Source organism: Diplotaxodon limnothrissa, linkage group LG3 (genome assembly GCF_057381915.1).
Source record: "Diplotaxodon limnothrissa isolate DT_005_m linkage group LG3, D_limnothrissa_male_GT1.1, whole genome shotgun sequence".
Lineage (NCBI taxonomy): Eukaryota > Metazoa > Chordata > Actinopteri > Cichliformes > Cichlidae > Diplotaxodon > Diplotaxodon limnothrissa.
The window spans coordinates 46,778,213-47,066,570 of record NC_140598.1 but is presented as its reverse complement, the minus strand read 5'-3'; the positions used below and the strand labels follow the sequence as shown (position 1 = coordinate 47,066,570).

Here is a 288,358-nt window from a genome sequence, read left to right as displayed (position 1 = left end):
CATTTATGTATAAATGTGTAACTCTTTTAGTTGAATCTGGAGATTTCACATATTCTTTGATTGAGCTTAAAAACTTCACTAAGGAAGGTAAGGATTTTATGTTATAAAAATATAACATACTGTAGTTTAGTGTTAGGGTGGAAGGATCCACTGACAGTGGCCCTGCTAACCAGGGAAGGAAGGAAGGTTGCACTGATCTGACACTTAAATGAACGATAAAAAGTTATCATAAAATCTTATTCTTTAGAGCAAGAAGCTCCAGCAGTCAGTTCATGTGATGGGTTTGGTGTTGACTGAAAGAAAATGTAAATGTCAAGAAAATTAAAGCACGTCATCATTTCTTTGGATCCTGATTATTTGTCCATCCTCTTTTAGATGGCAATGTGTTGTACGCACAGATCTCCCACAATGAAGCTAAAGCCAGAGTCAAAGGTGAGTAAAGTAGTACCTTATTTGTTTTCTTATTGGGAAATTCAAAGAAAAAAAACAAAAACAATGAAAGCTTTGCAGTCATCAGTTTTAATGTCACCAGCAGTCACCCTTTTCTTCATTTGCAGGAAAATCAGCTCCTGCAGCAGCTGAGGAAACAGTTTATTCTGAAGTAAGACTAGCAGTTCTTGGTAATTGTACTTTTTCTGCAAAAATCAACTGAACGGAGGACAATGCAGAACTGATTTCTTCTGAATTTAACAAATCATCGGGAAAAAGAAAATGAGATGGAGATTGCACTGTTTTTGAAGTTTAAGAATATATAAAAGACTTGTGTGTTTTGTTTATTATTGTGTTATTGTCATATTATTTTCAAATGCATTACGAGGTACTTTGTTTCTGGCAGCTTGCAAAAAGCATGATTTATTGTCATTTCTTTCACTGAGTTCATGAAAGATGTCACATGATGTCATGAAGGTATCATAGTTTGACAGTGATTAACGTCGTATTTTAACACCAATAAAGTGATTAATAAGAGCTATTTTATACCTGCATATCCTGGCGTGTCCTGAAATTTTGACATAATAAAGCATCCTTCACCAGCACCTCCCTGCAATACTCTATACTATTTAATAGATGTAGTACTTTTAGAATTAATTTTCAATCAATTCAAACCTGCAAAGAAACAGTGATAAATATGTAGCCATGAATGCATATAAAGCAAGACCAAACTGTCACAATGCACGCCGAGAACCACGGCAGAAATGGCAAAAACATTTAACAGGGTTTATTGCAAACACACACTAGTATATTGCACAGGGAGACATAGAATATGCTAGGGTGTGGCATGGGTGGTGTGGTTACGAGGTTGTGTACCTAGACAGTGAAAGTGATTTACAGGCAGGCACGTCTGAAGGTTAACTGAGAAGAGAGGAAAATAGAGTTAGGATGGTGGCGAGGAGTAGGGAGGCTTGGAGGTGGTGAATATTACTGGTATTGTGCTTTCACCTCCTACGTCATTTCCTCTCTCACCGGAAGACCGCTGTGAGAATCAAGTTCTTTGATTGATTCTTCCATTGCCTTTAACATCATTCTTCCCACAATTCTAAAAGACAAGCTGGAGAATACATAAGTGGACCATCACCTCACTACATGGATACTGAACTACCTCACCGACCGACCACAGTATGTAAGAACTCAGGGCTGTGTGTCGGACAGGGTCATCTGCAGTACGGAGGCCCCACAGGGAACGGTTCTGGGTACGTTTTGTACTTTGTGCCGTGACCAAAAAATTTCCCATGTGTGGGACTAATACGGAGCCCCGCAGGGGTCATGGGAGAAAAAAAAATTAAGACGGACTTTTGCGAGATCTCGCAAGACTAACTCGACTAAAAAAAAGACTAAAAAAAAAGAGCACAATGCTGACACAATACCCAAGTATGATTTGAAACAGAAGCTTAACGTTTCTATGGGGAGTAAATTACACAGGAGAGAGTGTTTGGGCTGCACCTGGCAGACATTGGTGTATTATCTGTTTCTCTCATGTTATTATAATAACTTATAGTCCAGTCCAGACTTATTCAGTCCAGTTTTTTAAATATGTTTCTCAACTACAGCAGATGTCCCCACTGCTGAAATCTCTTTGTTTCCTGTTCTGATGATCGTTGGACTAATTTCTGGAATTACACTGATTTTCCTCCTGCTCTTGTTGTATTGCTGCAAAAAGTTGAAAGGTGAGACTTTGTTTTTTTTCTTCTTCTGATATTAGATATTTTATTTTTTAAAATGACTAAATAAACAGATGCAGCATAGGGTCATGAATTGTGAACTGTTCACAAGAATGTATAATCCACAAGAACATAAAACAAACATATTGTTTATAATTTTTAATAAAGGTGCTGCTAATGAGCAGACGCTCAATCGGGATGAAGATCAGCAGCAAGTGTACTCCTCTCTTCTTCATGGTTAGTTTTTCATGTAGTTTCAAAATTTCTGATGCTATTTGCAACAAGACTGTACTTATTACATCTGCTGCAGCTTTTAATATAAATGTTATTTGCAAGAACATTTGTGTTTAAATTAATATCACAGACATGAGGTGACTGATTTTCTCTGACCTGCAGGTGATCGTTGTGTCTATGAGACAGTCAGAATATGTGAAAACACTGAAAATGGTAAAGTTTACACTTTCATTAATATAGAGCTTGTGGAAGCTGGATGATGATACAGTAACTGTGTTTAACATGAAAGTCAATCAGATTATTATTTCATGTCCAGCAGAAGGTGATTACACCAATGTCACATCTGGGATTCTCAAAGTCATTAACAAGACAAGTGAGTGCACAAAATGTGAGATTTGAAATGCAAAATATACATTGGTAATTATTCTCACTGATAATAAATGCATTTGTGGACAAAACAGAGGGAGTTTGTTTTGAAATGCTTTCATTTGATCACCTCAACAGGGCAACGTGGTGACCCAGAGGAGAGCTCTGACTACAATAATGTCAATCCAAATTCAGCCACAGCTCTAAAATCTTAACAGCAGCGCTGTTTTTTTTCCCTCTCTTTTTCTCTTTAAAGTCTTTTAAAAACTTGAAGTCACTTTTAGTGAAAAGGAGATTTTGAATTCAAAGCAATGATCCTGTTTGCCTGAGTTTATATTTCTTTCAAATATATACCATAGATCAGTTTTTTGTAGCTGTTACATGCTGAATAAATGTGTCAGACTTGTGAAACAGAGTTAAATGAACAAAAAAACAACAACAAAAGAAAAAAAGTCCAAATGGCAAAATCTAGACTTTTAGCCATAAAAGTAAACATGTACAAATAGTAAAATAGGACATAGAACTTTTAGCACAAATGTGTATTTTCATTTCATATGTATGTATCAATGAAATTGTTGGAAAGGCTGTCAACTGTGTGGGAGATCCCCCTTGTGGCGAGAGACCACCGTTGCACTATTGAGCATATGGTATATGGTCCAGAGCACAGAGTTTTAACTAACATATAGTAAGAGCCACCTTGCAGACTAACTCAGCAGTGGATGTCTATGCATGGTGTGAGTTTTGTGTGTCACTAAAGAACTGTGAGTAGACATTGAGCCCTGCCTTTCCAGGCAGGACAGAAATACTGTCAATTTGGGTTCTTAGTGTCATCTTAGTGGTTGATTGACCCAGCCACAAAAATCCATTTAATGGAAAAAAAAACAAAAAACAAAAACCAAGACTCCACAAGAACCACCTGCAGATCACCCTGTGTGATTCTCCACTTTCCAAAAGACAATCTTGTGCAGCACTTCATCCATGTCATGAGAAGTGACACTGCGAGACTTCCTATTCAGGCAAACATCAGATGTCTTGTATGACTGTTTAAAAGAACTAGTCCAGGACCAGGTTAATCCTGCAGTGTAAATAACTGCACATACTCTTTCTCCTGTCATTTTGTTTGATTTCTTATAAATATTCAAATTTTATTGTAAATGTTTTTAATCATCTTTTTAAAAGGTTCAAAATGAGTTTTAGGTCATTTTTTTCATGACAGCTCTTTTATAATAATCTCTCTCATAATATTTAAATATGTGTCGAAATTGTCCATCACTGTATATCATCCAGTATCACACAATCCTGCTGCCAATCTCTCACTCCACACTCGCCTGTGTTTTGGGCCACAACTCATCCCTAAACCACAGTTAGAACTTCATCGTTTCTGAGCTGAAAATCACAGCTCAGAGCTGTCGGTGCTGATTCTCATTCCCTCCTCTTGACACTCTGTGGCAAATCGCCTCAGTATGAGCTGGAGTCCACCATCTTATGAAGCGAGGAGGGAAGTAAGCACAACTGTATTTCACTAGTAACTGTACGTAATCAGATTTCCATGGCAACTCAGCCTTGATTCTTGTGTTGCTTCCTTTATTTGATCTGTGATACGTATACCTCTAATTCTGTAAGACACATTCAAGTCTATAAACAGCTGCTGTGTTTGCAGCTGTGCTCTGCTATCCAAAAATGTAGCTGTGTAACTGAGTTTCATCATCTGAATTTACTTCATCTGATCTCACTGAAAACAGTTTGTACAAGAGTGAAATGTTTGTAAATGTCATTAATCAGATTTTTGTCATTGAGTTTCTTTCTGTTTTTGAAACTAAATGATTATCTCCTGAATTTTTAAAAGACTGTCATTATATAGTTAGACAATCTGAGCAACATTACTGAGTTACTGAATACTGCAAAACAATTTCATTATTTATTAATACAGTAGTTACGAATACTTGTAAGAAAACAGAGAGGAGCTGAGAGAGGACTTCATCTTGTCTCACAGTCACTTCTGGTTAAGGACACCATTTCCTTTTTAACTTGTGCGCGCTTACTTCCTGTGAGTGAACTTATGACCAAACTAAAATTTCACCATAAGGTAAAGATATGTTAAAGGAGTCTGCATTAGTTTAATGAGATACTTTGAATTAGTGACACTCTGCTTTGTTGATTACAATGTAAAAGTATTTTTAGTTAATCATTTCACTTCTGTGAAAGTGCATGGATTACCAACACCTGCTGTGAACATTTACATGAACATCAGTAAGTATGAAGTTTGTGTTCATCAGCTGATACGGGGCTTCACACCAAATGTATTCAATGTATATTTGAAGCAGTGTATAGATTTTGTGCATCAGTCTTTAGTGTATCATCATCTCGTTGCAAAGGAGCAGCAGCAAACTCAGTGACTACATCTGTGACAGGAAGGAAACAGTAACAGTTCATTGGTCCTCATTTATGCAGCTACTGCAGTTTAAATCCATTTGAATGCTGTATGCATGCAGTGTTTATGAGGGTAGTTATCATTGGTGTTAAAGCTCCTTATATGCATATAGTGTATAAACTCAAAATGCAAATTTCACTTAAAAATGAAGATGTGAAAATGTGAACAAATCAACTTGTTAGAGATATTCATCTCCTGTTGAAAAACCCCCAAAAAGGAAATGTCTTCTCATCAGATATTGATGCTTCTTTCCTGTGTGACAAAAAATAGGAGACAGAAGTTTGTTTGTTGTTTGTTAATTCCCAATTAAACTGTTTTATTGCTAACTACATTGCTGTCTGTATTATTGCTGAAGTCCTAAATAATACCTTTAAAGTGTTTGTGCTAATAACATCGTGTACAGTCAGACAGGCATGGAGAACAGCACTGACTGGGAGGCTTTGAATAGATCACATAGTTCAATGCAACATATGAGACTTTAAGAATGCACAAGCATCTACTTAAAATCTATTTAATTTATCATCTGTGATGTGATTATGTACAATTCCAATGTATTTTGTTCATCTCCCTTAAATAAACAGGCAGCCTTAAAGTATGAAATATTCATGTACAAATACACATAAATGTGTGAACTGTCTAAGTGGCTGAGAGTGCCCCACAGGCCTCAGTGTGAGCTTGAAGACATTTATAATGTTTAAGCAGTTTAATGTGTCGGTGCTGACGATAAACACATTTTGAATGAAAGCCGGGGAACTTTGGTAGCACAGAAACAAGTGGCTATTCTTTGTGACCATATAGATCGCTCCCTCATATTACCATTATTTCACCCAAAGGCACCAAGTTAATACTCAAATAAGCTGCAGCAATACACACAAATATAAACAGTACTTGGTGACATCTTTGCTTTTAGCCTCTAACCCTCTGGGGTCCAGGGTATAACTGGCCGTTTTTGACTCGTTTTGATTTAGCCTCTATATTTCACCTTTAAAAACTGTTTATCTTGCCAATCTGTTATTTTCTTATTTTGACAAACTGTATCAGCACAATTTATCTAAATTCAGACAAAATGTAAAATACGAGTAGAAAGTGATATTTCTGACTGTAAAAACCACAAGCATGTTTAAGGAAATATTTTCATAACTTGAAATGCAAATACAAATTGTACATTATTGTACATACAATTGTACATAGTTTGTGTCCACTCTAAGACAGAGGAGAACAGCACAGGGATAAACCTGCAGGTCTGACAGCGGGGCCCTATTTCAGGAAGTCGGTTTAGAAAACTCAGAGTGAAAAACGATACTCAGGGTTGAGTAACCCCGAACTGTCCAACTCAGAATATTCGGTTTCAGAAAGGCTGATAACAATTAGTTTGATTGATTGATTGATTGAATCTTTATTTTGAACATGTTGAAAAAGTATAAAAAAAAATAGAATTAAAAGAGACAAATGAACAAAGCAAACAAAAGGAAAACGAGCAACCACAACTCCAAATAACGTCGATGTTCAAAAAGGAGCAGGAAGAAGCGTAAGCTTATTTAATCCCACCCCTTTTCCACTATCTAGTATCAATAGACTACAGAAATACCTCCTTGCGTTCAGTCAACGCGGAGTTGCTTTAACCCCAAGTTAAGCGCGCGCACGAGGATACATAAAGCCCTGATTAGTGGAGCACAGATTAAGCGAGTCACCATGGAGATGGAGGGAAAGAAGGTGCGGTCAATGTATTTTACAGCGCTTGAGGCCGAAATTCTGATGGCAGCATATGCCGATAACATGCAAATTTTGCGGGAAAAAAGTAACACAGCCTCAGCTGCAAAAGAAAGGGAGCGTGCATGGCAAAACATAGCCGACAGAGTCAATGCGTGAGTGTTAATTTAAACATTGATCTAGGGATTTCCACCCATTTAACACGTTATTTTATTATATTTTATTTTTTATTTTATACATTTTATTTTATGATGTGATGTGAGCGCAGGTGCAACCCAACAGGCCCCAAACGTTCCTGGCAGCAAGTAAAAATGAAATATAAAAATATAGTCCAAACAAGTAAGGTGTAATTGTATTATGAGCCATAGCGCTTGGTCTGTTTGTCCGATGTAAATCAATTGCAGTTAGAGGCTACATTAATTTCCCCTCTGTAAGCACTTATTGAAATTATCTGAGCACATTACAAGTACATATTTGCTTACTCTGTATGCTCAAATGTGACCCGTTATAGCCAACAGAAAAAAAAGCGGAGGCCCGAAAAACAGGTGGGGGTCCTCCACCACCACCACTCACAGAGGCTGAGCAGTTGGCTTCCACATTTGTGATAATGTTGGCAGCATCACATATGATCTTCACAGTGCAGAGAACACAAATTAGCATCCATTACTATAATGAAATAATTTGTTAGTTTGAAATGCTACAGGGAACTATGTACCTGTACATTAATGCTGTGGAAAGACTTCCTGTTCACATAGTCTCCTTCATTTACTGAAGGAGCAATGATTGGAATGTGAGTGCCATCTATACAGCCAATCACGCCTGGGAACCGTGGGAATAAATGTAAAATTTAAGTAGTAGTCCAAGTATCACCACATCATGAATTAAGTTTCGTTCATCCTGATACCTGCAATTTTGTGGAATCCCTCTTTGATAAATCTTGTGGGTCTATGACCGGGGAACACCACAAACGAGTACAGGAGACGTTTCAGTGCAACTGTAACATTCCTGACTGCCCGACAGACGGTAGCCTTGGAAACGTGCTCAGCGTCACCAATATTATACAGAAAGCTCCCGTTTGCAAAAAACCGAAGTGCAATACAAATAATATGTACAGAACTGAGAGAATGTCCGCGATGTGTCACATGAGCAATATTAGGCCTGAGGATGTTATTCAAATAAATTATAGATTGTGCTGAAAAACGGTGACGTTCACACAGAAAATCATCAGGAAATGATAAAATGTCCGAACGCGCTCTAATCACTCTCTCCCGGCGGAGAGCTCTGCGGAGAATTTGGGCTTCAACATCTACTGGCTCTTCAAGGAAGGGGCATGCCATGTCTGACACTTCCTACAGTCAGGTTTCCGACAAAGAGGCGGAGACAGTCAGGGTTAGTTGAAGTAAACCTGCTAGGGGGCAGGTTAGCTTCACGGAGTGTGTCGTCATAGTAACTCACTCAGGATTAATCTAAACTCGCTTTGTGAAACCGAAAACCCAGAGTTTTCGTTAACTCAGGGTATACTTACTCAGAGTTTGCACTAAACCGGCTTCCTGAAATAGGGCCCAGGTGTGTCACTCAGTGTTTACACTGCAATCTGCTTTTGGTGGCAACTGTGACATTCACTAGTAGAACTCACACACAAAACAAAACAACGACTACACTACGACAATGACTACACCACTACACTTGAGACTCCAAACACGGTAAACGTCACGTATCTCTCACGTATCAAAACTCTCTCTCTCTCTTTCGCTCACTCGCTCTCTCTCGCCGGTCACTCCTAAACAAACAAATGCCACATGCTGCCATATCATTTTTTGATTGGTCGACATGGTACATTTTTTCCACCAATAGGGAAGGAGTTTTTTTTTTTTCACTCACAAGCAAAGCCTGTTCGCTAGCGCTCTCCTTAGAAAACGCAGTTTTTACCGTTTCTTCCCAGATTAAACGCCACTGTTTTATTCAGAAAAAAACAAAAAACATCGGTTTTACGTGTCCTATCAACACAATTTAAAAACTGGTAAATGGTTTGAAGTCCGCACATTAAACCCAAGTTGAAATGGAGACGGTTAATCAGAAAGCTTTAAGTTGGCTAGTTACAGGCAAAAAAGTATTTAGTTGTGCTTCCTGCACCCTTTACTTTAGAAGATGGTGGACTCCAGCTCGTATTGAGGCGATTTGCTGCTGAGTGTGAAGAGGAGGGAATGAGAATCAGCACCTCCAACTCTGAGCCGTGATTGACACTGGATAATTGTTGAAGTCATAACTGTGTTTTAGGGATGAGTTCTGGCCCAAAGCACAGGATTTTAAGGATCTTGTGGCAAGAGTGGAGTGGGAGATTGGCAGGTGGATTGGGTGATACTGTGTGACATCTGCAGTGATATGGATGCAGGACCAGTGTGGTGTAGTGAAGTGAGAGCTGAGTGTGAAAGTGAAGCTGTCTGTTGGCAGGTTGATTTACAGTGGGGCAAAAAAGTATTTAGTCAGCCACCGATTGTGCAAGTTCCCCCACTTAAAATGATGACAGAGGTCAGTAATTTGCACCAGAGGTACACTTCAACTGTGAGAGACAGAATGTGAAAAAAGAAATCCATGAATTCACATGGTAGGATTTGTAAAGAATTTATTCGTAAATTAGGGTGGAAAATAAGTATTCGGTCACCTCAAACAAGAAAAATCTCTGGCTCCCACAGACCTGTAACGTCTTCTGTAAGAAGCTTTTCTGTCCCCCACTCGTTACCTGTATGAATGGCACCTGTTTGAACTCATCATCTGTATAAAAGACACCCGTCCACAGCCTCAAACAGTCAGACTCCAAACTCCGCCATGGCCAAGACCAAAGAGCTTTCGAAGGACACCAGGAAAAGTATTGTAGACCTGCACCAGACTGGGAAGAGTGAATCTACAATAGGCAAGCAGCTTGGTGTGAAAAAATCAACTGTGGGAGCAATCATCAGAAAATGGAAGACATACAAGACCACTGATAATCTCCCTCGATCTGGAGCTCCACGCAAGATCTCATCCCGTGGGGTCAAAATGATCATGAGAACGGTGAGCAAAGATCCCAGAACCACACGGGGGGACCTGGTGAATGACCTGCAGAGAGCTGGGACCACAGTAACAAAGGTCACCATCAGTAACACACTACAACGGCAGGGAATCAAATCCCGCAGTGCCAGACGTGTTCCGCTGCTGAAGCCAGTGCATGTCCAGGCCCGTCTGAAGTTTGCCAGAGAGCACATGGATGATACAGCAGAGGATTGGGAGAATGTCATGTGGTCAGATGAAACCAAAGTAGAACTTTTTGGTATAAACTCAACTCGTCGTGTTTGGAGGAAGAAGAATACTGAGTTGCATCCCAAGAACACCATACCTACTGTGAAGCATGGGGGTGGAAACATCATGCTATGGGGCTGTTTTTCTGCCAAGGGGACAGGACGACTGATCCGTGTTAAGGACAGAATGAATGGGGCCATGTATCGTGAGATTTTGAGCCAAAACCTCCTTCCATCAGTGAGAACTTTGAAGATGAAACGAGGCTGGGTCTTCCAACATGACAATGATCCAAAACACACCGCCCGGGCAACAAAGGAGTGGCTCCGTAAGAAGCATTTGAAAGTCCTGGAGTGGCCTAGCCAGTCTCCAGACCTCAACCCCATAGAAAATCTGTGGTGGGAGTTGAAAGTCCGTGTTGCTCGGCGACAGCCCCAAAACATCACTGCTCTCGAGAAGATCTGCATGGAGGAATGGGCCAAAATACCAGCTACTGTGTGTGCAAACCTGGTAAAGACCTATAGTAAACGTTTGACCTCTATTATTGCCAACAAAGGTTATGTTACAAAGTATTGAGTTGTATTTTTGTTATTGACCAAATACTTATTTTCCACCCTGATTTACAAATAAATTCTTTACAAATCCTACCATGTGGATTCATGGATTTTTTTTCACATTCTGTCTCTCACAGTTGAAGTGTACCTCTGGTGCAAATTACTGACCTCTGTCATAATTTTAGGTGGGGGAACTTGCACAGTCGGTGGCTGACTAAATACTTTTTTGCCCCACTGTACATCATGCTTTAGTTAGATCTTGTTACATTTTTATTTCTGTGTAAAAGGAAGGAAGCAGAGAGAAGTAATACAAACTCTTGGTTTCCTTCACAGCTCTTTGGTATCTGCTGTGCTGCTGCTTCACTCTCTCTCTTTACAGAAAGTTGTAGAAGTTTTCAGACGTGTCACTGCTGGATGTGAGGATGGGAGCCACTTTGCTCTGTGAGCTGGGCCTATTCTGTGAGTACATCACTGACTTCTATTGCTTGATTCATACTGATCCATAAACATGTTTTAGTAAGAAGAACAGAGCATCAGTCATTTGTACCATTTCAGGTCATGTGATCAGAGGACTCTCATGTTTGTTACCAACATGGTTGTTTGTAGACTGGATTAGATTTTAGTGCACTGACTCAGATCAGAGTGGAGCTGCCTTAGATTATCTAAGAAAGGTTTGTTTCTCCAACAGTGACAATTTAATGCATACAAATCATAGCAGCCACTGGTACAACCACACGTGTTTGATTTATTTTATAGTTGTTTGTCTTTAGTTTGATAATGTCTCTGTCTTTATTATAGTGCTCCTCTGCACTGGACATGCTTGAGGTGACTGAAACGTTTTCTCTTAAATTTCTTTTATTCAGTAAAGATTATTCTCAGCGTAGTTCATCACTGTACAGCACATCCCATTTCTATTTCCATTGTTTTATTTTTCAATATATTTTCATTTCATGAACAGATTTTGCTTTGAGTACATAAAATTGTTTCGGATTGCTAATGATCTGTTTGTGTTGGATTCTAGATGCTGTGCTAACTGTTGAACCCAACTGGTCCAATTTTTTCATTGGAGAGGTTGTTACCTTCAGTTTACTACACACAGCCAGTCAGTCAGGATTGATGAAAAGGGTGAGTTTTTTTTATTCTTCTAGGAACCCAAAATGTGATAAGATAATGATCAGATGTGAGATCCATGGAGAAGACACTGAGTGTGTGTATGAAAGGATAACATCCAAAGAAAAATAAATCCAGGAAGTTAAATATGCTTATTAACCCCATAATGGAGTGTACAGGTGTAAAGGGAGAGCGCAGACCAGTATTCAACAGATTAGAGTGATTATTTCAATTTTTCACTATTCATTATGTTCTTTATACAATATTTAGAATAGAATCTAATTCCACACTCGCTCATTATCTACTGCATGATTATCATTATTAAAAAAATCACACTGTCTGCAGAGAAAATGTAAATGTTCTTCTGAGCTGAAACATTTTTTAGGCTGTTTATTAGCACGTAGAACTCATCCCAAGTCCGGATGAGAAAGGAGGAGGGTTGGGCTAGCAACCCGACCCCATAAATTTTTTTATGACCTCGTCATACTCATGGGCGACTTCAACACACAGATTGGACCTGATCGAAATGGCTTTGAGCAGGTGATTGGCCCACATGGATCGTCCGCGAATAAAAATGACAATGGCCTGCGATTGACTAGTTTCTGTGCGGCAAACAATCTCTGCGTCGGGAACTCATACTTTCGTCACAAGCATATTCACAAGAAGACGTGGAGAAGCCCGGATGGTCTAACAGCAAATGAGATCGACTACATTTGCATATCGAGGCAATGGAGGTCAGCTACTGCTGACGTAGTCACTCGACACGGCGCGGATGTTGGTCTGACCACTATCTTGTTATGGCAAAGATCCAGTTGCGGCTCAAACGAACAAGACAAGATGCTCGCCGCGTATGCTCTTTCGATGTTGCCAAGCTCAAGGATTGCGATTTCCGCGACCGATATAACGTTGAGATCTGAAATCGCTTTGCCATTTTTGGAAGAAGTCGAAGATCTGGAGGCACACTGGGAGTGTCTTCAAATTGCTGTGGCGGCCAGCGCTGAGAAGGCCATCGGGCGGCGAAGAGGTACCTTCAAGGAACGTTGGATCCAAGATCAAACATGGCAGCTAATCGATGAACGACGAAGAGCAAATATCGCCCGGGATCAGACGACATCAAATGAACAACAGCAAGCCACAGAGGAGCGGTACCGACGCCTTGATCGGCAGGTGAAGCGAAGAATGCTATACAGGATCGTGCGTGACCTCACTGGCACCTTTTCGGGTCAAGGAGTGCCAATTAAAAGCAGAGATGGCAGACCTCTCGTCACGCAGGAAGACCAAGATAAGCGCTGGGTAGAACATTTCAAAGACCTCCTGAATCAACCCCAGACACGCCCTAGTTGGACAATGAGTTAGCCAAAAATGATGAACTCGTTGACACTGACCCCTTCACTATGGACGAGACAAAGGCGGCAATTAAGTCTCTCAAGAGTGGAAAGGCAGCTGGCGCCAACGAAATCACCGCGGAACTCCTGAAGTACGCGGACCCCGTTCTGGTCAGAGCTTTGACAACTCTGGTCAACAAATGCTGGGAAAGAGGCGAAGTACCCGGCGACTGGACAAGAGATACCATCGTGAAACTCCCAAAGAAGGGTGATCTGTCAAACTGCAATAATTGGCGTGGCATCACCCTTCTCTCCATCCCAGGGAAGGTGTTCGGAAAGGTATTACTTCGGCGACTATTGAGAACGGTGGACGAACGGTTACGCGAGGAGCAGGCGGGTTTTAGAAGTGGAAGGTCCTGCATTGAACAAATATTCGCGCTGAGATCAATTATTGAGCAGAGCCTCGAATTCCAGCAAAGGCTATGCGTGAACTTTGTTGACTTTATAAAGGCTTTTGATAGCCTTAATCGAGACACGCTCTGGAAAATCATCAAGTCTTACGGCATACCCGACCGCTTCATTTCCGCGTTCCAAGCGTTGTACCGCAGCTCTAGTTGTTGCGTCCGAACAGACAAAGGCATCAGGGAATATTTTAACATCGATACTGGTGTGCGACAAGGCTGCGTCCTATCGCCATTCCTCTTCAACATCGCCATTGACCATGTCATGCGCCGAGCAATTGGACCGAACACGATGGGCATCGCCGGACGTGATCCCCTGCAGCAGTTCACAGATTTGGACTTTGCGGACGATATAGCCTTACTTGCACCAACACTCCGGGCTCTTCAGAAAACAACCTCATCTTTGGAAAGAGAAGCAGCACCAATAGGACTCAGGATCAGCGGTGAGAAGTCGAAGATTATGCGAGTTGGTTACGCTACACCATCAAACACAGCGGTAACTGTGAAGCAGCAGCAGCAACTAGAAGAGGTGGACAGGTTCATGTATCTGGGTTGCACTTTTAGCAGTGACGGGGACGTGGAGCATGACGGAATTGGGAAAGCATGGGCAGCCTTTCAACAATTACGACCCATATGGATGACAACCACACTGCCTTTATCAACCAAGTTGCGGCTCCTGAAGACCATCATAAAACGGACAGCACTGTATGCAGCGGAGACTTGGAAATCAACTGCAAAGATCAACCGCCAACTTGACGTTTTCCAACAACGTTGTCTTCGACGGCTGCTCAAGATCACATATCGGGATCGCGTTACCAATGAAGAAGTATATCGTCGTGCGGGAGTAGAGCCGCTCCATGTCCAAGTCACCAAGTGTCGGTTCAGATTTGCCGGTCACATCCTTCGGCTACCGGACCCGAGACCTGCCCGTGTCGCGGTTCTGTGGAACCCAAAGAATGGAAAGAGACGGCGAGGAAGACCTAAAATAACATGGAGGAGGACTTTCCTTGAAGATTTACGTTCAGTCGAACTGTCATGGGATGAAGCAACAACTGCCGCGATAGACCAAGTTCGATGGCGTTCTCTTGTCACCCGATGCGCTGATTGGCGCGGGAGGATCTAAGTCTAAGTAAGTATTAGCACGTAGCCCGCATTACAGTATAGATACAAAGTGAAGAAAAGCAATACAAACATTTGTCTCTGTAAAACTGACATTATGTTTTTGAATGATTAAACTATTCACAGAATTTATCACCACTCACCTGAATCAAAATATGCTGTTGGGTTAAAGACCTTTGCTCGAGTTACAATATGAACAGGAATCACTATAAATAACATGGATAAAAGAAACCTTTAAATGGTCCTACACATTGAGGCTGAGTGGTTGTGTACATCTGTTCAAGTTTGAACAGCTCCAGATTAGAAGCTTTCTCATATGATTTTCCACAGAAATCACAAACTAATCAAAATATTATGACGTATAAGTGATGAACAGGTATGAAATTCAGAAGTTTCTTTTGTATCACTATTTAAATAAATAATCACCACAGAGGAAGATGTGGCAAATTAAATATTTTCAGTTATTATCAGGAATAGTGATATTATAAACAGTACAGTATTTTATGTTCTAAAATGTCCCCATGTAAACTATGTTGATAATCTGTATAAATACATCTAATTAAAACCTGGTATTATTACAGCAGCACCTGAGCTTGAAAGCTCTTCATTTCTCACTCCTTTGATCGTTGGACTCGTTTGTGGAATTTTACTGATTCTTCTTCTTCTGCTGTTGTGTCGCTTCAAACAGTCAAAGGGTGAGACCATTATCAATCTGATATTAAACTGAATATGATGTAAATAATAAAATTCACAGATGTATCCTAAACACTCCATGTAATATTTCTGCACCAGAACAATTTACTATATATTCATTACAGATTCATTCTTTGTCAGGTTGGTTCAAATCTCCCCTCTCCAGTAGTAGAACTGCATCCCTTGTTTCTTATTAAATCTACAGGGTTACTACTTCCACGGGTTTCTACCAGGACTCGGAGCACAAATCAGAGCTCTGCAATGAATCACATGATCAAGGATGAAGCTCAACACAGTCAGCATGTTTCTACTCTCCAAAGTCAGCCTGATCCATGACAAGTTTTATTGTTGCTTTATTTATTCATTTATTTACTGAACATTTTTAAACTCAAAGTCCAATATATTTGTTTCGAGTTTGCTGATTTAATAATCAAATCTATACATTAGAACTTCAATTTTTAATCTAACATTGGCTTGTTTTGTAGGTGATTCTTGTGTTTATGAATCAATCAAAGACCACGATGACACAAAAAATGGTAATGTAGACACAGTAGCACAGAAGTATGTAGACCATAGGTGTCAAACTCTGGCCCGCGGGCCAAATTTGGCCTAATTACATTTGGCCCGCGAAGCCATACCAAATTACTATTACAGCTGGCCTACTGGTATTATACAGCTAATATATATATTGTTTAGCATTAAGCTTTGCTTGTTCCATATTCAGTTTTTCAGCAAAACTTGTTTGAGTCCATAAGAAAAGATTCATTCTTAAATCTGGAGGAAGATTTTTTTTTCAATAAATATTAATGTTAGCCCGCGACTTTGTTCCAGTTTTGAATTTTGGCCCACTGTGTATTTGAGTTTGACACCCCTGATGTAGACTGTGTGATTTAAGGTTTAAGAAATCAGCTGCACACCACACAGCTAAGAAAACAAAAGAAGCTGAACACTTGGTCCTTCCAGTGTGACACAAAGTCAGTTCAACTTTGAGGTCATCAACATACAGAAAAAAAATACAAACTTCAGGCACAGCTGGGGGCCGGCGGAGCTCATGGGCGCGTCACTGCAACTCCCCCTGGCTTCTGCTCCGCGGCTGCTGAGTGAACCCTCATCTGGGACTCTCCTCAGCTCTTACTGGAACAGTGGCGCGGCTGCCCCTCTGTTGGTCTTCCATGGTCTCTTGTGTTCTGGGGGCCTCTGGATGTCTGGAGTTTTGATCTCCTCCATACCCGCTTCACACCCTGGAGGACGGGGCTGTGGCCCCCCCACACTCCCTAGCAGATCGTTACATGGAGAAACCTTTGGAATACAAGCGCGCTGATCCACACAGGTATGCACACGGGTGTTCACTGCTCGTAGACCCAAATTACACCTTTCTTGGCCGCTACTTCGAAGCACATCTGTCCTGCGTGCTGCACAACAACATTGAATATTTAGTATTTACTGCTGTTTACACTTAGCTAGATTAATGCGATGGTGTTGTGTTTAGTATGTTGCTTTGTTTTTTTTGCTTGTTTTCTATTTTTCTCTCAACAGGTGATCCAGGAGATTTTTATTTTTTTTTCTCCCCCCCTTTCTCACTGTCCCTCTCCCCTTCTGTTTTTCCTTTCCTTCCTCTTTCTTTCTCCCTTTCCTATCCCTCACTCATGTCTGTCCCGTCTGTAACATCTGAAAATAAAATATAATAAATAATAAAAACAAAGATCGACCAAATGGACCAATACGGCAATGCCACGATGATCCATTTGGCAAAGTAAATCTATTGGGTATCCTTGTTGGTCTTCAGACAACAATTCTGATGGCTAAAGAACCAAATGGGACAGGCAAAAAAAAAAAAAAAAAAAAAAAAAAAATACAAACATAAATTCAATTTATTTCTTCATTTTCTAAAATCTTTGGATATATGTTTTTGTTTGTTTGTTTTTTAAATTTCAGAGGTTATTGTTTTTTCTTTATTTTGGTATGTTTTTTTGTGATGAAATTACTTTTTGTTTTTCTCATGCCAGATTACGGAATAAACATTATTATTGTAATTGTAATATTTTAACCTAGAAGCATTATGTAGAATTAATTTCAGTCCTGTTGTCAACAGAGTGAGTGAAGTCTGATCCTTAAGGTTTGGATTTGAGCTTAGTGGAAGGGTCATGCTGAGCAGGGTTGAGCTGATGTGACACTGAATTGAGGGCTAACAGGTTTTCATAGAAAAGGTTTTTAAACATGACACAAACATCTCATCTTTAACAGATTTTCAATAGATTTATGTGATCAGTGTGGTGTTGGCTGACAGAGATATAAATATAATGAAAATTACCACACTTAACATTTTATCCTGATCATCTGTCCATCCTCTTTCAGATGACATTTGTTTGTATGCACAGGTCTCCCACGATAGAGCTAAAACCAAGAAAGACAACGGTGAGTAAAATAATACATACCTTTTTTTCTTGTTTTTTATTTAGCAAGCAATCAACATTGACTACACCATTATTTCATCATTTTAAGAGGGTTATAATGACATCAGTTAGATATCATTGGATCATAGGGTCACTGACCTTAATAACCAGGGTGGAGGAAGCTTGAAGTGATCTGACACTGAAATGAGATTTAACAGCAGCAGAGAAAGAAACAGGTTTTCAAACATGTCTTCAATAGAGCTTCAAAACCTCCTTCAGTCAGTTCCTGTGATGAGTTACTGTAGGTGTTAACTGACAGAAATATAAAGGAAATTAAAGCCACTCAAGTTTGTTAATGCTGCTCATCTGTCCATCCTCTTTTAGATGACAGTCTGTTGTACGCACGGGTCTATTACATTAAAGCGAAACCTAAGAGACACAAAGGTAAGTAATGTAATAAAATAAGTAACTTATTTTTTGCTTTAGGTTTTAAATGTTTTACACAAGAAGGAAAATTGTATAAATAAATCAAGTCGTCACTTTGAACAAAGAGGTACTTGAAATCACATTTGACAAACTATTTCTTTGCAGGGAAACCAGCTCCTGTAGCAGCTGATGACACCGTTTATTCTGAAGTTAAATCACAAACAGCTCTGGGTAACTGTGCAGAAATAAAATAGCTTAAATGTTGTGATTTGTTGCTGTAACGATGAACCCAAATAAGTTTTAAAGGAAGTTAATTCAGTTCTAAATCACCTTTAATGACTGAATTATGCTGCATCGTTTCTTTCAGATTAATAACAAGATCTGCAAAACCAACTGGATCAGTGACAAAACTGAGTTAATTCCATTAGAAGTAAAGAGATCATTGAAGAAAATGAGATTATGCACTGTTTTGTAAAATAAAATAAAATAACTTTAAAAACTTTCTTCCATCATAATAGCACCAAATGATGATCTGGCTTTGAGACCAGGATGCTTTTTAGACATGAATATTCATTAAACTGTAAGTGTTATTACATGTAATTGTTCAATAAATTAATTACAAATAAAACAACACTTGGAAATGAAAATCATCAACCTACAGAGGGCTAAATGCAAAGACACATCAAAGTGACAACATAATGCAGCAGGTTTTTTTTTAACCATTTTTTTTAAAGAAAGAGAATAATCTGTTTACTGTTTCTCTCATATGATGACTGTGTGGCAGACAGAGCAGGACCTTAAATGCAGAACATGGTAATAAACTTTAAAAAAAAATCTTGATTTTATTCTCTGTGACTCACAGAACAAATTTAAATAGATAAGACAGAAGACACACAACCAAAGAGGGTTAAATGCGGCAAGAAACAAGGCGAGACTCAAACAACAAATGCATAAAAGGTAACATAGGAAGAGGAAACAGGTGGAAGAAAAGCTGGGACTAACTGGGGAAATGATGGGGAAATTAAAGCTGACCACTAACATATAAGAAAAAGGTTACCAAAAGAAAACAGGGAGTAACGAACACCTACCACAGAGACAAAGACTTAACAAGGTATGTGAAACACACTCTCAAAAGTGGAGTACGAGGATTTAACATCTATATGTTTATCTATATGCTGTTCTCCAAATAATTAATCATGCTTAATTCTAATTGAAGTATGACCCTAATTAATAGGATGAACAAGAAAAATTGTTTTAATGTCTGGATTTTGCCTGCACTGGCATCATTCACCTCCAACCTCAACATATTAGTCTCTGTGTGTGAGACTGACTGCAGGAATGTGGTGAAGATAAGAGTGTGGAAGTCTGTGGCTTGTCATCATGTGTGAGTGTTAAGTAGGTTGGTGATAGTTAATCATGCTTATTGCTAATCAGAACCAATATAAAGGGTCTTTCTGGAGGCGTCTGGCTGAATCCATGACACAGAAGAAAGATTAAACTGAAGCAGAACATAAACAAACTATGACCAAGAACTAACCTATAGCCTGATGGTGTAAAGACAAAAACATTATATGGTATCATAAATGTATGAAGCAAAAATTAGGCCCAATTACTCAGGATACTGAAGAATATGAATCTTGGTCTGTAACTTAAAGCTGGGTCTAAAGACGCAGCAGCACCATGACAGTCCCTGATCTCCTGCTATGTCACGTTTTCTGTGCAGCCTTAGTCAGCCTAAGAAGTGTGATTTCACCAGAACTGCTGTAATAAGTGCAGGAATCACCCCGAGTTATGATCAAATTCTAATGGTAGGTGATTTTAATATCCATGTATGCTGCCCCCACAATCAGCTGGCTAAAGACTTTTTAAATTTGATTGACTCTTTTAGCCTCATCCAGCATGTATTGGATCCAACACATGTACAGGGCCACACATTGGACCTCGTGTTGTCTTTTGGATTACCAATTTTTAATTTGGAAATAAGTGATGCAATCTTTTCCGACCACTGTCTATTAGTGTTTAATATACTTTTATCTCATTGCCATCTTAAACCTACATCCTCAACACGACGGTATCGTGTTTTTAAACCAACTTCCACAGAACAGTTTTCCACTGCCTTTGAAGGACTGTCGAATTCTGCTTTTGGTGATGGCATTGAGCAGATGCATTTGAATTTTAATAATAAGTAAGACTATTCTTGATGAGATCGCTCCATTTAAATCAGTGCAATCAACAGCTTACTCAGACCCGTGGATAAACGACTCAACTCGATCAGCTAGGCGACAGTGCAGGAAGGCCGAACGAAAATGGAAAAAAGTTACAAGTCTCTTTCCTGCTGCTGAGAGAGAGCCTATCTAGATATCAAGTCATCGTAAAAGCCAAGAAAATCTAAGTTTCTCGCAAGCATTATTGAGACCAACTCTAATAACCCTCGAACTCTTTTCTCAGTTATTGAATCGGTCTTGAATACCTCCCCCGCTTTCCATATAGATAGCTCCATTGAAACTTGCGATAGATTCTTGCAGTTTTTTATTAATAAGATAGAAAGGCTTCGATCTACATCTATCCCATTGCTGTATAATGTCTCATTAACATATACCCCCTCAACAACTTTTGACCAGTTTGAGGCTTATCAGGTGGAATATTATTTTACTGTCTCTGTGTTACTATTCACACTCAGTATTATTGCTTTTGCATCACTTATGGTTTATCATTTATGGTTACAGAAGAATCCTGCATTCCAGGCTTAATCATATTCATGTTAAACTGACCAATAATAAGAGGTCTGCAGATACATGCACTACACACTCCCCACACATTCCACTGTAATGCTGTCAGAGCTGAGGCCGACTAAAGACAACCCCATATTTGGTTTTGGACAACAATTGAATACACTTACACGGAGTACACACATTCAAGTTCACACTACACGCACCTACATAGTCATGTAGAACACGCACACACTTATGGAGAACTGTGAGGGCGTCTCAGGACATGCTCCCTGTTTGACACACACACACACACTCACAATAGACACGAATAGAAATACACACCACACACACTGGTTTTCTCTAAGTGCTGGACTGAGTGGAAACATCTGGAGGCCATATAAGGGGAACTTCCTGAGTTCTGAGAACTGACTGATACTTATCATGTGACTTGACGGCATCATTGCAATAAAAGCCTTGTGACATGGTTGTTCGGGGGAGATCAGCTCTGAAAGGTTTATGATGCTCATCTTCCCCACATATATATGTGTATAATAAAAACCACTATTTTGACATCTACTGAGGACCATGCAGTCGTTTGTCTCCTCCTCAAAAACTCGAACCTTGACAGGCTGTATGTCTTAACGAGGTAGAAGAGCTTTGCAATAGCATAAAGATATCATCCTGCCCCTCAGATGCAGTCCCAACCCATTTTCTAAAAAAGATTATTAAGGTAGTCGGTCCTGACATTTTAACTATTTTTAATAGCAGTCTCAGCTCTGGAGTAGTACCAACTGGATACAAGCACGCTGTAGTGCAGCCAGTACTTAAAAAACCAAATCTTGATTCTTCTGTTCTTGCTAATTTTAAACCTGTCTCCAAGCTACCGTTTCTGTCAAAAATGCTAGAAAGGATTGTATTTGAGCAGCTACAATCCTTTCTAAACAGTCATAATATTTTTGAGAAGTTCCAGTTGGGCTTCAAAACCCACCACAGCACAGAAACTGCCCTCTTAAAAATACTTAATGATATTTTATTAATCACTGACTCAGGAGACCCAGCCGTGCCCCTGCTCCTAGACTTAACTGCAGCCTTTGATACTGTTGACCACAGCATTCTGATCTCCTGTTTGGAGCAATGTGGTATCAAAGGTATCCCCTTGGAATGGTTTAGGTCGTACCTCTCCAAGAGGACTTTTTCTGTGAGCCTTGATGATTTTATTTCTTCCCCAACTCCTTTTACTTGTGGTGTCCCGCAGGGATCCGTATTAGGCCCAATTCTTTTTTCAATCTATATGTTGCCCCTAGGCCTAATTTTTAGGAAGCATAACATCTGCTTTCACTCATATGCCGATGACACCGAGATTTATCTTTGGTTTAATAGAAACACCTCTACACCCATGGAATCGTTAGTCAAATGTCTCGACGAAGTTAAAATCTGGATGGCCTCAAACTTTCTTCAAACTTTCTTCAACGAGGATAAAACAGAGGTAATTATTTTTGGACCAAGCTGTAATTTCAATGCCCCAGATTTGGACTTATGTAACCTAACATATGCTGTTAAAACGCATGTAAAAAACCTGGGGGTTCTCTTGGATAGCAAACTTACATTTGAGAAACAAATTAATTCAGTTGTCCAGCGGTCCTTTTTTAAATTAAGGCTCCTATCCAAAGTGAGATCTTTTCTATCTCTTAGAAACTTGCAACGAGCAATTCATGCGTTTGTTTTATCTCAACTGGATTACTGCAATTCACTGTATGTGGGTGTCAGTCAGTCCAGCTTGGCCTGGCTCCAACTTGTACAGAATGCTGCAGCTCGCCTTTTGACTCGTGTGAAGAAACACCAACATATTACTCCGGTGCTTGCTTCCCTTCATTGGCTTCCAGTGCGTTTTAGAATTAAATTCAAAATCTTACTTTTAACTTATAAAGTGCTAAATGGCCAGACACCGGACTATTTGTCTGACCTTGTGCAGCAGTATACGCCCTCTAGAGCCCTTCGATCAAGTGATCACCTACTCCTTACTTTACATAAGTCTAGGATGGTTCATAGAGGAGATCGGGCATTTGCAGTTGTGGCACCGAAAATGTGGAACGATCTACCTCTCCACATTAGAAAGGCCCCAACTGTTACTCTTTTTAAATCGCATCTTAAAACATATTTTTTTACTCTGGCTTTCGAAACTGTAGGAGAGTTACCAATTCTTTTATCCTAATCTGTTTTTAATTTTTATCAGTTGTTGTTGTTAATGTCACTGTTTAATTGTTATGTTGTACAGCACTTTGGTCAACGCCCTGTTGTTATTAAATGTGCTTTATAAATGAATAAATGAAATGAAATGAAGTGAAGAGAAACACAAGGAAACTATGTTAAGCTTAAGAAAGGCAAGTCTACACAGCAGGACACACAGTGTGGACGTTTTCCTCATCCACACGTAAATTTTACTCTCTGCAGTGTTTAAATGCTTACATATATAGTTAGAACTTTCGAAAATCTCCACCCTGGCAGGAGTTTTCAAAAATCTCCATTTTCAGTGACCGAAAAAGCCGTTTACGTGTGGACGAAAGGTGCAAACGCATAGAAAAATCTGTGTTTTCAAAAATACCCAGGTACATGTGGACGTAGCCTATGACTGTTAGATGCAGACCTTTTTATGTAGCTTGAGAATTCACTGTTGTGCTCATTACAGCAGTGTACATCCCACCCAGCGCTAATACTAAGGAAGCGCTCTGCGAGCTGATCAGTGAGCTCCTGAACTCACACTCCGATGGACTGTTTATTAACGCCGGAGATTTCAATCACGCAAATCGCAAGTCAGTCCTTCCAAAATTCCATCAACACGTTGACTTTGCCACGGGGGGTAAAACATGCTGGATCTTGTTTACACAAACATTCCCAGCGCGCAGAGAGCGAAGCCCCGCCGCCACCTCGGATACTCAGACCACTGGTCTATTATGCTAATTCCGGCATACAGACCGCTCATCAGACACTCCAAAGTGGTTCTGAGACAGGTGGGAACTTGGCCTACTTGAGCTCTCTCTGCTCTCCAGGACTGTTTTGAGCACACTGACTGGAACATGTTCAGGGAGGCTACAACAAATGGCGACTGGACCAACTTGGAGGAGTACACATCATCTGTGACTAGCTACATCAAGAAGTGCATCGATGATGTCACTTACTCCAGGGATATTATAATACGGACCAACCAGAAAGCGTGGATGACTGCAGAAGTGCGTGACCTGCTAAGGATTCAAGACTCCGCCTTCAGAGCAGGTGACAAGGTGGCCAAACTGTCTCAAACCATCAAAGCAGCGAAGCGCGCGAATGGCAGAAAAATCCACAGCCACTTCCAGGACAGCGGTGACACGCAGCGCATGGTTTGATCCCCAGAATGATGTGCTGGTGAGGAAGTCATAACGACCAGGTTCTCTGTCTGACCTCTGCTGATGTGAGGAAAATTCTTTGCAGAGTTAACCCACATATCCAGATAAAATTCCTGGTAGAGTGCTCAGGGAATGTGCAGACCAGCTGACATATGTCCTCACCGACATCTTCAACCTCTCCCTGAGCACTGCTGTTGTCCCAATGTGCCTCAACCACCATCGTTCCTGTGCCAAATAAGTCCCCAGTGTCCTGCCTCAACAACTACCGTCACTCACACCCATCATGATGAAGTGCTTTAAGAGGCTTGTCATGAGGCACATTAAGACCCTGCTGCCACCCACACTGGACCCACTGCAGTTCACGGAAACACACAGCAGCAGGCCTCTCTTCATCCCTGTTTAGCACAGGTGAAAAACACATAAATAGGTGTTATAATGGATAAAAGTCAGATTCAATTACTATTTTTCCCTTTAAAAGTAATCAAAAGCATTTTGGGGACATTTAGCTCTAAGAACGAACACTTAGTAAAGCAACACCAAACTTAAACTTATAAGTTAGTACAGGGAGAGGACCTACAGAGAATGTGCCTTACTGGTGTGGAGATCATGCAACTCTGGCTGGGAACCTCCACATATGCAACATGTTTGCTAGCGGTGTCCCACTGACTAATGCCCTCGACAACATTGACATGTGGAACCTTATTATTACAAAAATTCAATTTAAATAATAAAAAATAAAATCTATGCAATGCAGTTTTGTGAAAGTTCACTGTGACTCACACATTATTACATAGTATATTATAGCTGCAGCTACATACTACATATATACATATAAATAACATTATGATTTATGATTTGCTTCAAGATATGTTCTCTAACTGCACCTTTAGAGGAAGCTAATGTCTTCCGTCTCATTCTCTCCATCACTACCCAGAGCTTGTGACCACACAAGGGTAGGAAGTAGAGCTGGGCGATAGAACAATAATGATATGTATCACGATATAACTTTTACTCGATAGAGAAATTAAGCTATCGCGATAGACCTCGCCGCCCTTGTCCACAAAAAAAAAAAAAAAAAAAAAAAAGGTCAGCCAATCCAAATTAAGTAGCGCAGAGCCGAACCAATCACAGCCGCAGCGTCACGTCGCGTGACTTGTTACGTACAGCACAAGTGCCAAGCCGCACGTGTGTTTGTTTGGGAAGCAGCCAGCGGGTAATGGAGCCAGCGCATAATGGAGGAAATGAGTGTGCCGACTAGAAAAATCAACCGAGCGTGACCGAAGAGAAAACAGACGATGGTTCCAATGCCGGAGAGATTGTCGAACGGAAGAGCCATAGAAGTTCCGTAGTGTGAAGGTATTTCGGCTATTTCAAGTCTGACAAAAAATAGAGTAGCGTGCACCGTAAATTGTGCCGAAAGCAAGTCTGGAAATACAATAAACTGGTGCATGCGTCACACTGTGCGCCACGTTATTGTTTCGGTGAAATGAATTTCTACAATACTGTTACTGTTAATTCTACTCTCTGCAGTGTTTAAATGCTTACATATACACACAGTTACTGTCCGTCCACACATACGACTCGGTTCTGCTTCTATGCCCCAGCTTTGTTTACTTTTTCCCACCGAGGCTTCTAGACTTCTGATTGGCCAACATTTCTGCACGGTTAGGAATCTAGCGCCACCTGCTGCTTTGGCATGTTCATAGCAGCGTTTTCCTTCATTTCTGCTTTTATGTGTGGACGGGATTATTTTTTAAAACGAAAACGGAAAATCTCAGTTTTCAAAAATACCTGTGTACGTGTGGACGTAGCCTCAGTCTCTGACTGGAAGCGCTAATTCGTCATTCGGCTTTTGTCAGACTAAAGTAGCTGTTAAAACTGTTTGAAAAGCTCAGCTATACAACAAGGAGAGATTGAGAATTTCCTTTTAGTTCTCAGTTTATTTGATATTGACAAAAGTTAGTAAGTTTTGTCTGTTCTTCTGTAAAACAAACTAAGATTTATTTTTAGAATTAATATTTTGTTTCTAAGTGGAATTGACAATTTAGTCTGTTTTGTTTGTTCTATTTTGAAACTTAAACGCTTTAGTGGCTGCCTTTTGTGTAGTTTGCAATATTTGCCTTTATTTATCTGAAAAAGTCTCATGTTCCTTAAGTACATCTACCCTGTTGAACTTATTATGGGAAATAAATATTTAAATAAAAACAAGCTGCTGATTATTTCACATTTTACTTGTGAGCAACGGCACATTTAAATCTTACAAATATAGTTATTTGGCTTATATCGTGATAGATATCGTTATCGCCTGAAATGAAAAAAACATATCATGATATGAAAAAATCTCATATCGCCCAGCTCTAGTAGGAAGATAAATCAACCTGCCAACAGACAGCTTCACTTTCACACTCAGCTCTCACTTCACTACACCACACTGGTCCTGCATCCATATCACTGCAGATGTCACACAGTATCACCCAATCCACCTGCCAATCTCCCACTCCACTCTTGCCACAAGATCCTTAAAATCCTGTGCTTTGGGCCAGAACTCATCCCTAAAACACAGTTATGACTTCAACAATTATCCAGTGTCAATCACGGCTCAGAGTTGGAGGTGCTGATTCTCATTCCCTCCTCTTCACACTCAGCAGCAAATCGCCTCAATACGAGCTGGAGTCCACCATCTTCTAAAGTAAAGGGTGCAGGAAGCACAACTGTGTTTCACCTATCCAGTTGTTCAGTGATGACGCTAACTTCTAACTCCGTTAAATGTCATAAATTCCGTTTTCATGGATGCCTGGATGTTGAACTCAATTGTTACACCTGGTAGTGCAGAACGCTGATCATTTTATTAAAGATGAAAGAGTTTAGACAGTTTTTCAACTCTCAGTAATGCCATAGTGATCGTTTGATATATGGACCTGCAGCGGAGTTTAGACCCAGACACGGCTAGTGACGTCAGACTGAACAATCGGATAACTGTACGTTATCAGATTTCCATGGTAACTCTGCCTTGCTGAACTGCTTGCTTCCTCTTATTGCTTCCTTTATTAGACTTACAGCGTTAATTCTGTAAAACACATTCAAGTCTATAAACAGCTGCTTTGTTTGCAGCTGTGCTCTGCTATCTAAAAATGTAGCCATGGAAATGAGTAACTAAGTGTGTAAGTGTGCTTTTTAGTTACTAAGTGTAGCTAAAAGGCGCTTTCATTATTTATTAATACAGCAGTTACAACTACTTGTAAGAAAACAGACAGGAGCTGAGAAAGGGGGCAGGATTTCATCTCGTCACACGGTCACTTCTGGTTAAGGACACATTTCTATTTTAACTAGTGCACGCTTACTTTCTGTGAGTGAATTTATGACCAATCTAAGATGTCACCACAGTGGAAAGATATGTTAAAGGAATCTGCATTAGTTTAATGAAATAAAAATAAAATTACTGTTAGTTATTGATTTCACTGCTGTGTGAGAAAGTGTGTGGATTACCAACATCTGCTGTGAACATTTGCTGTCAGTAAGTATGACATCTCTGTTTATCAGCTGGTATGGGGGCTCACCTCAAATCCATTTAATGTATATTTGAAGCAATGTAATGATTTTGTACATCAATATTTAGTGTATCGTCATCTCCTTGTAAAGGAGCAGCAGCAAACTCAATGACTACATCTGTGACAGGAAGGGAATGGTAAAAGTTTATTCTCTTGGTGGTGTTTATTAAGTCGTCTTCATTTATGCATCTACTGCAGTTTAAAACGATATGAATGATGTGTACATGTAGTGTTTATGAGGGTAATTATTACTGGTGATAAAGCTCCTAATATTCAAACCAAGCATACAAGCAGCAGACAAAGGCAACAAAATATCCGTCGCTGCTTCTGTCGGACCTCAGTCAAATTTTAATAGAATAGAATAGAATAGAATTCAACTTTATTGTCATTGCACATGCACAGGTACAGGGCAACGGAATGCAGTTTCGTAATGCATGTAATGCCCAAGTCTGGAGTTATTACAGTATATACAAAAAGTCCATAGACAGCACTCTAAGCAACCAGGAAAAACTTATTACTAACCCGTTACTTTATTATCTAATGCTTGATAGATATTTGTTAGCAATCTGAATCTGAACAATGTTTCTCGTTGTGTTTCTGGGCTGTAAAATGAACTAAAGTACTTCACATTTAAAGCTTGTCTTTGACTTGTGTCTATCTCATTTTGGGCACTTAGTCAAGCTATTATTATTTAGTTTCAGTATATATATATTTTTTACAGCCGTTCTGATAAAAATCTGCCTGATATGTTTCTGCAGGAGAGTATAAATGTATCACATGATGTGGTGGTCAGACTATGTTAAGTTGTTATTTCTGTGTAAAAGGAAGGAAGCAGAGAGAAGTTTTAAAACCTCTTTGTTTCTGTCATGGTCCTGGGTCGGTGACCCAGCGCTTTTAGTTTGTTATCATTTTCTAGATGATTGTTTAGGTTCTGTGTTATATTCGGTCTGCCTCTGAGTCTGCGTCTGTATCTGTCTTTCTATGGTGTCACCCCATCTGTTTGTGAATCTGTCTGTTTAGTTCAATGTCTTGTCTGGTTCCATATTTCTGAGTTTCCTGTTTTATTGTGAAGGTCCGTGTTGTATGTGAGTGTGATCAGTTTACGTTTCCCCTGTCCCGTCAGCCCAGATTCCTCCCAGCTGTGTTGCCCTCTTGTGTCTCATCCCCTGATAACTGGTGTGTGTATTTAAGCCCTGTGTGTTTTCCTGTCTGTTGCCGGTTCGTCTGTATTACTCAGTGTCAGTCTGTGTATCCACCGTGTCGTCTCCCTGCTGTTCATCGTCATCCTCCTCTGCTCGTTTTCATTCAGGTTTGTGCTCTGTAGTTTAGTTGTTTCCCAGTTTAGTTTAGTTCGAGCCCTGTTTGCTGTTTGTCCACATTCTTTTTGTGTTCAATAAATCACCTTCACTTCTCTACGACTGCCTGCGACTGGATCCTCATTTATTCCACACGGCTCGCCTCGGCAGCTGTGACAGTTTCCTTCACAGCTCTTTGGTATCTGCTGTGCTGCTGCTTCACTCTCTCTCTTTACAGAAAGTTGTAGAAGTTTTCAGACGTGTCACTGCTGGATGTGAGGATGGGAGCCACTTTGCTCTGTGAGCTGGGCCTATTCTGTGAGTACATCACTGACTTCTATTGTTTGATTCATACTGATCCATAAACATGTTTTAGTAAGAAGAACAGAGCATCAGTTATTTGTACCATTTCAGGTCATGTGATCAGAGGACTCTCATGTTTGTTACCAACATGGTTGTTTGTAGACTGGATTAGATTTTAGTGCACTGACTCAGATCAGAGTTGAGCTGGTTTAGTTTAACTAAGAAAGGTTTGTTTCTCCATCAGTGATATTTTGATGCTTTTGACATCGTAATATAAAATGTAACCAATCATGGTTACATTTTATTAAACACATAAAGGCAGTAATTAAAGCCAGTGCTAGATTTAAAAATAGGCCTTTTAATGCAGACTAACAGAAATTTGCTTCCTTAGTCCAGGTAATCCTACTCCTGACTAAATGAAACTTGCTTCCTAAAGGAAGATTAGAGCTCATCCAGCCATAAATGGAGATTAAAAAAAAAACTCCCAGTAGGCAGGTTTAAATGTAGAAGACACATAAATTAGTTAAAATATGTCAATGTTGATCAACAAATATCACCTTCTAGACAAATTCTTATTGACAGAAGTGACTCACTGCAATTTGTCAATGGCATTAATTTTTCAGATTTTTTTTCACCATGTTTGTTTGTAGACTGGATTAGATTTCAGTGCACTGACTCAGATCATAGTAGACATTGAAAATCTCCAAGTGTTTTAAGGAGCTTGGTAAGAAAGCGACTGGACTTTAAACCCTAGTGGGATTGTTCCTTAAGAAGGTCATTAACTGACTATTGATCATGTGCCTCAAGAAATGAGACACATCATTACCAACAGTTTTTTATTTATGTTTCATTTTGGTGTCTTTAGTTTGATAATATCTGAAGTTTCTGTCTTTATTGTAGTGCTCTGTACGCTCCTCTGCAGTGGACACGCTCAAGGTGACTGAACAGTTTTCCTTTTTCTATTTCTTCCTTTTTATTTAATAAAGATTATTCTCAACCTGTGACTCTAATGCAGATCCTATTTGTGTTTCTTTTTATTGATTTATCACTGTATTTTCATTTTGTGTGAATATAAATAAAGTGTTATCAATCAATGTCTTGCCTTGAGCATTAAATAAGTGTTTCAGATTGTCTGTTGTCTGTTTGTGTTGGATTCTAGCTGCTGTGCTCACTATTGAACCCAAATCATCCAGTTATTTCATTGGAGAGTCTGTTACCTTCAAGTGTGACATGAATGAAGGAAGAGACACTGACTGGTATTATGCAATCAACAAGGATGGTCGAGACTTTGTCCGCTACAGTGAATACAAAGTCTACACATTAGAAATGAGATCTACAGATCGCAGTGGTAAATACCAGTGCTATGGCAGCTCAAAGTGGTCAGATTATACAAAGAACAGTAATACTGTCTCTGTAACTGTATTAGGTAAGTCCTCAGTGATTAATAATGTGATGACTCCAGTTAAAATACTCATCTGAATTATAAAAAAAATATGTGTTTAATAAATGTTTCATTGAAACTATTTTATTTCCAATGTATTGAAACTTTAAACTTTAACCAAGATCCTTGCATTTTACCTAACTTTGTTGACAGTACACACTACAACCAAAATACTCAGACAATATATTTTTTGTCATTACAACATGTGCATGTTTTAATGTATAACAAGAATAACTGTGGATGTAATTTAAATAATGAAAAAAAAGAAACATCAAAGCTCCACATAATTTAAGGTGACGATGTTTCTGTTGTCTAAATGTGAAACCAGGCAGATCCCTCTGAACCCATCGTGTGTTTCCTTCAACAGTGAACTGCATTAGTTTACATTCAGTGTGACTTCTTCAGGCCAAAGAATGGACAAACATTTGTACTGTGCTTATTTAGAGATCTACAACCTGAATTACCCGACTAACCTCAAAATTGTAGCTCTCTTACTATGTCAGAAAAAATTAAAATGATCTTAAACTGTATTTAAAAAATAAATTTAATTAGGATTAGCATTCAACTTTATTGTCATTACACATTTATAAATACAGGGTAAGGAAATACAGTTTGCATCTGATCAGAGTGCAAGAGTAGTAAGTGCTAAAAAATGGGAGCAATTATATACAGATAAGGGTAGTATAAATCAATGGTGGGATAGTTATGAACAGATTATGTACAGAGAGAGCAGATATACAGATGATCTATATAGTATACAGATGTTCTATATTGCTATACAGACGGGCAGAAATACAGATGTACTATGAACAAATATAAAGCTTTGCTAAATATATACAGATGTGCTACATATGGTAAACAGATCTACAGAGTGCTATGAATATATTCACAGTGGAAGCGTAGCGCTCTGAACAGACTATAATAGTAAACAGTGTACGCACTATACCAGAGACTATACTGATTCAGTGTCCTAAACTATAGCAGTAACCAATGTAAGCATATGGTGAATGTTGAGAATGAATGACAGTCATGATCATGGTCATTAGGAGGGATAAGTGGGTGTGGATGGAAAGGTTCAGCAGGGGACTGAGTTCAGTAAGCTGACAGCTGTGGGGAAGAAGCTGTTCATAAACCTGCTGGTTTTAGTCTGTAGGGTCCGGTAGCGTCAGCTGAAGGGGAGGAGCTGGAAGAGTTTATTGGCAGGATGAGAGGAGTCCCTGAGAATGATGCGTGCTCGGCAAAGACATCTCTTCTTGGAAGTTGGAATTTAAATCAAATGAAAGCATATTTTAAAATGTTGTTCAATGGCTTTGTGTTTTCTTTTTGTCTTTTTGATAACAGCATATATACCCAGGGCCACACTGACAGCAGGAACAACAATCATACCAGCAGGGGGCAGTGTGACTCTGACCTGCTCTGTGCAGAGCTCTGATGGATGGAAATATGAGTGGTTCAGACGAACCCAAACAACCTATGAAGGTAAAATCAGAGATCAACAAAACAGAGATATCAGAGTATCTGAAGGAGGAATCTACAGCTGCATAGGAACAAGAGGAAACCCAGTTTACTACACTTATGAAAGTGATGATGTCACCATTGAGAAAACCAGTGAGTTCAGTAATTTAGTTTGAAATATACATTCACTCATGATTATCAAACATACAATGTTGAGTTTTCTGTGTTGATTTCATGTTTCTGTTTGTATCTCAACTGTTAATATGTGTAAACAGTTTCCAATAAAGTTGTTGTAAAACAACGACCCAACTGGCCTCAGATATTCAGAGGTGAGACGATCACTCTGACATGTGAGGTGCAGGAAGGAGGTGAAACCACTGAGTGGTGGTATGAATGGAGAGGACCCAGGACACCCACACAGTGGACACACAATAATGATGTGACATTCAGAGTTTCTGAGTCCAGCAGTGGAGACTACATGTGTAAGAGTCGACGCAGAGATGACTCATATTCTTCAACAGAGTGGAGTGAAGCCATCACATTGTCAGCATCAAGTAAGTCATGTTTGTTGTGTGATCTCCATTTGACAAATGTCATAATGGTCAGCACAGGATGAATTCAATGGTCTACAAAGCATGTTACATTGTTAGTCAGACAAAGAGCTGCAGCTGATAGTAGCCTCATTGTAGACAGTTTGTCACCACTTTGTGTCATCAACTTTAAACTGGTATAGAGACGCCAATGCTGACCTGCTGCTCCATCACCTGAGGACAATGATGACAGAAATACAAAAACAGAAAAAAAAAACTGACAAGGTGGAAAAATTATTATTACAAACAAACACTGAGGTGATGTCTGTGGAAATACTGTGATGGACCGAGCAGTGAAGGAAACTTAGGCACAGGTTAAAGTCCAAAAAATGATTTTTTTTATTTAACCCAAAAAACATAATTGGTTAAATCATGCAAAAAGAATCAAAATCTTGGGCCCATAAAAGAGGTCAAACTAACAAAACTCTACTCAAAGTTGACAACACAACCGACAACTCAAACAAACTGACCTAACTTAACAAGACAAAGGGGAAACTTAAATAGTGGCTGATCAGCCCACAAAAACAGGAAAAGGGGTAAAACACACAAAACCTAACTAAACCAAACATAATGAACTCCAATTCCCCCCCATGGTCCCGAGTTATGGCGTGAACCAATTTGTAGCCTTCCTTTAAACCTCGCTCCGCCCCTTTTCCACCTCTTGGCTCCTTAATCAAGGGACTGGAACAGAAAGATTTAAAGAAAGAAATGTGAATGCAATATTACTTATAAGCCTCTACACTAACATGGTGATATTACCACTGTGTGGCTGTAAGTGCAGCCATCACACACTCCCCCTCTTCAGATCTCTCCCTGGGACAGCGAGAGAGACAGTCTGCAGTGCAGTTATCCTTGCCGGGGATGTGGTTGATGGTGAACCGGAATGGCTGGATTGCAAGGTACCATCGCGTGATCCTTCCATTTGTGTCCTTCATTCTCTCTATCCATTGAAGAGCCTTGTGGTCTGTTTCCAATATGAACTCCCGTCCGAGAAGATAATACCTAAAGGAGTCCAGGGCCCATTTGATGGCAAGTCCCTCCTTCTCGATGGTTGAGTATCGCACTTCCCTCGGAAACAGCTTGCGGCTGATGAAGGCCACTGGATGACGCTCTCCAGGCGGTCCCTGTAACAGAACAGCTCCCAATCCTCTCTCTGAGGCATCAGTCTGAAGAATGAAATTTCTCTCAAAATCAGGGCTGTGCAAGACTGGGCTCTTACTCAGAGATTGTCGTAGGTCCTGAAAAGCCATCTCAGCCTCCTCTGTCCAGGTGATCTTATTGGGACTTCGGGCACCAGTCAGATCCGTCAGAAGAGCTGCCCTGGCGGAGAAATGAGGGATAAACCGATGATAGAATCCTGCCTTGCTTCTTTCTAGAGGACCAACCATGTCCATCCCTAGCCGTTCAAATGGAGTGCTGATAATTGGTAGAGACTGGAGAGGAGCTCTGGAGGGGATTTTAAGAGACGACTTCTGGCACTGAGGGCAGCTTTTACAGAACAGTGTCACATCCGAGCGCACACCAGGCCAATGAAAATATTTTCTAATGCGGGCCATGGTTTTGTGCTTTCCCAAGTGGCCAGCCCATGGAATGGAGTGTCCCAAGGAGAGCACCACCTTCTGGACTGCTCTAGGAACCACCAACTGCAATGCTGAACCCTGCTGACGATACAGAATGCCATCTTTCAGCAGAAACTCCCCCCTGCTGTTCAAATCTTGCTTAGTTCCTTGGTTCCTCTCTGCAGCTTTCTGGAACAGAGATGTTAGAGATGGATCGTCATGTTGCATTTCAATAATATTAACAGGGATTTTGAAACCCAAAGGTAACTCCGGCTCTGTGCTAGGAGCTTCTCGAACAGCAGTATGTAGAAACTTCTCTTGCCTTCTCTGTCCACGTGACTGACGAGACTTCCCGGGTGCAGTCTCTATGTCCGCATCATAGAAGGGCAAGGCACGGAGTGGGTGTAGGGACTCCTCTTTCTTCTTAGCTTGAGCTCTTGTTACTGCAACATTGCATGTATGACTAGGACTCAGCAAGTCAAACAACACAGGCAGATCTCGACCCAGCACTACTGGAAATGGCAGATTCTCTGCAACACCAATATTTAGAATATACGTTTGTCCTTGTACCTTGATGTACAGATCTGGTGTTGGATATGACCTCTCATCTCCATGAATGCAGCGAACAGGGATTGTCTCCACATTAACTTTATTTGCGGGTACAAAGTCTCGGTGCACAAGAGTCTGAGTACTTCCTGAGTCAACAAGGGCCTTTAATGATTTCCCATCAACCTCAACTAAGGTCATTTTGAAACCATTCTCAAACTCCACTTTAGGCTCCACACTTTGTCGGGGCACAAAACACATCTGAGTTATTTTTGTAGAATTCTTTGGGCACATAGGTTTTGTGTGGCCCTCCATCCCACACAAATAACAAATCACAGTCTTGGGTGGAGATCTTGACGGCATATTGACAGACTGGCTCTTTGGAGGCTTACTCACCCCTGCTTTCTGGTAGTGAGGGACAGATTTTGAACCATCTCTCATTTTCCATGCTGTGTGGCTCCATGGCTGTCCTTTTTTCCGTGCCGCCACAAACACATCAGCCAGCTCTGCAGCCGCCGCTGCAGAGTTTGGATTGCGTTCTTTAATCCATATCTGTAACTCAGGAGACAGCATTCTCAAGTACTGTTCTAAAATTAATATTTCACTAACCTCATGCACCGTTTTTCCTTTTGGCTTCACCCACTTCTCATATAACTCTTTCAATCTTGCATATAGTTCTTTTGGATTCTCATCAGGTTTTACCTCCAGTGAACGGAATCTCAGTCTATATGTCTCAAGATTAATGTCATATTTTTGAAGGATAGCTGCTTTCACTTTGTCATAGTCTAGAGAGTCATCCATATCCATATGAACATACGCACCTCTTGCTTTGCCAGTGAGTAAAGGAATCAGATGAAAAACCCAGTCCATTTTTTGCCACCGGCAAACTACAGCCATGCGTTCAAATGTTGTTAAAAAATGTTCAATATCATCCTCCTCTGTCAATTTTTCCAGCCTGGGTTCATGAAAGCGAGACTGACCTGACTGAGGATGTATTTGCTCATTACTGGAGCCAGCACAGGGAGGATCCTCCTCTTCAAAGGACTCTACCTCTGGTTGTTCAGGTTCCTCCATTTGAGGCTCAGAGACCTCCATTTGAGGCTCAGGGACCGGGGAGGTACGAGTTTGCACTTCTACCTGCAACAGCTGAAACTGATGTTGCAGTGCTCTAAAGCGCTGTTCCTGGCGGGTAAACTCCTCCCTTCTTCTTGCTTCCTGGGCCTCCTGCTGACCCATATGAGAACGAAGCATGGAAATCAGTTCTGACATTGTCGGCTCCTTACCTTGGCTCTCAGTACTATCCACCCCTCCAGAGGCTCCATTTTCCTCTCCTCCTTCTACTTGCTCTACAACTCTAACTGGCTGGTTTTGACAATCTCCTTTTGCTCCTCTGCCACTCCTTCCCATTCTGTGCATGGCTTGATGAGTGAAGAGGGGAAAAAAAGAGAAAAATCCTGTGCCTTCAACTGCTGATCCCACTCCTGACACCACTTGTGATGGACCGAGCAGTGAAGGAAACTTAGGCACAGGTTAAAGTCCAAAAAATGATTTTTTTATTTAACCCAAAAAACATAATTGGTTAAATCATGCAAAAAGAATCAAAATCTTGGGCCCATAAAAGAGGTCAAACTAACAAAACTCTACTCAAAGTTGACAACACAACCGACAACTCAAACAAACTGACCTAACTTAACAAGACAAAGGGGAAACTTAAATAGTGGCTGATCAGCCCACAAAAACAGGAAAAGGGGTAAAACACACAAAACCTAACTAAACCAAACATAATGAACTCCAATTCCCCCCCCATGGTCCCGAGTTATGGCGTGAACCAATTTGTAGCCTTCCTTTAAACCTCGCTCCGCCCCTTTTCCACCTCTTGGCTCCTTAATCAAGGGACTGGAACAGCTGCAACTAAGGTAACTCAGAAAACAAAAGATTAATCATACATAACAGTGTAAACTAAAATGTGCGCACTTATTTTAGAATGCAGTGTTATGTGGATATGTGAATGAATTCTAAACCAAAACCAGTTATTTATTGTTCTGTAAATAAATTCCTATATTTAAAGAAAGAAATGTGAATGCAATATTACTTATAAGCCTCTACACTAACATGGTGATATTACCACTGTGTGGCTGTAAGTGCAGCCATCACAAATACAAAGTGGACAGAATGTGTGGGGTGAAGATGTAGCATATTAACCATATTACATTATCCTTTTTATAATAGATAGTAAGATTTATATATTTTTTTAATTACTGGTTGTCTTTGTGATTAATGGAGTTACAAGAAGTAATGCAATATTTTCCTTGTTCAGTTGCATTACTGTTGAAGATTTTTCTTCTTTCTCCTTTTGTCAGGAAATTGATGCTTTCAAAGACTTCATTTAAGAACAGTGGTAGATAAATCATTGCATTTTGTTGTATTGATGGAACGAACAGTGATGTGTGACTTTTTGATATTAGTGTGTATTTTTGCAACAGGAAGTTTATAGATACAGAGAAATATATTGATGTGTTTCTTCTGGTCATGTAGGAAGAAGACTATCCGCTAATCAAAGCAAACTTGCCATGAACAAATAATCTAAACAAATGAAAATGCTTTATGAAAGTCTGAAATTAGAAATCTCATAAATAAAGTGTTTCTATTTCAAATTTCTCTGTGCAGCTACTAGTTAGACTACTACTAGTCTGGGAATTATAAACTTCAATTGGGAAGAAGTTCTGTGTCTTCTGTTGTGGTACTCTTTTATAAATCCAGAGAAGAATCATAATGAAACAGAAAAAAATAAACACTAAAAGAATAAAATGCATTATCGGCCTCTGTAAGAGCACTCATACCATTTCAGTTTGCTCTTATTCCTTCCTATGTGTTGTTGGAAACTGGAGAGCAAGTTTATTCCCAACAACATACAGACACATGCAGATTGCATCAGACTGGTGTGATCCCAGCCTGTGTGTGGGGTATATATTCATATTGTCTTTCTGTCTTTGTTTAGACTCAACAGCAGATCAACCAAAGGCCCAAATAACTTCTGATATGAGAGACATTCCAGTAGGGGGCAGTGTGACCCTGACCTGCTCTGTGAACTCATCATCATCATCATCTGGATGGAAATACTACTGGTACAGAGATGAGAACTCCTCTGAACCTCTGACCACACAAGATGCAGTTTTCCACTCAAATGGACAAATCAGTGTCTCACAGGAAGGACTCTACAGGTGCAGAGGAGGAAGAGGAAACCCAGTTTACTACACAGAGGACAGCCAGTCAGTCAGCATTGATACAAAGGGTGAGTTTATAATATATTATTTAACTTTTTTTAACTTATAACTTAGGTTCAGTTTAAAACGTATGTTTCTTATCCACAGTAGATGACCCGAGTCCTGAAATCTCTTCATTTCCTATTCTGATAAGCATTGGAGCAATTTCTGGAATTACATTTATTTTCATCCTGCTCTTGTTGTATTGCTGTAAAAAGTTCAAAGGTGAGATTTTCATATTTTTCTTCTAATATTACATATTTTATATCTTAAATAATTAAATACACAGATGCAGCATTGAGTCATAAAATGCAAACTGTTCACAAGAATGTATAATCCACAACAACATAAAACAAACATCTAATTTTACATTTTTAATAAAGGTGCTGCTAATGAGCAGACGCTGAGTCAGGATGAAGATCAGCAGCAAGTGTTCTCCTCTCTTCTTCATGGTTAGTTTTTCATGCAGTTTCAAATATTCTGATGCTATTTGCAACAAGACTGTACTTGTTACATCTGCTGCAGCTTTTAATATAAATGTTATTTGTAAGAATATTTGTGTTTAAGTTAGTATCACAGACATGAGGTGACTGATTTTCTCTGACCTGCAGGTGATCGTTGTGTCTATGAGACAGTCAGAAGATGTGAAAACACTGAAAATGGTAAAGTTTACACTTTCATTGATATAGAGCTTGTGGAAGCTGGATGATGATACAAAAACTGTGTTTAACATGAAAGTCAATCAGATTCTTATTTCAGGTCCAGCAGAAGGTGATTACAACAATGTCACATCTGTGATTCAGCTCAGTCATTAACAAGACAAGTGAGTGCACAAAATGTGAGGTGATGACCATGAGAAAATACCTTGATAATTATCATCATTAATAATTACACTTGAAATGCTTTCATTTGATCACCTCAACAGGGCAACGTGGTGACCCAGAAGAGAGCTCTGACTACAATAATGTCAATCCAAATTCAGCCACAGCTCTTAACAGCAGCTCTTCAGCTGTTTTGTAATTGTCGATTGAGCCAGCACCGAAAATGTATTTAATGGTAAAGAAAGAAGACTCCACAAGAACCACCTGCAGACCACCCTGTGTGATGCTGCACTTGCCAAAAGACAAACTCTTGCAGCACTCCATCCATGTCAGATAAAGTGACACTGCCAGAGACTTCCCATTCAGGCAAACACCAGACCTCTTATATCCATCAGATCACTTGAAATAACTGTACATACTTCTTTCTCCCATCATTTTTTTTAAATGTCTTATACTGTAAATATTCTAATTTTATTGTGAACGTTCATTTTAATCAGCTTTCTTATTATTTAAATCTGTTTCATTATAAGTCAAAATTAGTTTTTTTTTTTTTTTTTTTAACCACTTTTTTAACCCTTTAAGACCTACCATAGAACCAAGTCTGCCAGAGCTTATATTATATTTTACATGCTGTAGTACCATTTTGGGAACATTTCAAGTTGCTATACATCAATACAACTGTTATAGCCCATATTTTAATAATATGTATGCATTAAGTCCATAGTAACTACATTAATTGCAAAAAAGTGCAATAAACTACAAAAAAACCTGAATATCATTTTTGGTTTTTTACATATATTTCTGCTTGGAGAAATTTAAGAGGTTTATCCCTCAAAACTTTAAATACAAAAAAGTTGCAAAAAAGAGTTTACAACAACAGGTATTTTATTTTGAGTGTCTTCATAGTTTTATTTTTGAAATACACCAATTTTTATACACTGCAGGAAAAACGAAAAACAATCCTATGATGCAAATTTTCAAAGAAAACAGCATGTGCATTAAAATAAACTATTTTCAGCAGTGCAATTTGAGTTCTAAGCATCACAGAAACTATTCAGAAAAGCATAAAGTCAAACATGACTTATAAAAACACAAGTATAGGCTTTGAAGGCCTACAAGTAAAAAACTATATTTTCTGCGAAAATGATGTCACTTCCGGTTTCGGGCAGGTAATGGCGGACACGCCATCGTTCGCGCTGAATGTGGGAAGTGTTACGAACAGCTGATCGGATCGGCAAAGCGTGTTTCTGGAGTATTATGTTTTTGTTCCTGCAAGGGCTTTTTATGTAGTTTTTGCAAAGCTATATGTGGAAGGAAACTGTGACCGAGGAAAAGCTGATGGCATGAGATGTAAGTACAACTCTTCCGGTTTCATATGCAAAAAAAATGATTGTGCTAGCTTATGTGGTTCCGGTTCGACAGGGATTTAAAAATAGTTACGCAAAACCAAGCGTGCCAGCTCCGACAGGCTTTAAAGGGTTAAAGAAAGAGAACAATCCATTTACTGTTTCTGTCATATGATGACTGTGTGGCAGACAGAGCAGGACCTTAAATGCAGAACATGGTAATAAACTTTAAAAAAAAAAATCTTGATTTTATTCTCTGTGACTCCCAGAACAAATTTAAATAGATAAGACAGAAGACACACAACCAAAGAGGGTCGAATGCGGCAAGAAACAAGGCGAGACTCAAACAATAAATGCATAAAAGGTAAAGTAGGAAGAGGAAACGGGTGGAAGAACAGCTGGCACTAACTGGGGAAATGATGGGGAAAGTAAAGCTGACCACTAACATATAAGAAAAAGGTTACCAAAAGAAAACAGGGAGTAACGAACACCTACCACAGAGACAAAGACTTAACAAGGTATGTGAAACACACCCTCAAAAGTGGAGTACGAGGATTTAACATCTATATGCTGTTCTCCAAATAATTAATCATGCTTAATTCTAATTGAAGTATGACCCTAATTAATAGGATGAACAAGAAAAATTGTTTTAATGTCTGGATTTTGCCTGCACTGGCATCATTCACCTCCAACCTCAACATATTAGTCTCTGTGTGTGAGACTGGCTGGAGGAATGTGGTGAAGATAAGAGTGTGGAAGTCTGTGGCCTGTCATCATGTGTGAGTTAGGGCTGCTCAATTAATCGAATTTTAATCACGATTACGATCTGGGCTTTCAACGATCATTAAAAGTGACTGAGCCGATTATTAGCCCCTCCCTCGTGCTTTACTCTCGCGCTGCTCCGTGTGGCAAATCGAGCGCACCTCTCTGCGTTTCGAACACGCGTCACAACAATTAAGAGGACCCGAGGGAAACTCGGAAAGCTAAGCAGAAGTTATTTGGAGAGGAGAGTGACTGCTGTTGGTTGAAAAGAGGGGTAAAAAAAAAAAACTTCAGTGGTGTGGAAACATTATGGGTTCGCGGAGTCAGACGTGGATCAAGTAGACATAGTGTGTAAACTTTGCTACGGTGTCGTAGCTGCACCACAGAGCAACAGTGCAAAGTTCACTAAACATAATTTTTCATTTATTTCTTATATTGCAAACATTTGCACTGTTATCAGTATTTGCACTGTTTTATATTATTTTTTTAAAGTCATTATTCAATACATTGTTATTGTTAACCCTTTAAAGCCGGTCAGAGCGGGCATGCTCCGTTTTGCATAACTATTTTTAAATCCCTGTAGAACCAGAACCACGTAAGCTAGCGCAATCATTTTTTTTTTGCATATGAAACCAGAGGAGTTGTACTCACATCTGTTGGGGGAAAACTCTGTAAAAGACCCAGGAGAAATAAAGACACAATGAGACAAAGTTACTTTCTTTATCAAACGTGTACACGGGTGAGCTGCTAAGAACAACTCACACCATGCACAGTGGCTTGGTAATTTTTATAGGAAAGACAGTGAGAACAGGATAAGAAAATACAAAACAAATAAAATAAACAACTCCATATGTGGCGCTAGTCTCGTCAGCAGAGAGCTGGGAGAAGGCTGTGAGAGATAAAACAATCTAAAACAATATGTCCCAAAACAGTATGTCTTTGCTGAGAAAGTCTAAAAAGATAATTCTAAACTAATCTAACCATAGACAAAAGGGCATGCTTGCACATTTAAAAGAAGGTAAAGAAACATAGAAACATTTTTCCTGTAACATTCCCTCCTGTTTTAACTTATTTTAAATGTATACAACAATTGTCTGTGAAGGTTATTTATTAAGTATCTTAAACAATTTTTTAATTTTTCAAAATGTCAGCATAGCAGAAATGGCAGTCATTTGGTCTAAAGAATAAAACAAAAGAAAATAATACAAAGAAAAACATAGTAAATGAAATAACAAGTGGAATAAACAAGAAAAAATAATAAAACTAAAACTACAAAAAATAAAGGATATATTTTAAAACGAAAACTTACAAAAAATAAAAGGGTGAAAAGTAAAATGAAAACTTTATATTTAAAAATGATGAAAACCTAATATGTAAAATGAAAACTTCAAAAAATACAAGGATGAAAACCTCATATTATAAAATGGAAACTTCAAAAAAAACAAGCATGAAACCTTATACTTAAAACGATGCAAACCTTAAATTGAAAACTTTATATGTAAAATAATGAAAACTTCATATTTAAAATGGAAACTTTATGTTTAAAACTGAAGACTTCAAAAAATAAAAGCATGAAAACTTTATATTTAAAATGAAAAACTTTGTTTAAAACTCAAAACTTCAAAAAAATAAAAGCATGAAAACTTGCATAACCTACTAATGTTTTAATCAGTGCATGATCACTTGACAAGTCATTTTTAATCACCACGTCATTTATTAGCAGCTAGTACAAGTTCTCCTCTAACAGAATTGCAACGGGATGTTGTTCTTCTTCAGGCACGGCAACATAAGCAGTCATTGTAGTTGTTATCATCTGTGAAATCATTACTCTTAGGCATGGCAACACACACAACACTAATATGAGCAGTGCTATCATGATGAGACCTAGAAGGAAAAATGGCTTTGCTACAGCAGCCAGCCATGAACCGCTGAACAGCCAGTCCAGCCAGCTTTGTGCTGTAGCTGCTCCAGGTGTGTGTTCAGTGACATATTTTTGCAGAGCGGTCAAATTCTGCAAAGCTTCATAAATGTCTCCTCCAGTTTCGTATCCATCAGGGATAAAAGTGCAACATGTTTCCCCGATCAGCTTGCAAACTCCTCCTTGTGATGCTGTTAGCAGGTCTAGTGTCAGTCTGTTCTGCAGCACCATCGTTCTGATGGCCTGCTGTTCTCCTGCTAAGGCGGTTCCCAGGGTCTTAGTCAAGTTGATGTGTCGTAGCAGAGCATATCGGTTGATTTCCACATGATCCCGCACCTCGGCAACTCCAATGCCGGGGATCAAGCTCTGTAAGAATTTCACTCCTCCTCCCCAGATGCGAAACTCTCCCGGCACTCCAGTGTCCACGGTAATGCCGAAAGAATTGGGGGAGGCGATGTCCACTTCACGTCTCTGCCGGCTGCTTGGGTGATGTGCAACACTTTGCATGAAGAAAACGTGATCTGATAATTCCACCAGGGCGCACAGACCTCCCCAACCTTCAGGGAGTGACAGATAAGCCTTGTTGCCACATAGGAAGTACCAGTCAGCCAAAACTCTGGTTCCTCTGCTGCTGGGTGCCGTCCGTGCACATCCTGTCTGGTACTGAGTCTTTGTTTGTAGTGGCATTCGGTAGCTGTAGTCGGAGCGACAGTTTAGGCCCATCAGCGTCGTGTTACTGGCACAGGTGGCGTTGATTGAACAGGTCATACACTTCCTCTCGTTCCTTGGTGGGCAGAAAGTGTATATGGACTTACATAGGTGAGTAGGCAGCTCCCCCACTGCCCGCGATCCATTGTTCATCACACATACTGGCAGTTGTGATGCGTTCAGTTTGTTCAGTAGAATTACATCAGGCAGTGGGTCTGAGACTTGGGGCCAGGTCAGTAGGTAGGTCTGTCCAGAACAGTTCACATTTGTGAGTGACGATGACCTCCAGGTTGCTTTTGCTGGGATGCTGTAGTTGGCTTTGGACCAAAGAGTACCGTAGCCTGGATGTGTTGCCAGGCCCAACAGACACCAACTGCGATCTTCAGGTATGCTGTACGGCCACAGGCCAGACGTCTGTGAGGATAGGGGCATATGGGTACATGCATAGCAGTCAGTTTTGTTATTCAAATGAGCTGTAGTGTTCATAAACTGCCACCAGAAGTTAGTGGCGTAGCCATGGGGAAACTTGGTGTACTTTCCTTTGTCATACAGTGTCTGCCTTTTCTCCATATAGCGTGACTTGTTGTCCCTCATGGAAGCAAAGGTGAAGAGCCCGGCCATGGTCAGGGCCGCTGCAGTTGATAAGAGCCACCACCTCATGACGACGGAACACACCCTCCTGTCGCGAGTAGACCCCCCGGCCAGGAAAGCTGACCCCTCCACCGGGCGAGATCACAACAAGTAGGCAAGCCTGCCGTCAGCTGTGTTTAGATGGCTTCACTGACTCGCCTGCAGTGACTCTGATGGACCCAGGATGGTCGTTCCGCAATTTTGCAAGCGGTCGGTGTAGTGAGGAGGACTTGGTATGGCCCCTCCCACCTGGGTGTGCTCCAGTTTTTCCTTAGGAGCACCTTGATCAGAACCCAGTCACCGGGCTTTAGTCTGCAAGACACTGGAGAAACATCATCAGGTTGTTGATTATGTACAATGATCTCTTTGTTTTCTAACAGCTTAGACATCCATTCTGCTAATGTGTTTTCTCTGATTGCTTTGTCTATTGGTTGACTGGTAATAGGCAGTGGAAACGGCCTGCCATGAATGATTTCAAATGGAGTTAGTTTATGGGAGCCTTGTGTTAAGCGCATCCACATCTTCACTAAACCCAAACATTCAGGCCACGGCCTTCCTGTTTCTGCCATGCATTTCCTGAGCCTTTGTTTTATAGTGCCGTTAGTTCTCTCTACAAGGCCTGCGCTCTGAGGGTGATAAGCACAGTGGTGTTTTATGCTGAAACCGAGTGCTTCAGAGACTTTAGTGATGACATCATTTACAAAATGAGTGCCGTTGTCTGATCGTATCAAAGCTGGGATGCCATATGTGGGTATGAAGTGGTTGCACAGGCACTTTGCTACTGAAATTGCATCTGCCTTTTTCACTGGATAGATTTCCGGCCACTTTGAGAACACGTCTATAACCACTAGGGCGTATTTTGACCCTTGACATTCGCTTAGTTCAATAAAATCCATATGAATTGTGTGAAAAGGATGAGGCGGAGTTGGAAAACGGCCTCTTCTTGGTCGCAGGTTACCCTGAGCATTATATTTTTGACACGTCATGCACGTTCTGACAAATTGTTTTGCTGAAGTTTCAAAATTTACAGTGTAGAAATGAGAGTTGACAATACAGGTCATTCCCCCCGATGACAAATGCGTACAGCCATGAGTCACTAATGCCGCCATCTTGTGGAGCGATTTTGGCAACACTGGCTTGCCATAACACATCATTAAATCGTTTGTCAGAACTGCACCGTGTTTTAGCCATTTTGCCTGCTCTGCTGTGCTTGCTGCTTTTTGTTCACTTTGCAACACATCCAGTGGAATCTGATGCGTGTTTACTGCCATCAGTGTCATGTTTGTCTTTTGTGCCGCCTGTTTTGCGGCACTGTCAGCAAAATTGTTGCCTGTAGTAATAAAAGAGCTATCAGTTTTGTGTGCTGCACATTTACACAATGCGAGTTGTTGTGGTAAATTTATTACAGTCAGCAGGCGTTGTAAGAGGCTGCCATGCTGGACTGGTTTACCGGTTGATGTAATCATTCCTCTGTTTTGCCAGAGCTTTGCAAAATGATGCACAGCAGAGAAAACATACTGGCTGTCTGTATAAACGTTTATTTGTTTATCTTTGTGTATTTCACATGCACGAATAACAGCTATCAGCTCAGCGCTCTGTGCAGAATATGAAGAAGAAAGTGGTTTTGCTTCTATTATTCTACTGTCTGTGGTTACTGCGTAACCTACACAATTACGGCCTGTGTTGTCTTTAGAGGCCAATCCGTCCACAAAGACATCAGTAAAACCAGCTTGTGGCTCAGCATGGATGTCAGGGCGGGGTTTGGTGTCTTTGTCTAATTCTGCATGGCAGTTGTGCACATCTCCATCAGCTGGTGTGCTCACTAGAGTCCCTGGATTCAGTGTGCCACATTTTTCCAGTGTGATGTGAGACTGTGATAGTAAAATGCCTACATACGATAGCTGTCTGGCATGAGTCAGGTAAGAGAGATTGGCTTGCAGCAGTATAGATGTGACAGCATGCGGGACCTTCACAACTAATTTGTGCCCTAAGACAATGTCTGCTGACTTCTTTACTGCTTCTGTGGCCGCTGCACAGCTTTGGACGCAAGTCGGCAGGCCCGAAACTACAGCGTCTAACTTACACGAGTAGAATGCTAAAGGGCGCTGTTTGTCACCAAAAGCCTGTGTCAGAACTGCCTTCATGTAGCCGGCCCCCCCATCAACATGCAGCACGAAAGGCTTGTCATAATCAGGCAGGGCCAGGACTACATTTGTTTGTAAAGCCACCTTTAGGTTAGTAAATGCTGTGTCTGCCTCTACCGTCCACGTTATTGTGTCGCGCAAAGCGAGGTTTTTGCCATAAATCATGTCTTGGAGTGGCTGAACTGTTAGTGCATACTCTGGAATCCAAGCTCTACAGAAATTACACAAACCTAAAAAACTCATCATCTGTTGTTTTGTTTTAGGTTTGGGTGTATTTTGCACTGCCAGCTTTCTGGTTCCCAGCAGTGTTTTGCCCTGGCCTGTGAGTGTGTGTCCGAGATATGTAACGTTATCACTCCACAGCTGCAGTTTGTGTTTTGAGACTTTGTGGCCCTGTTCAGCCAAATGCTGTAGCACAGCAAGCGTGTTGTCTTTGCACGCCTGCTGTGTGTGACCGGTTATTAAAATGTCATCTACATACAGCAAGTATTGACCTAGCTGTGGGAGCTTACAGCTAGACATTGACTTCTTCAGTGCTTCTGCATAGAGGGTTGGGCTATTCTGGAAACCCTGGGGCAAACGAGTGTATGTGTACCTCTGACCCTCAAAGGTGAAGCCAAACAATGGCTGTGAGTCTGGATGTAGTGGAACTGAGAAAAAAGCGTTTGAAAGGTCGATTACTGAGAACCACTGTTCGTTCGGTGTGACCTGATTTAAAATAGTGTGTGGATTAGCAACCACAGGTGGGATTTGTTCAGTCACTTCGTTTATAGCTCTCAGGTCATGTACTAGACGGTATGCACCCGTGATAGCTTTTTTAACAGGAAAGATAGGAGTGTTACAGGTGGCTGTCTTTGTTTTTATTAAAATTCCTGCCTTTTCCATGTCTGCTATCACTGGGCGAATGCCATGTCTAGCCTCAGTAGTGAGTGGGTATTGAGATATCAGTGGTCTGTGTTTTGAGAGAGGTTTTACTCTTACTTCATCTGCATTTTTTATAAGGCCGACATCAGCAGGGCCTGTAGACCAGAGCGTTTTAGGCAGCTGAGCTAGTGCTGCCTGATGTCATTCAGTTAATTGTGCATGTGTTTCAGCGGCATCGGCTAGGTGTACAGCGGGCCTGACTGCGACCAGCCAACCCAGTGTGTGTCGGAAACAACCCGTCCGGCGGCCTTGAAGCCAGCCTTCATGAGTGTCTTCCGTTTTTTCATAAGTGTCTGCTTCAACCCTGGCTAACACATTTCCTAAATCCTTCCAGTCTGAATGATAGTCATGCGCTACAGACACGTGTGGCTTAGGCATGCGGTTCAAAGCCTTCACGGCTGCTGATTGGATTACTGAGCACACTGCATTTCCCGACTTTGTGACATACAGGTGTTGTAAAGTCAAACTCTGTTGTCCTAGCTTCCACACTTGCTGATCGTAAAGTGGGTCTGGGCCTGGAGTTTGTTTAAATCTCAACGTGTTGTGATAGTCAGTGGGTTTCTGGAAATATGATGTGGGGGGTGTATATTTGCGGGCCACATTGTGTAGCTTTGTGAGCTCGGGCAGTTCGAGAGTCCAGTAATAATGTGGGACACCGTGGCCTTGAGAGAGACGCACGTTGCTGCTGTGTGCCGTGTTAATGCTATCTGGCTCTGGAGTGTTATCATTTAGCATGCATTCAGCAATCATGCCATTCTCTTCCGGTATCACGCCTATCTTGAGTTTTGTCAGAGCGTCTCTTCCTAGAAGGTTTACTGGGCATGACGGGTCATATATGCATTTAATGAAGCACCTGCGGCCACTTTCTGTATGTATTAGTTCTAAGGGGGCAGTTAGTTGTTGTACAGTGGTGAGGCCTGTGGCTGACTTCACAACTAATGTATCTTTTGAGTACTGTAAGTTCTTAGGTGCCTGCCTCAAAACCGTTTTACATGCTCCTGTGTCGCATAACATTTGGATTGGTTGCCCGTTCACATGGATTAGCAGCGTTGGTTTGTATTCTGACCCTAATAGCAATTGTTCTATGTTAAAAACTTCCCCTCCCTCATCAATGTTCATGTCTTGTGTGTTTTCTAGTCACATGTCATTGTTCTCCATAGATTCGCCACTGTTTTGCCTGTCATTGTTCCTCCTACTATTATGTGTCTGTGGCTTACTTCTGCACTCTCGTTCAAAGTGACCTCGTTTTCCACAGTTGAAACAGGCATTGTCTCTTTCATATCTGCTGTCTCTGTTTCTGTGTCTGCGGCCTTGCTGTCGATTACCTTGCTTCCCTTTCTGTCTCTGATAGCCTCCCGAAAATGCAAGGAAACCTGTCTCTGAATCTATGGTGAAGACGTCAGCCTTATTTTTCTGTTTGTGCACTTTTGTGGCGTGTTCAGCATGTAACAGGGCATCTGGCAGGTTGCCAGTGTTCATTGTGACCCAATGTTTCTCTACATGTGCTCTGATTGGTGGGAGCAGGCCATTTAGAAACGCATTTTTTAATTGCTGCTGGAATGGCGTTGCATCGCCATCGGCATAATCTAAACCTGAATGCTGCCTAAAAACTGGGCGCAGGCGGTCTAAAAAGTCTGATGCAGTTTCATTTTCTTTCTGTTTTACCTCTCCTATTTTATTGTAGTTTGGCTTGGGGGCCAGCTGTAGTTTCACACGTTCATAGAAATTATGTAGTTGGCCTTCTAATTCAGGGTCACCTGCACGCAGGGGTTGTGGTCCGTTGCCGACCACTAAAGAATCTAAAGGATTATTAATTGCCCCCCCAGTGAAAGAGCCTTTCACTGAGCCAAACTTCAAACCTAAAAGATCTTGAAGTACCTGGTACATTTCATGACCGTTTAAATACCACTGAGTCCTAATTGCTTCAACTGCTCTCTTCCATGTGTCAAAACCGTCATGCAGGGGCGGGACATCTTTAAGAACATTTTTGCGATCCTCATGTGACCATGGTCTAAACACAAGAATTGTGGGGTGTGCGTCTTGATGCCCCATAGGTCCAATCGGCTGACCATATCTGGGGTTAGGTGAACTTATTAATGGAAATACTCCTGGGGGGCTTGGGGGGTCAGGCCATATTTCCCTGCCTACATGATCTTCCCCTATATCTGCTTCAGGTGCATGTGTTAATGACATTTTAGCTAAATCTGCCTGCACTGAACCGTAAGGGTTATTCACAGCTGCATCTTTGTCTGTTTGCTTGGGAGTTGATGCAGAGGCAGTAATATAGGGGGGAGGGGCTGCAGCCGTTTCTTCAGGCACCTCACAGCTTTGCTTTTGTTTTTTATTCTGTCTCTTTTCTCTATTCTCAGCACGTCTCTGTTGCTCTTTTTTCCATGCATCTAGGAAAGTTAATTCATTTGTGCGTTTTCCTTTCTTTCTAAGATTTGTGGTTGCACTTATTTCCTTTAATAAGCTATCTTTGAGCTGTGTTAAAGCTGCGGGGCTGCACGTACCCTCCCACCCAGGACATGACGTCTTTTTAGGATTACGCCATCTCCCTGCGCTGATTTTTCCTGCACCTGGATATTTATTTTCTATCCATTGTTCGTCATTAATGAACTTTTGTGTATACTGCCCATTATTGGCAAGAGGTTTAGAGGTTTTATTCCCCATTTTTCAATTTTTATTATTTAGTGTATCTTACTTATGTATTTATTTAGTTATTTATTTTTATTTATTTATTTATACACTGGCAATACAGCTGCTATCCACCTTCGCTGGTATGAGGAATGAGAGTGGTTGTTCACACGCCCTTCTACTTTCGGACTATTTCCAAAAGCGGTGTGAACTTTACGAGGCGGAACTCGACCGTTCTCCCAAGCCACCAGCACTTCAGCGAACAGCAGTGAAAGAAAAACACAGTAGGAGCGGCTCAGTCTCTTATTGGACCGTGAAAAGTCAGCTTGCTCCGTTAGTTACAACAATACACACATACATTCACATTCACACTTATTCGCGCGATCGGAACCCTTATAATAAGGGGAGCTGCCAGTCTTTCTGTAGACGAGCTACTTATTCCCTTGACCCAGCTGGGGGAGCTACTCAGAGCTCCAAACCTAACCCACAAGAGTGGGGAGCTTCCAGTCGACGAGCTCCAAGCTACCAGCCGACGAGCTACTTTAAACCCACAGAAGTGGGGAGCTTCCAGTCGCGACGAGCTACTTTCGCTATTTTAAATTCCCTGAATTTAAAATACGATTTTACGCAAGATTGTGTCAGTGTGTCTGTATCTACCTGGTCAGTGTCGCCGGGTCTGGTCCACCTCGATCGGGCCCCACCACCGTGGGTCGCTTTCTAAGAACGTTGGCCAAGACTCGAATTTAACGCCCTTGGTCTTTGACCACACACCTAGTGTGTGGGCTGTCGACAGACGAGCAACGTGGACTGGTCACGGAGATGGGACACGATGGAGGCGATCCGGCTCCGAAGGACCAAGAAATGTTGGGGGAAAACTCTGTAAAAGACCCAGGAGAAATAAAGACACAATGAGACAAAGTTACTTTCTTTATCAAACGTGTACACGGGTGAGCTGCTAAGAACAACTCACACCATGCACAGTGGCTTGGTAATTTTTATAGGAAAGACAGTGAGAACAGGATAAGAAAATACAAAACAAATAAAATAAACAACTCCATATGTGGCGCTAGTCTCGTCAGCAGAGAGCTGGGAGAAGGCTGTGAGAGATAAAACAATCTAAAACAATATGTCCCAAAACAGTATGTCTTTGCTGAGAAAGTCTAAAAAGATAATTCTAAACTAATCTAACCATAGACAAAAGGGCATGCTTGCACATTTAAAAGAAGGTAAAGAAACATAGAAACATTTTTCCTGTAACAACATCTCATGCCATCAGCTTGTCCTAGGTCACGGTTTCCTTCCACATAAAGCTTTGCAAAAATTGCATAAAAAGCCCTTGCAGGAACAAAAACATAATATTCCAGAAACACGCTTTGCCGATCCGATCAGCTGTTCGTAACACTTCCCACATTGAAACAGACGGCAGCGCAAACTATCGCATGTCCGCCATTGCCAGAAACCGGAAGAGACGTCATCTTCGCGGAAAATGTAGTTTTTTACTTGTAGGCCTTAAAAACCTATACTGGTGTTTTTATAAGTCATGTTTGACTTTTCTGAATAGTTTCTGCGATGCTTAGAACTCATATTGCACTGCTGGATATAGTTTATTTTGATGCACATGCTGTTTTCTTTGCAAATTTGAATCATAGGATTGTTTTTTTGTTTTTCCTGCAGTATATAAAAATTGCTTTATCTCCAAAATAAAACTATGAAGACACTCAAAATAAATTTCCTGTTGTTGTAAACTATTTTTTGCATTTAAAGTTTTGAGGGATAAACCTCTTAAATTTCTCCAAGTAGAAATATATGTAAAAAAACAAAAACAAAAATGATTTTCAATTTTTTAGTTTATTGCACTTTTTTGCAATTAATGTAGTTACTATGGACTTAATGCATACATATTATTAAAATATGGGCAATAACAGTTGTATTGATGTATAGCAACTTGAAATGCTCCCAATGGCACTACAACATGTAAAAAAATAATATAAGCTCTGGTGGACTTGCTTCTATAGTTGGTCTTAAAGGGTTAAATAAATATCGTCAAATAATCGAGATCTCAATTTCAGTGAAAATAATCGTGATTATCATTTTTGCCATAATCGAGCAGCCCTAGTGTGAGTGTTAAGTAGGTTGGTGATAGTTAATCATGCTTATTGCTAATCAGAACCAATATAAAGGGTCTTTCTGGAGGCGTCTGGCTGAATCCATGACACAGAAGAAAGATTAAACTGAAGCAGAACATAAACAAACTATGACCAAGAACTAACCTATAGCCTGATGGTGTAAACACAAAAAAATAATGTGGTATCATAAATGTATGAAGCAAAAATTAGGCCCAATTACTCAGGATACTGAAGAATATGAATCTTGGTCTGTAACTTAAAGCTGGGTCTAAAGACGCAGCACCATGATAGTCCCTGATCTCCTGCTATGTCACGTTTTCTGTGCAGCCTTAGTCAGCCTAAGAAGTGTGATTTCACCAGAACTGCTGTAATAAGTGAAGAGAAACACAAGGAAACTATGTTAAACTTAAGAAAGGCAAGTCTACACAGCAGGACACACAGTGTGGGAGCCAGGTTACTATAGTTCAATTTATATTTGCTGTTAAACTTATTTTGGGTAATTAGTAATTTAATAAGTAAATTCATGTTTATAGTGAAACTAAAATTATTTTATTGTGTTTTGGCTTGGTAAAGTAAAACTTTGAATATGTTCACTTTAAAGGCTAGGTTTATACTTTAAATCTATGCATCATGGATTTATGCAACTAAGTGCACACGGTGCTGAGGGGGTGGGGACATAGCAGAGGCAAGACGCTGCAGAGCCACACGGTTTTTCTACCGTAGTTTGTTTGTTGTTGAGGGTAACTTAAACCTCATTACGCCTGTAAGACAATTTACATGCTCTGAATTATATTTCTGTTTGTATATTTTCATATCGGAGTCCCGTGGAAGGTTTTTCCTCTTCAAATGAACATACACGAGTGAAGGACGGGGAAACACACAGTACCCCACAGAAACAATTTGCTTGGAAGTTCTATTTTTATAAACGAAAAGAAAAATTGCTGACAGGACTACTAAAAAGAGGAACGATGCTCTCCAGTCTATGAGTTCTGTTCAGGATGAGGAATAATGAAACTATATCCACAGACAAAACATGTTTAAGTGGACAGATTACAAACTGTACAGAGCTTCATCTGTAGACAAAATCAAAAAAGGACAAGTTTTTATTGCTGTCAGGTTTAAAAAGTCCAAAAGGAATCAATACTAAGAAAACTGACTTATGAACACACAAGTGTTGTAATGATCCAGGGAACACTAGAATACACACAGCTAAGTATCTGGGTAACAAGAGCAAATACACAACAGAGGCAGAAAACTGAAAAAGCGACGGAAGACTGAGACAATAACTACAAGAGGATATGAGGCGAGTAGAAACAGGTGGGGAACACAGTGGGAACAAGTAGAATTATTACAAGTTTACAAATATTATTATTACAAGTAGATGAGATGGCGGTACGGCAACAGCACGCAGCGACCACTCTGGACCAAACAGTGCTGTTTTTGTGTTTTTTCTATCGCCTTTTTATCGTGACCTCTGAGCCACATGGACACCACAACGAGAATAATCGGTGTTCGGGTTTACCAATGGCATAGGTAACACTAATGTGCGTGTTTCGAATACTCCCAGATCAAAAAAGGCATGTCACCCAAATTTGACACCAAAGAGCTCAATGATTTGGACCAGTAGGTTCGGCTACGTACAGGAGAGGCGAACTGAATGAGACTCAGACAACCGCGAGTTTTGAAAAGTTACCGGAGTTGTATTTTTCTTTTCATTTAGAAACAACAGAACATTATGATAAACATTCAAAACATTTACAAATGAAATAATTCCCTTTCGGTACCAGTACTCTCTTAATGATACCTTTTGGCAAAATCACAGTAATCACTCGATGAGAAAGAAATCTTACCTGGGTGCACCCTTTCTAGAAGTACAGTTCACATCCAACAATGAACCACAATTTCAATCATCAGCATATAAATGTTAACACTTACTTGCATTTTCACAGATTTCGTTACAATTAGCAACAGTTAATCAGCTGGAGGGTTATTTCCAACCGCTCACACTCACTTTTGTTCACATTTATGGAATGTACAGAGTCTGTGAACCCAAGTCCTTATAACAACCCACCCGCGAGTCCAGAGGGATGTATGTGAAGAAGGGGGACTACTAGTACAAAATGGCGTGGTGTGTTTCTGTTTTGTTACATCTGGCCTACCACACTCTGATGTGCAGGACAGAACAAAGTCAATTGGTCCTTCAACGGGGTTGGCTCGCTATCAATTTCAGGATCCGTTGGAATGCACCAGGAAGATACAAACCAAAGAAACAAAAAACAAAACCAAACAACAAAAAAAACCTGACCTGTCAAGGACAGTGTCATGGGACATATTAAGTTCCTCATAAAATCACAATTCACACATTCGCTTCAACTACTGGGTTTCAGTAAATTGAACAGTTTCCTACAGAACATTCCTAAACAATTATCATTAAACACTGGAACATTTTACTTGCAAGGCATTCATGAAACACAGATAAATAATGAACAAGTAAAATACTTTGCTCACCGATCTCAGAATTAGAAAGACGGAGCAGCGCGAGATGGTGCACGACCGATGAAATGGCGTCGTCTCTAACTCCCGACCTTTCTCGACTAAGCAATGTAAAAAGAACCAGCTAATTACTCGTCTTAGCAATATACAAACAATAAAATAGTTTTAGTAAACGGTGAGTGCTAACTCTCCGCCTATATTACTCTTTTTCATACCTTGTCTCAATAATTCGCCGTGTCTCGTTTCCTTACTAGCTTGCTCATGGAAGGTTCGCGAGCGAAAAAGAGAGAAGAGAACAATCTGTGTCCTCCTAGGCAGGGGCGGCAGGCGGAGCCTGTACCATGTTTCAGCAGCTCATTGGCCTAGAGTAACACGTGTCTAAACCAGAACAGTTAACTCCTTAACTGCTGCACCTATAGTTTATTCATTATAAATGAAGTGTGCTGCTTAGATTAATGATTCTTTTCTCATTCTGGCATATTTTATCTAAGCCATACTCAAATGTGGGTTACACCCTCCCCACGTGATGGTATGCACGTCCCTGTGCATCTAAATGGCTAGACTGCATAAAGCTTGAAATGGCTTCGTTTAGGCTATTAAATACTGCATTAACAACAGTAAAATACCTTAGGTAAGGGGTTACCTAAGGTAGAATACTGCAACCTTTCTGGTGCTTGACATGACCTTTGAGATCGACGAAGAACGTCATGTTCTTCCTGAGAGCTGTTCTGTGAACCAAGCGAACTAGGCTGCTCAGTTATGACTCCTTCTTGGTCATTAGGACGCTCTAGCATCGTCTCATCCACATTGGGCAGGACTTGCTTGCTAGGTTGCTGGGTTCTCTCCACAGGATCTTCAACTTGAATGTTGGTCTCCAGCAAGCTAGGCTCAGGTAAGTCCACATGTTCGGGTAAGTTTTCAGTTGCAGTTTCAGGTAAGTTCACAACTTCCGTTTCCTCAATTTCCTCTGATTGTCTGTCACGTCCGATGGGATTGTCACATTCGGTGGGATTGTCACATTCGGTGGGATTGTCACGTTTGGCTTCATCATAAGCTGGAAACTGTCTTTGCACACTTTCAGTGCGGGGCACAACGAGAGTTGGCTTGACAGAGCTGGTAATGGAGATTGGTATCCAGGTCGAGGTCGTCGTCGTCTTCCTGAACAACAGTTTGCCTTCTGTTCCGCCGAGCTTGGGGCTTTTTGGGACTGTTTTCAGTTGACTCCGTGACCGGTATGAAGCTACAAGGAAGGAGCAGGTCTCTGTGCAATGTTCGGACTGGTCTTTCTTTCGCTTCCGGTTCAACCGTATAGACTGGTAGTTCGCCTGCTCTTTTCAGAACTACGTACACATCATCTTCCCATCTGTCTGCCAACTTATGCTTTCCCCTCAGTTTAACATTACGCACGAGAACCCTGTCACCCACGTTCAGAGTTGAGTCAGCCACTTGCTTGTCAAAGCGGGTTTTATTGCGCTCAGCATTCTTTTGTGCGTTTGAGGTTGCGATCTTAAAACTCTCCTCCAACCTATGTTTTAGATCACTGACGTACTGGGAGTGCGACTTCTTCTGGGCATTCACAGGCAACCCAAATACTAGATCAATGGGAAGCCTTGGTTGTCTCCCAAACATCAGCACATAAGCGAATAGCCCGTCACATCATTCTTGGTACAATTATATGCATTTACTAGAGGTTTTACATACTCTTTCCAATGCAACTTCTCATTGTCATTCAAGGTGCCAAGCATTTGGAGAAGTGTTCTGTTGAACCTCTCAACTGGATTGGCTCTGGGGTGGTACGGCGTTGTGTGTATCTTTTTCATGCCAATAATTGCGCAGAGTTCTTTTATTGTCTTCGATTCGAAATCGGGGCCTTGATCACTTAAAAGTCTCTCTGGGACACCATAATGAACAATGAAGTTCTCCCAGAGGGCCTTTGCAACAGTGCGCGCTCGTTGGTTTGGTGTAGGGACAGCTACTGCGAACTTAGTGAAGTGATCAGTCATAACTAATACATCCTTAGTGTTAGACTGATCTGGCTCAATAGATAGATAATCTATACAGACCAGTTCAAGGGGCCTGCTTGTCTTGATGTTCATGAGGGGAGCTGCCCTCTCTGGCCTACACTTCCGGCGAACACACCGTTCACACGTGTTGATCATTTTTTCAACTGACGTCTTCATTTTTGGCCAGTAAAACCGAGTTCTGACCAGGTCAATAGTGCGGTCAGTTCCTAGGTGGCCCATGTTACTGTGGAGGTGTTGGAAGACTACTGGCCTCAACTCCTCGGGTAACACGAGTTGAAAGGAGATGTCTGGACTGGTTTGCCTCTTTCGGTAAAGAACTCCATTCTGCAGTTCAAGACGACTGAGCTCATGCAGTAACAAGGGAAGCTCAGGTAGTTCTGCTCTAAGACTGGGAGGTGGGGTCTGACCAGTTTCTAACAGAGTGACTATAGCATCGAGAGCTGGGTCTAGCCTCTGTTTCTGTCTGAGCTCATCCTCTGCCATAGGCGGGGGAAGAGGAGAACCATTCAACAGCTCTTCTGCAAAGCTATCAGGGACAGCTGTAGCATGTAAGGCTAAGGACTCAACTAAAGCCAAACCTGGGCAAGTGAATGACTCTGAATCCAGGCCTGCTGAATTAACTGAATGCCTTTCGCAGATGGCCTGTACAACCTCCCTAGAAACCATTTCTTTGTCATCGCCACTGAGGTGAGTGAGGGCGAATTGCCGGATCCTTTCACTTTCCTTCTGTGAGACAGGATCATCACCTGGGCTACCATGGGGACGACGAGACAGTGCATCCGCGTCTACGTTTTGTTTACCAGCCCTGTACTGGAGTTGGAATGAAAAAGTAGACAAGGCTGAGAGCCAACGGTAACTCGTTGCATCCAGCTTCGCTGATGTTAGGATGTACGTTAACGGATTACTGTCCGTCACTACTGTGAATTCCGTACCATACAGGTAGTCGGAGAACTTTTCGATGACAGCCCACTTAAGAGCCAAGAACTCCAGCTTGTGGGCTGGATATCTCATCTCACTTCTTGAAAGTCCTCTGCTAGCAAAGGCTATGGCCCTCAACTGTCCATCCTGGAGTTGGTACAGAACGGCACCAAGGCCAATGGTACTAGCATCCGTGTGGAGGATATATGGGAGTCTGGGGTCGGCAAAACCCAACACTGGGGCTGAGGTTAGCCTACCAATGACTTGTTCAAAAGCCTCTTGACACTTTTGAGTCCACCTGTCACCAAATAGCTCTTTCGGGCTATGGTACATGGAGCTTTGTTGCTTCGTGGGTCTTTTCTTTCCTTTTCTCAATGGTGGGTAACCAGCGGTTAACTCATTCAACGGCCTTACAATATTAGAAAAACCCTGAATGAATCACCGGTAGTACCCAGCAAAGCCCAAAAATGACCTTAACTCTTTAAGGTTGGTGGGAACGGGCCAACTCGTGAGGGCTTTGATCTTCTCTGCATCAGTCTCGACTCCACGCTCTGACACCACGTGGCCGAGATACTTAACAGAGGTTTGGAAAAATTTACACTTCTCGGGTGCTAATTTTAACCCAAACTCTTTCAACCGCAACAGGACCTTCTTCAGGCATTGCTCGTGTTCTTCAAGAGATGATGAAAAGATGATGAGATCATCAATAAAGACAAGGACTTCCTTAAGATTCATCGGACCAATACACCGCTCCATGAGCCTTTGAAAAGTGGAGGGTGCATTGGTGATCCCTTGGGGCATCCTATTGAATTCCCAAAATCCTAAGGGACACACGAAGGCTGTTTTCTGTTTGTCTGACTCTGACATTTCAATCTGATAATATCCCGACTTGAGATCCAGGACCGAGAACCATTTTGACCCTGCTAGAGCGGAAAAAGCTTCTTCCAGATTCGGGAGTGCATATGCGGCTTTGATGGTTTGGAGGTTTAACCTCCGGTAGTCAATGCACAAGCGAACTGAACCATCTTTCTTTTTGACTACTACGATTGGGGAAGCGAATGGTGATTCAGATTCCCGTATCACTCCCGCGTTGAGCAGTTCCTGCAGGTGCTTCCTCATGGCCTCCACATCGTGTGGATGTATTGGTCGGGGTCTGGACTTGAATGGGGTTTCATCACTAAGCTTGATGTGATGTTGCACCTTCTCTGTGTGTCCAAAATCCAATGCATGCTGCGAAAATACTTCAGGCATTGAATTTAGCAACTTTGTGACACGATTTCTCCATTCATCAGGTAAGTCATTTCCAAAGTCGAAACTGATTTCTTCAGGTTGAGAAGAATTTCCTGAGTGGTCTGAAGAGTTTGACATCTTCTCTGTCTGTTCTTTACATATGACTCTGGTCACGGCATTAATGTCGGCTAGCACACGGCCTGACGGGACAACAATGTCGTGGTCGGTTTCATTTTTCACTACAACCGGCAGTTTACAAGGCTGCTTGGCTGGCAGGTTGACAAGACCAGTTAACACAAGCAAACCACTGGGCAAGGGAAAATCTGATGACGATTCGACAACTGCACATTTCTCATTAATGGAGTTGGGAATATACACCGAAGCTTCTAAAACTGCCGTCTGCCCTGCCGCCACCACGGCTTGCTTTTTACCCGTTAACTTTGCACACCCAAGGCTGCAATTGCTAGCGGATTTTCGACGTACTCCAAGGATTTTGAGGAGCGCTCTGAAACCATGGGGGACGGGCTGAAAGTTCGCACTGGACTCATGGAAGTCCGCATAAAGGGCATCTAAGGTATTTGTACCTATCAAGATCTGTTCTCGCGCCTCGGCTCGCAGAGGGGGGATAACTAATGCTAGGGTATTAACACTAATATCCGAACCCACAAAGTTCTTGGGAAAGGTGATTGAGAGTTCTACATAACCTAGATAAGGGACGGATTGGCCGTTTGCACACTCTACGTCCAGGAGATCGCCCAACGGGTTTATAGGCAAGTCTGAGAGATGCTTCTCATAAAAACTCTGAGGCACGGTTGTCACTTGTGACCCTGTATCAAGAAGACACTTCATTTCTCTGCCAGCGATGTTGACAGTAGCAGAAGTTTTGGTTCCGACCAAACCCTTTGGAAGGTGTATAGACGGCGCTTTTGACTGAACTTCCTTTGAAAAAGCACATTGTGGCTTGGGACGAGAATTGTCTCCGGCAGCCCCCACTTGTCCCACACTGGAGGCTGGGATTAGTTTAAAGGCGGCTCATCACTGGCCCTAGTTGATGCTTCCCAACTAGATTGCCTTTCTCTCAGCTGTTTTCTCTTCGTGGCCACTAAGGATGGATTTAGTTCGTTTTCACATGATGAGGCAATATGACCGTCCTCACCACAGTGAAAGCAGTACCAAGGACGCGGCTTTGCATTGGCTTTTGCAAAGTTCTGTGTGGTCGAAGCCTTCCTTTTCGTGGGGTAAACTTCAACTTTGGCATTAACTGTGTGGCACTTTGACTTTGAGTGCTTGGGCTGATTTTGCTTTTGGCTTTCTATTTTCCAACTGTTAAGTTGTGCACTCAAATCAGCAATTTGTTTCTTTAACACATCGAGGTCGGACTCACAGCTACTTGCTGTTTGTACATTTGACATGGCCCGGTGCTTTGGATTGCTAGGGCCAGGTTTGCTCTGACCAAGATGTTGTCTCATACGACGGACTTTTGAGGCTTGCTTGTCCTCTTCCGTGCGTAGAAGCAAGAGTAGCTCAGAGAACGAAGGTGGGCTCTCTTTTCTTTGTCCTAGCTGGAGGTCACTGATGAGACTGTCCTCCCAACAGCCACGAATAAATTGCTTTAACAATTGCTTGTCAAAATTTGACATATTGACACCTCCTCGTCGCATTGCTTTGGTCAAACAGACATGTAACCTTTGCAAATAGGCTGATGGTCTTTCTCCTTCATTCTGTAGTGTGTTCATGAATCGCGCATAGAGCTCATCGCCATGTTCGACGGCTCCAAACGCAGAATCGAGTACTCTCAGGTACTCAGAGGGTCTAGCATTTGGACCTAAATGCTTAGTGACGTCTGTGGCAGGCGACAGGAGACTGTCAAGTATCCTCTGTGTGCAGTTCAAGTCAGAAACGACTGGATCACTCATGAGGACTTCAACACTTGTGCGCCAGGCGTCGCAATCAGCTTCACTGTTAGGGCGGGGAATGCGCCCAGAGAAAGCTCTAATCCTACTCGGCATGGGCGAGTGTGAAGAAACTTCACTACTGCGCACCACATGTTCAACTACCACCCGCCAGACATTGGGCGGGTTAAGCTCAAGTGTGGGATGGAACTGGGTCGGTGAGTCAAGATCGATCAGGTTTTGATTTAAGATTGGAATCGAATCCGTAGACTGTGAGAAATCGGCAGCAGGTTGACTGGGGGAATGATCACCCTGTGCATGCCTCTGTCAGCAGGGGGAGAAACTGTAGGCTGAGAGGATAGAGGGGGCGCGTTTAAGTTAGCTAGCCCCTCTTTGAGCATGTTTTCTAGCGAGTGGCCACTAAGATTGGCCATTTCAGACAGTTGTCTCATGTATGCTCTGGTGACATTCCTTGCATTTGCTGCATACACCACAGTTAAACTCCTAATCTCAAACGTGACTTCAGGCTGAGCAAACCTTTGGATAGTCTGCGGCAAAAGGGGATTCAAAGTATCCATTGTGCTGGCATGATTGAATTCAGCTATCATCTGCCTGTGAAATTCAGAATGCGGATCATCTATACGGATGTGGCGGTTAACTGAACCGTGTTTCCCCAGGTAAATAGCTACTTCGTCATCGAGCCCTTTTATGATTACTGCGTTAGGGATTTTAATTGCCTCTTTAAGTACTACGTCCATTTTGTCAAACTAGGTTTTGATTGTTTCTTATCGTTGTAATACTTAATAAGATGAGTCTCATGCAGTTTCACAATAACTCCTGGCTGCTGGCTCGCCAACTGTGCGCCAACTCGCCACTGTTGTGCTCATTACAGCAGTGTACATCCCACCCAGCGCTAATACTAAGGAGGCGCTCTGCGAGCTGATCAGTGAGCTCCCGAACTCACACTCCGATGGACTGTTTATTATCGCCGGAGATTTCAATCACGCAAAATCTCAAGTCAGTCCTCCCAAAATTCCATCAACACGTTGACTTTGCCACGGGGGGCAAAACATGCTGGATTTTGTTTACACAAACATTCCCAGTGTGCAGAGAGCGAAGCCCCGCCGCCACCTCAGACACTCAGACCACTGGTCTATTATGCTAATTCCGGCATACAGACCACTCATCAGACACTCCAAACTGGTTCTGAGACAGGTGGGAACTTGGCCTACTTGAGCTCTCTCTGCTCTCCAGGACTGTTTTGAGCACACTGACTGGAACATGTTCAGGGAGGCTACAACAAATGGCGACTGGACCAACTTGGAGGAGTACACATCATCTGTGACTAGCTACATCAGGAAGTGCATCGATGATGTCACTTACTCCAGGGACATTGTAATACAGACCAACCAGAAAGCGTGGATGACTGCAGAAGTGCGTGACCTGCTAAGGATTCAAGACTCTGCCTTCAGAGCAGGTGACAAGGGGGCCCTGGGAACAGCAAGGGCCAAACTGTCTCAAACCATCAAAGCAGCGAAGCGCGCGCATGGCAGAAAAATCCGCAGCCACTTCCAGGACAGCGGTGACACGCAGCGCATGGTTTGATCCCCAGAATGATGTGCTGGTGAGGAAGTTCAACCCCCATCATAACGACCAGGTTCTCTGTCTGACCTCTGCTGATGTGAGGAAAATTCTTTGCAGAGTTAACCCACATATCCAGATAAAATTCTAAGCTGCCTTGTATGAAGGCATGTATGTATTTATGTTGAAGATGCCTCGTTCTGTTTTCTCTGAGGCTGCTGTGCCCTTTGGAGCAAAAATGAATATAAAGTTTACAGCATATCTTGTCACTGGAAATTGTTTGCACTGTTTATATATTTATATTATTTACTGTAGGTATTGGTGAAAAAAGCTTTATGTTGTGAAAAACTGAAATCTGGAAATTAGAATTGTTGTGCCTTATTTTGTTGATCTTTTTACATATATTCCTTTTGAAAATGGTCAAATTTGTATATTTATTTATTTCTGTTTGTCTGATAGCATTTATTTATAAAATAAATCGGACATTTCAAACAGTTACTCGCTACTTGAGTAGTCTTTTCGCCAAGTACTTTTTTACTCTTACTTGAGTAACTTTTTTGACAACTACTTTTCACTTTTACTTGAGTAATAATATTTTAAAGTAATGCTACTCTTACTTGAGTACAATTTTTGGATATTCGACCCACCTCTGATACGATGAGGAAGTATACTCAAAAACAAACTACTGATAATCAGTTATAATATTTAAATCCCCGCTAAGATGGATCAATTACAAAAAACCTATAGATACAAGAGTAAATTTTCCCAACATGGCTGAAAATACTATTTAACGTGCAGCTTTAGATGACAAACTCATTATACACATAAAACAAAATCTCTACAAACTCTAAAAGACAAAATGCAGCAACACAATCAGGGAAACACACAGCAGCAGGCCTCTCTTCATCCCTGTTTAGCACAGGTGAAAAACACATAAATAGGTGTTATAATGGATAAAAGTCAGATTCAATTACTATTTTTCCCTTTAAAAGTAATCAAAAGCACTTTGGGGACATTTAGCTCTAAGAACTAACACTTAGTAAAGCAACACCAAACTTAAACTTATAAGTTAGTACAGGGAGAGGACCTACAGCGAATGTGCCTTACCAGTGTGGAGATCATGCAACTCTGTCTGGGAACCGCCACATATGCAACATGTTTGCTAGCGGTGTCCCACTGACTAATGCCCCCGACAACATTGACATGTGGAACCTTATTATTACAAAAATTCAATTTAAATAATAAAAAATAAAATCTATGCAATGAAGTTTTGTGAAAGTTCACTGTGACTCACACACTATTACATAGTATATTATAGCTCCAGCTACATACTACATATATACATATAAATATATAAATAACATTATGATTTATGATTTGCTTCAAGATATGTTCTCTAACTGCACCTTTAGAGGAAGCTAATGTCTTCCGTCTCATTCTCTCCGTCACTACCCAGAGCTTGTGACCACACAAGGGTAGGAAGATAAATCAACCTGCCAACAGACAGCTTCACTTTCACACTCAGCTCTCACTTCACTACACCACACTGGTCCTGCATCCATATCACTGCATATGTCACACAGTATCATCCAATCCACCTGCCAATCTCCCACTCCACTCTTGCCACAAGATCCTTAAAATCCTGTGCTTTGGGCCAGAACTCATCCCTAAACCACAGTTATGACTTCAACAATTATCCAGTGTCAATCACGGCTCAGAGTTGGAGGTGCTGATTCTCATTCCCTCCTCTTCACACTCAGCAGCAAATCGCCTCAATACGAGCTCGAGTCCACCATCTTATGAAGTAAAGGGTGCAGGAAGCACAATTGTGTTTCACCAATAACTGTACGTTATCAGATTGCCATGCTAACTCTGCCTTGCTGAACTGCTTGCTTCCTCTTATTGCTTCCTTTATTTGACTTACACCGTTAATTCTGTAAAACACATTCAAGTATATAAACAGCTGCTTTGTTTGCAGCTGTGCTCTGCTATCTAAAAATTTAGCCATGGAAATGAGTAACTAAGTGTGTAAGTGTGCTTTTTAGTTACTAAGTGAAGCTAAAAGGCACTGTCGTTATTTATTAATACAGCAGTTACAACTACTTCTAAGAAAACAGAGAGGAGCTGAGAAAGGGGGCAGGACTTCATCTGGTCTCACGGTCACTTCTGGTTAAGGACACATTTCTATTTTAACTAGTGCACGCTTACTTTCTGTGAGTAAATTTATGACTAATCTAAGATGTCACCACAGTGGAAAGATATGTTAAAGGAGTCTGCATTAGTTCAATGAAATAAAAATAAAATTACTGTCAGTTCTTGATTTCACTGCTGTGTGGGAAAGTGTGTGGATTACCAACATCTGCTGTGAACATTTGCTGTCAGTAAGTATGACATCTCTGTTTATCAGCTGGTATGGGGGCTCACCTCAAATCTATTTAATGTATATTTGAAGCAATGTAATGATTTTGTGCATCAATATTTAGTGTATCGTCATCTCCTTGTAAAGGAGCAGCAGCAAACTCAATGACTACATCTGTGACAGGAAGGGAATGGTAAAAGTTTATTGTCTTGGTTGTGTTTAATCAGTTGTCTTCATTTATGCATCTACTGCAGTTTAAAACGATCTGAATGATGTATACATGTAGTGTTTATGAGGGTAATTATTACTGGTGATAAAGCTCATAATAATCAAACCAAGCATACAAGCAGCAGACAAAGGCAACAAAATATCCGTCGCTGTTACTTTAATATCTAATGCCTGATAGATACTTGTTAGCGATCTGAATCTGAACAATGTTTCTCGTTGTGTTTCTGGGCTGTAAAATGAACTAAAGTACTTCACAGTTAAATCTCATTTTGGGCACTCAGTCAAGCTATTATTGTTTAGTTTCAGTATATATATATATTTTTTATAGCCATTCTGATAAAAATCTGCCTGATATGTTTCTGCAGGAGAGTATAAATGTATCACATGATGTGGTGGTCAGACTATGTTAAGTTGTTATTTCTGTGTAAAAGGAAGGAAGCAGAGAGAAGAAGTATTAAAAAGTCATTGTTTCCTTCACAACTCTTTGGTATCTGCTGTGCTGCTGCTTCACTCTCTCTCTTTACAGAAAGTTGTAGAAGTTTTCAGACGTGTCACTGCTGGATGTGAGGATGGGAGCCACTTTGCTCTGTGAGCTGGGCCTATTCTGTGAGTACATCACTGACTTCTATTGTTTGATTCATACTGATCCATAAACATGTTTTAGTAAGAAGAACAGAGCATCAGTTATTTGTACCATTTCAGGTCATGTGATCAGAGGACTCTCATGTTTGTTACCAACATGGTTGTTTGTAGACTGGATTAGATTTTAGTGCACTGACTCAGATCAGAGTTGAGCTGGTTTAGTTTATCTAAGAAAGGTTTGTTTCTCCATCAGTGATATTTTGATGCTTTTGACATCGTAATATAAAATGTAACCAATCATGGTTACATTTTATTAAACACATAAAGGCAGTAATTAAAGCCAGTGCTAGATTTAAAAATAGGCCTTTTAATGCAGACTAACAGAAATTTGCTTCCTTAGTCCAGGTAATCCTACTCCTGACTAAATGAAACTTGCTTCCTAAAGGAAGATTAGAGCTCATCCAGCCATAAATGGAGATTAAAAAAAAAACTCCCAGTAGGCAGGTTTAAATGTAGAAGACACATAAATTAGTTAAAATATGTCAATGTTGATCAACAAATATCACCTTCTAGACAAATTCTTATTGACAGAAGTGACTCACTGCAATTTGTCAATGGCATTAATTTTTCAGATTTTTTTCACCATGTTTGTTTGTAGACTGGATTAGATTTCAGTGCACTGACTCAGATCATAGTAGACATTGAAAATCTCCAAGTGTTTTAACCCTTTAGAGCCGATCGGAGCGGGAACGCTCTGTTATGCGTAACTATTTTTAAATCCCGGTAGCACTGCAACCACGTAAGCTAGCGCAAAAATTTTTTTTGCATATGAAACCGGAGGAGTTGTACTTACATATTGTGCCATCAGCTTGTCCTAGGTCACGGTTTCCTTCCACATAAAGCTTTGCAAAAACTGCATAAAAAGCGCTTGCAGGAACAAAAACATAATATTCCAGAAACACGCTTTGCCGGTCCGATCAGCTGTTCAAAACACTTCCTAGTTGGAATAGACATCAGCGCGAACTTTTGCATTTCCGCCATTACCTGGCCGAAACCGGAAGTGACGTCATTTTCGCGGAAATGTAGTCTTTTTTGCGATCAGGGCCTCAGGGCTTATACTGCTCTTTTTAAAAGTTATCTTTGACTTTATGACTTTCTGTGTCGTTTCTGGGATGCTTAGGACTCATATTGCACTGCTGGAAATAGTTTATTTTGATGCATATGCTGCTTTTTTGCAAATTTGCAGTATAATATTTATTTTCGTTTTTCCAGCAGTGTATAAAAATTGGTGTATTTCAAAAATTAAACTATGAAGACACTCAAAATAAATTTCCTGTGGTGGGAAACTATTTTGTGCAACTTTTTTGTATTTACAGTTTTGAGGGATAAGCCTCTTAAATTTCTCTAACTACAAATATATGTTAAAAAATCAAAAACGATTTTCAATTTTTTTGTAGTTTATTGCACTTTTTTGCAATTTATGTAATTACTATGCACTTAATGAATACATATTACTAAAATCTGGGCTATAATGGTTGTATTGATGTATAGCAACTTGAAATGCTCCCAAAAATGGCTCCACAGCATGTAAAAATATAATATAAGCTCTGGCGGACTTGGTTCTATGGTAGGTCTTAAAGGGTTAAGGAGCTTGGTAAGAAAGCGACTGGACTTTAAACCCTAGTGGGATTGTTCCTTAAGAAGGTCATTAACTGACTATTGATCATGTGCCTCAAGAAATGAGACACATCATTACCAACAGTTTTTTATTTATGTTTCATTTTGGTGTCTTTAGTTTGATAATATATGAAGTTTCTGTCTTTATTGTAGTGCTCTGTACGCTCCTCTGCAGTGGACACGCTCAAGGTGACTGAACAGTTTTCCTTTTTCTATTTCTTCCTTTTTATTTAATAAAGATTATTCTCAACCTGTATGACTCTAATGCAGATCCTATTTGTGTTTCTTTTTATTGATTTATCACTGTATTTTCATTTTGTGTGAATATAAATAAAGTGTTATCAATCAATGTCTTGCCTTGAGCATTAAATAAGTGTTTCAGATTGTCTGTTGCCTGATTGTCTGTTTGTGTTGGATTCTAGCTGCTGTGCTAAGTATTGAACCCAAATCATCCAGTTATTTCATTGGAGAGTTTGTTACCTTCAAGTGTGACATGAATGAAGGAAGAGACACTGACTGGTATTATGCAATCAACAAGGATGGTCGAGACTTTGTCCGCTACAGTGAATACAAAGTCTACACATTAGAAATGAGATCTACAGATCGCAGTGGTAAATACCAGTGCTATGGCAGCTCAAAGTGGTCAGATTATACAAAGAACAGTAATACTGTCTCTGTAACTGTATTAGGTAAGTCCTCAGTGATTAATAATGTGATGACTCCAGTTAAAATACTCATCTGAATTATAAAAAAATATATGTGTTTAATAAATGTTTCATTGAAACTATTTTATTTCCAATGTATTGAAACTTTAAACTTTAACCAAGATCCTTGCATTTTACCTAACTTTGTTGACAGTACACACTACAACCAAAATACTCAGACAATATATTTTTTGTCATTACAACATGTGCATGTTTTAATGTATAACAAGAATAACTGTGGATGAAATTTAATTTAAATAATGAAAAAAAAGAAACATCAAATCTCCATATAATTTAAGGTGACGATGTTTCTGTTATCTAAATGTGAAACCAGGCAGATCCCTCTGAACCCATCAGTGTGTTTCCTTCAACAGTGAACTGCATTAGTTTACATTCAGTGTGACTTCTTCAGGCCAAAGAATGGACAAACATTTGTACTGTGCTTATTTAGAGATCTACAACCTGAATTACCCGACTAACCTCAAAATTGTAGCTCTCTTACTATGTCAGAAAAAATTAAAATGATCTTAAACTGTATTTAAAAAATAAATTTAATTAGGATTAGCATTCAACTTTATTGTCATTACACATTTATAAATACAGGGTAAGGAAATACAGTTTGCATCTGATCAGAGTGCAAGAGTAGTAAGTGCTAAAAAATGGGAGCAATTATATACAGATAAGGGTAGTATAAATCAATGGTGGGATAGTTATGAACAGATTATGTACAGAGAGAGCAGATATACAGATGATCTATATAGTATACAGATGTTCTATATTGCTATACAGACGGGCAGAAATACAGATGTACTATGAACAAATATAAAGCTTTGCTAAATATATACAGATGTGCTACATATGGTAAACAGATCTACAGAGTGCTATGAATATATTCACAGTGGAAGCGTAGCGCTCTGAATAGACTATAATAGTAAACAGTGTACGCACTATACCAGAGACTATACTGGTTCAGTGTCCTAAACTATAGCAGTAACCAATGTAAGCATATTCTGAATGTTGAGAATGAATGACAGTCATGATCATGGTCATTAGGAGGGATAAGTGGGTGTGGATGGAAAGGTTCAGCAGGGGACTGAGTTCAGTAAGCTGACAGCTGTGGGGAAGAAGCTGTTCATAAACCTGCTGGTTTTAGTCTGTAGGGTCCTGTAGCGTCAGCTGAAGGGGAGGAGCTGGAAGAGTTTATTGGCAGGATGAGAGGAGTCCCTGAGAATGATGCGTGCTCAGCAAAGACATCTCTTCTTGGAAGTTGGAATTTAAATAAAATGAAAGCATATTTTAAAATGTTGTTCAATGGCTTTGTGTTTTCTTTTCGTCTTTTTGATAACAGCATATAGACCCTGGGCCACACTGACAGCAGGAACAACAATCATACCAGTAGGGGGCCGTGTGACACTGACCTGCTCTGTGCAGAGCTCTGATGGATGGAAATATGAGTGGTTCAGACGAACCCAAACAACCTATGAAGGTAAAATCAGAGATCAACAAAACAGAGATATCAGAGTATCTGAAGGAGGAATCTACAGCTGCATAGGAACAAGAGGAAACCCAGTTTACTACACTTATATAAGTGATCATGTCACCATTGAGAAAACCAGTGAGTTCAGTAATTTAGTTTGAAATATACATTCACTCATGATTATCAAACATACAATGTTGAGTTTTCTGTGTTGATTTCATGTTTCTGTTTGTATCTCAACTGTTAATATGTGTAAACAGTTTCCAATAAAGTTGTTGTAAAACAACAACCCAACTGGCCTCAGATATTCAGAGGTGAGACGATCACTCTGACATGTGAGGTGCAGGAAGGAGGTGAAACCACTGAGTGGTGGTATGAATGGAGAGGACCCAGGACACCCCCACAGTGGACACACAATAATGATGTGACATTCAGAGTTTCTGAGTCCAGCAGTGGAGACTACATGTGTAAGAGTCGACGCAGAGATGACTCATATTCTTCAACAGAGTGGAGTGAAGCCTTCACATTGTCAGCATCAAGTAAGTCATGTTTGTTGTGTGATCTCCATTTGACAAATGTCATAATGGTCAGCACAGGATGAATTCAATGGTCTACAAAGCATGTTACATTGTTAGTCAGACAAAGAGCTGCAGCTGATAGTAGCCTCATTGTAGACAGTTTGTCACCACTTTGTGTCACGAACTTTCAGCTGGTATAGAGACGCCAATGCTGACCTGCTGCTCCATCACCTGAGGACAATAATGACAGAAAAACAAAAACAGAAAAAAACTGACAAGGTGGAAAAATTTATTATTACAAACAAACACTGAGGTGATGTCTGTGGAAATACAAAGTGGACTAAATGTGTGGGCTGAAGATGTAGCATATTAGCGATATTAAATTAGCCAACATTTAGAGATAGTAAGATTAATGTCTTTTCTTTAATTACTAGTTTTCTTTGTGATTACAAGAAGTAATGCAATATTTTCCTGGTTCAGTTTCATTATTCTGGGGCGAGGCATCCTAGAGAGAGAGTGATTTGGTTGCATCAATCAACATTTTTAGTGACTGGTTTGTTTTGCCAGCTGAGGTGAACTGTGTGAAAAATGTTCTTCTTTCTTTTTTTGTCATGAAATTGATGCTTTCAAACACTTTATTTAAGAACTTTGCATGAACAGTGGTGGATAAATGAATGCATTTTGTTGTATTAATGGAACAAACAGTGATGTGGAAGTTTTTGATATTAGTGTGTATGTGTTCAACAGGAGGTTTATAGAGACAGAGATATGTTGGTATGTTTCTTCTGATCATGTACGAAGAAGACTATTCCCTAATCAAAGCAAACTTATGATGAAAAAATATGCTAAACAAATGAAAATGCTTTATGAAAGTCTGAAATTAGAAGAAATCTCATAAATAAGTTCTGTGTCTTCTGTTGTGGTAATAAGAAGGAATCACACATAATAAGCACAAGTATTATTTTATAAATCCAAAGAAGAATCATAATGAAACAGAAAAAAATAAACACTAAAAGAATAAAATGCATTATAGACATCTGTAAGATTACTCATACCATTTCAGTTTAGTCTTATTCCTTCCTATGTGTTGTTGGAAACTGGAGAGGAGGTTTACAAGAGGTAACATCAATGGAGACAACATCAGGGCCGTGTGATCCCTCATGTGGGGTATATATTCATATTTTCTTTGTGTCTTTGTTTAAACTCAACAGCAGATCAACCAAAGGCCCAAATAACTTCTGATATGAGAGACATCCCAGCAGGGGGCAGTTTGACCCTGACCTGCTCTGTGAACTCATCATCATCATCATCTGGATGGAAATACTACTGGTACAGAGATGAGAACTCCTCTGAACCTCTGAACACACAAGATGCAGTTTTCCACTCAAATGGACAAATCAGTGTCTCACAGGAAGGACTCTACAGGTGCAGAGGAGGAAGAGGAAACCCAGTTTACTACACAGAGGACAGCCAGTCAGTCAGGATTGATCGCAGGGGTGAGTTTTTTTCTTCTTCTAGAAACACAAAATGTGAAAAGTTAATGATCTGACATTTACACCTTTAGTGGATGTATGAATAGAAAACGACCAAACTTCCAACAAAAATGAATTCAGGAAGTTAAATATGCTTTTAAAACCCGATGATGCAGAATACAACTGTGAGGGGAGAGTGCACACCAGGGTTCAACAGATTAGAGTGAATACTTCAGTTTGTCAGTATTCATTATGTTTTTATACAATACTTAGAATAGATGAAGATGTGAATCTACTTCTATGCTCACTCATCATCTACTGTATAATTATAATAATAATTATCATTACTGAAAAATTCACAGTGTCTGCAAACAAACGTAAATGTTCTTCTGAGCTTAAACATATTAGCACAGAGCTTTAAAGTATAAATACAAATTGATAAAATTGCGATATATACTTTTGTCTCTGTAAAGCTGACATTATGTATTTGAATTAGAAAACTATTCACAGAATTTATCACCACTTGCATGAATCAAAATATGCTGCTGGTTTAAAGACCTTTGTTCATAAAGGAATGATAAACAGGTGATGTGAAATTCAAAAGGTTTTTTTTAAATCACTATTCAGGTAAATAGTCACCACAGAGAAATATGATAGTAAAACAAATAGAATATTTTCAGTTATTATTAGGAATAGTGATATTGTAAATAATACTATATTTTAAAATGTTCCCATGTGAATTATGTTAATAATCTGTTTAAATGCATCTAATTAAAGCCTGGTATTATTACAGCAGCACCTGAAAGCTCTTCATTTCTCACTCCTTTGATCGTTGGACTCGTTTGTGGAGTTTTACTGATTCTTCTTCTTCTTCTGCTTTTGTGTCGCTTCAAACAGTCAAAGGGTGAGACCATTAACCATCTGATAGTAAACTGAATATGATGTAAATAATAAAAATCACAGATGTATCCTGAACGCTCAATGTAAAATTTTGCACCACAACAGGTTACAATAAAAAATGTAATTGTCTTTTCTTACAGATTCATTCTTTGTCAGGTTGGTTCAAATCTCCCCTCTCCTGTACTAGAACTATATCCTGTGTTTCTTATTAAATCTATCGGTTTACTACGTTTGTTTTTTTTGTTGTTTTTTTTGTTCCACCAGGACTCGGAGCACAAATCAGAGCTCTGCAATGAACCACATGATCAAGGATGAAGCTCAACACAGTCAAGATAACTCTACTGTCCAAGGTCAGCCTGATCCATGACAAGTTTTGTTGTTGTTGTTGTTGTATTTATTAATTTATTTACTGACGGTTTTTAAACTCCAGGTCCAATATATCTGTTTCTAGTTTGCTGATTTAGAAGATAATCAAACCCATACATAAGAAATTCAATTTTTAACCTAACATTGGCTTGTTTTTGTAGGTGATGCTTGTGTTTATGAATCAATCAAAGACCATGATGACACACAAAATGGTAAAGTAGATACAGTAGCATTGACATATGAAGACTATGTGATTATTTATGTTTAAACATTGAAGTTTTAGAAATCAGCTGCACACAGATAAGAAAACAAAGAGGTTGGACACTTGGTCCTTCCAGTCTAACACAGGGTCAGTTCAACTTTAAGATCAGTCTGTCCTACAAAACGTAAACCACTGTGAATCTGTTTTATGAATCTATCTCATTCCTCCTGACTGATTATTCTCTAGTTTCACTTTTTGCTGGTGTTCCTGTCACTACTAACAGTATGAGACAACAACCAGTAATCAACCTCATGTCTTCATTTTTTAACTCTTTGCTTATATCCTTTTTTTGTTTGGTTGTTTTTACATTTCAGAGATTAATATTTTTTTCTTTATTTTGGTATAATTGTTTTTTAAATGTCATTATGTTTTGTTTTCATTTTTCTTATGCCAAGTTATGTATTAAACATCATTGTTATTATTGTTATTCTAATATTTTAACCTAGAAGAATCACGTGGAATTAATTTCAGTGCTGTTTCAGATAAGAGATTAGAAGAAACATTTGAGGAGTCTGTTGATTAGAGCACATTATCTTATTTTAAGAGGACATAAATTGTATGAGTAGTGCAGGAGTATAGAATGGCAAAGATGGAGGAAAAGTGAACGGTGATCCTTAAGGTTTGGATTTGAGCTTAGTGGAAGGGTCATGCTGAGCAGGGGTGAGCTGATGTGACACTGACTTGAGGGTTGACAGGTTTTCATAGAAAAGGTTTTTAAACATGACAGAAACATCTTTAATAGACCTTCAATAGGTTTCTATGATCAGTGTGTTGTTGACTGACAGATATATAAATGTAATGAAAATGAACACACTTAACCTTTTATCCTGATCATCTGTCCGTCCTCTCTCAGATGACAGTGTGCTGTATGCACAGATCTCCCACGATAGATCTAAAACCAAGAAAGACAACGGTGAGTAAAGTAATATAATATATAACTTTTTTCTTGACTTCATTGACTACACCATTATTTCATCATTTTAAGAGGGTTATAATGATATCAGTTAGATATCATTGGATTATAGGGTCACTGACCTTAATAACCAGGGTGGAGGAAGCTTGAAGTGATCTGACACTGAAATGAGATTTAACAGTAACAGGTTGTCATAAAATCTCGTCTTCAATAGAGCGAAAATCTCCTTCAGTCTGTTCCTGTGATGAGTTACTGTAGGTGTTAACTGACAGAAAATATAAAGGAAATTAAAGCCACTCATTTTTTAATGCTGCTCATCTGTCCATCCTCTTTTAGATGACAGCCTGTTGTACGCACGGGTCTATTACACTAAAGCGAAACCTAAGAGACACAAAGGTAAGTAATGTAATAAAATGAGTACCTTATTTCTTTTGTTTTGGGTTTTACACGTTTTACACACCAAGGAAAACCGTATAAATAAATCAAGTTGTCACTTTGAACAAAGAGGCACTTGCAATGACATTTGACAAATCATTTCTTTATTTGCAGGAAAACCAGCTCCTGCAGCAGCTGATGAAACAGTTTATTCTGAAGTTAAATCACAAACAGCTCTGGGTTACTGTGCAGAAATAAAATAGCTTACATGTTGCTGTAACGATGAACTTAAATACTAAAGTTTTTAAGTTTTTAGGGAGTAAATTTAGTTCTAAATCACCTTTAATGACTGAATTGTGCTGCACCATTTCTTTCAGATTAATAACAAGATCTGCAAAACCAACCGGATCAGTGACAAAACTGAGTTAATTCCATTAGAAGTAAAGAGCTCACTGGAGAAAATGAGATTATGCACTGTTTTGTAAAATAAAATAAAGTCAAACAAACTTTCTTTCATCATAATAGCACCAACTGATGATCTGGCTTTGAGACCAGGATGCTTTTTAGAGTCTTTTTACATTTAGATTGCTCAATAAATAAACAACAAATAAAAAAATAAAAATAAACAACATTTGGAAATGAAAGTCAACAACCTACAGAGGGCTAAATGCAGAGACACATCAAAGTGACAAAATAATGCAGCAGGTTTGTCCATTTTGTCAAATGTTCATTGCACCAACTCAGAATGATACTCAGTTGTCAGTTTGGCCAACGTGTGCTTGTGTGCATGCCTGACAATCTTGGAGCATATGGATAATGAGTCAATGGTGTCCTGGGGATCTCCTCCAAGATCTGGACCAGGGCATCTGAGCTCCTGGAGAGTCTGAGCTGCAGCATGGCAGCTTCAAATGGAGAGAAGCATAATGTCCCAGTTGGATTTTGGTCAGGCGAGTGTGGGGACCAGTCAGTGGTATCAATTCCGTAATCCTCCAGGAACTGCCTGCATACTCTCAACACATGAGGGTGGTCATTATCATACCAGGAGGAACCCAGGACCCACAGCACAATAGGGTCTGACAGTGGGTGACAGACTCTTGAGCATGCACTGAATTGGCATCCTAGAGGAGTTGGACATCCTGTACAACCTCTGTAGCATCCAGGGATCGTCTCACCCTGCTGTACCTAGTGTTAACTACATTTTCTGCTACTTCATCGAGGATAGACATTTGAGTGATGTGATGCTAAACACTGATTAAAAATAATTCCTTTAATTTTTTTTGAGCAGTGCATGTTTACAGATGTTTCCTGTATTGTTTCTAAAATCATTTGATGTGTATGATAACCATACATGTTTCTCTTTCCCTGCATGAATTAAGCATCACTTGACATTTTTCTATAAAGTTGCTTTTCTTCTTTTAACAGCTTTAGGAAAAGATCAACTTTAAATTTTATTTTATGGAAGCTGCTTGGAGAGCTGCAATTGTGTTATATGAATATGTGTTTCCTATAAGATATTTAATCTCAAATATTGTTACATCTACAGTCTTGTTTGTTGAAAAACAATTTTTCTTGTTTTCTTGTTTCTGCGCTTCATTGCTCCAGATAGATCTAATTCACACATGGCTGATATCATCCACATATTTTAGTTTCTGTCAGTGTAAGATTTAGTTCTTCCTCCCAGCTGTTACCAGGTGCTTGTTTAAAGCAGACTTTTTATTTTAAGGTGATTATCTTATAAAATAAAGCATTTTGAGGTGGCTATTATTGTGAGTTGTTGTTAAATAAACAAAATTGATTCAAATTGACTTGAACGTTTGTGTTCCAAACACTAAAGTAAGTTAAGTGCTATCAGATCATAGATGGCTCAGAGTGGGGAATGTTCATGAACAGCTATACATGGGAAGAGAAAGACAGAAATAATAATTATATGTACAGTCTGACTACAGGATTTACTCTACTGTTAAAAATAGGAGCCTAGATATTGATCTTCAGAGGTACCAACAAATACACAGATTACTGTCTTGCAACTGCTGATGCCTTGGGTGTTGATGAGGGTACTTGTTCATCAAACACACTCAGTGATACAGTATTTATTTGTTTGTTTATTTGTTCAGTTTTACAACAAATACATCATCTGGTTATTTTATAAAAATAGAAAGATTGTCTCATTCTTGGCTTTAAAAAAGGAACAGGATTGTGAAAGTGTTTAGACAGCAGATATGATGATTCAAAGGTAATAGATAAAAACACTAATAATTACAGTACATCAATTTAAAATTATAATAATATTCTAATGAAGTTTTGACTGTCTCAGCTTAGAAAGAACACCCAATAAGTTATTGCACTCCGTAAGTGAAGTAGACCCGTAGACTTTTGTTTTCAATAACTTTCATAGTGTAAAAGCCCTTTGATTACTTTATCATTTCTTACTGGTCTATATCCTGTTCTTTTTGTGCAACTACAACATGCCCAGTGTGAGTCATCTACTCATCCATCCATTTGCTGTAGATTAAAATTTCCATATTCTTCGGTCACAGAGGGGCTTGAACCTCTCAAGGCAGGGTGTAACCTGGAGAGGTCACCAGTCTATCAGAGAGTCAACAGAGAAGGAAAGAGAAAATCACTCACAGCTCCAGGGAATTTCAAATCACTGATTGACCTCACATGCATATGTTTGGACGAAGCAGACGTACTCTGAGAGAACCCACACAGGTATAGAAAGAGCCAATCCAGACTCTAGTGCAGCAGTGCCACTGTCAAGTTAAATGCTGCTGTTCTCTGACATGAATACCTCGTCTTCCATGTAGTTCCATGGTAACAAGGTTGTGCCAGATAAACCCAACAGTTTCCTGACGTTGTCCCCGAGTTTCTCTCGTGATGGCCTGCCTTTTGTCTCTTTCTCTCTCTCCTGTTGGTGTTTGTGTGTGTGCTTGTGGACATGTGTGGACATGAGCTCCACTCATTTTCTCTGCTGCCCCATTGGCTGCTCTCCTGTAGAGGATCAGCTGATCAGATTCACCTGCTTCACCATTTCTAATCAAGCTCAGTATTACGGCGGAAGCAGATACTCAGCGGTTGCCATATTATTGTGTCAGTGAGATATGTGCTCTGCTTCTTTCTTATATGAGTTTCTGTTTGTGTTTCAGTGGAATAATCAGTCTCTCTGTGTGTATCAAGCCCCCTGAGTTTCAAACAACAGTGCTTTCCTTGGAAAGCCTCAATACTTTCACCGCCATTCCCAAATATCTAATGCACGGATGTCAAACTCCAGTCCTCGAGGGCCGCTGTCCTGAAACATTTCCATGTGTCCCTGCTGCAACACACCTAAATAAAATTAATAGGTCATTAGCAAGAGACTAGAACTTGAAAGAATGCTGAGGTGGCAATTCAGCCATTTGATTCATGTCACAGCAGCTCATGAGTGAATGAATGTGGTGCAATAAAATTGCTTTAAGAAGTAAATTATTCCAAACAATTACATTTATTGTAAAATGTAATTTTACAATAAATGTAATTGTAAAATTACATTTATTGTAATTTTACAATTACAATAAATGTAATCCAGCAAGACTCCAACAAAGACAGAAAGTCGAGATAAAGTGAGAAAGCAAAGCTCAGGGTAATCAAATTTAGAAATGTCAAACAAATAGTCATAAGTAGGGTTAGGGCACAGGTGTCAAACCCCAGGCCTCGAGGGTCGGTGTCCTGCAACACAGCTGATTCAAGTGGCTAAATTACCTCCTCAACATGTCCTGAAGTTCTCCAGAGGCCTGGTGATGAACTAATCATTTGATTCAGGTGTGTTGACCCAGGGCGATATCTAAAACCTGCAGGACACCGGCCCTCGAGGCCTGGAGTTCGACACCCTGGGGTTAGAGGTTGTAACCTCAGCATGCAGTCGAGTTCAATAATTTCTTGCTAATGACCTACTAATTTTATTCAGGTGTGTTGCAGCAGGGACACATTTAAAAGTTTCAGGACAGCGGCCCTCGAGGACTGAAGTTTGTCACCCCTGCATTAGAGATTCACCAGCTGCTTTGTCTGTTTCTATTCACACGTGAACAAACCCGTCTGTGAGTGGGTCTATCATTCTGCCGATCCATGACATCGCCACCAATCTAATATTGTCGTACAACTAGGGTTAACCTGAAAGCATTATACAGGACACCAAGTGTCTATTCAGCCTAGTTATAGCTTTGCTCCAAGTGTGTTTTTGAAGGGGGAAAAACCTCCGATTAACAATCTTGCGACCTCAGTAAAGTGCTATCATCAAAGCACATGGTTTTGGGTAAATTGTCAGTGGGAGCTAACAAATAATTGTTAATAACTTTCAGCTTCAAATATAACAACATTTTAAAATACAAACATACTAGAAACATATATGTGAGGAGTAGTCACACACAAATAAATCACTAGATACTGAGGTACAACCCCAGGCTTGGGTGACTTTGGTATATTGTATTCTTTTGATGTTGCATTTTGAGTTTTGTATTTGCTAACTTAAAGATTTTATTACTAGTTAGTTTAATTGAATTTATATTCCCTGCACTTAGTTTTAGTTATCTGGGTTCTCTTCCTGGTCATAGTTAGTTATATTTTGTTCCTCTTTTTCACTCATCTTGCTTAAGTCTTGTTACGTCAAGTGTCAAGTTTTGATGTTTGAGCAACAAATATTTATCTGTGCCATGTAGTATTTTTGTCCTTAAAAGTTAAAACTGCATATGTTACAGCTGTACTTTTCTAACCTGTATGCGTCTGCTACTGTGCATGACATTTAATTTTGAACATAAAATGTGGTATTTTTGCTTGAGAATTCTGGTCGTGGGATGAGTTTCTCTGACAAACCTGCCACGCAATGGATGACTATGTTGTTCCATTTGTCATTCTGATTTCCTAGTAGGTGAAACAACTCATATATTTCAGTATCTTAGTTGTAGTTTTTTAATGCAAAGACCTTTATTCCTCTTTCTTGCATGAAGCAACTATTTTCTAACATTTCACTCTACACTTCCTCATTTATATATATAAAAAAACACAACAGCGGACTTTTTATTCAAAACCACAGGAGTGTCAGATGCTGTAATACTTTTATAAACCCTGTTGATCTTTAACTGTATAGCATTTTTAATTGCACATCTTTCCTGAATGCATTATAAATATATAAAGAAGTTTGTTTGCATATGTATGAAGCTCAATGTCTGAGATGATGTCAAAGCCCTGATCTAGCAGCACATTGCAAGGTGTGAAAAAGAAGTTGAGCTCATCAACCACATGCTAACCGTCAGTGTCATGGTCCCCTAGTCCTCCTAAACTTCCTGCTCCAAGTTTAGTTTTTCTCCCTATCTCTCTCTCTCTTCTGTGCATGTGTGTCTGTCTGTGGGTGGGACCCACTACAGGTTCCTGCCTCTGGCTGAATGCAGCTGCAGCAATCAGCCACCCACATCATCTCATCGGGAAGCCACTACATAAAGCATTAGCTGAGGCTCCTTCTTTTTTCTGTTTTTTTTTAAAGCATTATTGTTCTAACAATCTGCCCCTGAGAAAATCTACATTCAGGCTTGAATTTATTTGCTACCTTCCGTTTGAACCCCAGATTTTAAGTAGTCTAAGACATAACAATGATAAATTGTTCCATTTTTTTTTCTTTAAATTTGTTTTTAAATTAAACCGTTGGTGACACTCTTATAATCTTAAAACACTACGACAAATCACTTTCCCAAACATTATTATCTGAGCAGTTACAATTTACTTTCAGAAGCAGGGATCATATATAATGTCAGCTCTGCATACTGTCCACAGTAAAACAGGAAGTGTCAACAGTTAAAAATAAGATATGTCATCAGTGTCCTCATGTAGGGCTAAAAGAGAAGTAGCAGTGAAGGGCTGAACACATAAAACGAGGTTGCAGAAAGCCTCTACTCCCATAATCAGATGAAACATTACTATTTTCTCACATTCTGGGTTTCTCACTTCTGTTTCAGTGTTTCTGTTGTCAGTAGCAGTGACAGACTTTCAGGCTCAGTGTGAGGATGGGGCTCACTGTGCTCAGCGTGCTGTCCTTATTCTGTGAGTATAAGAAACTTCCTTTATTTGACCGATAAAGACGGAACTATATTGAGTGCTAAATGTTTGTCCAACTATTGATACTACTGGTAAAATTCTATTCATTAAAAAGGCTTTTATTTGCGACATGTGACCACTGATGATTGAATGATATGTTACAGTGCTGAATATTACCCTCTGCTGTGGAGACGCTCAAGGTAAATGAACAGCTTTCTTCCTTTTTTATTTTTCTATGGATTGATGTGTGAATAACATTCTTGTTTTTTCTTCATTTTTGCAAATTATATTAAAAATACATTAATAATTGCTTGTAAAGTGAGAAATCTTCCTCTGCATTAAGACAAAATCTGGTCTGAACTTTTTCTGTGTGTTTATGTTCATGTTGGATTTTAGATGCTGAGCTGAGCCTTAAACCAAACGTGTCCCATTTATTTGCTGGAGAGTCTGTAACCTTCATCTGTGACATGAGAGAGGGAAATGCCACTGACTGGCTTTACAAATTCAACTGGAATGATCAAGAAATGGTCCAATTCAGTAAAAGTAGCTCCTACTCACTTTACCTGACAGCAGAGCTGAGTGGGAATTATCAATGTATTGGTCGTCGCAATGGCTTGAAAGATTTTACAAAACAGAGTAATAACCTGACTCTGTCCATATCAGGTAAGCTACTGTATCATATTTATTAGACTTTCATTCTCCAGTAGCACAGCTGTGTTAAATCCAGCATCAGAGTTTCAGTTTATGTTATTCCAAAGTTTCTGTTTAGTATTTTTCTTTTATTCTTGCTGATATAATGATCTCTGCACAGCAGGGAGTGGACAGTGACATTAAGCAGACATTTCTTGCTAGGTTACAAACTCAGAGTCGACCTGTGAAGGCTGAAAATGTAGCAGGAAGTAAATATGTCAAGTACGATGTAACTTTCAGCTGAGCGTTGTGAAAACTGGTGAAGATGACACCAAATTAGGAAGCAGTGTGAACTTTAGCATAGTGTATGTTATATATAGTATGATGTATGAGAGACGTGAGAAGAACTGGTCACATGAGATGCTGCCTTGATGAATTACTTCAGCCTTTTATTCTACATATTATGAGAAATTGTTAACGTTGAGGTTTTCCCAGAAAAAAAATGCATAAATAACAAAAACAACATATTCTAAATCAAACAGCACTCAGACCCACGGTGACTATAACAGCAGACAGGACAACTATTCCAGTGGGGGGCTCGGTGACACTGACCTGCTCTGTTCAGGGCTCTGCTGGCTGGAATTTTGATTGGTTCAGACAAGTACCAGATTCTCGTGAAGTAGCAATTAATACGAACACTTTGCAGAACTTCATTAATGTCTCAGATGAAGGCATCTATCGGTGCAGAGGAAGAAGAGGAAACCCAGTTTTCTTCACAAACCTCAGCAAAGTGTATCACATTCAGAAAACATGTGAGTTTGATAACTTTTTGTAAGAAATTAAAGAACAAAGATTTATGATGACCAACCTTTTCTTTATTAATTCATTTTCGGTATGAAAAGTGTCCAACAGGGCCTTTGTGACTCTGCAACAGAACTGGACTCAGATATTCAGCGGTGAGATGATCACCATCAAATGTGAGATCCAAGGACGAGAAAACACTGAGTGGCAGTATGAATGGAGAACAACAAGCTCAAAAACACCTCCCACACACAGTGAATACAACATCAGCAGTGCTTCATTTTCCTACAACGGGCAATATTGGTGTAAGGGTAGAAGAGACTTGTTCTTCTCTACAGCTTGGAGTGATGCTTTTACACTAAAAGTCTGTAAGTAAAATCACCTTTGAGTTTATTATCTACTCTTTTTCATCTGACCAGCTATAGAAAAACATCTCTATTTTACTCTAACAAACAGCAAACAAACCCAGACCCACAATCACTGCTGAGAGAAGAACTATACCAGCTGGAGGCAATGCAACACTCAGCTGCTCTGTGGGGAGCTACAATGAGTGGAAATACTTCTGGTTCAGACGTGCCTCAGTCTTCTCAGAAATTCAGGTGATTAGAAACGACGAACCAGATCAAATGATCACTGTCACACAGGGAGGTATCTACTACTGCAAGGGAGGGAGAGGAAACCCAGTTTTCTTCACAGAGGACAGTGATCCAAGCACTATTGAAAAAAGAGGTGAGTTTAAGCGTTTTCATTTGGATTAGCATGGGATGCAGAAATATTTCAAACTGGACCAATTAGATTTTTGTTTTTGTAAACAGTTTCCAACAAAGCAGTTGTGTCCCTGGAGCCCAGCTGGCCTCTGATATTCAGTGGCGAGAAGATCACTGTTAGATGTCAGATTTCTTTAGGTGGAAGCACTGAGTGGGAGTATGAGTGGAGCAAACCCGACTCAAGCACAGTTATGGCAAATAATGCATACTTAAATCTTAATGCATCTGTGATCAGCAGTGGAAGCTACAGGTGTATGGGTAAAAACAAACAGGAGCTGTATGCTGTGACAGAGTGGAGTGATGTCATCACACTGACAGTCTCTGGTAAGAAAGTTTCATTTTATTATGCCTATATAAGGCACAAGCGTAACATTATATAATAACTACATAGTGTAAGGCATTAATGATCTATTGGTGCATCGTTGATTATTTATAAAAACCTTATGGCATAATAAACATTACAACTAATAATGATGAAATCATTATTCTTCATTAATGGGTCATAGCATGTTTAATGAGCATTTTTGTTGTTTATAAAGTCACTGAGTAAGTGAGGTTAAATCTTTCAACAAGATGAAGACATTAGACTCATGAATATTAAAACCACCAACAATTTAAAGTGATCATAATTCAGGGTTATTTCACCCACAAACTCTGCAAATTCCATTTAAAAATCTTAGTGGTAGATCAGAGTGCACAGCACAGTATAAATGTCGACATTGGAAACTGGATTTGAAAACAGTTGCTAACCCCCACCTCTGCCAGTAGTGCAAAGGGAGCTGAAAACAGACAAGAGAAGGTAGTTGTAAGAATAGGCTGGACTCACCAGCACTAAGACAAGCATCTGTGGGAAACATAAAATCCTGTGAGGTGAAGAATTCATTTAACAGAAAAGCCTTATTTGTTAATGATCTACCATTAATAAAAGTCAAATGAAATATCCTCTCCTCATATTGTAGTGGGGTGGCTTAGTGGGCGAAGATTCCCATAATCTTCATTTGCCTTGGAAGAAGAGTCTCCACTGACAAGTTCAGTAGAGCCGGATAGACAGGTTAGATCCATCGAAGCTCCAGTTATAACAGAGAAGATGGAGAAGACTGAAGGAATACTTTGAAGAACTCATGAATGTAGAAAATGACAGAGAAGATGGAAGGGGAAAAGTTAGGAAGTGCAGAGGATTAGTAGGGAGGAAGTGAGTGCAACTGATAAGCAGATGAAGAGTACAAAGGCAGCTGGTCCTGATGTCACATCAGTGGAGGTATGGAGATGTCCAGAAGAGAGAGCAGTGGGCCTTTTAGTCACATTGTTTAACACAAGCCTGAGGAATGGAGAACTGTATTGGTGCAGATTTTCAAGATCAAGTGTGAAACGTAGAGCTGTAGTAACAGTGATGAAACTGATGAGCCATAACATGAAAATATGGGAAACAGCTGTTGAAGCTAAGTTGAGAAGGGCGGTGATAATTAGTGAGCAAGCAGGATGGAGTGATGGCTAGAAGAGCATTGCAGATGTGATATTTGCTTTGAGAGTGTCGATGAAAAGGGTAGAGAACGTCAGAATTGAATGCAATTCAATTTAATATAAATTTGAACAATACTGGGAGATCAAAGTAATATAGTTATACAATTAAAAAGGACTTTGGGGAATTATCTGCAATATGTACCTCTTAAAAAGTGCAATGTCTTGGGGCACTCTCATATTTATTTCCTGTGAAGTGAGAGTGAACACAATGAGATGTGAAGTGAAGTTCTGACCTTCAGTTCTAAGGTCAGAACTTAGTAACCTTGGGGGATACTCCCACTGGGTTTAAATCTGGGACTCTTCGCCATTTAACCTTAGAACTGAAGAAGCTTCTCGGATGAGAGGTGAAACGTCTTCAAGGAACTTAGAGAAGTCCAGTCGCTTTTCTTTCCAAGCTCCTTAGACCACCTGCTGTTAAATTAGTTTCTTCTACCAAAATAAATAATAACAAAAGACTTTGATATTTGAATATTCCTTATTAAGACCTGAATATTCAATGTGCGGTCCTAATTTTTTCATAACAGTGCATTTGTTACCAACAGATGACTGCAAAAATAAACTGAATTTGATAAAAGCATATAACTGCAAATGTTAATATTTCATATATGTGATGCAAACATACATACTTGGTACAGGCTTAGTGCTACTGAATAAGGCTACGTTCACACTGCAGGCAAAAGCGCATCAAATCCGACTTTTTTGAGCCTATGCAACCCATATCCGATCATGGTATGACAGTTTGAACAGCACAAATCCGATATTTTCAAATCCGACCTGGGTTTCTTGCGTATGTGGTACTGAATCCGATACATATCTGATGTTTTAGAAAGCGACTGCTGTTTGAACGGTCATGTCGCATTAAATCCGTCTTTTACGTCACTGACACAAGACAGACGCCAATTATCAGCGCCCGAGACGACACTCCTGGCCATCCCGTGTAGATGTCAGTGAAACTGGTGGGAAGACAACGTTGGAGAAACGTGAACATTTTATTTGTACTGTATAATCTGCAGATTCTGACAGAAATCTGCAGCTATCCTTTGAAGCACCGCTCCTCTAAAACAGCAATAAGGATCATTATTAGGCCATATGTAAATAACAAAAATTATTTTATAACTTAAAGCAAAATTGGGAAACATAAAGTCTGAAACAAGTCTTTATATTAAAGCCATCAGTCAAACAATATTGTTTGGTCTGGGTCTAAACAGAGCGCATTGTGTGTGACGTCTTCTTTTGCGCATGCGGGCCGCATTGAGGGTTCACCGTAGAGCGCGTTTGCTATCACATTTTATCTTTAGTGTGAACAAGCAGACAAAAAAATCGGATTTGATCAAAAAATCCGAATTGAGCATTAAGACCTGCAGTGTGAACGTAACATAAGATATACTATGTATCGTTTAAGAATTGCTTGTAAAATTGTAATTGTCTCTAAAGCAAAGGGGCAGTAATTGTTTCACTGTAATTTTATTATACTTTTTTTTCTAAATTAAACAGGAAACAGACCAAAGGCCAGCATCAGTGCTGACAGTAGAGTCTTTCTAGAAGGTGATACAGTCACCCTGACTTGCTCTGTGACACCATCTACAGCTGGTTGGAGTTACTACTGGTACAGAGGCAAGAAAACCTCAGAACCACTGACGATGGCAGAAGTTGTTCTCCACTCTGATGGACAAATCGGTGTATCACAGGAAGGAGACTATTGGTGTAGAGGAGGACGAGGCAACCCAGTTTACTACACAGACTACAGTGATGTGATCAGTATTAAAAAAACTGGTGAGTCATGGTGAATTTCCCTTTATTTAATTAATGGAAGATGTTAAAAAGTAGTCATTTATTTTTATTATTATTATTTTTTTATCTGTTTAACAGTTAGAAACAGGCCTGCTGTGACTCTGCATCCAAACTGGCCTGAGGTATACAGCGGAGAGACAATCACTTTGAAATGTGAGATCCCAGGAAGAGACACTGAGTGGGATTATGAGTGGGCAACAAGCAGCTCACATCAACCTCCAAACCAAAATGAATACAAGATTAACTCTGTTTCTACATCACACTATGGGCACTACTGGTGTAAGGGCAGAATGAGAAGTGCACAACAGAATTCAACAATGTGGAGTGCATCCTTTGAACTAAAGATAGTTTATGGTGAGTGAATTATAAATGTAATGTGAATTGTATGCTTGCATTTATTAACAGACGATCTGCCCTTAAGGTTCTTGTTCTTGATCTCACTCTGAAAATATATTTTCCCAACAGAACGTCATCCTGTCCTCACTGTGTCTCCATCATGGCTGAGTCCTGGAGCCTCAGTAACTCTGAACTGTGAGGTTGAACATCCGTCTGCAGGATGGAGCTTCTACTGGTATAAACTTATTAAACAGGAGTCAGGCATGTATCACCCCTACCTCTATTACCCCTATGACTATTACTCCAGACACAGACACCGGATTCATCATAATAGAATTAATCGCCTCTACAAGTATGAATTATTACCTGGAAGCATCAGTGGGACTGCACAGGACTCCTACATCATTCATGGACAGACACACACAGCAGGATATGTGTGCAGAGCTGGAAGAGGAGACCCAGAGTATCACACTGATCACAGTCAACCAAAGTTTGTCTGGTCTGCAGGTCAGTATTTTTGCTCCTAATTTAAAAAGGAAAAAAATAAGTGTTATTATTGCATTCACAGTCTTCAATCTATTAATCTATCAAGAAAAAAATGACAGTTCTTGTTTTTCTCTAGATGTAAATTCAGCAGCCTCTCTCACAGTCAGTCCTAACAGTGTGCAGCACTTCATTTATGATTCAGTATCTCTGAATTGTTCTGGAAACTCTTCTCAGTGGAGAGTTATGACATTTACTCAGGACGGCTATCTGAGAGAACTCCGGGAATGTGGAAACCGGGGGATAATGACTGAATCCACATGCAACATAGATCTTCACTGGTTCCGCCGGTACCAAGATGCTGTGTCCTGGTGTGAGTCTGAATCAGGACTGTTCAGCAATGGAATCAACATCACTGCACTTTGTAGGTCTTTACATCCCTAATTCTAAAGAGTTTGGACGCTGTGTAAATTATAAATTAAGAAAGAAAACAGTGTCTATGTTTAAGCTTTTAAAATGAGAAAGTGTATAATTGCAAGAAATAAGTCATTTTGAATGTGGTGGCAGCAACGCATCACAAAAAAGGGAGAGGGCCACATTTACCACTGTCTAGCATCTCCACTTCTTTTAACAACAGTCTATAAACATCTGGGGACTGTAGAAACCAGTTGCTGGAACTTTGGGAGAGCAATATTATCCCATAGTTTTCTGATAGAGGCTTATAGCTGCTCAACAATCCTGGGTCTTCTTTGTCATTTTGTGATACACAAATTGTTTTCAAATGGTGAAAGACTGGGACTCCAGGCAGCCCAGTTCAGCTTCTGTACTCTTCAAATATGCAAGGCCTTTCATGAAAGAAGTCATGTTGATGAGAGCATATTTTGCTCTAAAATCTCTATATACTTTTCAACATTAATGGTGCCTTTTCAGATGAGCCACAAAACTCATATTCCATAGTCACTAAAGCACCTTAAACCATCAGAGATCCAAACTTTAGAACTGAGCCCTAATAACAGCGTGGATGGTCCTTCTTTTCTTTAGTCCAGTGGATGTGGCATTTATGTATTTTAAAAAGAATTTCAAATTTGTATTAATGTAAACAAGAAAACAATTTTCTGTGTTATCTTGGTTTCATTCAAATGAGTTTTGGCCAAAACAAGACACTGAATGATGTTCCCACATGGCATCGTCTTTGAATGTTAGACCTGTAGCCTGTATTTCTGAATGGCATAGTAACCTTGAAACACTGACTAATCTGCAACATAGAAGTGCAAACAATCAACAGAATACTGTATGTACCACATTAGTTTATATTGCATTAGAGGAAAAAAAATCTATCCTTGCTGCAAGTCATCTTATTACAATGTATATACAGCAGAATAGAACATGCATTTATACAATGTTTGACATGTTTCATTATATGGTTCAATATCTACATTTTTGAAATATATTTTCCACATAATTATGACGATACCAAGAGTCATAAGTGGCACCAACAGGATTTAAATTCACAGTACAGCCATTGCACACATTGTGCTAATTTCTGAGTTATTTATTTATTTACAAATAACTCCAACACTGCAGAGGATGAAGCAGAAATGTGAGCCCATGATTATAGGTGTGGTAATAGCTTTGTGTCATGACAGTATTCATAATTATGAGAGGATGTAGCCAAAAATGCATCTGAAATCCAGCTATAGCTTAAATGATCATGCTGTGGTTAAAAGTGTGAGGAAAAATAACACTAATAAAACACAACAAAGAACAGGATTAGAGCTGTTGATGCAACCGTCTTCATTTACCAAACAAGGATGGAAACAGTAGACTGTATGTTGGCAAGTTCTCTCATATTCTAATGGCTTTTACAGATACTGATGTGATCCTGGTGAGCCCTGTCCATCCAGTCAATGAAGGGGACTCTGTTGCTCTTGGCTGCAAGTTGAGGACAGGAAACGTCAATTCCACTGTTGCATTCTACAAAAATGGGAAACTAATTCAAAATGATGACCGAGAAAAGCTAAATATCCCTGCAGTGTCAAAGTCTGATGAAGGTTTCTACAAGTGTGACTATTCAGGGCATGAGTCACCAGAAAGTTGGATGTCAGTAAAAGGTAAGTGTGAACGATACAGTTGTAGACAGAAAAGAAATACCCTGTTGTCTCTGTTTCAAAAGATTTAAACAAAAGGCTCATAAAATAAAACCAGCCGGCCAGTAGTGACAGTCTACAAAATCGAAGTGTGAAAATGAAGAAGATTAAAAGGTTAAAAGAAGGTTAAAATGGTCCTGCCCATATAAAGTATGCAAACCCTTATTTTGAACTAAAACTGCATTTTATAGTTTGTCTTTTTAGCCATTTTTATAGTGTTGATTGTTTAACATCCCAGTCGTTACTATGTAACCATTCACAATATTTTTCATCTCCACAGTTTTAAGAGATGACTTTCTGATTTAACAAAACATTTACAGAAATCTTCAGACACGCCAGAAAATGCCTGTCAGGTTCAAAGTGTCCTTTGCCCATGATGTATCCCATTGATTGGGTTATATCATTATAGATTAAGCTAATTTTTATTCTTTATCATTACAGGATCCAGATCATCACTTTCTGTCTCTCTAATCACGGGGCTGGTTAGTGGTATCTCACTGATTCTCTTGCTGTCCCTGCTGCTCTGTTGTTGGCACAAAAAATCAAAGGGTGAATTTTTTATTTATTTATTTATTTTTATTTCATATATTAACTGCCAGACACTGCCATGGTATGGACAATTATTGTGTTTATTTGTAATACTCACCCATTTAATATGATTATTACTGTCTTCTCCATAGGTGCACTTTGTATCAGGTTGGTAAAACACTTTCTTGTCTTGTCTCCAGTAAACAAACACTATGTAACACATTCATTGTAATTTGAACCTGCTTAAAACCTCAGACCAGCCCAGTCTCAGGAAACCAGTCAGGCTGCTGCTACAGTTCAAACTATGAGCCAGGATGAAAATCAGCAGCAAATATATTCCTCTCTTCTTCACGGTCAGCCACACACCTGTTACAAAATAAGAGCATTTACAGCTGAACCTTTCTATACTCATGTTCACAGTTATAATATAGCTGTAAGTTTACTGCACACAGAGTGATTATTTTGTCATTGTCTTGATTCTCACTGACCCAAAGGTGACATGAACGTCTATGAGTCATGTAGACCTTCTGAAAACACTGGTACAGTATAAGATATGTCTTTTTTATTTATTTATTAAAGATTAGATTGAAATCGTATTTCTACTGAGAAATAAAAATGTAAAATAGTACAATTGTCCTCATTTTAGGTGGACGGACAGATGACTACAGAAATATCTGTCTTCAGCTCAGAAGTGTCGAACAGAGGAGTGAGTACAAAAAATATGAAAATACAAAACAGATTTTGAATTATAAATGTAAATACATCATGCAGCCAAAAGCATGTGCACTTCTGAAATCATACCTCTAAATATATGTAACATTTAAGTTTCAGTGAATAAAATATCATTTGTATACTGTACCATTTAAATTTTAAAGGCCCTTCAGAGTCATGATACCCACATATATTTTCCGTGTTAATATACAGGAAAGCGTGATGATCCAGAGGAAACCTCTGACTACCATAATGTAGATCCAAACTCAGCTACAGGTACAAATATTAAATGTACCAAATATTTAGTTTCAGGGATGAAATATGTATCACATATGTGTGTTGGGCTACATGTGTGTTAACGTCAAGGGAGCTTTAATTAGATGTCCTAATAATAATAAGAAACTCATTTGTAGCCCTTTTAAAAACACGCCTTCAGTATCATTAAACCTGTTCTTTAGTTAGTTTTACTTTATTCTGTTTTCATTTATTTCATTTTATTTATTTACATTTGAAGGTCCCTAAAGGGAGGCACGGCATCAATAAAACAAGAGAAGGTCAACAGCAACATGAAAAAACAAACAAAAACATAAAAAAAACATTATGTCAGTGATATGGCAGCATATGGCTTCATGCTGAGAAAGAAATATAAGGAAGGTCAGAGGGAGCTTCACTGTGTCTTTGTGGATCTAGAGAAAGGATATGGTGCCAAGCGTGTGGGGTACTGCGTGAGGATGTCAGGAGTAGCAGAAGAGTATGTGAAGGTGGTGCAGGACATGTATGAGGACAGTGAGACAGCAGTGAGGTGTGTGGTTGTATCTTAGCAGTTCAAGCTGGGGGTGAGATTACATCAGGAATCAGCTCTGAGCCCCTTCTTGTTTGCAGTAGTGATGGACAAGATGACAGATGAGGTCATGCAGGAGTCTCTGTGGATTATGGTGTTTGCAGAAAACATTGTGATGTGTAGTGAGAGTAGGGAGTAGGTGGAAGAGAGGCTGGAGACGAGGACGCATGCACCGGAGAGAAGAGGAATGAAATTCAGTAGAAGCAAGACAGAACACATGTGTATGGATAGGAGACAGTTTAACAGTGAAGCTGCAAGGAGTAGAGGTAGTGAAGGTGGATAAGTTCAACTGAGAGCCCCAAAGAGAGTGCAGCAAGGGTGGGTAAAGAGTGGGCAGGGGTGATTTGTGACATATGGACAGCAGCGAGATTGATAGGGAAGGTTTGCAAGACTGCACGACTATTTATTTGTAAATGATCAATTAATAAATTAATTGTTATTGTAACAATTATTATTGTAATTGTATAAATGTTTACAGTATAATTCAGAGTTTGATATCAAACTAAAGGGAAATTACCAAGACACTTCCAACTCTAACAATACTAAGCTCCTAAGTATCATAATTGTACTGGTGACCATGTCACATGATCACCAGTATAAACATGCTCATGAGTATCATGATGAGTAATTCTGTGTGTAAATATATACGAAACATATAAACATGAGGAAGTTTGAATTTTGTAGAAGTGTTTTTATGATGAAAATATTGTATAAAGTATAAGTATAAAGTGTATTAAGTAGTTTTTCACATTGAACTGTATCCCATTTTCTCATTATTGTAATCGTGTTTCTACTAAAATAAAAAATATTAAATTACTTAAATGTTGTTGTAGGAAGCTCCATTTCTTGCACTAGTCGCTCTATCACAGTAACATTATAAAAATTTCTGTATTTCCAACCATGTTTTGTTTCAGTCTTGGAGACTTAAGTACTTGAGCTTATATTTATGCTTTGTGTTTGATTTGACTCATTAGATTACGACACAAGATGTGAAGTATTTTCTCAAGCCAGGTGCTCGGCTGTGTGTTGACTCACACAGGTGGTCCTCTTGGGGTACAACATATCTACCTTCCTCCATCATATCTCCTTGCTGTCTTCCTTTAAAAGTCAGAGTTCCATTTAAAGTTCCTACTTTCTTCTCCAAACTCTTGTCTTTCCTCTCTTGCTGTCCTCAACACACCACCTCTGTCTCCCCTTCCTTTGTCTATGGAAAACAATAGCACAGTTTCTACTGGCACCTTGTTGTCTTGCAGCACCAGAGGAGGCCCCAACCTATGTAACATGGAAACCACATTTTACATTTATGATGCATGTGTTTGATTTGGCAAATATTTTATATTAGACCAGTGGTTCTCAAACTTTTCACACTGAGTAAACCCTCATAAAATATATGGCTCTTGAAGTACCACCCTTATGACCAACATTAAAGCACAGTAGTATAGGCCTATTTAACGCCATTTACAGTTTACATGAGTCAAATGTATTTGTTATATGAATATGTTTATTTTAACTGTCATAAACAGGATGGGAAAAGTAATAATAATAAGAAGAACTGTACTGCATTAAAACATTCACAACAGGTGGGATATCTGGTCTTTAAGTGATGACGTATGAACCCTGCTTCCAGGTCCAAACTACTCTGCATTTATTAAGGCTTTGTGTTTTTAACATGTTTTAATGTTTTGTATCTTGTTCTATTTGATCATTGTCGACTTCTCTCAGTTTTCATTACAGCTATTCATTTTAAAGCTGAGTTTTTAAAACCTTACAATGTAACTACAGCCCAGCCCATGCAGCAGTATATTAATGAGTAACCTTGTAATGTGGATGGATTATCTCAGTTGTTCTCCTGACTGAAGTTTTGTCCGTTTATAGCAGGGGTGTCAAACTCAAATACACAGTGGGCCAAAATTCAAAACTGGGACAAAGTCGCGGGCTAACGTTAATATTTATTGAAATATATTTATTCCTCCAGATATAAGAATGAATCTTTTCTTATGGACTCAAACACGTTTTGCTGAAAAACTGAATATGGAACAAGCAAAGCTTAATACTAAACAATATATATATTAGCTGTATAATACTAGCAGGCCAGCTCTAATAGTTATTTGGTATGGCTTCGTGGGCCAAATGTAATTAGGCTGCGGGCCAAATTTGGCCCGCGGGCCAGAGTTTGACACCTATGGTTTATAGCATCCTGCCATGCGATTGCATTTGTCCCTAACCTTCGGGAACCATCACGTTAACTTTCATTGAATGGAAAAATGTTAGCGTTCACCCTCCAGTTTCACTGTTTATATTATGCTAACATAGCTGTGTCGCTAGCCACCACATAGCCCAACTTCAGTAACCCTACAAACACCACTGCTGTTTAGTTTTCCATCTTCATTTATGTTAAAAGTGATAGCAGAGCTGTATGTTTTAGATTTTGCTGTGGCAGTTAAGCCAAGAGAAGCATTGCCAGGAATTATTGAAACTCAATGTAAAAGCACAAGATGGTGATGTGGTAAAATTTGACACAGATTATGCACAGCTTTATATCAGCTGTGTAAAAAGACACAGATCTGATTAAGGTCATTAAGTCCCCAAAACAACTAACATTAAGATATAATTTAGTTTGTGACACAAGTAATTAAAACCATCTGAAAGCGTCCACAGGAAAACAAAATAAAAAGAAACTAAAAGGACCCAGCCCTGGACACTGAGAACGACCAATGCATCAGCGGGTGAGGTTCTGAGAGTGGTGGTCTAAGATCTGAGCTGACACACAGACAAACAGCCACACACAGTCACAAACGTGCATTCCCACCCTCATGCACGCATATGCAAATACTCGCACACACATGGAGACACACAGAAATGAACACAGTACACACACACTCCCCATACATACTCTATACCCTCAAGCCTGTGGAACATCAGAGGCAGATGATAGATATGGACAGGCCAAGTGGAACACAGCTTGGCTGAAGCAAAACTCGGGTGTGGGAGGCACACAGTGCAGGTGGAGCATTGATGACTTTAACTGAGGATATTGTTGGGCGGTGGATGTAATTCTTCGAGGACTTCCTTAGTCCCACTAACATGTCAATGCAGTTTTCATCCCGGTCGCGGAACAGTGGATCAGCTCTTTACCCTATCAAGTTTGCCCAACCAGTCTACGTGTATTTTGTGGACTTGGAGAAGGCATTCGACCGTGTTCCTCAGTGTGTTATGTGGGAGGTGCTTTGGGAGTACTGGCCCATTGCTATGAACCATTCGATCCTTATACACCCATTGCAAAAGCTTTGCCTGCATAATCAGCAATAAGTCAGGCTTGTTTCCAGTGGGTGTTGGACTCCGCCAGGGCTGCCCTTTGTCACCGTTTCTGTTCATTATATTTTGTGGACACTTGGGCATGCTAGCCATCTTTGAAAGGTCAGAAAGTAATCAGGTATAACATCTAACAACTAAAAACATATTTTTCCTGTTCATGAATGGCAGTAAATAATTTGGAATCTTAGTACTTATTCCTTTCCTAAGAAATTAACAAGATTAACTGGGGGCCACACAGCAAAGCTGGGTTCTCTAATGTGTTTCTATCCTTTCTTACACTTTTTCTTCTTCCTTTTCATCTGTTCATCCCACGAAGTCTACAATAAAACATTTAAAATGTGGGTACATAGTGATGTGGGGACAAACTGACTGACAAGTCTAGCTTGACACATTTACATCTCTGTCACTTTGTTGAGCAGCAGTTAAATATGTATAAAGAGATGTGAGTCAGAAAATCACAAGAAGCACAAATATAGTATTTGTACAGCAGCTGTGTTTGCAGCTCTGCTCTGCAAATATCAGACTGACAGAGTCTTGTATGTGGTCAGCAAAACAGCTGTAAAATCTGAATTTATTCCAATTGTTCTCAGTGCAAACAGTTTATAGAAGAGACACATGGTATTTTAATCAAATGGGTTTTGGATTTCAATAAAAGTGTTCTGTATTTGTAGCTCACTGTGCTTCAGTGTGCTTTATAACCAAATAATCATGTCCTGTAGTTTGAACAGCTTCCTGTTTTAAATTTAGCCAGAAAGTTTTTTTTTTTTTTTTAATTTCAGCAGCATTTCCCTTTGAACCTTTTGAACTGGTGGCCCAGTGGTTACTAAGTGCTAAAAAACAAAACAAAACAAATCAAAAAATCTTCAGGATTACAACAGTTACAGCTACTTTTATGGGCACAGAGATAAGCTGAGAGAGTGGGCAGGAATTCACCTCGTGTTCACTTCTGGTTAAGGACTCAATTTCTGTTTTGCTTCAGCTAACTCATTTCCTGTGGATGAATTTATGAAAAACTACAACTGAACTATAAAAGAGTTCATGTTTGTGGGAGACTTTACATCAATGAAGCTCAGCTTAAAACTAAAAGGGAAGTATTTTTAGTTATAGTTTTAACTCTTGCATTAAAAAGTGCAGGGTTATGAACAGCTTCTGTGTTTGGTAGTGATTTTGTGTGCTGGTGATTAGAGTGCACCAGCAGTTTATGACTGCGAGGTAGCAGAGGTGGCCTACTGGTTGATCACATCAATGACAGGAGGGAAATAAAAGTATGTTGTCTTGCTTGCTAATATTTTTTATCTCTGCAGTTATACCTCTATGTCAGTTTGAACCCATCTAATATATGTATTTTTTTAGACTTCAAATGTAGAGTTACCTCAATGACCCAACAGCAAACGCTTGTGAGGGTAATTATTTTTTGGTGATAAAGCTTCTACCAAACAAAGCTAGCAGGCAAAGATGAGACGTGATGTGATGCTAGTAATGGTTTATGACAAAGTGAATTTCACATGTCAGCATACAGTGCATTCAGTCTTTATATGGTATGTGTGCATTTACTTTGCCTTATGGTAGACACTGTGAATAATGGCTGATTTAGATTTCTCTGGTGAATCTTCGTAAAGCCTATGATGTAACCTACATAAGTTTTTGTAGGTTGTAAAACAACCATAAGCATTTATGGTTGTGTGTGGTACATTATGTGTTCCTGTCCTGGTGTTTTATATGTGGCAGCAATCATGATGGAAACAAACAATCTTTATAGGGATCTTTATTTCCCTTTTTTTGTTCATTTGAATCCTAGGATTCTACTACAAACGTGTGTTCTTCCAGTTTTTATGTAACTATTTGGTAGATTTTCCAAGAAACCCCACCTTGCTGAGGTCAGAATTTGTTATTTCTGTGTAAAAGGAAAGAAGCAGAAAAGTCTTTGTTTCCTTCACAGCTCTTTGGTATCTGCTGTGCTGCTGCTTCACTCTCTCTCTTTACAGAAAGTTGTAGAAGTTTTCAGACGTGTCACTGCTGGATGTGAGGATGGGAGCCACTTTGCTCTGTGAGCTGGGCCTATTCTGTGAGTACATCACTGACTCCTATTGTTTGATTCATACTGATCCATAAACATGTTTTAGTAAGAAGAACAGAGCATCAATCATTTGTACCATTTCAGGTCATCTGATCAGAGGACTCTCATGTTTTGTTATTAATGTGTTTTGATGGTTGACTCTAATCTGAGTCTGTGTGTGGAGCTGGTTTAGTTTATCTAAGAAAGATTTGTTTCTACATCAGATTGTCATGGTCCGCGGCCCGGCGTCCGAGGTGCTGATGGGATGCCCACGCCCACGGGCTTGGCTGTTAACTCCACACCTGCATCCCATCCCAGGCGATCATCAGGTGGACTATTTGATCCAGCCCAGCCTGCTGCTCCACGCCAGTCCGTTAGTCGTCTCACAGTGGTAACGTACACCTGTGGGAAAGCGATTGTGAAAACTCTCATTTGTCTGAACGAGCGCTAATTCTGTCCTGTGCACTCAGATAACAGCTCGGCGTGTTTTTTGAGCCACCTGCCTGTCCACCTGCCCGTCTGGAGTTTGGATCGCCTTCAGTACTCGTCACCTCGACTTTCCTGGAGCTCCCCCGCGGACCCTCACCCCTCCCTCCGGCTCCCACGGCCCCGCTTTCACTCATACTCTCCCCCACATATTCTGCTATTTCCCCGCGCCGCAATAATTCTTTTCCTTTTTCTGTTGCAGCCTCCCACAGTCCTGTTTTCGGCGTTCCTGCGCGACTCATCTCCCGGTCCCTTGGTTTCTCGAGTTTCACGCGTGTTTTCCTTCTACCCTCCCGGGACACCTTCAGTTAAAATAAAGTTTATTTTCTCGTACTCCTGTGTGTGTTGGCTCTGCTTCTGGGTCCAGCTTGTGCACTGAACTTCGGTTCATGACACAGATATAATGTGATGTATTTAAGATCTTAATATAAATGGAACCAATCATAGTACACTGGTAAAACTCCAGGTGTTTTGTTTACGAGATATTTGAGTGTCTACGGAGTTTCTTGAAGAGACGCTTCTTCAGTTCAAAAATCAAAAAATGGAGAGTCCCAGGAATTTAAACCTCAATGGTGGTGTCCCTTACTGTCTGCACCTTCATTGCAGTTTTGAGATCCCTACTGAATAGTACACATGATAGTGTAAGGCAAGGTTGGTGATACATTATTGAATTATTTAATAATGTAATGTATGTAATGTATTACGTACATTATATTCTTTCTATTCGTAATCTGTCCTTTTAGTACGTCTTCCCCTCTTTTTTTTTTTTTTTGCTCCTGTTTGTCCTGCCTTAGACACTGTCATACATAAATAATACTACTTAATGTAATAACTAGGGATGGGACTCAATTAAAAAATTAATCTAATTAATTAGAGGCTTTGTAATTAGTTAATCTCGATTAATCACATTTCATTGCACAGGAAAATTTTCCCCAAAGCCAATAAAATGTCTTTTTATTGGAAATGGTTTTAGTGGGCGACAGAATCAAATAATGGACATGGACATGAATATTGTAAACTCAAGCTCTTTTAATTTATGGGGAAAAAAAACAAACATTTAAAGTGCATTTCGATTCAAAACAGAGAAACACAAATAATATCCCTGGCCAAACCTGGGCAGACTAAAAAATAAAGTGCTATTTTCTTTGAGTACATTTTCAAAATGGTATTGTCTTTAAATAATAATAAATTTCAACATAAAGTGCAGTTTTTCTTCTTAAAAAAATAAGGCATAAACATAAAAGGTTATTAGACCAGCTTCACCTTTAAAACTCTGACTTCTATTAAAAAAAAACAAAAAACAGAGTAAATCTGAGTAACCTTAGCCAACGTTATTTTTACATGAGGCTAAAACAGTGTGATCGTCCAACATTTTAGTGCAAAAAATGGACTCCATGCCATCTCTTTCAGCCAGTTACTTTGACAAACTATCCTGTCCAAATTTTCAGAGCTCAGCAGCTCTCTTTTTTGTTGCTATGTGACCTTCAAGTGAAAACAGTCTCTCACATGGGACAGAAGTGGTAGGACTAATCAAATACTTGTGGGCCAGGACAGACAGCTGTGGGTGGGTCCCTGCTTGACTGGACCAGCATGCAGTGGCAGACTGTCTCGCTGATGGTGGATTCCGCTCTGTAGAAACTCAGGGCCCTGTTACACAGTGCTTGCTTATCTGAATCAGAGTCTAAAGACAATGAAGAGAGGAGGAGGCTCTTTGTCTTTGCTGGCTCCTTTGTGGTGGCATCTTTACACTGTTCCTGCAGCAGGGCCTCAAGGCTGGGCCAAACCTCTTTTTGCACTCCCCTTGCAAAACACTTTAAATCCTTAAAGCGTGGGTCAAGCACAGTAGCTATTTGAGCCACTGATGGTTGAGTGTAGCTACATGTTGGGATGGGACTCCGAGAAAACGACTGAAAACCATAGTGTGGATGCGGGTCCACACTACTACACTCAGGTGTAAATTTTGGATTTGCTTTAATAGTTCTCAGTGGAAATAGTTTATGGAAGAGTCATACAGTGTTTCTTTTTTGCCTGTCCCGTTTGGATCTTTAGCCATCAGAATTGTTGTCTGAAGGCCAAAAAAGATGCCTAGCGGATTTACTTTACCAAGTGGATCATCATGGCCTTGCCATATTGGTCCATTTGATTGATCTTTGTTATAATTATGTATTTTATTTTATTTTCAGTTGTTACAGATGGGACAGACATGACTGGGGGATAGGATAGGGAGAAAGAAAGGATGAAAGAAAGAGAGGGAGAGAAAGACAAAATAGAGGGGAGAGAGAAAAAAAGAAAAGCAAACAAACAAACAAAAAAGAAAAAAACAACACCTGGATCACCTGTCGAGAGAAGAAAAAAAAACAGAAGAGAAAACAAACAAAAAAGAGCAACATAATAAATACAACACCATCACAATAAACTAGCTAACAGTAGATAACAGTAGATACTAAATATTAAACGCTATTGTGCAGCACACAAGACTGACAGCGCACAATGTGCTTTGAGGCAGCAGCCAAGAAAGATGTATTTTGTGTCTGTGAACACCCGTGTGTACACCTGTGTGCACAACTGTGTGGATCAGCACACTTGTATTCAAAAGGTTTCTCCATGCAACGATGTGGGGAGCCATAGCCCCGTCCCCCATGAAGCAGGTATGGAGGAGATCCAGGCCCCAGACATCCAGAGGGCCCAGAGTATGAGGACCCAAGGAGGACCACCAAAGGGACAACCGTGCCACCCTCCTGGGAAGGGCTGAGGAGAGCCCCATATGAGGGGTCACCCAGCAGCCATGGAGCACAGGTCAGAGGGGGTTGCAGTGACGTGCCCGCGGGCTCTGCTGGCAGCTGACTGTGCCAGAGAGGACCGACCCCCAGGCCCAGAGGCCTGAGGGCGCCCCACGCCAGAGAAGAGGCCCAGCTGGACCACAGGCGCCAGGTCCCACCAAGCGGCTACCAGGAGTGAGCCGGTACATACATGAGTGCCCAGCCCCAGACACCAAGAACCACCAACGCACCCACGTCTGAGGGCATCAGCCACTGGCAGGGAGTGTGGTGAGGGGACATAGGACTCCATACATACTGAGATGTTCCCAGAGAGGTGGAGTCTAAGACCCAACCTGACATATAGACACAGACGTACAGGCACTCACAGACACAAGCATGCTCTCAATTTTTACAGCCCTATTAAAAAAATATCAGTCTGTACATGCTTCAGATAGCTTTTCTTCAAATTCTTTAATTCTCACTCTCTTTTGCAACTTTGTACTTTTGTGTTACTCGCAGCAACAACTCCACCTCATTGTTCGTCCATTTAAAAACTCGGTGCTTTTCCACGAGCCAGAGAGTAAATAAACGGCAGACAGAACTGAATCGAATTGAATCGTTTTGTGTTTCACGCCAGCGCAGGACTGGAACGTAAGCGTTTTCGGCCGATTCAATGTGGACACACAACTCTGTGAAAACGACTGAAAACAATAGTGTGGACGCGGAGCATTTTCAGATGAAAACACCGTTTTCAAATCTATCCGGGCTGGTGTGGACGTAGCCTTAAATTTCACCATGTAGTTTGAGTCATCATTGCAGACCTCCATGGTGTGATGCAGGTGTCAGAAAGCACCTGAACATGAGACACATGTCTCACCTCCAAGAAGCTCAGTCACAAACCTGTAGTAGACAGTTCAAGAAAGGAATTATTAATGTTGGAGTCAAATTGTTAAATGTTGTCATTGTGTTACTTAAATTTGTAAGTCTTAGTTCAAGCAGCATGATCAAAGACATTCCTTTGTCTCTGACCACCTCTCCAACCAGTTTGTTGGTGGGGGAGGCTGTAGTGTTTTATTATAAGGACATCTATGTGAGGGTTCTGTTTTCTTGCTTAGTGAACTTCCTGCCTTTATGACCCTTTTGGTAAGCAGGTGGTCACACAAACGCACCCCCAAACACAAGCATACACACTCACACACTCACACACACACACACACACACACACACACACACACACACACACACACACACACACACACACACACACACACACACACACACACACGTGTGTATATGAAATATATACAAAAATATGTGCATCAGGAAACCAAGCAAGAAACACAAATATAGCATTCATACGGTGGCTCTGTTTGCAGCTTTGCACTGCTCTCCAAACATCAGACTTACAATGTTTTGTATGTGTTCAGCTCGAACAGGTGTAAATTTTGGATTTGCTTTAATAGTTCTGAGTGGAAACAGTTTATAAAAGAGTCAAACAGAGTTTTATTTAAATTTCAGTTTAAAAAAACAAAAAACAAAACATTACTCACATTTCCCAGGAACCAGCCCACTGTGTTGTCACTGACACAGCTTACATCACCATGAAAACAGCAGCACGTATAATCTGAGAGAGAGGGCAGGACTTCCTCTTGCTTCATGCCCACTTCTGGTTAAGGACACTATTTCTGATTTGCATTAGTGTAATGAAATACTTTAAATGAGTCAATCTCAGCTTTGTCAGTTAAGAAAACCTTAATATTGTATGAATCTGTTTTCTTGGTTGTTTATAAAGTTCTGTGTCTCAGGTGGGCTGGAGCCTATCCCAGCTGATGAGAGGTGAGATACACCCTGGACAGATAACTGTATTTGTTCATGGAAATGTATTAATTTGATATTTGAAGCAATTTAATGATTTTGTGCAGCAGCCTTTAGTGCAACATTAGCATTTTGTGTCTTTTTATGTATGTTTCTGTATGATGATGCTTCGATGCTGTGATTTGATGCTTCTAATGGTTTATGACAAACAGTATTCGGTGTGTGTGGTGTGTGAAGGTGCAGCCAGAGCTGTGTTCTTGTTGTGCTTTTGGCACGTAAGATAACCTAAAAACTTCACATTTAAAAGTTGTAATAATATTGTGATCTTATTTTGCCTTTTTAGCTGCTCAGTCACACTGATATTTGTATAATAAATCTTACTGCATGTCTGTTTTTTTCAGTTTAGTTTTTGTATTACAGGCCTTTTCATAAAGAAAGTACCTGATGTTTCTGCAGCAGCAGAGAGTATAAAGATGTCACAGCATGCTGTGGTCAGATCTTGTTAAGTTGCTATTTCAGTGTAAAAGGAAGGAAGCTGAGAGAAGAAGTTAAAAAAAACCCTCTTTGTTTCCTTCACAGCTCTTTGGTATCTGCTGTGCTGCTGCTTCACTCTCTCTCTCTTTACAGAAAGTTGTAGAAGTTTTCAGACGTGTCACTGCTGGATGTGAGGATGGGAGCCACTTTGCTCTGTGAGCTGGGCCTATTCTGTGAGTGCATCACTGACTCCTATTGTTTGATTCATACTGATCCATAAACACGTTTAGTAAGAAGAACAGAGCATCAGTCATCACTATTTCAGGTCATGTGATCAGAAGACTCATGTTTTGTTATCAACATGTTTTTGATGGTTCATTCTAATCTGAGTCTGTATGTGGAGCTGCTTTAGCTTATCCAAGAAAGATCTGTTGTCATGGTTTGCTGTGTGGCAGGCAGGATGTTTGACTCGTAAACAGAGGAGTAAACTCAAAATGGCAGATTTAACGCTGGAAAACTTCTCATCCAAATACAAAGCAAAACTAAAAAGTCAAACACTAGAAAATAAACGAGGAACTGAAAACTAGGAATTGACCTGGAACACGGAGGAAAGAAACACACAGCATTATGAATGTGCGACATGACAAATGACAGGACTTAAACACACAGGCAGGACAACGAGAGGATGGGGAACAGGTGGCAACACAGCCGGGACAAACCAGACCTAACGAGAAAAGGGAAGCAAAACTGGAAACACTGCACACAGGGCAGGACTATCAAAATAAAACAGGAAACACACGACAGGCACAGAGGCACGATGTTGACACTGAGAACACAGAGCACAGGCACAGGAGTGACAAACTGCGACATGAGACACGACTGACTGGGGAAATAAACAAGAAGACAGAACGGAACCTACACTAAACATGAGGGGCACAGGAACAAAACCCAAGAACTAGAAATCACAAAACAAACAACAACTAAAGCTAGAAATACAGATCCACAAACAATAAGACTAGTAATAATAAACCAGGGGTAGGTACCTGGTTGCCTTTGGTTGCGTTTAGTTTAGTTATGTTTCACTTAGGTCTTCTGTGTTAGTCTGTCATGTTTCCTGTCTTCTGGTTCATGTTGTCAAACTTGTGTTGTCATGTCTGCTTTCCACTCTGTTTCCTGTTTTATGATGATTGACAACCTACACAGACATATTTGAGTGTCGCTACTTTGATAATGTCTGAAGTTTCTGTCTTTATTTTAGTGCTCTGTACGCTTCTCTGCACTGGACACGCTCAAGGTGACAAAACACTTTCCACTTTTTCTGTTTTTAATTTATCTTACTTCTGTTTACGTACTACTGTTTCAGTCTTAAGAACTTTACATTTTTTTCTTTTTATTTATTTATTTATATATCTATCACTATCTTTATAATTTTGTGAATATAAACAAAGGTTGTGCCTTCAATAGTACATGAAGTGTTTCAGATTGTAAACTTTGTGGTTGTGTTGGATTCTAGATGCTGTGTTAACTATTGAACCCAAATCGTCCAGTTTTTTCATCGGAGAGTTTGTTACCTTCAAATGTGACATGAATGAAGGAGAAGACACTGACTGGTATTACGAAATCAACAAGGATGGTCAAGAATTTTTCTCCTACAGGACGAACAAAGATTTCAAATTAGAAATTACATCTACACGTGACAGTGGTGAATATCAGTGCATTGGTGACAGGAAGAGCTCACGTGATAAAAAGATCAGTAATACTGTCTCTATAACTGTATTAGGTAAGTCTTCAGTGACCGACAGCATAAATGTATGATCCCTGTTCAAATACTCAACTGAACAACATTTAATTAAATTTGTCATTGGAACTTGAACTTTAACCAGGACCAGTGTAAAGTCAGTGCGTCAATACTCACAAGTTGTCATTAACAAAATTAACAAATTGAGTTTTAACAACAGAGTCAATCGTGGATGAAATTAAATTTAACTACATTTCTAAAGGAAAAGAAGAAACATGAAAAGCTTCATGAAGTTTAAAGTGATGATGTTTCTGTTATCTAAACCAACTAATCAGCATTAGTTTACATTCAGGGCCATAGAATGGACAAACATTTAGACCGTGGTTATTTAGAGATCAGCAAATATTAATGTAAATATAAACTGTATTTTTTTTTAATGTTCTTATGTTGTTATAATGAATCCCATACTTATTTTGCTTCCTCTTTCATAACATCAGATAAACCCAGGGCCACACTGACAGCAGGAACAACAATCATACCAGTAGGGGGCAGTGTGACACTGACCTGCTCTGTGCAGAGCTCTGATGGATGGAAATATGAGTGGGTCAGACGAACACAAAGAACCTCTGAAGTTCAAATCAGAGATCAACAAAACAGAGATATCAGAGTATCTCAAGGAGGAATCTACAGCTGCAGAGGAACAAGAGGAAACCCAGTTTACTACACTGATAGAAGTGATGATGTCACCATTGAGATAACCTGTGAGTTCAGAATCAGAATCAGAATCAGTCATTTAGTTTGAAATATACATTCACTCATGATTATCAAACATACAATGTGAAGTTTTCTGTGTTGATTTCATGTTTCTGTTTGTATCTCAACTGTTAATATGTGTGAACAGTTTCCAATAAAGTTGTTGTAAAACAACAACCCAACTGGCCTCAGATATTCAGAGGTGAGAGGATCACTCTGACATGTGAGGTGCAGGAAGGAGGTGAAACCACTGAGTGGTGGTATGAATGGAGAGGACCCAGCACACCCACACAGTGGACACACAATAATGATGTGACATTCAGAGTTTCTGAGTCCAGCAGTGGAGACTACATGTGTAAGAGTCGACGCAGAGATGACTCATATTCTTCAACAGAGTGGAGTGAAGCCTTCACATTGTCAGCATCAAGTAAGTCATGTTTGTTGTGTGATCTCCATTTGACAAATGTCATAATGGTCAGCACAGGATGAATTCAATGGTCTATAAAGCATGTTACATTGTTAGTCAGACAAAGAGCTGCAGCTGATAGTAGCCTCATTGTAGACAGTTTGTCACCACTTTGTGTCATGAACTTTCAGCTGGTATAGAGACGCCAATGCTGACCTGCTGCTCCATCACCTGAGGACAATAATGATATAAAGATACAGGATAAGAAGTACAGCATTTTTCAAACTTGCTCAACAAATAACTACAAATCTCCAAATGTTATTAAACAAAAACAAAATCATCTTGGCTTAATATCTTATGCAAATAATGTGATCTGTTAAAATAAATGACAGTATTAAATAAATAAATAGTTCAGTCCACTGTGTAATTCACTGTGCCTAACACAAACAGCAGGGTGGCATGCTGCTTTGCACTGGTTTCAAATCCACTGTCTGTCTGAGGTCTTTCAGTGTGGAGTTTGAATGTTCTCTCCATGTCTCTGTGGATTTTCTCCAGATTCTCCATCTTCTTCCCACAGTCCACAGAGTTAGTTGGGTTAGGGAAATTGGTGAATCTAAATTGCTTGTAGGTGTGAATGTCTCAGCCCGGTAACAGATGAGCGACCTGTCCCGAGGAGCTTCCCGTTAGCTGTGATATGGTCCAATACCTTGTGACCCTAAATTGTTGAAGCAGAATATATTAATGAGTTTGATTAAAAATAAATGCAATGATCAAGAATCAGATTTGACATTTTAGTCAAAATATTCAGGGTTGGAGCCACAACCCAAAAAGACATCAGTGCAAAGCAGGAAATGGAGGAAAATTGAAGGAGGGAAGTTAAAATAATGTTACTGTTGCTATGCTTACCATCCTCACCAACACTAGAAAGCTCCAGCAGGAGGCTAGAATATTGAGATCATTCCCTTTAAACCCACTCCCAGGCCTTAAAGAGGTGTGTGTGTGTGTGTGTGTGTGTGTGTGTGTGTGTGTGCGTGCGTGTGAATGTGCCTGTGCACTCATTCTGCAAAACATAAAAAATAACATTAAAAATGATGTAGATGTAGGAATTATTTATTTTATGTATAAGTCATTATTTACAGAGTGTAATATTTGTGTTTCTTTTTGTCTGCTTGTTTTTGTGACTAAAATAAGCAATCTGGTGTTGTCATTGTTCAGCTGGATTATTGTGGGATCTGGCATCTCTGAAAGAGGAAAAGTATCTTGATGACATCTATCAAAACTTCAAATGGCCTGCAGCATTTATTTCGAATGAACTTTATATATTTTTCTGATGTAAAACAATCATTTTAAAACCACACCTTAGCGGCATCAGCTCATCACACCTCCACTGCATTTAAGGCTTGACTGGCTCCTGAGTTTGTTGTTGTTGTGTGTGTGGCTGGCAGCTGACAAGCTGCAGCTGAGAGCTGAAGGAGCAGCAACCGAAATAAAGTGTTGAAAAATGTTGAAATGTGGTCGGGTCTGTTGTGCGTCTGTTACAGTTTGGAAAGTCACAAGTAACGCAAACTCCACGAAATAACAAATAATCAAATCATATGAAAATGCTTAACGAGGGTCACAAAATGTTACAAAGTCTCTTAATTAAAGTTTTACTATTTCTAATTCCTCTTTGCAGCTATAATGTGTATTTCCTCCTGTGTGGTCTGACATCTGAACCTCAGATTATAAGAAGTCTTCTTGTGAATCTGTTGTTGTGGTGCGAGTAATTTATAAATAAAATGCATTCACTGAAAGGATAAAAGGCATTCTGGGTGTGTAAGAGTGGAGGAAAGTGAATTACATCAGTATAAACACAGCCTGGACCCTTTTACCATCCTGTGGTTATCAAAAAGAAGGATGTACTCATACCATGGCAGTTTGGTCTTATTGCTTCTTACGTGTTGTTGGAAATCTAAATAGAGGTATAGTGATGTTGAATTCTGACAACATCAGGGCAGTGCAATCCTAACCTGTTTGTGTGGTATATTATATTTATTCTTTCTATCTTTGTCTAAACTCAACAGATCAACCAAAGGCTCAAATAACTTCTGATATGAGAGACGTTCCAGTAGGGGGCAATATGACCCTGAAATGTTCAGTGAACCCATTATCATGTGAATGGAGATACTACTGGTACAGAGATGAGAACTTGTCTAAACCTCTGACCACACAAGATGCAGTTTTCCACTCAAATGGACAAATCAGAGTCTCACAGGAAGGACTCTACAGGTGCAGAGGAGGAAGAGGAAACCCAGTTTACTACACAGAGTACAGTGATCCCTTTAAAAATGGTAAGTTTTTTTTTCAGCAGTAACGTTTCTATTAATACAAACTGTGAAAAAAAGTTTTATTTTCTCCTTTTTGTGCCTGTATTATTGATATCTGAACACAGTTGGCATCAGATGGGCAGAGCAGAGAAAATAATAATCAGATGTGAGATCCACAGAGACGACACTCAGTGGGAATATGAACAGAGGTCTACCAAACTTTGAAGGAAAAAACTATGTATGGAAGTTAAAACTGTTTATGTTTGTTTTGTTTATTTGTTTGTTTAACTCTGACTGAAACTTGCAAAGGCAGAATGAAATGTGCACAGCAGTCTTCAACAGACTGAAGTGCTACCACTTTCTTAATACGTTTTATAAAATTAAACAATTTTTCAAACTCCCTCTTCTTCCCTCATCCGGATTCTCTCCGGATTTTCCAGCTTCTTCTCACAGTCCACAGAGTTGGAAACTGCAGGCAGCGTAACATTTTCAGTCAGACAAAGAGCTTCATGTGATCGTAGCTTTCTCACCACTTTGTGTTTGAACTTTCAGCTGGTGTATGTAGCGCAGTACTCATATGCTGCTTTCTCACCTGAGTACAATCATGAAAAAAATAAACAAAAAAAGTACTCATTTGTCATTTTAAACCCCTGTAACTAAACAAAAAAATTGATTTCTCTAAAAAAAGAATAGAACTCATCCTACCTGACTTCATCAGATTAATACAAAAATGCAATGATGAAGAAAAACATCAGAAATAATGTTACTGTGTACGCACGCCCAGTCACCTGCGATAAGACCTGTGATAAGACACCCTAAAGAGCGGCCAGTATATTAAGGACCGACAGACAGATTTGGTCTGATATTTGATTATAAATCCTGGTCCCCACGAGTTTGAAGGCATTTTTGAGACTCAAAATGTGGTTTTAATGTCAGGGTTACAATTAGGTTATGGTTAGGTTTAGGGTTGGAGTCAGTGTTAGGCTTTTGTTTTTGATGGTTAGGGTTAGGTAGGGAAACCATTATGTCAATGAGATGCCTGCACAAGGATATAAATACACACACATGTGTATGCGTGTGTTATATTGATGATGTGATTTGTGAAATTTTGATATAGTCTGTATGTTTTGGAGCAGATTAAGAAATTAGTCAGAAGTTAGAAATAACATATTTGAAGTTGCTGCTATTTCAAATGTCCCTGTGCAGCTATAATGTGCATCTCCTCCTGTGAGGTCTGGCCTCTGAACCTTACACTAATGAGATGTCTTGTGTTTCCTGGTAAATCGGTTGTAATGAAGAGTTGCTCTGAGGGAAGCATCATGCAGAGTACAGAAAAAGATTGATTTATAAATGTAAAGAAGAGTAGTGGTCAAATGGATTCAGAAAAAATAAAGTCTATCATGTGCACACTGTAACATGTTTTTTTATGGGGGAAAATGTGTTTCTAACAGATAAACCCCATCAGTCAGAAAGACAGACACGAAGACAACGCAGAGATGAGACTAAGGCTACGTCCACACGTACTTTTGAAAACGGAGATTTTCCGTTTTCTTTTTAAAAAAATAATCCCGTCCACACGTAAACGCAGAAATGAAGGAAAACGCTGTTAGGAACATACCAAAGCAACAGGTGGCGATATATGCCTAACCGTGCAGAAATGTTGGCCAATCAGAAGTCTAGAAGCCTCGGTGGGAAATAGTAAACAAGGATGGGGCATAGAAGCAGAACCGAGTCATATGTGTGGAGGGACAGTAACTGTGTGTGTATATGTAAGCATTTAAACACTGCAGAGAGTACAATTAACAGTATTGTAGAAATTCATTTCACCGAAACAATAACGTGGCGCAAAGTGTGACGTCAAAAAAGGCGCACACCTTTGACGCTGCGTTTTCTCCGTGTTTTCTGTTTTTTCCGTTTTTCTCGTCCACACGTAAATGCAAAAACAGAGTTTTCAAAAATATCCACCCTGGCCAGAGTTTTTAAAAATCTCAGTTTTCAGTGACCGAAAACGCCGTTTACGTGTGGACGAAAGGCGCAAACGCATAGAAAATCTGCGTTTTCAAAAATACCCGGGTACGTGTGGACGTAGCCTAAAGGTACAGAGTGAAAAACATGAGGGAGAACTAACTAAATATAAACCATAAAGTGATGAACAACTAAAGCTGAAAAGTTTAGGCATGAATACAAGAATACAAATGAATATATAAACAAAAACAACAAAGCAAGAAAATAAACCATAAAGAAGCCATATGAAGTATCAGACCTGAAATACGTGCAAAATATAGAAAAGTGACACTGGGGACGTAAAATAATACAAAACTACTAAAAACAGAGAACACAACACAAACTTAAATCACTTTACAAACCTAAAAGGAATCATGATTGTTATTTACAGCAAGTGGTCCCACTTTTAAATGTTGTCAAGTGTGGCACATGTATTGAAGAGGTTATATAATATTATTATATATCTTTAAATGAAAGTTACTTTTAAGACTTGTTTTGCACTTCATTTTGTTGTTGTTGTTAAGGTTCTTTCTATCCCTACTAGTGTTACCAGAGGATCTGACTCAACTGAGTTCAGTTTAATAAAGTTAACAGTTCATTCTTCTTATTTGCAAAGCTGTGTCCAGTTCTTCATTTCTTCTTCTGATGATCACTGGACTCATTCCTGGAATCATATTTATTTTGCTCCTGTTCCTGTTCCTGTACAAAAAGGTCTACAAAAAGAAAGGTGAGACTTTTACATATTTTACTCTTTAAAATATTTAAATATGGAGATGCAACATTCCAAAACTGAAAACTGTTCACAATATTATATAAAACATAATAAACTATGTGAACGTTAGTGTCTTATTTTGAATTTTTAATAAAGGTTCTGCCGATGACCAGAGGGTGAGTCAGGATGAAAATCAACAACAAGTCTACTCCTCTCTCCGTCATGGTTAGTTTTCTTTTTACCTAGTTTAAAATATCCTGATGCTTTTCTCTTCTGCAGCTTTAACACTGTTGAATTAAAGAAAACTAAGACAATAATGAAATTTAATCATGTACAGCATTTACAAGTAATAATACGCTTTCTAATTTCACTGTATGTTTGTGCTTACACTGACATTAAAACTTATCTTATCTCATCTCGTCTTAGTATAAATGTTATTGACAAGAATACTTGTGTTTACATTATGTGGTGACTCATTTTCTCTGACTTGTAGGTGATCGTTCTGTCTATGAAACAATCAGAGGCTCTGGAAAAACTCAAAATGGTACAGTATCAACTTTAATATATAGTTTGTGGAAGCTATGTGATTATAAAATAACAGTGATTATTACTAAAAACAACACTAACATTATTATTTTAGTTTGACCAGAGGTTTTTTACACCTATAATAATAATGAACTGCAGAGCTGTTTCATACTGAGAGTATATTTGAATATATTTTACAGAAGTTCAGTGTTGTTCATGAATCCACTGGAAGAGAGCATTCATCTAATGTGCTCATTTAAAGCAGAATGTATCTGGAATTGTGAATTTATTAATTTATCTGTGCTTTACCGCCCTTGCTCTATATGAAGCTGGGTGACCTGTGTGCTGTAGGTCCAGTGGCTCCTTCTTGTGGAAAGTCAGCGATTCTTTCTATCGAAAGTGGGTGAGCTATAAGCATCTCCTTTCCTATAACTCAGTGGTTCCCAAACTTTTTTTTCTAGACCCCCTTTTGTTTTACAAGAAAATCTTCGTTGTCCAAGTGAAGCCAAAGACAAGATATGCTTCATCATATTTTCTATGGCTTGGAAAGAAGTTGGGTTGGAAGCATATTTGGCAATGCTTCAACCTCTGCTTTGCGTTTGTGTGGGAGCCCCGTCAAAAAACCTGTCCATTATGCCCCCCTGCAATGCCCTCCCACTTTGGGAACCACAGTCATAACTGAAGACTAATTCTCATTCTCAACCATCAGAGCTTTGTCAGGTCCCATTCCCACATATTTCCCACCATTCACAGACCATCAAATGATGGGTACAAATATACATTAACGTTTCCTAGTAAAGTGTTTAGGTTTAACATTTAACTAAACATCTGAAATATGTTTTAAAAATGATTCTCTGATTTTTTGTTTTTATATTATATTTTTTAATTCTCACTGAAAAAATGGAAATATCAGTAGGAATATTTTGATAATGTAAACATTAAATCATCATTTTAAGTGAGGCAACTTTCTTAAAGGTTCATTGATTACATTATCTGTGTCAGTGTTTTCATTTTAAATGGTTGTGATTTTCTCCTTAACATTGTACAATAAGTTGGTTAGAAATCATATTAAATACCATAATATAGACTTAATATTGTCTTTTTTTCCCATTAAGTATTCGTGTTCTTTACAATCGAATATTTTTTTTATTAAAGCTTTTTTATAACATTTCATGTAACACGAAAAAGTTTAAAAAGTGTTATATGTAATATTTGTAGTGTGTGAAAATGTGGCTTTAAATTCTTTGTTGGCTTTTGTTTCTTTGTTACAGTAGATATAATGAGAATATTTTTACACATTAGATCTTCTACATTATCCCCAAAGTAATGAAGAATACATACAGTATTCACAAATAGTGTATGGATTTGAATGTATCGTGTATTTCATGTCTATTTTTTTTCTATACAAATTTGCAATACATTTGTCTTTATGGAGCTGGAACAGCAAATACAGTGGTGATCATCTTAAATTGTTATGTGCTTTTGGCCTTTTTTTGAGGGATGAGTGTGGTTTTACAGTTTATTTTAAGTCAGTGTCAATCATGACCATACATGTGCAGCAGCAGTGAACAAAGACATGAATGCTCAATTCTCTAAGACAACTGGCAAATATACAAGAATTTCATGCATTGGCCTACAGTAGCAAAAAGGTTCAATCTGGTGGAATATAGTGAAAAAAAAAATCAAATGCTTTTCTTCAAAATGAAAAGCTGACAATACAGAATGCATTGTTTTATACTGCAGTGGCAGAGAGATTTAAATGTGGTTTCAATGGAAGCCAATAGGACATTATTCTCCATTGCACTTCACAAAACAATGACATTACAATTAAGTCAGTTTTGCTGCTGATCTTTGACATGTCCAAGACTCTAATCACCACGAGTGTCCTTCCCCTTACTAGATATTATATGCAAAATAAACATTTCAACAAACAACAAATAATTTAAATGTTTAAACTGTCATTTAAAGGCTTAAAATGTCTGAAAATTGATGGAAATATCTTATTGCTTGATCAATGAGATCAAAAGATCTCAAGTTGATTCGGTGATTTATGAAATAAAGACAAAAATACATTCTTATGTGACGATTTCATGGCAGATTTTGTGTGTGTACAGTTTTTGTCCACTAAGGTTTCGAAAGGATTTAAAATTTAAGTGTTAACAATGATAATCTGGACTCCACTCACCCGACTTTCAGCAATATGCAGACTTTAAAACATGGGACAGTACAACTCTGGGCCTTCTATGCAAACACCATGGATACACACATAGCCGGTGCCCTCCTCCCAGTAGCTAGATTAGACAAACTTGTCCTGTTAATACTCAATATACTCATGTCAAAGACTTTCTGTTCTGCTAAAAGCAGGATTTATCTGCTGCAAAACTATAAATGTAGCACTTATCTATCTGATATGACTGATCCAGGCAGTTTGAGATAAAATATCAACTGTGTTTAAGCCTCTGCTTCACTAATTTATAAAAGGCCTTCATTTAGCTCCTCAACAGAAGCTTTTTAGCTCATCTGCATCAAATGTTTGTACTGCATAAAAATAGCAAGTTGCTTTTCAAGTCCACAGATGTGCATCTCAGGGTATCTTGTGATTGTAGAATTGCTGTGAAATTTAAAATACCTAAATATAAACTGCTTTTTAAATGTGGCTTGTAGTTTTAACTTTTAACATTAAAACTAGAAAAGTGCTGCATAAATCTCACTCTGTGGTATCTCTTGTCAAATGGAGGTGTTATTTGAAGACAACATGAGCTTCTGTCTCTTTAAGGGTTTCATGAGAGTGAACAGGGGAAACACCCACTGCTAAGTGCTCTGTGTATAGTAGTTGCCGATTTAAAAATAATAGTAATAAAGAAATAGAAATAGAAATTAACAGGTGTAACTGCGGGTGAAACAACATCATACCTTAATTTTTTTCCCCATTTTCTTTCTCTTCTTCTGTAAAGTATAAAGCACAAAGTGTGAAACTTTGACACATTGGTGTGGGCACCAACCCTAACCCTATGTCACATGTTTAAAGTTTATTTGATTTCAAAACCATGACCCATGAGCCTCATGAACTCAGCCCAGCTGACATCACCATAAACACAGCAGCACTTTTAAAGTAACAGAGATACAATCTGAGAGAGGGGGAAGGACTTCCTCTTGCCTCACGCCCACTTCTGGTTAACAACACTATTTCTGTTTAGCTTGACCTTGCTCACAACATGTGGGTGAATTTATCACCAAACCACAATTTCATAGTTCAGATGTATTTTCAGTTTTATATTTACATCTCTGTTTATCAGCATCAGTTAACACTTTGTTCTTCTATCAGTCTATTTTGGCCTGTATTTGTGTAGCGCTTTACTTAATCCCTAAGGACCCCAAAGTGCTTTACACTACATTCAGTCATTCACCCATTCACACACAAGCTCGAACCAGCAACCTTCCGATTACAAGACAAACTGTCAACTCTTGAGCTACGATCGACGATATGACCACGATTTTCTTAATTGTTTACAAAGTTCTGGTTCTCAGATGGTTTGCTGACTATCAAAGCTGTTTTAGGATGAGAGGTAGAGTACAGATGAACATTTCAATAAATGTAAAAAAGTATAAACACGTCATGCGGTGGTCAGAGCTTGTTAAAGAGTGTTAGTTCTGTTGAAAAGGAAGGAAGCAGAGAGAAGAAGTAAAAAAAACAAACTCTTTGTTTCCTTCACAGCTCTTTGGTATCTGCTGTGCTGCTGCTTCACTCTCTCTCTTTGCAGAAAGTTGTAGAAGTTTTCAGACGTGTCACTGCTGGATGTGAGGATGGGAGCCACTTTGCTCTGTGAGCTGGGCCTATTCTGTGAGTACATCACTGACTCCTATTGTTTGATTCATACTGATCCATAAACATGTTTTAGTAAGAAGAACAGAGCATCAGTCATTTGTACCATTGCAGGTCATGTGATCAGAAGACTCATGTTTTGTTATCAACATGTTGTTTGATGGTTCACTCTAATCTGAGTCGGTGTGTGGAGCTGGTGTAGTTTATCTAAGAAAGATTTATTGTCATGGTTTGCTGTGTGGCAGGCAGGATGTTGGACCCAAGTGTAGGACTCGTAAACAGAGGAGTAAACTCAAAACGATAGCTTTAACGCTGGAAAACTTCTCATCCATATACAAAGCAAAACTAGAAACTCAAACACTAGAAAATAAACCAGAAACTGAAAACTAGGAATTGACTTGGAACAGGAAAGAAACACACAGCATTATGAGTGTGCGACATGACAAATGACAGAAAGAAACACAGGACTTAACCCTCTGGGGTCCTGGTATAATTGTGTGGATGCCAGAGGCATCCACACAATTAATTTGTCCCATTGAAATGAATGGGAAACTTCTACAATTCTGCTAAAACTTGCTTGTCTTTGAAACTTAACTACTTCCTCATACTTTCACCTAGAAACTCCATTCAAACTTTAAAATGTTCTCAAATTATTGGGCTATTCCTGTATGATTCAGCTTTTTCAGATCTTCTACCGTTTTAATCTTATCCCTCTTTGAGTTTTCAGTTGCAAAATTGTGATTTTTCAGAAAATACATGCGTTGCTATGGTTGCTATGCAATTAACTCCCAGTGCACACTCGTCCGTTCTGAATTTTCTCTTCATGTCTGAACAACTTCTTGCTACTCGCTCAATTTCCACTCAACTTCCACAAATTATACATCAAAACGTAGGTAGTTTTGCTGGCTTTAAGACAGTGTCACTATAATTATTGTGAGAGTTACGGGTTTTTCACAATTTGCCTCGAAGTGACACAAGGTCTAAAAACTCCCCATTCAAAGTCTATGGGGAGGTTGTGAAACTCAGAGCTGAAATACTGAAACTGAAGGCATTTTCAAATCGTCATATCTCCTTGACAAAGCGAAGTTAAGACATGAGGCTTGTGCCAATTCATCTTCAGACACTGCTGACACTCACGGTCTAAGCAGTTTTTGCAGTCATCTTACCGTTGAGCCATAAATTACATTTGTTTGAGGGGTGGAAATCTGTCCTCTCATTTTTCAGACTCCGAAAATGAAGCCGTTTCTTCTCTCGTCATATCTCCGCGACGGAGATACAAAAGAGCTATGGAAATCGCAGTCAAAGTACACCAAAGTCCGCTGATTCACCCAGTGCAAGAATTATGCTTCTATCCCACCTAGTTTTTAAGTTACACGACGTTTTGTAACTCCAAAAAACGGCGTTTTTCCACCTCTCACCGCGATCAAATTCTGACTGCTGATCACCCTCTTTTTTAAGGCGCCCCGCCCCCTTTCCAGGTGGCCCGATTGGTGATGACACGGCTCTTCAGACCAAAGGTCGTGGGTTCGATTCCACCTTGGCCCCACGTTTTTCTCATTACAAATTTATACACTATCACAGACCGGTAATTTATATTGATAATTTATTACAATTCTGCAAACTTTTATGATTTTACCAGCTTTTCTAATATGGACCTCACATTCTTGTTAACAGTCTATGGCAGAAATACATACAAGTACACAGCCTGATGAAGCAGACAGAAGCAGTACCTCTGATTGGTTCAGCATTTTCACCTCTTATCAGCACAAATCTCAGCCTCTTCTTCTGTTTTCATTAGAATTTTAAGCTTTTCCACCTTTTTTCAGTTACGTGAGAACCAGTTTGGCTCAATGAGTAGCTGAAAAATATCAGCCTCTTCTGCTGTTTTAGCAGGATTTCAGAGTTCAGCTTTTTCACTTGTTTTATGCACAAATTTCAGTTTCTTTACCTCATTTCACAACAAAGTTCTTCCTCTTCACCTCTTTTCTGCTAATTTGAGCTTCTGCTCCACAGTGCACATTTTCCCTCTCATCATATCTTTGCTTGTGACCAGAACTCATTTGGCTCAGAGGGTAGGGCAGCTGCCGTGAGACCCGGTGGCAGAGGTTCGAATCCTACCTGTGACAGTTGCTACACATGTTCCCTCCTTGCATGCGCTCTGCTTTCTTGACACTCTCCAGTGTGTCATTACACATACAGCCATCTTCAGCAAGCACTTCTGTTTCTACACCTCTTTTCAGCTCATCTTTTTGCTTCTTTACCTCTTTTCAGCAGAAATTCTTCTGATTCACCTCTTTTCTGCCAAATGTTTAGCCTTTTCACCTCTTATCAGCACAATTCTAAGCAGCTTCTGCTAATTTCACCAGAATTGTCAGTCTCTCCACCTCTTCTTTGTGAGAATGAGTTTGGTACAGTGAGGAGAGTCGTTGCCGTTAGACCAGAAGGGCCGGGTTCGAATCCTGCTCAGGGCAACCTTTTTTTTTTTGGTTTTCAACTTTTTCAGCTTTTTTCAGCGGACATCTTCAGCGTTAAGGCATCCACACAGCATTTTCGCAGGAAATGCAAATTTTTCTAGTTACAACTGTTGTTGACTACTTTTGATTTTACTTCTATATTTCACCTTTAAAAACTGTTTATCTTGCTTCGATTGGTACCATTATTTTCAGCACAACCTCAAATATCTGAAATTTGAGGGTTTGTTTTTTTCATTTTGGTATACTATATTAGCACAATTGATCTAAATCCAGACAAAAAATTCAAAATCCGAGTAGAAAAAAGTTCTATTTTTTACTGTAAAACCCACAAACATGTTTAACGAATCATTTTCATAACTTGAAATGCAAATAGAAATTGTACATTTCTAAAAATTATGCACAAGTTTTGCAAACAAAGTTCTTTAATACCATTTACCTAAAAATGCAGCCAAGGCCTCAGGCGTTTTTTATATAACCATTTAAATCTCTTTACAGAACAATCAGGTGTGCTGCATCAAATAAGAAGGCACACAAATTACTAGTGCCACTTCAAAAAATAGTTTATGTTCAGTATGAGACAGAGGAGAACACTATCTATCTATCTATCTATCTATCTATCTATCTATCTATGACAGAACTAAACATGAGGGGCACAGGAACAAAACCCAAGAACTAGAAATCACAAAACAAACAACAACTAAAGCTAGAACTACAGATCCACAAACAATAAGACTAGTAATAATAAACCAGGGGTAGGTACCTGGTTGCCTTTGGTTGCGTTTAGTTTAGTTATGTTTCACTTAGGTCTTCTGTGTTAGTCTGTCATGTTTCCTGTCTTCTGGTTCATGTTGTCAAACTTGTGTTGTCATGTCTGCTTTCCACTCTGTTTCCTGTTTTATGATGATTGACAACCTACAGAGACATATTTGAGTGTCGCTACTTTGATAATGTCTGAAGTTTCTGTCTTTATTTTAGTGCTCTGTACGCTTCTCTGCACTGGACACGCTCAAGGTGACAAAACACGTTTCACTTTTTTTGTTTTTCTTTTTCATTTATCTTACTTCTGTTTACATACTACTGTTTCAGTCTTAAGCACTTTACATTTTTCTTTTATTTATTTATTTATAATTTTGTGAATATAAAGAAAGGTTGTGCCTTCAATAGTACATGAAGTGTTTCAGATTGTTAACTGTGTGGTTGTGTTGGATTCTAGATGCTGCACTCAGAAAAATTATGGTTCTTAAATGGTTCTTCAGATGTCTTCATGGTTCTTTAAAGAACCATCATACGTCAAAGAACCTTTTTATTTTGTGGATGGTTCTTCAGCTATTACAAATGGTTCTTTAAAGAACAAAAGGTTCTTCATCCTTAGCAATCTAAGTTTGATGGTGTAAATGGCATAAATATTTATTCACTATAATGAGGCTGTGAATTATACTGTGTGTTTTCTTTGTGTGCATGTGTGTGCGAATGGGGAGGGCGGGATACCTGGCAATTACCCTTTAAGAGAAGATGGTAGGAAGCTGAATATTCAAATAAAAGTTAGAAATATTTGCAAACAGTAGACACAATACACACATTCAAATACTGTACTTTAGTTTTAAATTTTAATAAAGCATTACTATTTTCTACTCCAAGGCATTGCTTTTGAGATTATTATATATTTTTGAAAATATAGCATAATGATAATACTAGTTATTGTAAACTTTACAAACCACCCAGCAGTATGTAAAGTCAAATTATAAAATACAAGTAAATAACAATTGCAGAACAGAATGTCAGTGTAATGAACACACACTTCGTTTTGACAAAGCGCACTGCTTAGGTAAATGATCTGAGTAGTTGTTCATCACTGAGCAATTTGTTAATATGTGTTTCGAGCCAAATAAATGACAGGGAGAGAGACAGTGACGTCAGAACACGTCATACTATAACCTCCCGGGAGCGGACGGAGGGGTCCGTCGTTGGGATGCAGACAGAGTGTGCGAGCGGCGGGCCTTGACCTTTCGGGAAAAAAAACCTCACGGACGGTGACAGCGAAACGGATAACAGTCTTCAGTACCTGCTGGACTTTGAAGCTGTGGATTCTGGGACTGTTGGAAAAGGTAAAACATTTTCATTAAAACCTTATTACTGTTTTGTTTTTGTTACTCGTCATTGTAGCTTGCTGTTAATGTTGTGCTAACAGTAGCGATTAGCTAGATACGTTAGCCGTTGATGTCAGCGCAATTTAGTATCCAACTGTTTTCCTAACAAAACCACTGTTATAATTAAGTGAAGCTGCTCCCAGCTAATTTGAACCTTTGGCTTCTAAAATATGTGGTTCAATTGCGTGCTGCGTACATAACCTAATGTCAGCTAGACCGAAATTAAAATTTAATATATTGTTAAAGTCACTAAAATGGCGCCTGAAGCCTGTTGTGGCGTGAGCTCTGTCTGCTCTAGAAACTCTGAAATTCTGTAGATCTGAGCCGTACATTAAATACTCACATGAACCTGTACTTTGAATTCTGTATGAGCTGTATAAAATGCAGCTATGCATAAGAGTTTTGAATGAATAATTCGATTAGATAACTCTTTATTGTCTAATCAAATTATATAGAAATGAATAGAAATGTGACATGAGAAGGTGTGTCTTTGACTGTTCCTGCATAACTTAGTTTCGGACTAGTTGACAAGTTATGCTCCGGTCATTTGATGTTTCCAAGATAGATGTTCTTTTGTAATATAGTTAATTTTTTTTTATATTTCATTTATCCACCATCATACATACAAGCTAAGAAGAGGTCGTTATACTAACAAGAGGTATCAACGCTGGGCCAAAGTTCAGCACATGGTTAAAGTTTGTAATCCAGCCAGGGTGTAAATATCACTCAGCAGCCAGAGCTGAAGCAGGTAGCATCAACACATAAATCTACTCTACCCGGCTTAAATCACAAGAGCACCTCTGACCAAAAAGCTGTAGATTTTTCTTGTTTGCACAAATTAATCCAGATTCACATTAATTGTGTTCACAGCTCCAACAAAATGAGGAAGAGGAGGGGGAGAAACACAATTAGGTTGAATTACAATTGGATGGAAGGCGAGGACAAGGAGAAGGAAGCTTAGGATGAGGAGGAAGAGAAGCAGCAGGAGCATCTTTAGGGCTCCCTATGATGAGGTTTGTTTCATTAATATGGTCCTCTCACAAAGAAAGATGACTTGTTTTAGTTCACCTACTTCCTGTATTAAATAGTGATGTGCAAAATGTTGTGAAAAACCATGGAGCAGGTATGTATAGTGCATCTGCAGGTAAATGAACATCAAATCTCTAAGACAGACTGAAATCTGTATATTTATCACCCTTATGATAAAACCCACGTCAGCCATTGGTTTATGGACTTTGTATTTTGAAGCCTCAACATTTGCTTTCTTGCTGTTGCTATGTTGGGACCATATTAGGATGAGGGATCAGAATCTGGAGTCATGCACACTATTGTTTCATTTAGTGTGTATTCATAAGATTCGTACAGCAGATCCAAGTTGTGCCTTGAAAACAGGAAAGTCGTCTGCATAGAGGAGAACTGTAATAGCAGGCTTTTACAAAGTGAGGCTTTGTGCACTCGTTTTACTTCTGTCACCCTGTTTTGATGCAGATTTCACTTGAAATCAGGCAAGAACTGGACTTATTTTTTATGTGTTCTTGTGAATTAATTGTGTATCGCATATGTTTGATTTGACTTTCTGCAAGACAACAGTCGTCCACTGGCCAAAAAAGTTTTCCAAATACCTCCACGTGATCTAGCCTGGATTTAGAAAAGAATAGCACAAAAAATCTGCACCTCCTGCTTCAGATGAAATTTGTGTTTCTGTGTTCAGAGGCAGCGGTGAGAGGGGAGACCTCGGCTCATCCAGCTGGAGAGCCTGACCAGGAGGAGTCGAACATTAACTCAGCTCTTCCAGGGCACCCTGCAGACTCGGCTGCTGGCATCGGCGAGGGATGACGTGAACGCCAAACAGGAGTCCATCACAGGTCAACTGCAGGTATGCGAGTCAGACCTTCTGAGGAGGGTTTCACTTCTCTCTCTTCTTTATAATTGACTCTTTTCTCTCTCTTTCAGCTCCTTGTCTCAGAGTGGGAGGGGTTTGAAGCACAAAGGGAGGAACTTGTCGTTTGGTTGGCTGATATGGATGTCTGCCTGAGTGAGGTTGACCAGCTGACAGGAAACACCAGTGAAAAACTGAAACAACTGCAGGTGTGGGCTTGTTTTGATATGACATATATTTGATATGATACATACGTCAGAGACATTATCCTAAACTGGACTAACAAAGGACCATGAGTACAACATGAAATGTACATTACATAGCGTAAGGCTGAAGTTCATTGATCATTTTAATCATAAACTTGTTGAAATATTTTTACTGAACATGCAAACATCTGCTGATGAAAATGTGTTGATTTATTGGTCTGTTATGAAGCTATTGCTATTTCTAATGTGTTTTATCACTTTCTGATGTTTTATTAATTAAACAATACATGTATTATTTGTTGTGTTATCTGTAGCTATAGTATTTATATATATTTATTTATAGTATAGCAAATATATTTAATTATTACTGTTTAAAACACTAATATGTGACATGTATTAATAGTGATGTTGTGCTGAGGGTTAAAATGCCTTTTTGTCTTTTGGTAACTACAAAATGACAATAAACCATTAATATATGTCTATGCTGTGCTCGTATTTATTTTACCCTACTCAAATTCAATTTATGATGCATTTTATTTTGAAAGATTTAAAATGGTTTTTTTAAAGAACCACTCAAAAAAGGTTCTTTAAAATGGTTCTTTTAAAGAACCATTTGAAGGACCTTTTTAAAAAGGTTCTTTGAAAAACCATTAAAGGTGCCCCAAAGAACCATTTCTTGATGGTTCTTTGGGGCACCTTTAAAGGTTCTTCAATGAACCACTGAAAGAAATGGTTCTTCAAAGAACCATTGTTTGAAAGGTTCTTTGTGGCACCAAAAAAGGTTCTTCTATGGCATCAGTCTAAAGAACCACTTTTGGTTCCAGTTGGCACCTTTATTTTTCTGAGTGTGTGCTAACTATTGAACCCAAATTGTCCAGTTTTTTCACCGGAGAGTTTGTTACATTCAAATGTGACATGAAAGAAGGAAAAGACACTGACTGGTTTTACAAAATCAACAGGGATGGTCAAGAAGTTTTCTCCTACAGGCCAAACAAAGACTCCAAATTAGAAATTACATCTACACGTGACAGTGGTGAATATCAGTGCATTGGTGACAGGATGAGCTCACATGATAAAAAGATCAGTAATACTGTCTCTATAACTGTATTAGGTAAGTCTTAGGTGACCGACAGCATAAATGTATGATCCCTGTTCAAATACTCAACTGAACAACATTTAATTAAATTATTCATTGAAACTTGAACTTTAACCAGGACCAGTGTAAAGTCAGTGCGTCAATACTCACAAGTTGTCATTAACAAAATTAACAAATTGAGTTTTAACAACAGAGTCAATCGTGGATGAAATTAAATTTAATTACATTTCTAAAGGAAAAGAAGAAACATGAAAAGCTTCATGAAGTTTAAAGTGATGATGTTTCTGTTATCTAAACCAACTAACCAGCATTAGTTTACATTCAGGACTATAGAATGGACAAACATTTAGACCGTGGTTCTTTAGAGATCAGAAAATATTAATGTAAATATAAACTGTGTTTTTTTTAATGTTCTTAATGATGTTATAATGAAAAACACATTTTTTCATATCATATCCTCTTTCATAACATCAGATAAACCCAGGGCCACACTGACAGCAGGAACAACAATCATACCAGTAGGGGGCAGTGTGACACTGACCTGCTCTGTGCAGAGCTCTGATGGATGGAAATATGAGTGGTTCACACAAACCCAAAGAACCTCTGAAGGTCAAATCAGAGATCAACAAAACAGAGATATCAGAGTATCTCAAGGAGGAATCTACAGCTGCAGAGGAACAAGAGGAAACCCAGTTTACTACACTGATATAAGTGATGATGTCACCATTGAGAAAACCTGTGAGTTCAGTAATTTAGTTTGAAATATACATTCACTCATGATTATCAAACATACAATGTGAAGTTTTCTGTGTTGATTTCATGTTTCTGTTTGTATCTCAACTGTTAATATGTGTAAACAGTTTCCAATAAAGTTGTTGTAAAACAACAACCCAACTGGCCTCAGATATTCAGAGGTGAGACGATCACTCTGACATGTGAGGTGCAGGAAGGAGGTGAAACCACTGAGTGGGAGTATGGATGGAGACGACCCAGGACACCCACACAGTGGACACACAATAATGATGTGACATTCAGAGTTTCTGAGTCCAGCAGTGGAGACTACATGTGTAAGAGTCGACGCAGAGATGACTCGTATTCTTCAACAGAGTGGAGTGAAGCCTTCACATTGTCAGCATCAAGTAAGTCATGTTTGTTGTGTGATCTCCATTTGACAAATGTCATAATGGTCAGAACAGGATGAATTCAATGGTCTACAAAGCATGTTCAGGGCTCGCAAAATCGCTAGCCCGACGTCCCGGGGCTAGCGATTTTTCCAGTCGGGCTACCAAAATCTATCTCTGCCCTGCCCGTCGGGCTATTGTAGGAAGGAAAAATATATGCCAATGCTTTTGCATTCTTTCAGAAATGTAGCTGGGTAATTATGTCATTGGCATCGGTGAGCCACTGTCAATATGTGACATATTGAAATCGCGTTTGAATTTGCGCTTGTTTTTTGCTTTCACTTTGCAATCGCGCGAACTGTGTATAGAGAGCGACAGCACTGATTGGTGAGTGATGATAATTTGTGCACCAATTCCTCTGACATCGTTTTATTAATCGTTAGCTTACTATGCAAACATGACAAGTGAAATCTCCCGCAGCAAGCTTAAACATATGAGAGGTTGATTGAGCAGAGAATCGCTGACCGTTATGTGTGTGTATGTAAAAGCAGCAGGATATATATTTTAGTTCTGCTGAGCCAAATAAGACAGGTCAGGGTGAAGAAGTGACAGCCAAAGAAAAGCTTACCACAAAACGGAAAAGTTATGACAAATCAGACTATTAGGCAAAAAGAAAGTGCAGCTTTATGGTTTCATGGACAAAAGAATTTCTGTGGCTGCAATATGACGAGCTAAATAACCAGGGCTGCACATAAGTGGTCCGCAGGTGCGCATTCGCTGTCAAAATAAAAAACGCGCACAAGATATGAAGTTGCAACGCGTGTTTGCATACATAAGATTTTCTGGAGGAGGACAGACATTTGTTTAGAACTCTTAAAGATGTCGAAGAAGCTCCTTTAAGCAATTACTTTGGTGTTCCTCCACCTCCAAAGAAATGTCAGAAGGAGTCCGAACCACAAAAGAAGCGCGTATTCTCAGAAAAGTGGTTGCAGGAGGTGAGCTGGCTTCAAACAAATGATGAACGCACAGAGATGTGGTGCGGAATGTGCCGTGAAAATCCCACTCTAGCGGACAAAAACAGTGCTTTTTATATGGACGCAAACGCGCGTTGCAACTTCTTATCTGGTGCGCGTCTTTTATTTTGACAGGGAATGCGCACATGCGGACCACTTATGTGCACCCGTGTAAATAACATAATGTTCTGCCGGGTGTGTTGTTGGTTTTCTCTCGATTTCTGAGTCGACAAGCGCCTTTGTTACTGGGACCAGTCATTTTAAGAAAGGCCCCCATTAGAACCCATGAGAAATGCAAGAAATGCATTATTGCTCAGTCTGCAATATCTTTCCCAGAACAAACACCAATTGCAAATAACATACTAAAAATAAACCTGAAAAATCTGTTTAGAACAGCGTACTATGTTGCAAAGAGTGAACTACCACTGGCAAAATTTAGCAGTCTTTGCAAACTTCAAAAAGCAAATGGCCTCGATCTTGGTTCCACTTGTCTCTTACCCGTGACTTCAGCGGAAATTTCAAAGTCAGGATCTGACACAGACTGATTCATGTCCTACAGTTCTTACAAGTTCATAGAAATTTCTGTTCAATTAGAACCAAGTATTTGAGTTGATGATTGTAATTTTTATACAATGTTGTAATTTGTTTTTCAACATTTTTTTGATTAATGTTTTGTTTCCTTTACAATATTACACTTTAATGTATAATATTGTAAAGGAAACAAAACAGGAAACAAAACATCAATCAAAAAATTGCTCTCTTTTTTTATTCGGGCTACTTACATTTATTTTGGGCTACCAAAAACTGAAGAGTCCCTGCCCGAAGGGCTACCAGGGATTTTGAAATTTTGAGAGCCCTGATGTTACATTGTTAGTCAGACAAAGAGCTGCAGCTGATAGTAGCCTCATTGTAGACAGTTTGTCACCACTTTGTGTCATGAACCTTCAGCTGGTATAGAGACGCCAATGCTGACCTGCTGCTCCATCATCTGAGGACAATAATGACAGAAATAAATAGGATCGGAGATGTATTATTTTTCAACTCCTTCAACAAATAACCACAAATCTACAATTTCTATTAAAAAAAACAAGGTCATCTTGGCCTAGCATCTTATGCAAATACTGCAATCTCTTACAGTACAGAAAAAAGTCCACTGTTTAATTCACCATGACAAATACAAGCTCCATGGTGGCTCAGTGGTTAGCACTGGTTTCAAATCCACCATCTGGCCGAGATCTTTTTATGTGGAGTTTGAATGCTCTCCCTGCTTCTGCATGGATTGTCTCCGGGTTCTCCAAGTTCCTCCCACAGGGTACTGCACCACTGTCTGGCATAGGGTCCAATATCTTGTGACCCTGAACTGGATCATCAGAAGAGATGAAAACAAAAACGTAAAGATGAAGAATAATATTTGGAGCTTCAGTGAGAATATTGAGAGCTGCAGATGGAAGAAAATTGAGTAAGGGAAGCTAAAATAATGTTATGGTTGTTATTACCACAAACTTCACTACCTCCAGACAGCTGCAGACAGTGTGTGAATGTGTGTGTGAATGGGTGGATGACTGGATATGTAAAGCGCTTTGGGGTCCTTAGGGACTAATAAAGCGCTATATAAACACAGGCCATTTTACCATTTAGCTGTAACAGGAGACTATTGAGATTACACTAGTTCTGCAAAAAAAAAAAAGTAGGCATTATTCATTATTTTTAGATTGCAGTATTTATGCTTCTCTTTGATTATTTGTTTTGGTTACTGATAGAGCTACAAGAAGTGATTTAATGTTGTCTTTGTTCAGCTGGATTATTGGATTATTGGATTATCGGGCATCCTAGAAAGAGAAATAGTGACTTGATGACGTCTGCAAATGGTCTACAGGGTTTATTTTGTATGAATTTTGAACATATTTCTTATGTGAAACAAGCATTTTAAAACCCACTGCAATTTACTTACTTTTTTCCGAAGAGCTAAAATGTGTAAAAAAAAAAAAAAATTTCCCCACTCGCCTCTGTGGGCAGTCCATCCTTCAAGCTCGGGTCCTCTACCAGAGGCCTGGGAGCTTGAGGGTCCTGCGCAGTATCTTAGCTGTTCCTAGGACTGCGCTCTTCTGGACAGAGATCTCTGATGTTGTTCTCGGGATCTGCTGGAGCCACTCGCCTAGCTTGGGGGTCAGTGCACCGAATGGTCCGAATACCTCGGGGACCACTGTTACCTTCACCCTCCACATCTTCTCCAGCTCTTCTTTGTATTTCTCCAGCTTCTCGTGTTCCTTCTTCCTGTTGCCTTTTGGTATCAATACATCTATCACTATGGCCATCTACCTCTGCTTCTCTATCACTACTGTGTCCGGTTGGTTCACTATTTTTTCCTCTGTATTTGGAAGATCTTAGCTCAGTCATTCTCGACCACCCTAGTGGTCGTCTGCAATTTTGACCTCGGGACTTCCAGGCCATACTCTGCACAGATGTTTCTGTATACTATGCCGGCCAAGTGGTTGTGGCGTTCCATGTATGCCCCGCCTGCTACCATCTTGCACCGTGCTGTTATGTGCTGGATTGTCTCAGGGGCATTTTTACACAGCCTGCACCTGCAGTCTTGCCTGGTGTGATAGAGCCCAGCCTCTATGGCTCTTGTGCCCAGAGCTTGTTCTTGTACTGCTATGGTTAGTGCTTCCGTGCTGTCTTTCATTCCGGCTTTGTCCAGCCACTGGTAGGATTTCTGGAAGTCAGCCACTTCTTCTATCTGCCAGTGGTACATACCGTGCAGGGGCCTTTGGCCAGCTTATTATCCTGGCAGGTTACCTGATCACAGGCAGGGCTTAGATGATGACAGCCCGGATTATGTTCTTATCGTTCAGCTGATTCCACAGGACTTGCCTGACGCACTGCAGGTACTTGGTGGTTGCAACTTTCCTAGATGCCTCTTCATGGTTCTGTTTTGCCTGTGGGATTCCCAGGTGCTTGTAGCTTTTGATGCGATCCCCACAGTTCTGACTACCTTCCCTCTCTTTGTTATCATCCAACTACACTTCTCCAGTCCGAATGGCATTCCAATGTTGTTGCTGTATATCCTGTTGGTGTAGATCAATGAATCACTCTTGGCATACAGCTTGATGTCATCCATGTAGAGGAAGTGGCTGACAATTGCTACATTCCATAGTCAGTCTCCCGCTGTGTGTCAGTGTTTATTTAATTGTGAGTTCTTGTGCCTTGTTGCCCCTCGTCTTTTATTCCATCGTGTTTATTCATGTTTCCCCAGCCCATCGTGTCTGTACTCTCCTTCATGTTCCCTCGCTCCATCTCGTCTGCCTCTCTTCCACTCCCTCATCATGTTTCTTGTTTTACTGTGAAGGTCCCATATTTTTACGTTCATTCTATTCAGTCTAGCTTCCCCTGTCTCGTTATGATTATTCATTATTATTCATGCGCTCCCACAAGGTAAGAACTGAACTAAAGTTCAGTTCACCTGACACTCGTACCGGTGGCCGCCTCGGGTTTCTCCTCTAGCCTCCCCTTTCTCTCATCCACCTGCTGGCCTCTGTGTGCTCCCACATCCCATGTTCCATTTTGTGAGGTATTGATATTTGTTGCTGTGTTTTTAAGAGGAGTTTTAGGGAGGGATACGGGGGGTATCGGAGAGCAATGCTGATATGCTGCTCCCTCACGTAGTACAATATTGAAATAAATAAACTAGCCATTTGTAATTTCAAACGCCCTGTAACTATGAAAACAATTATGATTTTGCTCAAAAAAGAATAAAAGTCATCCTGCCTTATCATCTCATACAAAATAAATAAAACACACAGAAACACACTGTCTGTTTCACTATGACTTTAAGTGTTTAACACAAAACACATAAATGATGAAGAAAAACATCAAAAATATTGTTCCTGTGTTACTTTGGTTATTACTACCATCCTCAGCACCCCCAATCACCTCCAGACAGCTCAAGCAGGAGGCTTGCATCTTAAGATGATAATACACCCTAAAAAGAGCCAGTTTATTACAGACTGACCGACCAATTTGGTCTGATACTAAATATTACTCTAAGCAGAATCTGAGCTCATTTATATGGGAAGAAAATCAGAATGCAAAGAATGTATGTGTGTGCGCGTGTGTGTGTGGAGATGCAAAAACCTGATGATTAAGTTTGTTTTATTGATGATGTGATTTATGAGATTTTCAATTTGTCAGCTTATGTGCATCTCCTCCTGTGAGGTCTGGCATCTGAACTTTACATTAATAAGAAGTCTTGTGTTTTCTGGTAAATCTGTTGTTATGATCAGTATGTCTGAGAGAAGCATCATCCAGATCACAGGAAAAGAATAATTTATGAACTGACAAAAGTGTGATAGTTAAATGGACTAAGAAAAAAATAAACTATATCATATTCACACTGTAATGTGTTTTCATAATGGGAAATGTCTTTCAAGCAGATAAACCCCGTCCTGTCCTCACTGTGTCTCCATCATGGCTGAGTCCTAGAGCCTCAGTAACTCTGAACTGTGAGGTTGAACATCCGTCTGCAGGATGGAGCTTCTACTGGTATAAAGCTGTTCCTGATCTATCAGAGAAATCCTCCAGTTATGAGCTGCTACCTGATGGCAGTGGGACTGCACAGGACTCCTACATCATTCATGGACAGACACACACAGCAGGATATGTGTGCAGAGCTGGAAGAGGAGACCCAGAGTATCACACTGATCACAGTCAACCAAAGTTTGTCTGGTCTGCAGGTCAGTTTGTTTCTGTTTATTCCAATGAGCTGAAGTTATGTCATTTCTGACTATGATCAAGCCAGACTGAATTTATTTGTTCCTTGTTTTGTAACTCTTTCCTTCATCAATTACAGTGATAGTAAAAAAGAGAAAATTAATATACAGCAATGTGCAAAAGTTATGAGCCACTCCTCATTTTCAGTCAGACTTTTTTGTCATTTTTAACTCTCATGTTGCATTCTGGTCAAATTCACAGATTTAAAAGTTGGACAGACACACGCATACATGCGCATATATACACACACATACAGTGGGGCAAAAAAGTATTTAGTCAGCCACCGATTGTGCAAGTTCCCCCACCTAAAATGATGACAGAGGTCAGTAATTTGCACCAGAGGTACACTTCAACTGTGAGAGACAGAATGTGAAAAAAAAAAATCCATGAATCCACATGGTAGGATTTGTAAAGAATTTATTCGTAAATCAGGGTGGAAAATAAGTATTTGGTCAATAACAAAAATACAACTCAATACTTTGTAACATAACCTTTGTTGGCAATAACAGAGGTCAAACGTTTACTATAGGTCTTTACCAGGTTTGCACACACAGTAGCTGGTATTTTGGCCCATTCCTCCATGCAGATCTTCTCGAGAGCAGTGATGTTTTGGGGCTGTCGCCGAGCAACACGGACTTTCAACTCCCGCCACAGATTTTCTATGGGGTTGAGGTCTGGAGACTGGCTAGGCCACTCCAGGACTTTCAAATGCTTCTTACGGAGCCACTCCTTTGTTGCCCGGGCGGTGTGTTTTGGGTCATTGTCATGTTGGAAGACCCAGCCTCGTTTCATCTTCAAAGTTCTCACTGATGGAAGGAGGTTTTGGCTCAAAATCTCACGATACATGGCCCCATTCATTCTGTCCTTAACACGGATCAGTCGTCCTGTCCCCTTGGAAGAAAAACAGCCCCATAGCATGATGTTTCCACCCCCATGCTTCACAGTAGGTATGGTGTTCTTGGGATGCAACTCCGTATTCTTCTTCCTCCAAACACGACGAGTTGGGTTTATACCAAAAAGTTCTACTTTGGTTTCATCTGACCACATGACATTCTCCCAATCCTCTGCTGTATCATCCATGTGCTCTCTGGCAAACTTCAGACGGGCCTGGACATGCACTGGCTTCAGCAGCGGAACACGTCTGGCACTGCGGGATTTGATTCCCTGCCGTTGTAGTGTGTTACTGATGGTGACCTTTGTTACTTTGGTCCCAGCTCTCTGCAGGTCATTCACCAGGTCCCCCCGTGTGGTTCTGGGATCTTTGCTCACCGTTCTCATGATCATTTTGACCCCACGGGATGAGATCTTGCGTGGAGCCCCAGATCGAGGGAGATTATCAGTGGTCTTGTATGTCTTCCATTTTCTGATGATTGCTCCCACAGTTGATTTTTTCACACCAAGCTGCTTGCCTATTGTAGATTCTCTCTTCCCAGTCTGGTGCAGGTCTACAATACTTTTCCTGATGTCCTTCGAAAGCTCTTTGGTCTTGGCCATGGCAGAGTTGGGAGTCTGGCTGTTTGAGGCTGTGGACAGGTGTCTTTTATACAGATGATGAGTTCAAACATGTCACGGAGGAGCAGGGAGGACTCGGCGCAGACTGAAATCTCAGAAAAACAGGTTTATTTACACACTCCAGGTGCACTATATACAGGTGAAGGAGAAGGGGGCCAGGGTTCCCAGGGGTGCAGAGAGGGGTCGGGAAAAGCGTCCAGAGTCCCCAAACCAAGCACGAGAAATCTGCATACAGAGAACAAGAGTTAGCACGGAACTTTCACGGACAGAGCTCAAAACTGGCCGAGGCTAAAGTAGCACTGACGAGCGTTACTCAATAGTCCAGCGGCGAGGTGCTCTCAGTCACTGCCTCAAGTAGCGGGAGCAAACAAGGTGAGGAGCCACAGGTGATTGCCTACAGGTGGTGGAGGCCGGGAGCTCACAATGAGCTCCGCCCAGGCAGCGAGCAGAGAGAGAGGAGAGAGAGAATAGACAAAACATAACATGTAGCCACACAGGGCCAGCCGAGCAGGCACGGGGACCATGACAAAACAGGTGCCATTCATACAGGTAACGAGTGGGGGACAGAAAAGCTTCTTACAGAGGACGTTACAGGTCTGTGAGAGCCAGAGATTTTCCTTGTTTGAGGTAACCAAATACTTATTTTCCACCCTAATTTACGAATAAATTCTTTACAAATCCTACCATGTGAATTCATGGATTTTTTTTTTAACATTCTGTCTCTCACAGTTGAAGTGTACCTCTGGTGCAAATTACTGACCTCTGTCATCATTTTAAGTGGGGGAACTTGCACAATCGGTGGCTGACTAAATACTTTTTTGCCCCACTGTACAAGCACCTTGGGTTCTCTGGTAGCCACTTTGGTAATTGCTGTCCACTAGAGCCTCTCTTCCATGGAAACAACTCCTGTGTTGGCATTTCTCACAGACAGCTGCAACATTGTTTCAACAGCACTGAACTGTTCTTGTAGCTTTGATGTATAATGCTTTTTTGAGGTCTTACTCAAAGGTCACTGTTTGGCAACATCATGGCAGGTTGATATACCCTATGTGAGGCTACTTGATCACCACATTAGTGAGGACAAATGTGGCCAGGAAATTGACAGTGAGGATGGATTAGATAAGGAAGTGTCAGAAGCTGAAGACGGCAGGGAACATAATCTGTGCAATCCAGACCAAGAAATGACTGATCGGGAGGAATCCAGTGATGAAGAGTTTGCTGTCAGATTCAAGTAAAAGAATGGGAACTTATCCCCACCTGAGAATTAAGTTAGTTTTCAGCTGAAAATGTCATCAGGATGACCAGAGCACCAACAAAATTTATTGTGTCCTGTATTGATGACATCAAATCCTGCTTTGAACTATTCTGGACTGGGTCCATCAAACCCAGTGGTAAACATGACCAACTTGGAGGGGAAACAGATTTACAAAAAGAATTGGAAGGAGGTAACCCAGAAAGAAACCAAAGCATATATGGGTGATGTGTATAGATCCAGAAATGAATTTACCAGCAGTTTCTGGGATGCAGAAACTAGTCAGACAAGGGTCAGATGTACACAAATGAAATATTCCCGGTCACTTTTGACTGGAAACATAACAAATGTTACTTTATGTGACTGTATAAAAATTTTAAACGGTTTCAAAAAATGTCCTTGGTGTGTTTAACCCAAAGTAGACGGTGATAAATAGTACAGTATGTTTCGTCTGATTATTTCTTTCATTCAGAATCATCCAGAAATTCAGGGTTTTTTTAGAATTTAAGGCATTTAAGCTCAGATTAATGAGACATACAGGCCATAAATAACAAACAGTCCAAAATCTAACAAACGAGTAGTGATAATATATTTATTATTTTAGTTTTTATGATGAGTCTTAATGGAAAATTCACAAACTTGTTTAACATGAAATGTGCACCACAGAATAAATTCTTAAAATAACAAATGAAATAAACATAATGCAAAAACACAAGAAAATTGAGAACGCTGGGTCATAATGACCCAGGACCATGACAAGTTGTCCCCCCATCAATTGTCCTCATTCTTAGATACACATAGTATTCTGGATAAATATCAGTCTAGTTTCTGAGCCTTCCATAGCACAGAGTCTGCTCTACTGAAGGTGTTCAATGATATGCTGGTGACTCTAGAAAAAGTACAGTTTTAATTCTTCTAGGCCTGAGTGCAGAATTTGACATGGTTGACCACACAATCCTATTAAACTGTTTGAAGACATGCGTTGATATTCAAGGTTGTGCTCTAAAATGGTTTGCCTCTTCCTTAGAGAGCAGAGCATACTCCGTGATGCAGGGAAAGAAATACTCTTGCCCTGCTTACACTTGCTTGTGGAATGCCTCAGGGCTCTATTCTGGGCCCTGTCTTATTCTCCCTATACATGCTCCCATTAGGCTCTATTTTTCAGAAACACCAAATTTCCTATCACTCTAATGCAGATGATACACATCTCTCTTTAAAACCAGGCATTGATAGCACATTGCAGAAAGTTTCAGATTGTCTTAGTGACATAAATTGCTGGATGTCTTTGAACTTTCTCAAACTAAACCATGACAAAAGTGACATTAGAATTTTTGGCAAACAAGACTCTGTTAGTCTCATAAGAAATGACTTGGGCCCACGATCAGCTAATCTACATCCCCATGTTAAAAATCTTGTTTTCATTTTTGATTCTACAGTTGTTTGTGGCAGTTTCTTCCAGCTCAGGAGCATTTCTAAACTCAAAACTATCTTGTCATCTAAAGATCTGGAAACCATTATCCATGCCTTCATTTCATCACATCGTGAATAGTGTAACTCTCTTTATTTACGCGTCTGTCAATCAAGCCTGTTCCGCCTGCAACTTGTTCAAAATGCGACCGCAAGGCTCCTGACGGACACCAGAAAGAGAGACAGTATTACTCCGATACTCACAGCTTTACATTGGCTGCCAGTTATATACCAAATTGATTTCAAGGTTTTATTATTTGTTTTTAAAGCCCTCCATGGCTTGGCTCCAGCTTACATTTCAGATCTCCTTAGCCTGCACCTACCCACTCGAACTCTGTGTTCCTCCAGTCAGATGCTTTTACTGGTTCCACGCTCCCAGTTAAAATCCAGAGGTGACAGGGCTTCCTCCATCGCCACTCCGAGACTCTGCAACAGTCTTCCCTCTTTTATAAAATCCTCTTCCTTGTAATTTTTTTTGTAATTTTCAAATCAAGTTTGACGACCTATCTATTTTCAAAGGCTTTCGGATCTCTTTGACACCACTTTTATTCTGTTTTAGCTATTCTGGTGTTTTATCTCATTGGATGATGTATGCATGTGTATATGTATACATGTATTTGTGTCCACGTGCGTACCTGTGTGTGTGTTGGTGTGTGTATATACATATATGCATGTTAGATAATAATGGAGATGCACTTGTTTATTCTTCATACAATAAACAATTTGATAGGGTTCCCAACAGAGACCGCTGTGTGTTTTTCAATCCAGATATTCTTTTACGACACTGGTAGTCTGTTTGGCATCATTTTAACTTCTTTAAGTACTATTCCGGAGGACTAGTTAAATAAATTACAAGACATTTTGCCTACGAGAGTTCAGCTTATGTTAAAAAATAAAGGTGGTAATACCAAAGTTTTACTTTATTTATACACACAATCCTTGTCTTATATATGATACATTCATTTATGTTTGCATGTTTCCATTTCCCGTTTTCCTTACAAACTATTAAGAAATGAGGCATGGCTTAAGGTTTTGAATAGTGTTGTTTGAGATTTATTTATTTGTACACATAACAATGCTGCCATTCTTATCCAGGGTACAATTTTTAGGTTGACCAAAACGAACATCTTGTTAACTTATAACTTATTAGCACATAGTAAAAAAAATATACCAGATAAATTAAAATAATATTTAACATCTCTGAGCTTTGACTCTTCGCTGCATGTTGTTTTCAGATGTTCATTCAGCAGCGTCTCTCACAGTGAGTCCTGACAGAGTGCAACACTTCACCTCTGACTCTGTCTCACTGACCTGTGAGGGAAACTCTGCCAAGTGGAGAGTGAGGAAGTTTTCTGATAATGGCCAACTGAACTCTTCTAACTGGAGCAGAATGACTGGATCTACATACAACATCAACACATCAAAGTCAGATACTGCAGTGTACTGGTGTGAATCTGAATCAGGAGACTTCAGCAATGCAGTCAACATCACTGTACACGGTATGTAAATGATTACCCCAATAACCTGGTGTAAGTCATTGTATGTGGCAAAGAAGACCTAAATATTTTCCTCAATGGTTCAGAAATTTCCCCTCTGTGAATCTCCACTTTATCACAGTGGAGGGGTTTGTGGATTCCAGTGATCCTAGGAGCTATGTTGTCAGGGGCAATTTTGCTTGATGGATTTAGAGAATGCATTTGATCACATCTCTTGGGGTACCCTGCCTGTTGTCACAGCGTATTCAGTCCCTGTACAACAACAGTGAGCCCATAGAAGAGTGGCCAGGGGAAGGAAGTCTGCACTTCTCTGCCTAGACTCCTTCCTACAGAAAACCCCAAAGTTAAAAAATCTGGTACACTAAATTTATATTGCAGACTCACAGGCAGGACACAGGAAACATGTGGATAACACAGTGATTTTTCATAAAAAAAAATGCTGATTATTCTTGGGATTTCCAACATTCAAAATCCGAAGTAAATAAAGAAATGATGCAATCCAAATATCAGAAATAATGTGGAGCACTCATGAAGTACACGGAAAACAGACCTAGGTAACACACACCTCCACGGACGAAACAAGAAAAGATAAAAATAAAAAACTATATACAAGAGATAGTGAGGGGAAATGAAACAAGCAGGGAACCAGACACAACTGAAAACAATCAAGAAATTCCTGAGAATAAGGACAGGAAATAAAACTAGACAAGATAAACAAGATCAAACTGTAACTAAAAAAAAGGAAAGAAGACAATTAGATGGAGAAAGAAGACTAATTTAACACAAGGAGGAGAGAGGAAGGTATGGGAATACTGAAAGACAGAAACACAGACAACACAGAGACCATAAAGTGATCAGTGACTAAAGCTGAGAACATAAAAAAGTAATGATCACCTCTCTCATTGAATTTTGAGTGTTTTAATCAACCTTGTTAAACCTGTGGTGTTCCCCATCAAAAATGACCACCATAGGAAATGAATGGGAATCCACTCACTCGCTCACTCACTGAATGACCCCCTGAATGGCCCAGCGAATGACCACTAAAAGATCCACTGAAAGATCCACAGGAACTGAGTTTGGTTTTCAAAAATGTCTTTTGTGCTAATTTAAGAGCAGTTAAAACGGACCGAAAAACACTAAAGTAAGGGACGAGAGGTAAACACGACAGGAGGGTTTTAAAAACTCTAACTTTGTGCAATTCAGTTTGTTGTTGTTGTTGTTAAGGCTCTTTCCATCCCTAAAAGTGTGACCAGAACTAATGTGATTTGCCTGTTTTGCAGATTATGATCCTATCCTGGTGAGTCCTGTTCATCCTGTGACTGAAGAAACGTCTGTGAGTCTGAGCTGCAGTTCAAGAGAGAAAATACTTTCCAATGTGATTTTTTATCACAATGACGAAATTATTCAAAATGATACCCGAGGGGAGCTGAAGATCTCTGCAGTGTCAAAGTCTGATGAAGGTTTCTACAAGTGTCAGTACTCGGGAAGAGAGTCAGCACAGAGTTGGATGTCAGTTAAAGGTGAGCAGGATCAAAACACTTTATTTTTCATGACCTACTGTAGGTGGCTTATCCAAAAAACATTTACAGTAGATACCTTGTCTACTGCACTATAATATGATCTTAAAACAGGCATGTATTTTTTTTTCAACAATACTGTGGTTAACACAAATGCCTAACATGTATACAATTCCCTGGTTTGAGAGTGATAGCAGATATAAATCCCTGAGAATTTAAACAGCAAGTTCAGTTCAGTTTATTGAAGTTAACAGTTCATTTTCCTTATTTGCAGTAGCTGTATCCAGTTCTTCATTTCTTGTTCTGATGATCACTGGACTCATTTTTGGAGTCATATTTATTTTCCTCCTGTTCCTGTTCAAAAACCTCTACAGAAAGAAAGGTGAGGCTCTTTTCACTCTTTAAAGTGTTTGAATGGGCAACGTTCCTAAACTGGAAACCGTTTGCAAAAATGTATAATACATAACCATGTAAATGCAATATTTTCATTTTAAATTGTTAATAAAGGTTCTGCCGATGAGCAGAGGGTGAGTCAGGATGAAAATCAACAAGTCTACTCCTCTCTTCTTCATGGTTAGTTTTTCATCTAGTTTAAAATATCCTGATGCTTTTCTCTGCTGCAGCTTTAACACTGTTGAATTAAACAAAACTAAGACAATAACAACATTTAATCATGTACAGCATTTATAAGTAATAACAAATTTTCCAATTTCAGGGTATGTTTGTGCTTACACTGACAACAAAGCTTATCTCATTGTATTTTAATATAAATGTTACTGACAAGAATACTTGTGTTCACATTAGTATCACAGACATGTGGTGACTCATTTTCTCTGACTTGTAGGTGATCGTTGTGTCTATGAGACAATCAGAGGCTCTGGAAATACTGAAAACGGTACAGTGTCAACTTTAATGTATAGTTAGTGGAAAATGTGTGGTTATAAAATAACAGTGATTATCATTAAAATCAATACTAACATTATTATTTTAGTTTGGGCAGAAATTGATTACACCCACAATTTTAATGTAGTGCACAGCTGTTTCAGACTGAGAGTATATTATACAGATGTTCAGTGTTGTTCATTAACGCCCTGAAAGAGAGCATTCACCTAATGTGCTCATTATTGCAATTCTGCTCATTTAAGCTGAAGATATTTGAAATTGTAAATTTATCTTTAATTTATTTGTGCTTTGCTCTTTAGGAAACTGGGTGACCCATGTGATGTAGGTCCAGAGAGCAGCATGATCCTGAGCTGTTCTGTGGACAGCTCTACAGGCTGGATGTTCAGTCATTTTCAAGATCAATTTGACCAGATTAAACACATATTTTCTGTCTGAGTTCACTCTGCATGGACATCTTCACCTTTCTATATTGATAACAATTCATAAGAATTATCAGTAAAGTAGCTACCATTATGGCCTGTGGCCTGTATTTATATAGCGCTTTACTAGTCCCTAAGGACCCCAAAGCGCTTTACATATCAGTCATCCACCCATTCACACACACATTCACACACTGGTGATGGCAAGCTACATTGTAGCCACAGCCACCCTGGGGCGCACTGATTATCACATCATTTATGATTAGCTGTTAATAGCAAGTGGTGGAGGAATTTTTTAAACCATTCCTTCAGGAAAAGAAGTACTCAAATACTATGAAAATATCCCACTAGACTCAAGACTCAAGAAGTTTACTGTCATTTCGTATAGTGTTACCCAGCCTGAAACGAAATACTGTTTCTCACCAGCCACTGCAGTGCAATAAGCAATTGTGGAGATCAGGGAAATATTTTACTGCTACTATTCATAACCATCATTATCATTACATTAATTATCATTTCATCAAAGCATTTATTCAATAGATTACACATGTTCTTAGTTAAGATTATTACACCTATCACAGAGAGCTTCTGTCTGGTAAAAGGTCAGAAGCGTCAACGGGCGGGGTGAGGCCGAGTGCATTTTGAGGTCGAGACACACACACACACACACACACACACACACACAAACAGTAGTTATACTCATGTTTAGGTAAGTATTCAAATAATAGTTTGCAAAAGCTTGTGACTGCAAAATTGTGTCTGCCTAAGGGACAGTTTGTTCCAGGAGATAAGCGAGAGTTAGAAGATTAATAGGAAGCACCTGGCCTCGAGACGGAGAAGATGTCCTTTTAAATGTGTCAAAAGTCGTCAACAGAACATTTGTGGTTTTGAAACTTATGCATGTACTGTATCTGCTTTGACGCTTGAGGCGGTGTCATAAATGATACCCTGATGTTATAAAAACAACTGCTTGTGTATTATTGGGCGGAGATCGATGCTGTCTGCGTGCAGTGTTCCTCTCCCCATGCGTGTGTTCATTAAAATCATTGTTTGACTGACTCTCCTGGACCAATTGTTGTTTTTTGTGCTCACCCTCAATATTTGAACCCGTAACACAATACAGTTTAAAAAGAATACATTTTAAAAAGAGCAGCAAAAAAGGCATAAATAGCATAAAATCTAAGTTCTAAAACAAACTCCAGCCACATTTGTTTGGGTAGATAGCAGCAGTCCTTTCACAGAAGGAATACTTTCACTACACACACATCAACATTACTGCTTCATATATTTACATTTGAGCTCATTTTAAATACTTCATATTCTATTTCTTTCATCATTGTTTTTTTTAAATATTTGATTTTAAAAACTATGAATCAAAAAGCTTAAACAGTGTGTGAGAGGGGCACGCCCATTAAAAGAGAGAGAGAGAGAGAGAGCTATCCTATGAGCATGAAAAGAAGTGGAGGTTTCAATGACAGTAACCGACTGTGGGACACAAGATGGCAGTAATGTAAAGAATCACTTTACTGGGACCAAACAGCAAAGCAGGCTTCTTCATCGTATTTCTACCTTTTCTCGTATATCTTCTTCTTCTTATCCCTGCGAAGTGTATAATAAAATAAGGAAAATCAGGAAACTTTAATAATAAAATGTCTTAAACACCAATATGAGGACAAGCTATCAAGTGTAGTATCACTTAGTTACATCTCTTTTGCTTTGTTAGGCTGCAGTTTAACATCTATAAAAAATATGTGCATCAGGAAACCTAACAAGAAACACAAATGTGCTTACAATATTCATACAGTGTTTGAAGACTGTCCCGTTTTAACATCAGTTCAAGTTAGATTTCTGAAATATTTCCCCCTTTGGAAGAGGCTCACTGTGTGGTTTATTAAAAAAAAACAACAACAACAAACCCCCCCCCCCCCCCCCCCCCCCACTCATTCTGCAATAATGCAGCAGCTACTTGTCAAGAAAGAGAGACAAACAGAGAGAGGGGGCAGGACTTCATTTTTGTTTGAGGACTCTATTTCTATTTGTTTTAGCTCATTCACTTCCTGTGGCTGAATCTGTGACCAAAGCACAATTTCACCTGAATGGAAAGATTTGTGTCACCGTGCATTAGTGTAATGCAATAACTTACATTAGTAAAGCTCAGCTTTGTCAGTTGAGATAAAAATTAAATAAAGGTTATGTGTAAATTCAATGAGGAAGCTCTATAATCACACACACCCACATTGTCAAGCTGATTGTGACATCACTGGTCTTGTCCAATCATCTTTCTGCCACCCTTCTTAAGACAAATCAGCCTTCAGTCCACGTACTTTAAATGTCACTGCACATCTATCATTCTCACTTGCAGATGCCTTCATAATGATCGTCTGAATATATGGACAATAAAGAACTGTGGCCTGACCTGACTGTTGAGCAGGCCAGGGAGAGTCCAGCTGTACATAGTTCTGTGTACAGCTCGACCTGAAACTGCAATAAATTGTTTCAGAATCCCATTTGGACCTTAGATTTTGCACTTCACTTAGTGATTCATTCAAAACTACATTGTTAAGTTTAGAAAAAGGAAAGAAAATTGTAATTTAATTCCATATTCCTCCTTTAGTGCTGTGAAATGGTCAGCATATAACTAGCTAAATTTCATCATCTGTAGTATAACAGAACCCTGTTATTAGTGTTGGTTTATACAGTACAAGAATTTCCCACCCAATTATGTCTTCAATACTTAGGAATTCTGCTTTCCTGCTGACTTGCTCTAAAATTACACATCTAAAATACAAGATGGTGCCGAGGCTCTTCAACTTCAGTTTTCATTAAAAAATAATTATTGTATCTTATGTTTAGACTTCACTACTAGTTCACTATATTTGTGGTTCATTCAATATACACAAAATGCAAAATTTTTTTTTATTCAAACAGGGTTTTAGTGGGCAACAGAATCAAATAATAGACATGGACATGAATATTGTAAACTAAAGCTCGTTTAACTTATGGAAGAAAAGCATTGAAACTGCGTTTCAATTCAAAACAGAGAAACAAAGATAATATCCCTGGCCAAAATTGGGCAGACTTAAAAATAAAGTGCTATTTTAAGTACTTTAAGTACATTTTCAAATGGTATTGTCTTTAAATAATAACACTAAAAATTTCAGCATAAATGCAGTTTTTCCTTCTTAAAAGAATAAGGCAGTGTTGTGGAAGTTTTCCATTTAATAAAGCCTGCAGACAAGCTAAACCAAGCTTAGTGAGAGAATGCATCATCGCGGGACAGACGATCAGCAGAGTCTCTAAGGCTACGTCCACACTAGCCCTGATAGATTTGAAAACGGCGTTGTCATCTGAAAACGCTCCACGTCCACACTAGCATTTTCAGTTGTTTTCACAGAGTTGTGCGTCCACATTGAAACAGACGAAAACGCTTATGTTCCAGTCCTGGGGATTAAAGAATTTGAAGAAAAGCTATCCGGAGCATGAATAAACTGATATTAATCTTTAACAGCACTGTCAAAATTGAAAGCAATCAAAACAACTGCTGTATAAAGCACTCCGCTATCTTTGTTTAATTGGTCACATGACTGCATCACATGACTAAAATGCATCATCGATTTAGAAAGTCTGCGTTTTGGAGTGTCCACACTGTGACCGGACAGCTCTGTTTTGAAATGTATGTGTTTTTGAGAGCGTTTCCAGGACAGACAGCTGTGGGTGGGTCCCTGCTCAACTGGCCCACCACTGCAGCGGGCAGTCTGTCTCGCTGATGGCGGTTTCTGCTCTGTACAAACTCAGGGCCCTTTTACACTGGGCTTCCTCATCTGAATCAGAGTCTGAAGACAGAGGAGGAGGCTCTTTGTCTTTGTTGGCTCCTTTGTGGTGGCATCTTTACACTGTTCCTGCAGCAGGGCCTCAAGGCTGGGCCAAACCTCTTCTCGCTCTCTAGTCAAGACTGCCTAAACCAAGACCAAGACAATACCAAGACCAGAGGGTCACAAACCGAGTCAAGACCAAGACAAAGTCGAGACAAGACCAAGACATAAAAGTCTTTAAACCGCAGCCAGCTGCTGCTTCGTTTACGGGTGTCGGGCATATTTATGTGTTTTTGCAATGCACTCGCACAGCCCTCCTCACTGCTGTCCACTGTCTCACTCAGAAGAGGACAGACCCATGCTCTACTTGACTGTCGCGTCTCTCACCCTCTCTGTTTTTCACATACTGATATTATCCTATATCCTCATATGTGACTGGCCACAATATGGAGGGATTGGAGCATAGCTGAGCCACTGTGTGAGAGCTGAGCAGCGAAAGGAAATTAAGTGAGGAGCCGGCTCTCGCTCAATGGAAGTCGACTCTGATTCACTACAAAGCACTCTCTAAGCACGGCTCTTAGAGCTAATGCTTTTACGCATGACACATTATTGTATGTTACGTTGTGTGTCATGGATACTGTTGACTCCAAATCTCCCGACCACTATGTCGATCTGAGACAGCAAGACCGAGACAGTGAGACCAAAACAAGACCAAAGTCCATCGAGACCAAGACCATGTAAAAGTGGAGTCTCGAGACATCCAACTCTTTTTTTTTTTTTTTGCCTGTCCCGTTTGGCTCTTTTGCCATCAGAATTGTTGTCTAAAGGCAAAGAAAGATGCCCAACGGATTTACTTTACCAAATTGACCATCCCAGCCTTGCCGTAATGGTCCATTTGATTCACCTTTTATTGTTTTTTTTATTTTCACTTACTGAATACGGGACAGACTTGACTGGGGGAAAGAAGGGAAGAAAGAAAGAGGGAAAGAGAAACAGCTGAGAAGAGGGACGGGGGAGAAGGGCAAAAAACAAAAACCAACAGAATGAGCAGAAAAAGAAAAAAAAGAAGAAAAAAAGAAAAAAAATGCATATATCAATCACCTGGGTCACCTGCTGAGAAAGAAAAAAGAAAACAAGCAGAAGAGAACAAGAGTAATAGAATAAACAACATCACAATGATATATGGGAATATGACAGTAAATACTAAATATTAAACATTATTGTGCAGCACATAAGATCAACAGAACACAGTGTGCTTTGAGGTAGGAGCCAAAAAGGGTGTAGTTTGTGGGTGTGATCACCCGTGTGTACACCTGTGAGCATGGACACGCTTGTTTTTTGTTTTTTAAAAGGTTCCTTCATGTAATGATCTGCTAGAGGGTGTGGGGGGGCCACAGCCCCATCCTCCAGGGCATGAAGCAGGTATGGAGGAGATCAAAACTCCAGACATCCAGAGGCCCCCAGAACACAAGAGACCAAGGAAGACCAACAGAGGGGCAGCCGCGCCACTGTCCCAGAAAGAGCTGAGGAGAGTCCCAGACATCCAACTCTAATAGCTACATGGTTGGGATGGGTCCTTTGTGAAGGCAGTCTTAGGGTACGTCCACACTAATACGTTTTCGTTTGAAAGCGCATCTTTTTCTCTCCGTTTTGGCCTCCCGTCAACAGTGAAGGAAAAAAGCAACGTTTTGTAAATGCATACATTTGAAGACGGTGCTTTCGCGTCGCAGTGTGGACAGCAAAAATGGAAACTTTTTGAAAACAATGACACATTTTAGTCATGTGATGCAGTCAAGTGACCAATTAAACTGAGATAGCGGAAGGCATTATACAGCAGTTGTTTTGTTTGCTCTCAATTTTGACAGCCCTATTAAAGATTAATATTGGTTTGTAGATGGTTCAGATAGCTTTTGTTCCTAATCCTTCAATTCTTACTCGCAGCAACAACTCCACCTCCTTCTTAGTCCATTTAAAAAACTCGGTGCTTTTCCTCGACATTTTGCTGCGATGTTTCAAAGAGCCGGAAAGTAAATAAGCAGCAGACAGAAATGAGGCAGGTCGAATCTTCTTGCGTTTCATGCATGCACAGTACTGGAACGTTAGCGTTTTCGGCTGATTCAATGTGGACGCACAACTCTGTGAAAATGACTGAAAAAGATAAAATGGACGCGGAGGGTTTTCAGACGAAAATGCCGTTTTCAAATCTATCCGGGCTTGTGTGGATGTAGCCTTAAATTTCACCATGTAGTTTGATCGTTGCAGACCTCCATGGTGTGATGTGGGTGGCAGAAGACAGGTAAAACCACTGAACATGAGACATATGTCTCACCTCCAAGAAGCTCAGGCCCAAACCTGTAGTAGTTCAAGAAAGTAATTATTAATCTACACAATAACTGTCAACTATAGAACTTTTTGAAGAAACAGTAAGAATAAGTTAAAAAAAATAGTTTTATTTGCCTGCATGGCTCCAGGACAGTCACCAGCTTTTGGAGAAGCAGCCTCTTGATTCTTTAGTGGACGAGAAACCATATCCAGTGTTTAAAACTGGTTGTGGATGTGAGGTTTTTAAAGTATTTAAAGTGTACAAAATAAAATGTTTTATAAATGTGGCTTGTACTATTAGTGTTTAATAGTCATTAAAACTAGAAAAGTGCTGCATAAACCCCACTCTGTGGTATTTCTTCTGAAACTGAGATGTTATTTGATCCTGAGCTTCTGTCTCTTGGCAGAAAAGGGGAAACACCTGTTAGGTTTTGTATTGTTGATTGTCATTTATGCTTAGAAATATTTAACCATATATGCTTAGAAGTATATAATCATTTGTAGATTGAAAGAATGTCTCATCCTAGGAGGTCTGTAACAGCTCTGTGTAGCATGAAGAGGGGAGTGCGTTCATTCCTCTACAGAGTGTTCTGGCATAGATCACACACCTCCTAGGAGAGGTCGTATCTTCTCTTGTTGATATATGGTTTAGCAAACACACGTATATCTCTTTAAGTATAAGAGCCTTTTGTTCAGATGGACCCGCTAGACTCCTGGCACCAGCTTTGGGGAGTCTTCACAGGGTCACATCTTGACCTCACACAAATCACACACACACACACACACACACACACACACACACACACACACACACACACACAGGCAAGGTACGCTTTGTGTGTATGTAGACGTCATATGTTAATGAACCTATGCATATTCATGTAACCTCAATAAAAGAGCAGTGTTACGAGGGAACAGACGAGAGCAACTGGGGTCAAGCGAAGGAACGGCGTTTGTCCGGTTCTCTCCCGTGCACGAGAAACATGAAGAACTTTGCCTACTTTGTGTCTTGCTTGCTGTGTAATTATATTGCCTTCAACGTTCCAGCGAATAGGTTCAAGCTACAAACCTATCAACCCACTGCCCATGAGTTATGCTGTTTGTACTAAATGGGTGTGCTCTGTTATATATATATATATATGTATATAAAATACATACAAAAATATGTGCATCAGGAAACCAAACAAGAAACACAAATATAGCATTCACACGGTGGCTCTGTTTGCAGCTTTGCTCTGCTTTCCAAACATCAGACTGACAGTGTTTTGTATGTGGTCAGCTCAAACAGGTGTACATTTTGGATTTGCTTTAATAGTTCTCAGTGGAAACAGTTTATAAAAGAGTCTGACAGTGTTTTATTTTACATTTCAGTTTTGATTTTAAAAACATTACTCACATTTCCCAGGAACCAGCCCACTGTGTGGTCACTGACACAGCTTACATCACCATGAAAACAGCAGCACGTATAACCCGAGAGAGAGGGCAGGACTTCCTCTTGCTTCATGCCCACTTCTGCTTAAGGACACCATTTCTGAGTTGCATTAGTGTAATGAAATACTTTAAATGAGTCAAGCTCAGCTTTGTCAGTTAAGAAAACCTTAATATTGTATGAATGTGTTTTCTTGGTTGTTTATAAAGTTCTGTACGTAACATAACCTAAACACTTCACATTTAAAAGTTATCCTGAAATTGTGATCTTATTTTGCATTTTTAGCTGCTCAGTCACGCTGATATTTGTATAATAAATCTTACTGCATGTCTATTTTTTTCAGTTTAGTTTTTGTATTACAGGCCTTTTCATAAAGAAAGTACCTGATGTTTCTGCAGCAGCAGGAGAGTATAAAGATGTCACAGCATGCTGTGGTCAGATCTTGTTAAGTTGCTATTTCTGTGTAAAAGGAAGGAAGCTGAGAGAAGAAGTTAAAAAAAGTCTCTTTGTTTCCTTCACAGTTTTTAGTGTCTCGTGTGCTGCTTCACTCTCTCTCTTTGCAGAAAGTTGTAGAAGTTTTCAGACGTGTCACTGCTGGATGTGAGGATGGGAGCCACTTTGCTCTGTGAGCTGGGCCTATTCTGTGAGTACATCACATCTATTACATCTATTGTTTGATTAATACTGATTGATAAGGATGTTGTAGTAAGAAGAACAAAGTATGAGTTATTTGTAGGAATTGGCTTGGAACAGGAAAGAAACACACAGAATTATGAGGGTGCGACATGACAAATGACAGAAAGAAACACAGGACTTAACCCTCTGGGGTCCTGGTATAATTGGCTATTTTTGACTACTTTTGATTTTACTTCTATATTTCACCTTTAAAAACTGTTTATCTTGCTTCGTTTGGTATCATTGTTTTCCACACAACCTCAAATATCTGAAATTTGAGGTTTGTTTTATTTATTTTGGTATACTATATTAGCACAGTTGATCTAAATCCAGACAAAAATTTCAAAATCCGAGTAGAAAAAAGTTCTATTTTTTACTGTAAAACCCACAAACATGTTTAACGAATCATTTTCATAACTTGAAATGCAAATAGAAATTTTACATTTCTAAAAAAATTATGCACAAGTTTTGCAAACAAAGTTATTTAATCCCATTTACCTAAAAATGCAGCCAAGGCCTCAGGCGTTTTTTATATAACCATTTAAATCTATTTACAGAACAATCAGGTGTGCTGCATCAAATAAGAAGGCACACAAATTACTTGTGCGACTTCAAAAAATTAGTTTTTGTTCAGTATGAGACAGAGGAGAACACCACAGGCCTAAACCCTGCAGGTCTGACAGCAGGAGGTGCATCAGTCCAGTTGTCCATGTGGAGACAGTGTTTACACTGGAATCTGCCTTTGGTGACTTTTTTGGAGTAACTGTAACATTCAGCAGTATAACTGACACACAGGACAATGAGAGGATGGGGAACAGGTGGCAACACAGGCGGGACAAATCAGACCTAACAACACAAGGGAAGCAAAACCAGACACACTGCACACAGGACAGGGGATATCAAAATAAAACAGGAAACACGACAGGCACAGAAGCACAACCTTGACACTGAACAGAGAGAACACGAAGCACAGGCACAGGAGTGACAAACTGCGACTATCTATCTATCTATCTATATATATCTATATCTATATAGATAACACCCAGCACGCCCCTGCGGGCGGTTTATCCTTCAAGCTCGGGTCCTCTACCAGAGGCCTGGGAGCTTGAGGGTCCTGCGCAGTATCTTAGCTGTTCCCAGGACTGCGCTCTTCTGGACAGAGATCTCCGATGTTATTCCCGGGATCTGCTGGAGCCACTCGCCTAGCTTGGGAGTCACCGCACCTAGTGCTCCGATTACCACGGGGACCACCGTTACCTTCACCCTCCACATCCTCTCGAGCTCTTCTCTGAGCCCTTGGTATTTCTCCAGCTTCTCGTGTTCCTTCTTCCTGATATTGCTGTCATTCGGAACCGCTACATCGATCACTACGGCCGTCTTCTTCTGTTTGTCTACCACCACTATGTCCGGTTGGTTAGCCACCACCATTTTGTCCGTCTGTATCTGGAAGTCCCACAGGATCTTAGCTCGGTCATTCTCCACCACCCTTGGGGGCATCTCCCATTTTGACCTCGGGACTTCCAGGTTATACTCGGCACAGATGTTCCTGTACACTATGCCGGCCACTTGGTTATGGCGTTCCATGTATGCCTTGCCTGCTAGCATCTTGCACCCTGCTGTTATGTGCTGGATTGTCTCTGGGGCATCTTTACACAGCCTGCACCTGGGGTCTTGCCTGGTGTGATAGACCCCAGCCTCTATGGATCTTGTACTCAGAGCTTGTTCTTGTGCTGCCATGATTAGTGCCTCTGTGCTGTCTTTCAGTCCAGCTTTGTCCAGCCACTGGTAGGATTTCTGGATATCAGCCACCTCCTCTATCTGCCGGTGGTACATACCGTGCAGGGGCCTGTCCTTCCATGATGGTTCCTCGTCTCCCTCCTCTTTCTTGGGTTTCTGCTGCCTGAGGTATTCACTGAGCACTCGGTCAGTTGGGGCCATCTTCCCAATGTATTCTTGGATGTTCGTTGTCTCATCCTGGACTGTGGTGCTGACACTCACCAGTCCCCGGCCCCCTTCCTTCCGCTTAGCGTACAGCCTCAGGGTGCTGGACTTGGGGTGAAACCCTCCATGCATGGTAAGGAGCTTTCTTGTCTTTATGTCAGTGGCTTCTATCTCCTCCTTTGGCCAGCCTATTACCCCAGCAGGGTACCTGATCACGGGCAGGGCGTACGTGTTGATGGCCCGGATCTTGTTCTTACCATTCAGCTGACTCCTCAGGACTTGCCTGACCCTCTGCAGGTACTTGGTGGTTGCAGCCTTTCTAGCGGCCTCTTCATGGTTCCCATTTGCCTGCGGGATCCCCAGGTACTTGTAACTGTCCTCTATGTCTGCAATGTTGCCTTCTGGTAGTTCAATCCCCTCAGTTCTGACTACCTTCCCTCTCTTTGTTACCATCCGACTACACTTCTCCAGTCCGAACGACATTCCAATGTCATTGCTGTATAGCCTGGTAGTGTGGATCAGTGAATCGATGTCTCGTTCACTCTTGGCATACAGCTTGATGTCATCCATGTACAGGAGGTGGCTGACAACTGCTCCGTTCCGTAGTCGGTATCCGTAGCCAGTCTTGTTAATGATCTCACTGAGGGGGTTCAGGCCTATGCAGAACAGCAGTGGGGACAGAGCATCTCCTTGGTAGATCCCGCACTTGATGGTGACTTGTGCTATGGGCTTGGAGTTGGCCTCTAGTGTTGTACGCCACATCCCCATTGAGTTCCTGATGAAGGCTCTTAGGGTCCCATTGATCTTGTACAATTCTAGGCATTCCAGTATCCAGCTGTGGGGCATTGAGTCATAGGCCTTCTTGTAATCAATCCAGGCAGTGCACAGGTTGGTCAGTCTGGTCTTGCAGTCTCGGCTGACTGCTCTGTCTACCAGTAGCTGGTGTTTTGCGCCTCTGGTATTCTTGCCAATTCCTTTCTGTGTCCCACTCATGTATTGACCCATGTGCCTGTTCATCTTAGCCGATATGATGCCTGACAGGAGCTTCCATGTAGTACTGAGGCAGGTTATTGGTCGGTAGTTGGAGGGGACCGGTCCCTTCTTGGGGTCCTTGGGGATCAGGACCGTCCGACCTTCGGTTAGCCATTCCGGGTGTCTCTCGTTAACTAGCAGCTGGTTCATTTGTGCTGCCAGACGCTCGTGGAGTGCAGTCAGCTTCTTTAGCCAGTAGGCGTGAACCATGTCGGGCCCTGGTGCTGTCCAACTCTTCATACTGGAGACCCTTTCTTGGATATCTGCCACTGTGATGGTTACTGGACCCTGTTCAGGGAGGTCGCTGTGGTCTGCCCTCAGATCCACTAGCCACTGAGCATTGCCGTTATGGGTTGCGTCCTTCTCCCATATGCTCTTCCAGTATTGCTCCGTCTCCAGCCTTGGTGGTGCTGTTCTCTTATTATTGTTCCCTTGCCACTGAGAGTACACCTTTGCTGGTTCTGTGGAGAACAGCTGGTTTATTCTCCTGCCTTCTATCTCTCTGGTGTACCTCCTCAAGCGGCTGGCCAAGGCTGTGAGTCTTTGCTTGGCAGTTTCCAAGGCCTCAGGTATTGCTGTATTTCTTATGCACCTTCTTTGTCGCACCTTTCTGCAACTCCGTTAGTTGGCTAACCTCCCTCCGTGCTACTTTGATCTTGCCCTCTAGCCTCCTTCTCCATGGAGGGTACTGCCCCTTGTGGCTGTTCAACTTGTAGCCAAGCATCTCACTGATCACTGCTGCCGTATTGTAGATCAGCTTGTTAGTGTCGGTAATCGTGGTTGTAGGTATTGTCCGTAGTGCTGCATTAACATCATCTAGCAGACCTTCTGAGGGTACTTCACGTAATCTTGGTAACCGGCTACGGGGGATCCAGGTTTCGAGCTTGGCCATTATCCTATTTTTCAGGTCAGTTCCTCTCGCACTCAACGATCCTTCTCCTATCGCACTTGGGGCTATGTACCCAATCTCGGGTGGGGGTGATGATATCTCCCCCCTGACCTGGCGTCCTGACTCCTCCTTGCCATAGCATTTGTGTTGTACCTCGTCAATCTCTAGCTGTGAGAGCAGTCCCTTCTTTCGAATGTTGGAACACTGAGCTACTAGTTGTTTCGCCGTCATTGTGGATGTTGGGTATCGAAGAATCCATAGGTCCGTCATCCTATTCATGTAGCCCCTTCCGCCGGGGTTACTTGCGTAGTAGCATTCCAACAACGCCCTGTTTTCGTCTCTTGCCCACCGATGCCTTCTTGTTCCAGTAGCCCACTTTTCGTCAGGGTGCCCTGGTTCCTCAACACCTGACGCGGACCTTGTTGATCCGGGCGACGTCCGAGCCGGCATGCCTTCATATTTATCTGTCTCGCTCATGTCTGCGGTAGGCTCGCTTAGCATAGGGGGTCTAGCCTTAGGACCCTTACTGGATACAGACGCCCCCAGGCAGGAATCGAACTTGCGATCCTGGGTTCCAAAGGCGTGTAGTCTAACCACTACGCTATCCAGCTGCTATAAGATAGATAGATATATATATATATATATATATATATATATATATATATATATATATATATATATATATATATATATATATATATATATATATATATATATATATATATATATATATATATATATATATATATATATATATATATATATATATATATATAAAAACAAACATGAGGGGCACAGGAACAAAACCCAAGAACTAGAAATCACAAAACAAACAACAAATAAAGCTAGAAATACAGATCCACAAACAATAAGACTAGTAATAATAAACCAGGGGTAGGTACCTGGTTGCCTTTGGTTGCGTTTAGTTTAGTTATGTTTCACTTAGGTCTTCTGTGTTAGTCTGTCATGTTTCCTGTCTTCTGATTCATTTTGTCAAACTTGGGTTGTCATGTCTGCTTTCCACTCTGTTTCCTGTTTTATGATGATTGACAACCTACAGAGACATATTTGAGTGTCGCTACTTTGATAATGTCTGAAGTTTCTGTCTTTATTTTAGTGCTCTGTACGCTTCTCTGCACTGGACACGCTCAAGGTGACAAAACACGTTTCACTTTTTTTGTTTTTAATTTATCTTACTTCTGTTTACATACTACTGTTTCAGTCTTAAGCACTTTACATTTTTCTTTTTATTTATTTATTTATATATCTATCACTATCTTTATAATTTTGTGAATATAAACAAAGGTTGTGCCTTCAATAGTACATGAAGTGTGTCAGATTGTTAACTGTGTGGTTGTGTTGGATTCTAGATGCTGTGCTAACTATTGAACCCAGCTGGTCCAGTTTTTTCCTCGGAGAGTTTGTTACATTCAAATGTGACATGAATGAAGGAGAAGACACTGACTGGTTTTACAAAATCAACAGGGATGGTCAAGAAGTTTTCTCCTACAGGCCAAACAAAGACTCCAAATTAGAAATTACATCTACAGGTTACAGTGGTGAATATCAGTGCATTGGTGACAGGAAGAGCTCACGTGATAAAAAGATCAGTAATACTGTCTCTATAACTGTATTAGGTAAGTCTTCAGTGACCGACAGCATAAATGTATGATCCCTGTTCAAATACTCAACTGAACAACATTTAATTAAATTTGTCATTGAAACTTGAACTTTAACCAGGACCAGTGTAAAGTCAGTGCGTCAATACTCACAAGTTGTCATTAACAAAATTAACAAATCGAGTTTTAACAACAGAGTCAATCGTGGATGAAATTAAATTTAACTACATTTCTAAAGGAAAAGAAGAAACATGAAAAGCTTCATGAAGTTTAAAGTGATGATGTTTCTGTTATCTAAACCAACTAATCAGCATTAGTTTACATTCAGGGCCATAGAATGGACAAACATTTAGACCGTGGTTATTTAAAGATCAGGAAATATTAATGTAAATATAAACTGTATTTTTTTTAATGTTCTTATGTTGTTATAATGACAACACATATTTATTTTTCTTCCTCTTTCATAACATCAGATAGACCCAGGGCCACACTGACAGCAGGAACAACAATCATACCAGTAGGGGGCAGTGTGACACTGACCTGCTCTGTGCAGAGCTCTGATGGATGGAAATATGAGTGGTTCAGACGAACCCAAACAACCTCTGAAGGTCAAATCAGAGATCAACAAAACAGAGATATCAGAGTATCTGAAGGAGGAATCTACAGCTGCAGAGGAACAAGAGGAAACCCAGTTTACTACACTGATATAAGTGATGATGTCACCATTGAGATAACCTGTGAGTTCAGTCATTTAGTTTGAAATATACATTCACTCATGATTATCAAACATACAATGTTAAGTTTTCTGTGTTGATTTCATGTTTCTGTTTGTATCTCAACTGTTAATATGTGTAAACAGTTTCCAATAAAGTTGTTGTAAAACAACAAGCCAACTGGCCTCAGATATTCAGAGGTGAGACGATCACTCTGACATGTGAGGTGCAGGAAGGAGGTGAAACCACTGAGTGGGAGTATGAATGGAGAGGACCCAGGACACCCACACAGTGGACTCACAATAATGATGTGACATTCAGAGTTTCTGAGTCCAGCAGTGGAGACTACATGTGTAAGAGTCGACGCAGAGATGACTCATATTCTTCAACAGAGTGGAGTGAAGCCTTCACATTGTCAGCATCAAGTAAGTCATGTTTGTTGTGTGATCTCCATTTGACAAATGTCATAATGGTCAGAACAGGATGGATTCAATGGTCTACAAAGCATGTTACACTGTTAGTCAGACAAAGAGCTGCAGCTGATAGTAGCCTCATTGTAGACAGTTTGTCACCACTTTGTGTCATGAACCTTCAGCTGGTATAGAGACGCCAATGCTGACCTGCTGCTCCATCATCTGAGGACAATAATGACAGAAATAAATAGGATCGGAGATGTATTATTTTTCAACTCCTTCAACAAATAACCACAAATCTACAATTTCTATTAAAAAAAACAAGGTCATCTTGGCCTAGCATCTTATGCAAATACTGCAATCTCTTACAGTACAGAAAAAAGTCCACTGTTTAATTCACCATGACAAATACAAGCTCCATGGTGGCTCAGTGGTTAGCACTGGTTTCAAATCCACCATCTGGCCGAGATCTTTTTATGTGGAGTTTGAATGCTCTCCCTGCTTCTGCATGGATTGTCTCCGGGTTCTCCAAGTTCCTCCCACAGGGTACTGCACCACTGTCTGGCATAGGGTCCAATATCTTGTGACCCTGAACTGGATCATCAGAAGAGATGAAAACAAAAATGTAAAGATGAAGAATAATATTTGGAGCTTCAGTGAGAATATTGAGAGCTGCAGATGGAGGAAAATTGAGTAAGGGAAGCTAAAATAATGTTATGGTTGTTATTACCACAAACTTCACTACCTCCAGACAGCTGCAGACAGTGTGTGAATGTGTGTGTGAATGGGTGGATGACTGGATATGTAAAGCGCTTTGGGGTCCTTAGGGACTAATAAAGCGCTATATAAACACAGGCCATTTTACCATTTAGCTGTAACAGGAGACTATTGAGATTACACTAGTTCTGCAAAAAAAAAAAAGTAGGCATTATTCATTATTTTTAGATTGCAGTATTTATGCTTCTCTTTGATTATTTGTTTTGGTTACTGATAGAGCTACAAGAAGTGATTTAATGTTGTCTTTGTTCAGCTGGATTATTGGATTATTGGATTATCGGGCATCCTAGAAAGAGAAATAGTGACTTGATGACGTCTGCAAATGGTCTACAGGGTTTATTTTGTATGAATTTTGAACATATTTCTTATGTGAAACAAGCATTTTAAAACCCACTGCAATTTACTTACTTTTTTCCGAAGAGCTAAAATGTGTAAAAAAAAAAAAATTTCCCCACTCGCCTCTGTGGGCAGTCCATCCTTCAAGCTCGGGTCCTCTACCAGAGGCCTGGGAGCTTGAGGGTCCTGCGCAGTATCTTAGCTGTTCCTAGGACTGCGCTCTTCTGGACAGAGATCTCTGATGTTGTTCTCGGGATCTGCTGGAGCCACTCGCCTAGCTTGGGGGTCAGTGCACCGAATGGTCCGAATACCTCGGGGACCACTGTTACCTTCACCCTCCACATCTTCTCCAGCTCTTCTTTGTATTTCTCCAGCTTCTCGTGTTCCTTCTTCCTGTTGCCTTTTGGTATCAATACATCTATCACTATGGCCATCTACCTCTGCTTCTCTATCACTACTGTGTCCGGTTGGTTCACTACTTTTTCCTCTGTATTTGGAAGATCTTAGCTCAGTCATTCTCGACCACCCTAGTGGTCGTCTGCAATTTTGACCTCGGGACTTCCAGGCCATACTCTGCACAGATGTTTCTGTATACTATGCCGGCCACGTGGTTGTGGCGTTCCATGTATGCCCCGCCTGCTACCATCTTGCACCGTGCTGTTATGTGCTGGATTGTCTCAGGGGCATTTTTACACAGCCTGCACCTGCAGTCTTGCCTGGTGTGATAGAGCCCAGCCTCTATGGCTCTTGTGCCCAGAGCTTGTTCTTGTACTGCTATGGTTAGTGCTTCCGTGCTGTCTTTCATTCCGGCTTTGTCCAGCCACTGGTAGGATTTCTGGAAGTCAGCCACTTCTTCTATCTGCCAGTGGTACATACCGTGCAGGGGCCTTTGGCCAGCTTATTATTCTGGCAGGTTACCTGATCACAGGCAGGGCTTAGATGATGACAGCCCGGATTATGTTCTTATCGTTCAGCTGATTCCACAGGACTTGCCTGACGCACTGCAGGTACTTGGTGGTTGCAACTTTCCTAGATGCCTCTTCATGGTTCTGTTTTGCCTGTGGGATTCCCAGGTGCTTGTAGCTTTTGATGCGATCCCCACAGTTCTGACTACCTTCCCTCTCTTTGTTATCATCCAACTACACTTCTCCAGTCCGAATGGCATTCCAATGTTGTTGCTGTATATCCTGTTGGTGTAGATCAATGAATCACTCTTGGCATACAGCTTGATGTCATCCATGTAGAGGAAGTGGCTGACAATTGCTACATTCCATAGTCAGTCTCCCGCTGTGTGTCAGTGTTTATTTAATTGTGAGTTCTTGTGCCTTGTTGCCCCTCGTCTTTTATTCCATCGTGTTTATTCATGTTTCCCCAGCCCATCGTGTCTGTACTCTCCTTCATGTTCCCTCGCTCCATCTCGTCTGCCTCTCTTCCACTCCCTCATCATGTTTCTTGTTTTACTGTGAAGGTCCCATATTTTTACGTTCATTCTATTCAGTCTAGCTTCCCCTGTCTCGTTATGATTATTCATTATTATTCATGCGCTCCCACAAGGTAAGAACTGAACTAAAGTTCAGTTCACCTGACACTCGTACCGGTGGCCGCCTCGGGTTTCTCCTCTAGCCTCCCCTTTCTCTCATCCACCTGCTGGCCTCTGTGTGCTCCCACATCCCATGTTCCATTTTGTGAGGTATTGATATTTGTTGCTGTGTTTTTAAGAGGAGTTTTAGGGAGGGATACGGGGGGTATCGGAGAGCAATGCTGATATGCTGCTCCCTCACGTAGTACAATATTGAAATAAATAAACTAGCCATTTGTAATTTCAAACGCCCTGTAACTATGAAAACAATTATGATTTTGCTCAAAAAAGAATAAAAGTCATCCTGCCTTATCATCTCATACAAAATAAATAAAACACACAGAAACACACTGTCTGTTTCACTATGACTTTAAGTGTTTAACACAAAACACATAAATGATGAAGAAAAACATCAAAAATATTGTTCCTGTGTTACTTTGGTTATTACTACCATCCTCAGCACCCCCAATCACCTCCAGACAGCTCAAGCAGGAGGCTTGCATCTTAAGATGATAATACACCCTAAAAAGAGCCAGTTTATTACAGACTGACCGACCAATTTGGTCTGATACTAAATATTACTCTAAGCAGAATCTGAGCTCATTTATATGGGAAGAAAATCAGAATGCAAAGAATGTATGTGTGTGCGCGTGTGTGTGTGGAGATGCAAAAACCTGATGATTAAGTTTGTTTTATTGATGATGTGATTTATGAGATTTTCAATTTGTCAGCTTATGTGCATCTCCTCCTGTGAGGTCTGGCATCTGAACTTTACATTAATAAGAAGTCTTGTGTTTTCTGGTAAATCTGTTGTTATGATCAGTATGTCTGAGAGAAGCATCATCCAGATCACAGGAAAAGAATAATTTATGAACTGACAAAAGTGTGATAGTTAAATGGACTAAGAAAAAAATAAACTATATCATATTCACACTGTAATGTGTTTTCATAATGGGAAATGTCTTTCAAGCAGATAAACCCCGTCCTGTCCTCACTGTGTCTCCATCATGGCTGAGTCCTAGAGCCTCAGTAACTCTGAACTGTGAGGTTGAACATCCGTCTGCAGGATGGAGCTTCTACTGGTATAAAGCTGTTCCTGATCTATCAGAGAAATCCTCCAGTTATGAGCTGCTACCTGATGGCAGTGGGACTGCACAGGACTCCTACATCATTCATGGACAGACACACACAGCAGGATATGTGTGCAGAGCTGGAAGAGGAGACCCAGAGTATCACACTGATCACAGTCAACCAAAGTTTGTCTGGTCTGCAGGTCAGTTTGTTTCTGTTTATTCCAATGAGCTGAAGTTATGTCATTTCTGACTATGATCAAGCCAGACTGAATTTATTTGTTCCTTGTTTTGTAACTCTTTCCTTCATCAATTACAGTGATAGTAAAAAAGAGAAAATTAATATACAGCAATGTGCAAAAGTTATGAGCCACTCCTCATTTTCAGTCAGACTTTTTTGTCATTTTTAACTCTCATGTTGCATTCTGGTCAAATTCACAGATTTAAAAGTTGGACAGACACACGCATACATGCGCATATATACACACACATACAGTGGGGCAAAAAAGTATTTAGTCAGCCACCGATTGTGCAAGTTCCCCCACCTAAAATGATGACAGAGGTCAGTAATTTGCACCAGAGGTACACTTCAACTGTGAGAGACAGAATGTGAAAAAAAAAAATCCATGAATCCACATGGTAGGATTTGTAAAGAATTTATTCGTAAATCAGGGTGGAAAATAAGTATTTGGTCAATAACAAAAATACAACTCAATACTTTGTAACATAACCTTTGTTGGCAATAACAGAGGTCAAACGTTTACTATAGGTCTTTACCAGGTTTGCACACACAGTAGCTGGTATTTTGGCCCATTCCTCCATGCAGATCTTCTCGAGAGCAGTGATGTTTTGGGGCTGTCGCCGAGCAACACGGACTTTCAACTCCCGCCACAGATTTTCTATGGGGTTGAGGTCTGGAGACTGGCTAGGCCACTCCAGGACTTTCAAATGCTTCTTACGGAGCCACTCCTTTGTTGCCCGGGCGGTGTGTTTTGGGTCATTGTCATGTTGGAAGACCCAGCCTCGTTTCATCTTCAAAGTTCTCACTGATGGAAGGAGGTTTTGGCTCAAAATCTCACGATACATGGCCCCATTCATTCTGTCCTTAACACGGATCAGTCGTCCTGTCCCCTTGGAAGAAAAACAGCCCCATAGCATGATGTTTCCACCCCCATGCTTCACAGTAGGTATGGTGTTCTTGGGATGCAACTCCGTATTCTTCTTCCTCCAAACACGACGAGTTGAGTTTATACCAAAAAGTTCTACTTTGGTTTCATCTGACCACATGACATTCTCCCAATCCTCTGCTGTATCATCCATGTGCTCTCTGGCAAACTTCAGACGGGCCTGGACATGCACTGGCTTCAGCAGCGGAACACGTCTGGCACTGCAGGATTTGATTCCCTGCCGTTGTAGTGTGTTACTGATGGTGACCTTTGTTACTTTGGTCCCAGCTCTCTGCAGGTCATTCACCAGGTCCCCCCGTGTGGTTCTGGGATCTTTGCTCACCGTTCTCATGATCATTTTGACCCCACGGGATGAGATCTTGCGTGGAGCCCCAGATCGAGGGAGATTATCAGTGGTCTTGTATGTCTTCCATTTTCTGATGATTGCTCCCACAGTTGATTTTTTCACACCAAGCTGCTTGCCTATTGTAGATTCTCTCTTCCCAGTCTGGTGCAGGTCTACAATACTTTTCCTGATGTCCTTCGAAAGCTCTTTGGTCTTGGCCATGGCAGAGTTGGGAGTCTGGCTGTTTGAGGCTGTGGACAGGTGTCTTTTATACAGATGATGAGTTCAAACATGTCACGGAGGAGCAGGGAGGACTCGGCGCAGACTGAAATCTCAGAAAAACAGGTTTATTTACACACTCCAGGTGCACTATATACAGGTGAAGGAGAAGGGGGCCAGGGTTCCCAGGGGTGCAGAGAGGGGTCGGGAAAAGCGTCCAGAGTCCCCAAACCAAGCACGAGAAATCTGCATACAGAGAACAAGAGTTAGCACGGAACTTTCACGGACAGAGCTCAAAACTGGCCGAGGCTAAAGTAGCACTGACGAGCGTTACTCAATAGTCCAGCGGCGAGGTGCTCTCAGTCACTGCCTCAAGTAGCGGGAGCAAACAAGGTGAGGAGCCACAGGTGATTGCCTACAGGTGGTGGAGGCCGGGAGCTCACAATGAGCTCCGCCCAGGCAGCGAGCAGAGAGAGAGGAGAGAGAGAATAGACAAAACATAACATGTAGCCACACAGGGCCAGCCGAGCAGGCACGGGGACCATGACAAAACAGGTGCCATTCATACAGGTAACGAGTGGGGGACAGAAAAGCTTCTTACAGAGGACGTTACAGGTCTGTGAGAGCCAGAGATTTTCCTTGTTTGAGGTAACCAAATACTTATTTTCCACCCTAATTTACGAATAAATTCTTTACAAATCCTACCATGTGAATTCATGGATTTTTTTTTTAACATTCTGTCTCTCACAGTTGAAGTGTACCTCTGGTGCAAATTACTGACCTCTGTCATCATTTTAAGTGGGGGAACTTGCACAATCGGTGGCTGACTAAATACTTTTTTGCCCCACTGTACAAGCACCTTGGGTTCTCTGGTAGCCACTTTGGTAATTGCTGTCCACTAGAGCCTCTCTTCCATGGAAACAACTCCTGTGTTGGCATTTCTCACAGACAGCTGCAACATTGTTTCAACAGCACTGAACTGTTCTTGTAGCTTTGATGTATAATGCTTTTTTGAGGTCTTACTCAAAGGTCACTGTTTGGCAACATCATGGCAGGTTGATATACCCTATGTGAGGCTACTTGATCACCACATTAGTGAGGACAAATGTGGCCAGGAAATTGACAGTGAGGATGGATTAGATAAGGAAGTGTCAGAAGCTGAAGACGGCAGGGAACATAATCTGTGCAATCCAGACCAAGAAATGACTGATCGGGAGGAATCCAGTGATGAAGAGTTTGCTGTCAGATTCAAGTAAAAGAATGGGAACTTATCCCCACCTGAGAATTAAGTTAGTTTTCAGCTGAAAATGTCATCAGGATGACCAGAGCACCAACAAAATTTATTGTGTCCTGTATTGATGACATCAAATCCTGCTTTGAACTATTCTGGACTGGGTCCATCAAACCCAGTGGTAAACATGACCAACTTGGAGGGGAAACAGATTTACAAAAAGAATTGGAAGGAGGTAACCCAGAAAGAAACCAAAGCATATATGGGTGATGTGTATAGATCCAGAAATGAATTTACCAGCAGTTTCTGGGATGCAGAAACTAGTCAGACAAGGGTCAGATGTACACAAATGAAATATTCCCGGTCACTTTTGACTGGAAACATAACAAATGTTACTTTATGTGACTGTATAAAAATTTTAAACGGTTTCAAAAAATGTCCTTGGTGTGTTTAACCCAAAGTAGACGGTGATAAATAGTACAGTATGTTTCGTCTGATTATTTCTTTCATTCAGAATCATCCAGAAATTCAGGGTTTTTTTAGAATTTAAGGCATTTAAGCTCAGATTAATGAGACATACAGGCCATAAATAACAAACAGTCCAAAATCTAACAAACGAGTAGTGATAATATATTTATTATTTTAGTTTTTATGATGAGTCTTAATGGAAAATTCACAAACTTGTTTAACATGAAATGTGCACCACAGAATAAATTCTTAAAATAACAAATGAAATAAACATAATGCAAAAACACAAGAAAATTGAGAACGCTGGGTCATAATGACCCAGGACCATGACAAGTTGTCCCCCCATCAATTGTCCTCATTCTTAGATACACATAGTATTCTGGATAAATATCAGTCTAGTTTCTGAGCCTTCCATAGCACAGAGTCTGCTCTACTGAAGGTGTTCAATGATATGCTGGTGACTCTAGAAAAAGTACAGTTTTAATTCTTCTAGGCCTGAGTGCAGAATTTGACATGGTTGACCACACAATCCTATTAAACTGTTTGAAGACATGCGTTGATATTCAAGGTTGTGCTCTAAAATGGTTTGCCTCTTCCTTAGAGAGCAGAGCATACTCCGTGATGCAGGGAAAGAAATACTCTTGCCCTGCTTACACTTGCTTGTGGAATGCCTCAGGGCTCTATTCTGGGCCCTGTCTTATTCTCCCTATACATGCTCCCATTAGGCTCTATTTTTCAGAAACACCAAATTTCCTATCACTCTAATGCAGATGATACACATCTCTCTTTAAAACCAGGCATTGATAGCACATTGCAGAAAGTTTCAGATTGTCTTAGTGACATAAATTGCTGGATGTCTTTGAACTTTCTCAAACTAAACCATGACAAAAGTGACATTAGAATTTTTGGCAAACAAGACTCTGTTAGTCTCATAAGAAATGACTTGGGCCCACGATCAGCTAATCTACATCCCCATGTTAAAAATCTTGTTTTCATTTTTGATTCTACAGTTGTTTGTGGCAGTTTCTTCCAGCTCAGGAGCATTTCTAAACTCAAAACTATCTTGTCATCTAAAGATCTGGAAACCATTATCCATGCCTTCATTTCATCACATCGTGAATAGTGTAACTCTCTTTATTTACGCGTCTGTCAATCAAGCCTGTTCCGCCTGCAACTTGTTCAAAATGCGACCGCAAGGCTCCTGACGGACACCAGAAAGAGAGACAGTATTACTCCGATACTCACAGCTTTACATTGGCTGCCAGTTATATACCAAATTGATTTCAAGGTTTTATTATTTGTTTTTAAAGCCCTCCATGGCTTGGCTCCAGCTTACATTTCAGATCTCCTTAGCCTGCACCTACCCACTCGAACTCTGCGTTCCTCCAGTCAGATGCTTTTACTGGTTCCACGCTCCCAGTTAAAATCCAGAGGTGACAGGGCTTCCTCCATCGCCACTCCGAGACTCTGCAACAGTCTTCCCTCTTTTATAAAATCCTCTTCCTTGTAATTTTTTTTGTAATTTTCAAATCAAGTTTGACGACCTATCTATTTTCAAAGGCTTTCGGATCTCTTTGACACCACTTTTATTTTAGTTATTCTGGTGTTTTATCTCATTGGATGATGTATGCATGTGTATATGTATACATGTATTTGTGTCCACGTGCGTACCTGTGTGTGTGTGTTGGTGTGTGTATATACATATATGCATGTTAGATAATAATGGAGATGCACTTGTTTATTCTTCATACAATAAACAATTTGATAGGGTTCCCAACAGAGACCGCTGTGTGTTTTTCAATCCAGATATTCTTTTACGACACTGGTAGTCTGTTTGGCATCATTTTAACTTCTTTAAGTACTATTCCGGAGGACTAGTTAAATAAATTACAAGACATTTTGCCTACGAGAGTTCAGCTTATGTTAAAAAATAAAGGTGGTAATACCAAAGTTTTACTTTATTTATACACACAATCCTTGTCTTATATATGATACATTCATTTATGTTTGCATGTTTCCATTTCCCGTTTTCCTTACAAACTATTAAGAAATGAGGCATGGCTTAAGGTTTTGAATAGTGTTGTTTGAGATTTATTTATTTGTACACATAACAATGCTGCCATTCTTATCCAGGGTACAATTTTTAGGTTGACCAAAACGAACATCTTGTTAACTTATAACTTATTAGCACATAGTAAAAAAAATATACCAGATAAATTAAAATAATATTTAACATCTCTGAGCTTTGACTCTTCGCTGCATGTTGTTTTCAGATGTTCATTCAGCAGCGTCTCTCACAGTGAGTCCTGACAGAGTGCAACACTTCACCTCTGACTCTGTCTCACTGACCTGTGAGGGAAACTCTGCCAAGTGGAGAGTGAGGAAGTTTTCTGATAATGGCCAACTGAACTCTTCTAACTGGAGCAGAATGACTGGATCTACATACAACATCAACACATCAAAGTCAGATACTGCAGTGTACTGGTGTGAATCTGAATCAGGAGACTTCAGCAATGCAGTCAACATCACTGTACACGGTATGTAAATGATTACCCCAATAACCTGGTGTAAGTCATTGTATGTGGCAAAGAAGACCTAAATATTTTCCTCAATGGTTCAGAAATTTCCCCTCTGTGAATCTCCACTTTATCACAGTGGAGGGGTTTGTGGATTCCAGTGATCCTAGGAGCTATGTTGTCAGGGGCAATTTTGCTTGATGGATTTAGAGAATGCATTTGATCACATCTCTTGGGGTACCCTGCCTGTTGTCACAGCGTATTCAGTCCCTGTACAACAACAGTGAGCCCATAGAAGAGTGGCCAGGGGAAGGAAGTCTGCACTTCTCTGCCTAGACTCCTTCCTACAGAAAACCCCAAAGTTAAAAAATCTGGTACACTAAATTTATATTGCAGACTCACAGGCAGGACACAGGAAACATGTGGATAACACAGTGATTTTTCATAAAAAAAAATGCTGATTATTCTTGGGATTTCCAACATTCAAAATCCGAAGTAAATAAAGAAATGATGCAATCCAAATATCAGAAATAATGTGGAGCACTCATGAAGTACACGGAAAACAGACCTAGGTAACACACACCTCCACGGACGAAACAAGAAAAGATAAAAATAAAAAACTATATACAAGAGATAGTGAGGGGAAATGAAACAAGCAGGGAACCAGACACAACTGAAAACAATCAAGAAATTCCTGAGAATAAGGACAGGAAATAAAACTAGACAAGATAAACAAGATCAAACTGTAACTAAAAAAAAGGAAAGAAGACAATTAGATGGAGAAAGAAGACTAATTTAACACAAGGAGGAGAGAGGAAGGTATGGGAATACTGAAAGACAGAAACACAGACAACACAGAGACCATAAAGTGATCAGTGACTAAAGCTGAGAACATAAAAAAGTAATGATCACCTCTCTCATTGAATTTTGAGTGTTTTAATCAACCTTGTTAAACCTGTGGTGTTCCCCATCAAAAATGACCACCATAGGAAATGAATGGGAATCCACTCACTCGCTCACTCACTGAATGACCCCCTGAATGGCCCAGCGAATGACCACTAAAAGATCCACTGAAAGATCCACAGGAACTGAGTTTGGTTTTCAAAAATGTCTTTTGTGCTAATTTAAGAGCAGTTAAAACGGACCGAAAAACACTAAAGTAAGGGACGAGAGGTAAACACGACAGGAGGGTTTTAAAAACTCTAACTTTGTGCAATTCAGTTTGTTGTTGTTGTTGTTAAGGCTCTTTCCATCCCTAAAAGTGTGACCAGAACTAATGTGATTTGCCTGTTTTGCAGATTATGATCCTATCCTGGTGAGTCCTGTTCATCCTGTGACTGAAGAAACGTCTGTGAGTCTGAGCTGCAGTTCAAGAGAGAAAATACTTTCCAATGTGATTTTTTATCACAATGACGAAATTATTCAAAATGATACCCGAGGGGAGCTGAAGATCTCTGCAGTGTCAAAGTCTGATGAAGGTTTCTACAAGTGTCAGTACTCGGGAAGAGAGTCAGCACAGAGTTGGATGTCAGTTAAAGGTGAGCAGGATCAAAACACTTTATTTTTCATGACCTACTGTAGGTGGCTTATCCAAAAAACATTTACAGTAGATACCTTGTCTACTGCACTATAATATGATCTTAAAACAGGCATGTATTTTTTTTTCAACAATACTGTGGTTAACACAAATGCCTAACATGTATACAATTCCCTGGTTTGAGAGTGATAGCAGATATAAATCCCTGAGAATTTAAACAGCAAGTTCAGTTCAGTTTATTGAAGTTAACAGTTCATTTTCCTTATTTGCAGTAGCTGTATCCAGTTCTTCATTTCTTGTTCTGATGATCACTGGACTCATTTTTGGAGTCATATTTATTTTCCTCCTGTTCCTGTTCAAAAACCTCTACAGAAAGAAAGGTGAGGCTCTTTTCACTCTTTAAAGTGTTTGAATGGGCAACGTTCCTAAACTGGAAACCGTTTGCAAAAATGTATAATACATAACCATGTAAATGCAATATTTTCATTTTAAATTGTTAATAAAGGTTCTGCCGATGAGCAGAGGGTGAGTCAGGATGAAAATCAACAAGTCTACTCCTCTCTTCTTCATGGTTAGTTTTTCATCTAGTTTAAAATATCCTGATGCTTTTCTCTGCTGCAGCTTTAACACTGTTGAATTAAACAAAACTAAGACAATAACAACATTTAATCATGTACAGCATTTATAAGTAATAACAAATTTTCCAATTTCAGGGTATGTTTGTGCTTACACTGACAACAAAGCTTATCTCATTGTATTTTAATATAAATGTTACTGACAAGAATACTTGTGTTCACATTAGTATCACAGACATGTGGTGACTCATTTTCTCTGACTTGTAGGTGATCGTTGTGTCTATGAGACAATCAGAGGCTCTGGAAATACTGAAAACGGTACAGTGTCAACTTTAATGTATAGTTAGTGGAAAATGTGTGGTTATAAAATAACAGTGATTATCATTAAAATCAATACTAACATTATTATTTTAGTTTGGGCAGAAATTGATTACACCCACAATTTTAATGTAGTGCACAGCTGTTTCAGACTGAGAGTATATTATACAGATGTTCAGTGTTGTTCATTAACGCCCTGAAAGAGAGCATTCACCTAATGTGCTCATTATTGCAATTCTGCTCATTTAAGCTGAAGATATTTGAAATTGTAAATTTATCTTTAATTTATTTGTGCTTTGCTCTTTAGGAAACTGGGTGACCCGTGTGATGTAGGTCCAGAGAGCAGCATGATCCTGAGCTGTTCTGTGGACAGCTCTACAGGCTGGATGTTCAGTCATTTTCAAGATCAATTTGACCAGATTAAACACATATTTTCTGTCTGAGTTCACTCTGCATGGACATCTTCACCTTTCTATATTGATAACAATTCATAAGAATTATCAGTAAAGTAGCTACCATTATGGCCTGTGGCCTGTATTTATATAGCGCTTTACTAGTCCCTAAGGACCCCAAAGCGCTTTACATATCAGTCATCCACCCATTCACACACACATTCACACACTGGTGATGGCAAGCTACATTGTAGCCACAGCCACCCTGGGGCGCACTGATTATCACATCATTTATGATTAGCTGTTAATAGCAAGTGGTGGAGGAATTTTTTAAACCATTCCTTCAGGAAAAGAAGTACTCAAATACTATGAAAATATCCCACTGGACTCAAGACTCAAGAAGTTTACTGTCATTTCGTATAGTGTTACCCAGCCTGAAACGAAATACTGTTTCTCACCAGCCACTGCAGTGCAATAAGCAATTGTGGAGATCAGGGAAATATTTTACTGCTACTATTCATAACCATCATTATCATTACATTAATTATCATTTCATCAAAGCATTTATTCAATAGATTACACATGTTCTTAGTTAAGATTATTACACCTATCACAGAGAGCTTCTGTCTGGTAAAAGGTCAGAAGCGTCAACGGGCGGGGTGAGGCCGAGTGCATTTTGAGGTCGAGACACACACACACACACACACACACACACACACACACACACACACACACACACACACACACAAACAGTAGTTATACTCATGTTTAGGTAAGTATTCAAATAATAGTTTGCAAAAGCTTGTGACTGCAAAATTGTGTCTGCCTAAGGGACAGTTTGTTCCAGGAGATAAGCGAGAGTTAGAAGATTAATAGGAAGCACCTGGCCTCGAGACGGAGAAGATGTCCTTTTAAATGTGTCAAAAGTCGTCAACAGAACATTTGTGGTTTTGAAACTTATGCATGTATTGTATCTGCTTTGACGCATGAGGCGGTGTCATAAATGATACCCTGATGTTATAAAAACAACTGCTTGTGTATTATTGGGCGGAGATCGATGCTGTCTGTGTGCAGTGTTCATCTCCCCATGCGTGTGTTCATTAAAATCATTGTTTGACTGACTCTCCTGGACCAATTGTTGTTTTTTGTGCTCACCCTCAATATTTGAACCCGTAACACAACACAGTTTAAAAAGAATACATTTTAAAAAGAGCAGCAAAAAAGGCATAAATAGCATAAAATCTAAGTTCTAAAACAAACTCCAGTCACATTTGTTCGGGTAGATAGCAGCAGTCCTTTCACAGAAGGAATACTTTCACTACACACACATCAACATTACTGCTTCATATATTTACATTTGAGCTCATTTTAAATACTTCATATTCTATTTCTTTCATCATTGTTTTTTTTAAATATTTGATTATAAAAAATATGAATCAAAAAGCTTAAACAGTGTGTGAGAGGGGCACGCCCATTAAAAGAGAGAGAGAGAGAGAGCTATCCTATGAGCATGAAAAGAAGTGGAGGTTTCAGTGACAGTAACCGACTGTGGGACACAAGATGGCAGTAATGTAAAGAATCACTTTACTGGGACCAAACAGCAAAGCAGGCTTCTTCATCTTATTTCTACCTTTTCTCGTATATCTTCTTCTTCTTATCCCTTCGAAGTGTATAATAAAATAAGGAAAATCAGGAAACTTTAATAATAAAATGTCTTAAACACCAATATGAGGACAAGCTATCAAGTGTAGTATCACTTAGTTACATCTCTTTTGCTTTGTTAGGCTGCAGTTTAACATCTATAAAAAATATGTGCATCAGGAAACCTAACAAGAAACACAAATGTGCTTACAATATTCATACAGTGTTTGAAGACTGTGCCATTTTAACATCAGTTCAAGTTAGATTTCTGAAATATTTCCCCCTTTGGAAGAGGCTCACTGTGTGGTTTATTAAAAAAAAACAACAACAACAAAAAAAAAGCCCACTCATTCTGCAATAATGCAGCAGCTACTTGTCAAGAAAGAGAGACAAACAGAGAGAGGGGGCAGGACTTCATTTTTGTTTGAGGACTCTATTTCTATTTGTTTTAGCTCATTCACTTCCTGTGGCTGAATCTGTGACCAAAGCACAATTTCACCTGAATGGAAAGATTTGTGTCACCGTGCATTAGTGTAATGCAATAACTTACATTAGTAAAGCTCAGCTTTGTCAGTTGAGATAAAAATTAAATAAAGGTTATGTGTAAATTCAATGAGGAAGCTCTATAATCACACACACCCACATTGTCAAGCTGATTGCGACATCACTGGTCTTGTCCAATCATCTTTCTGCCACCCTTCTTAAGACAAATCAGCCTTCAGTCCACGTACTTTAAATGTCACTGCACATCTGTCATTCTCACTTGCAGATGCCTTCATAATGATCGTCTGAATATATGGTCAATAAAGAACTGTGGCCTGACCTGACTGTTGAGCAGGCCAGGGAGAGTCGAGCTGTACATAGTTCTGTGTACAGCTCGACCTGAAACTGCAATAAATTGTTTCAGAATCCCATTTGGACCTTAGATTTTGCACTTCACTTAGTGATTCATTCAAAACTACATTGTTAAGTTTAGAAAAAGAAAAAAGAAAATTCTAATTTAATTCCATATTCCTCCTTTAGTGCTGTGAAATGGTCAGCATATAACTAGCTAAATATCATCATCTGTAGTATAACAGAACCCTGTTATTAGTGTTGGTTTATACAGTACAAGAATTTCCCACCCAATTATGTCTTCATTACTTAGGAATTCTGCTTTCCTGCTGACTTGCTCTAAAATTACACATCTAAAACACAAGATGGTGCCGAGGCTCTTCAACTTCAGTTTTCATTAAAAAAAATTATTGTATCTTATGTTTAGACTTCACTACTAGTTCACTATATTTGTGGTTCATTCAATATACACAAAATGCAATTTTTTTTTATTCAAACAGGGTTTTAGTGGGCAACAGAATCAAATAATAGACATGGACATGAATATTGTAAACTAAAGCTCGTTTAACTTATGGAAAAAAAGCATTGAAACTACATTTCAATTCAAAACAGAGAAACAAAAATAATATCCCTGGCCAAAATTACTTAAATATAAAGTGCTATTTTAAGTACTTTAAGTACATTTTCAAATGGTATTGTCTTTAAATAATAACACTAAAAATTTCAACATAAATGCAGTTTTTCCTTCTTAAAAGAATAAGGCAGTGTTGTGGAAGTTTTCCATTTAATAAAGCCTTAGTGAGAGAATGCATCATCAGATGATCAGCAGAGTCTGTAAGGCTACGTCCACACTAGCCCCGATAGACTTTAAAACGGCGTTGTCATCTGAAAACGCTCTGCGTCCACACTAGCATTTTCAGTTGTTTTCACAGAGTTGTGCGTCCACATTGAAACGGACGAAAACGCTTACGTTCCAGTCCTGGGGATTAAAGAATTTGAAGAAAAGCTATACGGAGCATGAATAAACAGATATTAATCTTTAATAGCGCTGTCAAAATTGAAAGCAATCCAAACAACTGCTGTATAAAGCACTCCGCTATCTTTGTTTAATTGGTCACATGATTGCATCACATGACTAAAATGCGCCACAGATTTAGAAAGTCTGCGTTTTCGAATGTCCACACAGCTCTGTTTTGAAATGTATGTGTTTTTGAGAGCGTTTCCAGGACAGACAGCTACAGCTGTGGGTGGGTGCCTTCTCAACTGGCCCACCACTGCAGCGGGCAGTCTGTCTCGCTGATGGCGGTTTCTGCTCTGTACAAACTCACTGTCATGGTCCGGGTGAGTATGGGGTTTTTCCACTCCGCTGGGCTCCACCTTCAGCTTCCACACCTGGTTCCAATCAAGTCACCTGCAAATAAGACCAGCATTCACAACAGACCTCTTCCATATCTTCTGCTAACCCATGTTAGTGCTAGGCCGCCAAGCCCTTGTGAGAACCCTTAACTACTGCTTTTCTCCTCACCGTGTTACCTGGCAGTCGCGCTTACCAACCTAGATGACTCACATCTCCGCCTGGACGCTGGTTCTGTCATCTGGTTTCTTCCTTTCCATCATCGGACTACACCTGCCTGCCTCCCTGCCAAGCCCCTCACTCCAAGCATATTCTGGATCCTCTCTGGACACTCCTCACCCGGAACCCCCTGGACACCCCCTCCTCGCATGACACTTTAAACCTGCAACGCTGACTGCGTACCTCCATCCAAGCCGCCGCCCCCTTTTTCCATTCCCCGGATCCATCCGTGAAATCTAGCACCTAGCCATAGCACTCAGAGTTTCATGTTCACAGTTTGGCCTCACAGTTCACAGTTCATAGCATTCATAGTTTCCTGTTTTGTAAGTTCACTAGGCACTGTAAATAAAGCACTGTGTTCACGCCCGTTTTGCCTCCCTCTGTGTCTGCATTTGAGTCCACACCCACAGCCTGGCCCTCTCGGCCGTAACACTCAGGGCCCTTTTACACAGGGCTTCCTCATCTGAATCAGAATCTGAAAACAGAGGAGGAGGCTCTTTGTCTTTGTTGGCTCCTTTGTGGTGGCATCTTTACACTGTTCCTGCAGCAGGGCCTCAAGGCTGGGCCAAACTCTTCGTGCTCTCGCTCTCTAGTCAAGACTGCCTAAGCCAAGACCAAGACAATACCAAGACCAGAGGGCCACAGACCGAGTCAAGACCAAGACAAAGTCGAGACAAGACCAAGACAACAAAGTCTTTAAACCGCAGCCAGATGCTGCTTCGTTTACGGGTGTTGGGCATATTTATGTGTTTTTGCAATGCACTCACACAGCCCTCCTCACTGCTGTCCACTGTCTCACTCAGAAGAGGACAGACCCATGCTCTACTTGACTGTCGCGTCTCTCACCCTCTCTGTTTTTCACATAATGATATTATCCTATATCCTCGTATGTGATTGGCCACAATATGGAGGGATTGGAGCATAGCTGAGCCACTGTGTGAGAGCTGAGCAGCGAAAGGAAATTAAGTGAAAGGAAATTAAGCTCTCACTCAATGGAAGTCGACTCTGATTCACTACAAAGCACTCTCTAAGCACGGCTCTTAGAGCTAATGCTTTTACGCATGACACATTATTGTACGTTACGTTGTGTGTCATGGATACTGTTGACTCCAAATCTCCCGACCACTATGTCGATCTGAGACAGCAAGACCGAGACAGTGAGACCAAAACAAGACCAAAGTCCATCGAGACCAAGACAAGACCAAGACCATGTAAAAGTGGAGTCTCGAGACCAAGACCGGTCTCGAGACATCCAACTCTAATAGCTACATGTTGGGGTGGGTCCTTTGTGAAGGCAGTCTTAGGGTACGTCCACACTAATACGTTTTCGTTTGAAAGCGCATCTTTTTCTCTCTGTTTTGGCCTCCCGTCAACAGTGAAGGAAAAAAGCAACGTTTTGTAAATGCATACATTTGAAGACGGTGCTTTCGCATCGCAGTGTGGACAGCAAAAATGGAAACTTTTTGAAAACAATGACACATTTTAGTCATGTGATGCAGTCAAGTGACCAATTAAACTAAGATAGCGGAGGGCATTATACAGCAGTTGTTTTGTTTGCTCTCAATTTTGACAGCCCTATTAAAGATTAATATTGGTTTGTAGATGGTTCAGATAGCTTTTTTCCCCAATCCTTTAATTCTTACTCGCAGCAACAACTCCACCTCCTTCTTAGTCCATTTAAAAAACTCAGTGCTTTTCCTCGACATTTTGCTGCGATGTTTCAAAGAGCCGGAAAGTAAATAAGCGGCAGACAGAAATGAGGCAGGTCGAATCATCTTGTGTTTCACACATGCGCAGGACTGGAACGTTAGCGTTTTCGACTGATTCAATGTGGACGCACAACTCTGTGAAAACGACTGAAAACGATAATGTGGACGCGGAGGGTTTTCAGATGAAAACGCAGTTTTCAAATCTATCCGGGCTTGGATGTAGCCTTAAATTTCACTATGTAGTTTGATCATTGCAGACCTCCATGGTGTGATGTGGGTGGCAGAAAACAGGTAAAACCACTGAACATGAGACATATGTCTCACCTCCAAGAAGCTCAATCACAAACAATGGCAATGACAGTGTTTTGTATGTGGTCAGCTCAAACAGGTGTACATTTTGGATTTGCTTTAATAGTTCTCAGTGGAAACAGTTTATAAAAGAGTCAGACAGTGTTGTATTTTACATTTCAGTTTTGATTTTAAAAACATTACTCACATTTCCCAGGAACCAGCCCACTGTGTTGTCACTGACACAGCTTACATCACCATGAAAACAGCAGCACGTATAATCTGAGAGAGAGGGCAGGACTTCCTCTTGCTTCATGCCCACTTCTGCTTAAGGACACTATTTCTGAGTTGCATTAGTGTAATGAAATACTTTAAATGAGTCAAGCTCAGGTTTGTCAGTTAAGAAAACCTTAATATTGTATGAATCTGTTTTCTTGGTTGTTTATAAAGTTCTGTACGTAACATAACCTAAACACTTCACATTTAAAAGTTATCCTGAAATTGTGATCTTATTTTGCCTTTTTAGCTGCTCAGTCACGCTGATATTTGTATAATAAATCTTACTGCATGTCTATTTTTTTCAGTTTAGTTTTTGTATTACAGGCCTTTTCATAAAGAAAGTACCTGATGTTTCTGCAGCAGCAGGAGAGTATAAAGATGTCACAGCATGCTGTGGTCAGATCTTGTTAAGTTGCTATTTCTGTGTAAAAGGAAGGAAGCAGAAAGAAGTTAAAAAAAAGTCTTTGTTTCCTTCACAGTTTTTAGTGTCTCGTGTGCTGCTGCTTCACTCTCTCTCTTTGCAGAAAGTTGTAGAAGTTTTCAGACGTGTCACTGCTGGATGTGAGGATGGGAGCCACTTTGCTCTGTGAGCTGGGCCTATTCTGTGAGTACATCACATCTATTACATCTATTGTTTGATTAATACTGATTGATAAGGATGTTGTAGTAAGAAGAACAGAGTATGAGTTATTTGTAGGAATTGACTTGGAACAGGAAAGAAACACAAAGCATTATGAGTGTGCGACATGACAAATTACAGAAAGAAACACAGGACTTAACCCTCTGGGGTCCTGGTATAATTGGCTGTTTTTGACTACTTTTGATTTTACTTCTATATTTCACCTTTTAAAACTGTTTATCTTGCTTCGTTTGGTATCATTATTTTCAGCACAACCTCAAATATCTGAAATTTGAGTTTATTTTTATTTATTTTGGTATACTATATTAGCACAGTTGATCTAAATCCAGACAAAAATTTCAAAATCCAAGTAGAAAAAAGTTATATTTTTTACTGTAAAACCCACAAACATGTTTAACGAATCATTTTCATAACTTGAAATGCAAATAGAAATTGTACATTTCTAAAAATTATGCACAAGTTTTGCAAACAAAGTTCTTTAATACCATTTACCTAAAAATGCAGCCAAGGCCTCAGGCGTTTTTTATATAACCATTTAAATCTCTTTACAGAACAATCAGGTGTGCTGCATCAAATAAGAAGGCACACAAATTACTAGTGCCACTTCAAAAAAATAATTTTTGTTCAGTATGAGACAGAGGAGAACACCACAGGCCTAAACCCTGCAGGTCTCACAGCAGGAGGTGCATCAGTCCAGTTGTCCATGTGGAGACAGTGTTTACACTGGAATCTGCCTTTGGTGACTTTTTTGGAGTAACTGTAACATTCAGCAGTATAACTGACACACAGGACAATGAGAGGATGGGGAACAGGTGGCAACACAGGCGGGACAAATCAGACCTAACAACACAAGGGAAGCAAAACCAGACACACTGCACACAGGACAGGGGATATCAAAATAAAACAGGAATCACGACAGGCACAGAAGCACAACCTTGACACTGAACAGAGAGAACACGAAGCACAGGCACAGGAGTGACAAACTGCGACATGAGATACGACTGACTGGAGAACATGAAAATAAACATGAAGAGCACACACATTCTGTAGACATAGATAAACATCATCAGGTTTTCATGTATTTAAGTTTTGTTTTTTGTTTTTTTCTCTTGTTATTTCAATTATATTTGCATGTTTGAAATAAAATTGTCTGTCTCTCTCTCTGTAAACATGAGGGGCACAGGAACAAAACCCAAGAACTAGAACCAAACAACAACTAAAGCCAGAAATACAGATCCACAAACAATAAGACTAGTAATAATAAACCAGGGGTAGGTAACTTGTTGCGTTTAGTTTAGTTATGGTTCACTTAGGTCTTATGTGTTAGTCTGTCATGTTTCCTGTCTTCTGGTTCATGTTTTCAAACTTGTGTTGTCATCCTCTGTTTCCTGTTTTATGATGATTGACAACCTACAGAGACATATTTGAGTGTCGCTACTTTGATAATGTCTGAAGTTTCTGTCTTTATTTTAGTGCTCTGTACGCTTCTCTGCACTGGACACGCTCAAGGTGACAAAACACTTTTCACTTTTTTTGTTTTTAATTTATCTTACTTGTGTTTACATACTACTGATTCAGTCTTAAGCACTTTACATTTTTCTTTTTATTTATTTATTTATTTATATATCTATCACTATATTTATAATTTTGTGAATATAAACTAAGGTTGTGGCTTCAATAGTACATGAAGTGTTTGAGATTGTTAACTGTGTGGTTGTGTTGGATTCTAGATGCTGTGCTAACTATTGAACCCAGCTGGTCCAGTTTTTTCATCAGAGAGTTTGTTACATTCAAATGTGACATGAATGAAGGAGAAGACACTGACTGGTATTACCAAATCAACGCGGATGGTCAAGAAGTTTTCGCCTACAGGCCAAACAAAGACTCCAAATTAGAAATTACATCTACAGGTTACAGTGGTGAATATCAGTGCATTGGTGACAGGGTGAGCTCACGTGATAAAAAGATCAGTAATACTGTCTCTATAACTGTATTAGGTAAGTCTTAGGTGACCGACAGCATAAATGTATGATCCCTGTTCAAATACTCAACTGAACAACATTTAATTAAATTTGTCATTGAAACTTGAACTTTAACCAGGACCAGTGTAAAGTCAGTGCGTCAATACTCACAATCTGTCATTAACAAAATTAACAAATTGAGTTTTAACAACAGAGTCAATCGTGGATGAAATTAAATTTAACTACATTTCTAAAGGAAAAGAAGAAACATGAAAAGCTTCATGAAGTTTAAAGTGATGATGTTTCTGTTATCTAAACCAACTAACCAGCATTAGTTTACATTCAGGGCTATAGAATGGACAAACATTTAGACCGTGGTTCTTTAGAGATCAGAAAATATTAATGTAAATATAAACTGTGTTTTTTTTAATGTTCTTATGTTGTTATAATGAAAAACACATATTTATTTTTCTTCCTCTTTCATAACAGCAGATAAACCCAGGGCCACACTGACAGCAGGAACAACAATCATACCAGTAGGGGGCAGTGTGACACTGACCTGCTCTGTGCAGAGCTCTGATGGATGGAAATATGAGTGGTTCAGACGAACCCAAACAACCTCTGAAGGTAAAATCAGAGATCAACAAAACAGAGATATCAGAGTATCTGAAGGAGGAATCTACAGCTGCAGAGGAACAAGAGGAAACCCAGTTTACTACACTGATAGAAGTGATGATGTCACCATTGAGATAACCTGTGAGTTCAGTAATTTAGTTTGAAATATACATTCACTCATGATTATCAAACATACAATGTGAAGTTTTCTGTGTTGATTTCATGTTTCTGTTTGTATCTCAACTGTTAATATGTGTGAACAGTTTCCAATAAAGTTGTTGTAAAACAACAACCCAACTGGCCTCAGATATTCAGAGGTGAGACGATCACTCTGACATGTGAGGTGCAGGAAGGAGGTGAAACCACTGAGTGGGAGTATGAATGGAGACGACCCAGGACAGCCACACAGTGGACACACAATAATGATGTGACATTCAGAGTTTCTGAGTCCAGCAGTGGAGACTACATGTGTAAGAGTCGACGCAGAGATGACTCATATTCTTCAACAGAGTGGAGTGAAGCCTTCACATTGTCAGCATCAAGTAAGTCATGTTTGTTGTGTGAGCCCGGACCATCCCAGCCTTGCCCTATTTGTCTATTTGATTCACCTTTTATTGTTTATTTTATTTTATTTTCACTTGCTAAATACGGGACAGACTTGACTGGGGAAAAGAAAAGGGAGAAAGAAAGAGGGAAAGAAAAAAGGCGGTGAAGAGGAACTGTGATAAAGGGCAAAAAACAAAAACCAACAAAACAAACAGACAAAAAATACATATATCAATCACCTGGATCACCTGTTGAGAAAGAAAAAAGAGAAAACAAGCTGCCCCAGGCTCCAGGCCCCGACAAGCAGCCACCAGGAGTGAACCGGTGCGTACCTGGATGCCCATCCCTGGACACAAAGAACCAGGGCATCTGCCACTTGCAGGGGAAGTGATGGGGGGAGATAGGCCTCCAAACCTTGGAGGGCCTGAGATGTCCCCAGAGAGGTGGCGTCTGATACCCAACCTGACATATAGACACAGACAAACAGACACACACAGATACAGACATCCATTCCCACTCTCATGCTCTCATATGCAGTTACTCAGCATATCCTGGTCCTTTCTGTTACAGTGCGTTCACACCGAACGTGATAGACGTGACCAAAAAGCGCCAGACGCCCCTAGCTGGTCGCGTGCACATTCGCACCTCGAAGCGCGTTCAAAGCGAACTGGTCGTGCTTTAAAATATGCAATTTTCACGCGCATGAATCAGAATTGTGGGAGGAAGTAGTGCCAGACACAGTAGCGGTTTTTGATACGGGCAACACGGGCGGTTGCCCAGGGCGGCATCATGGTGGGGGGTCACGCTGGGCCATGGGCCACAGGTGCCAGGGCCAATTTCTTGTCCAGTCCAGTCCTACTCCATGTTGAGAAGATAAAATTTTCTTTCTCATGTGATTTTCCATAGAAATGACAAACTAATCAAAATGATATGAGATAGGAGTGATGAACAGGTGATGTGACATTCAGATCAAAGTTTTCTTATTATCGCTATTCAGGTAAATATTCACCAGAGAGCAGGATGGTGTAAAACAAGTGCAATCTTTTCACTTTTTATTAGGAATAGTGATATTGTAAATAGTACTATATTTTATGTTTTAAAATGTTCCTAAATTATGTGGATGAATCTGTATAAATACGTCTAATTAAAGCCTGGTATTATTACAGCAGCACCTGAGCCTGAAAGCTCTTCATTTCTCACTCCTTTGATCGTTGGACTTGTTTGTGGAATTTTACTGATTCTTCTTCTGCTGCTGTTGTGTCGCTTCAAAAAGGGTGAGACCATTTTCTGAACTGAATATAAAGTAAATAATAAAATTCACATATGTAACTTCAACACTCCATGTACCAGAAGAATTTACTATATAACACTGAAATTTTCTTTTCTTCCAGATTCATTCTTTACCAGGTTGGTTAAAATCTCCCCTCTCCTGTACTAGAAGTATATCCTGTGTTTCTTATTAAATCTACAGGTTTACTACTTTTTTTTTTTTTTTTTTTCAACCAGGACTCGGAGCACAAATCAGAGCTCTGCAATGAACCACGTGATCAAGGATGAAGCTCAACACAGTCGACATGCTTCTACTCTTCAAGGTCAGCCTGATCCATGACAAGTTTTGTTGTTGTTGCTGTATTTATTTATTTATTTATTTATTTATTTAGTGACAGATTTTAAACTCAAAGTCCAATATATCTGTTTCTAGTTTGATTTAGAAGATGATTCATACATAAGAATTTCAGTTTTCAATCTATCATTGGCTTGTTTTTGTAGGTGACGCTTGTGTTTATGAATCAATCAAAGACCACGGTGACACACAAAATGGTAAAGTAGATACAGTAGCATTGACATATGAAGACTATGTGATTATTTATGTTTAAACATGGAAGTTTTAGAAATCAGCTGCACACAGATAAGAAAACAAAGAGGTTGGACACTTGGTCCTTCTGGTGTAACACAGGGTCAGTTCAACTTTAAGACCAGTCTGTCCTACAAAACGTAAACCACTGTGAATCTGTTTTATGAATCCATCTCATTCCTCCTGACTGATTGTTTTCTAGTTTTGCTTTTTGCTGGTGTTCCTGTCACTACTGGTAGCATGAGATGGTGCACCACCTGCAGTCCATTCAGGTAGACCAGCTCGTTCAGGGCGACACATTTAGCGCACTCTCAGGAAAGTGCTGTGGCATACTAGAAGATGATCTGTAACACAAGCAGAGCTGAGCATCAGGGCCATAAGGGCTTTAACCAAGCAGCATGTGCATGTTTCTGGTCAAACTATAAGAAACAGACTCCCTGTTTATAACCTGAGAGACTAACATCCTTAACTAATACCACAGTCCAGCAACGTGCCACTCAGGTGGACAGTAGCACAAAGGAAAACTAGAGAAAAATAAGTCAGGAGGGATAAGGAGAGAGCGATGACCTGTGGCCACCACCTGTACAAACACTTATTTTTTGGCAGTTGCCTTGTTGTTGCCTCTCCAGTGCACCTCTTGTCACTTTGATTTGCACCAAAGCAGCTAAAACGGATTCAGATGGGTTTACACTTCCTAAATAGACAAATTGTTGTTCTTGATGTTTATCTCACTCTGTGTTATGTCGGTTTGGTAGATTTTGGTATAGTTCAATAAAATTCCTTTTTTTTTTTTTTTACCTCTGTACTATCTAGCATGTAGGTATGTAGATATGTAATAAACATTATTATATTAGTGTGAGTGTATTATTTTCACCTATAAGCATTGCATGTAATTAATTTCAACCCTGTTCTTATCAGAAATAAGAGAATAGAAGAAACATGTGAGGAGGCTGTTGATTAGACCAGATTATTGTTTTCAAAGGACATAAATGGTATGAGCTACATTCCCTCACTGGAATTTAGGTTCTGACAGAGATGGAGGAAAAGTGAAGAGTGATCCTTAAGGTTTGGATTTGAGCTTAGTGAAAGGGTCGTGCTGAGCAGGGATGAAGGGGGGTTGAGCTGATGTGAAACTGAATTGAGGGCTAACAGGTTTTCATAGAAATGTTTTTAAACATGACAGAAACATCTCATCTTTAATAGACCTTCAATAGGTTTAGATGATCAGTGTGGTGTCGACTGACAGAGATATGAATGTAATGAAAAATTAACACACTTCACCCTTTTTTTTTTATCTTGATCATCTGTCCGTCCTCTTTCAGATGGCAGTGTGTTGTATGCACAGGTCTCCCACGATAGAGCTAAAACCAAGAAAGACAACGGTGAGTGAAGTAATAAGATTTCTTTTCTTTTTTCTTGTTTTTTATGCATCAAGCAATCCTCATTGACTACACTATTATTTCATCATTTTAAGAGGGTAGTGATGATATTGGTTACATAAATACATAAATTTCCCTCACTGGATTATAGAGTCACTGACTTTAATGACCAGGGGTGGAGGAGGGTTGAACTGAAGCTTTTTATCCTGATCATCTGTCCATCTTCTTTTAGATGACAGCCTGTTGTACACACAGGTCAATTACAATAATGCGAAACCGAAGAGACACAAAGGTAAGTAAAGTAATCAAATAAGTACCTAATTTCATGCTTGCTTTGAGTTTTAATTATTTTTACACAAGAAGAAAAAGTTGTAAAAATAAATCAAGTTGTCACTTTGAACAAAGAGGCGCTTGCAATGACATTTGACAAATCATTTCTTTGCAGGGAAACCAGCTCCTGCAGCAGCTGATGAAACAGTTTATTCTGAAGTTAAATCACAAACAGCTCTGGGTAACTGTGCAGAAATAAAATAGCTTACATGTTGTGATTTGTTGCTGTAACGATGAACTCAAGTACTCAAGTTTTTAGGGAGTAAATTTAGTTCCAAATCACCTTTAATGACTGAATTATGCTGCATCATTTCTTTCAGATTAATAACAAGATCTGCAAAACCAACTGGATCAGTGACAAAACTGAGTTTCATTTGAATTTAAGAGAGCTTTAGAGAAATTGAGATTATGCACTGTTTTATAAGATAAAGTAAAATAAGTAAAATCTTTCATCATAATAGCCCAAGTGATAATCTGGCTTTGAGACCAGGATGCTTCGCACACATGAACATTCACTGAACTGCAAGTGTTGTTACATGTTCACTGCTAAATAAATAAAATAAATAATAAATAAATAAATAAATAAATAAATAAATAAATACAAATACAAATACAAATAAACAACATCTTGAAATCAAAATAATCAACCTACAGGGGGCTGAATTTTGATACACATCAAAGTGAAAAAAAAATGATGCAGACCATTTTGTTGAAATTTCATTGCACCGACTCAAAATTATACTGAGTAGTCAGTTTGTCTTCCATGGACTTGTATGCTTTCCTGACAATTTTGGAGCATACTCCACAAGAGACGATGGTGTCCTGAGGATCTCCTCCCAGATCTGGACAAGGGCATCTGAGCTCCTGGACAGTCTGAGCTGCAGCATGGCAGCTTTAGATGGAGAGGAGCATAATGTCCCAGTTGGATTTTGGTCAGGCGAGTGTGGGAACCAGTCAGTGGTATCAATTCCTTAATCCTCCAGGAACTGCCTGCATACTCTCGCCACATGAAGCTCGGCATTGTCATACCAGGAGAAACCCAGGACCCACAGGCACCAGCGTAGGATCTGACAATGGGTGACAAACTCTTGAGACTGTGCTAGCAAACCTGACAATTGCACGCATTGAACTGGCAACCTAGAGAAGCTAGACTGCCTGTACAACCTCTGTAGCATCCAGGGATTGTCTCATCTCATCCTACCAGTAACGATGATCACTCTAGCCAAAAGTAAAACTAGTGAAAAAGACAGAAAATATGAGAAAGGAAAAAATGTCAGTAACCTCTAGTTGTAAAATGATTCCTGATTTGGGATGCACCTTTTGTTAACTGCATGTTTTGCTACTTCACAGAGCAGAGATGTGTAAGTGGTGTGATGCTTTACTTGAATTAAAAGTAATTCTTTAATTTTTTTTTGAGCAGTGCATATTTACAGATGTTTTCTGTGTCTTGTCTAAAATCATTTGATGTGTATGATAAGCATACACATGTTTACATGTTTATTTTCTCCTGGATGAATTAAGCATCACTTGACATATTTCTATAAAATTGTTTTTCTTCTTTTAACAGTTTTAGGAAAAGATCAACTTTTTGTTCTTTTTATTTTAGGTAAGCTGCCTGCAGAGACAGTTTTATTTTCTGTCAGTGTCAGACTTAGTTCTTCCTCTCAGCTGTTACCAGGTGCTTGTTGTTTATTGCAGGGTGTTTAACTTACAAAATCAAGGCATATTAAGGTGACTGTTATTGTGAATTGTTGTTAAATAAACAAAACTGATTTAAATTGACTCAAATGCTTGTGTTCTAAACCAGCAAAGGAAGTAAAGTGGTATCAGATCATACATATCTTAGGGTGGGGATATTCATAAACCCCACAACTGTACATGGAAAGAAAAGGACAGAAATTATAACTTTATGTACAGTCTGACTACAGGATTTACTCTGTTAAAAATATGAGCCTATATACCTCTGATATCAATTTTCAGAGGTAACCAACAAATAATTGTATTTTTGATCAGAAGGTTGGTGGTTTGATCTCTGCCTCCCCCAATCTGCATGCTAAATATCTGAGGGTAAGATACTAATCCCAAGTCCCACAGTCTTGCAACTATTGATACCTTAAGTTGATCAAGGTACTTGTTCTTTAGACGCACTCAGTGATACAGTATTTATTTATTTATTTATTTGTTTATTTGTTCAGTTTCAGAAAAAATACATTATCTGGTATTTTCCTGTAAATATAAAAAGATTGTCTCATTCTTGGATTTAAAACAAGGAGCAGGATTGTCAAAGCGTTTAGACAGCAGATATGATGAATCAAAGGTAATATATAAAAACACTAATAATTGCGGTACATCAATCTAAAATCATAATAATAAATGAAGTTTTGACTTTCTTCTCAGCTTACAAATAAACACCCAATAAGTTAGTCTCACCTCTAACTGAAGTAGAGGCGTGACTTCTGTTTTCAATCATTTTCATGTAAAAGCCCTTTATTATTTTATCATTTCTTATTTGGCTTCTCTGTGAAATCCTGTTCTGTTTGTGCAACCACAAAATGCTCAGTGTGAGTCTTCTACTCATTCATCCATTTTCTGTGGGTCAGAATTTCCCAGTTCTTGGGTCACAGAGGGGCTAGAACCTCTTCCACGTGCCATCTTTCAAGATGCAACACCGCACCTTTTCTTAACTTTAACTTTTTTTAGACTAGGCTTTCAAACTTTATTTCACCTTCCTCTAGTTTCTCTACTTATACCTCTTAGATATAGCGATACAAGATACTTGAAATGTGCAATTCACTTGTATTTTTATTTTTATTCCTATTTATTCTATTTATCCCCTTCGTATATTTTATTTATATATGTCTCTGTATTTATATATGTGTGTGTGTGTGTATATATATATATATATATATATATATATATATATATATATATATATATATATATATATATATATATATATATATATATAATATTCTGTAACTCTGTAACTTCTGTCGGTGCTGTGCTTTTGGAAATAGAATTTCCCAGAGGAACCCACCCGAGGGATTAATAAAGTTTTATCTTATCTTATCTTATCTTATCTTATAAGTTCAGGACATGGTGTACCCTGATCTGGTCACCAGTCTATCACAGGGACAACAGAGAAAGAAGGAGACACCTCTTACTGTTGTTCTCTGACATGAAGACCTTGTCTTCTGTGTTCCATGGTAACATAGTTCTGCCAGAAACCAAACAGTCTCCCTGTCACGGTCCCTGAGTTTCTCTCACGATGGCCTTTGGCCTCTTTCTCTCTCTCTCCTGTTGGTGCTTGTCTGTGTTTGTTCGTGGAGGTGTGTTACCTTTGTACAGAGGTAGCTCCGCTCATTGTCTCTGCCTCCTCACTGGCTGCTAACCTGTAGAAGATCAGCTGATCATACTGATGTACAGCTCGTTGCTCATCAAGCTGACTATTTCAGACTGACAGAAGCAGACACTCAGTTGTTGCCATATTATTGTGTGAGTGAGGTACGTGCTCATCCTCTGTCTTGCATGATTTTCTGTTTCTCTTTACGTTGAATTAATCAGTCTGTCTGTGCAAATCTCTCTGTGTGTATCGAGCCCTGTGAGATTAAAACAACAGTGTGTATTTACTCTTGGAACACCGCCTCTCCCAAATCTTTAATGCATTCACCTGCTGCTTTGCCTCTGTTTTATTGACTTAGCTGTAAATAACACTGTTACATATTCCCCAGTGCTCTGTGAGTGGGTTTATCATTCTGCTTTTCCCCTTTTTTTCCGTATTTAGCAAAGTGAAAATAAAATAAAATAAACAATAAAAGGTGAATCAAATGGACCATTACGGCAAGGCTCAGATGGTCCATTTGGTAAAGTAAATCCGTTGGGCATCTTTCTTCGCCTTTAGGCAATAATTCTGATGGCAAAAGAGCCAAACGGGACAGGCAAAAAATAAATAAATAAATAAATCATGAATTAACTTACATTTTTTGGAAAGCTGGGTTCAAAAAGTAACACATCCTTCATTGATCTATCAGTCTGGAAAGGGTTACAAAGCCATTTTTAAGGCTGGGAAAAAAATGGGAAAAATTTAGAAACTTGGAAGAGTGGCAAACCGTCCTAGAAGTGGGCGGCCTACCAAAATTACTCCAAGAGCGCATCAATCCCTCACTTAGGAGGCAACAAAAGACGACTGAACAGCATCCAAAGAACTGTAGATCTCACTTTCCTAAGTTAAGTTCAGAGTTCATGATTCAACAATAAGAAAGGGACTAGCAAAGAACACAAAATGTCTCATAATTATCAGAAAGGAGAAGAAAAAAAATAAAAAATAAAGGAGTTTGGATTTGTGGGACACTTTACATTCATAAAGCTCAGCTTAAAATTTAAAGGGAGGTATTTTTACTTATAGATTTAACTCTTGCATGAAAAAGTGCAGGATTACCAACAGCTGCTGTGTTTGGTAATGATTTTGTGTGCTGGTGATTAGTGTGCACCAGCAGTTTATGACTGCGATGTACCAGTGGTGGCCTACTGGATGATCATATCGATGACAGGAGGGAAATAACAGTCTATTGTCTGGTTTGCTAATATTTTTTTTTATCTCTGCAGTTATACCTCTATGTCAGTTTGAACCCATCTAATATATGTGTTTTGTAGACTTCAAATGTTACCTTAATGACCCAACAACAAATGTGTGTAAGGGTAGTTTTTTTTTTTTTTTTTTGGTGATAAAGCTCCTATCAAACAAAGCAAGCAGACAAGTAGGAGGCAAAGATGAGACACTTGTGTGATGCTAGTAATGGTTTATGAAAAAGTCAATTTAACACATCAGCATACAGTGCATTCAGCCTTGTTATGGTATATAAGCATTTAATTTGCCTTATGGTAGACACTGTGAATAATGGCTGATTTAGATTTCTCTGCTGAATCTTCATAAAGGCTATGATGTCACCTACATAAGTTGCCAGCAGTTATGGTTGTGTGTGGTACATTATGTGTTCCTGTCCTGGTGTTTTATATGTGGCGCCAACCATAATGGAAACAAACAAAATGCCAGAATTGTTATTTTTCCTTCTTTTTTTTGTTTTGTTAATTGAAATCCTGGGATTAAACTGTTTGCTTGTTTTTTAAAGTTTGCTTTTCCAAAGAAAAACATGTGCTCTCCCAGTTTTTCCACTTGTTTGTATATTACCCTTGTACTGTGTACCTGTTTGATAGATTTTCCAAGTAACCCCACCTTGCTGAGTTGTAATTTCTGTGTAAAAAGGAAGGAAGAGAGGGAAGAAGTTAAAAAAAAACCTATTGTTTCCTTCACAGGTCTTTGGTATCTGCTGTGCTGCTGCTTCACTCTCTCTCTTTACAGAAAGTTGTAGAAGTTTTCAGACGTGTCACTGCTGGATGTGAGGATGGGAGCCACTTTGCTCTGTGAGCTGGGCCTATTCTGTGAGTACATCACTGACTCCTATTGTTTGATTCATACTGATCCATAAACATGTTTTAGTAAGAAGAACAGAGCATCAGTCATTTGTACCATTTCAGGTCATGTGATCAGAGGACTCTCATGTTTTATTTATTTCATATTTGAGTGTCTTTAGTTTGATAATGTCTGAAGTTTCTGTCTTTATTGTAGTGCTCTATACACTCCTCAGTGGGGATTCTTTCCAGCTACTCTATACAGGGAGTGCAGAATTATTAGGCAAATGAGTATTTTGTCCACATCATCCTCTTCATGCATGTTGTCTTACTCCAAGCTGTATAGGCTCAGAAGCCTACTACCAATTAAGCATATTGGGTGATGTGCATCTCTGTAATGAGAAGGGGTGTGGTCTAATGACATCAACACCCTATATCAGGTGTGCATAATTATTAGGCAACTTCCTTTCCTTTGGCAAAATGGGTCAAAAGAAGGACTTGACTGGCTCAGAAAAGTCAAAAATAGTGAGATATCTTGCAGAGGGATGCAGCAGTCTCAAAATTGCAAAGCTTCTGAAGCGTGATCATCGAACAATCAAGAGTTTCATTCAAAATAGTCAACAGGGTCGCAAGAAGCGTGTGGAAAAACCAAGTCGCAAAATAACTGCCCATGAACTGAGAAAAGTCAAGCGTGCAGCTGCCAAGATGCCACTTGCCACCAGTTTGGCCATATTTCAGAGCTGCAACATCACTGGAGTGCCCAAAAGCACAAGGTGTGCAATACTCAGAGACATGGCCAAGGTAAGAAAGGCTGAAAGACGACCACCACTGAACAAGACACACAAGCTGAAACGTCAAGACTGGGCCAAGAAATATCTCAAGACTGGTTTTTCTAAGGTTTTATGGACTGATGAAATGAGAGTGAGTCTTGATGGGCCAGATGGATGGGCCCGTGGCTGGATTGGTAAAGGGCAGAGAGCTCCAGTCCGACTCAGACGCCAGCAAGGTGGAGGTGGAGTACTGGTTTGGACTGGTATCATCAAAGATGAGCTTGTGGGGCCTTTTCGGGTTGAGGATGGAGTCAAGCTCAACTCCCAGTCCTACTGCCAGTTCCTGGAAGACACCTTCTTCAAGCAGTGGCACAGGAAGAAGTCTGCATCCTTCAAGAAAAACATGATTTTCATGCAGGACAATGCTCCATCACACGCGTCCAAGTACTCCACAGCGTGGCTGGCAAGAAAGGGTATAAAAGAAGAAAAACTAATGACATGGCCTCCTTGTTCACCTGATCTGAACCCCATTGAGAACCTGTGGTCCATCATCAAATGTGAGATTTACAAGGAGGGAAAACAGTACACCTCTCTGAACAGTGTCTGGGAGGCTGTGGTTGCTGCTGCACGCAATGTTGATGGTGAACAGATCAAAACACTGACAGAATCCATGGATGGCAGGCTTTTGAGTGTCCTTGCAAAGAAAGGTGGCTATATTGGTCGCTGATTTGTTTTTGTTTTGTTTTTGAAGGTCAGAAATGTATATTTGTGAATGTGGAGATGTTATATTGGTTTCACTGGTAAAAATAAATAATTGAAATGGGTATATATTTGTTTTTTGTTAAGTTGCCTAATAATTATGCACAGTAATAGTCACCTGCACACACAGATATCCCCCTAAAATAGCTAAAACTAAAAACAAACTAAAAACTACTTCCACAAACATTCAGCTTTGATATTAATGAGTTTTTTGGGTTCATTGAGAACATGGTTGTTGATAGGTTTGTAGCATAAACCTATTCGCTGGAACGTTAAGACAATTGCAGACTATCAAGGATCAAAACCTCTACCAATCTACAACTAATTACAAAACTCTAAGCATATATAAGTAAATATTTCTAAGCATAAATGACAATCAACAATACAAATCTAACAGTTGTTGTTCAATAATAAAATTATTCCTCAAAAATACAACTTGCCTAATAATTCTGCGCTCCCTGTATACTTCCCACAGTCAAGAGAGTTAGTGGGAATAGGTTAATTGGCAAATGTAAATTGTAGGTACATACGCAGGTACGCTTGTAGGTACATGTGAATGGGTAACAGACCTGCCTAGAATGTGGTCCAATACCTTGTGACCCTGAATTGGATCAGCAGAAGAGATGAAAACAAAAATGTAAAGATAAAGAATTATATTTGGAGCTTTAGTGAGAATATTCAGGGCTGAAGCCACACAAAAAAAATAAAGTATATCATATTCACGCTGTAACATGTTGTCATTATGTGAAAAGGTCTTTCCAGTTGATAAACCCCGTCCTGTCCTCACTGTGTCTGCATCATGGCTGAGTCCTGGAGCCTCAGTAACTCTGAACTGTGAGGTTGAACATCCGTCTGCAGGATGGAGCTTCTACTGGTATAAAGCTGTTCCTGATCTATCAGAGAAATCCTCCAGTTATGAGCTGCTACCTGATGGCAGTGGGACTGCACAGGACTCCTACATCATTCATGGACAGACACACACAGCAGGATACGTGTGCAGAGCTGGAAGAGGAGACCCAGAGTATCACACTGATCACAGTCAACCAAAGTTTGTCTGGTCTGCAGGTCAGCTTGTTTATTCATCCTGTCATTTCAATGAGCTGGTGTTATGTGATTACTTTGATTCAACAATATCTCTTTTTCACTCAGATGCACCCCTTTAAAAACTTATTCATATGAAAAGGCAAAACAATCTTTTCATTTCTGACTGTGATCCAGCTAATCTGAGTTTACTTGTTTCTTTTTCTTAACCTTTTCCCTTTTCACTTACAGTGATAGCACAAAAGACTAAAGGTATAAACAACAATCAGAATCAGAAAGACTTTATTTATCCCCGAGGGGCAATCAAGATACAACAGAGCAGCATGACATTGAAAATGAGTACAGAGCATAAACAGGTAATAACAGAGAGATAAAAAAAAATACACAGAATATACAGTATATACACAGTTTTAAGATTGCACAGTTTTATCCTTTAAGTGACTTAAAGGGGAATAAATAACTGTAAGTGAGTAAAAGTGTCAGTAGTATAAAAAGAGTGTAGAGTAGTTTATGTTTATGGGTGTGGGAAATGTTCTTATCGAGTTAAAAAGCAGAGTGGCTTTGGGGACAAGGGTGGCTCTCCTCCTCTCAGTCCTGCAGGAAATGCAGCAGAGGCATCGCCCAGAGGGGAGCCATTGAAATGCGGGGTGAAGAATGTGGGAGGGGTCATTGATGATTTTGGCTGCCTGTCTAAGGGCCTGTTGGCTGAAAACCTGTACCAGGTTTTCAGCCAACAGGCCCTTAGACAGTAGCAATCTACTCCTCTTGTATTTGTTAAAATAGTCTCGAGAAAAAATTCTCTGGTCTTTCTGGAGGTCTTTCAAAGTTCTTCTTTGGATGTTGTTAAGCCTTTTATTCCATTCTGTCAAGATGATGCCACACTGCTCCAGTAGTCTTGAGTTTTGGGTTCTGAGTTGACTTTTCTAGACTAAATTCAAAGTCTAGAATTTAAACGAGTTGTTTGAGGCAGAAACAACATGAACTCAGTTTCCTGTTAGAAAACGATGGAGATGGGATGTTCATTAAATTGTTTGTTCTTCAATTAACCTATTATTACTTTGATTCATAAACACATAGAAGGTGTAGACTATAAACTTGTAGACTAAATTTCCATTTATATTTATACATGTTATGTCATTTCACCAATTTTACATTTTCCTTAAAACTATAAAGAAATGGAACATGGCTTAAGATTCTGGATAGTGTTGTTTGAGATTTTTGTTATTTATTCGATCCATCCATCCATTCACTTCTGCTTATCCTTTTCAGGGTCACGGGGGGCGCTGGGGCCTATCCCAGCTGTCATAGGGCGAGAGGCAGGGTACACCCTGGACAGGTCGCCAGTCTGTCACAGGGCCAACACACAGAGACAGACAACCATTCGCGCCCACATTCACTCACAGATTCACACCTATGGGCAATTTGGTTTAACCAATTAACCTATCCCCACAAACTGCATGTCTTTGGACGGTGGGAAGAAGCCGGAGTACCCAGAGGGAACCCACTTAAACACGGGGAGAACATGCAAACTCCACACAGAAAGACCCTGGCCTGATGGTGGAATTGAACTCAGGACCTTCTTGTTCAAGTTAAAAAAAATAAGTTCACTAAAAACAAAAAAAAAAAAAAAAAAACAAACCACAAATTGTTAAGTTATCAGCACTGACCATCAAAAAATACCAGAAACATTTAACATTTCTGAGCTTTGTGTCTTCACTGCATGTTGTTTCCAGATGTTCATTCAGCAGCGTCTCTCACAGTGAGTCCTGACAGAGTGCGACACTTCACCTCTGACTCTGTCTCACTGACCTGTGAGGGAAACTTCACTGAGTGGAGAGTGAGGAAGTTCTCTGAGGACGGCCGACTGTACTCTGACTGTAGCAGAATGACTGGATCCACATGTGACATCAACACATCAAAGTCAGATACTGCAGTGTACTGGTGTGAGTCTGGATCAGGAGATTTCAGCAACGCAGTCAACATCACTGTACACTGTATGTAAATGATTGCCCCAATTACCTGCTGTAAGTCATTGTATGTGAAAACAAAGACCTACATATTTTTCTCAGTAGTTCAGACATGCCCCCTCTGTGAATCACCACTGTATCACAGTACAGGGGTTACATTCTGCTGGTAGACTCTCAAGGCAAATTGGTCCTGGGTGGGGTGCCAGATGTAGAATAATTCTGAAAACTCTTATGATGCCCACCTACCAGAAATCAACAGTCAATTTTATCATTTAAATTTTTTGTATATTCTGGACAATTGGGTAAAGAAATGAGCTGAACTGTCAACTGATTACCACTTTTGAGTTGGTGAAACCATAAGATGCTGGACACCTGTCAAAGAGTCCTGCATCATATCCCTTGAGGGTAAGTGGGAATTTGCCCAACCAATCTGCATTTGCCTTGTGGAATTAGAGAAAGCACTGTTTGCATCTCTCGGGGTATCCTGCATGGGATACCTGGCTCATTGTCACAGCCTATTCAGTCCCTGTATAACCACAGTGAGACCATGGAAGAGTGGCCAGGGGAAGCAAGTCTGGACTTCTGTCTAGACTCTTGCCTACAAAAAACAAAAACAAAACAAAAACAAAACACCAAACCTCAGATCTGGTTCTCTTTGTCATATTCAGCTGAATGTAGAGTAAATTTAAATTCCAGACTTGAGATTGTGCAATATCCCATATATTAATATATGGGATATTGCACAGTGGCAGGAATGAGCAGGGGGGGGGGGGGGCAGTTGTTGTTACAGTATTGCACTTTTATAAATATAAATACCAATAAAGTGGAGTGACCAGCGCAGATTATACAGAGTACTTGTGAAGCTGCAGGGTAGCTTCTGAGTGCATCCTGTGGAGTGTGTGTGTTTGTTTAAGTGTTGTGGTTGAGGTGTCGTATGGCTTGGTGGTAAAAACAGTTTTTAAGTCTTGTAGTCCGAGCAGACAGACTCCTGTAACGTCTGTCAGATGGTAACAAGGAGAAGAGCTGATGTGCTGGGTGGCTGTGGTCCTTGATGATGCTGTGTGCTTTACGGAGGCATCGCTGAAGAAATGTCCTGAATGGCAGGAAGCCTCATGTCAGTGATGTGCTCTGCTGTCTTCACCACCCTCTGTAGTGATTTACGGCTGCTGGCAGAGCAGCTTCCGTACCAAACTGTAATGCAGCTCGTCAGCAAGCTCTCGATTGCTCACCTGTAGAAATTTGAGGTGATGTTGGCATTCATGCCAAACTTCCTCAGCCTCCTCAGGAAGTAGAGTCGCTGGCGAGCTTTCCTGATAGCAGTGTGTGTAAGGGTCCAGGAGAAGTCCTCGGTGATGTTGACTCCAAGGAATTTGAAGCTGCTGACCCTTTCAACCTTGGTACTGTTTATGTGGATGGGCTGGTGTTCCATGACTGGCCGTTTCCGGTAGTCCACTATCATTTCTCTAGTTATGCTGATGTTGAGAGTCAGGTTATTTTCCAGACTCCACTCGTACAGTGCCATCGTCTCCTTTCTATAGGCCGTCTCACTTCTTATCGCTAACTTTGTGCAATTGATTTTGTTGTTGTTGTTAAGGCTCTTTCCATCCCTAATAGTGTGACCAGAACTAATGTGATTTGACTGTTTTGCAGATTATGATCCTATCCTGATGAATCCTGTTCATCAGGATATTCCTATTTATTCTATTTATCCCCTTCGTATATTTTATTTATATTGTCTCTGTATTTATATATATGTGTGTGTGTATAACTCTGTAACTTCTGTCGGTGCTGTGCTTTTTTGGAAATCGAATTTCCCAGAGGAACCCACCCGAGGGATTAATAAAGTTCTATCTTATCTTATCTTATCTGAAGGAAGTTCTGTTAGTCTGAGCTGCAGTTCAAGAGAAAAAAAAAAATACTTTCCAATGTGTTTTTCTATTGTAGCGAGTAAACGCCACCGAATAACTGCTAAGGGCCTCTATACTACTTGTGCAACCTTTCAGGCCCAAAGCTCTCACAGGAACGAGCCCAGAACAAACAGGACAAGAGGGTCAATATCGGTCAGATATGTTAAAATTTATTATTTTAAAAGAACACAAAGGGTTTGCAAAAGGCCTAAAACATCAAAATGGAAAAAGTCACTAACGATCACAAGATAGTGTTATTGGTGCAACCTGCCAGCAATGCAACTATCACCTGAGGGCTTGCTCTCCCTTGGCGGTCCCAGATGCTCGTTGCTTTAAAAGAAACAAATCCACCCCAAATAAATACGAGCCCAACAGAACACTTATCGCATGCACTAAGTGTTTTAGTTCAGGCAATAATGGGTGGCACTAAAAATCACTCTTAATAAAACATATTCACTGCAAATCCACACGGAGCACCTCTAAAAGACCTAACTCCCCTAAGGTAAGAGCCCAGCTCAGGGATTGCACATTGCCCGACTAATATTGCACCAGCCCAGTAGAAAATAAAAACAAACCTGGCATAAAAACAGTTTTAAAAGGTGACCCTACTAAAACCAAAAACGCAACAAAAAGGAGAAGGAGAAAAAAAAAAGTGACAAATTCACATGTGCAGCCTGCCCTGCAGGAGGCAATACAATATAAAATAGATTATAGTGCATAAATATACTTTTTTAAATGTCCAAATATATTAAGTTAACATACCTCCAGCAGAGGTATGCTGCACATGTGGCTTATCTTGGCTTATCTTCTGAAATCACTACTAAAAACAAAATACAATAAACATCAAATACATTTCAACAAATTAAAAAAAAAAGCACTAAAAGAAAAACAGCCTGTACCTCAAACCTCTGCTGTAGAGGTTTAAAACAACGGTTTGTGTAGCAGACAATGAAAACTTCTCAGGCTCTTCACCTACTCACAAAACCATTGTTCACAGCCGCTCATCAGTGGAAATGAAGAGCAGCTGCTGCTACTTCCTCTTTTATACCCTCCATTGGGTCCCCTGGGTCCTAAAGCCTTCCCATTACACTATCACAATGACATACTTATTCAAAATGATACCCGAGGGGAGCTGAAAATCTCTGCAGTGTCAGATTCTGATGAAGGTTTCTACAAGTGTCAGTACTCAGGAAGAGAGTCAGCACAGAGCTGGATGTCAGTTAAAGGTGAGCAGGATCAAAACATTTTATTTTTCATGACATATTGTAGGTGGCTTATTCAAATATATTTACAGTAGATACCTTGTCTACTGCACTATAATATGATCTTAAAACAGGCATGTATTTTTTTTTCAACAATACTGTGGTTAACACAAATGCCTAACATGTATAAAATTTTGCAGAAAGACTGGATTTTCTCTTCAGTGGGAGAAACCCAACACTTACAGTTTTTTCTGATTGCTTAAGCACATTTTTTGTAACTATTGGCTAATTTTGCAAAACTCTTCACACAAATAAATAAAACCTGTCACCCAATTATCAAAACATTTTAGTTCTCTTGCAAAAGCGAACACAGCTAGATTAACTCTTCACACCTTCGTAAAAATGGTGTTTCCGTATCAAACAGTACACACAAGCCATCATCTACTAAGCACACAATGCGCCAACTGCACACTTATGGTATGAATACAAAACAAATCTGGCTTTTGCTTTCTCTGTGCACAAGGTAGGCTATGTCAGTTTGAGCTCATACTTCTGTCATAGATCCATAAGCATAGAGGGATCCAAACTTCAAGTACTGGTGTTTATTCAAACAAATCAAAACAAACACAAGTGTTTATTTCCAAGTATAGGATTATTTGCAATCTCCATAATGACTATATGGGTTACTTGGTCTGCAGTGAACATGCTTCCTCTGCCCCCAGCATCTGGTCATCTCGCAATTCTGTAAAGTAACAATTTCAGTATTTTTACATCAATGGTATTGGTGTGTTTCTCATTGGCATATGGCAGTGCCACAAATCTTTGTGCGAAGTGACTGTACTAACCGATTCTCATTTCAAGATGTCCTTATGGTACTTGCTACAGTGTAGCGGCTCGAGTTGGGCTGGACCCGTTGGCCAGTTACCCTCAGGGTCATTCCACGGTTGATTACATGGTCCACTATTGTAGCTCTGATGTCATCAGCAATTCGATTTCTTACTCTTCCTACCCTTCCTCTCCCCCCTCCTCGTCTTCCTCTTGCTCCTCCTTGTCCTTGTCGTCCTCTTCATCCTACTTCTTGACCTCCACGTCCTCTTCCTCGGCCTCCTCTACTTCTCACTCTTTCTGCTCCCTCCATTGTACTCCGCACACACAGCTTACCTGTATTATAGTGCTTAGGCTGATTGCAAAGTGAACTAATTATCTAAAAAAGATTTCACATGTGAAAGTGTGCCAGACAGTTGGCAAATTAGTGTTAATGATAGCCATACATGTGTATACTGTTGCTAGGAGTGTGTTGGAAATTTGGTAATTGAGTGTTGTGCAGTGAATTGTGCCTACAGTTTTGCAAAGTCTCTGTTACAAAATTGCAAACTGAGTGCAAAGCAGTTTTTGTGCTTTTAGTTTTGCAAACTCAGTGAGTGGTTTTGCTATAAGTCTGAATAGTTTTAGAGGTTGTGCTACAGGAATCACAGTTAGGGTTTAAGCATTCAGAAAAAACTGTAAGTGATTAAGGGGTATTGCAAGCTTGGAATAGTCTTTTATAAACCTCCTGTAATATCCAGTGAACCCAAGGAAAGACTTAAGCTACTTGATCTTAGCTGGTCTTGGCCAGGTAGTGAGGGCAGCTGGATCTGTTTTGACCCCTTCTGATGATACAACATAGCCGAGATATTGGACAGATGTCCTGAAGAACTGACATTTCTCTGGCGACAGCTTTAAAGTAAATTCTTTCATCCTATGGAGGACCTTCAGCGATCGTTCCTCATGGTTCTCAAGTGTAGCTGAGAAAGGAGTGACATCATCAAGAAAAACCGAGACCTGACTCAAATTCCTGCTGCCTATACACTTTTCCATAACATAAGAGGAAACAAGAAGACTAGAACACCTCCTTATGCTGTTTTTAATAGAGAACACTTGGGCATTTATTTTAACACAACACCTAACAGTCTTACCTTCTCTTATCAGTAACTCGAATGATTTGCAGAATGTTGACATTAGTTTTGGGACGAAAGCTCAATATAACCCTGCCTCACCCAGTTTCTATACTGGTCCATTTATGTCTGTTGTTACAGTTGCATGTTTGAGTACACTTTCAGTTTTGATTGTTTTTCATCTTCATGTGGTGCACAGCTGCTGGGGTGTCCTTTGCTAAATCTTTAGTGCCTCCAAACTTGAGATTCAACACCTTACTTTCTTTTATTTTGACATTGAGGAAAAGTTGCCTACACAGAATTTCTTATTTTGAAACAGCTCAACAGGCACTGCTGGGATTTGAACCCAGGATCTCCTGTTTACAAGACAGGTGCTTTGACCGGCTAAGCTACAGTGCCTCCTTCAGGGAAGGGAAAAACCAAGTAACCTCTGCAGACACAGGTTTGAATCGGTTCGTCACATTTTTCCCCACCAGCTGTTGGGCAGTAGCCAGAGGCACACAGCTCAAGGCGCTGTGGCTTAGCTGGCCAAAGCGCCTGTCTCGTAAACAGGAGATCCTGGGTTCAAATCCCGGCAGTGCCTTACCTCCCTACCAATGCCATTACATTTCATTAACGAGTGCTGATGGCGGGAAGCATTGGGAGTTATGCTTTCTCTCCTTCGTTTCCAAGAAGAGGACACAATGAAGATTTAGACACGCCCAAGACATCAATATTGGGTGAACAACCCTCAGAAGCTCCACTAGCGGTTTAATGCCTGGGACACCTCCAGCATTTGTTCTAGAATTGAAGAAGCTTCTTGGATCAGGATGTGAAAAGAAGTTTTTAAAGCTCTCAAGAGTACCGTGAGGTGGATAACTGAGGACATACACAGACTTTGAAAGATTTCCCAACTCCAAGATTAACAATGCAATCAACACTGTGAAGAAGATGGTTTCAAATGGTAATAGCAAGGCACTGCTGGGATTTGAACCCAGGGTCTCCTGCTTACTAGACAGGCGCTTTGACCAGCTAAGCCACAGTGCCTCCTGCGGTGAGGCAAACCGGTGATACCTGGTATTACCTGGTACTGCAGAAGGAGACGAGTTCAATCTTTTTAACCTTTGTGCACTATAAATGTAGGATATGGTCAAATAGTCCAACAAGTAACTTCCTGTTCCTCACTTCTTCAATGACCTCAGTGGAAACATCATAAGGTGAAGGAGAATCTTTTGAGACTGATTCAACAGGGTGAGTCTGAACAAGTCCTCAAAACAACTCTATTTCCCTTGGCAAGGGTGGATTCCCGCACTTGACTGTCAAACCTTTGTTTGTTTCGCAAAGCACTCTTTTGACTGTGCTCAATGGCTAACTGGTAGCTTTCTGCAAGACTCTCTCAGCTCTCCAGATCTAATTTCTGTTCACGTAGCCAATCGGAAAGAGACATCTGCTTCAGGGGGCATGGCCCAGCTACATCAGTTTGACAGAAATCTGCTGGTATTGCAGAGGCTCCAATAGCCAAACATTGTACTCGTGCAGACGATGATACTGCTGCCTCCTCCTCAAGAGTTGAGGAATACTCATGTCTCTTGCATACTGCCTTTACTGCCTCGGTTGGAAAATCAGGCTCTTTGTTGCGGCGCAAGAGCTGTGCAGTAAAGCCTTCAATGGCATTTTCCTCATCATTAGAACTCTGATCAGATATATCACAGGCATGCCGATACGGACGTCTCAACAGCCCATCTGCATCTTGGTTGTTCTTCCCAGCGCTATACTCAATGTCAAAATCAAAACTGGAAAGTACGGCCAACCAGCAATGCCCTACTGCATCCAACTTTGCAGATGTTAAAACATATGTGAGTGGATTATTGTCTGTCATCACTGTAAATTTTGCTCCATAGAGATAGCGGAAAACGTTCTGGGTGACAGCCCACTTCACAGACAGGAAGTCAAGCTTGTGTGCAGGGTACCTTTGCTCGGACTTGGAGAGACCCCTACTGGCACAGGCAGTGACTCTTAACTTGTTCTCCTGTTCTTGATATAAGGCTGCACCGAGAACATGGGCGCTTGCATCGGTGTGCACAATATAATGTCTCTTTGGATCTGCAAACCCAAGAACAGGAGCTGTTGTGAGCTTGAGAATCAATGTCTTAAAAGTATCTTCAGCGGTTGGGGTCCATTTTTCGTGAAAAGGTTTTTTGAGATCCGCACTGGTAGAAACCTTGTGGTTTCTGCCAGACAGACTGGATTTTCTCTTCAGTGGGAGGCAACCAGCACTTAAGTGATTAAGGGGTATTGCAAGCTTGGAATAGTCTTTTATAAACCTCCTGTAATATCCAGTGAACCCAAGGAAAGACTTAAGCTACTTGATGTTAGCTGGTCTTGGCCAGGTAGTGAGGGCAGCTGGATCTGTTTTGACCCCTTCTGATGATACAACATAGCCGAGATATTGGACAGATGTCCTGAAGAACTGACATTTCTCTGGCGACAGCTTTAAAGTAAATTCTTTCATCCTATGGAGGACCTTCAGCGATCGTTCCTCATGGTTCTCAAGTGTAGCTGAGAAAGGAGTGACATCATCAAGAAAAACCGAGACCTGACTCAAATTCCTGCTGCCTATACACTTTTCCATAACATAAGAGGAAACAAGAATACTAGAACACCTCCTTATGCTGTTTTTAATAGAGAACACTTGGGCATTTATTTTAACACAACACCTAACAGTCTTACCTTCTCTTATCAGTAACTCGAATGATTTGCAGAATCTTGACAGTACTTTTGGGACGAAAGCTCAATATAACCCTGCCTCACCCAGTTTCTATACTGGTCCATTTATGTCTGTTGTTACAGTTGCGCAGTTTCATGTTTGAGTACACTTTCAGTTTTGATTGTTTTTCATCTGCATGTGGTGCACAGCTGCTGGGGTGTCCTTTGCTAAATCTTTAGTGCCTCCAAACTTGAGATTCAACACCTTACTTTCTTTTATTTTGACATTGAGGAAAAGTTGCCTCTTATTTTGAAACAGCTCAACAGGCACTGCTGGGATTTGAACCCAGGATCTCCTGTTTACAAGACAGGTGCTTTGACCGGCTAAGCTACAGTGCCTCCTTCAGGGAAGGGAAAAACCAAGTAACCTCTGCAGACACAGGTTTGAATCGGTTCGTCACATTTTTCCCCACCAGCTGTTGGGCAGTAGCCAGAGGAACACAGCTCAAGGCGCTGTGGCTTAGCTGGCCAAAGCGCCTGTCTCGTAAACAGGAGATCCTGGGTTCAAATCCCGGCAGTGCCTTACCTCCCTACCAATGCCATTACATTTCATTAACGAGTGCTGATGGCGGGAAGCATTGGGAGTTATGCTTTCTCTCCTTCGTTTCCAAGAAGAGGACACAATGATGGCATGGCACAACACAGAAGAGCCACCTCCACAAGACAAGACTCAGCAGTCCATCTGCATCTTAAGGATAAAGGACACTCTTTCGAGGATGCCAACGTTGCCATTTTGGACAGAGAGGACAGATGGTTTGAAAGAGGAGTGAAAGAAGCCATCTATGTCCACTGTGAGCGACCATCTTTGAACAGAGGCGGGGGTTTACGACACCAACTCTCTGCCATCTATAATCCAGTTTTGAGATCCCTTCCCAGACGCCTTAACACCCACTCACATCCTGGGCCATCTGACCTCAGGAATTCGCATGATAAGGTGGGGCCAGGTTTCACAATGAACACAACCGAAACTCTGGCTGATGGGGACCCACACCCAGTTTCACACCTTGGCTCAGGCGATTAGAGGATCATCAGGGGGTCCTTTTGTCCCTCTGTGGGGGGTCACTCCCACTAGGTTTATATCTGGGACTCTCCACCATTTGACCTTAGAACTTAAGAAGCTTCTCGGATGAGAGGTGAAACGTCTTCAAGCAACTTAAAGAAGTCTAGACGCTTTTCTTTGCAAGCTCCTTTGACACAATGAAGATTTAGACACGCCCAAGACATCAATATTGGGTGAACAACCCTCAGAAGCTCCACTAGCGGTTTAATGCCTGGGACACCTCCAGCATTTGTTCTAGAACTGAAGAAGCTTCTTGGATCAGGATGTGAAAAGAAGTTTTTAAAGCTCTCAAGAGTACCGTGAGGTGGATAACTGAGGACATACACAGACTTTGAAAGATTTCCCAACTCCAAGATTAACAATGCAATCAACACTGTGAAGAAGATGGTTTCAAATGGTAATAGCAAGGCACTGCTGGGATTTGAACCCAGGGTCTCCTGCTTACTAGACAGGCGCTTTGACCAGCTAAGCCACAGTGCCTCCTGCGGTGAGGCAAACCGGTGATACCTGGTATTACCTGGTACTGCAGAAGGAGACGAGTTCAATCTTTTTAACCTTTGTGCACTATAAATGTAGGATATGGTCAAATAGTCCAACAAGTAACTTCCTGTTCCTCACTTCTTCAATGACCTCAGTGGAAACATCATAAGGTGAAGGAGAATCTTTTGAGACTGATTCAACAGGGTGAGTCTGAACAAGTCCTCAAAACAACTCTATTTCCCTTGGCAAGGGTGGATTCCCGCACTTGACTGTCAAACCTTTGTTTGTTTCGCAAAGCACTCTTTTGACTGTGCTCAATGGCTAACTGGTAGCTTTCTGCAAGACTCTCTCAGCTCTCCAGATCTAATTTCTGTTCACGTAGCCAATCGGAAAGAGACATCTGCTTCAGGGGGCATGGCCCAGCTACATCAGTTTGACAGAAATCTGCTGGTATTGCAGAGGCTCCAATAGCCAAACATTGTACTCGTGCAGACGATGATACTGCTGCCTCCTCCTCAAGAGTTGAGGAATACTCATGTCTCTTGCATACTGCCTTTACTGCCTCGGTTGGAAAATCAGGCTCTTTGTTGCGGCGCAAGAGCTGTGCAGTAAAGCCTTCAATGGCATTTTCCTCATCATTAGAACTCTGATCAGATATATCACAGGCATGCCGATACGGACGTCTCAACAGCCCATCTGCATCTTGGTTGTTCTTCCCAGCGCTATACTCAATGTCAAAATCAAAACTGGAAAGTACGGCCAACCAGCAATGCCCTACTGCATCCAAGTTTGCAGATGTTAAAACATATGTGAGTGGATTATTGTCTGTCATCACTGTAAATTTTGCTCCATAGAGATAGCGGAAAACGTTCTGGGTGACAGCCCACTTCACAGACAGGAAGTCAAGCTTGTGTGCAGGGTACCTTTGCTCGGACTTGGAGAGACCCCTACTGGCACAGGCAGTGACTCTTAACTTGTTCTCCTGTTCTTGATATAAGGCTGCACCGAGAACATGGGCGCTTGCATCGGTGTGCACAATATAATGTCTCTTTGGATCTGCAAACCCAAGAACAGGAGCTGTTGTGAGCTTGAGAGTCAATGTCTTTTTTTTTTTTTTTTTTTTTTTTTTTTTCAAAGTCAAAGTCAACTTTATTTGTCGATTCTTCCACATGTACAGGACATACGGAGAATAGAAATTGCGTTACTCTTCAATCCCTAGATAAATAGCAAATGAACATTTAAATATATTTAAATATAAAAGTGATTTAAAAAAATGCAAGTAAAATAATTAAAAAGTAAAAATTTAAATAAATACAATTTTACATATAACAAGGAAGCTATACAATATACAATATAATGGGTAAGTGACATTGAGTGTAAGTCTTCAAAGTATCTTCAGCGGTTGGGGTCCATTTTTCGTGAAAAGGTTTTTTGAGATCCGCACTGGTAGAAACCTTGTGGTTTCTGCCAGACAGACTGGATTTTCTCTTCAGTGGGAGGCAACCAGCACTTAAGTGATTAAGGGGTATTGCAAGCTTGGAATAGTCTTTTATAAACCTCCTGTAATATCCAGTGAACCCAAGGAAAGACTTAAGCTACTTGATCTTAGCTGGTCTTGGCCAGGTAGTGAGGGCAGCTGGATCTGTTTTGACCCCTTCTGATGATACAACATAGCCGAGATATTGGACAGATGTCCTGAAGAACTGACATTTCTCTGGCGACAGCTTTAAAGTAAATTCTTTCATCCTATGGAGGACCTTCAGCGATCGTTCCTCATGGTTCTCAAGTGTAGCTGAGAAAGGAGTGACATCATCAAGAAAAACCGAGACCTGACTCAAATTCCTGCTGCCTATACACTTTTCCATAACATAAGAGGAAACAAGAATACTAGAACACCTCCTTATGCTGTTTTTAATAGAGAACACTTGGGCATTTATTTTAACACAACACCTAACAGTCTTACCTTCTCTTATCAGTAAATCAAATGATTTGCAGAATCTTGACAGTACTTTTGGGACGAAAGCTCAATATGACCCTGCCTCACCCAGTTTCTATACTGGTCCATTTATGTCTGTTGTTACAGTTGCGCAGTTTCATGTTTGAGTACACTTTCAGTTTTGATTGTTTTTCATCTGCATGTGGTGCACAGCTGCTGGGGTGTCCTTTGCTAAATCTTTAGTGCCTCCAAACTTGAGATTCAACACCTTACTTTCTTTTATTTTGACATTGAGGAAAAGTTGCCTCTTATTTTGAAACAGCTCAACAGGCACTGCTGGGATTTGAACCCAGGATCTCCTGTTTACAAGACAGGTGCTTTGACCGGCTAAGCTACAGTGCCTCCTTCAGGGAAGGGAAAAACCAAGTAACCTCTGCAGACACAGGTTTGAATCAGTTCGTCACATTTTTCCCCACCAGCTGTTGGGCAGCAGCCAGAGGAACACAGCTCAAGGCGCTGTGGCTTAGCTGGCCAAAGCGCCTGTCTCGTAAACAGGAGATCCTGGGTTCAAATCCCGGCAGTGCCTTACCTCCCTACCAATGCCATTACATTTCATTAACGAGTGCTGATGGCAGGAAGCATTGGGAGTTATGCTTTCTCTCCTTCGTTTCCAAGAAGAGGACACAATGATGGCATGGCACAACACAGAAGAGCCACCTCCACAAGACAAGACTCAGCAGTCCATCTGCATCTTAAGGATAAAGGACACTCTTTCGAGGATGCCAACGTTGCCATTTTGGACAGAGAGGACAGATGGTTTGAAAGAGGAGTGAAAGAAGCCATCTATGTCCACTGTGAGCGACCATCTTTGAACAGAGGCGGGGGTTTACGACACCAACTCTCTGCCATCTATAATCCAGTTTTGAGATCCCTTCCCAGACGCCTTAACACCCACTCACATCCTGGGCCATCTGACCTCAGGAATTCGCATGATAAGGTGGGGCCAGGTTTCACAATGAACACAACCGAAACTCTGGCTGATGGGGACCCACACCCAGTTTCACACCTTGGCTCAGGCGATTAGAGGATCATCAGGGGGTCCTTTTGTCCCTCTGTGGGGGGTCACTCCCACTAGGTTTATATCTGGGACTCTCCACCATTTGACCTTAGAACTTAAGAAGCTTCTCGGATGAGAGGTGAAACGTCTTCAAGCAACTTAAAGAAGTCTAGACGCTTTTCTTTGCAAGCTCCTTTGACACAATGAAGATTTAGACACGCCCAAGACATCAATATTGGGTGAACAACCCTCAGAAGCTCCACTAGCGGTTTAATGCCTGGGACACCTCCAGCATTTGTTCTAGAACTGAAGAAGCTTCTTGGATCAGGATGTGAAAAGAAGTTTTTAAAGCTCTCAAGAGTACCGTGAGGTGGATAACTGAGGACATACACAGACTTTGAAAGATTTCCCAACTCCAAGATTAACAATGCAATCAACACTGTGAAGAAGATGGTTTCAAATGGTAATAGCAAGGTACTGCTGGGATTTGAACCCAGGGTCTCCTGCTTACTAGACAGGCGCTTTGACCAGCTAAGCCACAGTGCCTCCTGCGGTGAGGCAAACCGGTGATACCTGGTATTACCTGGTACTGCAGAAGGAGACGAGTTCAATCTTTTTAACCTTTGTGCACTATAAATGTAGGATATGGTCAAATAGTCCAACAAGTAACTTCCTGTTCCTCACTTCTTCAATGACCTCAGTGGAAACATCATAAGGTGAAGGAGAATCTTTTGAGACTGATTCAACAGGGTGAGTCTGAACAAGTCCTCAAAACAACTCTATTTCCCTTGGCAAGGGTGGATTCCCGCACTTGACTGTCAAACCTTTGTTTGTTTCGCAAAGCACTCTTTTGACTGTGCTCAATGGCTAACTGGTAGCTTTCTGCAAGACTCTCTCAGCTCTCCAGATCTAATTTCTGTTCACGTAGCCAATCGGAAAGAGACATCTGCTTCAGGGGGCATGGCCCAGCTACATCAGTTTGACAGAAATCTGCTGGTATTGCAGAGGCTCCAATAGCCAAACATTGTACTCGTGCAGACGATGATACTGCTGCCTCCTCCTCAAGAGTTGAGGAATACTCATGTCTCTTGCATACTGCCTTTACTGCCTCGGTTGGAAAATCAGGCTCTTTGTTGCGGCGCAAGAGCTGTGCAGTAAAGCCTTCAATGGCATTTTCCTCATCATTAGAACTCTGATCAGATATATCACAGGCATGCCGATACGGACGTCTCAACAGCCCATCTGCATCTTGGTTGTTCTTCCCAGCGCTATACTCAATGTCAAAATCAAAACTGGAAAGTACGGCCAACCAGCAATGCCCTACTGCATCCAAGTTTGCAGATGTTAAAACATATGTGAGTGGATTATTGTCTGTCATCACTGTAAATTTTGCTCCATAGAGATAGCGGAAAACGTTCTGGGTGACAGCCCACTTCACAGACAGGAAGTCAAGCTTGTGTGCAGGGTACCTTTGCTCGGACTTGGAGAGACCCCTACTGGCACAGGCAGTGACTCTTAACTTGTTCTCCTGTTCTTGATATAAGGCTGCACCGAGAACATGGGCGCTTGCATCGGTGTGCACAATATAATGTCTCTTTGGATCTGCAAACCCAAGAACAGGAGCTGTTGTGAGCTTGAGAGTCAATGTCTTCAAATTATCTTCAGCGGTTGGGGTCCATTTTTCGTGAAAAGGTTTTTTGAGATCCGCACTGGTAGAAACCTTATGGTTTCTGCCAGACAGACTGGATATTCTCTTCAGTGGGAGGCAACCAGCACTTAAGTGATTAAGGGGTATTGCAAGCTTGGAATAGTCTTTTATAAACCTCCTGTAATATCCAGTGAACCCAAGGAAAGACTTAAGCTACTTGATCTTAGCTGGTCTTGGCCAAGTAGTGAGGGCAGCTGGATCTGTTTTGACCCCTTCTGATGATACAACATAGCCGAGATATTGGACAGATGTCCTGAAGAACTGACATTTCTCTGGCGACAGCTTTAAAGTAAATTCTTTCATCCTATGGAGGACCTTCAGCGATCGTTCCTCATGGTTCTCAAGTGTAGCTGAGAAAGGAGTGACATCATCAAGAAAAACCGAGACCTGACTCAAATTCCTGCTGCCTATACACTTTTCCATAACATAAGAGGAAACAAGAAGACTAGAACACCTCCTTATGCTGTTTTTAATAGAGAACACTTGGGCATTTATTTTAACACAACACCTAACAGTCTTACCTTCTCTTATCACTAACTCGAATGATTTGCAGAATGTTGACATTAGTTTTGGGACGAAAGCTCAATATAACCCTGCCTCACCCAGTTTCTATACTGGTCCATTTATGTCTGTTGTTACAGTTGCGCAGTTTCATGTTTGAGTACACTTTCAGTTTTGATTGTTTTTCATCTGCATGTGGTGCACAGCTGCTGGGGTGTCCTTTGCTAAATCTTTAGTGCCTCCAAACTTGAGATTCAACACCTTACTTTCTTTTATTTTGACATTGAGGAAAAGTTGCCTCTTATTTTGAAACAGCTCAACAGGCACTGCTGGGATTTGAACCCAGGATCTCCTGTTTACAAGACAGGTGCTTTGACCGGCTAAGCTACAGTGCCTCCTTCAGGGAAGGGAAAAACCAAGTAACCTCTGCAGACACAGGTTTGAATCAGTTCGTCACATTTTTCCCCACCAGCTGTTGGGCAGTAGCCAGAGGAACACAGCTCAAGGCGCTGTGGCTTAGCTGGCCAAAGCGCCTGTCTCGTAAACAGGAGATCCTAGGTTCAAATCCTGGCAGTGCCTTACCTCCCTACCAATGCCATTACATTTCATTAACGGGTGCTGATGGCGGGAAGCATTGGGAGTTATGCTTTCTCTCCTTCGTTTCCAAGAAGAGGACACAATGATGGCATGGCACAACACAGAAGAGCCACCTCCACAAGATAAGACTCAGCTGTCCATCTGCATCTTAAGGATAAAGGACACTCTTTCGAGGATGCCAACGTTGCCATTTTGGACAGAGAGGACAGATGGTTTGAAAGAGGAGTGAAAGAAGCCATCTATGTCCACTGTGAGCGACCATCTTTGAACAGAGGCGGGGGTTTACGACACCAACTCTCTGCCATCTATAATCCAGTTTTGAGATCCCTTCCCAGACGCCTTAACACCCACTCACATCCTGGGCCATCTGACCTCAGGAATTCGCATGATAAGGTGGGGCCAGGTTTCACAATGAACACAACCGAAACTCTGGCTGATGGGGACCCACACCCAGTTTCACACCTTGGCTCAGGCGATTAGAGGATCATCAGGGGGTCCTTTTGTCCCTCTGTGGGGGGTCACTCCCACTAGGTTTATATCTGGGACTCTCCACCATTTGACCTTAGAACTTAAGAAGCTTCTCGGATGAGAGGTGAAACGTCTTCAAGCAACTTAAAGAAGTCTAGACGCTTTTCTTTGCAAGCTCCTTTGACACAATGAAGATTTAGACACGCCCAAGACATCAATATTGGGTGAACAACCCTCAGAAGCTCCACTAGCGGTTTAATGCCTGGGACACCTCCAGCATTTGTTCTAGAACTGAAGAAGCTTCTTGGATCAGGATGTGAAAAGAAGTTTTTAAAGCTCTCAAGAGTACCGTGAGGTGGATAACTGAGGACATACACAGACTTTGAAAGATTTCCCAACTCCAAGATTAACAATGCAATCAACACTGTGAAGAAGATGGTTTCAAATGGTAATAGCAAGGCACTGCTGGGATTTGAACCCAGGGTCTCCTGCTTACTAGACAGGCGCTTTGACCAGCTAAGCCACAGTGCCTCCTGCAGTGAGGCAAACCGGTGATACCTGGTATTACCTGGTACTGCAGAAGGAGACGAGTTCAATCTTTTTAACCTTTGTGCACTATAAATGTAGGATATGGTCAAATAGTCCAACAAGTAACTTCCTGTTCCTCACTTCTTCAATGACCTCAGTGGAAACATCATAAGGTGAAGGAGAATCTTTTGAGACTGATTCAACAGGGTGAGTCTGAACAAGTCCTCAAAACAACTCTATTTCCCTTGGCAAGGGTGGATTCCCGCACTTGACTGTCAAACCTTTGTTTGTTTCGCAAAGCACTCTTTTGACTGTGCTCAATGGCTAACTGGTAGCTTTCTGCAAGACTCTCTCAGCTCTCCAGATCTAATTTCTGTTCACGTAGCCAATCGGAAAGAGACATCTGCTTCAGGGGGCATGGCCCAGCTACATCAGTTTGACAGAAATCTGCTGGTATTGCAGAGGCTCCAATAGCCAAACATTGTACTCGTGCAGACGATGATACTGCTGCCTCCTCCTCAAGAGTTGAGGAATACTCATGTCTCTTGCATACTGCCTTTACTGCCTCGGTTGGAAAATCAGGCTCTTTGTTGCGGCGCAAGAGCTGTGCAGTAAAGCCTTCAATGGCATTTTCCTCATCATTAGAACTCTGATCAGATATATCACAGGCATGCCGATACGGACGTCTCAACAGCCCATCTGCATCTTGGTTGTTCTTCCCAGCGCTATACTCAATGTCAAAATCAAAACTGGAAAGTACGGCCAACCAGCAATGCCCTACTGCATCCAAGTTTGCAGATGTTAAAACATATGTGAGTGGATTATTGTCTGTCATCACTGTAAATTTTGCTCCATAGAGATAGCGGAAAACGTTCTGGGTGACAGCCCACTTCACAGACAGGAAGTCAAGCTTGTGTGCAGGGTACCTTTGCTCGGACTTGGAGAGACCCCTACTGGCACAGGCAGTGACTCTTAACTTGTTCTCCTGTTCTTGATATAAGGCTGCACCGAGAACATGGGCGCTTGCATCGGTGTGCACAATATAATGTCTCTTTGGATCTGCAAACCCAAGAACAGGAGCTGTTGTGAGCTTGAGAGTCAATGTCTTCAAAGTATCTTCAGCGGTTGGGGTCCATTTTTCGTGAAAAGGTTTTTTGAGATCCGCACTGGTAGAAACCTTGTGGTTTCTGCCAGACAGACTGGATTTTCTCTTCAGTGGGAGGCAACCAGCACTTAAGTGATTAAGGGGTATTGCAAGCTTGGAATAGTCTTTTATAAACCTCCTGTAATATCCAGTGAACCCAAGGAAAGACTTAAGCTACTTGATCTTAGCTGGTCTTGGCCAGGTAGTGAGGGCAGCTGGATCTGTTTTGACCCCTTCTGATGATACAACATAGCCGAGATATTGGACAGATGTCCTGAAGAACTGACATTTCTCTGGCGACAGCTTTAAAGTAAATTCTTTCATCCTATGGAGGACCTTCAGCGATCGTTCCTCATGGTTCTCAAGTGTAGCTGAGAAAGGAGTGACATCATCAAGAAAAACCGAGACCTGACTCAAATTCCTGCTGCCTATACACTTTTCCATAACATAAGAGGAAACAAGAAGACTAGAACACCTCCTTATGCTGTTTTTAATAGAGAACACTTGGGCATTTATTTTAACACAACACCTAACAGTCTTACCTTCTCTTATCAGTAAATCAAATGATTTGCAGAATCTTGACAGTACTTTTGGGACGAAAGCTCAATATGACCCTGCCTCACCCAGTTTCTATACTGGTCCATTTATGTCTGTTGTTACAGTTGCGCAGTTTCATGTTTGAGTACACTTTCAGTTTTGATTGTTTTTCATCTGCATGTGGTGCACAGCTGCTGGGGTGTCCTTTGCTAAATCTTTAGTGCCTCCAAACTTGAGATTCAACACCTTACTTTCTTTTATTTTGACATTGAGGAAAAGTTGCCTCTTATTTTGAAACAGCTCAACAGGCACTGCTGGGATTTGAACCCAGGATCTCCTGTTTACAAGACAGGTGCTTTGACCGGCTAAGCTACAGTGCCTCCTTCAGGGAAGGGAAAAACCAAGTAACCTCTGCAGACACAGGTTTGAATCGGTTCGTCACATTTTTCCCCACCAGCTGTTGGGCAGTAGCCAGAGGCACACAGCTCAAGGCGCTGTGGCTTAGCTGGCCAAAGCGCCTGTCTCGTAAACAGGAGATCCTGGGTTCAAATCTCGGCAGTGCCTTACCTCCCTACCAATGCCATTACATTTCATTAACGAGTGCTGATGGCGGGAAGCATTGGGAGTTATGCTTTCTCTCCTTCGTTTCCAAGAAGAGGACACAATGAAGATTTAGACACGCCCAAGACATCAATATTGGGTGAACAACCCTCAGAAGCTCCACTAGCGGTTTAATGCCTGGGACACCTCCAGCATTTGTTCTAGAATTGAAGAAGCTTCTTGGATCAGGATGTGAAAAGAAGTTTTTAAAGCTCTCAAGAGTACCGTGAGGTGGATAACTGAGGACATACACAGACTTTGAAAGATTTCCCAACTCCAAGATTAACAATGCAATCAACACTGTGAAGAAGATGGTTTCAAATGGTAATAGCAAGGCACTGCTGGGATTTGAACCCAGGGTCTCCTGCTTACTAGACAGGCGCTTTGACCAGCTAAGCCACAGTGCCTCCTGCGGTGAGGCAAACCGGTGATACCTGGTATTACCTGGTACTGCAGAAGGAGACGAGTTCAATCTTTTTAACCTTTGTGCACTATAAATGTAGGATATGGTCAAATAGTCCAACAAGTAACTTCCTGTTCCTCACTTCTTCAATGACCTCAGTGGAAACATCATAAGGTGAAGGAGAATCTTTTGAGACTGATTCAACAGGGTGAGTCTGAACAAGTCCTCAAAACAACTCTATTTCCCTTGGCAAGGGTGGATTCCCGCACTTGACTGTCAAACCTTTGTTTGTTTCGCAAAGCACTCTTTTGACTGTGCTCAATGGCTAACTGGTAGCTTTCTGCAAGACTCTCTCAGCTCTCCAGATCTAATTTCTGTTCACGTAGCCAATCGGAAAGAGACATCTGCTTCAGGGGGCATGGCCCAGCTACATCAGTTTGACAGAAATCTGCTGGTATTGCAGAGGCTCCAATAGCCAAACATTGTACTCGTGCAGACGATGATACTGCTGCCTCCTCCTCAAGAGTTGAGGAATACTCATGTCTCTTGCATACTGCCTTTACTGCCTCGGTTGGAAAATCAGGCTCTTTGTTGCGGCGCAAGAGCTGTGCAGTAAAGCCTTCAATGGCATTTTCCTCATCATTAGAACTCTGATCAGATATATCACAGGCATGCCGATACGGACGTCTCAACAGCCCATCTGCATCTTGGTTGTTCTTCCCAGCGCTATACTCAATGTCAAAATCAAAACTGGAAAGTACGGCCAACCAGCAATGCCCTACTGCATCCAAGTTTGCAGATGTTAAAACATATGTGAGTGGATTATTGTCTGTCATCACTGTAAATTTTGCTCCATAGAGATAGCGGAAAACGTTCTGGGTGACAGCCCACTTCACAGACAGGAAGTCAAGCTTGTGTGCAGGGTACCTTTGCTCGGACTTGGAGAGACCCCTACTGGCACAGGCAGTGACTCTTAACTTGTTCTCCTGTTCTTGATATAAGGCTGCACCGAGAACATGGGCGCTTGCATCGGTGTGCACAATATAATGTCTCTTTGGATCTGCAAACCCAAGAACAGGAGCTGTTGTGAGCTTGAGAGTCAATGTCTTCAAAGTATCTTCAGCGGTTGGGGTCCATTTTTCGTGAAAAGGTTTTTTGAGATCCGCACTGGTAGAAACCTTGTGGTTTCTGCCAGACAGACTGGATTTTCTCTTCAGTGGGAGGCAACCAGCACTTAAGTGATTAAGGGGTATTGCAAGCTTGGAATAGTCTTTTATAAACCTCCTGTAATATCCAGTGAACCCAAGGAAAGACTTAAGCTACTTGATCTTAGCTGGTCTTGGCCAGGTAGTGAGGGCAGCTGGATCTGTTTTGACCCCTTCTGATGATACAACATAGCCGAGATATTGGACAGATGTCCTGAAGAACTGACATTTCTCTGGCGACAGCTTTAAAGTAAATTCTTTCATCCTATGGAGGACCTTCAGCGATCGTTCCTCATGGTTCTCAAGTGTAGCTGAGAAAGGAGTGACATCATCAAGAAAAACCGAGACCTGACTCAAATTCCTGCTGCCTATACACTTTTCCATAACATAAGAGGAAACAAGAATACTAGAACACCTCCTTATGCTGTTTTTAATAGAGAACACTTGGGCATTTATTTTAACACAACACCTAACAGTCTTACCTTCTCTTATCAGTAAATCAAATGATTTGCAGAATCTTGACAGTACTTTTGGGACGAAAGCTCAATATGACCCTGCCTCACCCAGTTTCTATACTGGTCCATTTATGTCTGTTGTTACAGTTGCGCAGTTTCATGTTTGAGTACACTTTCAGTTTTGATTGTTTTTCATCTGCATGTGGTGCACAGCTGCTGGGGTGTCCTTTGCTAAATCTTTAGTGCCTCCAAACTTGAGATTCAACACCTTACTTTCTTTTATTTTGACATTGAGGAAAAGTTGCCTCTTATTTTGAAACAGCTCAACAGGCACTGCTGGGATTTGAACCCAGGATCTCCTGTTTACAAGACAGGTGCTTTGACCGGCTAAGCTACAGTGCCTCCTTCAGGGAAGGGAAAAACCAAGTAACCTCTGCAGACACAGGTTTGAATCAGTTCGTCACATTTTTCCCCACCAGCTGTTGGGCAGCAGCCAGAGGAACACAGCTCAAGGCGCTGTGGCTTAGCTGGCCAAAGCGCCTGTCTCGTAAACAGGAGATCCTGGGTTCAAATCCCGGCAGTGCCTTACCTCCCTACCAATGCCATTACATTTCATTAACGAGTGCTGATGGCAGGAAGCATTGGGAGTTATGCTTTCTCTCCTTCGTTTCCAAGAAGAGGACACAATGATGGCATGGCACAACACAGAAGAGCCACCTCCACAAGACAAGACTCAGCAGTCCATCTGCATCTTAAGGATAAAGGACACTCTTTCGAGGATGCCAACGTTGCCATTTTGGACAGAGAGGACAGATGGTTTGAAAGAGGAGTGAAAGAAGCCATCTATGTCCACTGTGAGCGACCATCTTTGAACAGAGGCGGGGGTTTACGACACCAACTCTCTGCCATCTATAATCCAGTTTTGAGATCCCTTCCCAGACGCCTTAACACCCACTCACATCCTGGGCCATCTGACCTCAGGAATTCGCATGATAAGGTGGGGCCAGGTTTCACAATGAACACAACCGAAACTCTGGCTGATGGGGACCCACACCCAGTTTCACACCTTGGCTCAGGCGATTAGAGGATCATCAGGGGGTCCTTTTGTCCCTCTGTGGGGGGTCACTCCCACTAGGTTTATATCTGGGACTCTCCACCATTTGACCTTAGAACTTAAGAAGCTTCTCGGATGAGAGGTGAAACGTCTTCAAGCAACTTAAAGAAGTCTAGACGCTTTTCTTTGCAAGCTCCTTTGACACAATGAAGATTTAGACACGCCCAAGACATCAATATTGGGTGAACAACCCTCAGAAGCTCCACTAGCGGTTTAATGCCTGGGACACCTCCAGCATTTGTTCTAGAACTGAAGAAGCTTCTTGGATCAGGATGTGAAAAGAAGTTTTTAAAGCTCTCAAGAGTACCGTGAGGTGGATAACTGAGGACATACACAGACTTTGAAAGATTTCCCAACTCCAAGATTAACAATGCAATCAACACTGTGAAGAAGATGGTTTCAAATGGTAATAGCAAGGCACTGCTGGGATTTGAACCCAGGGTCTCCTGCTTACTAGACAGGCGCTTTGACCAGCTAAGCCACAGTGCCTCCTGCGGTGAGGCAAACCGGTGATACCTGGTATTACCTGGTACTGCAGAAGGAGACGAGTTCAATCTTTTTAACCTTTGTGCACTATAAATGTAGGATATGGTCAAATAGTCCAACAAGTAACTTCCTGTTCCTCACTTCTTCAATGACCTCAGTGGAAACATCATAAGGTGAAGGAGAATCTTTTGAGACTGATTCAACAGGGTGAGTCTGAACAAGTCCTCAAAACAACTCTATTTCCCTTGGCAAGGGTGGATTCCCGCACTTGACTGTCAAACCTTTGTTTGTTTCGCAAAGCACTCTTTTGACTGTGCTCAATGGCTAACTGGTAGCTTTCTGCAAGACTCTCTCAGCTCTCCAGATCTAATTTCTGTTCACGTAGCCAATCGGAAAGAGACATCTGCTTCAGGGGGCATGGCCCAGCTACATCAGTTTGACAGAAATCTGCTGGTATTGCAGAGGCTCCAATAGCCAAACATTGTACTCGTGCAGACGATGATACTGCTGCCTCCTCCTCAAGAGTTGAGGAATACTCATGTCTCTTGCATACTGCCTTTACTGCCTCGGTTGGAAAATCAGGCTCTTTGTTGCGGCGCAAGAGCTGTGCAGTAAAGCCTTCAATGGCATTTTCCTCATCATTAGAACTCTGATCAGATATATCACAGGCATGCCGATACGGACGTCTCAACAGCCCATCTGCATCTTGGTTGTTCTTCCCAGCGCTATACTCAATGTCAAAATCAAAACTGGAAAGTACGGCCAACCAGCAATGCCCTACTGCATCCAAGTTTGCAGATGTTAAAACATATGTGAGTGGATTATTGTCTGTCATCACTGTAAATTTTGCTCCATAGAGATAGCGGAAAACGTTCTGGGTGACAGCCCACTTCACAGACAGGAAGTCAAGCTTGTGTGCAGGGTACCTTTGCTCGGACTTGGAGAGACCCCTACTGGCACAGGCAGTGACTCTTAACTTGTTCTCCTGTTCTTGATATAAGGCTGCACCGAGAACATGGGCGCTTGCATCGGTGTGCACAATATAATGTCTCTTTGGATCTGCAAACCCAAGAACAGGAGCTGTTGTGAGCTTGAGAGTCAATGTCTTTTTTTTTTTTTTTTTTTTTTTTTTTTTTCAAAGTCAAAGTCAACTTTATTTGTCGATTCTTCCACATGTACAGGACATACGGAGAATAGAAATTGCGTTACTCTTCAATCCCTAGATAAATAGCAAATGAACATTTAAATATATTTAAATATAAAAGTGATTTAAAAAAATGCAAGTAAAATAATTAAAAAGTAAAAATTTAAATAAATACAATTTTACATATAACAAGGAAGCTATACAATATACAATATAATGGGTAAGTGACATTGAGTGTAAGTCTTCAAAGTATCTTCAGCGGTTGGGGTCCATTTTTCGTGAAAAGGTTTTTTGAGATCCGCACTGGTAGAAACCTTGTGGTTTCTGCCAGACAGACTGGATTTTCTCTTCAGTGGGAGGCAACCAGCACTTAAGTGATTAAGGGGTATTGCAAGCTTGGAATAGTCTTTTATAAACCTCCTGTAATATCCAGTGAACCCAAGGAAAGACTTAAGCTACTTGATCTTAGCTGGTCTTGGCCAGGTAGTGAGGGCAGCTGGATCTGTTTTGACCCCTTCTGATGATACAACATAGCCGAGATATTGGACAGATGTCCTGAAGAACTGACATTTCTCTGGCGACAGCTTTAAAGTAAATTCTTTCATCCTATGGAGGACCTTCAGCGATCGTTCCTCATGGTTCTCAAGTGTAGCTGAGAAAGGAGTGACATCATCAAGAAAAACCGAGACCTGACTCAAATTCCTGCTGCCTATACACTTTTCCATAACATAAGAGGAAACAAGAATACTAGAACACCTCCTTATGCTGTTTTTAATAGAGAACACTTGGGCATTTATTTTAACACAACACCTAACAGTCTTACCTTCTCTTATCAGTAAATCAAATGATTTGCAGAATCTTGACAGTACTTTTGGGACGAAAGCTCAATATGACCCTGCCTCACCCAGTTTCTATACTGGTCCATTTATGTCTGTTGTTACAGTTGCGCAGTTTCATGTTTGAGTACACTTTCAGTTTTGATTGTTTTTCATCTGCATGTGGTGCACAGCTGCTGGGGTGTCCTTTGCTAAATCTTTAGTGCCTCCAAACTTGAGATTCAACACCTTACTTTCTTTTATTTTGACATTGAGGAAAAGTTGCCTCTTATTTTGAAACAGCTCAACAGGCACTGCTGGGATTTGAACCCAGGATCTCCTGTTTACAAGACAGGTGCTTTGACCGGCTAAGCTACAGTGCCTCCTTCAGGGAAGGGAAAAACCAAGTAACCTCTGCAGACACAGGTTTGAATCAGTTCGTCACATTTTTCCCCACCAGCTGTTGGGCAGCAGCCAGAGGAACACAGCTCAAGGCGCTGTGGCTTAGCTGGCCAAAGCGCCTGTCTCGTAAACAGGAGATCCTGGGTTCAAATCCCGGCAGTGCCTTACCTCCCTACCAATGCCATTACATTTCATTAACGAGTGCTGATGGCAGGAAGCATTGGGAGTTATGCTTTCTCTCCTTCGTTTCCAAGAAGAGGACACAATGATGGCATGGCACAACACAGAAGAGCCACCTCCACAAGACAAGACTCAGCAGTCCATCTGCATCTTAAGGATAAAGGACACTCTTTCGAGGATGCCAACGTTGCCATTTTGGACAGAGAGGACAGATGGTTTGAAAGAGGAGTGAAAGAAGCCATCTATGTCCACTGTGAGCGACCATCTTTGAACAGAGGCGGGGGTTTACGACACCAACTCTCTGCCATCTATAATCCAGTTTTGAGATCCCTTCCCAGACGCCTTAACACCCACTCACATCCTGGGCCATCTGACCTCAGGAATTCGCATGATAAGGTGGGGCCAGGTTTCACAATGAACACAACCGAAACTCTGGCTGATGGGGACCCACACCCAGTTTCACACCTTGGCTCAGGCGATTAGAGGATCATCAGGGGGTCCTTTTGTCCCTCTGTGGGGGGTCACTCCCACTAGGTTTATATCTGGGACTCTCCACCATTTGACCTTAGAACTTAAGAAGCTTCTCGGATGAGAGGTGAAACGTCTTCAAGCAACTTAAAGAAGTCTAGACGCTTTTCTTTGCAAGCTCCTTTGACACAATGAAGATTTAGACACGCCCAAGACATCAATATTGGGTGAACAACCCTCAGAAGCTCCACTAGCGGTTTAATGCCTGGGACACCTCCAGCATTTGTTCTAGAACTGAAGAAGCTTCTTGGATCAGGATGTGAAAAGAAGTTTTTAAAGCTCTCAAGAGTACCGTGAGGTGGATAACTGAGGACATACACAGACTTTGAAAGATTTCCCAACTCCAAGATTAACAATGCAATCAACACTGTGAAGAAGATGGTTTCAAATGGTAATAGCAAGGTACTGCTGGGATTTGAACCCAGGGTCTCCTGCTTACTAGACAGGCGCTTTGACCAGCTAAGCCACAGTGCCTCCTGCGGTGAGGCAAACCGGTGATACCTGGTATTACCTGGTACTGCAGAAGGAGACGAGTTCAATCTTTTTAACCTTTGTGCACTATAAATGTAGGATATGGTCAAATAGTCCAACAAGTAACTTCCTGTTCCTCACTTCTTCAATGACCTCAGTGGAAACATCATAAGGTGAAGGAGAATCTTTTGAGACTGATTCAACAGGGTGAGTCTGAACAAGTCCTCAAAACAACTCTATTTCCCTTGGCAAGGGTGGATTCCCGCACTTGACTGTCAAACCTTTGTTTGTTTCGCAAAGCACTCTTTTGACTGTGCTCAATGGCTAACTGGTAGCTTTCTGCAAGACTCTCTCAGCTCTCCAGATCTAATTTCTGTTCACGTAGCCAATCGGAAAGAGACATCTGCTTCAGGGGGCATGGCCCAGCTACATCAGTTTGACAGAAATCTGCTGGTATTGCAGAGGCTCCAATAGCCAAACATTGTACTCGTGCAGACGATGATACTGCTGCCTCCTCCTCAAGAGTTGAGGAATACTCATGTCTCTTGCATACTGCCTTTACTGCCTCGGTTGGAAAATCAGGCTCTTTGTTGCGGCGCAAGAGCTGTGCAGTAAAGCCTTCAATGGCATTTTCCTCATCATTAGAACTCTGATCAGATATATCACAGGCATGCCGATACGGACGTCTCAACAGCCCATCTGCATCTTGGTTGTTCTTCCCAGCGCTATACTCAATGTCAAAATCAAAACTGGAAAGTACGGCCAACCAGCAATGCCCTACTGCATCCAAGTTTGCAGATGTTAAAACATATGTGAGTGGATTATTGTCTGTCATCACTGTAAATTTTGCTCCATAGAGATAGCGGAAAACGTTCTGGGTGACAGCCCACTTCACAGACAGGAAGTCAAGCTTGTGTGCAGGGTACCTTTGCTCGGACTTGGAGAGACCCCTACTGGCACAGGCAGTGACTCTTAACTTGTTCTCCTGTTCTTGATATAAGGCTGCACCGAGAACATGGGCGCTTGCATCGGTGTGCACAATATAATGTCTCTTTGGATCTGCAAACCCAAGAACAGGAGCTGTTGTGAGCTTGAGAGTCAATGTCTTCAAATTATCTTCAGCGGTTGGGGTCCATTTTTCGTGAAAAGGTTTTTTGAGATCCGCACTGGTAGAAACCTTATGGTTTCTGCCAGACAGACTGGATATTCTCTTCAGTGGGAGGCAACCAGCACTTAAGTGATTAAGGGGTATTGCAAGCTTGGAATAGTCTTTTATAAACCTCCTGTAATATCCAGTGAACCCAAGGAAAGACTTAAGCTACTTGATCTTAGCTGGTCTTGGCCAAGTAGTGAGGGCAGCTGGATCTGTTTTGACCCCTTCTGATGATACAACATAGCCGAGATATTGGACAGATGTCCTGAAGAACTGACATTTCTCTGGCGACAGCTTTAAAGTAAATTCTTTCATCCTATGGAGGACCTTCAGCGATCGTTCCTCATGGTTCTCAAGTGTAGCTGAGAAAGGAGTGACATCATCAAGAAAAACCGAGACCTGACTCAAATTCCTGCTGCCTATACACTTTTCCATAACATAAGAGGAAACAAGAAGACTAGAACACCTCCTTATGCTGTTTTTAATAGAGAACACTTGGGCATTTATTTTAACACAACACCTAACAGTCTTACCTTCTCTTATCACTAACTCGAATGATTTGCAGAATGTTGACATTAGTTTTGGGACGAAAGCTCAATATAACCCTGCCTCACCCAGTTTCTATACTGGTCCATTTATGTCTGTTGTTACAGTTGCGCAGTTTCATGTTTGAGTACACTTTCAGTTTTGATTGTTTTTCATCTGCATGTGGTGCACAGCTGCTGGGGTGTCCTTTGCTAAATCTTTAGTGCCTCCAAACTTGAGATTCAACACCTTACTTTCTTTTATTTTGACATTGAGGAAAAGTTGCCTCTTATTTTGAAACAGCTCAACAGGCACTGCTGGGATTTGAACCCAGGATCTCCTGTTTACAAGACAGGTGCTTTGACCGGCTAAGCTACAGTGCCTCCTTCAGGGAAGGGAAAAACCAAGTAACCTCTGCAGACACAGGTTTGAATCAGTTCGTCACATTTTTCCCCACCAGCTGTTGGGCAGTAGCCAGAGGAACACAGCTCAAGGCGCTGTGGCTTAGCTGGCCAAAGCGCCTGTCTCGTAAACAGGAGATCCTGGGTTCAAATCCTGGCAGTGCCTTACCTCCCTACCAATGCCATTACATTTCATTAACGGGTGCTGATGGCGGGAAGCATTGGGAGTTATGCTTTCTCTCCTTCGTTTCCAAGAAGAGGACACAATGATGGCATGGCACAACACAGAAGAGCCACCTCCACAAGATAAGACTCAGCTGTCCATCTGCATCTTAAGGATAAAGGACACTCTTTCGAGGATGCCAACGTTGCCATTTTGGACAGAGAGGACAGATGGTTTGAAAGAGGAGTGAAAGAAGCCATCTATGTCCACTGTGAGCGACCATCTTTGAACAGAGGCGGGGGTTTACGACACCAACTCTCTGCCATCTATAATCCAGTTTTGAGATCCCTTCCCAGACGCCTTAACACCCACTCACATCCTGGGCCATCTGACCTCAGGAATTCGCATGATAAGGTGGGGCCAGGTTTCACAATGAACACAACCGAAACTCTGGCTGATGGGGACCCACACCCAGTTTCACACCTTGGCTCAGGCGATTAGAGGATCATCAGGGGGTCCTTTTGTCCCTCTGTGGGGGGTCACTCCCACTAGGTTTATATCTGGGACTCTCCACCATTTGACCTTAGAACTTAAGAAGCTTCTCGGATGAGAGGTGAAACGTCTTCAAGCAACTTAAAGAAGTCTAGACGCTTTTCTTTGCAAGCTCCTTTGACACAATGAAGATTTAGACATGCCCAAGACATCAATATTGGGTGAACAACCCTCAGAAGCTCCACTAGCGGTTTAATGCCTGGGACCCTCCAGCATTTGTTCTAGAACTGAAGAAGCTTCTTGGATCAGGGTGCAAAGAAGTTTTTAAAGCTCTCAAGAGTACCGTGAGGTGGATAACTGAGGACATACAAAGACTTTGAAAGATTTCCCAACTCCAAGATTAAGAATGCAATTAACACTGTGAAGAAGATGGTTTCAAATGGTAACAGGAAGGCACTGCTGGGATTTGAACCCAGGGTCTCCTGCTTACTAGACAGGCGCTTTGACCAGCTAAGCCACAGTGCCTCCTGCAGTGAGGCAAACCGGTGATACCTGGTATTACCTGGTACTGCAGAAGGAGACGAGTTCAATCTTTTTAACCTTTGTGCACTATAAATGTAGGATATGGTCAAATAGTCCAACAAGTAACTTCCTGTTCCTCACTTCTTCAATGACCTCAGTGGAAACATCATAAGGTGAAGGAGAATCTTTTGAGACTGATTCAACAGGGTGAGTCTGAACAAGTCCTCAAAACAACTCTATTTCCCTTGGCAAGGGTGGATTCCCGCACTTTACTGTCAAAGCTTTGTTTGTTTCGTAAAGCACTCTTTTGAATGTGCTCAATGGCTAACTGGTAGCTTTCTGCAAGACTCTCTCAGCTCTCCAGATCTAATTTCTGTTCACGTAGCCAATCGGAAAGAGACATCTGCAGCAGGGGGCATGGCCCAGCTACATCAGTTTGACAGAAATCTGCTGGTATTGCAGAGGCTCCAATAGCCAAACATTGTACTCGTGCAGACGATGGTACTGCTGCCTCCTCCTCAAGAGTTGAGGAATACTCATGTCTCTTGCATACTGCCTTTACTGCCTCGGTTGGAAAATCTGGCTCTTTGTTGCGGCGCAAGAGCTGTGCAGTAAAGCCTTCAATGGCATTTTCCTCATCATTAGAACTCTGATCAGATATATCACAGGCATGCAGATACGGACGTCTCAACAGCCCATCTGCATCTTGGTTGTCCTTCCCAGCACTATACTCAATGTCAAAATCAAAACTGGAAAGTACGGCCAACCAGCAATGCCCTACTGCGTCCAACTTTGCAGATGTTAAAACGTATGTGAGTGGATTATTGTCTGTCATCACTGTACATTTTACTCCATAGATACAGCGGAAAACGTTCTGGGTGACAGCCCACTTCACAGACAGGAAGTCAAGCTTGTGTGCAGGGTACCTTTGCTCGGACTTGGAGAGACCCCTACTGGCACAGGCAATGACTCTTAACTTGCTCTCCTGTTCTTGATATAGGGCTGCACCGAGAACATGGGCGCTTGCATCGGTGTGCACAATATAATGTTCTTTGGATCTGCAAACCCAAGAACAGGAGCTGTTGTGAGCTTGAGAATCAATGTCTTAAAAGTATCTTCAGCGGTTGGGGTCCATTTTTCGTGAAAAGGTTTTTTGAGATCCGCACTGGTAGAAACCTTGTGGTTTCTGCCAGACAGACTGGATTTTCTCTTCAGTGGGAGGCAACCAGCACTTAAGTGATTAAGGGGTATTGCAAGCTTGGAATAGTCTTTTATAAACCTCCTGTAATATCCAGTGAACCCAAGGAAAGACTTAAGCTACTTGATGTTAGCTGGTCTTGGCCAGGTAGTGAGGGCAGCTGGATCTGTTTTGAGCCCTTCTGATGATACAACATGGCTGAGATATTGGACAGATGTCCTGAAGAACTGACATTTCTCTGGCGACAGCTTTAAAGTAAATTCTTTCATCCTATGGAGGACCTTCAGCGATCGTTCCTCATGGTTCTCAAGTGTAGCTGAGAAAGGAGTGACATCATCAAGAAAAACCGAGACCTGACTCAAATTCCTGCTGCCTATACACTTTTCCATAACATAAGAGGAAACAAGAAGACTAGAACACCTCCTTATGCTGTTTTTAATAGAGAACACTTGGGCATTTATTTTAACACAACACCTAACAGTCTTACCTTCTCTTATCACTAACTCGAATGATTTGCAGAATGTTGACATTAGTTTTGGGACGAAAGCTCAATATAACCCTGCCTCACCCAGTTTCTATACTGGTCCATTTATGTCTGTTGTTACAGTTGCGCAGTTTCATGTTTGAGTACACTTTCAGTTTTGATTGTTTTTCATCTGCATGTGGTGCACAGCTGCTGGGGTGTCCTTTGCTAAATCTTTAGTGCCTCCAAACTTGAGATTCAACACCTTACTTTCTTTTATTTTGACATTGAGGAAAAGTTGCCTCTTATTTTGAAACAGCTCAACAGGCACTGCTGGGATTTGAACCCAGGATCTCCTGTTTACAAGACAGGTGCTTTGACCGGCTAAGCTACAGTGCCTCCTGCAGGGAAGGGAAAAACCAAGTAACCTCTGCAGACACAGGTTTGAATCAGTTCGTCACATTTTTCCCCACCAGCTGTTGGGCAGCAGCCAGAGGCACACAGCTCAAGGCGCTGTGGCTTAGCTGGCCAAAGCGCCTGTCTCGTAAACAGGAGATCCTGGGTTCAAATCCTGGCAGTGCCTTACCTCCCTACCAATGCCATTACATTTCATTAACGGGTGCTGATGGCGGGAAGCATTGGGAGTTATGCTTTCTCTCCTTCGTTTCCAAGAAGAGGACACAATGATGGCATGGCACAACACAGAAGAGCCACCTCCACAAGACAAGACTCAGCTGTCCATCTGCATCTTAAGGATAAAGGACACTCTTTCGAGGATGCCAACGTTGCCATTTTGGACAGAGAGGACAGATGGTTTGAAAGAGGAGTGAAAGAAGCCATCTATGTCCACTGTGAGCGACCATCTTTGAACAGAGGCGGGGGTTTACGACACCAACTCTCTGCCATCTATAATCCAGTTTTGAGATCCCTTCCCAGACGCCTTAACACCCACTCACATCCTGGGCCATCTGACCTCAGGAATTCGCATGATAAGGTGGGGCCAGGTTTCACAATGAACACAACCGAAACTCTGGCTGATGGGGACCCACACCCAGTTTCACACCTTGGCTCAGGCGATTAGAGGATCATCAGGGGGTCCTTTTGTCCCTCTGTGGGGGGTCACTCCCACTAGGTTTATATCTGGGACTCTCCACCATTTGACCTTAGAACTTAAGAAGCTTCTCGGATGAGAGGTGAAACGTCTTCAAGCAACTTAAAGAAGTCTAGACGCTTTTCTTTGCAAGCTCCTTTGACACAATGAAGATTTAGACACGCCCAAGACATCAATATTGGGTGAACAACCCTCAGAAGCTCCACTAGCGGTTTAATGCCTGGGACACCTCCAGCATTTGTTCTAGAACTGAAGAAGCTTCTTGGATCAGGATGTGAAAAGAAGTTTTTAAAGCTCTCAAGAGTACCGTGAGGTGGATAACTGAGGACATACACAGACTTTGAAAGATTTCCCAACTCCAAGATTAACAATGCAATCAACACTGTGAAGAAGATGGTTTCAAATGGTAATAGCAAGGCACTGCTGGGATTTGAACCCAGGGTCTCCTGCTTACTAGACAGGCGCTTTGACCAGCTAAGCCACAGTGCCTCCTGCGGTGAGGCAAACCGGTGATACCTGGTATTACCTGGTACTGCAGAAGGAGACGAGTTCAATCTTTTTAACCTTTGTGCACTATAAATGTAGGATATGGTCAAATAGTCCAACAAGTAACTTCCTGTTCCTCACTTCTTCAATGACCTCAGTGGAAACATCATAAGGTGAAGGAGAATCTTTTGAGACTGATTCAACAGGGTGAGTCTGAACAAGTCCTCAAAACAACTCTATTTCCCTTGGCAAGGGTGGATTCCCGCACTTGACTGTCAAACCTTTGTTTGTTTCGCAAAGCACTCTTTTGACTGTGCTCAATGGCTAACTGGTAGCTTTCTGCAAGACTCTCTCAGCTCTCCAGATCTAATTTCTGTTCACGTAGCCAATCGGAAAGAGACATCTGCTTCAGGGGGCATGGCCCAGCTACATCAGTTTGACAGAAATCTGCTGGTATTGCAGAGGCTCCAATAGCCAAACATTGTACTCGTGCAGACGATGATACTGCTGCCTCCTCCTCAAGAGTTGAGGAATACTCATGTCTCTTGCATACTGCCTTTACTGCCTCGGTTGGAAAATCAGGCTCTTTGTTGCGGCGCAAGAGCTGTGCAGTAAAGCCTTCAATGGCATTTTCCTCATCATTAGAACTCTGATCAGATATATCACAGGCATGCCGATACGGACGTCTCAACAGCCCATCTGCATCTTGGTTGTTCTTCCCAGCGCTATACTCAATGTCAAAATCAAAACTGGAAAGTACGGCCAACCAGCAATGCCCTACTGCGTCCAACTTTGCAGATGTTAAAACATATGTGAGTGGATTATTGTCTGTCATCACTGTAAATTTTGCTCCATAGAGATAGCGGAAAACGTTCTGGGTGACAGCCCACTTCACAGACAGGAAGTCAAGCTTGTGTGCAGGGTACCTTTGCTCGGACTTGGAGAGACCCCTACTGGCACAGGCAGTGACTCTTAACTTGTTCTCCTGTTCTTGATATAAGGCTGCACCGAGAACATGGGCGCTTGCATCGGTGTGCACAATATAATGTCTCTTTGGATCTGCAAACCCAAGAACAGGAGCTGTTGTGAGCTTGAGAGTCAATGTCTTCAAAGTATCTTCAGCGGTTGGGGTCCATTTTTCGTGAAAAGGTTTTTTGAGATCCGCACTGGTAGAAACCTTGTGGTTTCTGCCAGACAGACTGGATTTTCTCTTCAGTGGGAGGCAACCAGCACTTAAGTGATTAAGGGGTATTGCAAGCTTGGAATAGTCTTTTATAAACCTCCTGTAATATCCAGTGAACCCAAGGAAAGACTTAAGCTACTTGATCTTAGCTGGTCTTGGCCAGGTAGTGAGGGCAGCTGGATCTGTTTTGACCCCTTCTGATGATACAACATAGCCGAGATATTGGACAGATGTCCTGAAGAACTGACATTTCTCTGGCGACAGCTTTAAAGTAAATTCTTTCATCCTATGGAGGACCTTCAGCGATCGTTCCTCATGGTTCTCAAGTGTAGCTGAGAAAGGAGTGACATCATCAAGAAAAACCGAGACCTGACTCAAATTCCTGCTGCCTATACACTTTTCCATAACATAAGAGGAAACAAGAAGACTAGAACGCCTCCTTATGCTGTTTTTAATAGAGAACACTTGGGCATTTATTTTAACACAACACCTAACAGTCTTACCTTCTCTTATCAGTAAATCAAATGATTTGCAGAATCTTGACAGTACTTTTGGGACGAAAGCTCAATATGACCCTGCCTCACCCAGTTTCTATACTGGTCCATTTATGTCTGTTGTTACAGTTGCGCAGTTTCATGTTTGAGTACACTTTCAGTTTTGATTGTTTTTCATCTGCATGTGGTGCACAGCTGCTGGGGTGTCCTTTGCTAAATCTTTAGTGCCTCCAAACTTGAGATTCAACACCTTACTTTCTTTTATTTTGACATTGAGGAAAAGTTGCCTACACAGAGCTTCTTATTTTGAAACAGCTCAACAGGCACTGCTGGGATTTGAACCCAGGATCTCCTGTTTACAAGACAGGTGCTTTGACCGGCTAAGCTACAGTGCCTCCTTCAGGGAAGGGAAAAACCAAGTAACCTCTGCAGACACAGGTTTGAATCGGTTCGTCACATTTTTTCCCCACCAGCTGTTGGGCAGTAGCCAGAGGAACACAGCTCAAGGCGCTGTGGCTTAGCTGGCCAAAGCGCCTGTCTCGTAAACAGGAGATCCTGGGTTCAAATCCCGGCAGTGCCTTACCTCCCTACCAATGCCATTACATTTCATTAATGAGTGCTGATGGCGGGAAGCATTGGGAGTTATGCTTTCTCTCCTTCGTTTCCAAGAAGAGGACACAATGATGGCATGGCACAACACAGAAGAGCCACCTCCCCAAGACAAGACTCAGCAGTCCATCTGCATCTTAAGGATAAAGGACACTCTTTCGAGGATGCCAACGTTGACATTTTGGACAGAGAGGACAGATGGTTTGAAAGAGGAGTGAAAGAAGCCATCTATGTCCACTGTGAGCGTCCATCTTTGAACAGAGGCGGGGGTTTACGACACCAACTCTCTGCCATCTATAATCCAGTTTTGAGATCCCTTCCCAGACGCCTTAACGCCCACTCACATCCTGGGCCATCTGACCTCAGGAATTCGCATGATAAGGTGGGACCAGGTTTCACAATGAACACACCCGAAACTCTGGCTGATGGGGACCCACACCCAGTTTCACACCTTGGCTCAGGCGATTAAAGGATCATCAGGGGGTCCTTTTGTCCCTCTGTGGGGGATCACTCCCACTAGGTTTATATCTGCAACTCTCCACCATTTGACCTTAGAACTTAAGAAGCTTCTCGGATGAGAGGTGAAACGTCTTCAAGCAACTTAAAGAAGTCTAGACGCTTTTCTTTGCAAGCTCCTTTGACACAATGAAGATTTATACGCGCCCAAGACATCAATATTGGGTGAACAACCCTCAGAAGCTCCACTAGCGGTTTAATGCCTGGGACACCTCCAGCATTTGTTCTAGAACTGAAGAAGCTTCTTGGATCAGGATGTGAAAAGAAGTTTTTAAAGCTCTCAAGAGTACCGTGAGGTGGATAACTGAGGACATAGACAGACTTTGAAAGATTTCCCAATTCCAAGATTAACAATGCAATCAACACTGTGAAGAAGATGGTTTCAAATGGTAACAGGAAGGTACTGCTGGGATTTGAACCCAGGATCTCCTGTTTACTAGACAGGCGCTTTGACCAGCTAAGCCACAGTGCCTCCTGCCGTGAGCCAAACCGGTAATACCTGGTATTACCTGTTACTGCAGAAGGAGACGAGTTCAATTTTTTAATTTTTGTGCACTATAAATGTAGGATATGGTCAAATAGTCCAACAAGTAACTTCCTGTTCCTCACTTCTTCAATGACCTCAGTGGAAACATCATAAGGTGAAGGAGAATCTTTTGAGACTGATTCAACAGGGTGAGTCTGAACAAGTCCTCAAAACAACTCTATTTCCCTTGGCAAGGGTGGATTCCCGCACTTGACTGTCAAACCTTTGTTTGTTTCGCAAAGCACTCTTTTGACTGTGCTCAATGGCTAACTGGTAGCTTTCTGCAAGACTCTCTCAGCTCTCCAGATCTAATTTCTGTTCACGTAGCCAATCGGAAAGAGACATCTGCTTCAGGGGGCATGGCCCAGCTACATCAGTTTGACAGAAATCTGCTGGTATTGCAGAGGCTCCAATAGCCAAACATTGTGCTCGTGCAGACGATGGTACTGCTGCCTCCTCCTCAAGAGTTGAGGAATACTCATGTCTCTTGCATACTGCCTTTACTGCCTCGGTTGGAAAATCAGGCTCTTTGTTGCGGCGCAAGAGCTGTGCAGTAAAGCCTTCAATGGCATTTTCCTCATCATTAGAACTCTGATCAGATATATCACAGGCATGCCGATACGGACGTCTCAACAGCCCATCTGCATCTTGGTTGTTCTTCCCAGCGCTATACTCAATGTCAAAATCAAAACTGGAAAGTACGGCCAACCAGCAATGCCCTACTGCGTCCAACTTTGCAGATGTTAAAACATATGTGAGTGGATTATTGTCTGTCATCACTGTAAATTTTGCTCCATAGAGATAGCGGAAAACGTTCTGGGTGACAGCCCACTTCACAGACAGGAAGTCAAGCTTGTGTGCAGGGTACCTTTGCTCGGACTTGGAGAGACCCCTACTGGCACAGGCAGTGACTCTTAACTTGTTCTCCTGTTCTTGATATAAGGCTGCACCGAGAACATGGGCACTTGCATCGGTGTGCACAATATAATGTCTCTTTGGATCTGCAAACCCAAGAACAGGAGCTGTTGTGAGCTTTAGAGACAATGTCTTAAAAGTATCTTCAGCGGTTGGGGTCCATTTTTCGTGAAAAGGTTTTTTGAGATCCGCACTGGTAGAAACCTTGTGGTTTCTGCCCGACAGACTGGATTTTCTCTTCAGTGGGAGGCAACCAGCACTTAAGTGATTAAGGGGTATTGCAAGCTTGGAATAGTCTTTTATAAACCTCCTGTAATATCCAGTGAACCCAAGGAAAGACTTAAGCTACTTGATCTTAGCTGGTCTTGGCCAGGTAGTGAGGGCAGCTGGATCTGTTTTGACCCCTTCTGATGATACAACATAGCCGAGATATTGGACAGATGTCCTGAAGAACTGACATTTCTCTGGCGACAGCTTTAAAGTAAATTCTTTCATCCTATGGAGGACCTTCAGCGATCGTTCCTCATGGTTCTCAAGTGTAGCTGAGAAAGGAGTGACATCATCAAGAAAAACCGAGACCTGACTCAAATTCCTGCTGCCTATACACTTTTCCATAACATAAGAGGAAACAAGAACAGTAGAACACCTCCTTATGCTGTTTTTACAGTTTTTTCTGAATGCTTAAACCCTAACTGTGATTCCTGTAGCACAATCTCTAAAACTATCCAGACTTATAGCAAAACCACTCACTGAGTTTGCAAAACTAAAAGCACAAAAACTGCTTTGCACTCAGTTTGCAATTTTGTAACAGACACTTTGCAAAACTGTAGGCACAATTCACTGCACAACACTCAATTACCAAATTTCCAACACACTCCTTGCAAAAGTATACACATGTATGGCTATCATTAACACCAATTTGCCAACTGTCTGGCACACTTTCATATGTGAAAACTTTTTTAGATAATTAGTTCACTTTGCAATCAGCCTAAGCACTATAATACAGGTAAGCTGTGTTTGCGGAGTACAATGGAGGGAGCAGAAAGAGTGAGAAGTAGAGGAGGCCGAGGAAGAGGACGTGGAGGTGGAGAAGTAGGATGAAGAGGACGACAAGGACAAGGAGGAGCAAGAGGAAGACGAGGAGGGGGGAGAGGAAGATGAGGAGGGGGGAGAGGAAGGGTAGGAAGAGTAAGAAATAGAATTGCTGATCACATCAGAGCTACAATAGTGGACCATGTAATCAACCGTGGAATGACCCTGAGGGTAGCTGGCCAATTGGTCCAGCCTACAGTGGACCCACTGTAGCAAGTACCATAAGGACATCTTGAAATGAGAATCGGTTAGTACAGTCACTTTGCACTAAGATTTGTAGCACTGCCATATGCCAATGAGAAACACACCAATACCATTGATGTAAGAATACTGAAATTGTTACTTTACAGAATTGCTAGATGACCAGATGCTGGGGGCAGAGGAAGCATGTTCACTGCAGACCAAGTAACCCATATAGTCATTATGGCGATTGCAAATAATCCTATACTTGGAAATAAACACTTGTGTTTGTTTTGATGTGTGTGAATAAACACCAGTACTTGAAGTTTGGATCCCTCTATGCTTATGGATCTATGACAGAAGTATGAGCTCAAACTGACATAGCCTACCTTGTGCACAGAGAAAGCAAAAGCCAGATTTGTTTTGTATTCATACCATAAGTGTGCAGTTGGCGCATTGTGTGCTTAGTAGATGATGGCTTGTGTGTACTGTTTGATACGGAAACACCATTTTTACGAAGGTGTGAAGAGTTAATCTAGCTGTGTTTGCTTTTGCAAGAGAACTACAATGTTTTGATTATTGGGTGACAGGTTTTCTTATTTGTGTGCAGAGTTTTGCAAAATTAGCCAATAGTTACAAAAAATGTGCTTAAGCAATCAGAAAAAACTGTAATAGAGAACACTTGGGCATTTATTTTAACACAACACCTAACAGTCTTACCTTCTCTTATCACTAACTCGAATGATTTGCAGAATGTTGACAGTACTTTTGGGACGAAAGCTCAATATGACCCTGCCTCACCCAGTTTCTATACTGGTCCATTTATGTCTGTTGTTACAGTTGCGCAGTTTCATGTTTGAGTACACTTTCAGTTTTGATTGTTTTTCATCTGCATGTGGTGCCCTTTGCTAAATCTTTAGTGCTTCCAAACTTGAGATTCAACACCTTACTTTCTTTTATTTTGACATTGAGGAAAAGTTGCCTACACAGAACTTCTTATTTTGAAATAGCTCAACAGGCACTGCTGGGATTTGAACTCAGGATCTCCTGTTTACAAGACAGGTGCTTTGACCGGCTAAGCTACAGTGCCTCCTTCAGGGAAGGGAAAAACCAAGTAACCTCTGCAGACACAGGTTTGAATCGGTTCGTCACATTTTTCCCCACCAGCTGTTGGACAGTAGCCAGAGGCACACAGCTCAAGGCGCTGTGGCTTAGCTGGCCAAAGCCCCTTCTCGTAAACAGGAGATCCTGGGTTCAAATCCCAGCAGTCCCTTACCTCCCTACCAATGCCATTACATTTCATTAACGAGTGCTGATGGTGGGAAGCATTGGGAGTTATGCTTTCTCTCCTTTGTTTCCAAGAAGAGGACACAATGAAGATTTAGACACGCCCAAGACATCAATATTGGGTGAACAACCCTCAGAAGCTCCACTAGCGGTTTAATGCCTGGGACCCTCCAGCATTTGTTCTAGAACTGAAGAAGCTTCTTGGATCAGGATGTGAAAAGAAGTTTTTAAAGCTCTCAAGAGTACCGTGAGGTGGATAACTGATGACCAATGTTCCCTCTAAGCTGCGCACGTGCACAATTGCGCACTGCTGGCACGGTCTCTGCGCACAGAAAATCTGCGTTGCGCACAAAAAAAATCTAACCTGAATTGAATTTAAAACTTCTGTTTTGCAGTGTTAGTCAGTGAGTGACTAGCTGCTCCCGTATGGGATTAGAACGATGCCACCTTATCCCATAGTCCAGCCAATAATGCGATTCACATTACACATCTAATCGACGTCATTGACAGGCTATGACAGTGTCTTTATGTGCCGACACCGGTGTTTTAGCTAGCAAAGCGGCGTGGCTGATGTGGAGTGAAGCCACGTTAATGACAACGTGTACAACCATTGGAGATGTGAGCAGGACAGACGGAACAATTGACGGAAAAAGTGTAAAAGTGTTGACTTTATACCAGTTTTTAAATTGTGTTGATTGGCCACGTAAAACCAGAGTTATGATAAAAATATCTGCAGTGTTTGTTTTTCTTCCTGAATACTATCGTTATTTACTGCGGGAAGAAACGGTAAAAACGGCGTTTCATAAGAAAAAAGGCTTGAAAGCCTGTGAGCAAAGACAAACTCCACCCCCCTCTCCCTTTCCTATTCGTCCAAAAAAGTACCATTCGACCAATCAAAAAATGATATGGCAACGTGGCATCTAGTTGTTAAGGGAGGGGGAAGTTTTAGGAGTGACGGCGGTGTTTTGAGATGTGAGAGATTTGCGATGTTTAGCCAAAATCTTGTGTAGTTAGTGTGTAGTGTAGTCAATAGTTTTGTTGTGTGTGTCAGAACAATGAGGCGACTGCTGAATGTTACAGGTGTTACAGCAGTGATACAGCTCCTGTTGTCAGGCCTGCAGGGATCAGGCTGTTGTTCTCCTTCATCTCATAGTGGACAGAAATTATTTTTTGGAGCGGCACAAATAATTTGTGTGGCATCAGATTTGATGCAGAACAGCTGATTGTTCTGTAAATAGTTTAAAATGTTTATTTAAAAAAACGCCTTGGCTGCGTTTAAAAAAATAGCTGCAAAAAACTTTGTTTATTTGCATAACTCAGTTACTTTTTTGAAGAAGTAACTATATAATTAATTGCCCAACATTGGTCATTATTTACTGTATTTTGCAGACAGAGAGTTACAGGACTCTCTCCCAGACCACAGACTTATAATACAAGTCAGAGCTTTATAAAATTTTTAAAAAAGAATTAAGTTGTGTTTTCAAAATTGGAGTTCAAGTTATTTTTACTTCCAATAGTGTTAACATACTACACAGGTCAATGACTAGAATTTTTTAAGTTTTCATTGTAAGAGGGTTAAAGCAGTTAATTAAAAGTAGTCTAACATAAATGTAAATGCTATAATTTGATTATTTTAATAAACCATGTAACTTGGATGGATTAGATGCTGGTGTGACCACAGTGCACAAGTCTGATGTCGCTCACAGTGGTCAAAGGGATCGCTCAGGGAGTTTGTGTGTTCGCTCATTCACATGAAAAATTAGAGGTAACATTGCTGAGGACATACACAGACTTTGAAAGATTTCCCGAATGCAATCAACACTGTGAAGAAGATGGTTTCAAATGGTAACAGGAAGGCACTGCTGGGATTTGAACCCAGGATCTCCTGTTTACTAGACAGGCGCTTTGACCAGCTAAGGCACAGTGCCTCCTGCTGTCAGGCCACCCGATATTACCTGGTTTTACCTGGTACTGCAGAAGGAGACAAGTTCAATTTTTGGGCACTATTGTTGGCATTCAGAAAATAGTGCTTGAAAATTAAAGCGGATTCTTAGCTTGCCTCCTGGTTACTCACCAAACCCTTTAAATACTGTCAGAACCATGTAACTTGATTCTTATCTGTGTAATTATTAAAATAAGTAACTCTTTGACCCTCGTGTTTTACCTTCTTACAGGCTGTTTCTTTTTGTTAAGGTCAAAAGATTAAAGCATATTTCTGATAAACTCTTAATTTAAAACCAAACAGAGATGACAAAGCTTTTTATTCTCTCGCTTTACATTTGCAGGATAATAAATAACATCCAGGGTCAAATTTCAGTGAATAAATTTTAATTTTGGAGACTTTGCTAAACATGACAGGCTGTTAGTGAAGAGCAGTAGGACCACCACCACCGTCGAATGATGCACAGAAGACAAACGGTGTGCTCGTCCGTGTGAACTTCAGATGTCATGAGAAGCTGTTTAATGTTCAGGTTGCAGATTTTCATCGCTCCACACAAACACGTTTTTAAAATGTTTGTTTTTACACTTAGAGCCTAGCATGAAGCTTCTCAAGATCCTCGGCGGCAGACGGCCGTATCCTGCTCTCAGCCCGACCAGGACCGCCCTCGCGTCGCTTTTAAACCAGGCCCGGGTGTCCGTTTTACTCGAAGCACTTCACGATTGGCTCGTGTCCCGTCTCCTTGAGGAAGCACAGCAGGTCGTCCGGTCTGAGCCCCATGATGGCAGCGTTGGTCATCGGGTGGAAGTAGACCATCTTGTGGCCTCCTTCCACCAGGTCCCGGTCCAAGACTAACTTCACGCTGTGACCCTGATTGAAGAGCAGTGCAAGAGCCGTCGCACAGCCCTGACCCACCTGAAGGAGAGGGGAGGAGGAGTCTAAAGCTGTGACCTGTGAATCCAACTCAATAATTGGCCCTCCCCGTTTTGATCCTCCCTACCTTCAGCTTTTCCAACATGGCTGCCTCATCTGCGAAGCACAGATTTCCACTCTCAACACCAAGCTTCTTGGCGAGGTCATTAAGGTTCACCTGCAGATGGAACGAGAGGAAGTGAGGTGTTAGTCTTTAGTTTTTAAGTCAGAGGTCATGTGGAGGAGCTGACCTGGCGGTCATGGCGGGCCGACACCAGCCACAGCCCCTTCTTCTTCTTGTCCTTTAGGAACAGGTTCTTGGTGACGGCGCCATTCACGCCCTGCAGGTGAGGCATCATCTCCTCCACCGTGAACACCTGCAGGAGGAGGAAAGTGGGTGAGAGCGGGTTCTTTGTGGAAGCTGGGCATGTAGTACCTCACTGTATTACTAACATCAAAGCCTCCTGCAACTCTTCCTGGTTTCCTACATTAAAACAGCTTCTAAGTTCAGTTCAGTTTATTAAAGTTAACAGTTCTTTTTCCTTATTTGCAGTAGCTGTATCCAGTTCTTCATTTCTTGTTCTGATGATCACTGGACTCATTTTTGGAGTTGTTAGGTTTATCTATTCACAAGGAATATGACCCTGTGAATGATTCCCAAGATAGCTGGGCCAGAGAGTGCAGCAGTTCCCCTAAACAAAAGCCTCTTTTACTTAAACAGATACAGATGTGTTTGCCATAGCATATATCCAGAGATGGGCAGTTACGCGTTAACGCATTACTGTAATCCGATTACTTTTTTCAAGTAACGCGTAAAGTAAGGGATTACTATTGCAAAAACGGTAATTAGATTACCGTTACTTTCCCGTAGGAACTCTGCGTTACTAAAACCGTGATTTTTTGCGAGAAGGTCTTATGACAGTGAAGTAAGCGAGTGTAAAAAAGTAAAAAAAAAGTAACTAAGTAACTAAGCAATTAATTACTTTTGAAAATAAGTAATCAGTAAAGTAACGGGATTACTTTTTTGGGGAAGTAATCAGTAATTAGTTACTGATTACTTTTTTCAAGTAACTTGACCAACACTGTATATATCAGAGAGAGAAGATACAATCTCTCTTATGACCTTAGGATGTGTGTGAGGTATGCCAGAACACTCAGGAAAAGAAGTGTACGTCCTACCATCTCATGGTACACAGAGTCTTAAAGACCTACTAAGGATGAGACATTCTATCAATATGGAAACGATTATATACCTCTAAGCATATATGATTATATGTTTCTAAGTGCAAATGACGATTTTTCGGTTTCAATCCATTTTTCAGTTTCAATCTGCTGGCACTGTTTTGGCGTCCGGGGGCGCGCTGGGGGGGGTTTCCGGCCCGCATGTATTTGCATAAATTATAGAGGCCACTAGTGCTGACCAAGCTGCCATCTTTCTCTCTTCCCGTCTTTCAATGGCTGCTTCAATTTCAGCTTGAACCTCCAAACCGCAAGTAAGTAATCATTTTTTGTCATCTTTTCTTGCTGTCCCACTGGGCTGGACATTAGTTTAGTTTTTTTAGCTACATCTGGTGAAGTTGTGGTAAAATGCTGGTATTAGCCTATTCGTCGTAGCAAGCTAGCCTGAAGCTAATATTTGCTCAATTTAGGGACACCCGTGTCTCTTCAGGAGTTGGAGGCCGGTGTTCTAGGAGCGGATCTCAGGATCTCAACAGGCAGTGTTGGGCAGTAACATAATACATGCACCGGCGTTACGTATTTAAAATACAAAATATGAGAATGTATCCGTTACAATTACTGTTCAATAGGTGATATTGAGAATACAGTTAGTTTGTTGAAATAAATGGATTACATGGCGGTATTTACCAGTTTCATATGTTAGGCTATGGTCTCTCTATTTTTGGTAATTCCACACCGGTGGAAACCCAAACAAAACACGCAATAAGAGCCTCTAAAAATTATTATACAAAAATGATTTAATATGAAGGCAATAGCAGAGTGTTACAGGCATCGCCCTAAACAATGTAGCCTCATGGGCAGTGTAGTCCGTGCTGCAGGGAGAATGGACTGCCATACCCGTTATGTGTCTGTGAGCGAGGGAGGGAGAGAAAGGAAAAGTACAGCTGTCACGGAGCAGAAACGGGAGCTGGAAGCATGTAAATATAATAATAACCACTAAAGCCAAAAAGAGTGCCTGACGAGCCCAGCTGTAAGTAAGCTGTTAAGACTCGACTGTACACCGTGTTCGTGTTTTCCTCCGAAACAATAAGCAGCCTTTCAACGCCTCTCTGTCTCTCGCTAGCAAACTTGACCCAGACAACAAAGTAAAGCTAGTTTTCAGCTACGAGCCTGACACGAACCGGAGGTATTAGCCAGAGGTCCCTTTACTACGGTTCGGAGTCGCTGACCTGTTTTATATACGCGCGGAATAGTTTTATATATGAGATCGCTGCAGCCTTACCTAATGTCCACCTACTGTTACTCATTTATATTAAGATTTTAACATCTAGTTGGTGTTGGTATGGCGAGTAGCCTTCAGTAATAGTAATAAATCACACAGCAATAGCACATTCATGTAGTTGTAAAGTATTCAGAATACATTACTTCTATAATCTTTGGTGAAATACATTTCAAAATTAACCTTCCCAACACTGTCAACAGGTTAGCACCTCATACCACAGTGCAGCAAAGCAGTCTCATGAGCGCTGGGAAGGACAAGCCCAGAGCCCAAAACAGACAGTGCAGGAGATGACAAGGTTAGTAATTGTATGGTGAAAATTATACTTTGTTATCTTGATTGGCAAAAGAAAAGTAAATACAAAATCTGCTTCTCACATTTAGGGCATTTCCAAGATTTTTTTTTTTTCCAAAACTTCAATTTCTTTCATTACAGCTGTCCTGTGCCAGAAGTTCTGTTGACCCACAGTGGGAGGCATCATTTCAGAAACACCAGGAAGATTGAAACTCGTCGCCAGGATCAAGCAGGGCTCGTGATCTTCACCAGCAGCTCCCTCACAAGAAGGATAAACCCAGCATTTCATGAACACTGATGGAGACCTTTGCTTTGTGTAATGTTAGAAGTACTCAGATAATCCTCAGAGGGTCTGGACTTTTACATAATATAATAGAATAGAATTCAACTTTGTCATTGCACATGCACAGGTACAGGGCAACGAAATGCAGTTTGCATCCATCCAGAAGTGCTTTAGCCATGATATAGATATATTACAATATATATTAGCAATAGTATAGATATGTAAGTATATTACAGAAATGGGTCTATTATGGTATGTTACAATGTACACGGTATGAAGTATGTTGTGAATATTCTATAACTATAAGTATGTACAGGCTGTAGTGAGCACAAACTATGTACAGGATATAAATATGAAAAACTACAGAAATCTGAGATATACAGTTATACAGAAATGTGAACTATACAAATTATAAACAGTTGTAGGATTAAAAATCATATGTACAGAATGATTATTTACACAGAACTATACAGTAGTGCAGTTAAGTAATAGCTATAAGCTATAGTAATAGCTTTAAGTCCTGTAGAAAGTTAAATATGTTGTGCTCACTGGTTACTGTGGTATGAATGACTCTGAATTACTTTATGATAAATAACACACTATTGTCAAAAAACAGTGAAAGAATTCCAGATCACAAGTTTTTAGTTCAAATACAAGTAACAACCTTTGACTTTAATCAGGTTTTATTTAATTGTGTCAGAGAAAACATCATGTGCTCTTCATGTAGCTGAGTACATTCAGTGTTTAAAACAGAAGTTGTGCAGGTCTGAGATCAGCAGTTTTCTGAAACACCAAACTGAGGTACTGTTAATGCTGATGTATAGTGACACAGTTACAGGGGTGATTGATCCTTGTGACTTTTTGTCTTTAAATTGATCAATAAAACAGCTGCAGCTTTCACTGACAGCACATGTGGTACTTTAACCTTTGTACTGTTTTCTTCAGTTAATTTTGGAGTTACTACAAAGATTGAAGATATAGGATGATCTGTCTGCTGTCACTGGGTGGTGCTGAGGTCTGAATCTGAGGACAGCTCCTGTAACCACAAACAGAACAGAATCATCACAAATTGAAATATAAAGTTTATCTCTCAAATCTGAAATACAGCTGATCCTACTCGGGATCTGAAGTTGTTCAGTCCTACAGTTCTGCCGACAGCTGTTTATTTTTTTATTTGTTTTAAAGGCTTTAACACATTTTCTAATATCATGTTTACCTTTGAGTTGTTGATGCTTTATAAATGGACATCTGCAAAGATGAGATGATGGAGCAGGTTTCAGTCGAGGTTCAGTCTGCTGCTGCATCCTGGTCACAACATACAGAGGTGTTATCAGCTCAGTATTGAACAAGAAATATTAATGTTTCAAATTATTTGTCCTAAAGGATGCAAGCTGTACAGAGTACTGAACATGTGACTTTGTGAACATAATTCATTAAAAATAATTTGGACAGTTTTTTAACCTGAATATTTGTAACAAACTCAAAAAAAAAAAAAAAAAAAATAATCAGGGGAAAAATGTAACATTTTAACTTAAGCTGACAAGCGGAAGTAGTTGGTTTCAGTACATAAGTATCGGGCTTTGCTATTTAATCTGTAGCTATTGACTAATGAGGGGAATTTAAAAGTTGGCTTTAATGTCCTTCCACATGTGGAAAGCGACAGAAAACAAGCAGAGTGAAGCTGACCCCCCACCCACTTGAAACGTAAAGGCAAACAGGCGGAGCGGTTAGTGCTACGTTTGTGCAGATTTGTGCAGGTAAAATTAGCGTTTGTGCTGCTACGGTTTCCGAGATATTAAACTTTATTTTATAGGTCATTCAAAGGTCACCATCCCCCCAGACTGCTCCAAAACGGGTCAAAATGGTCTACTTTTTTAGTGCTACGTTTGTGCTGATTTGTGCAGGTAAAATTAGCGTTTGTGCTGCTTCTGTTTCCGAGATATTAATGAAAATGAAAAGGTCAAAAGGTCAACCAGCCCCCCCACATTACCCAAATCCAACAAAAGTGGTATCAAACGTTTGTGCTACGTTTGTGCTGCAAAGATTTTCGTTTGTGCTGCTATCATTTTAAAGATATTAATAAAAATTTCTAGAGGTCAACCAGCCCCCCCATATTAATGGAATCAAACAAAATGGATGTCAAACGTTTGTGCTGGTTTGTGCTGCAAAAATGCTTGTTTGTGCTGCTAACATTTTAAAATGTTTAATAAAATAACGTCTTGATGCGTGCTTAATCATCCAGGTAAGTAAATCCCAAAAGGTTGATTCTGTTCATCTGGACATTTTCAGTTGGAGAAACGTTTCGTCACTCATCCAAGTGACTTCTTCAGTCTCAGCTGACTGCAGGTTTCCCCAACCATATAAACAGTACATTTGCATAGTGAAGGAAACTAGCGCCACTGAATGAACAATGTGCTGGGGGGTTAATTCCATGATTGTTAGTATGCAAATTCTTATGACCATTGATCAATGACAACTAATCAAAGCCTATTGATCAATGGCCATGAGTACCATTCACAGAAAGTGGGGAATGGCTACAATCACAGCATTGTAGGATGGCGAAAGATGTACCCTTGGGCCCCCCTTCTCGATTCAGAGATGGTCAGCATCCTGACAGCCCAATGGACGAAGCCGTCTCTCAGTCTGCTGGTTCTGGCCCGGAGGCTCTTCAGTATCCTTCCTGATGGCAGCAAACTGAAGACGCTGTTGAAGGGATGAGTGGAGTCACCTGTAATGGAGAGGACCTTCCAGATGAGGCAGGTGCAGTAGATCTCCTGGGGAGGGAGGCAAGAGAGGTCCCCACAATGCTCTCAGCTGCTCTCACTACCCGTTGTCATTTTTTCCTGCAGAACCCAATGCAGGAGTCATACCACACAGTGATGCAGCTGGTGAGGATACTCTCAACTGTGCCTCTGTAAAAGGTGCTCATAATGGGGGTTGGATCTCTTGTGCTTCTCAGTTTGCAGAGGAAGTAGAGTCGCTGTTGGTCTTCTCCACATTCAGGGACAGGTTGTTGTTGCTGTACCACTCTGGCAGATGGTTAACTTCACCCCTATAGTAGATCTCGTCGTGGGTCAGCAGAGTGAAGAGAAGGGAGCTCAACACACATCCTTGGGGAGCCCCCGTATTCCGTGTTCTTGGGCTGGAGGTGTTGCTGTTGACCCGTACTGTCTGCTGTCTTCCTGTCAAGAAATCTAGCAGCCCGTTATACAGCAAGGTGCTGATCCCCAGCAGATCCAGTTTGTGAATGAGTTGCTGGGGAATGATGGTGTTGAATGCTGAACTGAAGTCTATGAACAGCACTCTGACATATGAGTCTCTAGTGTTCAGATGTGTGAGGGCTGAGTGAGGGGCAGTTGAAATTCCATCATCGGTTGAGCGTTTTGACCGGTATGCGAACTGAAATGGATCCAGGTTGGGGGAAAGCGATAATTTGATTTGATGCATGACTAACCGTTCAAAGCACTTAACTTAATAATGATGGAGGTGAGTTTGACAGGACGGTAGTCCTTAAAGCAGGAGATAGATGACTTCTTGGGTTCAGTAATGATGGTGGAGGGATCTCCACACACTGTCTGGGGATTGTGTCACCACGGTCTGTAGAGTGGGCTTGTAGTCTGTGATGGTTTGTATTCCTTGCCACTGCCTCCAAGTATCTCTGCTGTCGCTGAAGCTTTGCTGTAACTGATGCCACGTGACAGGTTTGCCCTTGCTGTTCTTAGACTCACCTAATTCCGGCTCTGAAGGCTTGCATTTTTCAACTTTAGGAGCATTTAAACCTGACCTGTGAGCCATGGTTTCTGATTGGCCCAGACAGTGATAGTCCTGGTCTCTGTGACATCATCGATGCATTTTGGGATGTAGGCAGTGACAGTTTCTGTATATTCCTGAAAGTCTGTGGTGTTGTCGTGTGTGGCGGCCTGTGGTGGAAAAGCAGTCCCTCTGAGGACCCTTCTGGCCACACCTGTACCTGCTTACGAACTGGTTTGTTGACTTTGAGCAGGGGCCTGTGGGAACCCATGGCGCACCTAGATTTCTGCCTGTACTGACCCTTATGCAAAATAGGTGGAATTAAGACACAGTTCCAAAAGCAAACACGACTGATCAGTGCTGAGAGTGGTCCTGTTGCTGAGGTTGGGATGATCCTGTAATCTCTTAAGAACGACCTCCAACGCTTCTATGACTGGGATGCAAGTGAAGACAGATGTAACATCTCTCTCTCACTGTACATGTACTGTTTATAAAATTAGGGAAAAATAACCTGCACAAACAAAATAATTTGCAGGACAAATGTTTGACATCAATTTTGTTCGATTTGAAGAAGGTAGGGGGGGCAACTTCACTCACGGGTGTTTATAAGGTTGGGGAAACCTGCAGTCAGCTGAGACTGAAGAAGTCACTTGGATGAGTGACGAAACGTTTCTCCAACTGAAAATGTCCAGATGAACAGAATCAACCTTTTGGGATTTACTTACCTGGATGATTAAGCACGCATCAAGACGTTATTTTATTAAACATTTTAAAATGTTAGCAGCACAAACAAGCATTTTTGCAGCACAAACCAGCACAAACGTTTGACATCAATTTTGTTTGATTCCATTAATATGGGGGGGGGGGGGGCTGGTTGACCTCTAGAAATTTTTGTTAATATCTTTAAAATAATAACGGCACAAACAAAAATTTCTGCAGCACAAACCAGCACAAACGTAGCACAAACGTTTGATACCACTTTTGTTGGATTTGGGTAATGTGGGGGGGCTGGTTGACCTTTTGACCTTTACATTTTCATTAATATCTTTAAAACAGAAGCAGCACAAACGAAAATTTTAGCAGCACAAACCAGCACAAACGTGGCACAGTTGATTGACACCCATTTTGTTTGATTTAATTAATGTGGGGGGGCTGGTTGACCTCTGATGACCTCTAGAAATTTTTATTAATATCTTTAAAATGATAGCAGCACAAACGAAAATCTTTGCAGCACAAACCAGCACAAACGTAGCACAAACGTTTGATACCACTTTTGTTGGATTTGGGTAATGTGGGGGGGCTGGTTGACCTTTTGACCTTTACATTTTCATTAATATCTTTAAAACAGAAGCAGCACAAACGCTAATTTTACCTGCACAAATCTGCACAAACGTAGCACTAAAAAAGTAGACCATTTTGGTTTGTTTTGGAGCAGTCTGGGGGGATGGTGACCTTTGAATGACCTATAAAATAAAGTTTAATATCTCGGAAACCGTAGCAGCACAAACGCTAATTTTACCTGCACAAATCTGCACAAACGTAGCACTAACCGCTCCGCCTGTTTGCCTTTACGTTTCAAGTGGGTGGGGGGTCAGCTTCACTCTGCTCAGAAAACATGCTGCTGTTTGCACATATTTAATAATCAGCTCTGCACAGGAGCAGAAGCAGAGTCCAGCCCGTTGCTCTTACAGTATAATACTCATAATAAAAGTACAGTAACCGTGGTTAGTCACCAAGCAGCCCGGTGCGTTTCTCTTGATTTCTTTAGTCAGGGTAAATTCATTCACCTGCACGGGTTAGCTAAACGAACTTTACAAAACATGTTTCCCCGACAGCCGAGTGCTCATTTTAGCTAGCTAGGTCCTTAGGTAGCTAGCCAAGGACCTAAATTACGGATTAGCTTACAAACACATTTAACTTACCAAAAATAATGCGGTGGGGCCTCAGGTCCTCCTGTCCGGTAGTCCAATTTACTGAAGAACACCTCAGGCTGTCACTTTGAAATAGTCGGTAATGTAAACGCTGGACCTCTCAGCATCTGCCATTCCCGAACAGACACGTGCGAGTTTGTCCGTGACCGCAGCCGCGTCGTCAGTGTTTTCTCCAGTCATTGGTCAGCATTATAATATATGCAAATACATGCGGGTCGGAATCCCCGCCCCCCAGCGCGCCCCCGTACGCCAAAACAGTGCCAGCAGAGTGAAACTGAAAAATGGTTTGAAACCGAAAAGTGGATTGAAACCGAAAAATGGTTTGAAACCGAAAAATGGATTGAAACCGAAAAAAAAAATTGTAAGCGAAAACAAAAAAATTACAGTTTCAATTAATTGTTTTTCACTATCAATTTTTTTTTCGGTTTCAATACAAGATTTTTCAGTACATTTATTTCAGTTACAATATTTTTTTTCGGTTTCAATCCATTTTTCGGTTTCGTTTCAAGGTGGCATCGTTCTGATTCCACAGACCTCAAGCCTCACTGACAGCAGATAAAGAGTTGCACCAGCAGGGGGCAGCATGATCCTAAGCTGTTCTTAGCTCTGAAGGCTGGAGGTTCAGAGATAACTCCAAATATTTATTCCTCATAAACTTGCACAAAATGGGAAAACCTACAGAACTTCTTTTTTCTTTTCATTAAGGTGTGTTAGGTCTGCACTCGCAGGCCCCGCTGGTTCAGAGACTTATTACCGTGAACGAAGCAAGATAGTTAAAGGTCAGCCTATTTTTAATTGCAAGCTGCAAGCTCTGCACCCAACCTCAGATGACTCCAGCTCTGGCCTCTGCTTACAGTCTTTTTATTGAAATGCATACATTTACACAGTTTTAACTTTTAACAGTCATTAAAACTAGAAAAGTGCTGTGTAAGGCTACGTCCACATCGTTTTCTCTCCGTTTTGGCCTCCCGTCCACATTGGGATGGCGTTTTCCCCAAGGAAAAAAACAGCATTTTGAAAATGCTCTCGAAAACGAATAAATTTGAAGACGGTGCATTTGCGTCACAGTGTGGACAGTGAAAACGGAGACTTTCGAAAACAATGACACATTTTAGTCATGTGATGCAGTCATGTGACCAATTTAACAAAGATAGCGGAGGGCATTATACAGCAGTTGTTTTGTCTGCTCTCAATTTTCACATCCCTATTAAAGATTAATATCAGTTTGTACATGCTCCAGATAGCTTTTCTTCAAACCTTTTACTTTTGTGTTACTCGCAGCAGCAACTCCACCTTGTTAGTCCATTTAAAAAATGTGTTGCTTTTCCTCAACATTTTGCCGCAATGTTTCAATGAGCCGGTGTTGTGCCAAAAAGTGATTGTCTGCCAAAAACTGATTTCCGGTATTTGCCAAAAACTGATTGCTCGTATTTAAACTGCTATAAGTAACTTGTTGGGCTATAATATGTGAAACATATGTCAAATGCATCCCTCATGGATGACATAAAGTCATCTTGAGCCACAAACAACATTCGTGTAACAAGGTAGAAGCCGCAATCAGTTTTTGGCAGTGACTTTATACAGTTAAAAAAATCTCATTAACATTAAAAATGTCTTTTGTAAGAGTAAGTTGGCCAAGAGGACAGCAGACATGGCAGCAAATATTACAATATTTCTGTAAAAATATTTTAAGTGGGGATAAAGGACCGGATTGGTTATAATGTAAGTACAATAGCAGAGAGTTGTAAAGATACTTGAAAAACAGATATTGTTTTAATTCTCTATATAACCCCTTTGTAAACCCTGTTCACCGAAGTCTTTTTACGAACATACGTAAAGATATTACACATAAAAAATACACAGAAACATTGGAAATCAGTTTTTGGCAGACAATCACTTTTTGGCACAACACCGGAAAGTAAATAAACAGCAGACAGAAATTAGACAGGCCGAATCTACTGGAACGTAAGCGTTTTAGGCCGTTTCAATGTGGACGCACAACTCTGTGAAAACGACTGAAAACGATAGTGTAAACGCGGAGCGTTTTCAGACAAAAACGCCGTTTTCAAATCTATCCAGGCTAGTTTGGACATAGCTTAAATCTCACTCTGTGGTATCTCTTGTGAAACTGATGAGTTATTTGAAGACATCCTGAGCTTCTGTCTCTTAAAAGGTTTCCAGAGTGTGAAAAGGGAAAACACCCACTGCTAAGTGGCTGTGATCTGTGTATAGTAGTTACCCATTAAAAAATAATTGTAATAAATAAATACAAATAAACAGGTGTAAATGCGGCTGAAGCAACATTGTGCTTTTACTTTTTTTTTGCATTTTCTTCCTCTTCTTCTGTAAAGTATAAAGTACAAACTGTGAAACTTTGGCACTGATGTGGCATTGAAGTTTAGCATGTCACACTTACACCTTTGTCACATGTTTAAAGTTTATTTGATTTCAAAACCATGACCCATGAGCCTCAGCAACTCAGCCAAGCTGACATCACCATAAACACAGCAGCACTTTTAAAGTAACAGAGATATAATCTGAGAGAGGGGGAAAGACTTCCTCTTGCCTCATGTCCACTTCTGGTTAACGACACTATTTCTGTTTAGCTTGAGCTTGCTCACGTCATGTGGGTGAATTTATCAGCAAACCACAATTTCATGTTAAAAAAAATCTGTATTAGTGTAATGAAATACTTTATTTTAAATATTTTCTTAATTGTTTATAAAGTTGAGCGTCTCAGATGATTTGGAGCCGATCAAAGCTGTTTTAGGATGAGACGTGGGATACACCCTGGAGAGATGAAAATTGAAATAAATATAAAAGAGTATAAACACGTCATGCTGTGGTCAGATCTTGTTAAAGAGTGTTAGTTCTGTGTAAAAGGAAGGAAGCAGAGAGAAGAAGTAAAAAAAACCCTCATTGCTTCCTTCTCAGCTCTTTGGTATCTGCTGTGCTGCTGCTTCACTCTCTCTCTTTACAGAAAGTTGTAGAAGTTTTCAGACGTGTCACTGCTGGATGTGAGGATGGGAGCCACTTTGCTCTGTGAGCTGGGCCTATTCTGTGAGTACATCACTGACTCCTATTGTTTGATTCATACTGATCCATAAACATGTTTTAGTAAGAAGAACAGAGCATCAGTCGTTTGTACCATTTCAGGTCATGTGATCAGACGACTCTCGTGTTTGTTACCAACATGGTTGTTTGTAGACTGGATTAGATTTTAGTGCACTGACTCAGATCAGAGTGGAGCTGCTTTAGTTTATCTAAGAAAGGTTTGTTTCTCCATCAGCGAATTGAATTGAATATTAATTTTACATCTTAATACAAAATGTCACAAATCATAGTAGACACCAGTAAAACTCCAAGTGTTTTATTTATGATTCAATAAAAGGACTAGAAGTTACAATCCCTGATTATGCATTCATTCAAATGGAGAAAGTCTTGAGGGATGGCAGCCTGGAAACTTTACCAGAGAGACACATCATTGTATGCCTCAACTTAACAGGGTGTTTCAGTCTTTTATCAAAAGCTATTTTGCCATTTTTTAGATTCTTTTTACCTTCCTTGGTTAGGTTTAGGGATTAGAGATCTGAGCTAGATTATAAAATAAAATTTTGTGACATCAGTAGTGGACCTTGGATTCATCGGGTGTTTCGGCCATTATCACTAGACACCCTCATCCAAGGAGGGCCTGCCAGGGTTAATCAGGCCCTGGGGTGTGTTACTGGTTTATGTTATATTGTTGTTTCTCTTCTATTTTCTTCTGTTTATTTTTCTACATTTTATTTTCTTCCATCAATTCACTGTAAAACAAGAAGCAATACTTACCTCTTTAATATTTATGGAGCCTCACTTCTTCAAAGGGATAGAAAAGGTGATAGAGAGAAGTAAGACTAAAGAGAAAAGATAGGAGAGAGGAGAGACAGAAGGGAGGCACCTGATCTGGCATCCCACACCTCCCCGCCGGATAGGGCTGTACACTCTTACCTCCCCACTGCCTCTCAGAAAATGAAAAAAGAAAAAGAACAGAGGGGAGAAGAGTGGCATTTTTTTTCTTTTTCTTTTCTTTTGTCGTTCTTTGGTTAGGTTTCACTACCATAAGGTTAACTTCACAGCTGGGTTGGTTGGTGTTGGGTTTTCTACCCTTTTGATGCTCTCTCTGCTCTCCGCCATGGGTTGATCAGTTCTGGGCATGTGTCTACGATATTTGAGTTTCTACAGAGCTTGGAAAGAAGACAACTTGAAGTTTTGTGGAGATGTTTCACCTCTCAACCGAGAAGTTTTTACAGTTCTAAAACCAAAACATGGGGAATGCAGCTATTTAAACTCTAGTCATGGCATCCCTTACAGTCTGCCACCTACAATGCATTTTTGAGATCCCTTCCGAGGAGCCTGAATCCCTACTCCCATCTAGCATCAGGTGTTGTCAGTAGGCCACATAATAGGGTGAAGCAAGGCCTCAAAATAATTTTGAAACCTCTCAGGTCTTTGGTAGCCTTGAGGGCTGAAAATAGACCAGTTCTCCCATCTCTGTCTGCGTGTTATTGTGACTTCCTACCCTCATTATCAAGTACATTTCTTGACACAGAAACATACACACCAGACTTGTCAGCCTCTCACTCTCACTCACACACACACACAGAACACACACACACCACAGTAATATATAGATAGATATATAGATAGATAGAATGTTATAGCTGAAATAAAACTAATAGGTATGAAGAAAATATAAACAAATAAACATGAACCAGGGGAGCTTGGAGAAAATTTATAGCTGTGTTTGACAGAAAATTATTCAGATCGTATTTCTCATTGCAAAGACTTGTCAGATAGGACAAGATTTTTTAAAAAAGAAAGAAAAGTAAAAACCTCCAGTGACAATGACCCACACTGTTATTCACACCTTGGCTCATGTGATGAGGCACAGGATCAATATTGAGTTAACGGTCTTCTTAAGGGATTCCACCACTAGGGTTTAAATACCTGGGATTCTCCACCATTTGGTTTTAGAACTGAAGAAGCTTCTTGGAAAAGATATGAAACACCTTCAGGAATCCTAAAGAAGTCCAGTCACTTTCTCACCGAGCTCCTTAGACACTCAAGTATGACATAAACACACTAACATGATCTGTATGATTGACAAACTACACACACATATTGAGTGTCTTTTATTTGATAATGTCTGACATTTTTTTCTTTATTGTAGTGCTCTGTACGCTACTCTGCACTGGACATGTTCAAGGTGACTGAACAGTTTTACTTTTCTTGTTTCTTTCTTTTTTATTTATTCAGTAAAGATTCATCTTAACTGCTTTATCAGTCTTAAGCACTTCACATTGTTGTTTTTATTTCATTGTTCATCACTAATTTATAATTTTATGAATATAAACACAGTTTGTGTTTTGAATAGTAAAATATATATATGAACAATATATGAACAGTGTATGAACGTACTGTCACAGATGCATAAAAGTGTATCAGATTGTAAACTTTGTGGTTGTGTTGGATTCTAGATGCTGTGCTAACTATTGAACCCAGCTCGTCCAGTTTTTTCATTGGAGAGTTTGTTACCTTCAAATGTGACATGAATGAAGGAGAAGACACTGACTGGTATTACGAAATCAAGAAGGACGGTCGAGAATTTGTGCCCTACAACACAGACAAAGACTTTAGATTTGAAATTAAATCTACAGGTTACAGTGGTGAATATCAGTGCTTTGGTAGCAGGGTGAGCTCACATCATATAAAGAACAGTAGTACTGTCTCTATAACTGTATTAGGTAAGTCTTCAGTGACCGACAGCACAAATGTATGATCCCTGTTCAAATACTCAACTGAATTATAAAATAGAGAACATTTAATTAAATTTGTCACTGAAATTTGAACTTTAACCAAGATCACTGTACCTGTTACTTCGTTCACAGTAAAGTCAGTGCTACAATACTGACAGACTCTGTAATCTATCATTAGCAGGTGTGTGAGTTTTAACAACAGCAATTATGGATGAAATTCAATTTAATTACATTTCTAAAGGAAAAGAAGAAACATCAAAAGCTTCATGAAGTTTGAAGTGAAGATGTTTCTATTATCTAAACCAAAACATGAGGAAGAGACATTTAAAGCATCATTATGTTTCCTTCAACAGAGAATAGACAAACATTTATGCTGTGGCTATTTAGAGATCAACTAATAAAAATATAAACTTTATTGTTTTTTCAGTGTTCATATGTTGTTATAACGAATCACAGATATTTATTTATTTTTCTTCCTCTATCATAACAGCAGATAAACCCAGGGCCACACTGACAGCAGGAACAACAATCATACCAGTAGGGGGCAGTGTGACACTGACCTGCTCTGTGCAGAGCTCTGATGGATGGAAATATGAGTGGTTCAGACAAACCCAAACAACCTCTGAAGTTCAAATTAGAGATCAACAAAACAGAGATATCAGAGTATCTGAAGGAGGAATCTACCGCTGCAGAGGAACAAGAGGAAACCCAGTTTACTACACTGATAGAAGTGATGATGCCACCATTGAGATAACCTGTGAGTTCAGTCATTTAGTTTGAAATATACATTCATTGTGTGTGTGTGTATCTATCTATCTATCTATCTATCTATCTATCTATCTATCTATCTATCTATCTATCTATCTATCTATCTATCTATCTATCTATATATATATATATATTTAACAAGAAGCAATGATCAAGAAAAAACATCAAAAATAATGCTACTCTGTGACTGTGATTATTGTTACCATCCTCAGCACCCCCAGTCACCTGCAGACAGCTACAACAGGAGGCTAGCATATTAAGATAATAAAACACCCTAAAGAGTGGCCAGTTTATTAAGGACTCACAGACAAATCAGTTTCATTTTGGGATGGGGATAAAGTGGCAGGAGTGAAACTGAGCAGTACAACATTTTTGAGTGGCAGTTAGTACAGTATTGCATGGAATAAGGGTTTTTATTTTTATGAAAATACTAATAAAAATGAGATGACCAGTGCAGAGTGTAGTATGTACCTGTGAAATTGTAGGACAGTTTCTGTCTCCTGTTGAGTGTGTTGTGTGTGTTTATGTGTTGTGGTTGAGGTGTCGAATGGCTTGGTGGTAAAAACTGTTTTTAAGTCTTGTAGTCTGAGCAGACAGACTCCTGTAACACCTGTCAGATGGTAACAAGGAACAGCTTTGTGAGGATTGACCATCTCACATCTTCTGTTTTGAGTGTTAGAGTTACAGCCTCACTGTCTTCCTGAGGGAAGAGGATCTGCTTTTTGTTGTCTGCATCAAAACGAGCGTAGAAGTTGTTAAGCTCGTCTGCGAGAGATGCGGTGGGCTGAACACTGCCTGTGTTTTCGTTCTTGTTGTCAGTGATGCAGCGCAGTCCATTCCACAGTCGCCTGGCGTCAAATCTAGTGTGATATTCGATTATTACTGTACACAGAAGCTGAGCTCATTTACAGTGGCTTGCAAAAGTATTCGGCTGAACTTTTCCACATTTTGTCACATTACAGCTACAAACAGGAATCAATTTTATTGGAATTCCACGTGAAAGATCAATACAAAGTGGTGTACACGTGAGAAGTGGAACAAAAATCATACATGATTCTAAACATTTTTTACAAATAAATAACTGAAAAGTGGGGTGTGCGTAATTATTCAGCCCCCTGAGTCAATACTTTGTAGAACCACCTTTTGCTGCAATTCCAGCTGCCAGTCTTTTAGGGTCTGTCTCTACCAGCTTTGCACATCTAGAGACTGAAATTCCTGCCCATTCTTCTTTGCAAAACAGCTCCAGCTCAGTCAGATTAGATGGACAGCGTTTGTGAACAGCTGTTTTCAGATCTTGCCACAGATTCTCGATTGGATTTAGATCTGGACTTTGACTGGGCCATTCTAACACATGGATATGTTTTGTTTTAAGCCATTCCATTGTTGCCCTGGCTTTATGTTTAGGGTCGTTGTCCTGCTGGAAGGTGAACCTCCGCCCCAGTCTCAAGTCTTTTGCAGACTCCAAGAGGTTTTCTTCCAGGATTGCCCTGTATTTGGCTCCATCCATCTTCCCATCAACTCTGACCAGCTTCCCTGTCCCTGCTGAAGAGAAGCACCCCCAGAGCATGATGCTGCCACCACCATATTTGACAGTGGGGATGGTGTGTTCAAAGTGATGTGCAGTCTTAGTTTTCTGCCACACATAGCGTTTTGCATTTTGGCCAAAAAGTTCCATTTAGGTCTCATCTGACCAGAGCACCTTCTTCCACATGTTTGCTGTGTCCCCCACATGGCTTGTGGCAAACTGCAAATGGGACTTCTTATGGTTTCTGTTAACAATGGCTTTCTTCTTGCCACTCTTCCATAAAGGCCAACTTTGTGCAGTGCACGACTAATAGTTGTCCTATGGACAGATTCCCCCACCTGAGCTGTAGATCTCTGCAGCTCGTCCAGAGTCACCATGAGTGTTGCCAACTCCTCAGTAAGGAAAATCGCTAAGTCACTAGCAGTCACTAATTGACGTCATCACCTAATTTGCATAATTGGTCATGATAATGTAATTGTAACCTACGCTGTTGGACAGAGAAATAACATCGTGGAAGAGAGATAAAGTCAGTAAAAAACGTCTTAGATGCATTTATAATTAATGTCTTTTGGCAATTATTGTTTTTTTAATGTCACAATTCCAACCCTGCTCCTTTATCCGGGCTTGGACCAGCAAAAGTGACCCAAAATAGGAACTCTGGTGGAGTTACTTTGTGTGTGTTTATAAGTAGTTTTAAACCTTGTGGCCCATAAAACAACATAACAGTAAAAGAACTGACTGCGTTACAGTCAGTGCGGGAGCAGCGGCTTCGCTCATGCGCGATTCATTTGCAGTTTGGACGCACAGGTGTGAACGTCTCCTGCCCTGATAGCAGCTGGGGGAGGACTTCCTCCGCCTGTGTTCGCTTTGGCACGGGTGAGGTACCCATGGCAGCACCCGCTGCTTATTGAGAGTAAGAGCGATACGCGTTTTCACATCAAAAAGTCATCATAAATAAGGCTCCAATAACACCAGAAAAAGTTGCCAGATTTGTCGCTAGTCGCTTTTTAGAAAAAAAGTCGCTAAGGGGTCTGAAAACTCGCTAAATATAGCGACAAAGTCGCTAAGTTGGCAACACTGGTCACCATGGGCCTCTTGGCTGCATTTCTGATCAGCGCTCTCCTTGTTCGGCCTGTGAGTTTAGGTGGACGGCCTTGTCTCGGTAGGTTTACAGTTGTGCCATACTCCTTTCGTTTCTGAGTGATTGCTTGAACAGTGCTCCGTGGGATGTTCAAGGCTTTGGAAATATTTTTGTAGCCTAAGCCTGCTTTAAATTTCTCAATAACTTTATCCCTGACCTGTCTGGTGTCTAAATCCAAACGAGAATCTGTGGAAACCATAAGAAGTCTCGTTTGCAGTTTGCCACAAGCCACACAGCAAACATGTGGAAGAAGGTGCTCTGGTCAGATGAGACCAAAATTGAACTTTTTGGCCAAAATGCAAAACGCTATGTGTGGCGGAAAACTAACACTGCACATCACTCTGAACACACCATCCCCACTGTCAGATATGGTGGTGGCAGCATCATGCTCTGGGGGTGCTTCTCTTCAGCAGGGACAGGGCAGCTGGTCAGAGTTGATGGGAAGATGGATGGAGCCAAATACAGGGCAATCTTGGAAGAAAACCTCTTGGAGTCTGCAAAAGACTTGAGACTGGGGCAGAGGTTCACCTTCCAGCAGGACAACAACCCTAAACATAAAGCCAGGGCAATAATGGAATGGCTTAAAACAAAACATCCATGTGTTAGAACGGCCCAGTCAAAGTCCAGATCTAAATCCAATCGAGAATCTGTGGCAAGATCTGAAAAATGCTGTTCACAAACGCTGTCCATCTAATCTGACTGAGCGGGAGCTGTTTTGCAAAGAAGAATGGGCAAGGATTTCAGTCTCTAGATGTGCAAAGCTGGTAGAGACAGACCCTAAAAGACTGGCAGCTGGAATTGCAGCAAAAGGTGGTTCTACAAAGTATTGACTCAGGGGGCTGAATAATTACGCACACCCCACTTTTCAGTTATTTATTTGTAAAACTTTGTATTGGTCTTTCACGCTGAATTCCAATAAAACTGATTCCTGTTTGTGGCTGTAATGTGACAAAATGTGGAAAAGTTCAAGGGGGGCGAATACTTTTGCAAGCCACTGTATGTCCCATTTCCCATCCCAAAATAAACTATAAAGAAGCCATATGAAGTATCAGACCTGAAATACAAGCTAAATATACAAAAGTGACACTGGGCAGTTAAAATAATAACGCAAAAATACAAATACTAAAAACAGAGAACACAACACAAACATAAATCACTTGACAAACCTAAAAGGAACCATGACTGTTATTTACAGCAAATGGTGCCAGTGTTTAAAAGGTTGTCAAGTGTGCCAAATTTAGTGAAGAGGTTATATAATATTGTTATATATTTAAATTAGAGTTTACTTTTAAGACTTAACTCTGACTTTGTGCAATTCGGTTATGTTTAATAAAGTTAACAGTTCATTTTCCTTATTTGCAATAGCTGTGCCGAGTTCTCCATATCCGGTTCTGATGATCACTGGACTCATTCCTGGAATCATTTTTATTTTCCTCCTGTTCCTGTACAAAAAGGTCTACAGAAAGAAATGTGAGACTTTTTTTTCTTCTGATATTACATATTTTACTCTTTAAAATATTTAAATATGGAGATGCAACATTCCAAAACTGAAAACTGTTCACAATATTGTATAAAACATAATAAACTATGTGAACGTTAGTGTCTTATTTTGAATTTTTAATAAAGGTTCTGCCGATGAGCAGAGGGTGAGTCAGGATGAAAATCAACAACAAGTCTACTCCTCTCTCCTTCATGGTTAGTTTTTTATCTTGTTTAAAATATCCTGACGCTTTTCTCTGCTGCAGCTTTAACACTGTTGAATTAAAAAAAGCTAAGACAATAACAACATTTAAACATGTACAGCATTTCTAAGTAATAATAAAATTTCCAATTTCAATGTATGTTTCTGCTTACACTGACATGAAAGCTTATCTTAACTTAATATAAATGTTATTGACAAGAATACTTGTGTTTACATTATGTGGTGAATCATTTTCTCTGACTTGTAGGTGATCGTTCTGTCTATGAAACAATCAGAGGCTCTGGAAATACTCAAAATGGTACAGTATCAACTTGAATATATAGTTTGTGGAAGCCGTGATTAGAACGTAACAGTGATTATTATTAATATCAATACTAATATTATTATTTTAATCTAATGGTTTTTTTTAATTTAATTATTATTGTAATCACAAGAATGTGATCACACCTATAATAATAATGAACTGCAGAGCTGTTTCAGACTGAGAGTATATTTGAACATATTTTACAGAAGTTCAGTGTTGTTCATGAATCCACTGGAAGAAAGCATTCATCTAATGTGCTCATTTAAAGCAGAATGTATCTGGAATTGTGAATTTATTAATTTATCTGTGCTTTACCGCCCTTGCTCTATATGAAGCTGGGTGACTTGTGTGCTGTAGGTCCAGTGGCTCCTTCTTGTGGAAAGTCAGCGATTCTTTCTATCGAAAGTGGGTGAGCTATGAGAAGTGACAGTAGTTTGAGCATCTCCTTTCCTATAACTCAGTGGTTCCCAAACTTTTTTTTCTAGACCCCCTTTTGTTTTACAAGAAAATCTTTGTTGTCCAGGTGAAGCCAAAGACAAGATATGCTTCATCATATTTTCTATGGCTTGGAAGGAAGTTGGGTGTGATGTGGGTGCAGTGGGTCCGATTCTTTCTACCCAAACTGGGTGAGCTATGAGAAGTGACAATAGTTTGAGTGTCTCCTTTCCTCATAACTGAAGTCTAATTGTCATTCTCAACCATCAGACCTTTGCCACGTCCTATTCCCCCATATTTCCCACCATTCATGGACCATCAAGTTACAATCTATGGGCACAAATATAAAATAAGGTTTTCTGGTAAAGTATTTAGGTATAACATTATAGCTAAATATCTGAAATATGTTTTATAAATGTTTCGCTGATGTTTTGTTTTTATATTATATATGTTTTAACTTCTCTTTGATGTAAAAAAAATAATTTAAATATCAGTAGGAATGTTTTGATGACGCAAACATTATTAAATCACGTTCTAAGGGAGGCAAATTTCTAAAAGGTTCATTAATGAGATTTTCATGCAATTACTGTTCCAGTGTTTTCATTTTAAATGTTTGTGATTTTCTCCCTAACATTGTACAATAAGTTGGTTAGTGTCATCATAATTTTTTTTATTAAAACTTTTGTATAACATTTCATGTCACAACAGAAAGTTTGGAAGGTGTTATATGTAGTGTATGTAGTGAAATGTGGCTTTAAATTCAGCTGTTGCTGTGTTACAGTACATACAATGAGAATATTTTTACACATAAGATCTTCTACATTATCCCAAAAGTAATGAAGAATACTTACAGTATTCATACATACTGTATGGATTTGAATGTATCATGCATTTCATGTCTATTTTTTTTCATTCAAATTTACAATGCATTTGCAAATAAAGTGGTAATAAGTATATTGAATTGTTCTGTGCTTCTGGCTCTTTCATGAGGGATAAGTGTGGTTTTTCATTGTATTAGTCAGTGTCAATCTTTGATCATACATGTACAGTAGCAGTGAACAAAGCCATGGTTGCTCAATTTTCTAAGACCACTGATGACTAATTCACTGGTACATCAGATGGAAAAGACGATCAGCCACACTAAATATGTACTTCATTCATGTTTATATCTTTCTGATATCATAGCAGTGTGACAAGGTTAAAATGATGCAGGGGCTTCAGTTAAGTGGCCCCAACACTCAGTGCGGGTCATGCACCATAATATAACTATTTATTAATAACCTTACTAAACTTGTATCAAAAGGGAACAAAGAGTAAGAGAATCATACTAGCTTTAGCTGTAGTATGAGTGCCCTTACATATGTTTTACACTGCAACCTGAACAGTATATAGACCTTAGGCCTCACTGATAGCAGATAAGAGAGCAGGGAGCATCATGACCCTGATCTGTGCTGTGGACAGCTCTGCAGGCTGTTCAGAAATAACTCCCGATATTTATTCCTCATAATCTTGCACAACATGGGAAAACCTTCAGAATTTCTCTTTCCTTTTTATTTAAGTTGTAATTGATGCTGGTGACAAGCGCATTTAATAGTATTCTATTTTACAGTGCAGTTTTTCAAAAACCTTCCTTCACTGTTTACCAATTTTCAAGTTAAATTTGATCTAATAAAAACACATAATTTTTGCTGTCTGGCTACACTCAACATGGAAATCTTCACCTTCGGCAGTACTAAGTGGCTGAAGAATTGTAAAATATTATTCTGTAGTTAGACAAATATCTACTATGTTACCACCAATTATTTACTATCAGCTAATAATGGCAAGTGGTGTAGGAATTTTTCAAACTATTCCTTTTTTAAAAAAATGCAATCAAACACTGTGAAAACACGTCACTACACATGATGCATTAATATTACTGCTGTATATGTTTACATTTGAGCTCATATTAAATACTTTATACTTTATATTCTGTTTAATGTCCAGCATTATATTCTTTAAATCATATGTTTATTGTGTCTGTCCTGTAAGCAGTGTTGGGCAAGTTACTTTGAAAAAGTAATCAGTTATAGTTACTAGTTACTTCTTCAAAAAAGTAACTAAGTTAGTAACTGAGTCACAATATTATCACAATATATCTAATTACCAGGAAAAGTAACTATCGCGTTACTTTTAAAAATGTTTAAATATGTTGGGTCCCTCTTAATGGAACTTACTAAATTACTAAAATATAAATTACTAAACATACTTGAACACATTAAAATATAAATTCAACTCTTTATTATAAAACTTAATGTATAATTGAAATAAATGGGCACTTACAGCAAACACTGTACACTAATCTGAACTATTGATTTGAAAATTGTTTCACACACACACGGCTCCATAATATAACTGACAAATATACAAGAATTTCATGCATTGGCCTACAGTAGCAAAATGGTTCAATCTGGTAGAATACAGTAAAAAAATGTCAAATGCTTTTCCTTAAAATTAAAAGCTGACAATACAGAATGCATTGTTTTATACCGTGTTGGTGGAGAGATTAAAAAAAGTGGTTTCAGTGGACATGAACAGGGCATTATTCTCCATTGCACTTCACAAAACAATAACATTACAATCAAATCATTTTTGTTGCTGATCTTTGACATGTCCAAGACTCGGATCACCACCAGTGTCCCTTGCCCCTACTATGTATTATATGCAAAATAAACACTTCAACAAACAATTAATAATTAAAATGTTTAAACTGTCATTTTAAAATATCTTAAATCATCTGAAAATTGCTGGAAATCTCTTAATATTTGATCATTTTGAAAAGATCTCAAGTTGATTAAGAACTTAATGAAAAAAAGACAAAAATATATTCTTGTCTGCCAATTTTATTTATGGCAGATTTTGTGCGTTTTCAGTTTTTGTCCATGAAGGTGACAGAAGGGTGTAAAATTTAACCTCTTAAGCCCCAAGGGGGTTTCTGAGTTTCCTGCTCGAAAATGTAATTCCCAAATTTAATTGATTATTTCTTTGCAATAACAAACTCTGTCCTTACAATCTTGGTATCAAAATAAAGCTAACACTTGTGAAATTTCATCAGAGGTGTAAATATTGAAGCAGATATTACTGTGTCAAAGTTACTGAGAAAGTTACTGAGACTGTAATTTCTTTTTAAATTTTTAGCATATAACCCTTTTAAAAATATGCCTCAGTTCACATTTCATTTCAGAAATTCAGTAACCAAAATATAAACATCATCTGTGCAAAGATTTATGTTTCTAAAGTGAAACAGTGAAACATTACAGCACTGTCAATACATGAATATCCACACCTTGTACAAAAATGTCCAATTTTGGCACACAACTGGACACCATGCCAGTTGATTTTTTTTAGGTATTAAAGAGCAGAAATTAATACATTTTAGGCCTAAAAATGCTTTTTTTAAAAAATATATATTTGAAGAATTTACCACACATTTACATGGCAATGGCCCTTTACTGCCTAGCGCATGGAGCGTTTAATTGGTCTCTGGCCCTTTAAACTCTGAGGGGCTGTAACTTTGGTTACTTTTGGTCAATTTGCATGATTGACACATCTTTTTAATCGTTTGAGCCAATAGAATGACAGTAATGATGCCACGTTCACGTCACTTCAACCAATCGGACGTTGCAATGCCAAAACCCATGTGGGCCCAAATTTACTGTATGTGGCGTCTGTCCAGTCACGTGTCTGTAGGTGTGTCTAAAATGGAGGTTGTTGACTGAAAACGGCACTCATGCGGCTAGGTAGGCATGGTAACTACTGATGTCTGTGAAGGTTCTCAGTCATCCAGGTCATCGTAGTCAAAGGAGCTTGCAAAGAAAAGCGTCTGGACCCAGCAACACGCTCAGACAAAAACTGGTTCACCCGAAAGATAAAACGCCAAAACACAGACTTAACAATGTGGTGTATGCTGTACAGTGCAGCGAGGAATGCCCAGACCTCTACATTGGAGAGACCAAACAGCCACTTCACAAGCGCATGGCACAACATAGAAGAGCCACCTCCACAGGACAAGACTCAGCAGTCCATCTGCATCTTAAGGATAAAGGACACTCTTTCGAGGATGCCAATGTTCACATTTTGGACAGAGAGGACAGATGGTTTGAAAGAGGAGTGAAAGAAGCCATCTATGTCCACTGTGAGCGACCATCTTTGAACAGAGGCGGGGGTTTACGACACCAACTCTCTGCCATCTATAATCCAGTTTTGAGATCCCTTCCCAGACGCCTTAACGCCCACTCACATCCTGGGCCATCTGATCTCAGGAATTCGCATGATAAGGTGGGGCCAGGTTTCACAATGAACTCACCCGAAACTCTGGCTGATTGGGACCCACACCCAGTTTCACACCTTGGCTCAGGCGATTAGAGGATCATCAGGGGGTGCTTTTGTCCTTTTGTATTCCCACTAGGTTTATATCTGGGACTCTCCAGCATTTGACCTTAGAACTGAAGAAGCTTCTCGGATGAGAGGTGAAACGTCTACAAGTAACTTAAAGAAGTCCAGACGCTTTTCTTTGCAAGCTCCTTTGGTAACTACTGATAATCACGTGGCTACCAGCTACTGGCGAAAATAATGGAGGAAATTGGGATGGTAAGCCAATTTCTGTCTTAGCGCATTTGCGCCGCTATGTGTTTTTGTGGTCTTCTTTTGCGGCTCATTCAGTGAATTTTGGTCAGAGCGTGGTGAAAGTTGGCGTGTGGAGTCAGTGATAGCTCTGGAAGCTAACTAACCTTTCTTTAGCCGATTACATTAAGTTTGAAGAATTTCTTGTTCGGTTTTGTTTGTTTAGCAGACTTCTGCGCATTTACGTAACTGCTCGTTTAATCATGGCTTGTTTTCGGTGTGTTTGGTGGTTGTAGAAATGGTTTATATGAGATTTTAGCTGAGATTCAGAGGTTTCTGTGGATACCACACATGTCTGGACTTATATTTCTCACCCTGTGTTATAACCGATTAAACGTGGTCGCCTCCTTTTTGCCCCCGATACCGGGGGCGATAATCTGGACTCCACTCACCCGACTTTTCAGCAGTATGCAGACTTTAACAGTGTGTTCACACCGAAGGCGATAGACGCGATCAGAGCATCAGGTTTACATGTAAAGTCAATGTAGAAGCGCGATGACACGCAATTGCGGGTCCCGCGAAAATTCGGAAGCAGATTTGCGTCGCGAAAATGCAAAAACGCGTGAAACGCACGTCAAAGCAGCACGTCAAAGCAGCGCGTCAGTTTTTGTGTTGCATTTTGTGCATACGCACGTTTTGCGTCTACCGCTCGAGTTGGAAAAATCTGAACTCCAGCGTCAATTCGCGCAGCGACAACCAATCAGGAGCCTGGTGACGTGGCCCTTACCTAGGTCAAAGGGGCAGATCCAGCCAAAGCCCTTCATACTTCATTCAATATGGAGGAAAGGCTAATCAGCACTGTAGCAAACCACCTGGAGCTGTACGACACCAGCTGCTTTGTGTACCAAGACAGGAATAAAAAGGACCGAGCTTGGAGAAAGATATGTGAAGAGATCGGGCAACCTGGTAAGTTCATTCATATCCCTTTTGAAATTTTTGACTGACCTGGGGATGCCGCACAAAACCTAGCAAGCCACCGCTATTTTGCCACTGATGTACAAATACCTTTCTGCTTTTGCATAAAAGCAGAAAGATGTTGTCATGTAGGAATATATTTTATTGTTTATTAATAAACAGCACACAGTGGTTCCGCTGTTCATCCGTCACTGCTTTGCTTTTTCGCTGATTTTTTTATTGCACAATACAGCATTGCATTCTGCAGCCTGGTTGACAAACCTCCTCCGTGTCATGTTTCCTGCGCTTGCCAAATTTATCATGTTTGGTTTTGATAACCATCACGTCCAATAGAAAAAACAGCACAAAAACATCCATAACTAATACCTTCATTTGGAAATACACACCTGCACCAGGAGGGAAGAAGGCGCACGAAAGTGGCAGGCATGTGAAGACAAAACGCTGCATAATAATACTTTTACGTTTTGCAATCTACAAAGGTTTGCACTTTGAGAATCAACTTGTGAGAACTGTGACTAATCTTCATGTGTGTATTGCATATTTTGATGCGCGATTGATTCGCATTGGACACGCGTCGAAGTGCGAATGTGCACGCGTCAAATTAAGGGTGTCTAGCGCGTTTTGTTCGCGTCTATTGCGTTCAGTGTGAACACACCGTAAGACATGGGACAGTACAACTCGGGACATTCTATGTATGCATCCCAAGTGTTTGCATAGAATCTATGCAAACACTTGGGATGCATACATAGTCACTGCATACTGTCCCCAGTAGCTAGATTAGACAAACTTCTCCTGTATACTCAGTATACTCCTGCATGTCAAAGACTTCCTTTTCTGCCAAAAGCAAAAAAAAAAAAAAAAACACAGCAAAGAATTTATCTGCTGCAAAACTCTAAATGTAGCACTTGTCTATCTGATATGACTGATCCAGGCAGTTTGAGACACATTATCAACTGTGTTTCAGCCTCTGCTTAACTAAGTTATAAAAGGCCTTTATTTAGCTCCTCAACAGAAGCTGTTTAGCTCATCTCTATCATATTTGTACTGCATAAAAATAGGAAGGTGCATCTCAGGTTATCTGGTGATAATAGAATTGCTGTGAAATTTGAAGTTCTTAAATTGTACAGTATAAACTGCTTGTAGCTTGAAGTTTTAACTTTTAACAGTCATTAAAACTAGAAAAGTGCTGTGTAAATCTCACTCTGTGGTATCTCTTGTGAAACTGAGGTGAAGACAACATGAGCGTTTGTCTCTTAAAAGGTTTCCAGAGTGTGAAAAGGGGAAACACCCACTGCTAAGTGGCTGTGATCTGTGTATAGTAGTTACCCATTTAAAAATAATAGTAATAAATAAATATAAATACAAGTAAATGGGTGTAACTGCAGGTGAAGCGACATTGTACCTCTATTTGGTTTTTTGTTTGCATTTTCTTCCTTTTCTTCTGTAAAATATGAAGTACAAAGTGTGAAACTGTGGCACTGATGTGGCATTGAAGTTCAGCATGCCACACTTACACCTTTGTCACATGTTTAAAGTTTATTTGATTTCAAAACCATTACCCATTAGCCTCAGCAACTCAGCCCAGCTGACATCACCATAAACACAGCAGCACTTTTAAAGTAACAGAGATACAATCTGAGAGAGGGGGCAGGACTTCCTCTTGCCTCATGCCCACTTCTGGTTAACGACACTATTTCTGTTTAGCTTGAGCTTGCTCACGACATGTGGGTGAATTTATCAGCAAACCACAATTGCATGTTAAAAAAAATCTGCATTAGTGTAATGAAATACTTTAAATGAGTCAAGCTCAGCTTTGTCAGTTCATATGTATTTTTAGTTATATATTGACATCTCTGTTTATCAGCATCAGTTAAAACTTTATTCTTCTATGAATCTATTTTCTTAATTGTTTATAAAGTTGAGCGTCTCAGATGATTTGGAGCCTATCAAAGCTGTTTTAGGATGAGACGTGGGATACACCCTGGAGAGATGAAAATTGAAATAAATATAAAAGAGTATAAACACGTCATGCCGTGGTCAGATCTTGTTAAAGAGTTTTAGTTCTGTTGAAAAGGAAGGAAGCAGAGAGAAGTAAAAAAAAAAAACCTCTTTGTTTCCTTCTCAGCTCTTTGGTATCTGCTGTGCTGCTGCTTCACTCTCTCTCTTTACAGAAAGTTGTAGAAGTTTTCAGACGTGTCACTGCTGGATGTGAGGATGGGAGCCACTTTGCTCTGTGAGCTGGGCCTATTCTGTGAGTACATCACTGACTTCTATTGTTTGATTCATACTGATCCATAAACATGTTTTAGTAAGAAGAACAGAGCATCAGTCATTTGACCATTTCAGGTCATGTGATCAGAGGACTCTCATGTTTGTTACCAACATGGTTGTTTGTAGACTGGATTAGATTTTAGTGCACTGACTCAGATCAGAGGTGAGCTGCTTTAGTTTATCTAAGAAAGGTTTGTTTCTCCATCAGTGATAATTTGATGAATTTATCCATCTCTGTCTGCCTGTTATTGCGGCTTCCCACCTTCATTATCAAGTACATTTCTTGACTCAGACTCGACACTCATATTAAGATTTTTTTAATCAATGTATCTGTGCATTGTCATATTTTTATGTTCCAGGTTCTGCTACATATAATGTTATTGCTGAAATAACACAAATAGATATGAAGAAAAAAAACAGATAAACATATGAACCATAGGAGCCCGTAGAAAATGTATTTGTATTGTATGTGTTTATTCAGATTGTATTTCTGATTGCAAAGACTTTCAGAAAGGACAGGATTAACAAACACTAGGTTTACTAAACCTGCGCAAATTTGCGTAACTTCCCTAAACCCAACACCCCCTAGCAGGGCCGTGCAGAGAGGTTTAAAGGGGCGGGTGCTCAAAGTTAAAAAGGGGCACATTGAACCAGGCTGAATAACAACAACACACATTCATCAAAAATCTAATATGGGCAACAAGGCAAAGCAAACGTAGCCGATGTTTTACCTGATGGGTACAATGTTGCTGTTGAGGGGTTGCTGTGGATAGTGCTGGAGGGCAGGGCTGTGTTGATCTGAGACTGTAGACATTCAAAAGTCCACAGGAGAGATGGTAGCTGATTAAACAAGTGTCATGAGATAATAACAAAATGCAAAGATTGGTGACAGCGCTTGGAACCATAAGGCAACAAAAAACTGTGAGAAATAAATTAGGCTCTGCCTGTGAATCACTCTTTGCTTCTCTTCTTCCTTCCATCCCATCATTTCATATATCACTCTCCACTTGCTGTCTATCTGAGAACAAGGCACAACTTGCTATTGCAATAAACTATAATTTAATTATCCACACCTAACAACTCTTGCACTTAATCTATAATAAAATGATGACAGAAAAATGTTATAGCACTGCCTTTAGTAGCCTCACACAGCTCCTGCTGTTTCCTCCTCATGTCCTTACCAGGCATGTCTGGACAATAAGATAAGATAAGAGATAAGATAAAACTTTATTAATCCCTCGGGTGGGTTCCTCTGGGAAATTCGGTTTCCAAAAGCACAGCACCGACAGAAGTTACAGAGCGTGAGCAGAATATTATATATATACACACACACACACATATTTAAATACAGAGACATATATAAATAAAATATACGAAGGGGATTGTAACGGTGGACCCAAGAAATACCAGCCGGAGCGACTTTGACAATGCAGAAACCTTTTATTAAACTCGGGGTTGTACGTGGACACATATACTCCGCGCTCTCTTTCTCTGCTGTCACCTCCGTCTCCGTCTGTCACTGCCAACATATAAAGAGACACAATCACTGTCAGATCCCAGCACACCTGTTCACCCCGCCCCTGCGCCGCCCCGGGAGCTCACTGCTTCACGCCTCCTCTGCAGCTGGCCAAGGACCACACCCACGCCACACATCCCCACCGCCCGACTGAGGCCGGGGCCCATCCGGCCGAACCTACTCCCCCCCCCCGCGAGCGAGAGAGGAAATCGGCCACGACCATCTGCGCACCCGGCCTATGGATCACCTTGAACTTAAAGGGCTGCATGGCCAGATACCACCGAGTGATCCGGGCGTTGGCATCCTTCATGCGGTGGAGCCACTGCAGCGGGGCGTGGTCCGAGCAGAGGGTGAACGGGCGGCCCAGGAGGTAGTAGCGAAGGGAGTCGACCGCCCACCGGATCGCCAGGCACTCCTTCTCCACGGTGCTGTACCGTGACTCGCGGTCCGTGAGCTTCCGGCTGATGTAAGCGACCGGCCGGTCAACTCCCCCCACCTGCTGGGACAAAACGGCCCCCAGCCCTCTGCTCGAGGCGTCAGTCTGCAGACAGAAAGGGAGGGAGAAGTTAGGTGTGAACAGCAGCGGCTCTCCACAGAGAGCCCGTTTCACCTGCACAAACGCCGCCTGGCACCGCTCCGTCCACTGGACCAGATCTGGGGCACCCTTGCGGGTGAGACCAGTCAGGGGGCTGGTCAGGTCCGCGAACCCTGGGACGAACCGCCGGTAATAGCCGGCCAGCCCCAGAAACCGTCTCACCTCTTTTTTCGTCTTGGGACGCGGGCAGGATGCAATCGCCGCCGTCTTCTCCACTTGAGGTCGCACCTGCCCGCTCCCCAAGTGGTACCCCAAATACTGTACCTCCCTCCGTCCAACCGCACACTTCTTCGGGTTGGCCGTGAGCCCCGCCTGCCTCAGGGACTCCAGCACCGCGGCCACACACCGCACATGCCCCGCCCACGTGTCACTGTAAATGATGACGTCGTCTAGGTAGGCGGCAGCATAGGCAGCGTGGGGCCGCAGCACCCGGTCCATGAGGCGCTGAAAAGTGGCAGGGGCGCAGAACAAGCCGAATGGAAGCGTCACGAATTGGTACAACCCATACGGAGTGGAGAAGGCCGTCTTTTCCCGGGACTCTGTAGACAAGGGAATCTGCCAGTAGCCCTTGGTTAAATCCAGAGTCGTAAAAAAGCGAGCGGTGCCCAACCGGTCCAGGAGCTCGTCGACCCGGGGCATGGGATAAGCATCAAAACGTGACACCTCATTCACTCTGCGATAATCGACACAGAACCGTATAGACCCATCCTTCTTTACTACAAGGACGATGGGGCTACACCAAGCACTGTGTGACTCTTCTATTACTCCCAGCCTCAGCATTTCCTTCAATTCCCGGAAAACAATTTGCCTTCTATGTTCCGGCAGCCTGTAGGGCCGTGAACGCACCGTCACGCCAGGCCGGGTCTCAAAATGGTGCTCTATGAGAGAAGTACGGCCGGGCAAGGGGGAGAACACGTCGGCAAAGCGCTGTTGCAATGCAGCAACATCCGCCCTCTGGGCCTGTGTGAGATGGTCACTGCAATGGAGGGAGGCGGGGATGCTAGACTTTGGCGCCTCCGGCCCCAACTCATCTCTCCCTCTTACCAAGCTCACTAGAGAAGCGGTCTCCGCCACCCTCCAGGCTTTGAGGAGGTTGAGGTGGTAAATCTGCGTGGCCCCGCCCCTGTCCGACCGTACCACTTCATAATCAACGTCCCCCACTCGCTGTGTGACCACGAAGGGTCCTTGCCACTTGGCGAGTAATTTAGAGCTGGAAGAAGGAAGTAACACAAGCACCTTATCTCCCGGTGAAAATTGCCTGAGTCTAGCCCCTCTGTCATACAGGCGTCGCTGCCGCTGCTGGGCCTGGAGCAAATTCTCCCGTGAGAGCCTCCCCAGTGTGTGCAGCTTTGCTCGCAGGTCCAGCACGTACTGAATTTCACTTTTCGCAGGGCTCGGACCTTCCTCCCAGTTTTCCTTAATCAGGTCGAGCACCCCCCGCGGCTTCCTGCCGTATAACAGCTCGAAGGGAGAAAATCCCGTGGAGGCCTGGGGCACCTCCCGCACTGCAAACAACAGAGGGTCTAACCAGCGATCCCAATTGCGTTCATCCTCGCGAATGAACTTACGAATCATGGATTTTAAAGTCTTATTCAGCCTCTCCACCAACCCATCAGTCTGAGGGTGGTAGACGCTGGTCCGAATAGATTTAATACCCAGTAATTCGTACAGTTCCCGCAATGTGCGCGACATGAACGACGTGCCCTGGTCAGTCAGTATTTCTTTCGGAATACCGACTCGGGAGATGACCTGAAACAGTGCCTGCGCCACGCTCTTCGCTGAAATGGTGCGTAGCGGCACTGCTTCCGGGTACCGCGTTGCGTAGTCCACCAGGACCAGCACAAAGCGATAGCCGCGTGCACTCCGGTGCAATGGCCCGATGAGATCCATGCCAATACGCTCAAACGGGATCTCCATCAGCGGTAATGGGCGCAACGGCGCCTTTGGCACGGCCGGCTGGTTAACCAGCTGGCATTCGGGGCACGACGCACACCAGCGGCGCACGTCGGCCCAAATGCCCGGCCAATAGAATCGGGCCATTATGCGCTCCAGAGTTTTCTCGCCACCCAAGTGCCCTGCCATGGGGTTCGAATGAGCCGCCTGGAAAATCATTTCCCGGCGGCTTTGCGGCACCAATAACTGTGTGCGGATTTCATTAGTGTGAGTGTCACGGCTCACTCTATAAAGCCGATCGTTCCGCAATTGGAAATGAGGGTACGTTCGCGCAGCGTCGGGGCGCACCGAGCGACCATCAATATCCATCACTTGGTCATAGGCTGAGCGTAGGGTGTCGTCCCGAGACTGCTCTAGTGGAAAATCTTCCGTGGGGTACACAACGGGAGGCGGCGGGGCTTCCGTGGAAGTCCCCGCCTCCTCCTCCCCCCCAGAGTCAGCGTCGGTCGACCCCGCGTCACCGCCGAGCGCCGCGCAAACGTCACACGAATTTACAGACCGCGATCGCATCCCCGCGTACTGCCCCAGTAAGCTGTGGAACCCCGGCCAATTCGTACCCAAAATAAGGGGATGCGACAGGCGCGGGCTAACCGCCGCCTTCACTCTATGCGTTTTGCCCCTGAATTTCAGCAACAGTGACACTACTGGGTACTTGTGAATATCCCCGTGCACACATTTAACCTCCACCCAGTCAGCCTCCAACAATGCCCCGGGGCGAACCAAACTTTGGTGGACCAGAGTCTGCGTGCAGCCCGTGTCCACCAAAGCATGGCGAATACCCCCTTGACACCTTACCGGCACGCGGTACGTCACTCCTGGACCGGGGGCGGGCGCTGGAGCGCCGGCAACGCGGAACACCTGCCCCACCTCCATGAGCGGACAGTCTCGGCGCAGGTGCCCCGGCCGCCCACACTTCCAACAGTCCGGCCCCGGCGTCTGTGCGGCTCCCCGTGGCTCCGGGGCAACCTCGGCGGCCGCCGGGGTTCCGGCGGGAAGCAGCGGCCGGAACGGGTTCCTGGGGCTCCACCCTGCTGCCTGCTCCGTTCCCGCAGGGCCGCCGCCTCTCCTCTGCGACGCCGCCGCCGGTGGCCTGGGCGGCGGAACACGGGCGCCCCGCCGCGGCTCCTCACGGCCCGGTACCGGGTCGGCCGCCAGATGGTCCTCTGCCAGCGTCACCGCCGCCGTCAAATCCGCCGGGCGGTGGCAGCGAACCCAACGAGCCGTCGCCTCGGGCAGGCCTCCCACGAACTGCTCGAGGACGACCATGGTCAGCATCCGCGTCTCCCCAGCCGAGGGGCCCGGTCGCAGCCACCTCGCTGCCGCATCCTCCAGCTGCCGAGCCCAGGCAAACGGCCGCTCCCCCCCCCGACATCCTGCTGGCCCGGAACTGACGGCGGTAATCCTCCGGGGAGAGCCCCAAACGATCCAGCACCGCCCGGCACACGTCCTCGAACACCCCCCGCGAGCCGGGGGGCAGGCTCAGCGCCGCCGTCTGGGCCTCACCCGACAGAAGCGGCAGCAGCCGGGCGGCCCACTCCTCCTCCGGCCACCGACAGGCCACCGCCGTGGCCTGGAAAGCCTCGATGAAAACCAGCGGGTCCTCCCCATCCCGCATCCGGTGCAACGTCACCGACAGCGGATGGGCGGGAGCCGGCGTGGCCGCATTCCCCAGCAGCCGCCCCAGAGCCGCGGTCTGCTGCTCCGATTGCAGGCGAAGCAACGCCAACTGTTGGTCCTGCGTGGCCGCCTGACGAGCCGCCATCGCCGCCATGTCCACCATCATCTGGCCCAAGATCTGCAGCGGCTGGGCGGGCGGCGGGGCGGGCGGCGGCGCCGCCGGGGGAGCAGGGGGAGCCGGCAGGGGACCGGACATCACGCGTGGGTTTCGGCACCAGTGTAACGGTGGACCCAAGAAATACCAGCCGGAGCGACTTTGACAATGCAGAAACCTTTTATTAAACTCGGGGTTGTACGTGGACACATATACTCCGCGCTCTCTTTCTCTGCTGTCACCTCCGTCTCCGTCTGTCACTGCCAACATATAAAGAGACACAATCACTGTCAGATCCCAGCACACCTGTTCACCCCGCCCCTGCGCCGCCCCGGGAGCTCACTGCTTCACGCCTCCTCTGCAGCTGGCCAAGGACCACACCCACGCCACAGGGATAAATAGAATAAATAGGAATAAAAATAAAAAATACAAGTGAATTGCACATTTAAAGTATTGAGGTCTATTGCACCGTTGACTATTAACAAAAGTATTGCACAAAAGGTATTGCACAGTGAAGTGAAGAGGCACTACTGCTTAGTCGTTCCCCCCTCCTTTGTCCTCCTGTTTCCCCTCCCTCTCCCCTCCAGAGAGGCGTTAAACAGTCTGATGGCGTGTGGGACAAAGGAGTTTTTAAGTCTGTTGGTTCTTGTCTTTGGGAGAAGCAACCTGTCACTGAACAGACTCTTCTGGTTGTTAATGGCCGTGTGCAGAGGATGCCCAGCATTGTTCATAATGTCCAGCAGTTTTTTTAGTGTCCTTTTCTCTGCCACTGACACCAGAGTGTCCAGCTTCATGCCAACCACAGAGCTAGCCTTCCTGATCAGTTTTTCCAGCCTGGATGAGTCCTTCTTTGCTGTGCTGCTCCCCCAGCACGCCACAGCATAGAAAAGTACTCCAGCAACCACTGACTGGTAAAACATCCTCAGGAGCTTCCTGCAGATGTTAAAAGACCTCAGCCTCCTGAGGAAGTACAGTCGGCTTTGGGCTTTTTTATACAGGTGCTCTGTGTTGCATGACCAGTCCAGTTTGTTGTCCACCCACAGCCCGAGGTACTTGTAATTGTTGACCACCTCCACCTCCAATGTTATATCATGAGTAATTTTTTTTTTTTTTTTTAATCCATCTAAATAAAACACACACATGCACGCACACACAGTGACATTTTAGACCTTCTTCAGAATACTGTATATACTATGGGCATCATGGTGCTGATCCAGAATCCTTACATTATTATTTATTACTAGAGCTACAATAATAAAGCAATGAGGAGGGGGAAGTAATAAATATGAAATAATATCATTAATATTATCATTATTTAAGCAGCGGAGGCGTGTGTTCCATTTGTTTCACTATCCACTCTGTGCAGGGGCAAAGCTTATTACATTTTTAAACTGTAGAGATACAATCATTTTACTGCTGTAAAATCCAAATTTTGTCTTGTTTAAAATATAAATCTAATATAATCTGCTTCTTAATGTATGTTCTTTAAAATACAGCGTGTGTTTTTTAATATATTATAATTATAATAATGCATAATTATGTGGACATGCATATTAGATCGTTTTTTAGTGAAATATAATCCCTCCAGAAAGGCAGGAAAAGCCCGGAAACTTACCTTAAAACTAAATATGTTCCCTAAAACGGTGGACAGAGCTACAGACCCATGACAGCCTTACACAGGTACCCAGCAGCTATGACCAGCACTACTTGTGCAGTTAATAAAAGGACAGGTAATGTTTGTCGCGCTGTTGCACACGCAGCACGCTCGTTTGTTTCAACATACCAACGTGTACGTAATAAGCTAATACTCCTAGGTGCTACACACTACAGTGTGCGCTGTACACCTACTTACTGGTTTTGTTGCATCAGTCTGTGTCTCTGAGTTAACTTGTGTTTCTCCTACAGCTCCGAACTGCAAAAAATGCGCGTGCTCTTTGTGAGCTCGTTCCCGGCTCGTAACCAGGGCGTTCTGCCGTCAAGGGCGATCATTGATTAAATGTGATCATGTGACTGATGCAAGCCAGATCCTTTTATTTAGCAAAACTGTGATTAATAGTTAAATATTATTGTTGAGGGGCACAGACAAGACTCCGCACGCACACACACATTAAAAAAAATAATAATAATAAATTTTTTTTAAAAAGCTGCCTCAACAAAAGGGCACTTTGGGCACCCATCAGGAAATGGGTGGGCGCTCAAGCCCCTCTAGTCCCCCCCCCCCCTGCATTTGCCTGCCCCCTAGAATTACTGGCTTGTTTATTTTCTGCTGCAAGTCCCGAGGTGTTAATCACCCCTGCTGAGATTTTCACAGGCCGTCAGCTCGTTTCTCCTCCAGCTTTTGTTGTGCAAACCACCCATTATCCTTGAGGCCTGGCACATTTGCATTTGCTCACTCAGAGTTGCTCAGATCCAAGTCAGGCCAAACCTCTGTGTTACAACTTTCAGAAATTGCTGCCGTATCTATACAAAATATCCCACACATTGACTGACTTGCAAATATAAAAGACACACATTCACACCTTCCTTGACTCTCAGCACAGATCTTCCATTGTTCCATTGTCACTGTGTATGTGAGGGAGTGGCATTGCTTGACTACAGCACAGTGCTGTGCATAAAAGTAGACCAACCCAGGCGGGAGAATCATTTCTTGTTCGCATTTCTAAGAATGCACATCAGGATGGCCTCTGTATCACTGCCACGCAGGAAGAACCTCTCTGCACCACAGGCTTTGGCCTTGCTTCAGGAAATGGACGAAGCAGATTCTGATGGCGGAGAGGTTTCATTTGTCCAGCAGGCCACTGATACCTCCTCAGAAGAATCTGAAAAGGAGACGGAACAAGAACCCAACATGCCTCCACGGAAGAAGCCAGAGCCACACAGCAAAAGACGGCACTGTGTGGGTAGAGGAGGACATTGGAATGCCCAGTGCAGTAGCAAATCGTTCGTGCTTCACTGCGCAAGCTGGACCCACAGAGTCTGCTAAGGTTTGTCACTGCCATAGTAGATATGATATTTATATAAACCCATTTAGAGTGAGGTTCATGTAAATTTACCATTCTCTATTTGTTTATCTTCCGACAGCGTAAGATTACAAGTGTGCTCCAAAGCTTCCTTTGCCTGTTAGACGTGGGAATGCTGCAGACCATCAGGGAGTGCACAGTACATCAAGCCCACAGAACAGAGCCGGACTGGAATTTGTCAGTTCATGAACTGATGGCATTCATTTCAATCCTGTTTGTAAGAGCAAGCATGTGTGCTGTTGGTGCCATTGTGGATTGCTGGTCAGAAAGATTTCTGGTACCAGTAATCAAAGAGACAATGCCCCGAGATAGATTCATTTCAATTATACAACACCTTCGATTTGATGACAGGGACACATGGGCAGAACGGGTGAAGACAGACAAATTTGCGGCGATCTCCGACATCTGGACACGCTTCAATGAGAACTGTGCTAAGAGTTTCACTCCAGGAGAACACATGACCATAGATGAACAGCTGTTCCCTACCAAGGTTCGCTGTCCATTCACACAGTATATTGCAACCAAGCCAGACAAATTTGGGATCAAGTTCTGGATGGCCACAGACTTGGAGACCAAATATGTCTGCAGTGCATCTCCTTACTTGGGAAAGGACCCCAGTTGTCAGAAGGGAGAGAGGCTGGCAGAGAACGTGGTCATGAAACTGATGGAGCCATTTTTGGATGTTGGGAGAAATGTCACAACGGACAATTTCTTTACTTCACTGTCGCACAGACTGCTGCAGCGCAAAACAACATTACTGGGCAAAAGAAGATTGTTTCTGAGTTTTCTAGCTTAGCAGCTTCGTTGCCGATTCATGCAGCACAAGGAAATATTAGCACAGAGGCAGGCTGCTGAAGCTGCTGCAGCTGCTGTGCCAGGGACCGTAAAGACAACACAGTGCCAGGTGCAAGAGAGCTGCAACAGGAATCGCAGCAGGTTTACCTGTGCAACATGTCAGAAATTCACCTGTGCCAAATGCAGGGGTGATGGACACTGGGTCTGCAAATGCTGTAAAGTTTGAAACACCTTGAAATAAAACAGACTTGTGTACCCATATATTGTGAATGTGTGTCTTTTGTATGTAGGTTGTAACACAGAGGTTTGGCCTGCCTTGGATCTGAGTAAACAAATGCCAATGTTGCACACACACACACACACACACACACACACACACACACACACACACACACACACACACACACACACACACACAAGTGGAAAATCTGAATTTATTTGTCCCACAAGTGGAAAATCTGCATTGTCATTGCAAAAAAGTGGACAGTGCAAGACAAAAGCAGCTAAATAAAAATGTACACACATATACATGTATATATATATATACAGTGTTGGGGAGTAACGGAATACGTATTTAAAATACAAAATATGAGTAACTGTATTCCGTTACAGTTACCATTTAAAAAGGTGGTATTCAGAATACAGTTACTTTGTTGAAATAAATAGATTACACTGCGGTACTTTCCTGTTTCATATTGTCGCGGGTCAGGACTGTTTGGGTTTTGTTTGACAGCTACGTTCTGTTGTTCCAGGCGGCAGCGTTATGGTTGCCATGGCTACAGGGCGACGCTCTCTCTCTCTCTCTGCGACTGTGTGTTTCCTAGGTGAGAGAGCGCCTTTTCGTTGTTGTTGTTGTTGTGCTAAGCTAACAGGCAGAATGCTACAAGCATAGCTCTAAAGAATGTAGCATCATGGGCAGTGTAGTCCGTGTTGCAGGGAGAATGGACTGCCATACACGTCATGGGTCTGTGAGCGTGAGGAGGGAGAAAAAGGAGAGTGGAAACGTACGAGCAGTCATCGAGGAAAAACGGGAGCTGGAAGCATGTAAATATAATAATAACCACTTCAGCCAAGAAGAGTGCCTGACGAGCCCAGTTGTAAGTAAGCTATTAAGACTCGACTGTACACCGTGTTCGTGTTTTCCTCTGAAACAATAAGTTCCGTTGGAGCAGTCTTTCAACGCCTCTCTCTGTCTCTCGCAAGAAAAGTTGACCCAGACAACAAAGTAAAGGTATTTTTCGGCTACGAGCCGACAGGGACCCCGCCATATTAGTCAGAGGTCCCTTTACTACAGTTCGGAGTCGCAGACCTTCAGTAATAGTAATAAATCACACAGCAATAGTACATTCACGTTGTTGTAAAGAGCATGATAATATATTAAGTAATCCAAAGTATTCAGAATACGTTACTGTCATTGAGTAACGTAACGGAATACGTTACAGAATACATTTTGGGGCATGTATTCTGTACTCTGTAATGGAATACATTTTAAAAGTAACCTTCCCAACACTGTATATATATACATATGTATATATGTGTATGTGTGTGTGTGTGTGTGTGTATGTATGTATGTATATATATATATATATATATATATATATACAGGGAGTGCAGAATTATTAGGCAAATGAGTATTTTGTCCACATCATCCTCTTCATGCATGTTGTTTTACTCCAAGCTGTATAGGCTCGAAAGCCTACTACCAATTAAGCATATTAGTTTATGTGCATCTCTGTAATGAGAAGGGGTGTGGTCTAATGACATCAACACCCTATATCAGGTGTGCATAATTATTAGGCAACGTCCTTTCCTTTGGCAAAATGGGTCAAAAGAAGGACTTGACGGGCTCAGAAAAGTCAAAAATAGTGAGATATCTTGCAGAGGGATGCAGCAGTCTCAAAATTGCAAAGCTTCTGAAGCGTGATCATCGAACAATCAAGCGTTTCATTCAAAATAGTCAACAGGGTCGCAAGAAGCGTGTGGAAAAACCAAGGCGCAAAATAACTGCCCATGAACTGAGAAAAGTCAAGCGTGCAGCTGCCAAGATGCCACTTGCCACCAGTTTGGCCATATTTCAGAGCTGCAACATCACTGGAGTGCCCAAAAGCACAAGGTGTGCAATACTCAGAGACATGGCCAAGGTAAGAAAGGCTGAAAGACGACCACCACTGAACAAGACACACAAGCTGAAACCTCAAGACTGGGCCAAGAAATATCTCAAGACTGATTTTTCTAAGGTTTTATGGACTGATGAAATGAGAGTGAGTCTTGATGTGCCAGATGGATGGGCCCGTGGCTGGATTGGTAAAGGGCAGAGAGCTCCAGTCCGACTCAGACGCCAGCAAGGTGGAGGTGGAGTACTGGTTTGGGCTGGTATCATCAAAGATGAGCTTGTGGGGCCTTTTCGGGTTGAGGATGGAGTCAAGCTCAACTCCCAGTCCTACTGCCAGTTTCTGGAAGACACCTTCTTCAAGCAGTGGTACAGGAAGAAGTCTGCATCCTTCAAGAAAAACATGATTTTCATGCAGGACAATGCTCCATCACACGTGTCCAAGTACTCCACAGCGTGGCTGGCAAGAAAGGGTATAAAAGAAGAAAAACTAATGACATGGCCACCTTGTTCACCTGATCTGAACCCCATTGAGAACCTGTGGTCCATCATCAAATGTGAGATTTACAAGGAGGGACAACAGTACACCTCTCTGAACAGTGTCTGGGAGGCTGTGGTTGCTGCTGCACGCAATGTTGATGGTGAACAGATCAAAACACTGACAGAGTCCATGGATGGCAGGCTTTTGAGTGCCCTTGCAAAGAAAGGTGGCTATATTGGTCGCTGATTTGTTTTTGTTTTGTTTTTGAATGTCAGAAATGTATATTTGTGAATGTGGAGATGTTATATTGGTGTCACTGGTAAAAATAAATAATTGAAATGGGTATATATTTGTTTTTTGTTAAGTTGCCTAATAATTATGCACAGTAATAGTCACCTGCACACACAGATATCCCCCTAAAATAGCTCAAACTAAAAACAAACTAAAAACTACTTCCAAAAACATTCAGCTTTGATATTAATGAGTTTTTTGGGTTCATTGAGAACATGGTTGTTGTTCAATAATAAAAAATTATTCCTCAAAAATACAACTTGCCTAATAATTCTGCACTCCCTGTGTATATGTGTGTGTATATATATATATATATATATATATATATATATATATATATATATATATATATATATATATATATATAAAAAATATACAGTGTTGGGAAGGTTACCCCAAAATGTATTCTGTAACGTATTCCGTTACGTTACTCAATGACAGTAACGTATTCTGAATACTTTGGATTACGTAATATATTATCATGCTTTTTACAACAACGTGAATGTACTATTGCTGTGTGATTTATTACTATTACTGAAGGTCCGCGACTCCGAACTGTAGTAAAGGGACCTCTGACTAATACGGCGGGGTCCCTGTCGGCTCGTAGCCGAAAAATAGCTTTACTTTGCTGTCTGGGTCAACTTTTCTTGCGAGAGACAAAGAGAGGCGTTGAAAGGCTGCTCCAACGGAACTTATTGTTTTCGGAGGAAAACATGAACACGGTGTACAGTCGAGTCTTAATAGCTTACTTACAACTGGGCTCATCAGGCACTCTTCTTGGCTGAAGTGGTTATTATTATATTTACATGCTTCCAGCTCCCGTTTTTCCTCGATGACAACTCGTACCTTTCCACTCTCCTTTTTCTCCCTCCTCGCTCAGTTACTCATATTTTGTATTTTAAATACGTAACGGCGGTACATGTATTCCGTTACTCCCCAACACTGTGTGTGTGTGTGTGTATATATATATATATATATATATATATATATATATATATATATATATATATATATATATATATATATATATATATATATGTGTGTGTGTGTGTGTGTGTGTGTGTGTGTGTGTGTGTGTGTGTATATGTAGATATAGATGTGCGTGTGTACGCTGCAGGTAAAGAAGGAAAGTAGCCTTGCAGGGAACAATGGAGCTGAAGACCTGTGAAAATCTCAGCGGGGTGCCAAGAGGTGTTAGGGTCGGGGGAATTTATGCAAATCTGCGCAGGGCTAGTAAATCTAGTAGTAGGGACTTGCACCAGGGAAAAAAAAGGCTCAGTAATTCTAGTGTTAACAAAAAAAGTCAAACCTCCAGTGACAATGACCCACACTGTTGTTCACACCTTGGCTCATGTGATGAGGCACAGGATCAATATTGAGTTAACGGCCTTCTTAAGGGATTCCACCACTAGGGTTTAAATACCTGGGATTCTCCACCATTTGGTTTTAGAACTGAAGAAGCTTCTCAGAAAAGATATGAAACACCTTCAGGAAACCTAAAGAAGTCCAGTCACTTTCTCACCGAGCTCCTTAGACACTCAAGTATGACATAAACACACTAACATGATCTGTATGATTGACAAACTACACACACATATTGAGTGTCTTTTATTTGATAATGTCTGACATTTTTTCTTTTATTGTAGTGCTCTGTACGCTACTCTGCACTGGACATGTTCAAGGTGACTGAAAAGTTTTACTTTTCTTGTTTCTTTCTTTTTTATTTATTCAGTAAAGATTCATCTTACCTGCTTTATCAGTCTTAAGCACTTCACATTGTTGTTTTTATTTCATTGTTCATCACTATATTTATAATTTTATGAATATAAACACAGTTTGTGTTTTGAATAGTAAAATATATATATGGACAATATATGAACAGTGTATGAACGTACTGTCACAGATTGTGTCGTGCATAAAAGTGTTTCAGATTGTAAACTTTGTGGTTGTGTTGGATTCTAGATGCTGTGCTAACTATTGAACCCAGCTCGTCCAGTTTTTTCATTGGAGAGTTTGTTACCTTCAAATGTGACATGAATGAAGGAGAAGACACTGACTGGTATTACGAAATCAAGAAGGACGGTCGAGAATTTGTGCCCTACAACGCAGACAAAGACTTTAGATTAGAAATTACATCTACAGGTTACAGTGGTGAATATCAGTGCTTTGGTAGCAGGGTGAGCTCAGGTCATATAAAGAACAGTAATACTCTCTCTATAACTGTATTAGGTAAGTCTTCAGTGACTGACAGCATAAATGTAGATGCTGTAGATCCCTGTTCAAATGCTCAACTGAATTATAAAATAGAGAACATTTAATTCAATTTGTCACTGAAATTTGAACTTTAACCAAGATCACTGTACCTGTTACTTCGTTCACAGTAAAGTCAGTGCTACAATACTCACAGACTCTGTAATCTATCATTAGCAGGTGTGTGAGTTTTAACAACAGCAATTATGGATGAAATTCAACTTAATTACATTTCTAAAGGAAAAGAAGAAACATCAAAAGCTTCATGAAGTTTGAAGTGAAGATGTTTCTGTTATCTAAACCAAAAAATGAGGAAGAGACATTTTAATGCATCATTGTGTTTCCTTCAACAGAGAATAGACAAACATTTATGCTGTGGTCATTTAGAGATCAACTAATAAAAATATAAACTGTATTGTTTTTCAATGTTCATGTATTGTTATAACGAATCACAGATATTTATTTATTTTTCTTCCTCTTTCATAACAGCACATAGACCCAGGGCCACACTGACAGCAGGAACAACAATCATACCTGTAGGGGGCAGTGTGACACTGACCTGCTCTGTGCAGAGCTCTGATGGATGGAAATATGAGTGGTTCAGACGAACCCAAACAACCTCTGAAGGTCAAATCAGAGATCAACAAAACAGAGATATCAGAGTATCTGAAGGAGGAATCTACCGCTGCAGAGGAACAAGAGAAAACCCAGTTTACTACACTGATATAAGTGATGTTGTCACCATTGAGATAACCTGTGAGTTCAGTCATTTAGTTTGAAATATACATTCACTCATGATTATCAATATACTGTGTTAAGTTTTCTCTGTTGATTTTATGTTTCTATTTGTATCTATTATGAGAAGTCTTCTGTCTTCTTGTGAATCTGTTGTTGTGGTCGGAGCAAGGAGACATCACAACAAATAATGGAAAGGCGTAATTTACAAATAAAATAAAACATCATAATGAATTAGAGCAAAAACAATGTATGCACTGAAAGGATAAAATGCACTATGAGCCTATGTAAGAGGACAGAGTGGAGGAAAGTGAATTACATCAGTATTAATACAGCTTGGACCCTTTTCCCCTCCTGTGCTTAGCAAAAAGAAGGATGTTCTCATAGCATGGCAGTTTGGTCTTATTGCTTCTTATATGTTGTTGGAAACCTACATAGAGGTATACTGATGTTGAATGCTCACAACATCAGGGCAGTGCAATCCTATGGTGACCACACTGTTTTAAACCCCTTGGTTTAGACTAGCTATAGATGGTGTAGCGGCAATCTTTGGTCCTTCTTTGCCACTTCTGCAGGACGTAAAGTTTCTGACTTGTGCTTTTGTTAGATTACCGTAAATCCCGGACTACAGAGCGCACCTGATTAAAAGCCGCATGCTCTAATTATAGAAAGAAAATCTATTTTGTACTTGTACAGGCCGCACCGGATTTTAAGCCGTATGCATTTCACTTGTAATATGAGATATTTACACAGAAATATTACACGTGAGGATTTTTAACGTTTAATTTTATCCGTAAGGTAACATCAACGTGGTAACATAAACGTTATGGTAACATACAAAAATACATACTGCAAATGCTTTTTTTCCTCGAACAGCACCTGTAACACGACTACCTTTAAGTATACGTATGTGTTGGTAACACACAAATTACGTTGCTTATGGTTTTTTTATGTAACAGTGCACAAACAACATTACAACATCTCTTAACAACCGATAAAAATATATAGCGTATATATACTACTTATCATTTTGATTGGTCTACTGTTACCAGGCAAAATGTTTTTGGCCGCATGAAAAAAATATGCATTAGCCACACGTCAGTATAAGCCGCAGTGTTCACAGTGTGGGGAAAAAGTAGCAGCTTACCGAAAACTACGGTACTTGTATGCCTTTCAGTAGCAAAAAATGAGGAAAATGTAAAAAAAGGAAAAACATTTATTTATTCTACACAAACTCGAAAAGTACAAAACAAATGTCTCAAGTAGGAGCTCCATTTACATTTCTATGATATTATATCTGAAATAACTATCACAGCAATGATCAGAAAACTGTTCCTCCATGCCCTGCGTACTAGCCTCACCTTTCATCACCACATGGTGGCCCACTACACACCGCCTTTACGACACCTACCAACACTTTAAAACAACACAACAAAACAGGACAAATTCATGGAGCTTAATATATTACATTACAACATAAAACAATCCAGATTATAACTAGAATTTACACAAGTTTTACGTCATAACAAAATGCTTAAATATGACCCGATATAGTTGAGTAAATATTGGCCTGAATTGTCTATGCTCCAATAGATGGGGTCCAAAAATCACAACACGAACAACATAATAGAAATAAAAGGAACTAATTCTCCTTAGAGCGCTTACAGAAACCCTCCTTTAAAACCAAGGGTTTCCAGATTACATCAATTCACTGTCCCCTCTCGAATGATTAACACTGTATCATCAACATAACACAATTTACAATGTTCATAAGGAAATGGTCCCAGTTTCTACAAGTCAGTCCCAACAAAAATGTCCTTTGGATATGAAACCATATACAGTGTCTTCTTTGAAGGTGTAACTGTAGTGAACAGGAGACGACAGTGGGATCCTAGTCTGTTAAGCTGACCAAAGATACAGCAGCCGGAGTGAGCAATAGAGTTTGGGGTCCACAAAAGCAAAGAAAATAGAAACCATACCTTTGTCTCTGGGTGACACTGCGTGGGAAAATCACCAGGCTACGCAACGGCAACGCTTTCACAGACAGCCGAACGAAACACATACCCTATTCACCGCTGACTCACATTGTTCTTGTGTTTGTTTCTTAGAATGAGCCCAAACTCAGGCCAGTAACTGGCAACATTAAGTGAGGTCGCTAAAGCCCTCGCAGAGACTCGTTAGCTCCGAACATTCACTTAACGGCCGAACTCGGCCTAATCCAACTGGAAACGGAGGTGGGTCTTAAAGAACAGTGCAGCTAAGGTTAACTTTCGCTCCGACTTCCCACCACCACGCTGTCGGCGATGGCCTGCAGCACCACATGTTGTGGCTAGCGGCTAGAAAAAGCCAAGCTTCGTACAAGCAACTTAATTTTGACTGACCTCTCGGATCCCCCTTTTGGGCTCAGCCGAAACGTGACGCTTCCTTAATGTGGCTGACCGTGACAACATGCGCAAGACGGCTACTTCTCCTCTCCTTGGCTCCACACGCACAAACGAGCGCGTGCGGGTTCTCTGTCTTCTCTTTGATTTTCTCTTGCCTTTCTCAGACAAGCCATTCAAGGCACTATATGGCAACCCCCACAATCTACATACCTTTACATTTGCCCACAACCGTTTCTCCACCAAGTATTTAGTCACAGTTTACTTAGGGATCAAATACATGTTTCACTGAGTAACATGCAAAGTCAATCAATAACATTTATGTAATGTGGCAGGGGTTATGGATTTTTGGGTGATATTGTGTCTCTCTCCACAAGTTTCTATCCACTATCTTCAGAACAGAAAATATGAAGTAATTCAGAACATACAAGATGCAAACAGAACTAACTTAACATTAGGAGAATAGTGAAATATATGTCCGACCAGAGTCTAAGTTTGTAGGAGAGATTAAGATTGACAGTGAAATACTGAGCAGCTGAAGTCAGAGGGTACTTTAACTTAAAGCTGAACCTTCTTCATTCAAAATAAGCATGGATAAGTTATCACAAAGCACCAGGTCAGATTTCAGGGCTTCACAAACATGGATATTGTGGCATAAACACTACAAAGTATCCATCATATTAAACTGACTCTTCAAAAAATTATGCAATATCAGGCGAGTCTTTGTGACAAGGGAGCAGCCTAAAGAAGCTTTTAACACTTACATATGCATACTTTGTGATTATTCCACTTGTTTGTGAGGCTCTATTTTATAATATTATAAGAGACATTATGCTTTAGTCCATCTGACGCTACCTGGTTGCACCTCACCTCATAATTAATGTTATTCTTTCTTACAGCACAGTCCAGGACTGAAACGTTTCCTACTCTGTTGATCGCTGGACTTCTTTGTGGAATTTTACTGATTCTTCTTCTTCTGCTGCTGTGTTACATAAAGCTGTTAAAAGGTGAGACTTTTTCTTTCCGATACGAGATTGATTATGATCTCGTTATTATGTAATTATTCAGAATCACAGATGTATCCTGAACACTCCATGTAATGTCACAGCACCAGAAAAAGTAAAAAGAAAAACATGTACTTGTCTTTTTTACAGATAAAACTTTTATCAGGTTGGTTCAAATCTCCCACTTCACATTTTCAACAAACCAGAATTACAACCTGTGTTTCTTATCAAATTGAATGTTTTACTATATTTTATTACTATATTAGGACTCAGAGCACAAACCAGAGCTCTGCTATGAAACACAGGATCAACCAGGGTGAAGCTCAACACAGCCAAAACACTTCTCTCCAAGGTCAGCTTTAACCATAACAATTTTGCTATTGTTACTTTATTTATTCATTTATTTATTGTCAAATTGTGAACTTTGACTCTGATATTTGCAGTTTTTTTATTTAAAAGATGATCAAAATCATATATTGAAATGTTAATGTTTAATCTATCACTGACTTGTTTTTTGCAGGTGATGCTTGTATATATGAATCAATCGGAGACTACGATGACAGAGAAAAGGGTAATGCATTTATAGTTTCATATAAGTATGCAGACTCATTGTGATTATGTTCCATTTTTATATATTAATTCTCCATTTTAGCAGAATGCAGGGATTTCACATATTCTTTGATTGAGCTTAAAAACTTCACTAAGAAAGGTAAGAATTCAAGTTAATTCAGTTCAATTCAATTTTATTTATATAGGGCTAAATCACAACAACAACTGACTCATTGACCCTACAGTAAAACAGAGAAAACCCCAACAATCAGATGATCTGAAAGCCAAAGGCTCTGCCTTCCGTTCTACTTTTAAATATTGTAGGAGCGACAAGTAAGCCTGTTGTCACAGTAAACTGAGGACTCAAGTGCAGGACTCCAATGCTTGGAAGAATACAGAGAATTTATTTATAATGTTCCAAGTGTATGCACAATAGTGCAAGGGTAGGTGTTTTATACACAGCAAATCCAGCATGTCCAAATTAACACTGTCGGATTTGATTTCAACACTATTAAAGTGTCTATATGGGTCCACACCAGAGAGTGTTAATTTAACTCTTTTTGGAGAGTTGGTACGTTAACTCTGATTTAGTGTTAAACACCAAATCTGTCTGGAGTTGATAATTTAACACTTGGTGTTAAGAGTTTATATATTAACTCTCAAAGAGTATTTTAGTTTAACTACGTAAGAGTTATCTTCTAATTCATTCTAAAAAGCGGGAATTTTACTGTTCTGAACTTCTAGAAATTTCTTTTGGAAATAAACATTTACTAAAAAGATGCAATGGTTTTTGAAAAACATTTATTCTGAACTGTGCACCACAATTTCAAAACATTTTCTGAAAGATGTAACAGTATGCATGTTCTCACTTTTATTAGAATTTTGTTTATCAAAAGGTCTGACATGGTAAATGCAAATAACAGCATTCTCATCACTTATTTCTTCAATACAATATGCATGTCCTTCATTCATCCCTTTGTGGAACTTCAACGCACTTCTGCTCTCCCCCATATTCCATCTTCACAAGCATATCCTGTGTGGAGATTGAATAAAAATTAGTTGACACTAATTAATGGCACTAATAATCCAGTAAACAATTGCAGCACAGTAAAAAAAAAAAAAAAAAAAAAAAGGAATCCTCTTTGAGCCATTACTTGTGTAAAGTATTTTCCCAAAAGACAAGGACACAGGCAACAGGTAATACTGAACTAAATGTAAAACCTCAACCTTTTTCATTTTTACCTAAACCGTGTGCACAAAACTCTGGAGGGATCTATGCTACCGTAGAATCGAGTCAGGACGTCAGCTACTGCTGTTTGCTCGTTTTTTTGTTTTTTTTTTATGGGCGATCGTTTTCAGGCTTCAAGTAGCACCATTATACCAACATTTCACATTCTAGACATTGTTTTAGGTGTATTTGACCAAACGTTTGACTGAAAATTCACATGCAAGCTTTTTTCAAGGCTGTGGTATTTGCCCGCAAACAATACCTTTCAGCTAGCTAAAACAGAATATTATGCTATCAGCGAGCAACGTGGCTAATGCCTTTCACACAGCTTTGTCTCAACTCCAAAGAGCCACAGAAGTAAAGGCTAATAACAATTGAAACAATCTTTGAAAAAATGACTTACCAAGCATGGCAAACAACTCAAATATGTAGAGCAAAATGTTCTGAAACGGCTTCACTTCAGCTTCGATTGGAGCCGTGCTGGGGGCGGAGTCTGCGAATTTACTCTGTTGGTGTCATAGCCCCTCTAGGAGTTCAGAGTTAAGAGGTCAAGAGTTAATGTTTCCATTGTAACACCTCCAGATTTGACAGAGAAACACTCATTTTTAACACTCGATTTTAACTACTATCATTTTACACCTCAGAGTTACATTAAAAGAATGTGACTCTACTTAGAGTAAAATTAACTCTACTTTTGCAAGGAGACTATTAACACCAAAAAATTTAACACTTTTGAATTTGCTGTGTACAGGAGTGCATGGGTAGGGACTCTAAGAAATCCAAGGGAGGAAGAAAACAGTGAAATCACTCTTGCTCCTCTTCAGCCACACAACATAGACTGCCAGCCACTCTCCACTCGCTCATGAAAATCCACTCTGGGAAAACAGGGACAAGTCCAGATAATCTATAAGAATATATCTATATCTACAAGAACAAGAATATACAAACTAGTACGAGGGCAAAGAATCAACAAGAACTATGAACAGACTTGAGCTGGGGCTACACTGACACGAGTCATACAACGACCCAGCGATGAGTAGCTTCATTTCTTCAGCTTAAGTAGTGGCAGGGATAGGCAGGTGTGTGGGCTTTGTACAGAGCCCCAGATCCTGTGGAAGTGAATTTGTAAGTGTAAAGGTAAGAATGTCATCCTATTTTACCGTGATGAACTGTCCATCCTCTCATAGATGACAGCCTGTTGTACGCAGATGCCACCTACAGTAAGGCTGAATGTAACAGTGACAAAAGTAGGCAAAGCAATAAAATGGGTACCATATTTTCTTCTCTTTTACATTTCATTTATCCATCAAGGAAAATGATATAAATGGGTAAAGTTGTCAGTTTAAAGTAAGATGTTACTAAAAGTCATGTTGTTTTTTTATGGGCAGGAGAATCAGCCACTGAAGCAGCTGACGAAGGGGTTTATTCTGAAATCAAACCACAAGAAACACAAGGAACTTTCATGTTGTGACTGTAATGGTTATCAAATAGGTTTTAAAGAAAGTAAATGCATTACCAAATCACCTTTAACCATTTAATAATCATGATTATGTACTTTCAAAACAAGCAAAAGCAGACGAATGCAGGACAGAATTTACTTTATTTCACATGAATTTTACAAAGCATTGAAAAAAGAAATGAGAGGAAAAAAGTTTTTCCCCTTTTTTTTATAAATCAGTTTAAATGAGCTTTATCTAAAAGTGATGATGTGGCTTTGAGTTCACTTTTTTTTCACTTTCACATGAGCAGTTATTAAACTGCATTATTAATATATGTATATATGCTGATGTTTTCTATGTCTTTTCTAAATATTTTTGTTTCCCCAAATGGATTAAGTATCATTTGAAAAAAAATTTTTTTTTTAGTTTTACAAACTTCTAAACTGCAGGCAGGTTTTTCATTGTGTTATCTGATTATGTGTGCCATATAAACACACACTTTATATACTGTGACATGTTGGGATCAGGTGAATGGAGTCCCCCGCTGTGCTTCTGGAACAGTGTGTTTCACATTGAGTTTTAAAGAAGCTGTGTTTACTGTATTTGTTATAGTAATAAAGCTGCTATTGTTGCAATCTTGTTTTCACTTACAGTTATTGTTGTTGGGTTGGTGGAATAGAGATGTTACATCATGAGTGAAGTTATGTGCAGAGTTAGAGCCCTTTAGAGGCAAAGTTTGAGTGTCTTTAAATGCTTAATAAAATCGTGTCCCCCTTTGTCTTCATATATAGTGCAGCTGTCCATGGGACTAAAGTTTCACTTCATTCAAAGTTAAATAAGATTAAATTTGCAGCCTTCGTTCTATTTTTGACTTCTACTCATTTATGTTTCACATTTCTGTTCATGTATAAATGAAGGAGGACAAATAAAGAAACTAAAAGAATTCATAGTGTTTTTATTATTATCCAAGCTTCACATCTTCATTACTCAAAACTCACAAACAGTGTAGAAGCAGGGCAAAAAAAAAGAAAAATCTGTACTAAACCAAACATTAAAACAAATCAGAAAAAAGATTGTTTTAAGAAAATAGATTTATTTTTAGAATTTATGATGATTGCCCCGTAAACCTAAGAACTCTTTAGGCCACCCTTAGCAGCCCTGTGAAGAGAAATTGTAGAAGGCAAAGGAACTCAGACTCAAGATATCTTAATACATGTGCACACATGGACGATCCCCCCTCATGGCCCGATCCATCCTGCACTGGATGTGTGCAGGACAAATGTGAGACAGAGGAAAGACCGCCCAGGGCATCCAGAACTTGCTTTATTTATACAAGTTTTCAAGGAAGTAGGAGTGGCAAAAACATTTCCATAAAAGGAGAAAGAGGCCATTAGCTTGTCAGTAGCTGAAACAGAAGATAACTTGGTATGTATAGAAATGCAGACATTCCCATATAAGGGGAGAGAGAGAGAGAAAGCCAGTTTGTCTGTAAGAATGACAGGAAGTGTCGTATGTCACCGCATTCCTCTACACATATGGCTTCAATCTCTCCTCCTGTGTTGGCTCCAATTCACAAGCTCTTCTTTTAAATGAAGCTACAATCTAAGCATAATCACAAAATTAAAAAATCTCTCATCAAGCCCCGACTAGAATCAAGTGTTTGCGATAACTGGCAGGGAGTCTCTCTCAGCACTGTGGAGGAATTTTGGCCCACTCATCTTTGCAGAACTGTTGTAATTCAGCCATATTGTTGGGTTTTTTGAACATGAAACACGTTTTTAAGGCGCCTCAATCGGATTCAAGTCAGGACTTTGATGGGGCCACTCCAAAGTCTTCATTTTGTTTTTCCATGCAGAGGTGGACTTGCTGCTGTGTTTTGGATCAATGTGCGGCTGTAGCTGTGGGTTTTTTTTTACCTTGATGATCTGAAGTATTTAAGTGTGACAGACATACAATTAAAAAAAAAAAGGAAATCAGGAAACTGAGCAAACACTGTTTCACACCACTGTATCCATCTGATCAATCCTTATTGTTTAACAAGTGGGCCAGAACAGGGAAGGCAGTGACCGCCATGAAATCGGAAACAGTGAACAAAAAAATGCAGTGGATGTTTTTCACTGTTTTTAACACTTTGTTTCACTTAAGCTCTTTGTATCTTACAAAAACTTAGTGTTGTGATTCATTAATGTGATTGTCACTGATGACAAGGTTGTATGAACTTTGAGAGACATCTGAAGTTTAAACATGCACAAAACTGCAAACTATTTTACTTGGAAAAGTCTTGGAAAACAACAAAAGTGAGTGCAGTGCTGAAGCCTCAAACATAAAAAATAATGTCTTTCTGTATTTCTTCAGCATCTTTTTGATTATTTTATGGTATCTTTTGCTAATCTGTGCTGTAAAGCAAAGGTTTCAGTAAAAGAAACATATAGAGAAACATATAAAGATATATCGTCAGCACTATGAGCCTGTTTTGCAGATGTTTATTATGAGTTTGTTTCAGGTCCATAAAGAGAAATTAATTTTTGTAAGCATAAAAAACACCGAAACAAATAACTGAACTCTGTGAAGATATTCGACTTACCAAAACTTCTTTACAAAATGAAAAGTGTTTGTAGCTCCAAAAAACCAAAACTGTTATGATTTGAATTTAAACATTAAACAGGTCACTAAAGGTTAGTGTTTACTGTGAAGTCTGTGAAGGTTCTCAGTCATCCAGGTCATCGTAGTCAAAGGAGCTTGCAAAGAAAAGCGTCTGGACTTCTTTAAGTTACTTGAAGACGTTTCACCTCTCATCCGAGAAGCTTCTTCAGTTCTAAGGTCAAATGGTGGAGAGTCCCAGATATAAACCTAGTGGGAGTGACCCCCCACAGAGGGACAAAAGGACCCCCTGATGATCCTCTAATCGCCTGAGCCAAGGTGTGAAACTGGGTGTGGGTCCCAATCAGCCAGAGTTTCGGGTGAGTTACTGTGAACCATTTTTAGGGCTCTGTCTCTGATTGTGATTATAAGACCTATCGGATGCACTTCAGTCTGCAACCACTTCCATTTCACACGTGGACTTGTAATCTATATCTGAATCAGATGTTCCTATAGTGATTTGGTCATGCCTGTCAGTTGTGGCTGCCACAGTGTCACGGTTGTTGGGTTTTTCTGTGTTTGTGTATTTATATTTGAGATTGGGTCGCTCTCTAGGTTTTATTGTTTAATGATTTATAAGGCCTTAATTACATTAAATTGCAAACACAGAAAGCTGGAAAAGTCATTCTTCTCCCCTGCTTGGGGCGCATGCATAGTTGTTTTAGTTTAATGTGAATTCTCCACAGACTTATCCATGCAGGCAGGACATCTGCACGGACTCACCGTCTGATGATGAAATTTACGGGCTCATTGACACGGCTTCAGTTCTTGTTTCTTGTATTTGGGATTCATGGTTCAGTGAGCCGGACTTCATCCTAAATGAAAGTGTCATCTTTTGTGGTTTTAGTCTGCATCATGATCATCATTTTGGTCATCTCCTCCTATGATCTGCAGTAAAACACATTATTACTTCCTGCCTCCTGCTGTGTGCTGGACTGTGTCAGAGTGCAGGTTGGCTCATGTCTACTGTGGTAGACTTCTGCCTGTGAAAGCAACATAGTCTGATAGTCCAGTTAACAATTAGCATGGAGAAAATGTCCAACCAAGAAGAAACATTTTTAAAGTAATTAATTAATTATTTTATTATCATTCAGTATGTTCATTGAAAAAACAAACTGGGAGAATTATTTGTTTATTTCATTCGCTTTAGTTTTGGTGTTACAGTAGTGCAGTAGCAGCAGTGTCGATGAGGCCCTGATGCCTTCATTTTTAACTTAGTGTGTAAATTAAACTCTGTGGTTGTTTATGTTACGTCAAACACACAACACAACAGTTGGTCAGCGTTTGTCCACTTTGCAGCCTCAGAGTGTACTGTGGTCTCAACACGTTTGCCTGTCACAGCAGCAAAGCTCTTGTAGAGGAACTGCACACATGCTGAGTGGAACTACTGACTGGCTGACTTGCAGGTGACAAAGCTGTTTGATTTATTGTTGTTGTTTGTTTTTTTGTTTCAGGATTAAGCTGATAGTCAAACACAAATGTGAGTAAATAAAACCCTATTTTCATTTTTTTCTGTTTTCAATATTTAGAAAATACATTTTGTAAATTAATCTGTCATATTTAACTGTAAGTTTTCCTTTTCAAGCCTGCTACAGAAGACCCATACATAAACTGTATGCACCAAGCATAATGAAAACTTTGATGAAGTTTTATTATTGTTTTATTTGTGATTTACATACAGCTGATTTGCTCAGCTCCTTCAACTTTATGTTGTTGGCCTCTTGTCAGTGCTGTGCACTTTTAGTTTCTCTTCCTGTATTTGTGCATTTGCACTTGCAGTTCGAAGAGCATTTATGGTGTAAAATTTAACAAACAATGTGAAAGTGCGTACTATGACTTTAGATGAAAAAGCCATTCAATCATTTTCTCTTTGTTAGATAAATTTGTTCTTTCCTTGTCTTGGTCTACACAAGATAACTGCAGCATGTTATCTATTGTCAGTCACAAACTTATTCAAGTCATTTTATTTAACTGTCAAACCGATGCTTTCTATGCTGCAATGGATGATGATGGGCTCACAGGCAGTATTTTGAGTGAAATAAAGCTGAGCGTGTTATATGGTGTTACACATTAGTGCTGTAAAATGTCTGTCCGCACTTGCATTCTTAAACTGCATTCAGCTATATGTCTAAGCTGGCGTCCGTATAATATTTGTATGACTTCTGGCATGAAATAAAGAAATGTTTTATGAAGGTTTCTTTTCACTGAAGAAGCTTGATTTTTTTTTTTTTCAGAAAGTCTCTTCTTGTTGCTAATCAGACTTTTCATTTGAAAGAAAGACTGATTACTGTGTTTTAGTGTTGTCGTGGAATAATGGTTTGTGGAGAAATCAAAAGTTGCTCCTAACAGTCGATTAGTATTCAGCTTATTGTGCTTCAAAAGTATGTGAAGAAACTGTTTTGCTTTGGCCTTTTTCAAATATTAAAGAATGTATTGGCATATCTTATCTCACTGTTCATCATGTCTGACCACTTCTGCTTTTTTATCCGACAGAACCCTCACGCACTCTCCACCTTCTATTTTATTTTTTTTATTTTTTGTCTGTGTTATCAAGAGAGTTAATACCCTACAGCTTATGACAAAATTTGATCCGAAGTGATTGATGGCCCTAATCACGACCTTTTGACCTCCCGCCCCTCCCCCCCGGAAGCGTGTAATGAGCGTGACGAATCGCATCCGGAGAAGGGGGGTGGGAAACCCCCCGCGTGACGAATCGCATCCTGAGAAGGGGGGTGAACCCCGGAAGCGCGCCATCTGTTGTTGGGAAAAAAAAGTTTTTAGTGGGAGGGACTGCAGCGAGGGAGGAGAATAAAAAGCAGAGAGGAGGAGTCCGTCACAATTTCTAAGTCACACACACACAAGATGGATTTCCTTCTGCACCCCAGCAGCGGTCCTGTTTACTTGGACGGTGAAGAAATCTGCTCTCCCGCAGAACCCTCGAGCATGGGCGGCAGCAGCAGTGAGTGGGCCTCGTCGATTATCAGCGATACGCCTGTCTCTGTCTACAGTACCAGATCCGAAGCAACCGCCACTCCGCGGAAAGAAGGAAGAAGTAAGAGCGTCTTCATGTTCCGCAGCCAAATTCCAGCACCGAGAAACTTGCGAGGAGAATGGCCTCTGCCTGCTGAGGGTTGTGGAAAGTGGGGCTACATATTCAAATATGAGTCAGGGGAGCTCTGGTTTTATCAGTTGAACGAAGGAAAAAGCTTGACGGAATCGAGCAGCATTGTGAAGCTGACTCCCAGTGACTGGGCCGTGCTGAAGCTGCTGGTTGCGATGGCTATCGGAGAGGCAAACGAGGATTTTCCCATTCCTGAAGAGGAAGATGTTGCCGCTAAAAGACCCCGGAGAGAGGTAGATTCTCCTCCCCCTCCTCCTCCTTCTCCTTTCGGCTTCGATGATGAAGAAGAGCATGATGCTGCTGATGATGAAAAAGATCCTCCTTCTCCTCCTTCTGTCTCCTCTGATGAAAAAGAGGATACTGACCCTGCTGTTGAGAATGATGAGGATAAAGAAAAGACCCCCTCTGTAGAGGATGTTTCCTCCCCTGATGAATCAGCTGTTGAATCAGCTGATGATGATGATGATGCTCATCCTCTCTACACAGTTACAGAAGAAGAAGAAGAAGAAGATGATGAGCCCCCGGCTGAAAAACTTCCAGAAGACGCCGATGTTCCCCTAGCTCCTGAAATAAAAGAGGAGAAAGCAGCTCCTGAGAATAAAGAAAACATTCCCCCAGCTCCAGAAATAAAAGAGGAGAAAGCAGCCGCTGAGAATAAAGAAAACATTCCCCCGGCTCCAGAAAAAGCTACGGAAGAAGAAATAGAAGCTATTCCCCCTCCCCCGCCGCGGAACGGAGGCATACGCTTCAATGATGAGCAACTGATCAAGACTAAAACAATCTTGTCAACCGTCTGGTCTTCAGGAACCACAGCCACGGGGAGATGGAGAATGAGAGCCAGCCTGCGCTCTACTGATGAATCTGATGCGCCTGACATTTTTGTCATGGAGAAATTCAACCCCGACTGCGGATTATTTCGCAGCATGATGGTTATACCAGCCAAAGAGTGGGTCGTAAGAATGCTGCAAGTGAGGAAGGATATTACAATTCTTTTTCAAACTTGCCGCTGCTGGAGGGATGCTGTAGGAGTAAGGAAATGTCTCAGCTTCTGAAAATCCCCGCCCCTCCCGGACCACGCCCCCCTTCCTTCTGTTTTAAAAGTCCGATCAAAAAGCCTTTTTTAGCTCAGAGAGAGAGATGGACTCTGCATCTCTGCTTCGCGATGAGGAGACCAGCTCCACCGATTGTTTTTCTGACGAGGGCGAGGTGGTACCCGACACTCCCGGCTACTACGGGCCTCTGAAGCGACAGAGGCGGCAGCGGCAGCAGCATACCGACGAGATGGACGGCTGGGCGTCTTCTTTATTCATCGACACTGTGAAAACGGCTGTGTATCATCTGGTCAACTTGGTGATAAACAAGCACCGCACCGACGAATGTAATGGCTGTAAGATAGACCATCCCAGCCAGAGACAACACGAGTGCCTGCAAATTCTGGAGGATGATTTTTATTCCGACAACTATTATAACATCAGAAAGAAACTGCTCACTCCTCGCTTTGTCCCTTCCATTCAACGTCTGCTGATTGCCCGCAACATCAAGACTGAGGACGTTAAAGTTGGGATGGTTGCGGAGACTCTGCTTCATGAGCTGAAATCGGTGAGGAAAGTCTTTGACGCCATCACAGACGCTTATGACAATTTGGTGGGGCAAGACGTGGTCAAAATCGGGGAACTCCGTTTGGTTACGGAGTTTTACAAAGGTTGCTGATTCTTATCCTGCATGCTTCTTATATTTAACCTTGTTTTTTAAATCATGTATTCTGTTTCTTTTTAAAAAAAACAAAAAACTACCTTGTTTTTTAATCATGCTTTATTTTAATCATGTATTCTGTTTCTTTTTTAAAAAAAACAACAAAAAAAAACTACCTCGTTTTTTAATTCTGCTTTATTTTAATCATGTATTCTGTTTTTTAAAATCCTACCTCATTTTTTAATCATGTATTCTGTTTTTTAAAATCCTACCTCATTTTTTAATCGTGTATGCTTTAAAAAAAAAGTATCCTGTTTGTTTGTAACCTTTTAACATGTTTACCTCATGTTTTTAAAAAAGAAAAAAAAGAGAGTTTTTTTTTGTAACCGTTTGACTCTATAACTGTGTTTTATCTCAGG

General features: G+C 40.7%; 9 protein-coding genes and 32 non-coding genes across 41 annotated transcripts; 18 read left to right on the top strand and 23 right to left on the bottom strand.

Annotated features, from left to right (window-relative positions):
• The first annotated feature begins 29,454 nt into the window (after positions 1 to 29,454).
• On the top strand, positions 29,455 to 74,592 carry LOC146636210 (B-cell receptor CD22-like). Its single transcript, XM_085349479.1, has 14 exons — positions 29,455 to 29,503; positions 30,389 to 30,424; positions 30,648 to 30,914; positions 32,271 to 32,541; positions 69,402 to 69,661; positions 69,784 to 70,062; positions 71,253 to 71,537; positions 72,307 to 72,417; positions 72,554 to 72,569; positions 72,678 to 72,763; positions 72,941 to 72,991; positions 73,895 to 73,954; positions 74,291 to 74,350; positions 74,504 to 74,592. The coding sequence occupies exons 1-14, from the start codon at positions 29,467 to 29,469 to the stop codon at positions 74,590 to 74,592; spliced, it is 1,908 nt and encodes a 635-aa protein (XP_085205605.1). The 5' UTR covers positions 29,455 to 29,466.
• On the bottom strand, positions 42,951 to 44,783 carry LOC146636211 (uncharacterized). The gene has a single exon (XM_085349481.1). The coding sequence runs from the start codon at positions 44,555 to 44,557 to the stop codon at positions 42,995 to 42,997; it is 1,563 nt and encodes a 520-aa protein (XP_085205607.1). The 5' UTR covers positions 44,558 to 44,783; the 3' UTR covers positions 42,951 to 42,994.
• A 5,766-nt stretch (positions 74,593 to 80,358) lies between the features above and the next one.
• Positions 80,359 to 91,084, top strand: LOC146636209 (Fc receptor-like protein 5). The gene is made up of 20 exons (XM_085350293.1): positions 80,359 to 80,395; positions 80,554 to 80,589; positions 80,786 to 81,052; positions 81,562 to 81,831; positions 81,922 to 82,188; positions 82,277 to 82,549; positions 82,636 to 82,911; positions 85,603 to 85,881; positions 85,978 to 86,253; positions 86,365 to 86,742; positions 86,858 to 87,142; positions 88,587 to 88,829; positions 89,307 to 89,414; positions 89,546 to 89,561; positions 89,649 to 89,746; positions 89,888 to 89,932; positions 90,040 to 90,099; positions 90,318 to 90,380; positions 90,723 to 90,890; positions 90,987 to 91,084. The coding sequence occupies exons 1-20, from the start codon at positions 80,359 to 80,361 to the stop codon at positions 91,082 to 91,084; spliced, it is 3,543 nt and encodes a 1,180-aa protein (XP_085206419.1).
• A 10,944-nt stretch (positions 91,085 to 102,028) lies between these two features.
• On the top strand, positions 102,029 to 110,701 carry LOC146636208 (Fc receptor-like protein 5). The gene is made up of 9 exons (XM_085350291.1): positions 102,029 to 102,083; positions 103,109 to 103,144; positions 103,364 to 103,630; positions 104,086 to 104,349; positions 104,490 to 104,768; positions 104,939 to 104,941; positions 106,811 to 107,077; positions 110,263 to 110,313; positions 110,646 to 110,701. The coding sequence occupies exons 1-9, from the start codon at positions 102,047 to 102,049 to the stop codon at positions 110,699 to 110,701; spliced, it is 1,260 nt and encodes a 419-aa protein (XP_085206417.1). The 5' UTR covers positions 102,029 to 102,046.
• Positions 110,702 to 114,080: 3,379 nt separating this feature from the next.
• LOC146636205 (Fc receptor-like protein 5) lies at positions 114,081 to 178,618 on the top strand. Its single transcript, XM_085349480.1, has 15 exons — positions 114,081 to 114,135; positions 117,567 to 117,602; positions 117,848 to 117,849; positions 121,670 to 121,934; positions 122,394 to 122,651; positions 151,579 to 151,845; positions 151,968 to 152,246; positions 174,179 to 174,445; positions 176,017 to 176,124; positions 176,242 to 176,257; positions 176,357 to 176,442; positions 176,621 to 176,671; positions 178,028 to 178,087; positions 178,317 to 178,376; positions 178,530 to 178,618. Exons 1-15 carry the CDS (start codon positions 114,099 to 114,101, stop codon positions 178,616 to 178,618), a joined length of 1,881 nt encoding a protein of 626 aa, XP_085205606.1. The 5' UTR covers positions 114,081 to 114,098.
• Positions 122,968 to 137,295, top strand: LOC146636207 (low affinity immunoglobulin gamma Fc region receptor II-like). The gene is made up of 7 exons (XM_085349866.1): positions 122,968 to 123,058; positions 128,487 to 128,786; positions 134,290 to 134,553; positions 135,831 to 136,070; positions 136,345 to 136,449; positions 136,912 to 136,962; positions 137,270 to 137,295. Exons 1-7 carry the CDS (start codon positions 122,983 to 122,985, stop codon positions 137,293 to 137,295), a joined length of 1,062 nt encoding a protein of 353 aa, XP_085205992.1. The 5' UTR covers positions 122,968 to 122,982.
• Positions 155,661 to 164,705, top strand: LOC146636206 (high affinity immunoglobulin gamma Fc receptor I-like). Its single transcript, XM_085349865.1, has 5 exons — positions 155,661 to 155,727; positions 161,700 to 161,963; positions 163,241 to 163,480; positions 164,322 to 164,372; positions 164,680 to 164,705. The coding sequence occupies exons 1-5, from the start codon at positions 155,661 to 155,663 to the stop codon at positions 164,703 to 164,705; spliced, it is 648 nt and encodes a 215-aa protein (XP_085205991.1).
• A 15,110-nt stretch (positions 178,619 to 193,728) lies between the features above and the next one.
• On the bottom strand, positions 193,729 to 193,802 carry trnat-ugu (transfer RNA threonine (anticodon UGU)). Its single transcript has one exon. It is a non-coding gene; the product is annotated as a tRNA-Thr (tRNA).
• Positions 193,803 to 193,912: 110 nt separating this feature from the next.
• On the top strand, positions 193,913 to 193,986 carry trnat-cgu (transfer RNA threonine (anticodon CGU)). The gene has a single exon. It is a non-coding gene; the product is annotated as a tRNA-Thr (tRNA).
• A 369-nt stretch (positions 193,987 to 194,355) lies between these two features.
• Positions 194,356 to 194,429, bottom strand: trnat-agu (transfer RNA threonine (anticodon AGU)). Its single transcript has one exon. It is a non-coding gene; the product is annotated as a tRNA-Thr (tRNA).
• Positions 194,430 to 196,413: 1,984 nt separating this feature from the next.
• On the bottom strand, positions 196,414 to 196,487 carry trnat-ugu (transfer RNA threonine (anticodon UGU)). The gene has a single exon. It is a non-coding gene; the product is annotated as a tRNA-Thr (tRNA).
• Positions 196,488 to 196,597: 110 nt separating this feature from the next.
• Positions 196,598 to 196,671, top strand: trnat-cgu (transfer RNA threonine (anticodon CGU)). Its single transcript has one exon. It is a non-coding gene; the product is annotated as a tRNA-Thr (tRNA).
• Positions 196,672 to 197,614: 943 nt separating this feature from the next.
• On the bottom strand, positions 197,615 to 197,688 carry trnat-agu (transfer RNA threonine (anticodon AGU)). Its single transcript has one exon. It is a non-coding gene; the product is annotated as a tRNA-Thr (tRNA).
• A 2,264-nt stretch (positions 197,689 to 199,952) lies between these two features.
• Positions 199,953 to 200,026, bottom strand: trnat-ugu (transfer RNA threonine (anticodon UGU)). Its single transcript has one exon. It is a non-coding gene; the product is annotated as a tRNA-Thr (tRNA).
• A 110-nt stretch (positions 200,027 to 200,136) lies between these two features.
• trnat-cgu (transfer RNA threonine (anticodon CGU)) lies at positions 200,137 to 200,210 on the top strand. The gene has a single exon. It is a non-coding gene; the product is annotated as a tRNA-Thr (tRNA).
• Positions 200,211 to 201,153: 943 nt separating this feature from the next.
• On the bottom strand, positions 201,154 to 201,227 carry trnat-agu (transfer RNA threonine (anticodon AGU)). Its single transcript has one exon. It is a non-coding gene; the product is annotated as a tRNA-Thr (tRNA).
• Positions 201,228 to 203,211: 1,984 nt separating this feature from the next.
• On the bottom strand, positions 203,212 to 203,285 carry trnat-ugu (transfer RNA threonine (anticodon UGU)). The gene has a single exon. It is a non-coding gene; the product is annotated as a tRNA-Thr (tRNA).
• Positions 203,286 to 203,395: 110 nt separating this feature from the next.
• On the top strand, positions 203,396 to 203,469 carry trnat-cgu (transfer RNA threonine (anticodon CGU)). The gene has a single exon. It is a non-coding gene; the product is annotated as a tRNA-Thr (tRNA).
• A 943-nt stretch (positions 203,470 to 204,412) lies between these two features.
• trnat-agu (transfer RNA threonine (anticodon AGU)) lies at positions 204,413 to 204,486 on the bottom strand. Its single transcript has one exon. It is a non-coding gene; the product is annotated as a tRNA-Thr (tRNA).
• A 1,984-nt stretch (positions 204,487 to 206,470) lies between these two features.
• Positions 206,471 to 206,544, bottom strand: trnat-ugu (transfer RNA threonine (anticodon UGU)). Its single transcript has one exon. It is a non-coding gene; the product is annotated as a tRNA-Thr (tRNA).
• Positions 206,545 to 206,654: 110 nt separating this feature from the next.
• trnat-cgu (transfer RNA threonine (anticodon CGU)) lies at positions 206,655 to 206,728 on the top strand. The gene has a single exon. It is a non-coding gene; the product is annotated as a tRNA-Thr (tRNA).
• Positions 206,729 to 207,097: 369 nt separating this feature from the next.
• Positions 207,098 to 207,171, bottom strand: trnat-agu (transfer RNA threonine (anticodon AGU)). The gene has a single exon. It is a non-coding gene; the product is annotated as a tRNA-Thr (tRNA).
• A 1,984-nt stretch (positions 207,172 to 209,155) lies between these two features.
• trnat-ugu (transfer RNA threonine (anticodon UGU)) lies at positions 209,156 to 209,229 on the bottom strand. The gene has a single exon. It is a non-coding gene; the product is annotated as a tRNA-Thr (tRNA).
• Positions 209,230 to 209,339: 110 nt separating this feature from the next.
• On the top strand, positions 209,340 to 209,413 carry trnat-cgu (transfer RNA threonine (anticodon CGU)). The gene has a single exon. It is a non-coding gene; the product is annotated as a tRNA-Thr (tRNA).
• Positions 209,414 to 210,356: 943 nt separating this feature from the next.
• trnat-agu (transfer RNA threonine (anticodon AGU)) lies at positions 210,357 to 210,430 on the bottom strand. The gene has a single exon. It is a non-coding gene; the product is annotated as a tRNA-Thr (tRNA).
• A 2,265-nt stretch (positions 210,431 to 212,695) lies between these two features.
• On the bottom strand, positions 212,696 to 212,769 carry trnat-ugu (transfer RNA threonine (anticodon UGU)). Its single transcript has one exon. It is a non-coding gene; the product is annotated as a tRNA-Thr (tRNA).
• A 110-nt stretch (positions 212,770 to 212,879) lies between these two features.
• On the top strand, positions 212,880 to 212,953 carry trnat-cgu (transfer RNA threonine (anticodon CGU)). Its single transcript has one exon. It is a non-coding gene; the product is annotated as a tRNA-Thr (tRNA).
• A 943-nt stretch (positions 212,954 to 213,896) lies between these two features.
• Positions 213,897 to 213,970, bottom strand: trnat-agu (transfer RNA threonine (anticodon AGU)). The gene has a single exon. It is a non-coding gene; the product is annotated as a tRNA-Thr (tRNA).
• Positions 213,971 to 215,954: 1,984 nt separating this feature from the next.
• On the bottom strand, positions 215,955 to 216,028 carry trnat-ugu (transfer RNA threonine (anticodon UGU)). Its single transcript has one exon. It is a non-coding gene; the product is annotated as a tRNA-Thr (tRNA).
• Positions 216,029 to 216,138: 110 nt separating this feature from the next.
• On the top strand, positions 216,139 to 216,212 carry trnat-cgu (transfer RNA threonine (anticodon CGU)). Its single transcript has one exon. It is a non-coding gene; the product is annotated as a tRNA-Thr (tRNA).
• Positions 216,213 to 217,152: 940 nt separating this feature from the next.
• On the bottom strand, positions 217,153 to 217,226 carry trnat-agu (transfer RNA threonine (anticodon AGU)). The gene has a single exon. It is a non-coding gene; the product is annotated as a tRNA-Thr (tRNA).
• Positions 217,227 to 219,209: 1,983 nt separating this feature from the next.
• trnat-ugu (transfer RNA threonine (anticodon UGU)) lies at positions 219,210 to 219,283 on the bottom strand. Its single transcript has one exon. It is a non-coding gene; the product is annotated as a tRNA-Thr (tRNA).
• A 110-nt stretch (positions 219,284 to 219,393) lies between these two features.
• On the top strand, positions 219,394 to 219,467 carry trnat-cgu (transfer RNA threonine (anticodon CGU)). Its single transcript has one exon. It is a non-coding gene; the product is annotated as a tRNA-Thr (tRNA).
• A 943-nt stretch (positions 219,468 to 220,410) lies between these two features.
• On the bottom strand, positions 220,411 to 220,484 carry trnat-agu (transfer RNA threonine (anticodon AGU)). The gene has a single exon. It is a non-coding gene; the product is annotated as a tRNA-Thr (tRNA).
• Positions 220,485 to 222,479: 1,995 nt separating this feature from the next.
• Positions 222,480 to 222,553, bottom strand: trnat-ugu (transfer RNA threonine (anticodon UGU)). Its single transcript has one exon. It is a non-coding gene; the product is annotated as a tRNA-Thr (tRNA).
• Positions 222,554 to 222,664: 111 nt separating this feature from the next.
• trnat-cgu (transfer RNA threonine (anticodon CGU)) lies at positions 222,665 to 222,738 on the top strand. The gene has a single exon. It is a non-coding gene; the product is annotated as a tRNA-Thr (tRNA).
• Positions 222,739 to 223,681: 943 nt separating this feature from the next.
• On the bottom strand, positions 223,682 to 223,755 carry trnat-agu (transfer RNA threonine (anticodon AGU)). Its single transcript has one exon. It is a non-coding gene; the product is annotated as a tRNA-Thr (tRNA).
• Positions 223,756 to 227,012: 3,257 nt separating this feature from the next.
• trnat-ugu (transfer RNA threonine (anticodon UGU)) lies at positions 227,013 to 227,086 on the bottom strand. The gene has a single exon. It is a non-coding gene; the product is annotated as a tRNA-Thr (tRNA).
• A 2,051-nt stretch (positions 227,087 to 229,137) lies between these two features.
• trnat-agu (transfer RNA threonine (anticodon AGU)) lies at positions 229,138 to 229,211 on the bottom strand. Its single transcript has one exon. It is a non-coding gene; the product is annotated as a tRNA-Thr (tRNA).
• A 12,095-nt stretch (positions 229,212 to 241,306) lies between these two features.
• Positions 241,307 to 250,096, top strand: LOC146636172 (uncharacterized). The gene is made up of 8 exons (XM_085350290.1): positions 241,307 to 241,371; positions 243,864 to 243,955; positions 244,060 to 244,095; positions 244,367 to 244,633; positions 245,136 to 245,402; positions 249,445 to 249,549; positions 249,706 to 249,774; positions 250,029 to 250,096. Exons 1-8 carry the CDS (start codon positions 241,307 to 241,309, stop codon positions 250,094 to 250,096), a joined length of 969 nt encoding a protein of 322 aa, XP_085206416.1.
• Positions 250,097 to 272,892: 22,796 nt separating this feature from the next.
• LOC146636171 (uncharacterized) lies at positions 272,893 to 280,518 on the top strand. Its single transcript, XM_085349488.1, has 9 exons — positions 272,893 to 273,129; positions 273,640 to 273,906; positions 277,166 to 277,273; positions 277,421 to 277,436; positions 277,537 to 277,622; positions 277,791 to 277,841; positions 277,923 to 277,979; positions 280,235 to 280,315; positions 280,436 to 280,518. The coding sequence occupies exons 1-9, from the start codon at positions 272,934 to 272,936 to the stop codon at positions 280,516 to 280,518; spliced, it is 945 nt and encodes a 314-aa protein (XP_085205614.1). The 5' UTR covers positions 272,893 to 272,933.
• Positions 280,519 to 288,358: the final 7,840 nt, after the last annotated feature.

Excerpts from the sequence above, each read along its gene's own strand:
- LOC146636210 (XM_085349479.1), top strand. The coding sequence starts at position 29,467 with ATGGGAGCCACTTTGCTCTGTGAGCTGGGCCTATTCT. Across the intron at positions 30,425-30,647 it reads CTGCAGTGGACACGCTCAAG|CTGCTGTGCTCACTATTGAA; the intron begins GTGACTGAACAG and ends GTTGGATTCTAG. Across the intron at positions 72,992-73,894 it reads CCATGATGACACACAAAATG|ATGACAGTGTGCTGTATGCA; the intron begins GTAAAGTAGATA and ends GTCCTCTCTCAG.
- LOC146636211 (XM_085349481.1), bottom strand. The coding sequence starts at position 44,557 with ATGAGGTGGTGGCTCTTATCAACTGCAGCGGCCCTGACCATGGCCGGG.
- LOC146636209 (XM_085350293.1), top strand. The coding sequence starts at position 80,359 with ATGGGGCTCACTGTGCTCAGCGTGCTGTCCTTATTCT. Across the intron at positions 82,550-82,635 it reads AAGCACTATTGAAAAAAGAG|TTTCCAACAAAGCAGTTGTG; the intron begins GTGAGTTTAAGC and ends TTTTGTAAACAG. Across the intron at positions 82,912-85,602 it reads CATCACACTGACAGTCTCTG|GAAACAGACCAAAGGCCAGC; the intron begins GTAAGAAAGTTT and ends TAAATTAAACAG.
- LOC146636208 (XM_085350291.1), top strand. The coding sequence starts at position 102,047 with ATGGGAGCCACTTTGCTCTGTGAGCTGGGCCTATTCT. Across the intron at positions 104,350-104,489 it reads TGTCACCATTGAGATAACCT|TTTCCAATAAAGTTGTTGTA; the intron begins GTGAGTTCAGAA and ends ATGTGTGAACAG. Across the intron at positions 110,314-110,645 it reads CTCTGGAAAAACTCAAAATG|GTCCAGTGGCTCCTTCTTGT; the intron begins GTACAGTATCAA and ends TGTGTGCTGTAG.
- LOC146636205 (XM_085349480.1), top strand. The coding sequence starts at position 114,099 with ATGGGAGCCACTTTGCTCTGTGAGCTGGGCCTATTCT. Across the intron at positions 151,846-151,967 it reads TGTCACCATTGAGATAACCT|TTTCCAATAAAGTTGTTGTA; the intron begins GTGAGTTCAGTC and ends ATGTGTAAACAG. Across the intron at positions 176,443-176,620 it reads ACATGCTTCTACTCTTCAAG|GTGACGCTTGTGTTTATGAA; the intron begins GTCAGCCTGATC and ends TTGTTTTTGTAG.
- LOC146636207 (XM_085349866.1), top strand. The coding sequence starts at position 122,983 with ATGTGTAAGAGTCGACGCAGAGATGACTCGTATTCTTCAACAGAGTGG. Across the intron at positions 128,787-134,289 it reads AAAGTTTGTCTGGTCTGCAG|ATGTTCATTCAGCAGCGTCT; the intron begins GTCAGTTTGTTT and ends TGTTGTTTTCAG. Across the intron at positions 134,554-135,830 it reads AGTCAACATCACTGTACACG|ATTATGATCCTATCCTGGTG; the intron begins GTATGTAAATGA and ends CCTGTTTTGCAG.
- LOC146636206 (XM_085349865.1), top strand. The coding sequence starts at position 155,661 with ATGTGCATCTCCTCCTGTGAGGTCTGGCATCTGAACTTTACATTAATA. Across the intron at positions 155,728-161,699 it reads AAGAAGTCTTGTGTTTTCTG|ATGTTCATTCAGCAGCGTCT; the intron begins GTAAATCTGTTG and ends TGTTGTTTTCAG. Across the intron at positions 163,481-164,321 it reads GAGTTGGATGTCAGTTAAAG|GTGATCGTTGTGTCTATGAG; the intron begins GTGAGCAGGATC and ends TCTGACTTGTAG.
- LOC146636172 (XM_085350290.1), top strand. The coding sequence starts at position 241,307 with ATGACCCATGAGCCTCAGCAACTCAGCCAAGCTGACATCACCATAAAC. Across the intron at positions 249,550-249,705 it reads AAAGGTCTACAGAAAGAAAT|GTTCTGCCGATGAGCAGAGG; the intron begins GTGAGACTTTTT and ends TTTTTAATAAAG. Across the intron at positions 249,775-250,028 it reads CTACTCCTCTCTCCTTCATG|GTGATCGTTCTGTCTATGAA; the intron begins GTTAGTTTTTTA and ends TCTGACTTGTAG.
- LOC146636171 (XM_085349488.1), top strand. The coding sequence starts at position 272,934 with ATGAATGAAGGAGAAGACACTGACTGGTATTACGAAATCAAGAAGGAC. Across the intron at positions 277,842-277,922 it reads CTACGATGACAGAGAAAAGG|CAGAATGCAGGGATTTCACA; the intron begins GTAATGCATTTA and ends TCTCCATTTTAG. Across the intron at positions 277,980-280,234 it reads TAAAAACTTCACTAAGAAAG|ATGACAGCCTGTTGTACGCA; the intron begins GTAAGAATTCAA and ends ATCCTCTCATAG.